The sequence below is a fragment of the Halichoerus grypus genome, chromosome 8 (assembly GCF_964656455.1).
Source record: "Halichoerus grypus chromosome 8, mHalGry1.hap1.1, whole genome shotgun sequence".
Lineage (NCBI taxonomy): Eukaryota > Metazoa > Chordata > Mammalia > Carnivora > Phocidae > Halichoerus > Halichoerus grypus.
In genome coordinates, this window is record NC_135719.1 from 115,649,481 (window position 1) to 115,900,036 (window position 250,556).

At 39.4% G+C, this 250,556-nt stretch overlaps 2 protein-coding genes and 1 long non-coding RNA gene across 7 annotated transcripts in view; 1 reads left to right on the top strand and 2 right to left on the bottom strand.

The window, feature by feature from the left end:
* Positions 1-44,332: 44,332 nt before the first annotated feature.
* Positions 44,333-189,767, bottom strand: PPP2R5E (protein phosphatase 2 regulatory subunit B'epsilon). Of its 4 annotated transcripts, none has more exons than XM_078053793.1 (14): positions 189,148-189,767; positions 186,787-186,950; positions 111,456-111,652; positions 88,678-88,779; positions 82,279-82,371; positions 66,146-66,276; positions 65,969-66,028; positions 64,884-64,992; positions 62,677-62,730; positions 62,523-62,573; positions 60,233-60,352; positions 55,798-55,925; positions 53,041-53,127; positions 44,333-48,473 (listed from the first exon to the last, which is right to left on the bottom strand). In XM_078053793.1, the coding sequence occupies exons 2-14, from the start codon at positions 186,941-186,943 to the stop codon at positions 48,374-48,376; spliced, it is 1,389 nt and encodes a 462-aa protein (XP_077909919.1). In that variant the 5' UTR covers positions 186,944-186,950; positions 189,148-189,767; the 3' UTR covers positions 44,333-48,373. The 4 variants fall into 4 exon arrangements, with proteins under 4 accessions (XP_077909919.1, XP_035923629.1, XP_035923628.1 ...); XM_036067736.2 differs by having other exon boundaries at positions 53,026-53,127; positions 186,787-186,947; positions 189,148-189,766; XM_036067735.2 differs by having other exon boundaries at positions 53,026-53,127; positions 189,148-189,766.
* Positions 189,768-189,891: 124 nt separating this feature from the next.
* On the top strand, positions 189,892-190,775 carry LOC118520027 (uncharacterized). Its single transcript, XR_013440725.1, has 2 exons — positions 189,892-190,062; positions 190,490-190,775. It is a non-coding gene; the product is annotated as an uncharacterized LOC118520027 (long non-coding RNA).
* A 25,228-nt stretch (positions 190,776-216,003) lies between these two features.
* Positions 216,004-250,556, bottom strand: part of WDR89 (WD repeat domain 89) — a 55,410-nt gene continuing 20,857 nt past the window's right edge. For both annotated transcript variants that reach the window (XM_036067737.2, XM_078053795.1), the window contains exon 2: positions 216,004-222,492. In XM_036067737.2, coding sequence (XP_035923630.2) covers positions 221,299-222,492 — 1,194 coding nt within the window. In that variant the 3' untranslated portion in view covers positions 216,004-221,298. The remainder of the gene's footprint in view (positions 222,493-250,556) is intronic.

A 250,556-nucleotide genomic window follows, 5' to 3' on the forward strand; every position in this document is an offset into this window, starting at 1 on the left:
GCTCTCTCTCTGAAATAAATAAATAAGTCTTAAAAAAATTTTTTTTAAATTAAAAAGAGAGCCATCTTCCTTCCAGGGGGTGACCAGTGATATGATGGTCACTGTCAAAGGCATTTTGCTTACTTAGCATTTCAAAAGAAATGAGCCAAGAAAGTGTAAATGCCCACAAACACCAACATAGGTGCCCAAATTTTCCTCTGACTCCAGCATGGTTTTCATGGACCCATTGTGCTCACTAGACCCCTAACTCCTCCCAGGGCATCCTCAGGCTTTTTCTTATTGCTACCCGACTGCTGGACTTGACTCACGTGTTAGGTTTGTTCCAACGGTCTCTTCAAAATAAATACAAAATATGAGTCACACCAAAAGTAATGCATATCCTAACATTCTCCATGAACACACAAATTATTTTTATTCAGATCCCTAGATCTGATACCCTAGTATTTGGTGCCATGTTCCCTGCCTGCTCAAAATCATATTTTCAGTGTCATGGATGGGGAATGAGAGGGGCATTGGTAAATAAAAATTGTATGCCCAGATGTATTGTTACTAACCCAGCCCACCACAAAACACTGATGTGCATAAGATATTATGAATCCTAGTACCTGACTTAGTAGCACCCATAAAAATGTATCCTATTAGTTACAAATAGCCCTGCTCTATGCCTCCACTGTAATAGACACCTGGTTGTGATTCAACTTAAATCCACACATTGGAAAGCATTGGACGTGTTTAAAACCTAATCCCAATCTACTGTCAAGTCTATCCTCTCTGAGTCGTGGTGATTTTCTGTGCTTTTCCAGGAGCCAGAGACATTCCCTGCATGCTTGGCCCACGGGACAGAACATACCTGGATGTTAAAGTGAGAGTGGGCACTGCATTTATGGAGTGTCCTGCATTCATTATTGCTTCAAATAATTCATTATTGCTGCAGAATTACTCATTTTCAAATCTGATCTCTCAGTTTCATCTACTTCTACTGATCTACCTCTGATTTGTCCCCTTAGCAGGGCTCTTTGGACTTCCCTTCCGGTGGAATGAAGTTACAAATATGGAGAAGCACTTACCTGATCTTGCTGGAGCAACCTCCTTTTAGAGCTCACACTTGCACCCAAGATGTCAGAAAATCACAATGAGTGATAGAAGTTTGCTCTGGGTAAATGTCTCTACCCTCTGCTACCAGGCTGCTTGACTGCTCAAATATATAGGAAGGGTCTTGTCAATCAAAACAAAAGAGAGGCAGATCCTTACAGGAACCACTAAACACATCAAAGCCTTGGGATATAAAGCCAGTCTCTCTTTTCCAAAACTGATTAACTTAAAGGGTGTTGCTTTGTTTCTTAACATCACCTACTGAAACAGAAAGTTACCTTGGTGGGTGACATAATCCTAGGGAAACAGTCAAAAGTAGTTCACCTGGGGACAAATGCACTGGGGCAAGATGGATTAATTCTCCTTCATGGTAACCACAACTTTCCTTCGAAACGGGTATCGGTCACGAGCAGCTCACAGCAAACTCTTTCCCTTAACTCACAACACGTTTCAATACATTGAAAATAACAAAACAATAATTCTTCCTGGAAAGAACACAGGATCACAAACTGAAAAGATGGAACTCACCGTAAGAAGAAACCTTTGAAAGTCTTAAAATTAGTTAAGGATTAGCTACTATTAATAACATTTTTAAATGAGTCTTATAGAAAAAAAAAAAAACACCAAGATGTCCAAAGAGATTCTCTTCTGGCACGGGAATTAAAGAGGACTTTTTATTTCTTCTATATGGTTTTCAGCATTTTTCACATTTTCTACATTGGGGAGGCTTTTAGAATAGAACATCAATTGATATTGACACTTCAAGAATTAAAATAAACCAATAAGTATACATTTGTGCTACATGTAATGCTATTCTAATGGAAATGTTTCATTAGACTTCTGGTTCTGGAAAGTCTAAACTAAGAAAGCAATAGTATTCTTTATGAGCATGGAACACCGTTTATATTCCAATCTGCAACAGTAGCGTACAAATGGATTAAAAACTTCATTGGTCATGGCATCATTCTGGGTGCTCTAAAAAATAAATGAAAGAGACATCATCCCTGCCCTTAGGAGTTTACATATCACAGCAAATAACGACATAGCCGGAGACATTTAAGATGTACATTACACAAATAAATACTATATAAAGAAGTTAAAGCATTTCTGTTTCCTGCAAAGAGAAGTGTTCTTTAAATATATGTTACTTGTTCAGGGCTTGATTTTTTCAAAACGTGTAACAACCCTCAGTGAATCCATTGCTAGACCATCAATATACTCACCTCTAGATTCAGTTATGATATGTGTTTTATAGAAAATTGAATGGAGCTTGGAATAAAGGACTTTCTCCAGCCCTTGAGCCTGTGAGTACCATAACCAGAACTGGGGTCCTGTGGGACAGACAGCTTACCTGGTGTGATCTTCTTAACTCACTTAAAGTTCACCAGTCGGTGGTGAGCTGCCATCCTGGGCTGTGTTTCTGAAGAGAACTAACTCTTCAGCCCTTTTGCATTAGACCTGAAACATACATACTTGTGTCTGTACTGTCACAAGATAAAGACAACAAAGAGAAGCCAAGAGTACCTTTTCTTTACAATCTCCAGTTTCCTTATAACGCAGAACTGAGCATCACACCTACCCCCATCTTGTAAGAATGACAATTTATAGTCAGCGAGCACCTACTGTGTAGAAGGCTCCGTGGAATCTGCTGTGTTCTCACATATGTTATCTCTCAATCTCACAACACTTCTGTAAATCAATGATTTTTTTCTCCTTTTCCCATTGGGAGAAATAGAGGTTCAGTTATTTTGCAATCTGCCCCCCTCCAAAGCCTTCGACAGTACTGGGGATGGTAAATAAGTTGGTTTCATCTCTACAACCAAGTGTTGAAGGTGCGGCCTGGGACACTGCATTAAGAAGACCTCTGAATGGCCACAGTGCAGAGGGCAGCAGCTCATCGGCTTCATCACGGGTGTAGAGAAGGGGAATGATGTATAGATGCCACTTTTTTGCCATCCTTGCGCCATGCCCTGCCACTTGCCCCCTACAGGCATAGCGAGAGGTTGCCGTGTGATCTCAAAGGCCACCTGAGGCTCTGGTACCTACAGAACATCGTGGTGCCATACTGTGTGCATCTGCTACCTTCCCTTCCATCTCTGTGGACGTTCCCACTACTAAAGTCACTCTCTTGAGGTAGCAAACAAAGATGTGGGTGATGTCTCTCCAAGCGCAGGCCCTGGAGAATCTTCTCTCATCTTGTTCTAGTTTCATCTTCATATGGACTCATTGTCACCTTGGAGGATGAGTCGCAAGAAACAGCTTCACTAGGGATACGGAAGGAGAGGGAAGAGCGGGCCTAGAGGAGCCTGGGAGGGCATGACAACAAAGGAAGAATGAGCCGAGGGTCGGTGCCTTGAAGAGGAGACGGGCAACTGAGGCCTGGTCCAGGGAGGACAGCCCCAGACGGGGAGGGCCCGGGGGTGGGCAACGTGTGCAGGCGACGAAGACATCGCAAGAGCCTGGCAACTCGCTCCCCTGGCTCAGCCACGCTGACTGTCAATGGTACAGCTTCCTCGTTGACTGACTTGGGCAGGTCACTTCGCTCAGCCTCAATGTTGTCATCTGTAACATGATGGGGTTGGACCCCATGACTCCTACGGCCCTTCCTCGCACCAGAATTTAAAGGTTGGCAAACTCTTTTATGAACAGAACCAGCTGAGAGCAAGTCAGATGGAGAATCCAAAGGTTCATATTCCAATAAAGTCTTCCAGATTAGTGTTCAACTCTTGACTCTGACACGTGCCAACTTGTGATCTTGGACAAGTCTCATAACCCCCTGGGTCTCAGCCTTCCACAAAACTAAAAATGGCCTTCGTCACAGGGTTCACGTGTAGATTCTGCAAAATAACATCTATAAGGGCGCCTGGGTGGCTCAGTCAGTTAAGCATCTGCCTTCAGCTCAGGTCATGATCCCAGGGTCCTGGGATTGCGCCCCTTGTTGGCTCCCTGCTCAGTGGGGAGCCTGCTTCTCCGTCTCCCTCTGCCTCTACCCACCCCCCACCCGCTTGTGTCGCTCTCTCTCGTGTGCTCTCTCTCAAATAAATACTTTTTAAAAAAAATAACATCTGTAAATTGTTTATCTCAGTGCTTGATCCCTGAGAAGCAGGCAACAAATGTTGTTTCTCTTTCTTTCCCATCATCATTGTGTACCTCCAAGAAATAAAAAGCTGCCAATAAGAAATTGTCACACCGTTAATTGTTAGGCAAACCCTGATTTCAAAGGTATTAAATCTGGGGGAAATGTGAGCCTGAGAATAGAGGAAGCAGTCTTTGGGGGCTATGAGACCCTACCAGCATCCTGAAACCAGGAGACATGGGGTGGCACCAAGCTTGCTTCCCCGGCCAGCCTGTGGGGTTTTGATCTGATGCTAAAATTAACAACACGTTTTTCAGTATGAAAAAAGTCTGGAGTGTAAGATTTAGTCTTGAAGGTCCAACTCTCACACTTTGGGAGGTACACGCTTTATTATGGTTCCAAAATTCAATATATGAATAAATCTTCATGAATATCCCAAACAATTTCAGTGCTGACCAAGAAGAGAGTCAGATTAACTGAGCCAACCAACACGTGAACAACCCACTCTGTTCCACGGGTACTAAGTGAGGGCCCACAGGAACAAAGCTGTTTGCTCTATAACTTACAATGATCTCTTAGGAGTTAAGAAGAGATGTGTGTGCTCTGGTATGTTTTTCCCCCTTTTCCTCTCAGAATTCACAATGCTCTATCCAAGGGTCAAATTAATAAGCATTATGCCTCCTGTGGATGAATAAAAAAACCACGAATGAAGCGATGTGTTTCAAGGGATTAATAGAATTAGTGATTTTCTGCAAACAGATACAAGGAAGGTCAGCCTAAGACTTTACAAAGTTGTATGTTGCTTTTAATATCCCTTATTTACAGGGGGGAAAATCTGGGTTTACAAATGAAGACAAATGGTGAAGTCTTGGAAGAAATTAATTTTATTGAAAAGACATTTCTTCCTTTCAAAGCACTGGGTATTTGTGGGACAGTTCCTCATTTTATTGACTTAAAGAGATAATATTTGCCCTAGATGATGGTGTGGTTGCTATGGTTACTTTTTTTTTTTTTAACAAGACTAAAAATAATGAAGCCTGTGTCTGATTTACTAGGACAAGTCAAGCCTTTCTCCACAACTGTCTGAAAGAAGTATCTGTCAGTTGTCACAGATTTATTTCAGATTAAGGGGCACATGGTTTAGGCACTGAAGTGGAATGTTTTTATTTCCGCCTGACTCTTCCACTTTTGAAGGTCATAGCTTTGCCTGGCATGGCAGACACATGCCTAATAGAGAGGAACGAGAGGAGCTTAATGAGTCACAAAGAAGCATTCTTTATTTCAAGTGCATCCTGTATTCTCATTGGAATGAGTCCACAAAGCTGCCGGGTCCCCAAATCCTGCATTTGTAATTCCCTAGGCAGTTGCACAGACAAGGCCAAGGTTGTTGTTAGCTAAGCTTAGTCGCAACAGCACCTCATTTGTTCACTGCTGGCTTTAGTCCAGAGAAAGATTCCTAGGATCAGGGCTCCAGAGTGCGCACGCGTGTCTTTGTGTGCCCGTGCTTAGGCTGGAGTGAAGGGAGGGTGGGGAAAGAAAAGAGGAGAGCTGCTCTACTCTCGAGAGTATTCACTGCCTAATTCAGCACATATTTTGTAAGCAACTACTCTGTGCCAGGCACAGTCCAGCCCTGGAGTCACTGGGTTCATTAAAAAAACAAAATGCTGATTTTGGGAGACATGGGAGAACAGCCGACAGCTGAAGGTAATGAGAGATTTCCCTCCTGCTTCCCTTTTTTATCTTTTCTTTCTTCCTTCTTTCTGGCCTTCCAGTGTTAGTGAGTATTACCATGTGTCACACACATGCTGAGCACACGTGATGCAAATATAAATGGACCTACGGACCTGTCCTTAGCCAATAGCCCAGTGAAGATGATAAATAAACCAACGTACGTATGACCTAGAAATTGCACTCTTGGGCATTTATCCCAGGGAAATGGCAATTTATCTTCACACAAAAACCTGTACACAAATATTCATAGCAGCTTTATTCATAATAGCTCTAAACTGGAAACAACTCAGGTGTCCTTCACCAGGTAAATAGTTAAATAAACTGTGGCACATCTATACCACAGAATACCACTTAACACTAAAGGGAAAAAACACACAACGATTTATGTGAATCTCTGGAAAATCACACTGAGTGAAAAAAGCCAATCCTGAAAATCTATATACTGTATAATTCCACTTACATAGCATTCTAGAAATGACAAAATTATAGAGATGGGGAACAGACTAGTGGCTGCCAGGGGTCAAGGAGACTCAGCGAAGGAGGGAAGTGGGTGTGGTTATAAAGGGTCAACATGTAGGATTTTTCTGATGATGGAAATGTTCTGTCTCTTGACTGTGGTGGCAGATACAAGAACAAAGCATGTAACAAAATTGCAGAGAACTAAATATACACACATTCACAAAATAAGTACAACTGGGTAAATCGAAACAGGGCAGATGACTGTATCAATGTCAATATCCTGGTTGTGATATTGTACTATTGCGTTTTAAGTATAAAACACATTGTGAGAAATTGGATAAAAGGTGCACAGGATTTCTCTGTATTCTTTCTTTCTTTTTTTTTTTTTTAAGATTTTATTTATTTGGCAGAGAGAGACACAGCGAGAGAGGGAACTCAAGCAGGGGGAGTGGGAGAGGGAGAAGCAGGCTTCCCGCAGAGCAGAGAGCCCGATGTGGGGCTTGATCCCAGGACCCTGGGATCATGACCTGAGCTGAAGGCAGATGCTTAACAACTGAGCCACCCAGGCGCCCTCTGTATTATTTCTTACAACCACATGTGAATCTACAATTATCTCAAAATAGAAAGTTTGATTAAAAAAATAAATCAACAATTTATTTAGGGGGTGGGCAAAATGGGTGAAGGTGGTCAACAAGTACAAACTTCTAGTTATAAGATAAATAAGTCCTGGGATGTACTCTACAGCATAGTGACAATCGTTAACAATACTGTATTATATACTTGAAAGTTGCTAAGGGAGTAGATCTTAAAAGTTCTCATCACAAGAAAAAATGTGTAACTATGTGTGGTGATGGATGTTAACAAAATTTAATGTGGTAGTTATTTTGCAACACATACATATATCAAATCATTGTGTTGTATACCTAAAACTAAGACAATGTTATATGTCAATTATATCTCAATTTTTTAAATGAAAAAACAATGACTCTGCATTAAGAAAAGCAAAACAAAGAAGTTCATTTTTAAGTATTACTGTTAAGAAATTGAACTAAAACAACTAGAGGCTTAAAAAAATAAATCAATCAACGTATCATTAAATGGGATAAGTGCTATGATAAAAATGGAGATGGAAAGCTATGAGAGCTTGGACTATGGGGCATCGTCAAGAGAGACTTTCTGGAGCAGTGACTCCAGTGAGTTAGGAGAAAATACATTCCAGGCAGAAACATATTGACTCCACCACTGGAATTGAGAGCAGAATGTCTGTCTGTCTTGCTCACCATATTTCCCCAATGTCTACAATACTGCCCAGCTCACAGTTAATTATCAAAAACTATTGAGTGAATAACTGAAGACATGGAAGAGGGTATGGTGAGTTTGAAAAGGTAGAAGAAGTCATCACGGTTGAGCATAGAGAGTTCACGAAGAGAGACAGGGATGAGGATGGTAGCAGCAGATGGGATTCAGGCCAGGTACTCTGAAACACTCAACCTTTATTCCAACATAAAATAGGAGCCAAGTTTGTGTTTTGGAAAGATCCTGTGGGCACAGTGAGGAGATAAATTGAAGTTAAGACACCGGCTGGGAAGGCTGCTGTGGTAATCCCAGTGAGTATTCTCCTCCCAACCTCAAACGTTGGAAGTCCTTCAGGATAAGTCCTATGTCCAAAACAGAGGTGTCCACTAAAAATAGACTTCGAGACACATATGCAATTTTTAATTTTCTGGTTGCCATATGAAGAAAAGAAAAAAGGTGAAATTAATTTTAGTGATTAATCCCAGGGTGTTAAGTGCCAGGAATAAGATTGTATTTAATCCAATATCATCCAAAATTTCTACATTTCAACATGTAATCAATATAAACCATTATTAATGAAATATTTTACACTCTTTTTGCATCTTTTCCTTATATGAAGACTTTGGACTCTGATTTGTATTGAGACCGATTCACAGCACATCTCAATTCAGATCTGCCACATTTCAAGTGCCTTGAGAGCTACATGGAGTGGCTACCATATTGGACAGCACAGGTCTAATCCATAGACGTGCTGCATAGTGGCAAGGAGTATTTATTTGAGCTCTTAGACTCTTTTCATATGTCATGTCCATTAATTCTCACAACAACAATCCTATGAAGTATTATTATCTACCCTTTCTGATGAAGAAACTGAGGTCATAAGCTCAATCTTCTAGAAATATCTGAGTCCTCAGCCAGCTGAGCCTGTGTAGATGATGCATGTGAAATTTCAAAGCTTAAAGCAGTAAGGAGTATATTTAAAAGATGATGGGGAGTGAAATTTATCAAAATGCTTATTTTTTCAGATTTCTGATCTGCTGAGCCTGATTACATGATTTGAAAGTCTCAATCTTTTCTTATCTAACGTCACTGAAGAGCCTGCCTCAAAATAAATTATGGAGAGAAATCTCTCCTAAGTGGAGATGGCCCACCCTGACATTTATTGAATGATGAGGCCACAGTGGTGATCAGGTCCAGAGAAGGGACACTAATATAATCAAGGGGATGGAGGAATTTCATAATAAAGATAGGCTTGGGCAGGGGCGGGGAGGGGGCAGTTGCGGGGAATCACCAGCCTAAAGGATTAGCTGGACAGGCAAAGGCTGAGGGGAAGGAAAAGACCATATAAGATCTCAAAGCCACGACAGTTGCGGGCACAGTGAGCAGCAATATTTTTAAAGCTGACCTGAGACCCATTTCTCCTTGTAACCATGGCCCCTGGGTCCTGGGTGTCTCTTGGTACCAGCAACCCACCTCTGCATTTAAAATGCTGGGCAAGGATTAGAGATGTAGTTTGAGCCTTTAAGAACTGAGTGAAATAAAAGTCTCAAATCCATGATTCTGAGTTAACAAGCCATGGATAGAAAGCAAACTAGTCCCAGAACATAAAGCTAAAACAGGCTGCATATGAAGTCCATAAACACTTAATACTATCGGTTGATTTCCTCACTATCTACATGACCTCTTTATTTGGCTGTCACAGAACTACCCCAGCCTCATGATGTCCCAAAGTTGTTTTATCTCTCGCTCTCTCTCTCTCCAGGCTCCTTCCCACCCCCTTCATCTGGCATTTCCCATCTCTGCAAATGAAACCCCTTGAGATTCATTCTAGGTCCCTCCCAAACCCTCCCACTCCCCACCGCATACACCCCCAGAATTCCATCAGTACTGTTAACTCACCTCCAACCCCTGCTAGATCCTCAGCTCCAAGTAGCTGCTCTATGACTCTCCTGTTCACTCTTACATCCCTAATGTTTGCACATAGTAGGCAATAAACACTTAAGTAAATGAGGAAATGATTGAATGATTGTGGGGAATACTAAATGTCACTTATGCCCACTTTCCCCAACTCAAAACTTTATCAGTCTGCATTAAAGTTTGGCAAGTATTTCCAGGATAGCAAATAGTCAATCCAACAAGAGTTGTCTTCCCATATCTAAATAAAAACCCATGGGCCAATGCAGGTGTCATCATAAAAGGCCACAAGCTTCAAGTTAGTGCAATATGAGGCCCACACATGGGGGTGTGGACTTACCAGGGCAACAAGCAGTTTTGGAAGCACTGGGCCCAGGAAGCAGGGTGAGTGCCCACCTCCCCCATTATCATCTTTCTGACCACAGGACACTGAACTTGGTGGCTTCTACCGCCCCCCACCCCAACACTCCCAATTTTAATAGATCCCTCCGTGTGAGTGGTCAGGCAGGGCATACATATGCTTCTTGGCACTTCTTGGCACCTTGGTCTGTTTGGTTGGGTTTCATGACTAAATTCAATTTCTTGCAAGCAGAAAAACAATTTCCCTTTTTGCAGCTTGAAATATCTCATCAAAGAAATGTGGAAGTATGGAAATTAGATTTGATTGGCAGCCGGCTCTTTGCTTCCATCACTTCTGCTCTTCTGTAGCTCTCTTAAAAAAAAAAAAAAAAAGAGTTCAGGCTTTTCTGACAGCCTGATGGACAATGACATAATTTTAATAATCCTCTCCTCTTCAGGCGAAATGAAAGAAAAAAAATTTCACAATGAAATTACTGTGCCTCAAAGATGTAGTCATTAGATTCACCCTCTTTGCATTGTTCATGTCCAGCACTCTGGAAACAAGATGCATATTTCAGGCATGCTTAACACTGTTGTTAATGCTCTACTTTCTGAACTGCCTTGAAGGTTGATGAGGCCTAAAGCAGATGGAGCGAGAAGAGTGAAGCTTTAGAAGAACTGTCAGAGTCACACACACACACACACACACACACACACACTCAGTTCAACTGTTCATCACATAAAATTATGGATCTGATTCTTCAATTTAAAGAATGACAAGACCTTTTATTTTCAGACTCCAGTCTAATCTTTTTCTTCCAATGTTCTGATCGGGGTTTGTTGGGGAGAGGGAGTGCTTATCTCCCATTCCCACTTTCCCATAGTGGGCAAGAGAGAAGACTGTGCATGGGACACTTCAGGCTTCTGTCTCTCTACTCTACACTCCCACCACGAGTCTCTTATCTGATCAGATGGTGAGATTGGGGAATAAACAAATGTGGAGACTCAACATCCTGGAGATGCAGAGTTCAGGTAGACTTCTCAGTGAGGATGGTTCTGGCTGCAAGTACCAAGTACAGAGCACTGAAGGTGGCATAAACATAGATAAGTTTAAGTAGGAAGAAGTTCAGAATCAGGGAGATGGGCATTGGTGTGGCTGCTCAACAACGTCATCAAGGACCCAGGCATTTTGCATTTTTCTGGTCTGCCATCTGAGCATGTTGACATGCCTCCCTTCACGACCTGCTCCAGCTCCAAACTGAGTGCCCTTCAGTAACAATGTCCAAAAACAAAACAAAACAAAACAAAACGAAGGGGCGGGGAATAAGGAGAAGAAAGCACCTGTCACAAGCATTTCTCTTTTAAGAGAGGAAAGTTCTCACAGAAGTTTCCTGCTGATTTCCTCTTTAATCACATTGGCCAGAATCAGGCCATAATCATGTCCTAGCTATAAGGAAGTCTGGGAATGGAAGTGCTTTCAGCATCTATGTGGAAGACCAAGCTCTGCTGGCAAGGGAGAAAGGCAAAGAATATCTGTAGGGTAAACAACCACCAGCACCTGTCAAATGTATTGCTATTCAGAGCTAAGGCCATTTGACTACATATCAAGTTGTACTCTCTAATTTAAATTCATAAAGTCAATATTTTTACCTCCTCCCGTCAGATCCCTGCGTCTTATTTTTCTCTTAGTTCCAAGCTCAGAGCAAGGAGAGGGTCATGGTTACTTATCACCCCCAAATACTAACAATTACTGCCAGGAGCATTGTTGACTCTGGGAAAATCAACCACCAACCTCTTTGGACCTCAGCTTCTTTATCTGGAAAGCAAAGAACTTGGATGAGTGCATCTCCAAAGCCCCTTCCAGCCCTGACAGGCTCTGGTTCCATGACTTTGCATTCAAATGTCTCCAAGCAGTGAATCAAATCATGAGTAGCCTAAGAAATGTTATAAAAGGAAGAAATTTGACTCACATTGACTCGCATTAGCCTTAGGGAATCAAAACTAGTAAACAATGATGAACTTTGAAGCCAGTGTCAGTTTAATAAGGAGAATTTGTGACCGTGCCCCAGGCATGTGAGTTAGAGTAGCCATGTAATGGATTTACAAGAGTTTAGGAAAATCACTGCTCCCTTGAAATTGAGTCTCGTAAGGCTAGCAGAATGACAAGGCATTAAAAATGGATCTCTCCTTCATCTCCGTATTGAAATAACCTCTAATGTCTACAGGGTACAGCCCAAAAACCTTGACATAGTTTATAAAAGGTCCTTTCCAGCCTATCATCATCCTAATCCACACATTGAGCATATGAATAACAACAGCTAATATTTTTAAAGCCTTAACTCTGTGCTCAATACATATAAAGCACTTTATATTGCATTGTCTCTTTTAACCCTTACAACAAGAATATTGCTATAATATATCATCTTCATTTTACATATGAATAAACGGGAATTAAGTAATTTGCCCAAGGTCACACAGCTAAAAGTGGTAGAGCCGGAATTTGAATTTAGGCAGACTGTGCCCAGAGCCCGTGCCCTGAAACACTACATTATATTTCTCTGACAATATTTAAATATTTTTAAAAATTTGTTTACATTTCTTTTTTTTTGAGAGAGAGAGAGAGAGCATGCAAGTGGTGGGGGCGGGATGCAGAGGGAGAGAGAGCAAGAATCTTAAGCAGGCTCCATGCTTAGCACAGAGTCTGACACAGGGCTCGATCTCACAAGCTTGAGATCATGACCTGAGCTGAAATCCAGAGTCGGAAGCTCAATCAACTGAGCCACCTGGGTGCCCCCATTTCTATTTCTACCACTAATACATAAGGGCCATTTTCTCTTCATCCCCTAGTTTTGTATCTGACAACTAGTAGACACTCCCATAAATATTTAAAGAATGCATGCATGAATGAATGACTTCCTGTGCAGACTTCCCAGTCTTCTGCAAACACACTCTACTTTATAACTCCCCCATGCCCTAGGTTATACTGCTCCTCTGTCCAGCGGACTCCTACTCTTCCTTCAGGAATGGGTTGAAATGTTATATCCTTGCTCTGTTCTTCCCAACCATCTTCCAAAGAGAAAAATAGGTCACATGGAAAACAAGTCACATAAGAAGGAACTAGAATCAGAATGACATATGATTTACTTATTAATCAAGGCCAACGAACGACAGCTCCCAAATCTCAATAACTCACAATAAAATGAAGTACCAACTTCCAGTTATAAAATAAATAAGTCATGGAGATGAAAAGTACAGCATAGGGAATATAGTCGGTAATAATGTTGTATAATGACAGTTGGTGACTATGCTTATTGTGGTGAGCATTGAATAATGTCTATATAGAACTGTCAGATCACTGTTGTACACCTGAAACTAATACAACATTATAGGTCAACTATACTTCAATCAATTAATAAATAAATCACAGTCAGCAGAAGCAGAGGGCAGGGTTCTTCAATCCCTAAGGAACAGAGGACCCATCTTGTGATACCACCATCTTCAAGATGTGGCTTATAGAACCACCCTGTAAGGGGAAGAGAGCCTGCAGGGCTATGTGAACCTGAAGTGGGTGCATCACTCTTATCCACACCCCATTGGCCAGAACTAAGTCGTATGGCCCTGACCTAACTGCAAGTAAGGCTGAGGACCAAGATTGTCCTGCGTGCCCAAGAGGAAGATGAAATAAATTTGGTGAGCACATGATAATTGTTCTCACCACAGCTTCTTCACAGTGACACAGAAAAATGGCTTAAAAATGTTAATGAAAATTATTTTTGTCTTAGGAAATTCTATGCCCAAACCAATTTTCAATCAAGCATAAAAGTAGAATAAAGAAATATTCAGACATGCAAGATTGCAGGAAGTGTATACACCTTGTATACCCTTTCTCAGGAAGCTACTGAAGAATGTAAACAAGGAAATAAATAAAGGAAGAAGAGAACATCAAATCCAGGAATCAAGGATCCAATGTGGGAGAGAATTGAAGTCCAGAAATCATAGCTCTATAGAAGACCCAGAGAGCAACACACTGGAGCAGAAGAGGATAAGTACCTGCATTTAAAGAACATGGAAAAGGGAAGAGAGCTGGTGAGATGCCTGTGCTCTGTTATACCACCATGCCCTGGCTTATCCTGTTCCCTCATCGTCCATAATATGTAGTCAACAGATAATATCTAAAAGTTATAAATCTAGAAATAGCAGTATAGGCATATGACTTGATAATGGAGAAGTAGATTACAAAAGAAACAGCTAAAATGGTTGCTCCAGGACACTGAACTGGGAGGTAGGGTGGGATAGCACAAGAGAATGCCATTTTTCATGATAGCCCTCGGTAGAGTATTTGAGTTTTTAGCCATGTCTTTGCTAAAATTTTGCATATTTTTTAAATAAAGAGAAGGAGGAGAAAGAAGTTTTCATAATTTGTTCCTTCGTCCTATCCAAAGATCCCACCAAGGACCTTATGATGGCCTCAAAATGTCAAGGAGGGAAGAAAAGACAGGGCAAATGTGCACAGACAGGACACCTTCTTTAAACCCCAAGCAGAGTATTTTCTCTTTCATCCAATTCTTTTTAAAAATACTGGTCAGTGGCCCCACCTTCATGAATAGGTTCAAGGAATGAGGGGAAAGGACTGGAAACAACAGACGGGACCATGAACAGAGCCCCTGGAATATCACCAGTGACCACCACCTATGTTGGGCCTATCCTCCATCTTGCCAAAAAAAGATAAAATATGACATTTTAGGCATTTTTTCTGAAATCAGTATGCTCTATATCCTCCTTACCTACTGGCTTCATAAACCTCTCAAAAATTTTTTAGTTTGGGCGCCTGGGTGGCTCAGTTGGTTAAGCGACTGCCTTCGGCTCAGGTCATGATCCTGGAGTCCAGGGATCGAGTCCCACATCGGGCTCCCTGCTCAGCAGGGAGTCTGCTTCTCCCTCTGACCCTCTTCCCTCCCATGCTCTCTGTCTCTCATTCTCTCTCTCGCAAATAAATAAAATCTTAAAAAAAAAATTTTTTTTTAGTTTGACATGACTTTTTGGTGAGTTCATGTTGATTGCCTTAAGTATTGGCTTCCTCAGGATTTGCACACCTATCAATCTTACCTGTCTAATTTCAATAATTCATCTTTTTTTTAAATTTAGGCAGTATTTGTCCATTTCTTGGCTCTCTTGCTGCCTTCCATGCTTCCAAAAGTTTACTAAAAATGATTCTAGTTTCAGTTCTATAAGACTGATTAGAATGTTATTTGCTCAATCCTAAATACTTGACCACATTTTTGAATGTGGGGGCATCTCAGTTGCCTCTTCAACAACATTCACCCTGCAGTCATCTATTGAGCACCATTCTAGGTATGGGGGGGTGGAATGAAAAATATAGTAATACTTATTGTCATTGAGGACTCTTAGTCTAGAGGAATAGGCTGAAAATTAAGTCAATAATTTCATCAGTAGTAAGGGCTATGGTAGAGCTATCCATGGAGACTCTGGGTTAGGAAGGGCACTTGAGGCAGCCTGGAGGAGGAAGGAAAGGCTTCCTGGGATGAGGCATCCTTTAAGCACATGAAGACTTAGGAGTGAACGTGTTGAGAGAAAGGAAAGGGGCATTCTGGGTAGAGGAAAGAGCATGAAAAAGCTTCAAAGTTAGAGAGATCTCAGAAGGATCAAGGAATCAAAAATCATTTGGGCATAGGAAGGAGATGGAGGACCCATTCAGAGAAGAGCAAAGGCATGTTTTGATGGGCAGACACTGTAGGATTTTATTCAGGGGAATGATGTGATTATATATGAATTTCCATAGATCCTGCTGACCCAGAGAACTCAAGTATGTGTGTTGTAAGAGGAGGAAGGAGAGGCTGGGGAAAGGAGACTCTGAGCAGACATGAGACCATTGAGGTACCAAGGGGAGAAATCCCGAGAGTGTGGACAAAGACAATAGAAGTGTGGATAAAAGAGAAGAGAGAACAACTGAAATCTATTTGGGAGGTTAACCCAAACAGATCCAGCTATAAAGGCTGAAGGAGGGGAGGCACCTCAGATGGCACAAGTGTCCAGCTTTGCTGAGTTGGTAGATGGTGGTATTATTGGCCAGCAAGGGACTTTGTTGGAATAGATTTGGGGTCAGGTGAGTTCACTTTGTGTTGATTTTGAAATATCTGCCAGACATTCGAGTAGAGATGTCTACTCACAGGTAAACACCTAGGTCTGCAGTCCAGAGAAAGGTCCAAGCAAGAGAGAAAACAATTAAGTCATCTGCACACAGGGGTGGTGGAAGAGGGCATGAATGAGATTTCCCAGGAAAGATGTGTAGTAAAGAAAAGGGACAAAAAGTCAAATAAGGAAGCTCATAGCTTAGTATTCAACTCATTTGGACCAAAGTGTTTATCTCCTCAGGATTCCCACACCTTGACCTAACCTCCATCATTTTTATGTCCATGTACTTTTTTTTCCCTACATTAGATACAATCCACTTGAAGGTAGGGACAAAATCTTTTTTGATTTAGTATCCCTGGGATCAAGTACACAACTAAGAATGTTCTATTTGTTCAATAAATATTTATTAAACAATGATTCTATACTCATATAGTTTATGGAAGAGACAAAAATAGCAAGTCTGATGTGCTTCGAATTCAGGAAAGCATGAGGCTTTAGCATGTCACTCAAGACGAATTTTAATCTAACAACACATCTCTTCTCTCTGCCCCCTCATTCTCTTTACTCACTTAAGAACAGAAATGTGGTTTCTAGACTCTACCATTTGCTTCCTTTCCTCACCATGAAAACAGGAGTATTTTATTTTTCTGGCTTGCCTTAGCTCACTTTTAAAACTAAATTTAAAAACCATAGAAATAGTCTTGATTGGCTTCTGCTCTCCATTAATCATCCTCTGAGCCCCTGGTGGGCAGGGTGAGCTCAGGCTCCCGCCTGGAGATACTACGTGTGTGACAATTCCAGCTTGAGGAAAAGCAAGCCTGATTATTCTGCATGAGGCTTTTGTAATCAGAACCTCTCCCCGGGACAGTTTACTGACATTGGAAATTCGTCATGGTTACAGAGGACTTTGATTTCACAAAAATAAGAGGTCTTCTTTGCTGAGGTGGCAAGGAGTGTTTGGGTTTATACAGATTAACTAGAGAAGAACCACAAGTTCGGTGTCAAAGAGTCAGGATTTTTCTCTCCTCCCTGAGCCAGCTACCAGCCTATTCAGAAGATAATGATTTGTGTTTATAGTTACTAAATTAGCGAGTTTGAAAGATAATAAAGATAGAAGGCATTTTGTCTTTGAAAAGAGGCCACCAGAGGCAGGATCCTGCTCCATCTGCCTGTAGAAATCTTCATGTTCCCCAACTATTGTGTCCTGGTTGGTAACTAACTGAGCAAATGCAAGCTGAGGCTTTGTGCTTGGCATATTGTAAACGAAAAATCATACCAAAAAAAAAAAAAAAAGAGGTGACAAGGTTTGAGTTCCGGGCTTTGGCTTCAGTTAGTACAATGCAGCCAAGAGCCGGGGCCGGGGGTCCAGACAAAGCTGAGGACTAACTGCACCTGGGAAAACTGCACCTGGGAAACATCAGCAACTAAATCAACTCTGCAATCTCAGTGTCAACTTTTAATGGAAAGTGTTCTCCTCATTCTCCCACCTCTGAGACCAGAGTCTAGATGCTGATAGTGCCATTTCATACCTAATAGCAGAAAAATATATATAAATAACACCCAATCCTGACAAGGATGTTGAGCAAATAACGTACCGAGGTTCTGGAGACCTCATAAATTCTTACAAACCTTTTGGAAAACAGTCTGTCCATAGGTCTCAAAGTCATAGAAAGTTTTCTACTTTTCTATTCCTGGGAACTTGTCCTAAGGAAAAAAAAATCTAAAATGAGAATAAAACTTATGCAAAATGCCTTTATTGCAGCATTATTTTCCAAAAATAGCAACAGCAGCTATCCTACTCACACAAGGAGCGAGGTATTAAATTATGGTCCATCCACACAATGGAATGATACTTACCAATTAAAATTATTATAAATACTGTAGCATGTAGAAAAGCATTTGAAATACAGTTAAGGAGAAAAATCAGAAGGCAAAAATATATGGTATAACTACATCTGTTAAACAATTATTCAAGCCTATGGATAAAAACCTGGATCATCATCTGAAAAATAATTTATTAAGATGAGTATATTGTGTTAACTGTAAAAACTGAATGATTTCAAATCTTCAAGGAAAGAAAATTCTGACATTATTTAAACAATCCCAGAGAGAAGCAAAACATCCCAATTCTTTTACAAAAGCACTAATACTAAAACCAGAACAAGAGAGCACTAGAAAAGAAAGCTATATAATCTTATTTCTCTTATGAACACCGATGTAAAAATGATAAGATATTAGCGAATTGAATCCAGCAATATATTAAACAAATTCTACAGCCAACTTGGGTTAATTCCCAAAATGCAAGGATGATTCGGTAACAGGAAATATGTTCATATAATTCTCCATATTAATAGGTCAAATAAGGAAAAACACATGATATCATCTCAAGGGAGGCTGCCAAAGCATGTGATAAAATAAACATGACAGTTATTCCTGATTTAAAATAATATTTAAGGAGCGCCTGGGTGGCTCAGTTGATTGGGCGTCTGCCTTTGGCTCGGGTCGTGGTCCCAGGGTCCTGGGATCCAGCCCCAAGTAAGGCTCCCTCCTCAGCAAGGAGTCTGCTTCTTCCTCTCCCTGTGACCCCTCCTCCCAGCTGGTGCTCTTGTTCACTCTCGCTCTCTCTTGCTCTCTCAAATGAATTTTAAAAAATCTTAAAAAATAAAATAATATTTTAATTCTTAGTAAAATAAGAAAATAGGCATTTTCTCAATATCATATATATATTCCCATGTGTATATAGTTTTTCCCATATGTATATAGTTATGGGTCATTCAGAACTATAAAAATGCAGCAACAGGGGTGCCTGTGTGGCTCAGTCAGTTAAGTGTCCAATTCTCGATCTCAGCTCAGGTCTTGATCTCAGGGTCATGAGTTCAAGCCCTACACTGGGCTCCATGCTGAGCATGGAGCCTACTTTAAAAAAAAAAAAAGAAGAAGAAAGAAAGAAAGAAAATGCAGCAACAATTAGTTGATCTGATGAGTTCCTTGAAGATTAAGTGGGTGTAATGACCTTTCAAAGGCTCAAAGGCAAGCCCTGGTGTGACAGTGCACTGGCTTTTGCAGGTTGCACCTTCAGGTCCAAGTTACTTTACCCCTGTAAGCATTAGGATGCTTTGAGCTGCAATTAACCCCCATTCTCAGTATTCTCCAATAGCTTCCCATTGCACAGACATGCAATTCCAAGTCCCTCCTGCAGCCTTTAGGAACCCAGTCTCCCTCTTACTACCAAGTTCCATCTCACTCAGCTAGACCAGCCTCCTGGTTTTTTCTAAAGCACACCAAGCACTTTCCTGCCTTGGGACCTTTGAACTTGCTGCTCCCCCTGCCTGGAAAGTTCTTTCCTCAAATGTTTTAAAGGCTGGCTCCCTCACGTTATTCTCTTCCCTGACCAAATAGCATGCCTCTCAGATCCATGACCACCCAACAACACTCCTGTCTCACATTCTGCTTGATTACCTGACATCACATCACATATTCATGTGGTATTGTTTTCTCTGCGACCGGAAAGGACGTTTCATGAGGGTAGGCACTTTGACCAGATTGTTCACTGCTGCCCAGCCAGTACCTAGGACAGCGCCTGGCACATAGTAGCTGCTAAGTAGAAATAGGGTAAATATGTTGCTAGAGCAAGAGAAACTGACTCATACAGATTTCAACAATTAAGGAATTTATTATCTCACAAGGCTAAATCCCCAAGGCTTTCTCTCTTTCTCTGCAGTTCTCTGGGTTCTCCCCTCTTTTGAATGTCAGCTTTATCCTCATATGGAGACTGCCCTCGTGGCCATAGGATGGCTGCAGCAGCAACCGGAGCAATGTGCCTTCTCTCTCACGTCCATTTGAGAGAGAACAAGGCTCTCCCCCTGTGTTTGGCAGAATTTTCTCAAGATGACACATAAAATTAACCATTACACCCCCTATCATAGAATAAAAGCCATTCTCTTCCATCTGATTGAGGCTCCTTAGTTCACATGCCCACCCCAAACCAGTCCCTGAAAAGGAGGCTCGAACTCCAAGGTTGGCTCACGTGAATTAGGACCCGCTATTGGAGAAGAGCTGGAGTCAGCCTCCACGACCTCCATGGGCATGAGGAAGGTGTGGATGGATGCTTGTCCTAGATAGACAACCAGCCGGGATCGCTACAATCTCGGACTTCAGGGGAGCTTCTCAAGCCCCTGGAAACCTTTCCAGAGTAATTGGCCTCTTGGGATCTTGAAACACGATCATTTCCTTGGGATATTTCTTGAGTTAACTAGCACTCTTAGATCAGGGAGCTGCCTCAAAATTTTCCTCCCAGAAGAGCCTGAGCACTGAGAGAAAGGGAACCACATACATCCCTTTCATGGGAAAGAAAAGGAGATGGAAACAGCAATGCAAAACACATTTCACAGGAGAGCATTTCTTGCAAATCGGTATCAAAACATGAAGCATATACAAAATACAATATTCTTCCACAGAAATTAAAGGTCATTTAATTCATATTTAGGCAACATGAATAGAGACAGCAATTCAGCACAGGAGAAAATATTTTGTCAGCAAAACGAGCAAAGCTGTAATTACTGAGAACATATCACTAGCCAGATACCCTGAACTGGTTAACAAATAGTTAACTGGTCAACAAATAGTTTGACTACAAAGTTGCTCAGGGCACAGCTCTTGCATGAGGGTGATTTACTAGGGAATGGAACCCCAAGGAAACAGTGAAAATCACTGGACAATACTGGAATATTTTCTGTCCTTTGAACAATATTACAATATCCTATTTCACCTACTGCAAAAGAACAAACTAACTTCTAATAGATCACCCTTGAAAGATATTCGATCATTTTTTTACACTGTGACTCCTTCACTGGGAAACTTCACATCCCATATAATTATTTTCTTTTTAATTAGCTATTGGGTTGTTGCTTACTATACTAAAAATTTGCGGGGGGGTGTTGGGGGGGTGACTATTTCACATGCCTTGAAAATGCTGTTTTCTCGACATTAGATACAATAATACTATTATAAATTGGCCTCCTTCCCCAACTCCCAATGCTCAAGGCTGCAAACAATGCATAGCAAAGACGAGCCTTTTGTTTCTAACACAAAAAAGACAAGACTTTGAGTATAACTTTCTTGCTTCTTTCTAATTGTCCCACAAGGGTATCTTCTTCTGTTTACTCACATGATATGAGCCCCAACATTATCCAGCATTTATAAGTTCTTTTATGAAAAACATCCACCAATTTTGCAACGAATGAAAGGAAAATGTACAAGATTTGAAGATGCACAGAACAGTATATACAAGTTACCCCAGAACACACAACCAGTAAGAGACAGAGCTAAAAGCAGACTCTAGGATGACTGCTCCCCATCCAGGGCTCCTCTGTCCCAACAGTGCTCCTACTCTGGAAAGACTCTCCCTCAGTCAGGCAGCTGGGTCCCTTTCTGATGCGTCTTGCTATAAAAATAGTAGGCTCCTGGTCATGTGCTACAGGAAAGCACAAATTTAGCTCTGAGCTTTTTTTCATCCAAAGCAAAGGTCTAGTGAAGATTTAAATATCAATAGGACATATAGGTACATATCCATAAAGATACACATAGACATATCCAAGACAAAGTTGCTCAAAAGAGAATATAGTCAATAATACTATAATCACGTTGTATGGTGACAGATGGCTGCCATACGTGTGATGACCATAGCATAACCTATGGAGAAGTTGAATCACTGTGTTGTACACCTAAAACTATTGTGACATTGTGTGTCAACCACACTCAAATAAAAAATATTTTGCAGGGGACATCTGGGTGGCTCAGTTGTTTGAGCAGCCGACTCTTGATTTCGGCTCAGGTCATGATCTTGGTGTCCTGGGATCCTGCCCTGTGTCAGGCCCCATGCTCAGTGAAGAGTCTGCTTGAGGATTCGCTCTCTCCTTCTACCCCTTACCCCACTTATGTGCTCTTTCTCTCTCAAATAAATAAATCTTTAAAAAAAATTTTTTAAGTTGCTCAAAAGAATCACAGCTATTCCTAGTTCTGAGATATGAGAGAACTTTCTCCCAACACCCCTTACTAAGCGTGTGATATAGTTGACAGGAGCCCCACACCATTTCCTTAGAAAGTACAAGATTAATTATTTAGGCTATGGCAGCCTTCTAGCAATCAGGAGACAAGCCTGATGTGATGAGGACAGCAGGGTGATAAGATGGAAGTCCCTGGGTCCCATCGTTCCACTAAATTAACCAATCTTCAGACTTCTAGTGATGTGAATTTATAAATATTTTCATTATTTAAGCCACCGTTAGTCCGGTTTCTGTTAGTTGCAGCCCCATCCCACCTGATACATACAATGAGACCAATAGAGTAGAATCCCTCACCTTCAGGCTATAACTCACAAAAGGCTGTTGTGAGGTAGCATTGAATTCACTTAAATTGAAATATTCATGCATTTAGATCAGGAAGTTCAGAAGCACCATTACTTGAGTGGGTTCATGAACACATTGTTGATAATATTTCTGACCAGCTAATTCTGGAGAGACTGATGGAAACAGATAAAATCTAAGCCTCACTCCAACCAATAATTTGACCCCTTTTTCCTCTTAATCAACAAAACTAATTCACATAAAATGGTTTGCAATTCATATTTGTTGATCTTAGTTTGTACCAGTCACTATGTTGAGCACTTTACGCATATTATCTTTTTAAATTTTTAATCTTCAGAACAATCTTATGAAGTAGGAAATATTATTATTCTTATTTTATAAATGAGGAAAGTCAAGGTGAAAGTAGCCATCAGAATTCCATCTTGCCATGGATCTCTTCTCTTTTATAATCTTCATCCTTTGTTGTAATTGCTTATGAGTAATGAAACACACAAATATCAGGAAGTAAAAGAAAGGAGACAGAAAAGTAAGAGACTCCAACAATCCAATGTTAGAATAAATTCATCAGTGCTTAGGCAAATAAAACCAACTTATTCAGAACTTAGAATAGGCTAATATGGAAAAATCAACTTTACATAGGTTTCTTCCAATTCCTTTATCCAATTTCTCTCCAGCAGGCTCAGAATGGGTTACTATCTCACCTCTCCCATGACTAGATACTGGGAAAGTTCCCTTCCGAAAGGATACCTACCTGTTAGTGAAACATTCTCCAGCCCTTTCCAGAGTTTCCCCTAGACAATTAATCTTCCAATTCATGTTCATAAGCTGTCGATCAAATGTCATCAATGGTAATGAAATCCACATCATTAAAATATAAAGCTTTTAAAACTACATCTGTAGAAAGAAAGGACAAAGACAACAAAAGACATGTTTGTTTACTTTAGAATAACATAGTAACTCTGTGCTATTTTGTCAACTCTCCAACTAAACCATGATTTCTATTATTTATAACCCTGACATTTGATCAAAGTAAGGTACTACAAAGACTAAATGTGGCTTACATCTCCATGCTCTTTTCCCTGGTAGTTAAGCCAAACACAAATTTCATTATCTGGTTTCTAGTCACAATGAGCCAGATTGTTCCAAAATCTCAAGATGTCATAGCCAAGGATTTTTGAGAGGGGTTGTAGGTGAATCTGAAGAAACAGAAAACAGTAGTAATGGTTTTTAGGAATAGTTTGTCAAGTGGAGGAAAAAAGAAAAGTGAGTAGGGATTTTTCAAAGCAGTAATAGAATTCTGTAATCTCTCCTCTTAGGAACTTGTCACTCAAATTCACTAAGGTTCCAGGATAGCTTTAGGATAATGTGGTGTCATAGCGGGTTTTTCAGCTCTCCATAAAGAATATTCTGTAGCAGGCTTCATCACTTTTTCTGTTTAGAAAAGCAACAACAATTGTTGCTTAGGGGTTACCACTTGAATTCATTCTCCTTATAGGGCATGAAGAAAAGTACCTAAAATATTCCTTATATGGAGATCTCATTTGCTGATAAGGGGGAAAGCTGTAGGGCTGTACATACACCAGGAGTGTGCTAGTAAAGCCATCAGAGAGTAATATAAGACCCAGATAAAGTCACCATATTTAATCATGTATTTACATCTATAATCAAGACCATCAATGGACAAGTGGAATCATGGCATGCATTTTATATACATCTTCTAATCCCAGCAACAACCTCATGAAATGGGTAGTGTTAGCTCCATTTTACTGGAAAAGAGAGTAATAAACTACCAAGAGTGATATTTAAAATCTTAAAAATCTCAGTCATTGTCTATCCTATGTACTTATTAGTTTATGCCGCATTTCAACTGAGAATTTTGAAATGGAAGACTATCCCATGAAATCATTGAATACGAGAACAACATTGGATGCACATGAACAAACATAAGCTTTTTCTAGACTACTAGTTCTCAAACTCTTTGATCTCAGGATCCCTTTATTCTCTTAAAAATTATTGAGGACTCCCAAATGCTTTTGTTTATATAGGTTCTATCCTTGGATATTTACCATAGTAGAATTTAAAAACACGGATGTATTTTAAATATCTACCAATTAATTAATTTTTAAATAACAATAAGCCTATTACATGTTAACATAAATAACACATTTTGTGGAAAATATATTCTTTTCCAAAAAATTAGTGAGAGACACTGCTCTGTTTTACACATTTACAAATTGCTTTACTATCTGGCATATATAAAAACAACTGGATTATCATAGGTATTTTCAGATTCAATCTGTTGTGATATGTTGTTTTTGATGTATATAAAGAAAATCTACCTTTGTAATGATACATAGTTGGGAATGAGAGGAATATTTTAGTATTCTTTTCAGATAATGTGTATTCTTTGATACTAAGCCAAAACTCAACAAGTAGTGTTTTCTTAATGGTTGTTTATAATGCAGGTGTTGGTGGGTTTTTTTGTTTTTTTGAGAGAGAGAGAGAGAGAGAGCACGAGCAGGGGGAGGGGCAGAGGGAGAAGGAGAAGCAGACTCCTTGCTGAGCAGAGAGCCCGATGCAGGACTCAATCCCAGGACCCTGAGATCATGACCTGAGCCGAAGGCAGATGCTTAACCGACTGAGCCACCCAGGTGACTTCTAATGCAGATTTTGAAACCACATCAATAAGCTTTTCACAATGAGTTACATTAAAATCCATTGGTCTATCTTGCACTTTGAATGGATTGTTTACCCAGGAATGATATCGTAACATCCTGCACTGATCATTTAGAAAACATTAATTCACTGAATTGTGCAAATCTTCCAAATGTTCATACATTTCATCATACAATATCAAAAAATTGCATTCATTAATTTCATCAATACTCTCATTAGAAAGGTCTCTAAGTGTTTGGAAGCTGACAAAGTCACTGTATTGGGTGCAAGTTTTCCAAAATTCCCATTTTCCCTCAAAATCTCAAATTTCATTTTGGCAACCAATACTGTCAGTTATTTTTCCTTGAAGGGACAGGACTGCTTGTTTCAATCTTCTAGAAAATATCTGTCAAATATCCAACTCTAAACCACCAATTTGTCTGTTATTCGGTCAAGTAAAAACGAGGTTCCATGAAAACCAACCAGCTAATTCAGCTCTCAGCTCCATCACACAAATGCTGTTCCTCAACAACCATCATATTTCAATACGCAACAAAAGTGCTCGATGCATACTTCCCATATTATCATCACACGAATATTAAAATGATTCAAGGATTGAGATGTAGTAGAATTAACAATTTGTACTGCTTTATCAAAGACATTCTTAACTGAAACGGGCATTGTTTTTTTAACTGAGAATATGGGTGTCAGTGACTGTCACTGTATTATGGTTTGGTGCTACTGCCTTAATTCATGCTAAAATACCAGTACTCTTACCTCCCAGTGATTCTACACCACCAGGGGAAATGTCAATACGTGAAAAGAGCCAATGACACCTCAGGGCTATTCTGAAAATAATTTTTACCTTGCCAATTCGTAAAAGGATCCCAGGGTCCAAAGGCCACACCTTGAAAAGCATCACCCTACAAAAAGGATAGCTTAAACTGAAACTAGAAGGGGGTGGGAGGGAAGGGAGAGAGAGAAATTTGATTTTTGGTTAATTCATTTCTAGAATTCACTGTCACTTTTTTACCTAAACTAATTCATGGTAGAACTAAAATAAATACATCTCAACACACTTTCAATTAGGTTATCATTAGCTTTCATTAATGATTATGAAGTCAGTAATATAAGGACTGGCACTGATTACTGAGCTTTCTTCCTGAACCTCAAAATCAAATCTCTGTAGTTTTTAAGAAAAGCTGTTTTAGTTGAAAGAATGTTTTTTACATTAGATGATCAGTCTGTTAACAGCACTGGGTTTTATTTAAATTTCAAAAAATGTATTGCCCTGCAATATGGTCACTTCATGATGATTTGCTATATGGTATTGGGATATACCAATAACTTTAGTTTACTCTATCAGTGAAATGGAAAAAAAAATTGAACAGCACAAAGTGATATATAGAAATTGTTTTCAGTCCTTCCCCTTCTTAAGCCCCTTCAGAAACTTTGGATTGCTCTTGGCATAAAATTCAAATGCTTTAGTGTGTCCTGCAAAGCTGTGTGTGCTCTAGCTTTGTTCCTTGCTCTTTCTCCACTTGGGCCATACGTCTTCTGAAGACGGCCTTTACTATAACTACAAGAACAAACTGTCAGACTGAATTACAAAAAAAAATCTAGATAGATAAGTGATAGATAGATTTTATTTATATATCATATATGTTATATTTGGAGAGAAAAGAACCTAAATCTTACAAATTTTTTCCTTTTCTTAAAAAAGTAACATATTCACATTATTTCAAAAGCAAACCAATAGTGAAAGTCTTACTCCCATCCTGTCTGCTCTTACCCAGAAAGGTAACCATTTATATTAATTTCTTACTTGTCCTTCCAATATCTCATTAGGCAAATAAATCTTATTTTTCCCTCTTTTTTATTAGAAAAATAAAAAAGTAAGTATACTGTATAAACTCTTTTTAATACTGCTTTTTTCACCCAATGACATATTTTGGAGATCTCACCTTATCAGTCCTTAGAGATCTCCCTCATCCTTCATTACTAGCTGCATGGTGTGCTCTAGTGCCTTCCATATATAATACCCTATTGCTTCCAGTCTTCTACTACCCCAAACCATGCTGTAACCAATACCTGAACACATAGATGATGGCTTCTTAAACCCAGTCTTTCACCTCCTGGTCAGGAGGAAAGTACAAGCATACTTGTATTCTAACCCCAGGGCCAAAAATTTGATCCCTTTAGTTTCCAATCTTTCATCCTAGAACTCCAAGGAGCTTAATTTGAAACGGAATGCTGGCAAGTTTAATTTATGCAAAATTGCATAATTGTGCAAACAAGAGAAACCAACTCTGATGGTCTTAAGAGAAAAGAGAAGCAAGCCTGGAGACCAGGCTCAGATATCAAGCAAAGCAGGAATGACCTGGTCAGGGAGACACTAGTCACAGGCCACCATAGACACTATAACACTGACCAGCTCTGCTTGGGCTTCCTCCACTGGACATTGGATGTGCATGGTGGAGTCCCTATCACTGAATGATGAAAGGTTGCATCTTCTAGAGGCACCACTCTAGATCCTAAAGCCCAGGAAAAGTGGCAGGAGATGAGCTCTGTGGATTTTCCCGTGGGTAGGAAGGGGATTGAGATGTTGGCATTAAAAATGTATACCAAGTGAATGTATACCAAGTAGAAATTAGTAGCACAGCCAAAATTGGAACCCAGGTCTCATAGACATGAGTGAGTTGTTCTCCCCTCCATTTATTACCTTATTCTGTCTCAGTGAAGACAGCACCTCCACAAACTTGCCCCCAGCTAGAATGCAGATTCTCTGGCCCTTCTGGCAGCTCTGATGATATCATTAGTGAAAGTCCATAGATTCTCCATAACAGGTGACCAGGAATGGACAGTGGCCATTCTTTCCCTCTTTTCTATTAAGATTAGCTATTTCCAATTAATTTTTGCCCTGTAGGGATCTAGATGTGCTAGTGTTTGTAGAGAGCCTGGATGATAAAATGCCAAATAAACTAGCTCTCAACTTATGTCTCATAAAGTTGTAGCCACTCAGGTCTAAAAGGGACCCTGACAAGGCATTAGTCCAGTATTTCTTTTTTTTTTCCAAATATTGTATTATGGTAAAATACATATTATATAAAATTTACCATCTTAACCATTTTTAAGCATACAGTTCAGTGGTATTAAGTATGTTCATACTGCTGTGCAACTATCACCAGCATCTGTATCCATAACTCTTTTCATCCTATAAAACTGAAACTTCATACCCATTAACCAGTAACTCCCTATTCCTCCCTCTCCCCAGCCCCTGACAACCACCATTCTATTTTCGGTCTCTATAATTTTGACTAGTCCAGTAACAAGAGGCAAAGAAGGACATTATATAATAATAAAGGGGACAATCCAACAAGAAGATGTAACAATTGTAAGTATTTATGCACCCAACATGGGAGCACTCAAATACATAAAACAGTTAATAACAAACATAAAGGAATTAATCCACAGTAATACAATAACAGTAGGGGATTTTAACATCCCATTTCCATCAATGGACAGATCATCCAAACAGAAAATCAACAAGGAAATGGTGGCTTTGAATGACACACTGGACCAGATGGATTCAACAGACATATTCAAAACATTCCATCCTAAAACAGCAGAATACACATTCTTTTCAAGTGCACATGGAACGCTCTCCAGAATAGATCACCAATTAGGCCACAAAACAAGTCTCAACAAATTCAAAAAAAATCAAATTCATACCATGTGCTTTTTCTGACCACAATAGTATAAAACTAGAAACAAACCATAAGAAAAAATCTAGAAAGAGCACAAATACATAAAGGTTAAATAACATGCTACTAAACAATGAATGGGTCAACCAAGGAGTCAAAAATTACATGAAAACAAATGACAATGAAAACACAATAGTCCAAAATCTTCGGGATGCAGCAAATGTGGTTATAAGAGGGAAGTTTATAGTACTACACTACTTCAAGAACCAAGAGAAATCTCAAATATAACTTTGATATTCTAAATACCTCATCTATATGGAATTATACAGTACTGTCTTTTTATGACTGGCTTATTTCACTTAGCATAATGTTCTCAAGGTTCATCTGTATTGTAGCATGTGTCAGAATTTCCTTCCTTTTTAAGGCTGACAATTCCATTGTACATGCATACCACATTTTCCTTATCCATTCATCTGTGGATGGACCCTCGAGTTGCTTTCACATTTTGGCTATTGTGAATAATGTTGCTATAAACATGGGTGTACAAATATCTCACTGTCACCGTGCTTTCAATTCTTTTGAGTATGTGAAAATCCAGAAGTGGAATTGCTGGATTGTATAGTAATATTTGGGGGGAACCACTATACTGTTTTCTACAGCGTAGGCCAGTGTTTCTTAATCCAAATATACCCAGAATGGGCCTGGCTACCTCTTTTCTGACCTACAGTACTGCCTAGGAGAGAACAATCTGTGGAAATCTCCTTATGCTTATCTAAGCACAAATAAATCTTGTCCCAGCAAGTGTTAATTGTCCACCCAGACAGCATGGACTTGTTTCACATGACAGAAGTACACTCCTCTGATCCTCCTTCAGCCAAGTGCCTTGTGTTACTGGGCCAGAAGACCTCCAGCCCCTGTCTTGGACTTCTTTGACTTCAAACGCCTTGCAATAGCCATTCTGGACCCATGACATCAGCTCCAAATCACCCTCTGGTCCCCACGTCTCTCTCTTGAAGAGAATCCAGATTATCCCATGATATCAAAAGATACTACAAATAGTCACATACCACATCCCTGCTGCATGCCATATGTGTTAGTTTCCTAGGGCTGCTATAATGAATTATCACAAACCAGCAACTTACTCTTTCATAATTCTGGAGGCCAGAAGTCCAAAATCAAGGTGTTGGTAGGACTGGTTCTTTCTGGAAACCCATTCCATGCTCCTTTCCTAGATTCTGAAGGCCACTAGCAATCCTTAGTATTCCGTGGCTTGGAGCTGCCTCTCTCTAATCTCTGCCTCTGTCTTCACATCACCTTCTCTGTGTGTTTGTGTCTTTGTGTCTGTGTCTCTTTCTCTCTCTCTGCCTTTCTCTTCTAAGGGCACCTGACATTGGTTTTAGAACCTACTCGAAATCCAGGATGACCTCATCTTAAGATTCTTAACTTAATTACATCTGCAAAGACCCATTCAAAATAAGGTCACATTGTGTTTTCATGTCACATTCAGGTTCTATTTGGACATATATTTTGGGGGCCACCATTCAACTCACTACACCGTAGGTAAAGAGAAGAGAGAAGAGCCCAACTGTCCTTGAGAGGAGACAGGCAGGGATGAAGAAATAGCGTGCTTGCCTCTATCAAGCCAGCTTATCCTTTATTTGCCTCGGGACAGGTTACACTCCAGGATTGATAATCAAAAATAATGTACAACTTGACTTGAATAGGAACCTACTCCAAAATAACTAATAAAATAAGAATTACCTTTATAAATCTTTTTTTTTCTTAAAGAATTGGCATTTTCTACTTAGCAAGAGCCTCTAAGACTGCATGTTTCTCACATCAACTGAAATTATTGTTACCATACAATCCTGTACCTGGGAACCTTACCTCTTATCCACCTAAAAAGGAAAATAGATAGTTTAATTAAAATTGATTGGAAAGTTGGACAAGAGCTCCTGGAGGTAATTACAAGCCAGGAGGGCCACCCATAATTGAGAGAGTTTTCCTAATAGACAAGAAGTAAAATTTAATCTTTCAAAAGACAAAAAGAATATATTTACATGAGTGGAGAACAGGATCCTGGTTGGAACTGAGGAATATATTGACCTAGAGGAAATGGACACATCTATAAGGATAGGTGCTGAACACACAATAGCAATCTCCCATGCAGAAGAATGATTCACTCGATCAACTCAGATATAAGGGCACCAAGATACAAGGACATGCCCATGGCACTCATGAGATCATGCTGAATTAAGCTCGTGCAATACAGACTGAGTTAGACAGACGTGATCCTTAGGGCACTCAAATGTCTATAGATTTGTCATCTTGGTATTCGCTACAGGAAATGTTCCAGATTAGTTGGGACCAAGCATGAATGCCAAGCAGCGCTCTTGAGGTATGGGAAGCCCCTAGGTGGGATCCCAAGGCTTCTGGGTGTATCCCCAGAAGTGGATACAAGTCATGGAATCCCACTGCCAGTTTGACTCGTTAGAAGCAGAACAGGGTTGCCAGGAGGGCTTTCTAGCCTGAAGTTTCTTTATCATGTGTCAGGATGGTTGGGTACCCTGGCTGCCACCCCAGGGCACAGCCATCATAGGAACTGCTCATCCTACTCAAAGGTCAGACTGCTGGAGGAAACATGCAGGCAGTGGCCCAACAGCTTGCTGGGGGAATCCATGCTTTGAAATGGGTTGGAGATCACAAAGCACAAACCCTTCACCAAATGTTCCATCCCTAATACCCTCTAAGCCACTCTTACCCAGTGTCCTTGATGCTAATATTTTCCAGAAACCCCAAGCCTAGAATCTACACCCAGTGGCTTTGCTTCAAGGAAATTTGCCCTACTCACTCAGCAGAGAGAGACTGAACCCCACAGGCATATAAATGGGCAGAGAAAAGAAATCTGTCTATTATGATGGAATAATAGAGTCAGGACAATAGCATCAATATTCCCCAAAAAAGGTAACTGCCATCAGATAGTTTTTCTTACACCTAACATGCTGCTGGAGTATGCTAAGCCTTCACTCAACACTTAAGGAATCAAAGTGAGTCAACTCTCAACTTCCCTTAACTCAGCTTGAGAGGCATCCATAAAAGCTATCCATGTAGATTGGCATGCGGCACTGGGGCGCTGCTGTAACAAATACCTAAAAATACAAGGGTGGCTTTGGAACTGTGTGGATGCTGGAAGAATTTTGAAGAACATGATAGACAAAACCTAAATTGGCTCCAATAGACTGTTAGTAGAAGGGATTTTGAGGACATTGCTCGTAAAGTCTTAGAAGGAAGTAAGGAACATGTTACTGGAAATGGGAGAAAGGGAAATGCTTGCCATGTAGTGGCAGAGAGCTTAGCAAAGTTGTCTTCTGCAGTTAAATGGAAAGCTGAAGATGTAAGGAATGACCTTGATTAGCTACAGATATTTCCAAGCAAAGTGAAGAAAGCACCACCTGATTTCTTGTTGCTGCTTATATTAAAATGCACAGAAAGACATAAATTGAGGGAAAACCATCATATAAAGAAAAGCACTTAATGATTTTGAAAATTGTTAGACTTCTCAGATGGCAAATGATGCTGAAATTAAGGAATGGCTTCCTTGCACTGTCGGGAAAATGTGGCATGGAGACAAAAACCAAGAGTGTGACTGTCCAACCTTTTGTTAAAATTTCAAGACAGATCAGAAAAGCAGAATCACATAAAGGGTCCTCTCCAGATATTAAGGGTATGTCTCACAGATCCTCTTAATCAAATCAAAGGGCTAGTGGGAAGCTTAGGAGCCTTATCCTAAGCCATCTCAGCAGGAGCACAAGGTAGAGAAGGGCTTATCTCAAAAAGATCTGTAAGGTGTGGCTTTTGTTGAATGAAATGAACCCCAGTGAAATCCATGGAAGATCCATAAAGTTTTTGAGAAAGTTATTTCAGCAAAAACACTGCCAGGTTGGACTGAGGGAATAGAAATTGTACCAGGAAAAGAGGTATTTGGACTCACAAAATCCTACTTGCCGGAAGCAGGCTGATGGGATTATTAACCTGCAAACATGTCCTTTCATTTAAAAAGGCAGGATGGAATCAAGAACCCAGAGGACAGAGCCAAGAATAATTATTCCCAGTACTCCTCTGTACCTCCCATTTCCCCCTTTTAAACTGAAATGTCTATAGCTATTCCACAATTGCAGGTTGCAGAGGCAGGGGGTGGATAACTTGTCTCTCTAGTTTTAAAAATTGGTAAATCTAGGGGAGTTTCACACAAAGAGTGTAGTTCTTGATTTAGATAATGAGATTCTGGACTTTGAGACTCTTGGGTCCCCTTGGAAGAAGGTCAATGTATTTTGTGTATCAGAGGGATACACAGAAGAGAGTAAACCATTAGGAGCCAGAAGGCAGACAGTGGTGAGCAGATTCAAAGATGGCTCCCAGTGGTCCCCACTTCCTGGCATTCATACCCTGTGTAATCTCTTCCCCTAGAGTGCAGCCTGAACCTGTGATTTGCTTTAAACTAGAAAATGGCAAAAGTAATAAGATGTCACTTCTGTGACTACATTACAAAGATTGAAATGTCCATCTTGCTAGCAGACTCTCTCCCTTACTGTCTTCATTGTAGCGAGCATCCATGTTGGGGATGCCTACCTGGAAAGAAACTGAGGATAGCCTCTGGACAACAACCAATTAGAAACTGAAGACAAGACCCAGCCGATGGCCAGGGCCAGAAACTGAAGTCCTTGGTCTTATAAATGCAAGGATCTGGATTCTGCCAACAATCACATGAGCTTGGAAGTAGCTCCTTCCCCAGGCAGTCCTTCAGATCAGACCACAACCTGAGAATGAACATAGCCTCCTGAGAAATCTTGAGCAGAAGATCCAGCTAAGCCAGGCCCAGACTCCTCATCCACAGAAACTATGAGATAATAAATGTTATCTTGTAAATTTCTAAGTTTGTGATAAGTTGTAACACAGCAATAGATAACTAATACAGATTTTAGTAACCTAGCCTGGGCTTTCCAGATGTCTACATGTACAGCACAACACTCAGACCTCCATGCTCAAGGCCCCATGGAGGCTCCCAAAGAAAAAGGCTCACTCCTTGCAAATACCTTAGCCTAGTGGCTATGTTTATTATGCATATTATTCACTTACTCATTTGTTCAATACATACTTACCAAGCACTAGCAATGTGCCAGGACTGTTATTCTAGGTGCAAGGTTATAGCCATAAATGAGGCAGATAAACTCTTTGTCCCTAGGGAGTTGACATTCTAGAAAGGGAGGTAGTCAAGAGGCAAGTGAAAAAAATAAATAAATAAATAAAAGGTAGTTTCAAGCTGTGGGAAGCTACTCAGTAAATAAATAGGACAATGAGATGGGAGTGATTCAGAAGAAGAGACTCTTATTTAGGTAGGCCAGTCAGGGGCGTCCACTGAAAAAGTGACATTTAAGTAGAGAACTGAAAAATGAGAAGCAGCTATCAATACAAAGTACCTAAGGCAGAGGAAACAACAAGTGCAAAGGCCCTGAGGCATGGCCCAGGAAGAGGATGGCAGCCAGTGGAGATAATAAGTGATCAGTGAGTAAAAGAGGAGAGGAGCAGGAGAGAATTCAGGGAGTTGGGTAGTGCTAGAATAACTTGACACCTCATAGACCATGCTCAGGAGTCTAGTTTTTATTCCTAACATATCACATAGTCACAGAAGGGTTTCAGGAAGGGGAGTGACCTGACCTGATATTCAGAATAATCCATTGGTTTTCCTTCAGGCTTTCTTTCACTTACAGAATCAGTGATGAGTCATGGGATAGAAACAAACCATGAGTTTTCTGGGAAAACCATGGCTGGACCTGGACCTGAACACTTTTACTACCTTCCCAGGTGTCGCTGGCTATAACCACGAAGTTGGCAGGATGACAGCTGCTGTGACCATCCCCACAGGGGCTCACGCCTGAGGCCATCTTGACTGGTCCTTCAAGGAATGGAGACAATTCCAGAGGGGTGCAGCCACACCGGGCCACCAGGTGTACATGGGAGCCTCGAGCCACTTATCCCTGGATGGTGGCAGCAACCTGTCCCCTACTTCTCACTTTGGTTTCTCATTTTTATCCTTAAAAATAAATCAGCAAAAACCCAATGAGCTGTTCACGTACGACATGTGCACTCTTCTGCAAGGCTCTTCTATTATAACCAGCAGCAAAGATGGAAGGATGCGTGCAACTTCTTAATGAAAACAAAGCCTCCAAACCTGATGTGCTTTTTATTCATGAGCTTTTAAAATGCTTCTGCCTAGCATTCCCTTCCCTCTCCCACCGCTGTAATTGAGCTAAACTGTTCATGCCGGGTTTTATGAATCTTCAGAGGTTTCCCTCTGTGATAATTCCTCACCAAATTACCAATAATAAGGGAGCAGGACTACACCCCCACAACGATGTCTTGTGACCTTTGGGCCCTCAGATTTAGAGGCCGGGGAAGGGATAATGAAATCTCCTCTCCATGTGTCTCCTGCCTGCCTCCTCCCAGACCCCCCATGTGGCCCCTCCCGCAGCCAGCACCCGGCTTCCTAAAGAGACTCTCTCTTCCGGAGTTCTCACAAGGAAAAGGCTTGCCATTGAGATTCCCCAGGCTTGATCTGTTCAGTCACAATCATTGATCCTTCAGATGTTCAGTCACAATCATTGACCCTTCAGATGGCTCCTTGTGTGAATTCACTATTGTCTGAGGCACTCCAGGTGCTGCAATGTGATGTGGAACAGTGATAATATTCTTTTTGTGTCAGTGAAATAGCCCGGAAACGCCTAATGAATTAACACCATCTGATGTGCACATTTCCTCATTCGAGCAAGCTAGAAGGCTACGTGTGCCAGCTTTCTTTCTAATCTGGGACACAGTAAACAGTGGCACAGGTCAATTCCCGACCCTTGCATTCTTAAAAGCTCAAAAACAAAAGTTATATATTTAAGGGGATGTGAGCTCAATGTGTTGCTCCCTAATGCTTGACCTGGATCTGCCTTATCCTTCCATGATGTAATTACTCTGGCGTCAGAGAGAGCCCCTTTTATACCAGCAGGCACGTCTCAATCTGCCACTGAGGTTGTCTATGGTCTGGGTTACTGAGCTTTTGAAAAAAGAATGCTATTTATTTGACCCATTTTTCAGGCATTGAGACGTTGGTGAAAGATAGCTATGCTTCTTCTGCAGGATCACTCTCTTCTCTCCCTTTTTGACTACTTTTAGCTAATGTGGACTCCTTAAACTCTTAGTGGTTGCTCCACATTTCCAATTGCTTATACTGCTATTCCTTGATTTAGCAACTCTACACACATAAATAATAATGAGTTAGCTTAATTTTGCACGACCTATGTCTCCCACCCTCCTCAGACACTTATATCACCGTTTTCATTACCTCAGTAATCAGGGATTACATCAATAAGACTATGTGAATATTCTCTGTAGCCGAGTAACCTACAGTGCCATCATGTGCCTTCAATATCACGCACTGAGAGAGGAGCATCATGTCTGGAGCATCCTTCCAAATAACGGAAAACCTCAACTTAATCATGAGAAAACAGCAGCAAATCCAAATTGAGGGACATCCTAAAAAATAACTGACCAGTACTGTTCAAAAGTTTCAGTCATGAAAGATAAGGAAAGACTTGGGATTTTCAGGGGGTTTTTTGATAGTACACTTGTCAATGGGTATGAGATTTGAAGTTTGGATTTGCATTTTCTTAACAATTAGTGATGTTGAACATCTTTTCATGTGCTTATTGGCCATTCATATATCTTCTCTGGAGAAATTCAAGTCTTTTGCCCATTTTGATATTGGGTTGTTTTGTTGTTGTTGAGTTTTAGAAGGTCTCCATCTTTTCTGGTTATCAACCCTTTATCAGATAATACAATGTGCAAATATTTTCTCCCCTTTCTCCTTTTCTATTCTGTGGGTAGTGTCTTTGGATACACAATTTTTAAAAAAATTTTCATTAAGTCTAATGTATCTAATTTTTTTGTTATCTGTGTCTTTGATATCATAGCCAATACATTATTGCCAAATCCAATGTCATGTAGCTTTTGTCCTGTTTCCTTCCAAGAGTTTTATTGTTTTAGGTCCTACATTTGGGTTCTTGATCCATCTTAATTTTTTTATATGGTGTTAGGAAATGGTATGACCTCATTCTTTGGCATGTGCATATTCAGTTTTCCCAGTACTGCTTGTGGAAAAGAATGTCCTTTCTCCATCTAATGGTCTTGGCATCCTTGGCAAAATCATCTGACCATATACGTGAGGGTTTATTTCTGGGCTCTCTATTCTGTTCCATTGGTCTTATAGGTCTGCCATTATGTCAGTAGCACCATCCTGTTTTGATTATTGTAGCTTTGTAATAAGTTTTAAAATCAGAAAGTGTGAGTCCTCCAGTTTTGTTCCTTTTCAAGATTATTTTGTCTATTCAGGGTTCCTTGAGATTCCACATGAATTTTTTAATGGATTTTTCTATTTCTACAAAAAACTTCATTGGGATTTTGAGAGTAATTGCACTGAATCTGTAGATCACTTTGAGTAGTACTGACACTTTAACATTATCAAGCCTTCCTTCCGATCCATGAGCATGGTATATGTTTCCATTTATATAGGTCTTCTTTAATTTCTTTCAGCAATGTTTTATAGTTTTCATTGTACAAATCTTTCACCTCCTCAGTTAATTCCTAAGGATTTTATTCTTTTTGATGCTATTTGGTACGTGGAACTGTTTTTGTAATTTCCTTTTCAGACAGTTCTAATTTTTTCCCCCTTTAAATGTATTAGTCTCTTAAATCAGGTAGAAAACAAACAGAAAGTACAGTTACAAATCATTGTTATGATAATTCTTGCTTTTATAATTGCCCACATATTTACCTTTATTGAGATCTTTATTTCTCTATACAGCTCTGAGCTATGGTCTATTGTCCTTCCATTTCACCCTGCAGGACTCCCTTGAGCATTTTTTGCAGAGCAGGTATAATGGTCACAAACCCCCTCAGTTTTTATTTATCTGGGAATGTCTTAATTTTTCTCTCCCTTTTGAAGGATAGTTTTCCCAGATATAGAATTCTTTGTTGATGTTTTTTTTTTTTAACATTTGAATATATTAGCCCACTGTCTCTGGCCTCCAAAGTTTCTGATGCAAAATCTGCTGATAATCTTGTTGAGGATCCCTTGTATGTAATGATTTGCTTCTCTCTTGCTGCTTTCAATGTTCTCTCTTTCAAGATTCTTTGGCTTTTTGTGGTTTGATTATAATGTGTCTCCATGTCATCCCTTTGAATTCCTCTTACTTGGAGTTCATGAACTTCTTGGATATTGATATTCACATCTTTCATTAAATTTGGGAAGTTTTCAGCTATTACTTCCTCAAATATTCTCTGACCTTTTCTTTTTCTTCTGGGACTCCCATGATGCATATGTTGGTCTACTAGTGGTGTCCCACTGTTCCCTTAGGTTCTATTCACTTTAATCTTTTTTTCTTTCTGTTCTCAGCCTCAATAATTTTTATTGGCCTATCCTTGAGGACAGATTCTTCTGCCTCCTCAAATCTCCATTTGAATCTCTCTAGTGAATTTTTCATTTCAGTTACTGTGATTTTCAGCTCCACAATTTCTTTTTGGTTGTCTTAGTTTTCTATCTCTTTATTGATATTTCTCTTTTGCTCACATTTAATTCTCTTGAATTTCTCCACATCTTCCTCTTTATGTGAGCAACTTCGAGACAGTTGTTTTAAAGTCTTTATCTTGTATACTTGCCATTAGGTCTTTTTCAGGGAGTTTTTGTTGATTTTTTTTTCCTTTGAATGGGCCGTATCTTTCTTTCTATGCCTTGTAATATTTTTGTTAAACATAGCTTTTTGTATCTAATGATGTGGTAACATGGGAAATCAGATTCTCCTCCTTCTCCAGGGTTTGCTGTATTTTGTTAGTTTTTGTTGATTGTTGTCACTTTAACTGTTGTAGGCTGTTTCTACGTTGAGGATCAGCCTGGCTTGTAAACTGAATGTCTTCTCAGGTCTTTTATGAGCCTTTCCTTGGGCATTTGTGGTCACTTTCCAATTTATCCCTGCATATGCTGTTGTTTTTAAATGTCTTAGCCTTTAATGGTTGGCTCCTGAAAGGGGGCAAAGTGAAACATAAAGGAGAGCTAAAAAGGCTCTTTAAATCCTCTGGAAGTCACTTTAGCTAGAGGGGGAGGGGCTTTCAACAATTGGGGGGCGTGCAAAGACAGTGGATGGCTGTCTCAGCGTTTCGGTGATCAGAAGCAGCAGTCAGCAATCCGAATACACATTGCCAACATTTGGAGGACAGATCCCCCTTCTCCTGCCCTAGTGCCAACATACTGTGCACAAGCTGCCATGTGGCTGGGGGTGGGGATGGGTAACTGCACTGTACTAAAAGCTGAAATTGACCAGAATTAACTGTAATTTACCCTCCACAACTTCCTCTGGAATTTGCAAGCCTTCAGTAGACTCCAGAGTTCCAAAATAGTTACATCAGACAGATTTTGCCAATGCAATTGTTGTCTAGGTGGGGAGACAGATTCCTGGTGCCTCCTACTGTCTTATAAAACAAAATGTACACCACCATCTGACCCCAAAATTCCACCTTAGATATATCTGCAAGAAAATTAGAAACACATCTACAAGAACACTTGTACCAGAATGTTTATAGCACCTTCATTGATAGAAGCCAAAAATTGTAAACAGCCATGGATAAACAAACTGTGGTATATTTGTATCATGGAATGCTACTCAACAATATAAAGGAATAAACAGCTGAGACATGCATTAACGTGGATTAATCTCAAAAATATGTGTAAAAGAAGCCTTTCACAAAAGAATACATACTGCATGATTCCACTTTTATGACATTCTGAACAGGCAAAACTAATCTGCGGTGAGAAAAAATCACAATAGTTCTCTCAGGTCAAGGAGTATTAGGAATTAACTGGGAAGGTGCATAAGGAACTTTCTGGGACGATGGTAATGTTCTATACCTTGGTAAGAATTCGGATTATACAGGTGTATGGATTTGTTAAAACTCATTTCACTGTATGTAAATTATACCCCAAAACAATATAACTGTAAACAAATATTAAATTCTGGTTGATGTACATACTAAAGTTTTTGGAAGGAAAGTTTACTTAGACCATTTACCTTGAAATGCATTTTTTAAAAGATTTTTATTTATTTGGGACGCCTGGGTGGCTCAGTTGGTTAAGCATCTGCCTTCGGCTCAGGTCATGATCCCAGAGTCCTAGGATCAAGTCCCACATCAGGCTCCATGCTCAGCAGGGAGCCTGCTTCTCCCTCTCCTTCTGCTCCCCCTGCTTGTGCTCTGTCAAATTTATTTTTTTAGGAGAGGAGAGAGTATGAGTGAGCACACGAGCAGGGGGGGGGGGACAGAGGTAGAGGAAGCAGCAGACTCCCCGCCAAGCAGGGAGGCCAATGTGTGATTCGATCCCAGGACCCTGGGATCATGACCTGAGCGGAAGGCAGACGTTTAGCTGACTGAGCCGCCTAGGCGCCCTTGAAATGCATTTTTAAAATAAAATGGATTAATGGGTGGATAAAAGATAAATGGATACAAAGGTGATAAATGCAAACATGATAAAATGCTAATGGTGAATATATGGCATTCACTCTAAGATTCTTTCACTTGGCTGTATGATTAAAGTTTTTCATAGTAAAATCTGATGAAGGGGGAACAAATGCAGAAGAATGTGTGTGATCCCATCAGCATAAAATTTTAAGATTTTTAAGAGTATAATTGTGCTGAAACATACATTAAAAGTTTTCCTGAAGACTACAAAAAACCTTTAAAACAAAATATGGTAAATCCACAAAATGGAATATTTCCTAATAAAAAGAAATGAAGCACTGATACATGCTACATGAATGAGCCTTGCAAACATGATGTCAAGTTAAAGAAGCCAGTCACAAAAGACCACATATTGTATGATCCCATCTATATGAAAAGTACAGAATAGGCAAATCTATTGAGACAATAGGTAGTGGTTGCCTGGGGCTGGGGGGCAGGGACTATGTAGGAATGGAGAGTGATTGCTAATGAGTTTGAGGGGTTTTTTTTCTCTTCAGGTGATGAAAGGTTTCTAAAATTAGTAGTAGTGGGAGTGGCTGGGTGATGGACATTGGGGAGGGTATGTGTTGTGGGGAGCGCTGTGTATTATGTAAGACTGATGAATCGCAGACCTGTACCCCTGAAACAAAAAATACATTGTATGTTAATAAAAAAATAAAAATAAATAAATAAAAATAAAATTAGTGGTAGTGGTTGCATAACTGTGAACACACTAAAGACACTGACTCACTTTTAAGAGGGCAAATTTTATAGTATGTGAACTATATCTCACTAAAGTTGGGTTTTCCAAAAACAAAACAAAAAATTTGAGTAGTGATTAGGGGAGAAGCTAAGGATTTAAGGGTTGACTTTTATTTTATGCCTTTAGAGAATGTCTGAATTATTTTCCATGAGAATATATTGTTTTTCAAACAATAATTTTAAGAGAAAACAACTGACAGTGTAACAGAAATAAAAGAGTGGAATGCAGGGCCCTGTGAAGAAGTGTTAGCCAAGATTAGACTAGGGTATTGGGGAGAAGCCTGTGGGGACAGGTGCTAAAACAGCTAAGTTCATGAGTCAGAGTAAAAAACTAAAGAAGCTGTAGCTGATAATCTCATCTACTCAAGTTAAAGTGGATGGGCTGGGATAAAGAACTTGAAGAGTGATATACGGAAGTCTGGGGTAGCTCCTAGAACAGACAGGGTGCTGAGTGGAAATGCAAGAATGAATGAAATATGGGTCTTTCTTGCAAGAGAGTAAATTTCAGTCTTTTATGTTATGGGACATAAAACTTGGTATATGTCCTCAGAACAAGGCATCCTACTGTATAGAGATCACTGTTCAGAGCAATTTGGAGTCAGAATCTTCCTTCAATCCTTGGTAGTTGTGCGAGCTCAGAAAGATTACTTAACATCTCTAAGTCTCAGCTGTCTTATCCTTATCCATAAAATGGGCATAACTTCTACCCCAGGATTGTTGTGAAAACCTAATGATGAATATAAAATTCTTGGCACAATATACGGCATATAGATTTGATAAATGACAACTATTGTGATTATTCGTTCATATTTAAGTCACTACCGTAAATAACACTAACATTTATTGCAGGTAATAATTAATTCCAGGTTACCATGTGCCAGGCTTTGTGCTAATTGCTTTATACATATTATCTAAGGTAATACAACAACACTATAAAATAAGTACCATTTTGCCTGCATTTTACAAATGGAACTGAGGCTTAGATCAAGAAACTTTCCAAAGTCACCCAGCTGCAAGTTAGCAGAACCCAAATGATCCCAAGGGGCTCTGATTTCCAAGCCCACAGCCTTCATGTTGGGTGCTCCGGCCAAAGACCTCTTGCCCAAGAGCTTTGGTGAAGATGAGAGGGCTGTGCCTCACACCCATCCTGGTCCTGAGGTCTTACATCATCTAGTAGCGGCAAAGTCTGGCTCAAATTATGTGATTAATTCAGAGTATGATCTCAGAAGAGGTGAACTAAATTAGAGAATAAAGAAACAGAAAATCTGAACATCAGAGTATGGGCAAGACTATGAACAGAGCCAATCAATAAATACTCGTCCAATCCACCAATAAATGCACATATCTTATAGCAGACTTTTAGATTTGAGGAGCAGCATGGAGCTATGCAACTTAGTTTTTTTTAATCTGCCTTTTTAAAGAATAATATAATGAACACCTATCATCAAAAAAATTAAATTTTAATTCCCCCCAGCTATCCCATGGTTTAGTCTCAATTAAAAAAAAAAATCTAATGTGAACTTGATCTAATAGAAACCAACAGGATACACTATTATATAAAAATCTGGGAAACAGGAATTGGACTGTACATTTACTTTGCCTCCATTATTATATTTATTTACAGGCAGGGGGCAATATTATACAGTTAGATATTCCACTGAAATCAACGTAGATTTCTTGGAACCCTAAAATTCTTGTTACCAGTTTCTTCTCCTTATAACTTGCCAACAGGGTGATCTTCAGACATTACATATGGTTACGTTTTGAAATATGAACTTGCTGAATTTACAAGGATTTTTCCCTCCCCAACTCAGAGTTTAACTGAGCATGAAACACTGACTGATTAAACTCTACTAGTTCCAAATCTGATGTGATTTAATTAGCTGAGATCACACCTCAATCAAATGCTTTAAAGCACTGATTAAAGATGACACTCCTCTTGTCACATCACAGTGAGGTCTATGTCCCCTCCACCTGCATCTGAGCAGACCCTGTGACCGCCTGACCAATGAAATATGACAGAAGTTATGCCATGAAAGTCTCTGGGCCCAGGCCTCCAAGAATTTGCAATTTCCCCTTCCAGTCTCTCTTAGAACGATCATTCTTAGAACCCAGTTGCCACACTACGAGGAAGCCCAAGGAAGCCCCATAGGGAGACCCATGTCTTAAGAACTGAGGCCTCTGGCTGAACCCCAAGGCAACAACCAGCACCAACTTGCCAGCCCTGTGAGTGAGCCATGTGAGAAGTGGATTCTCCTGCTCCACTTGATAAACCCAAGTTCACACTTGAAGAGCAGAGACAAGATGTTCTTGCCAAGCCCACCCAAATCGTGTATTTGTGAACAAAACAATTAACTGCTGGGGCCATGCCTCTAAGTTTTGTAGTAGTTTGTCACACAGACACTGGGCCACTCCCCAACATGACATCCCCCTAGTCATAAACTGATTTTCTCAAGATGAAAGCCTGAACATACCAACCCCATTGCCTCATAGCAAAGTTGATCAAATCTATTATTCGTATGGTTCAAAAGGCCACGTGGGTCTGAGACAAACAAACAAACAAACAAACAGCCAGGCTCCTGAAAACTCTTCACTGCTTCTTTATTAGGATGCACCCCTAGTACAGAACCTCTCACATGTCTGCGAAAGGGGAAGGTTACAGTTCTCTTTGGGAGCACCTTCATTTTTGTTTCTGTTACCACTTTGAAGAAAGTAAATCATTTTCAAAGAAAGACATTTTTAATTCCAAGTGTTTAAGACCCAGCTTGCATTTTGCTGTGTTTGAAAAGGAAGTAGCATATTATAGCCAGAGCTGGAAGATTGTTTTGTGGCATTTTAACTTTGATGTGGATCAGAAGTATTCACTGTCTGGTTGAACCAGTCCATAATTTTCATATGCAACTTTTCATATCAAAAAAATGTATCATTTTTACCTCTACCCACAAACAGATGCTGTTTTAAACACACACACACACACGCACGCACACGTACACACACACACACACAATTAAATTTAAAACCAGTATGAACCACAACATTTCTAACAGGGAAAATAAACTTTTGCTGCCCTCTCCTGCTAAAACAATGAAATACTAAAATACAAAAAGATTTATGAAGCTAAAGCGAAATTCTCAAACCAAAAGCAATGGATATGTCATTCTCATTATACCTCGATCAAAAATCAGACAACAACCAGAAAATGTATTGGTAATATTTATATTTGAAAGTTCCCCATTGATACATGAGGTCTGGATTACAACTTATTTACAGTAAGTGATTTCAAAAAAAAAAGCCAAGTCAGGGAAGGGAAGGAAGGAGAGGGTAGGGTGGGAGGGAGGGGAGAAGAAGGGAGGGGAAAAAAAGAGGGTGGGAAGGAGGCAGGGAAGAAAAGGAAACCTATATTCATAGACATCATCAAATGGGATGTTTATTTCCAAGAGCTACTACTGCTGCTGTCGTGCACAAGAAGCAGCACAAATTAACATTCCACTAGATCAAAATTTGCTCAACTTTCTCTCAAGATGCACAATCCTTTTAGATTTTCAAAATTAAATACCGAGAAATATAAAACGCATTGCCAATATGCCTACTACAAAAATCCTTTGTGGGTCATTCCTTAACTTCACTCAGAAGCAGCTGAGCCAGAATATAAAAATAAAAATATCGATGTGCAAATAAAACACCACTGATCATGTCTGGTGCCACCTTTTGCTACAGGTGACAAAACTTTGTGATAAGATTGGTTATAGCATCAAAAGAAGAGAATCTCTTCATTTCCTGGGCCAGCTCAGTGCACCTAATTAAAGGGGAAGAACAAAACAAGAGGAAAAAAAACAACAACAACACAAAAAACTCTTAACACTTAAAAATGCCAGTAACATCCATACATCTTCCCTTTCCCACCCCACCCCGATCCCCACAAAAAAATAAAAAAGCTTTTAAAGCTCTAAATATACTTTTTTTTTTTCTTTCCATAGTGTGATTGAGCCTAGGGCTATACATTTAAGTATAGCAGGTGCAATTACAAGCAATTCCTGGCTCTGCACCCTGGACTGCCCCACGCATAGAAGGAGGTACAAAATAAATTAAACCCTTCCATTTAGGCAAGCAAGCCCAAGATGAAGGAGCAATAACCCTGCTTGTGAGTATCCAGCGGCATCGAGGGTATTATTTATTTCTTACTTTTTTTATTTTTTATTTTATTTTATAAAAAACAGATGTCAGGGAGAGCAAAATATAATAAAATTTAAAGAACAAAAACTAGACACTGATGGGAAACAACTGGGGACACTTGCACAATGAGAAAAGGAATGCATGCTTGATTCAAAGTATGAGATGGGTCAATTCACTCACATGGTTGTTCTGGGCCCACAACCCAGGCCCCAGCATCATTCTAAACCACAGGGTTTGGTTTGGTTTGGTTTTGTTCTTCCAAAGACACTCTTTATCCTACCCCTGAAACCAATATGGTAGGGATGAGGTTGGAGTGATCATCACTCACTAACTACAATATTTGCTATTTAAAAAATATATTTATATATAGTTCTGGAAATTAGGAAGCGAACAAAATATAACACGAAGATGCATTTGTCACAATGAACTCAAGTTGCGGCAACAGCAGAAATGGGGGAGAGGACAGAGAGAGAGAGAGAGAGAGAGAGAGGGCTGCTGTAAATGCAGCAAGTACAGCCTTAACTATGTCACATAGTGCAACAGTCAGATTACCTCAGTTACTCTGCGTCACCGGACACAACATGACAGATGTCACATTGTCACTTTCGGTTAAAAAAGAAAAGACAGTTTCTTCTCAGAAGTTGCCCTATACATTTTAGACATATATTTGCAATTGCTTCTGTAAATATGTCTAAAGTTTGGCTTTGTTCTTCTCAGTTTGGAATGATCAACATACAGAATTAACATCAAGGGTATCTGTGCAGTCCTCACCGTAACTCAGAGCGCAGGGAAAGGTGCAAAACAGGGTCCTCGTCTTTCTCATTTCAAATGACTGCATTTCATTTTAATGGGCAGAGATCGTTCATAAACCTGCGATTTTAATGTCTTCTATCTAAAAAGATGAATTGATGGCAAACATAAGTTTATACTGTCAAAAACAAATGTAGTGCAGAGTCAAAGCTAACAGGCTCAAAGCAAAAGGGCTAAAGGAGATGATTTGTTACAAATTTATTTTTTGTCTTTAGTGTTTGAACTTGCACCTTTGCTCCAGCACTTTTAAAGTAAGTGGTTTCATTTCGGCAGCCTCCGCTCGCTTTACATTGAATCCCCATTAATGTTCTTGAAAAAAAAAAATCTCTTCATTCCATTAAACCATGTTGTGTTGGGTGTTGCATATGACTCTTTTACTGCTGTTTCTTTTTCAGAATTAACATAGCCAAGTTTTGTTTCTGTTTTACAAAGTTACTGAGATGACAATATCCAACTGTGACCTGATAATCCTGAAACACTTAGTAGGGGAGAAAGGTCAGCGGCTTTTTTTTTCCTTTTTCTTGGAAACAATAAAACTGCATATTCTACTTTATATTTAAGTGGAAGGAAGAGAATATACAAGTCCATATTGATACTATATTTCTATTAAAAGCAACGACAGTTCATATGTTCATGTTTGCTACTATCACAATTCAGTACATGAACACAGAATCAGCTCTATGCCACGAATATTGCTGGAGGGGATGGTTTAGGATTATCAACTCACTGCTGCCACGTCCATAACAAGCAAAAGCATCCTGAAAATAAGTTCCAAAACACATATCTTGCAGTACATAATAATGCAACCGCATCAAGTAAGTACATACTGGACACAAATTTCATCGGCATTTTATCTCCCTAAGATGTAAGATTCCTCTTTTAAATACAAAGCAGAGAGCCAATAAGGTATATCTATAATACAGCCCTAAATTTTGTTTTGTTTTTCATTTTTTTCTTAAACAATTTGGTCACAATGCACCTTTGATATAAAAGCATTTTTAAACTTTATTATTAATACTCAGGACATTAGGGATTTCCAGATTCTTTTCAGTAGCATTTGTAGAACCACTTTTGGTAACAAATACAGTAGTTAGGAATATGCATCCAATTCAGAATGCATAGTAATGTTTATCCTGAATCCTTTCCGGCTAAAAACAGGGCTGGCGCTGTGATGAGATATAGAACGAGAATCTACAAAAAACACTGTAATATGTTTGTTTTTTCCCAGAGGTTACATCCTCTTTTGCTGGAATACTTTATAAATACATATTAAAAAGTAAGGCAACAACTCCAAACAGTCCAAGCTGTTTGCTCAACTCTCTTCCCAATTAGATTCGCAATCCTGGCGATCAATTTCATGGTTGTACTGGTTAGTGTTTGTCTTTCTTATTACAAAATGGTCCAAAAGGATGTTTTCTGACATTTCTCGAACATCTCTGGTATGTGTGTTCAATGATGTATGCAACTAATACTGGTCAGCTACTGAAGCCTCTCATGTCCCAGTGCCTGTTTTCAAAGGATTCAAGACATTGATTTGGATTCGCCATAAACTGATGCGGGAATCCAAAATTCCCTTCCCTACTATGTTTATCACCGCTTCTCTTTTACTCCTAATTTTAAAACTAAAGGAGTACCAGGGCTACCTGGTTACTGGAAAGATGTTCGCTCCAGTCAGCAAAACTTTTATCAGGGGCCTGTACAATTCCTGGCCCCATTCCACATGGACATTCAACTCATGAAGATGTGCAAAAGGAAAAGATGTTAAGTTACAGTCAAGTTATCCAGAGGAGGATGTTATACAAACTTATAAGGAAATGACAGTCTTTTTTTTTTTCTTCCGTTACTATAAATACATTTAACAGCTTAGCAGAAAGACAAGCTAAATTTAAGATTGTTCACATTTGAAAATTGTTTCATACTCTCTGCTAAGGATAAATAAGGAACTCCTGATAACAGAATTTTAACACGGCAATTTCATCAACAGATCTTTGAAGACTGCTTTTTGCTTTTTAAAGAGGGTTAGAACAATGATTATGTTTGCAAAGTTCTGAGAAGTCCATCTACTGTCCAAACTTTGGATTGAAGTCCTTATTTTTTTTTTTCCTTTACTTAGAGACAGGTATATACAGTGCTGTTGTAATAATGAAACAGATGTGAAATCTACTGCAAAGTTGCACAATACAGAAAACTGCTGCTCCATCTTCTACTACATAAATGTGTGACCCCACAGGTTAGTGACGCTGCTGTAATTATTTCTGTTAAGTTGGAATTATGCCGTCACGTCTAAGCCCCCTCTTTAATTCCAGATCCTCCAGTTTTTTCCACAGTTCTTCACGCTCTTTTTCTTTCTTCTTCTCACTGTGGGTAGAAAACGGAATATAAGGTAAACAACTAGGAAAGTCTGAAAAGACTATCTAACAATAACTGCTCCTTTGACATACTTCTCCCCCATGCAGGTTTTACAAGTAGTCTTTGGAAAGTTTGGCATTAAGCTTGTGGGTGTTTTCTCTTTTCAGTTCTTCTCTTGTTTTTTTTTTTCCCCCCTTGATATGTACATGCACGGAAAAGTAGCATTAATGTACTGAGCAAGAGATGACAAGCCTATTTTAATATTTCACATTAATATTCCTTTATACTTAGCTTAATAATGAAAGTTAACTTCAAAACAAAAATGGGGATCATTTCCATGTATCGATTATCCTAAAGACCCAAAGATACATTAAGTGATTTTTACGTGGGCTCTAGTTAAAATTTAATTTTCCCTTTGCCTCCAAATAGTTTCTCAAAAGGAAATGCTAGAGATTATACTAATGCAGACAAAGTAGTAGGTCAAGAAAATGTACTTCCCCTTTAGTATTATCTATTTCCCCTACACTAAGTATATTAAACTCTTTAGCAGAATCTTGTTCTTACTAGTATTAATAACCCACAAAATCTAAGTTATTAACTTATTTTATACCTATATATACAACCAAATTAAATGTTCTTTTTTTGTGATTTCAGTTTTAATGATCTGGAAAGAACTTTGTTGACATGATTATGAATCAAATTTTTAATGTTCCAAGCCTTCAAAATTCGGCTCAGTATCAGGCTGACCAGTAATTTCCAGATTTTCAGATTTCGCTGTTTGGTAAATTTGACTATAAAACTGGATGTCCAACACGGGGTCAACAAATTTTATTTGTCAAGGACATTTTAGATCACCATATTTTTATAAGGATGTTAATTTTAACATCAACCAGGTATAGAAAGTATAAAATAGAGGAATATATGACTATACTGTAAATTAAGTCAATTCCCATTTATTAAAAATAATCCACTGCTTGGTTAAGCGACTGCCTTCGGCTCAGGTCATGATCCTGGAGTCCCGGGATCGAGTCCCGCATCGGGCTACCTGCTCAGCAGGGAGTCTGCTTCTCCCTCTCCTGCTCCCCCCTCTTGTGCTCTTTCTCCCTCTCATTCTCTCTCTCAAATAAATAAATAAAATCTTTAAAAAAAAAAAAAAAAAAAATCCACTGCTGCCCCTAGCTTTCTCATACTGGGATGACCCAGTAAACAACAGACTCAGATAATATTTGTGAATCCATAAATTCAGGTAATTCCTGAAAATGGGGGTTCTGCCATCTCAGGCATGGGGAATATGGTCTTTATGCTACTTCACCCAGCAAGGATTTAACTTCAGTTACAATACAATGTTTACTCAGGGAAATGCACATAGGTTAAGTGAAACTTGTATTTAATTCCAATGCCTCATATTTTTTAATATCACCAATTTTTTAAAAAAATTATTTGATATCTATACCAACACAAATTAATTCATCCCCCCTCCCGAAAAATATCTCTAGAAATACCTAATTTTATATTCTCATTCCACTAGTCTTGAGAAAATATTTAATTATGCAATATATTAATTAATATTATCATGTCATAATTAATATTTTGGCAATTTAGGCCTTGTATACTGGAACTAGTTTCAGCTATCTCGAATACAATCGGCACAATATGAATTTTAAAGGGCATAACAATTTTTGAAATGGTTATCTACTGGGTAATTTTGACCCTGAAAAATTGTATTTACAGAGCAATAGGGACAAAATTAGATGATCCTCCAGTCATTATGAATTCCAGATTCTTAACTGTAAGCTGTTTGGTAAATTAATCATTTTTGGTTTCTCAGTAAAGTATAGGAATAATATTAGGTCTAAATAAACGTTATCATAGAACACTGGTAACCTTTTCATTTGGACGGAGAAGAAGGTGGTAAGCAAGGGCTTAGAAACTTTCTTCAACTAAAACACAGGTTAAACACATGTTAGGTTCATACTGCCCCAATCTGAAGTTTAAATTAAGGGCTGACATCATTAAAACACTCCTCATCTTGGTACTGAAGCATTTCGTTCACATCTCTGATCAATAGTTTTATGGCATTCAATACAATTTATTGAATTGTGGGGCTTTTCTTCCAGATGAACTTTATGCTGAGTTATTATACATCTTTTATACTGACAACTTTATCTTCAAAAATTCTAAATATTTCTGAAATAGTTACTATTGTCCCATTCTTTGCTCCTTTTCTCTCTCCCTGTAGGTGGGAATTTTAAAGCTTTAACCACACTGTCATGGCTGTCATGCTAGGGATAGGGATACTGTCAATTCTCTTCCAATTTCAATTTCCCATAGCACGAATGTTGGTATATGTATCTAACAGTGCTAGCTATTTATTCCACTCACCATTTCCAGATTTGTATAAAAATTTGATCTGCACTGAAACACTTCAATTTGGTGCCATCCAGAAGTGAACTCCTCCAGGTAGCTCTTCTCTAACAGCACCAAATATATCTCTCTTTTCTCTTTTCCTAGTCCCACATCCAGGGAGAAGCCAATGTTTCCATCTATTCAGCACAATCTTCCATTACTCATTTGACAAAATACTACCCTTACTTTAAAAAAATCCTTCTCTCATTAAGAAAGTCCGCTCACAATAAGTCACTCTAATACACCAGATCTTTGGAATCAACTTTGCTGTGTCTATTCTTGGACCCCTTGGTCAATAGGTATCTTTTCCAAGAATTTGGTCTATTTAGCTTAAATGATAAATGATCAGAAAACAGTTTTACTACCTAAATTCAATAAATATTAATTAATTTAATTCAATTTGACTATTTTAGAAATAAGGTCTTCATTTCTCTTAATGGGATTCTACAGATTTTTATTTAATCCTTATTCACGTAGGATAATAATCATGGGTTTTCAGTTGCTATAAAAAGAAAGGACAACACACTCTGTAATGGTACGTCACAGTATGAGAATGTGCCCTTTATTTCCTCTACTTAAATAACATTTTTAAAGACTTGAAGTTTAACACAAGGAGGGTTACAAATGTAATGATTTACAACAACTGTAAATACTTAAATTAAAAGTTCTTTAAATTACAAGTATGGCACAACATATCCCATAACTGATATTTACTCCAATATTATATAAAATATCCCAGCCTCTTCTGTCTATAGTTGCCATATTCCATAATTAAATTGCTCTTCAATATAACCACATCCTGGTAATTTCTATAAAAAATTACTGTGATAGTCCTTTACCCCACCACCAAATCTTTCCCCTCATTGCTCTTTTTATCAGTAAAATTCAAGTAACACATGCAAAATCAGGCAAAGCAAAGAAGCAAGAGAACCACAGATAGCTTTGTTCAGGAGGTTCAGCAAGGTCTTGGGTATGAACACTCGTCGTACACATCCCCGGGATCTTCTAAAATGCATGGTTTTATAATACTGAAAGCTGACATTTGCTTCTGGATCCAAGCCAAACCAGAAGCCCAACTACTAACAAGCTCTCTAGACTTTCCTTAAGTTCACCAAGTATCTCAATCCCATGGTCTGAATATTTGTGTCCCGTCCCGCCCCAAATTCTTACGTTGAGATCCTCACCCTCATGGGTGATGGGCTCAGTAGCTGCACCTTTGGGAGATGATTAGGTCATAAGGCTGGGGCCCTCAAGAATGGCATTAGTGACCTTAAGAGATCCTACAGAGATTCCCTGTCCTTTTCTATCGTGTGAGGACACGGTGAGAAGGTGACGGCTAGGAATCAGAAATAGGTTCCTTATCCAACCATGCTGGCGCCATGACCTTAGCTTTCCTGCCTCCAGAACTCAAGAGATATAAATTTCTGTTGGTTATAAGCTACCCATAGCTTGGTGGTATTTTGTTTTTAGCAGCCCAAATGGACCAAGACAACATCTTTTGGAAAGTTGGACATGTTGAACGAGAAATAACAAAGTTCAAAAATCATGTAAATGAAATCAAGAAAGACTTTACTAAGCCATAAGCGTTTATGTAAAAAGAGCTCAACTGGTTTTAACTACTTTTTGGTCTCAAACATTTTAAGATTTGTATAATACCAGACTTTTCACGTCCATGTTCTTTTCACTGTCCTTTAAATCCCAATGAACTTGTGTTCTAGAACAGTTAAGTAAGTTCGGGGCCAAAGAGCTCAACAAAAATGGTGCCTCATCTCTCCTGCTGCTGGAGTGAAGTACACAAGATCTGCCCAATTCCAGTTCAAATAAGTTCAGAATGGGAGTGAACCCAGATGGCCAACTACCCAACAGTCCCCTTCAAGGGGTCTGAAATATGAGTTACATGCCAGGCCCTTAACCCTGAGGCAAAAGAGAAACATTATTGAAGGGAAGGAGGAAAGCAGCCTTTCTTAAAATGATACTTTGTTACCTGGTGGCATGCTATTAAAGACACAGCTAACGAGCATGCAAAAATGAACATATAAATAAATAAAACTGTGCTGCTTATGATTTCGGGTGCAATTAGGCAACTGCAGTAAAGAGCAAGGAAAGAACTCAACAGTTTTTATGCACAGCTGACAAAAAAGCTTTAAAAAGTTACCGCTGACGATCTGACTTGTATGTGGCTGTCAGCTCATCAAACATGGTGCTGTTCATTTCCATAAACGCCTTCAACACGTTGTACACCAGCGCCACGATAGCCCTGGGAAGCGCAGAGACAAGAGAACGTGTTGGTTAGTCTTACGTGATGGGAGCCGCGTGGAGAGAGAGCGAGAGCACAACCTGTGTCTGGATGAGTTCTTTGTATTGCTGAATCTCCAGCCCTTCTTAGTTAAAACTAGAAAGGACCTACAGTTCATTTCCACATCAAGAGAGTTCCATTCTTTACTCTTCTGGGCAAGATATCTTTCTGAGGGGTTGGAGGATTAGAAAAAGAAAAATCTAATTTTGCCCTTCTAATTATTGGTAACCAGCATAGACTTGCTGTGGACACTCGTTAACTTCATTTAATAAAAAGACAAGTATAGGGGCGCCTGGGTGGCTCAGATGGTTAAGCATCTGACTTCAGCTCAGGTCATGATCCCAGGGTCCTGGGGGCCCCACATGGGGCTCCTGGCTCAGCGAGGAGCCTGCTTCTCCCTCTCCCTGCTCATGCTTTTTCTCTCTCTCTGTATCTCTGTGTCTCAAATGAATAAATAAAATCTTTAAAAAAAAAAAAAAGACAAGTATAAAAATAAAGCCACTTCACCCTAAAAAGGAGCACCTGTGCTAGGACTAACCTTAGAGACTTGAATTTGCACAGAATGTTATATTTATTTATTTACTGGGGGGGGGGGAGAGAGAGGTGGGGGGGGGGGTAAAGGGAGAGAATCTTAAGCAGGCTCTACGCCCAGCACGAAAACTGACGCAGGGCTCGATCTCACAACTCTGAGATCATGACCTGAGCCAAAGTCAAGAGTTGGATGCTTGGGCGCCTGGGTGGCTCAGTTGTTAAGCATCTGCCTTCGGCTCAGGTCATGATCCCAGGGTCCTGGGATCGAGCCCCGCATCGGGCTCCCCGCTCAGCAGGAAGCCTGCTTCTCCCTCTCCCACTCCCCCTGCTTGTGTTCCCTCTCTCGCTGTGTCTCTCTCTGTCAAATAAATAAAATCTTTAAAAATAAAAAAAATAAAAAAAATTAAAAAAGAGTTGGATGCTTACCTGACTAAGCCACCCAGGCGCCCCCAGAATTTTATTTTTAAAGTGATAATATACATAATTCATCAAAATCAAAAGCTGTTCTCATGGAAACAAATAATATGTATATTATTTATATTCAAAGATATGATACCACACCCCTGTAAGTTGGGTAGTTTAATATGAGTTAAGTTTCTAGTTGTGATTTGTTTCAGTCCATTCACTCCTGCTAAGTCTCCTTGCTGACCCAACACATACTCTGGTGACTGGCAAGCTAGTGACGGCTGCTATTAGCTGTGGAACAGCTAAATGGCCAAAATGGCAGCACATCTTTATCAAGAGGAAGAATAAGCTCTTGACAATATGAGGACTATGCCCATGACAAGCTTGGTATCTTCAGACTAGACTCTAAATAGCATTGCCCTTAGCAAAAATGTACGTTACCACTGTTTTGCAACAGATCTGCTACCAATACTGCTGAAGAAGGCATTGGTAAGTTAGGCCACAGGTTAAACAAACCATGGGTTTAATGTTTCCAAAACATAAGTGTACTTGCTGTGTTGCTTCTGCCCTGTGCCCATTAAAAGGAAAACTTTAGCTCTCTTCTGCTGAGGTGAATGACCTTCTCATGTACAATGGGCAGGGATGGAGAAGGGCCACATACAGCACATTGAGCCGTGACAGACACTCGCCAGAACCACTCTCTAGGTCCTCAAGAGACTACTGGCATGATGAGACTTCACTATTTACCAGTTCTTTATTTTTACAAGTTTTAGTAACAAAATTTGGCAATTTGAAAAATGAGAAATGTGGTATTTTACAGTTGTATGCAAACTTCAAAACACATACTATGAATATACTTAATTACATCTACTAATATCTAATACCACACTAAATTTTCTTTCTATTCCACAGAGAAACATGTTAAAGCCATTCAAATGCAGACTGCTTTAACTTTCATAGGACTAGATGTTAAACATCTCCTTTCAAGATTTTAAACTTGTTTTTTCCTAGAGAACATGAACAATGACTGAGTTGGTTTTTAAGAAATGGATCATGCTAAAAGGCAAATCAATTCACACACTTTCCACTTTATGACTCCTTAGTGTTTCCTTATCTTCCACTGGTGAAGGTTCATGTGGGCTGTACTCTCCTTTTAAACCCCATCTTCCAGCATCCTCCCCAAAAGACCAGGTACTTTAGCCCTCCCAAAATCACAGGTTTCAGAATCTGACAGGTGATTTTTACATTTTGGGGCCTTTTAATGTGAAGAAGAGACCCACACTACCAAAGGGCCTCCCCCATCCCAACCACCTGCTGAATTCCTGTAGACTCAGTGAGCATCACCACCTCGTCAATATCCGCAAACCCCTCCTCTCGCTCCCGAGCATCCCCAAAATAGTTCTGCTACATTCACAGACAAATCAGGAACCCCTCAAGTAAGAGATATTTTAATATAACAGCATTTTAAAAAACACTGTTTTGTAAAATATCTGTTTATTTGTGAGTCTCCGTAATCCGGTCAGTAAATTTCTAAAAGACAGGCATTGTCATGTACCTGTCTTCACCAACAGGCACAGCATCAGACACATAGCAAGCATTCAAGACATTTTATTAAGCAAAAGAGAAGGAGGGAGGGAGAGAGGGAAGGGGAAGGGAGGGAGAGAAGAGGGGAGAGGGGAGAAACTGAAAACCTACGGATTCCAATGTTCTTTTGAAATCCTATAAAGACTGGAAAACATGATGGGAAGGATGACATTAGAGTTTTCTTCTATCAAACTCATGATGTATTCATTATTCCAATAATACAGTGCCCTTTCTGCCACCTTTGGAAAAAAAGAAAAATAAAATATTAAGAGAGAGAAAAAGATAAAACAAATTAAAATCTCTCCAAACAAAAATACTTTAAGACTATTTTTATATCATTCAATCAAATGTGAAATTAAATATTAATCACACTTTACATTTTCATGGATTTAAATTTCAGAAAGTTCCAAAGTGGTTCATCAATTTGGGGAAGGAAAAAAGTTTTCCTGCCTCTTTCCTTATGTTTTCCTTTAATGCTGCACATTTCATCAGATTCCACATTTTCCCCACCCAGCCCCAAACTCCAAACACCTTTCTCTCCTTCTAGATGCACACTGCTGTCCCTGTGTCTTTAACCCTCTTCTGGTTCACTTCTTTCATCCCAAACACTTCAACCTAACTGGAGGGCCCAGCACACAGCTGGTATTCGGGCAATAGCTGCTGAGAAAAGCCCAGCTGCTCATCTCTGCAGAACACTCCCATTGGCTGAGCACGTCCTCTGGCCAGCCGCTGGGCCTACTGCAGAGAGAATGTGCCATCCTTGCCGCCATCCGGGACTAGGTACCATTGGGTTCACTGGACAGATGAAGACACTGAGGCTCAGAGAGACTAGTACCCTCACAAGGTCACATTGCTAGTAAATGGTGAAAGCTGGGACTCAAGTCTAGTGACCAGACTCTTTCCAAAGTTTATTTCCGGTCCCTCCCTTGTTGAACTGGGTAAGCTGGGAGGCAGTCACTCAGTTTCTGGACTTAGAGACACCGACTGGCTTGCTATCTCTGATCCCTTTTTCTCTGACCGCCGCGCTATCCAACTGACTCTATGAATTCAAAGGAAGGCCTCAAAAAAATAACCTAAACAATCTAAAAAGTAATCAAACTAAAAATCTCAAAAAAACTAAAATATCTAAAAAGGGTAGTGTTTAGAAGGGAAAAAGAAAAAAGAGTGGCTTCTTTCATTCATCCAGATTAAGAAATTACATTCTAATTTAATAAATTAAATTTAAATTAAACTTAAATTTAATAATTTAAGGACATGGTACAAGATGTACCCACCAACAGACTCTGAGAAATTAAGCCTTTCCATTATTCAACTTATTACATTATTCAACTTGCTTCAAAAAAAAAAAAATCCTGGGACTCATGAGGCACTAGACCCTGAGAGTACAAAGCAAACAATCATTATTGAATGTTTACTCTATTCAGGCACTGTGCTAAGTGTTTCACATATATATTACCTCATGTAATCCTCACAACCAACACACAGCATCCGTACCATTATTTCCATTTTGCAAATGAGGAAAATGAGGCCAGAGTAGGTAAGCCATTGCCTCGAGGCCACATGATTAGAAAGCGGCAGACTCCAAAGTCACTGCTTTTAACTTCTCTACTCTGTTATCCCTTTGGAGCTTGTGTGCCCGTGGGGAAAGGGACATCTATGAGCCTATCCGAGGTAAACCGTGACAGATGGAGAAACAAAGCACCGGAGGAAAGAGCGGCATGGACGATCTGGATGACCTGGGGGAGAGGAGGAGCTGCGGGAAGGTAACACAGGAGGGCAGCACCGAAGCTGGCTTTGAAGGATGAAGCAAAGGAGGAAAAGGCACCCGGGCGGAGGGAATGACAGGAAAGGGGGACAGAGGTGCCCCCATGGGCCGGAAACCATGCAGCACGTGATACGGCCGAGGCAGGTAGAGCCCAAGGGAAAAGAGGGACAAGCGGAGGAACGGGGGTGACGTTGTTCTGAAACTTACAACGGAAAGGAGGAAGTTTTAAAGAGACCCCAGGAGGATGCTGGTAAAGGAGAAATCTAGGATTTTCCTACATCCAATTAGGAGTCTAATGTTTACTTGCTACTTAACGCCAACAAGTATTTTAATCAATGTATCTGTTGCTATGCAAAATCACAGAGAGTAAATCAGTATCCAGCAAAGCCCCTTAAAGAGGAAAGGCGCTGCTTATGCAAAGTAAAAATTAGCATGTCTAACACTAGGAGAGAATCATTACTTTCCTGGGACCCACCATCCCCTTGCACATTGGCATGGTCTGTTTGGCGCCCTCTGACCCCGATGCCACACCGGGGGGGGGGGGGGATCCAAAGAGTGAAAGGTGTGTGGCTACACAGAGTGGCACTTGAAAAATGTTTTCTGGATGCACCAATGAACACTTAATAAATGAATAACGAAGAACCTCTTTACTGTCCTTTCTTTTGTTCTAAATTTTACTTCTCTCAAATAATTTTAAATTCTCTTTTCTTTCTGCTATGGACTAAATTGTCCCCGCAAATTCCTATGTTGAAGCCCGAACCCACAGTGTGAGTGTATTTGGAGATAGGACTTTAAGGAGGTAAAATTAAGGTTAAATGAAGTCATAAGGGCGGGGTCCTAATCCAATAGGCCTGGTGGTCTCAAAAGGAGGAAGAGAGAGATCTCCTTTTCTTTCCTCACACATACACCAAGGAAGGCCATGTGAGGACACAGGGAGAAGGCAGCCAGCCATCTGCAAGCCAGAGGGGGAGCCCTCACCAGAAGACGTCCAGGCTGGCACTCTGGTCTCAGACTTCCAGCCTCCAGGATTGTGAGAAATAAATTTCTGTGGTTTAAGCCACATGGCCTGTGGTGTTTTGTTATAGAAGCCTGCTGTGATCTGAATGCTTGTGTCCCCCAAAAATTCCTACGTTGAGATCCTAATCTCCAAAGATGATGGCATTAGGAGGGGGGCCTTTGGAAGGTACTGAAGTCATAAGCATGGAGCCCTCATGAATGGGATTAGTGCTTATAAAATAGGTTCCAAGGAGATCATTAGCCCTTCTGCCAAGTGAGGATACAAGAAACCCACAGCTCAGAAGAGAGGCCTCACTCAACTGTGCTGGCACCCTTATCTCAAACTTCCAGCCTCCAGAAACAAGAGAAATAAATTTCTGCTGTTTATAAGCCACCCAGTCTGTGGTATCTTGTTATAGCGGCCTGAATGGACAGCCGTAACTGACCAGACACTTTGTCTCCTTTCTGAGCTTCTGAGCATCATTTAAGCCTCCCTGGTGATCTTAAAAGAGATTTCTGAAAGAAGAGAGAGAGAGAGATTTCTGCTCCCTGCTTCCCACAATGTCAAACCTCCTGATGAAAACTGAAAAATAAGGTAGACAATCCAGATGCTTGAGCACTCATGCCATGTATAATATGCAAAACACCTACATAGTATCCTGCAATTGTTTTGTGTTTATCTAGACATGTGTTGTATCATCTGCATGCAACATAATGGTTCATAAAATGGTTTCCACTTTTTGTGGGGTGGGGGGGAGCTTTGTGGTACAATCTCTAGATTGTCAGAGGATCACTACCTTGACATAACTAACATGTCTTTAAGTCAAAAATTAAAACAACAGCAGCCAATGTCTCTAACTATTAGGATAATGAGAGCTCAGGGAAAAAGTCCACTGCTGAGTCTACCACATTAGCGGTGGGATTCTGCACTACCAACTAGAATCTGAACAATCTCTTTGAGTCAACAGGCAGTATATGAAGAGTTAATCTTCAAGGTCTGTGATACGGACCTTTGGTGAGACAGCGAAAGGATATAAAACCTGACATGTTTTTGCTCCAGATCACCCCCTTCCCTCCTGTGTGGGTTCTGCAGCATGGCAGCAACAGCCCCAGTTGAGAAAAAGGTTGCCGGGTTCGCTTCCCTGTGATCCCCCGCAGTGGCCACAAGGAGGCAGGGTGGTGCCATGGGAAGGTGACCGGCTTTCACAAGAAGCGACACCTAACTGACTTCACTCCTTATGAACTTGGGGCCTGAAGCAAATCATTCTGAGTCTCAAGGTTTTCATCCAGAAAACAGCGGGGGCAGAGGTGAGTGGGGAGGGTAGAGCCTCATAGCATAACGTGAAGTTTACGAATAATGTACGTAAAGCATCTAGCACAGTATATATGTGTGTTCTTTTTGCCTCTTAAGCTTTATTTCGCATTCTCTCTTACACGCTATAGGAACCCTACCAGTCCACCTCTTACTCGGCCATTTTATTTGAGACAAGTTATTTTACCATTTTGAACTTTAGTGTTCACATCTGTAAAAATCATAACACCCTCCTTGTCGAGTGATCACAAGAACTGAAGTTACAAGGCAGAAAGTACCATCAAAGCAGCTGTCATATTGCACGTGTTCAAGATAAAGGGGGTTATTATAAAAATTATTACTGAATGAGAAAATAGCAAATAAAAAACAACAGGTAGCTAGTGCCCATTACATGTCTTTCAATACAAATAAAATTTAACCAAATAACATATGTGGTACAGGCCACTCCAGCTCATCCTCTCTTTACTACCAACCTGAAAATGGGGGCTAGATACACACTTGGCAATTTGTTTAAACAAAGGTTCTTGAATTTTAACAAATTGTGAGGGTTCAATCACATCCAATATTTCTTCCAGCTCCCCAAGGAACATGACCTGTTAGTACATACAAAACACAAAATGTCAGGTACTTCATTTAAAAATCCAAATGAATGATGAGGATTAATGAGAGTTTATAATGTTTTAAGAAAACTTTACACATAAAACCAAACAGGAACAAATTAGGCATTGTCTTATGTTAGATGTTCATGTCACAAAGAGTTCAGCAGAGGGCACTTGTTAAGAGCAAATTCCCTATAGCTTTGAAAGTATGATTCTATTTACTTTGGAAAAAATCCTCTATGTGCTAAATCTATAACCCAGAACAAGCGGCACTTACACATTGCAGCAAGGCCCCTGGGAAACAGCAATGTCTCCGTGGGGCTTTCCTCTCGATTGCTATCAGCCTGGCATCTGCCCCCCTACTCATATTTTTCAAACAGTGGGAGAGTACCCTTCTGCACGGATGGATAAAAGTTCACAGTGGCACATGCCGCTATCTGCTAAATGTTTACAGCCCCTGCTGTGTTAGGTGCTCCTCTAGAATACACTAGTTAACAGAACACAGAGAGCCGGAGAGACACAAATGAGCAGGTTCACCCACACACAGGTACCACTTTAAACCCATGAGCACACACTGACCCAATCTGCATGTGCACACACGTGTGTATGTGTGCACAACTGCTCACTATAAAGCACAACGAATCCCAGCCTCAGCACCATGTGTCTCAAGAACAGAGCTTTAATTTCTATTTTTTTTAAAGATAGATTTATTTATTTTAGAGAGAGGGAGAACGAGTGCTAGCGGGGGGCGGGGGGACGGACAGAGGGAGAGGGAGACAAGTAGACTCCCCACTGAGCAGAGAGCCCGACACAGCTGATCCCAGGACCCTGCAATCACAACCTGAGCAGAAATCAAGAGTCAGACGCCTAACTGACTTGAGCCATCCAGGTGCCCCAAAACTGAGCTTTTAGATCACTGCGTGGAGCCAAAGTAATAGCACAGTCAATTGTTTAAAATGCAATGGAAAGGGGCGCCTGGGTGGCTCAGTCGGTTAAGCAGCTGCCTTTGGCTCAGGTCATGATCCCAGGGTCCTGGGATTGAGTCACACATCAGGCTCCTTGCTCAGCGGGGAGCCTACTTCTCCTCTGCCTGCCATTCCCCCCGCTTATGCTTGCTCTCTGTCTCTCTCTCGTGTCAAATAAAATCTTTTAAAAAAATAAATAAATAAAAATAAAATACAATGGAAAACTGACAGAGAAATAAAAACCAGTTACGTATTTAGGCATAAAAAATAATTACCTTATAAAAAAATTAACTATGGAATTAATATATGAAAAATTACCATGTTTTCATATCTTGAGGTGCATCCGGGTAGCAATGTATAGCTTAATTTCGTCAAACAGGTATTAAAAAAAATTAGATGACTTTCTGAAATTGTGTAAAGTAGGGTCTTGGAGAATTGAAAATGACATATTTCTGTTAAAAGTAATATATAATAGGCAGCAAACCCCTGCCATTTGTCAAGATACATCAAGAAGTTCTCCCAAAATTCTCCCCAAATGTCAAACTAACAGCGGACCTTTCTTGCTGGGCCATTTTCCACATGGTTTCTATAGAAGAGTGAGTGCAGATGTGGCCCCGGCCAGGTTCACCTCTAAGCTAAGAGACTTACTCCCTCACAACCTCACATGGCACATGCCTGCTTAGGTCTTGGCAAAAGTATAAATGATCATAGGTCAGAAATTTCCAGGGCCACTTGCGAACAGCTGAAACTAAAGGTCTGTAATATAGTTTAAAATCGTACATCGTAAGACCCCATCTCTACTATATTTGAAAGTGGAGTATTTGGGCAGGTTGCTCTGGCATCTATCTACGGCAACACCAAAGCCTCCATCCTGTGAAGGTGGTCGCTGATAAAGCTAGACAGTGAGACACATGACCGGAGCCTGACTAGGGTTTCCCTGGGACTGAGCAGAGCGTGATGAAAAGTTCAGGGTTCAGAACCAGGGTGGAGGATTCTGGCCTAATCACTTATACCTAGCATACCAGGCTCTCTGTGCTTCAATTTGAAAACTAGTCAAATGTGAATATTTACAGTCCTGCTTTACAGATAAAATGAAAATTGGATGAAATAATGTATTTTTACACATACTAATTGGCTCAGAGCCTGACACTCTGCAGAGTATCTAGTAAGTTCTTAACACACCAACATTAAGCACTTACCTCTTTCTGACTACATGTTTTAGGCCAAAATTTCATTAACCCCCTAATAACCTAAAATGAAAAGGAGAAAAACAACGGCACTGAATTTTCCATATATACTCCATGAAAAGTAGTCTTTTTGAAGTTTTTTGAAATTACAGAAAAAAATACTTACTGGTTCTGTGAGTGAAGGATCTTTCTCCAGAAACTGTACTATGCAATACGCCAGCTGGAGAAACAGAAAAATGAGCGACAAAATTGGAAATGGTATATACTCAAAAGGACTCAAAAGACGTATTAAAACTTCCTAAAAAGTTTCTAGACTCTGGTTTTAGTAACTTCATGTTCAATTCATTTTAAAAATAAAATATATATAAAGTGAAATAAAAAGCTACTTTTTCAAGCCAAAGATTGACACTAATAACACCCCAGGGGAATTTTTTTTAAAAGAATACTGAGACACGAAGTATCTGACTAATGAAAAGCAGAAACATCACATTCAGTAGATTCTGAAAGTATCTGATCTACAGACAGTCTAAGCTACATCTCATGGGCTTCCTTTCTCTCTTTGCCAACCTCGACAGTACTGGGTTTTACTGCAGTTCCAGAAGAGTCCTAGACGAAACATAGGCAGCACTTAGTAAACAGCCTGCTGGTTGCCTAAAGTGGCCCATGCGAATGGAAGCAGTTTCATGAAGAGATAAAAGGTTGTACCTGCCCCAGCTCGAAGAGTGAGGAGTTTTACATCTGAGGCTAGTTCATCTAGGTAAGAATTCTTTTACATGCTCATGGAATGTGATAGCCTATTTCAAAAACCAGAGGCAAGATTTGTAAAAGGGCTCGTAAAGATTTTTGGGCAAGAAATCCACCCTTGCGGAACAACATTTTGATGGTGTTCTAAATTAGAAACATATGGACTAATTTTTCCTCAAAACACAGAATTTCACATTTAAAGAGGAACATTGCTCAGAAAAATGTGTGACATTTTTATGCAAACTCAAAACATTCCCATTGGTTTGGAATACTAAAATTAAAATGCCACTACATCATTTATCTGTCCCCTAGTGACATGCTCACCACAAAAGGCAGTGTTAGCACGGAAATCAGACCTGGGACAAGACAGAGTATGCTTTTTAAAGTAGTGGAGGCTAAAAATAAAAAGATGTGAAAATACTGATTGTTGACTTGCGAGTATGTGCATTTGTGCATAGAAAGTGAGAAGGAAGATGAATGGATAAAGAAGATGTGGTACACACACACACAATGGAATATTATGCAACCATCAAAAAAAAAAAAAAAACCCGAAAATGAAATCTTGCCATTTGCAATGACATGGATGGAACTAGAGGGTATTACGCTAAGCGAAATAAGTCAATCAGAGAAAGACAAGTATCATATGATCTCACTGATATGAGGAATTTGAGAAACAAGACAGAGGATCATAGGGGAAGGGAGGAAAAAATGAAACAAGATGAAACCAGAGAGGGAGACAAACCATAAGAGACTCTTAATCTCAGGAAACAAACTGAGGGTTGCTGGAGTGGTGGGGGTGGGAGGGATAGGGTGGCTGGGTGATAGACACTGGGGAGGGTATGTGCTATGGTGAGAGCTGTGAATTGTGTAACACTGGTGAATCAGAGACCTACGGTTCTGAAACAAATAATACACTATATGTTAAAAAAAAAAAAAAAAAGATAGTAGGAAGGGAAAGGAAAAATGAAGGGGGGGGAATCAGAGGGGGAGATGAACCATGAGAGACTATTGACTCTGAGAAACAAACTAAGGGTTTTAGAGGGGAGGGGGGTGGGGGGATGGGTTAGCCCGGTGATGGGTATTAAGGTGGGCATGTATTGCATGGAGCATTGGGTGTTATACGCAAACAATGAATCATGGAACAGTACATCAAAAACTAATGATGTAATGTATGGTGACTAACATAACATAATAAAATAAAATTAAAAAAAGAAAGTGAGAATGAAATAGTGAATTAACTAGAAGAGGGGGCAAAGAGCAACTGATAGACAAACGCAAATGTGGATGAGATAAAATATTCCAGAATACTCCAAAATGATTACACATGTCCAAAGCTCTAAATCTGGAAAACCCACATACATTTGATTGTACGCAACATGTTCAATATATAATTTTGTGAACTAGGCAAGTCCTCAAAGTTCTCTGTAAAATGACTGAACAAATGCTCCTCCCACTTGAAAAATATTCCCATGATTCTCCTATGCACAGAAGAACAGAGCACACATTTTAATTCTCCTCGGGGAGCATTTTAAATGAGTTTTTTTAAATTAAGGAAATATCAATATCAAAGAAACACTCAGCTTGTAAACTTTTAATTTTGCTTCCAAAAGTAGTTACATAAAATTCTACCTGGGCATGGAACAGTGATAAGCTCCTGACAGTGTGTAAAGGGATCAACACTTTCACCAGAAACTGTTTGTGTTCTGCCTTAAGAGGTAAAGCAAAGCCATTGATAATACTAGGAAAAAGAAAAAGAAACATGAATTAGCAGCATGATCACAACCAGCTAACCTGAGACAACCTGCTCCTGGAAAACCAGGTTAAATCTGAATCAGTTTACATTTGGTCCAAAACAACCCAAACCCCACCCAGTGACATTCAAGATTTCTGAGTTACTTCAACGAGTATATTTAAGTGGAAGGAAATTTAAGAAAATTTGCTTATGATAACCTAACACAGGCTCTTATGCTCTTTTCACCTAGCTGGATGATTCCCAAAAGCTTTTGTAATCAGTAACTCTTTATTTTTCCTTCCCCCCAAAATCGCTTGCCCTCCTCACTTAGGACCCTTTCCATTTGCAGACATCATTCCTGAAATTTCTTCTCCAACCAAGAATACCATAGACATAGAGCCCCCGCCTGGGAAAATCACAGAAAAAACCATGTGACTCCACTTTTTCTCCTTACATTAGGAGGAGAAACTAAGTAATCACATTGTCCAGTCACATTAACCTCCCTTGTGTAAAAAAACCTACACAACAGCTGTCTCTTTCCAATTCATTCCACTTCTCCCGGCAGCAGCTGTTGAGGGACTACACCTGGGTACATGGTTCCTTTGAAAATGGCAATCTTTCCAATTTATTTTAACTTGCTTTCAAAAGATATGGCAAAGGACAGGTAGCCTAGAAACTAACAGAGAATAAGATGTTGTGGAGTAATGGGCTTGACTGCAATTAGATGTATTGTCTTTGTAGCAATGAATAAACTGTTAGCTCTTTCAGTCATTCCAGTAGAATTAGCAATGCATAATTGTGGAACAAGGAAGAACAAGAAATCATGTCTTGTAAGTCAGTTGGGAAACATGCGAAAGCACAAATTAGAGTACCCAATGTACACACAGCAAGAGATCTAGGTCAGCATTTCCCTGTGCCATTTGAATCTAATTTTCAAAATGCTATTCACCTGAGATTAGCAATTAGCTAAAAATGTGCTTACCTTCCTAGTATTTCCAGCAGTTCAGCTACACCATTGAAGTGTTCTGTTTCATAAACAAACCTTTTTTAAAAAGAAAAGAAGTAAAGTCAGTACACGATGTTCAAATATTTGAAGTTTATTTAACACTTCTATAAAACCACCACTTTTGCTTCTCCTTCTCCCCCATCCTCCACTTACCTTAGAAAAATATTGTTAATCTGTTTTCTGATAAATGCTCTAAGACCAAGAAATTTGCCATAAATTCTGTGTAAGACTGTCTTTAAGTAGTCCCGTTCCCGAGGGTCTTCGCTGTCAAATAGCTCCAAAAGCTGTTGTAAATGAAAGACAGTGTAGCTGTCAGAAGTGGGTCCAGGAAACGATTTAGGAATTCTGCCACTCATCATTTAAAATCCCTCCCTCCTTTACTTCTTCAAAAATTTACTGAGTATCTGTTATGTGCCAGGCACAGTACTAGTCTTTGGAAACACAGTGATACATAAGTCAGATAAGGGGCTTATATTCTAATGAAGAGATAGACACAGTAACAATAATCATAACAACAGAACACATATACAGCACTTAGTATGATCATCACACAATTTTCTAAGCCATCTACTTGTACTAATCCTCCCTATGAGGTAGTTTTCTGTTTAAGTAGGCTCCACTCCAATGGAGGGGCTTGAACTCACAACCCTGAGACCAAGACCTGAGCCACCCAGGCGCCTCCCCACAATGAGGTAGTTTCATCCCCATTTTACAGATGAGGAAATCGGAGCACAGAGATGTTAGGCAATTTGCCAATGGTTTCACACTAATATATGGCAGAGCTGGGATTTGAACCCAAGCAATCGAGGGGCCCTAGAGTCTGTCATCTCAGCTGCTGCACTATTATAACATAAACTACCTACTGAGCTTATGTTCCAAATATACAGTTTTAAGAGGAAGGCTTCAGCTCTACTTGAGCATATAGGTAAATGAAACAACCTAAACCAAAGCCAACATCTAAAAGTCCCCAGAGATACCGAAAATGTTCTCTTTGTAGAACTTGGTTCTTGTTACACAGGTGTGCTCACTTTGTAAATACTCATTGAGATGAACATTTACAATTTCTGTATGTATGCTATACATGAATAACATCTGTTAAGTTTCTACTCATTTGTAATCTAAAGTTAAAAACTGAATCCTGATATCAACACATCAACGCAAAAACTTGCACATGAATGTTCACAGCAGCATGATTCACAATAGCCAAAAGTGGAAACAACCCTAATGCCCATCAACTAATGCATGGATGAGCAAAATGGGCTACAATGGACTCTTATTTGGCTATAAAAGGAATGAAGAATACTGATATATGCTACCACATGGATGAACCTCTCAAACATCATGCTAAGTGAAAGAAGCCAGACACAAAAGGCCAATTATTGTATGATTCCATTTATATGAAATATCTGGAATACACAAATCCATACAGGCAGCAGAATGAAGAATGTCTGCTAAGGAATATGGTGTTTCTTTGGGGGATAATAAAAAGTATTCTGCAATTATATAGTAGTGATGGGTGCACAAGTTGGTGACTTGTACACTAAAAACCCTGAATTGTAAACTTTAAAAGGGTGAATTTTATGGTATGTGAATTATATCTCAATAAGGTTTTATTTTTTTTTAAAGATTTTATTTATTTGAGAGAGAGAATGAGAGAGAGAGAGAGCACAAGAGGGGGTAGGGTCAGAGGGAGAAGCAGACTCCCTGCTGAGCAGGGAGCCCAATGCAGGGACTCAATCCTGGGACTCTAGGATCATGACCTGAGTCGAAGGCAGTCGCTTAACCAACCGAGCCACCCAGGCACCCAAGGCTTTATTTTTTTTAAATGACAGTGGGCAGGTTCTTCTCTAGCTGAGGAACAAACTTGGAGACTGGTTTGAATTTTACTGTGTTCCTCATACATTCATTATCATCACAATAAAGCAAGACTCATTGTTTATACTAAAGTTGACTTTAGGTAAAACATTTCAAGAACATACAGACAGTATACAAATGAACGCAGACTACCCTAATTACCAAAAAAGCTATCAAGACATACATAAGCATGAATCAGGTGATTAAGACATGCGGTTGACAGCAGAAGAATAACTCAGTGGGCAGTAATCAAATAAATTATCTACTTTTGCTTGCTGCTTTTCTTTGAACAGAAGACAAAATTATAGACAAAGAATGGCCCTTCAAATAATGGCAGGAAGTACAAACTGAAGGAGAATCTTCAAAATTGGGCAGTGAGACAGATGTAATTTTTGGCTACACAATGTCATCCACCCATCCAAAAAATGAATACCTCAAATAAATATGTATGCCTATTAAGAGCCAGCCACTGGGCAAGGTGTCAGGGATACAATGATGAGCAAGACAGACACAATCAGCTTTCACAGAGCCTAGTCTAAATGAGGGATACAGGTAAATAAACAGCGTAAGTGGTTTAGGATGCTAAAGACATAGCAGACAAATCTACTCTATTTGGGAGAAGTAGAGTAATAAGAAAGGCATCTAGAGGAAGTGACATCCAGGCTGACCTATGAAGAAATCAGGAGGTTGAAGTGAAGGTCAACAGCACATACCTTCACCAGGAGCCTATCAGAATAGAAGATGCTGTTAAAACACCTGCCATCTCTCTGCCCATTTAGCCACGCAATCAATCAACCAATCAATCAATCTCTGCATATGCCAGGAATTGTCCTTGTTGCTGTGCACACACATTCACTACTGAACAAACTTGGAGCCCAAAGGGAAAGCAATGAGCAAGTCAACTATACATTTCCACAGGAAACAGTCTAAGAAAGAAAGGTATGTGGACCTTGTAAGTAAAAAAGGCCCCGAGGGCTCAGTATCTCTTATCTATCACACACACAAAATGACATAAGATCTCTAACCTACTCATCCTATTCCTTGTTAATGGAAATAACTAACCTTTTAAGTTCTCTTTTTTAATTTGGGTCCTATTTTTAAGTGTTGTAAAAGGATTTAACGAGTAATTTGCAACCAACATAAATAAGAGAAAGTTTGAGGGAGTATACTGTTAGCAAAACCTGAATCAACTACACTTAGGTATGTACTATTAATCTTAAGAGTTTAATGAAAATATAATAATTAAGCAAAAATTATTTAACTAATGTTTTCATTAGGCCCTCGAAAGACATGCATTACCAGGCATCTAACTTAAGTCATTTACAAAGCCACAAATATAAATATATTATGTCCTATGAGAAAGAAAAATTACAGTATATAAATTACTTTTCTGCTGCTCTACAGAACACATTTTTGATGATTTTATGGTGTAAAAGACAAAAGAAAAAGTATTAATAATGCACAGGCCCCAAAAAGGGGGAGTAGGATGAGTTCTGATTTCCAAAACAAAATGTTTGTGCTTAGTCATATACACACTCCCCACAAAAAAGCAATGAGAAATATAATCCAGCATTTGTAAATGCCTAGAGGACTCTCTTCCCTAGAATATAGCAGCAACTTGTTGTCAGAGAAAAGAAGCTGGAGAGTTTCCAAGGTGATTACAGAGCAAAGACAGACCTGCCAACATGCTGACTCCTAACAGTTTACAAAACCAGCCTTCCTGAAGCTAACAAACAGGGATGAACCGTGGAGTGATTTAGCCAAAGAACACTCCTTTGAACCTCATAAAAAATCTACAGTGAAATGAGAAGAGCAAAATGAAAAAGGCAGTTAGGGTCTCCCAATCAGAGATGGGAGACTGAAATTTTCTCCTCCTGAACCCTCTCTGAGATGAGAATAAAGAAATAAAAAAGGAAGAAACACACGGGGCAGAGAGGAGTAGAGAGCAGATGAGACAAATCTGCACATTTTTCAAAGATGGAAAGTGGATGGCAAGGGGTAACTATCTTAGGTTTCCTCTTTCTCCATTCTGCTAAGTGTTTTTCCATTCTGCCAGCAGGGATGGAAGCCAAACAAGAAGCAAGCCAGTTCACACCAGAGAACCCTTAAAAGGCTTAAGAATTGAAGACGCCAGATATATTTGATGGCAAGGGTGTAGGGAGCTAAAAAAACAGGAGGGCTGGTTGAAAGTTTGTCGAAAGAGTAACAAAACTTCCCAGATCCATGTCCCAAGCAGTGGACTGAAGATTTACAATCAAAGTCTGGAGAGCATAAACATGCAAGCCTCTAGTCTTCAAGACATGTACACAGTAAAGTGAAAAATTTATTGAAAATAAAAGGATTAAATAAAACTGCATGCTGAAGAATGAGACTTTTGCTGGCACCCTTCCCGACTAAGCCCCCAAAATTCTGGATGAGGTAGGGAATAGGAAGGTCCCTTTTGAGGGACCTCAGCCTCAGCCTCTTGACAGCCTCAAGAGGAAACACCTATTGATACACTATTATTTGAGGGTTTCTCAATGAAAGAGCAAGGTCTTTGCTCAATGTACTAAGTGCCTCCCTTTGTGTGCATGCACACGTGAGTGCACACGTACACACACACACACACACACACACACACACACACGCTCTAAGAAGGCTCTTAGATGGCCCTAAGAAGCCTCTCTGATGACTAACATGTAACTAACTATGAAGCCAAGGATCACCAGACAACCTAACATAAAAGACAGAGACCAAAACAAACAATCATAAAGAACTCAGAGGAAATAGTCACAATGCAAGTAAAAAACAAACAAACAAAAAAACTGCAGAAAAGAACTTATCCTCAGAAATAAACAAATCGACTGGATCCCGGAAACAAAAGCAGAGCTGTTACAGATGAATATTCAGAAAATAAAAAAGAACTTTTGGAAATTCAAGATGTAACAGAAATAAAAATTTCAGAAGAACGGTAACATTAAAATGAACAAATGTATCCTGAAAGTATAACCAAAAAGAAGAAGATAACTAGAGGATCAATCCAGAATGTCCAACACATTCCAAAAAGGCATAGAGAATAGGTACAGACACACAAAAACAAAGAAAATGAAATTATCTGAGAAAGAATTCAATGCAATTAAAAAAAAAAAAAAGACATGAATTTCAATATATATATAAGGGCCATTATGTTCTCTGCACAATGAATAAACAAAGACCTGAACCAAAGCACATCACTTTAGATTATCTGGACACTGGAGACAAAGAGTAGATCTCAAAAGCTTAGAGAGAAAATAGGTCACTATAAAGAATAAGGGTTCAGCTGGTGTAGGCCTCCTCAATACTAACACCGGAAATAGAAAACAATCTAGAATTCCCTAAAACTTCTAAGGAGATATGGGTTCTTTTTTTTTTTTTTTTAATGTTTTATTGATTTATTTGACAAAGAGTGAGCACAAGCTGGGGGAGCAGAAGGCAGAGGAAGGGGGAGAAGCAGACTTCCCAAGGAGCAGGGAGCCCAATGCGGGGCTCGATCCCCGGACTCTGGGATCATGACCTGAGTCGAAGGCAGACACGTAATGACTGAGCCACCCAGGCGCCCCGGGAATATGGGTTCTAACCTGTAAATCTATACCTGGCCAAAATGTCAATCAAGTATGTGGGTAGAATAAAGACAAGTTCAGAGAACCAGGTCTTGAAAAATTTATATCCCATTCATACTTTCTTAGGAAGCATCCAGAGGATGTATTCTGCCAAAATGAAAGAAAGGGAGATAAGCCAGCAAATACACAATGCAGAAGAGTGGCAAAGGGACATCCCAGGACGACCACTGTGGATACAGCCTAGGGGAAGCCGCCAGTGCTGACTAGAGCAGGATGATGGGGCTCCAGCTCCATGAAGGAGGCCTCCAAGGAAAACAATGGAACTGAGATTGGCTGATGTGTGGGCCAGACTGAGAAGAGGTGTACGGTGCTCTCAGAGAAGAACTGAGGGGTGAGCTAGTAACCCATACATAGGAAAGCAAGCATGTGGAAAATAAGGCAATTATTCATTCCAGGGGTTTTAAAAAAAGCTCTACAAGAGAAGAAATGCAATTATGTGCTTCGGCTAAAACAACATGTACACAGTCCTACTAATGCAACACTACAATTTCATTTCATTAGATTTTGTGACAGAATTAACTACATGGTTAAGATATAGAGGTAGGAGATAGAAAGGGAAGCATATAATGATTTACAGTAGGAAAAGATTTTAAAAATCAAGAAACAGCAGAATAAGAATGTTCTTTGGCGATACAGAGATACATACAAGCAAACAGCTAAAAGACTTGAATGTGGTTACCTCTAGGGAGTGAGACTCGGCTGGGGAAGGATTGAGGCAGGAGATTGCTATTTGTCTTTATAAACCATATAAATATATTTGTATTTTTTAAAATAGACATTACTTTATCAATTAAAAACTTTTTTTTTTTAAAGATTTATGTATTTATTTGAGAGAGAGAGAGAAAGCATGAACAGAAGGAGCAGAGAGACAGGGAGACAGAATCTCAAGCAGAGCCCACACTGAGCATAGAGCCTGATGCAGGGATCAATCTTAACGACCTTGAGATCATGACCTGAATTGAAACCAAGAGTCGGACGCTTAACTGACTGCACCACCCAGGCGCCCGAATTAAAACTATTTTTAAAAATTAAGAGCAAAAGGCTTGAAACAAAAAGCCCAACTGCCCTCTACTATGATAAAGAAGCAACTACCATGCCCCATTCCATGTAAAGAAAGATTTTAAAGAACATCAGAAACGCTTAAATAAACAATGAAATTGGTATTCTACATGTTTTCATGTAAATGTTGTTTTCATTCAGACTAAAATCAGGTCTCCACATTTCTGGCTTTATTTTTAACTTTAGCTCTACTATTAGCTGAAAAATGATACCTTCCAAACACCTTTGCACACGGAGAAAACAGCCCAGAACCAAGTAGCAAGAGCCGACAGCAGCCTGACTCCAATATATCAGACCAACTCAAGAGGACCAACACATCAAACAAGCTGATCTACGGGCAACACTGAGAAAGCACAGTGGGGACAAAAGATCAAAAGGTTACACATTATAAGCTTCTAGCAATTCTGACTTCAAGACTCCTCTGGAAACTCAGTATAAAAATTTCAAAGGTGAAAGTCCTCCAAATATGAACAAATCTGCCAAGTCGCATGCTTTTATTTTCTTCCTAATTTCAGGCATTCTTCCCACAAACTAGAGAAGTCCATTCTTTCCTCCCTCAAGCTTTCATTTTGACTGATTCAACAAAAGCTGGCGATTTAAAATTTTAAGACAATCAATTTGGTCAGCATTTCAAGAAAGAGCGGTTATTCTACATAATGATGCACTTAGTGGGATGCAGGCAGGGACTAGCTACATAATTTGTGGGGCCCCATGCAAAATGAAAATGCAGTGCTCCTTGTTCAAAAACTCTGAAGAATTTCAAGACAGCAACAGCAGAGCATGAAACCAAGAGCAGGGCCCTACTCGGCACGGGGCCCATGTCACCGCCCAAGCTGCACACCCACAGAGCTGGCTCTGGACGCAGGAGCCACAGCGCTAAAGCCCTTTCCCAAGGTTGGTAAGTTACAGGTTGGACTGAATGGGATGAGGTGAAGAGGTGCTTTCTTAATTGGTAATGGCTAGCTGATAAAATTCCTGAACAATTAAGTTCTCTCAAGTTTTATTTGCTATAGACTCTGAGAGAGAAATGTAAACATTTTGACATATTCAAGGAACTCGTTTGGAAAAAAGCTTTTGTATTAGAGCTGAGATTCAAGGTCTCATGAAATTTATTTCAGTTTAGAACTTAAAATTTTTTAACCAGTTGGTTTGTGTCATGTCCAGTTTGTCTTGAGTTTTTAAAACACAATAATAAAAGGTCACTTTTAAGGACAGGGTAAACGATTTGCATAATTTGCATGATAATTATGGCACCTTTCAGCTAAATATAACTGCAAATGCGAAATACAAATTGCTAAATTGCAATCTCCAGCAGTACATATGTTTATGGGGACACTTGAATAGTATGTCTCTTAGCAACCACTGACTGCTTTTCAGATTTGCAGAGTGGTTGAAAGCAGTCTTTAGAAATATGCTACTAAACTCTTGCCACAATAATACACCCAATGAAATAATTCAAGGTTTGGCAACCCATCTTTGGGGGTGGGGGAGGCAGGGGCGGAGATCATAAAGAAACCATTTCCCAACTGTCCTAACACAGATGAAAATTATTTTTATTGGGAAGAGACACGTTCCATAAGCCTCAGCCAGCCTGCATACTTACGGCTATAGAAGACAGTTACTATGTCTAAAATCAACATTACCATAGACATGAGTGCACTATGTAATCAACTGACTATCCTTGATATATCTCTGATAGCTTTCTTGTGTAAAGACTTAGATTAAGTACATACGAAATGCTAAAGGTTATGTAAATCTAGATTTAACAAAAATTACAATGAAATCTAAGCAAGTCAGTCAGTCATACCATTCTTAAATGAAAAAATTGCGACTCTTCAAAGGTACAAGTCAAAGAGAGTTTTGTCTGGCCCATACAAAAATCTGATTTCCAGGTTCTCTTGATCTCTCTAGGTTACCACTGTTTCCCATCACTCCCTGTCACACCGAGACTACTTCATTGCCTACCACTTGTCTGGCCTCTGTAAAGATTTGAACGTGCTGGGGCGCCTGGGTGACTCAGTCGTTAAGCGTCTGCCTTCGGCTCAGGTCATGATCCCGGGGTCCTGGGATCAAGCCCCGCATCAGGCTCCCTGCTCCACAGGAAGCCTGCTTCTCCCTCTCCCACTCCCCCTGCTTTGTGTTCCCTCTCTCGCTGTGTCTGTCAAATAAATAAATGAAATCTTAAAAAAAAAAAAAAAAGATTTGAATGTGCTATCCCTGCTTGTCACCTATTAAAAGTATATGCTCCTGGCACTAATAAACATTCACTTGAAGAAATCAATGGTGAAATGAATCCAAGGACAGGAGAGACCACATTTAACATCTAAAAAGATGTCAATAGCCAGAGAGGAGCCATATAAGTAGAGTCCAAAGGGTTTCTTTGATTTTTAGAATAGTAAAAGTCAGATTTCAAAAAATTCCTAACATGCTGGTTAAGATGCTGACAGACCAACACCATATGACTTCATGGACTGAGGCTATTCCTAGAAAATATGACAAAAGAAGATTCTCAAAACAAGAACTGATCCTAATCAAAACAGCAGTGACAGCAGCAACATAACATTTACTGACCACTGACTCGTCAGGAATTGTTTTAAGTGCTTATGTATGTATTCACTTATTAAATCTCCACAACAGCCTTTCAACAAAATAACGACTATACTGTGGATATTTTGTATCTACTTTCCAGATGAGGAAACTGAGGCAACGCAGTCCTATAACCTGCCCAAGGCCATGCACTAAAGAAATGCCAGAGTCTGAATTCAAACCAGTGTATATACACTTAACCACCAATCTGTACTGCTTCCTGATGAGGATGAAAATGAGTAGTACTGAAAAGGGCTCTTGAGGAAACAGTGGCAGCTTCCCAATGAACTTCAGATTTTTTAAAAGGACATATGCAAGTGACGAAAGGAAGGAAACACAACCAATGTGAAGTGTAAGTGAATGGTGCAGTCTTACAAAAACAGTCTCAGGAAGGCTAATGCACACAATCAGCTGAGGTTTATGAAAAATGCCAGGCAACAAAATGAGAACGTACTTGTAATCTAAATATTCTCACCATTCTTACCGATTATGACATACATGTTCATTATTTTTTAAATGTAAAAAATAGAAAAATATAAAAATTAGAAAATGATGATCATCACATGTAATCACATTCTACCAGACAATTAACCACTTGGTGTATTGCCTTCCAAAATTTTTAGTGCATATACAAACACTCCTTTTCCCTAAAATAAGACTCAGATTCAAAAAAATCATACTGTTCCAGAATGTGCATGTTTCACTTAAAAATAGATCATGTGTAGCTCTATCTCATTCTCTACAATCTGAATATTCCATTATACAAATGTCCATGGTTTATTCAACTAACCCCCTACTGAGGAACTTTTAAATTGTTTCCAATTTTCTAATAATTATTAACAATGATGCATTCAATATCCTTGTACATGTATCTTTGTGTAGTACCTGACTACTTCTCAAGGAATTGCTCAGTGGATAAAATACAGGTTGACAGAATTTAAGTTGATAGAACACTATCAGTTTTCCTCCTCAGAGGATTATACCAATCTAATATATATGTATGCACAACACACATCTCTATTTATCTATGTATAGGTACATTTTTTGTGGGGTTTTGGCTTACTAAGAACGGTGTTTTCTTTTTTTTTTTTTTTTTAAAGATTTTATTTATTTATTTGACAGAGAGAGAGATAGCGAGAGCAGGAACACAAGCAGGGGGAGTGGGAGAGGGAGAAGCAGGCTTCCTGCCGAGCAGGGAGCCCGATGTGGGACTCGATCCCAGGACCCTGGGATCATGACCTGAGCTGAAGGCAGACGCTTAACGACTGAGCCACCCAGGTGCCCAAGAACGGTGTTTTCCACCCAAGCCTCTGCTATGTTCCAGTCTCCCTCCTGTACCCATGCCACACTGGTTTTTTTTAAGATTTTATTTATTTATTTATTTATTTATTTATTTATTTATTTAGAGAGCATGAGTAAGGGGAGGGGCAGAGGGAGACAGAGAGGCAGAGAGAGAATCTCAAGCAGACTCTGCGCTCAGGACAGAGCCCAACACAGGGCTCAATCTCATGACCCTGAGATCATGACCTGAGCCAAAATCAAGAGTCGGACGCTTAACTGACTGAGCCATCCAGGCATTCCTATGCCACGCTGTTTTCATTCATGTACCTTTATAGTTATATAAATTAAAACATTTGTTTTAATATCTAATAGGCAAAGGATATTACTTTTTCAAAAATGTCTTTTATTTCATGAACTTTTGAAATTTTCAAATAAAAAAACTACTGAATTTTTTTTTAAGATTTTATTTATTTATTTGAGAGAGAGAAAGAGAGAGCATGAATGGGGGGAGGGAAAAGCAGACTCTCCTGTTAAGCAGGGAGCCCAACATGGGGTTCAATTCCAGGACCCTGGGATCGTGACCTGAGCTGAAGGCAGACACTTAACTGAGCCACCCAGGTGCGCCTAAACTACTGAAATTTTAATTAGAACTGCACCAAATGTATAAATTAACTTGAGATTCTATGACTATCCTTATGATGGCAAATTTCCCATCTACAAATATGTTATTTATTCAAGGCTTCTTTGCAAAATTTTCTTATAAGTTTCACAAAAACTTTTACATTTCATTTCAAAAGGTGGAGATTTTAAAATTAATATTAGAATCAAGAAAAATAAGATATCCCACTAATGTGGGGAGATAATATAGTATGAGGAGTGTATAAAAAAAGGAATTAGTATTTAATGAGCAACTATTATAATCCATGCATGATACCAGCAGACATTTTTAGAAGTCATGTCATTTTATCATCATAACAAGCCTACTTTGTTGTAACTTCTAAGAGAGGTCACCATTATGGCCATTGTACAGAAGAAAACACTGAGGCTCAGAATAGTAAAATATGTGCCCAAGTTTTCAAGTACTTATTTTCGAGTGAGGGGAGGGAGCCTGTCTTTGTATCCATAGTGCCAACTCAATTAAGCAGATTTAACAACGGTCAGTTTGGCGGTACATCCTATTTTCCTGTTCCTCATGTTGCAAATGAGGAGACTCAAGCTTGGACAGCGAGTATATTAATTGGCTGAAAGCCACATTGCCAAGTAGGTGGAAAAGCCAGGGTTTTAATGCAGTTCCTTCTTACCCCACAGCACATATTCTTAGCTCCTATAATACATACTACTTAGAGTACACAGAGGAGTCAGGATGCAAATCCACAGCTTGTTAACTTTCTTTCCACTACATCATGTTGAAATAACTCGATTCTTATTTTGCTTTTGTCTTTACTGACAGGAGAAATGAGAGTCAGAATAGACTGTAATGAATACAGCTAGCTGCTATAGAAAATAAGGTTTAAATCTCATGGCTAGAATAAATTATATCTAACTAAATAAAAAAGTTTTAAGTTTGAGATCACCAAAATTCCTTTTGAGAATCCACAGAGAATAAAAAATCTGCTCAAAGAAAAAGAATGCGGTCAGTGTCATCCCGATTTGCAAGAGGGGAAGGAATGAGGATTCCCACGTCATAAGAAAAACAGGCTTAAATACAAAGCACACCAGGACTAGATGGCATCACGGGAGGCTGTGGGGAGAGAGACAAGCAGGGGGAAAGTAGGGGTGTAAATGATGAACGAGCTGACTACAGGGTACACAGACGAAGGGGCTGCCAGCTCAGGGACAGGTAAGGCGCAGCGGCAGGAAGAAAAGGAGGGCGGGGAGGGGCAGGACAGAATCTCAGCAACAATGCCTTAAGCTCCAAAAGGCCAAGCAGGTCCCAAGTTGGAAACAAATCTCCCAGGAAGGAAGCTCAGGAAAATTACCTAGGGGATTGAGACCCCACTCCCAGAAGGGGCTGGGATCTCAGGTAAGTCATCAGTAGACTAAAGGGTAGGAAAAGGGGCAGGAGACCAACTTTACAGGTTACCAACATGAATGAACAGGGTATTCTGGAAAATGGCAGCTAATCGGCACCCAGGGTTTATCCCCAACATGACAGGTAATGCTCTGGTTAGTCAAATGATTACATTCAAGTACCACCCAGTGGTGTTATTGGTTTTGCCAATACCCTGCCTGTCCCTTTCCTGACTGATTCAGGAACTGCCGGGAGCCCTGGTGTGAAGGTTAAGTTCATCAACAGACCCAGCAGAGGGAAGGTAAAAGATGCAAAGGTTGTAAAAATGAGGCAAGGGCTGAAAACATAAAGTATAAGTAGACGGACTCACTATGTAAACTTGATTTCTTGTCTCTGGTGAAACTCGGAGACAGACGATCAATCACATGGATTGCAAGTACTTGGGGAAACATTACCAATAAGTAACAGTAGCCCCCAGAAGTTCACTAATGTCCCAAGGCAGATGAACAGCATTTCTTTTTATGATAAAGTCCCAAGGCCCATAGATGAGGGGATGCTGTAAAGACAAAGTCCTGGCTTCTACCATAGCATCTGACAGAGTCTACACTCTCCTTATGAACAACAACAAAAAAATTTTTAACCATTTTTTTTAAAGACTTATTTATTTATTAGGGGCGGGGAGCAGAGGGAGAGGAAGAGAGAGTCCAAGCAGACTCTGCGCTGAGCACGGAGCCCAACGCAGGGCTCGATCTCACAACCCTGAGATCACAACCTGAGCAGAAACCAGAGTCAGACGCTCAACTGACTGCGCCACCCAGGCACCCTGAGCAAAATTTTAAAAAGTAAGAAGGATGATGCTATTCTAGAGTAAATTTGTAACAGGTTCAAGGATGGGATCCAAAGACTGCTGATTAATGAACCTGTGCTAAAACGGAGGAAAGTTGCTAAAGACATGCCAAAGGCCTCTGTCACCAGTGCTTGCTATTCTAACAATTTTAACCAATGATCTGAGACGAAGCCAAGAGCTACTAGCACAGTTAAGAAAGTCACAGATGTGATAAAGACGGAAGGCACAATGAATACAGTGGATGACCGACTCAAGATCCAGAAAGACTTCAAAAGGCTGGAAAGAAATTATATTCTGCAGGAATATATGTCAAACCCTACACTTAGATTAAAAGGCAAACTGTACAATGAACAAAAACAAAGGAAAACACGGCTTTACAACATCATGCACAAAGCTAAGTTAGAAATCAGTTAAAGGCCACAAACTTAACACAAGTTAATAGTGCCACGGAGCAGCAAGAATAGTTAATGAGACTTCCCTTTTAAGAGACCCACACAAGGGAATGGGGAACCCAATTCTAGGCTGTGCTGGACCGACCAGGCTCAGGGCACTATGTTCAGACATAGACATCATTTTTAAAGACAAATGGACACATGTTGAAGACTTTCAAAACGGACAAATGAGACAGGATTGACAGAAGTAAGGACGCAGTCTAGAGCAGAGAATGCACACTGACAGCTGCTAAGCTAGATCTGAAGGCAAATCGGGTTGGTTCATCAGAACATTTCACATAAAAATCTGGATTTGTTTCTCTTGAGGGGAAAAAAAGTCTAACAATAACTGAAAGAAGAGGGGCAGCCAAAGCTCCCTTTAATAGAAACCTGTCCACCTCCTAGTGTCTGACACCTGGTCACCAACTTGTCATAAATGAGCCTACAAGCATTTGAGCTGCTACTCCTGTTCCTAGGAAAAAAAGCCAAGAGGTAAACACAAGCGCTGTGTTCTAAGACCTAAAACGTTATGTCCGAGCTAGTTAATACTAAAGGACTTAGTCTGGGGAAATAAGGCCAAAGGCTACAAGGTATAGAGAGGTTCAACATAAAGAACTTTCTAACAAAATCAGGACAATCTGCCCAGGTATATGGTCCTTCTTCACGAAAAAAGAGTAAATGGGAGTCACTCCTTCTTGGGTCTCAAAGGAGACTAACTCACAGAACTAGAACAGACAACCCAAAACATCCCTTTCAAGTCTGGGTTTCTCTGATGTTTTAATCTTATGAGCTTTATTATCATCAGTACCCATCTACCACGAAGAACACAGTGAGTTGGGCCCTGCATGCTTTTCATGTAAAGAAAACGCTTCATCGTAAGATCCCTGTTCTTATTGTTTCCATGTAAACTAAACATAGGCTTCACTATCTGATCCTCTTGGGTATTTTGATTTACCATAAATATAAGGGAACCTTAGTATTTCATTAGTGTTGAGAAGTGAGGGCTATTCCTGCCTTGAAGTCATTCCAAGTTTATAGTGAGGGGAATCACAAAGAGGCATCACGACATAATGGACAGAAAATCAGAATAGGAAATGTGCTTGGGAAAACTTGACAAAGTTTCTAGACCTCAGTTTATTCACCTATCAAATGGGCCTGAAATTTAGCCATGTCTGTTTTAGATTATGGTACAAAGTAAATAATGCATGTAAAGATGCTCTAACAATTATACAGTGCTATATAAATGCAAGGACTTTCCAATAGAAAACACAGACCTGTCACATGTTGCCTTTCTGTCTGAAATGCATTTTGCCTCCTTGGTATAAGAATCTGGATCAGTCGACCTATTTACCCAATGCTCCATGTATCCACCTATTTACCTACGTCTCTTTTTCCAAAGCCTCTTTTCTAAAACCTCACTTTTCCAAAGCCTCTCTACCTAATATATCCAAAATTCTAAATTTATTAATTGAATTAAGGAGGGGAAATGAGTCATCACAAAGGCTACCAACCTTTATCCAGGTAAGGTAGAGGAGGATCAACTTCCCGCCAAAATAATGTTTTAAATTTGAAGTTCTGCTTACTGGCTCACTAGGAGATAGATATTTATTCTTTTCGACATGAGGTGCTCATTAATCACTTAGAAAGGAGCTACAATAGTCCATACACCAGTTGGCTCAAGTACCCACTTTTATAGATGAATGTCAACAACAAGAGCATGAAGATGTTACCTAAAAATTCAATGTCATAAACATTCCCAAGTCCCAGGTAAAAAGGAAGATGTGGTCTACAGTTACAAAATGTAAAATGGCAAATCAAGAAGAATACACACCCTGAGAAGTTCCAAACAGATAGGTGAGAATTAATCACTTTAAAGGAATTTTAAGGTGTTAAGGAAGCAGTGCTGTTTCCCAGCTGTGAAAGCTCACCAGTATGTGACTTTGATTATTTGTTGAAGGTTATTTATGCTCTAGACCATGCTTTTTCAGTTTTAACAGATCTGTGCAATAGTTACTTAAGAATCCTTATGCAAATAGGAGTTTTCAAGCTACACAAAGATTCACACCAACGAGAGGTCCTATAAATGAAATTCCTTTATAATTAAATTTTAAGAAAGAAAACTGCAGGGATTTAGGCATTAGCATTCCTTGTTGTTTGAAATGAAATTAATTTCCAGCGATAAACTAAACAATAAATTAAAGAAATACCTATTACTTTTAACGGGCAATAACGGAAACTAACTTATATATGCAGTATTTGCTTAAAAGGTGGTATGACTGCCACTGAAAGATTTTTATTTTTATTTTTATTTTTTTTAAGATTTTATTTATTTATTCATGAGAGACAGAGAGAGAGAGAGAGAGAAGCAGAGGGAGAAGCAGGCTCCCAAGGAGCAGGGAGCCCGATGAGGGACTCGATCCCAGGACCCTGGGATCATGACCTGAGCTGAAGGCAGACACTTAACCATCTGAGCCACCCAGGCGCCCTGCCACTGAAAGATTTTTAAACAATCAAGAGAAAATAAGGTAAAGTGTTATCAACTGAATAACGAATGCATGCAACCATAAAACTTTGCTTACCTGTAATACAAATTTCTGATCTATGTATTTTTTGGCAATGCTGGGTTGGAATTCTTGGCTTTCCAAAAATCGTATGAAAAATTCATATACAAGCTGCAACAAACAGATTATAGTTAATTTCAAATTATAATTCACTTATCAAAAACCATAAAAAGCCTATAACACTAAAACTGACAGGGCTTAGAAAACTGAGTTTTAATATCAATTACAAGCTATGCTAGCCCTTCTTGTGGCTCATGGTTGCTATTACATTTTTTAACTTTTTAAATTAAAAATCTGAAAATAACAGCCAAACAAAGCAAATAAAAATCTCCCATAGCCTCACCATTTAGAGATAACCACTGCCAACAATTTAATGTATAAACCTCCTCATTTTTCTCTATATTTCTACCACATATCAATGAACTATAAATATATTTTTATATAGTTTTCAAACTGCTTTTACCATCTAAACAATATATTGTATACAATTTATATCAATAATATCTAAGCCATCGTTCTTAGTAGCTACAAGTAGTCCATTATACATAATTTATAATGATTAATTCCATTAGTCATAATCAATTTAACCAATCTCCTATGCTTGGACATCTAAACAGTTTCTGAATTACTTCTCTATCAAATTATGCCACAATGTATATTATGTAATATACATCAGGGTGCATTTCCTTGATTATTTCATGAGGAAAATATTTCTACAAGTGGAATTGTTAGAGCAAAACACATCCAAACATTTCAGGATTTTCAACACTCACTGCTAAATTTCCTTCCAGAAAACTTATGGCAATTTACACTCCTCTAAGCAATATATTATAGTTTAGCAGAATACGCTCATCTGCAAGGAATAAAAATATCCTCATCTGTAGAGTCAATCTCAAATAACTGTTCTGATAAACAGCAGAAGATCATTGTTTATGCTCTTTGCAAAATAAATCTATGTTAAAGTATACATTAGATCCTGGTAGAGTATACAACAGTATATAAAAAACAGAACTTTTAACAAGAGACAGGCACCAGGTTGGAAGTCCAGCTCTGTCCCTTACTAACTGCGTAACCATAGGCAAGTTCATTTCTCTAAAAGTCTGTTTCTTCAACTAAATAATGGGGATGATAATCCCTAAGATTAAATGTGATAATATATATAAAGCACTATGCATAGCAGACTAACACATATCACCATTATCACTATTGCCTAAAACAGCATTCTCAAACTTTTCAGTCTTGCGCCTTTACATTTAAAAATGGTTGAAGAGTCCAAAGCTTTTGCTTATATGATATATATATATATATGAAAATACATATATATGTAAAGTCAGAAATACAAACAGAAAATTTAAAATACATATTTGTTATTTCATTTTAAAGCAATAAAATATATTACACATTAACAGAAGTTAATGTGGGAAATAACTTTATTTTCCAAAAAGAATTACTGAGAAGCATTATTTTTTTCTTTGTGAAAAATCTCTTTAATTGAATATTAGAAAACTGCTTCCGTATTCAACCAGTTGCGATACACTGTTTTGGTTGAAGCATATAAAGCATCAAGCCTCATGCGGATCTAATAGTATGAAAAAGGATGAGCATTTTCATAGTCTTTTCACATAATTGTGGAGATTCTTCTTTGATACTACACCAAAACTTGAGTTTCTTAAATTGGAGTTGCAATGCAGAATCTGAAGCCAAAATCAATGAATTTTTCATACTCTGTTATACTAAATTCCAATTGTCTTGCACTGTGAATGGATTTTTACCTATGCATGGTTTCCTAACATCATTCACTGACCAATTGGAAAATACAGGTTCACCGAGTTATGCAGATTTTTCAAATGCTCACAAGTTTTATTATACAGTATCAAAAGTCCTATTCCTTAATATCTCCAATTTTATCAAAAAGTCTAAGTTTTGATAAGCGATAAAGTTCAAGGTGACAGCAGAAAGATAAAAGTTTCCCAAAATTCTAATTCTAAATTTTGCTTGAATGCTCTAATTTTCAGTGGCAACAACTGTTTTGTCTATTTTTAAGAAAACATCCACCAAATACCCAAGATGGAAGTACAGTTTGTCAGACATTCCTTCCAGTAAAAATGGGATTTCATGAAAAACCAGCTAGTTCAGCTCGTAGCTCAAACAATCACATAAATGCTTTAGCACAAGACAAATCAGTATACTTCAGTATGCAGTCACTGGGCTTTGTGCATACTTCCGTTTCCCGCTTTGCCACGAAGAATATTTTTTTAAATGTGTACTCAAAGGTCAAGATTTAATAATATTTAATTTCATAATTTTTGCTGGTTTTCCAAGAACATTTTTATTTGAAATTGGCGTTGTTTTTTTTTTTTGTCAGCGCTTGGCAGTAAAACATATGCTCACAAAGCCAATTTGCCACAACCGTCTTGATCTGTGCTAAAGCAGCAGCAATTTCAACCACCAATGCTTTTACAACCATCCGTTCCAATGTCAACACAGTGAAACCAGCCAATAGCATAGTATTCTTATAAAACTGTTCTGATTTTGCAGGCCTGAAAATCAGGTCTCAGGGTCCCCCAAGGGTCTGTGTTACCACTAACCTAAATGCATCAAACAGTAACCTTATGACTTCAGACTGTAACTTAACACTTAGGTATTCACATTAGGAGTTTACTTCAAAGTAAAAAGCCATTTTTCTCTTTGAAACTCAGAATTCAGAAAAACTTCTTGCCCAAGGATCTGAACATTGTCAAGCTGTAATTCTAGGCATGAAACATGACTGAGCCCCCAACACCCTCTAGAAGAATTGTTTTTTCAATACACTAATTTTTCAACTCTTTCTTTTACAAATAGAATGTCAGCCTTATTCAAACAACCCATAAAAGGGGGTTTAATTCCCACAAAGTGGAGAGATTCTCATCTTGCAGGCCTGACTTGTGAGCTGGCAGGGCTTTCTAGCAGGACTGGCAAAGTGGTCTCTTCCCTCTGGTCCCTTGAAAGCAGTTACAGTTTAAAACAGTTTGGTGGAAACACTTTAGACACATTTACTAATAAGTATAAATGTTCTCTACACTTACGAGACAGATTTTTACCTCAGAATCAAAAATCTCCCTTGAATTTCTAAAGGGAAAGACAGACTGAGGACTGAGAGAATAATTTACTTTTCAAGATCACATAAGTGAACTCTCCAAGGAACATGAGTTAAAAAGACTTTAGCATTTCTGTTTTTCAGTCTCAAGTGTAAAGCACTAAAAACAATCCCGATTGTAAATGAAGTCCTGCAAAATCACATTCTACTGGAACTACAGACCCAAATACAGAAAATACACAAAGAATAACCATGGTAACTATGGAATACAGTTTAAAAGATACCAATACAGATAACAGAAAATATCAAATAACACACATACAGTAGAACTTCTGATATATTTAAACTAAAAATTTGTGCATTTAATCTTTTTTCTATTTTTCTTAAAGATTTATTTATTTATTTGAGAGAGAGAGTAAGGGGAGGGGCAGAGGGAGAGATAGAATCTCCAGCAGATTTCCCGCTGAGCAGGGAGCCTGAGACTCGGGGCTCAGGGCTCGATCTCATGACCCCGAGATGATGACCTGAGCGGAAATCAAGAGTCAGACTTAACCGACTGAGCCACCCAGGCACCCCAAACCTTTTTCTATTTTTAAATATCTCCAAAGATCCATGATTTGTTAGGAGTAGTTTTGTATGGCCACAAACTTAAATCAGACAAGAGGTGTGTAGAAACAGTCAACGGGCTAGGTTCATTGCCTAACCCATCACCCAATAACCACGTCTCAATGCAATTTTGTTGTTCTGTACTATTATCAGATATTTGGTAATAAACACTGTGCGTCCTTGTAAAAATGTGATCCAGAAGAAGAAGCACACTGTTAATGCTGGAGTTAATAAAAAGTGAAAAGGTGCTATGTTTTGGTCAGAAAAATATTGTTGGCTCAATTAAAAAGTAAAATGTTAAATTTAGTAATAACTCACTATAACATGAATGACCTGTCATGAACAGCTAAGATTTCCTGAATGCTCAGTGAGTGCTCTTGTCAGTACTAAAACCACCTATCAGTGAAAATGGAAAGGTGACCAATTTGTAGAGTCAGAATACATAAGAGAAACACAGGAATCTTGAGTACAAAGACCTCCAGAAAGGAATAGTTGAAGGCAACAGTGTGCCTACTGACTTGACCTTTATTACAAATGACGGTTAATTTATGAATTTTAAAAGTAGGTTTCCTTTACCTGATCCAGTCTAAGTCATATTTCCCCCTAAGCTAAAGCAGGGATCAGAGGATTATAGGCTTGAACAGGGCGTCAACACAGATAAAGCCAGACCGTTTTGGAATACAGTTTGTGGGACTTTACATCATAAAGGTAGAGGTCTCATCATCGCTCCTCATTGTCACTTTGGTTTTAGAGTTTCAGGTGAACTAACAGTTATTGCTCCTGTAGGAATGACACAGTGTAAGCTAGAGATTTTTGGTGACAGCATTTAGCTTTATAGCTTTAGAAGTTAATTTGGTCTGTATTTTATAGAGTCATTAAGCTTAGGAAGGATTAACTGAAATACTCAATTCAACTTTACTGTGCTTTAGAGGAAATTTATATCTCTGGTGATCATGATTTAGAGCATTCAAAAAGTTCCTGCAAATGGCAAGAGTAGTCTACTGTCTCTGGGATGCAGAGAAGACAAGTTGAAGCTTTGAAGACAGCTTTCTTCCTGTCTTTTCCACCATAAGATGTGGGACTTTCCTGAGATTATCTTGTTTGTTTTGTTTTTTAAAATTTCTTCCAGACTAGGGGCGCCTGGGTGGCTCAGGCGTTAAGTGTCTGCCTTCGACTCGGGTCATGATCCCAGGTCCTGGGATCCTGGGATCGAGCCCCGCGTCGGGCTCCCTGCTTCGCGGGAAGCCTGCTTCTCCCTCTCCCACTCCCCCTGCTTGTGTTCCCTCTCTCGCTGTGTCTCTCTCTGTCAAATAAATAAATCTTTAAAAAAAAAATTTTTTTTTCTTCCAGACTACACTGCACTTTATGAGCTGGTGCCAAACATTAGGAATAAGGCATGACAAGAAGTCCACCTATTCAAAAGAAAGATTTTTTTTATTTTAATTTTTGTCACAATCTGGGATACACCATGAAAAGCACAAATAATTTTCCAAATTTCTTAGACTGCAGATAGTATGTCTGACACCTTAAAAAAAAAAAAATCAAGCAGCTAAAATAGGAAATCAGCCACAGCATTTTAACTAATTTACTCAATCTTGGCATTGGCAGCAGGAATACATATGTATAACACGCCCGGCTAAGAGCTGAGGAAACAGAGGCCCAGAAAGCTCTCTCTATAACTAGGGAAACAGCATACATGTGTACCCGTAGCAACCTTGAGTTGCCAAAGCAGGACAGGGAAAGTTGCAAATTGATGTCAGAAATTCTGAAGTGGGGAAAAAAGAAACTTTTAGACACCTTCTAGGCTTCGTCTCGCTGAGGTACAGTTTTCTGCTCTTTCAAAAGTCAACAAGTAGTCGTGAGCACACGTCAAAGATGCAATGGCTTCTGCCTCTGGCTGAAAGTGTACAAGGTTTTAGTCCCTCTCTACCACCCCTTCCCTCCTGGCTGGTTGTCATCCAGCCTCTGAGGACATTCTAACTCAATGGAAAGATAGCTTGGGGGCGCATGACATTCACAGTTCCTTGTTCTCTTCCGTGGAGAAATGCTGGCCTGCAGCGCGAGCGGCCAGGAAGGGAAGATGGAAAATGACCGGTGTGGGTAAGTAAAGAGAGTACAGATGGGCCCGGTGCTGGCAAAGGAGATACAGGGATGGCTCTGATCTGTGCCGGCACATGCGCATGACTAGAAAACATGGCCTTCCCAGTGCAAGAGAACAAAGCTGGCTTTCACACAAGCTTCCTATCAGCTCTTGCTCTTCCTTACAACACTATGAAATAACTCTTGCAATTTGTTTTTGCCCTTCCAGGCTGCAGAAACACATTTGTGGCTATCATGAAGACAGGCATTCAATCCCCAGGGTACCTGCTGATGAAAATGAGATATAAACTCTATGACCTAATCACATCCAACTAATATTAATGTGAAAATAGTTCAGTTCCTGTTGGAGGCTCCAGCAGGCAGGATCACATAGAAGCTCTAATCAAAAAGCAAGAACTGCTGGCTGGACCCACAACCTGGGAGGAACCACACTAAAGCATTACACCACAACTTATTATTTTATTCTTTTGGCATTCTAATTACCAAGAGAAGAAACACAGAGAGCATTCTCTAGCTTTCCATTAATATACTCTAATTTGATTTCTGGGTGAATAAAGGCCTTCAAGGAATTCCCATGCTAATCAGCTAATGAGTTAATGGAGCTTTCTTTTATAACAAATGGTAGTTCAAAGTACCTGTAAGTGTGGCCAGGATGCCTCAAGGGTAGGTTCATCTTCTTCTGGATCAAATTCATTGCTGTCACTAGGAGGGAGAGTTCTGAATATATTGCAAGATACCTAAAAATAAACAAGCAGCAGAGTTAGCTGGAAGCACCTCCTGGGCAACCTTACACAAGGTTTGCAGCCAGCCAAAGGGAACCCAGATGACAGATGACAGGAACACCACCAAACTGGAACGGGGAGCTCTTTCTACAGGCTTCAAGGCCAGGACCACCTCTAGGCAAAGCTGGAAAGTGGCAGAGCTGCACCTCCTGCCCTCTTGAATAGTACTCCTTGTCCTTAGATGGCCATCCCCATGCCAGGTCCCTTTGATTTTAGACCTCCCATCAAAGCCTGCTCTACTTACCGGTCAAGCGTGCGGCTAATTAACCAATTTACACTAAGATATAAATAACTGCTAATGGGCTTTATGTATTTCCCTTCTCAGGTTTATTCACAATTTGCAAATTTACAGTCAAACTAATGGTAAAATTTCAGACATTTACAAAAAGCAAATCAGAAAAGATATTTCTGAACCTAACACCCTTGAAATCATACCTAATCTGTTCTCAGTTGGTTTACAAACTACCAGCGTGCCTGGCTGGCTCAGTCAGAAGAGCATGCAACTCTTGATCTTGGGGTCATGAGTTCAAGCCACACATTGGGTATAGAGAGTACTTAAAAATAAATAAACTTTAAAAAAATAGTAATGATGCCCAGGATAAGATGTATCTGTGATACAAACCTCTATAAACTAATTAGGTATTTCTTTACCATATGCAATTTCCAGATTAAATGCTGGTTGCTCAAAGGATGGCCAGGAGTTGATTTAACCATTGAAATTGGGCAATGAAGAGATGAGGATTAATTATTCTATTCTAATATTTTTGAATATATTCAAAGATTTCTGCAGAAAATGCTTATTTTTAAAATGTGGTTGCTACTATTCTCAGGGTTCCTTCTCAATTTCTATTCTGTTTCTCGTCCTATGTAGTCATCTATCCGCTCCCAGTGACCCAAATATGTCCTCAGATATGAAGAGTAAAACGGGGGTGGGGGGGGAGCAGGGGGTAAATTATAGAAGGCAAGAAGGGAAAAGAAAGGAGACTGAACCAGAAGCGTTTGCTGGACTTTCTACATAATGCAGAAAATACAAAGTATAATATGCTATTCTGAAAGAGGAAAGAAGAAAGGCTTTTGGGGTACCATATAATCTGTATGTGTTTATTCATTTAACACGTATTTATTAAATGCTCATTATATTCACACACTATTCCAGGCACTGGGAAAATAACAATGAACAAAGCAGAAAAAAGTCCGTGCCCTCCAGGAGCTTATATTTTAGTTAAATTCACAAGTACCCTAATTTTCTCACTAAGGAAACTGAGCCCAATTGTGTAAGCTATGAAAAGGAGAGATTCGATTTTATTTTATGTGTCACAGGAAGCCATTAGTTGATCTTAAACAGAAATGTGACAGGATTTTATTTTTGCTTTAAAAAAAAAACCATTCTGGTGGTTCTCTGTATTGGACAGACAGGGAGGGGACAACTTAGAAGCCTACGGAGGTGGCGAGCAACGATGATGACTGGGACCGGGATAGTGGCAGAGGAGACAGAAGTAGATTGATTCCAAATCTACTCTGGAAGTATTATCTGCTGCTGGCCTGGATACACATGGGGTAAAGAAAAGGAAAGAATCAAGGATGAGTCACAGATGTAAGGCCATTTACCCTCGGAGATGGCTGGGATAGGGAAAGCTTTCTTTGTTTACTTGTTTGGGGGCGAGATCCAGAGGTTGGAATGTGTTAAAGAAGCAATATCCAGGAGGTAATCAGACATATGAATCTGGACCTGAGAGCTGGACAGGTCAGGACTAGAGACATTTAAGGACTCCTTGGCGTATAGATGATTTTAAAGCCATGAGATTAATGGATCACCTTGGAAAGGAGTAAAAAGGAAGAAAGGAAAGGACCCACAGGCATCTGACATTTAGAAATCAGACAGAAAAAGAACAAACAACACAAATGAAAAGGAGTAGAAGGTAGGAGAAGAAAAGAACTAGAGTTTGGGGTCTCAGGAGCTAAGAGGAACAGTATATTAAGAGGGACAAAGAGGTCAACAGCAGTAAATGCTACTCTGAGATTGACTAAGATGCACACAGAGCAGTATCTATTGGATTCTACAGCCCTATGAAGTGGATACTATCATGATCTCCAATTTACCACTGAGGAACTGGAAGCACAGGTGTTGTTAAGATCTGAGGTGACACTTAGTAACCAGCAGTTACAACTGAACCCATGCTGTCAGGCTCTACCACAGTGTTCCAGAAAAGTAGGTAGACTACTGCTTTTGCTCTACTTTAGCTCAGGTGACTGGAAAAAAAAAAATCATTATATTAGAATACTTTTGCCATGACTAATGACAGCATGCACAGGTCTATTATGTTATTTTTGTCCCTTCCAATGATTATCAGAAATTCCGTTTACAAAGAAACTAGTGACTTTTCAGAAAACCATCAACCCGTGACTTCTCTTCAACCAGCCAGCCACACTGTAATCAAAAGGGAAAAAGTCCTTTAGTTACTTGCTTTTGAAACTATACATATATTTCAAAACTGAGTTTTCATTCCAACTAAATCATTTGTATTTACCGTACTCTCTAACAATGTTCTTTCCTCTCCCAAGATGTAAAAGTAAACCATGAAAGTTAAAAAGGCGGGGTGGGGTTCCTGTATAGTAAGAAAGCTGGATAAAAGGACATGGAAAGTTCTGCTCCCGGATACTCCTGGTCGTGTAAACCCTCTTACAGAGCTCACGGTGTGCTGCAGCAAGTATTTGTTTACATATTTGCCTGTCTCTCCCTACTAATTAAGAATATGCAATGTCACATTCACATCTGTTTTCCTAGCACGTACAAGGTAACCAATAAATGCTCACAAAATAAAAATTTGGACACATTTACAAAACTGTGTATTTTGGTTTTGCTTTTTAAAAATTTCAAGTTGAAGTTTTCTGAGTGATTTAAATTAATCGAAGTTATTTAACTTAAGATGTTTAAGTCTGTACAGTGATCTAAACCTCTGATTTGGTCAAAGCTTCATCTCTCAATTATCACATCAAAAGAATGTCAAGTTGTGTAAATTATCCACACAGCAAGTAGTTCTAAAGGCATGCTCTTCTCACTCAGCCACACACTGCCATTTCTTCAGATGTGCCTTCCTTATAATGCTTTATTTAGCTTACTTCTAAATATTCATCCAGATGAGTAATGAGGAAGCACAGATCTATTGGGCTAGACAGACAATGAAGAGCTGACTCAATTGGTTAAATAGTTCTATAGCAAATTTGGAAAGACTGTCAAAGCATATCAAGTGTCATGGAAATGGCCAAGCTTTTGAACTAGTCGGGAACATACTAGGTGCTTAATAAAAATGTCACGAATGAATGAATCATTGCTCCCATCCTTAAGAATCTATTCTAAAAAAACTAATCCAAGACAAGTCTGAAAAAACTACTTAAAGCAGTCATTTGTAACATTCTCCAAAAAGTGTAAAATTGGAAATAACCTTTATGTCCAACATTTAAGAGGTACATCAACTTACTAGAATACTGTGCAGCATTAAAGATGATGGCTAGGGCGCCTGGGTGGCTCAGTCGGTTAAGCGTCTGCCTTCGGCTCAGGTCATGATCCCAGGGTCCTGAGATCGAGCCCCACATCAGGCTCCCTGCTCAGCCAGGAGTCTGCTCCTCCCTCTACCCTCCCTTCCTGCTAGTGATCTCTCTCTCTCGTGCTCTCTCTCAAGTAAATAAATAAAATCTTAAAAAAAAAAAAAAAGATGATGGCTATATGGAAGCACAAAGAAATGTTTACGAATAAAGATTTAGGAGGAAAGACAACAGAAGATGATACGACTATACCTATAAGGGATGGAAATGGATGGCTAAAGGGAAATTTTTAAAAGCTGTAGTGAAGCAAGAGGAATATGGATGATAAACTAGGTAGTTGCTGTTATCTCTTGGAGCGCAGAAAGTAAGTCCTAAACCTATAAAAAGCCTAAGTTAGAGACATACAGTATATAAGTTATGCCTTTTATTTCAATATGAAAATGGGCTCTTGAATTTGTTTGAGTAAGATTATTACTGTCAGAAGAGAGTTAAAAATCAGAGCTTCCTACAATGCCTAGAGCCTAGCTCATGAATGAATGGTTGAAAGATTCAATGAATGGACCAGTTTAACTATACAGTTAAATCATGAATTTAAAATTGAGCTACCCATGGATGGGGGAGCGGGGGGAGGCAGTCCTGCAAATCCCCTGACTTTTCTGCAACAATTTTGTATGGTGAGTCCAATTTGGGAAAAGATCCAGTTGCTTTGGTCAGATTTTCAAAAGATTTCCAAGATTTAAAAATGGCCTAAAAACCACATCCAAAATGGTAGATTTACTTCCATTAAATCTTTCTTTATCACTGGTAGCCACTTCTGATTTATAGTCCAGGTTTTATTTTTTTTAAGTCTTTATTTATTTATTTGTGAGAGAAAGAGAGAGAGGGAGAACAAGCAGGGGGGAGGGCAGAGGGAACAGGAGAGGCAGGCTCCCCACTGAGCAGGGAGCCCAACACAGGGTTCAATCCCAGGACCCTGGGATCACAACATGAGCTGAAGGCAGAAATTAACCGACTGAGCCACCCAGGCACCCCTACAGTCCAAGTTTTAAAGGGATTATTAAATAGGTAACTTTATTAAATTGGTAATAGCAGTTGTATGCTTACTTATGCAAATATACCGTGACTCCAAGTAGCCACCAGCATCAATCCCCACCACAGAGCAGTTCTGCAGAGTCTATGTGGCTAGATTTAAATGCACTGAGGTATTTCTAAAGTCACAAAAACTGCCTCTATAATATATTTAAATATATGAGGCTCTAGTCCTAAACCGTCTATTTTATTCATTCAGGAACGGATTATCCAAAATGAACAAAAGAAATTTTTTAAGTAAATTACAAGGGTTTATTTTTCAACTGTTTTATTTTAATCTACACTGGAATCAATGCAAAGAAAAAGAAGTTTAAGAAATAAGTGTCTTTGAGGTAGTCTGGTTCATTTTCATTCCAAAGGCATTATAATAAACACTGAATGCTGGAATCAAACTAAAGGTTTGAAGGCACTGGGGGCCGGCCTCCAGAAAGTGGCTATAAGGACAGAAAGCAAGGCTGAGGGGATACCAGGAACTGGTGTTAAAATCTAAATAACCCCTCCTCAAAGGTAGAAAACTTAGGATTAGGGATTCCACTGGATTGCTTCTAGAATCAGATCACGTTAGAGACTCTCTCATCCAATTCCCTCCTCTTACAAATAAGAAAAGTCCAAAAAGCTTGTGAGTTTTTCAAGGTAACACAGCACCACGATATGCATGGAGGGTTCTCAGGGTCCTTTCTCTGACACACCACCTCCATGCCATCCATGAATACCATGCATGGGCCTGACTTTTTTCTCTCTTTTTCCTTCTCCTCTGATTCCCCTACATTTCTGTTCATCAGTTTTTTAACCCTCTCATTTTCTCATCTCTCCTTTCCCATCACCACCCTCCTACGTTACTGGCCTGCCAGTGGCCCTCAATGGCACCTGCGGACACTGTTTTCCTACCTCCGAGCATTCAGAGCTACGATGACCTTGCTCAGCATTAACAGAAAAATATAACCATCTCTTCATCCCCACTGTCTCATCCAGACCTCCATCTTCAAACATCTTGATTACTGCCAAGTTTCCTCTCTGGTGTTCCTATTCCCCACATCCCTTCTGTTCCATCTCCTCCAAAAGACTTTGAGCCCCTCAAGAACTCCTTACTAATTTCTGAATGCCTAGCACCTTCATATACAAAAAGCAGAAATAACAAGGGTCGCCAGATAAAATACAGGACATCAATTAAATCTGAATTTCACATAAACAAATAATTTTTAGTTCAAGTATGTCCCACATCTTGCACGGGATATAGTTAAGACTAAAAAAAATAATTCGTTATTTATCTGAAATTCAAATTTAACTAGGTGCCCTGTATTTATATTTGCTAAAACTGACAATTCTAACACTAATACTAAGAACCCCTTCTGGTTACAACTCAGTTGTGACGCGAACTGTAGCGCTGTCGCAGGCAAGGCCTGGAACCCAACAGCTACTTGCGTTGAGGGACTGGCTGCTCTTTTATTTTTCAGCTCTTTGGTTTACCTCTCATTACTGTGAACTATGGTGCAATAAATAAATAAATAAATAAATAAAATTCAAAGTCTTGGTCAAATGTAAAAGAGACGACTTAGCAGGATCCCAAGTACATGGCCCCATAAGTAAAGAGGAAGAAGTGTTTAGGCATACTTTAATCAGGTTTTGATTAAACAACTTACTATTTCCTGACTTATAATAATCAAAATACAACTATTAATATATTTTTAAAAGATTTTGTTTATTTACTTGAGAGAGAGCGTGCAGGCGAGTGCACAAGCAGGGGGCAGGGCTGAGGGAGAGGGAGGAGGGAGAGGGACAAGCAAACTCCCCACTGAGTGGGAAGCCCGACCTGGGGTTCAATCCCAGGACCCTGAGATCATGACCTGAACCAAAGTCAGAAGCTTAACTGACTGAGTCACCCAGGCACTCCACAGCTATTAATATTTTTAAATAGTATATTTAAGTTACTGCAAGGAGAAAACCCCTCCCTTTCCCCAATCTCTTTACCTCCATAGAAACTACTAATTTTACACTATGATTTTGGTTGATATTTTACTGTTGCTTAAGGAAAATGACTAGCACATTATTAAAGAACAGAATGTGGCTAGTGCTTTGTAACTACTCACTAAATATTTGCCAAGATTAACAATGAACGAAATAGAAGGTAAGAACAATATAATGAGTTACTAAAAATAACAACAACTAATGAATACTTTCAGTTCCTTTTAGTTATATATTTGTTAGCACTATTAATATTTAAGGCTTGGGTAAAATCGGGCATATTATCTTCTCAGGAAACCACTTTTAATTACAGTATAAGAGACTTAAATCATCTTCTCTGTGTCTTAAAATACTACTTTCTAGATGAGCAGGTATCATCTTTTCTTGGATAAAAGCATGAACTAGTTGACCTCATGAACATTTCTCCTTCTGTTATCTGTGACACTATAATTTCATACAATTATGCAAAACTGCAAATATACTAACTATATAAATATAAAAATGACATCATAGCTATAAAATGAATTTTGAGATTACATCCACAAAGTAAATTTTCTAACAAAAAGGAACAATATGAATGATGTTAAATAGAGAACATCCAAGCAAATTTATAAGTGCCATTATTCCTCTAGCAATATTTGTATTAAGATCTCAAGCAAGTAACAATTTCAATGATATCCCTCAGTTTTTTCATTGAGTTCATTCATTCATTCGTTCAACCTATAATCCATCATGTACTGAAAAGAAATAAAATTATTTAATCAAGCATTTAGAACCAGAGGGAGGACCCAGTAAATGCAGTGTTGAAGCTACATCATCATGCATTATTCTCACAGTATTTTGTGTCAGCCCCAAAAAATGCATTTAAATAAATATGATAAAATGTATTAAAGTAAGTAAAAGTCACTTTAAATCTCTAAATCAGACATTTGAACAGAGGAGACTATTTCTAAACATATCAGAATTTGTATTAAATGTTCAAATTCTAAGAATAAGAACTAAAATTCAAACAGAATTTGCCTAGATACCTTGCTATACTATTTATGTTTAGAACATAAAATTAATAAATAATAAATGTACATAAAATGTCAAGTTACCTCTGGTAACACCAAGAATTCTTAATAGTCCCAGTGATAAAGAACTTTCAAACCTGACTCTCAGCCCCTTTTAAAGTAGTTATTAATAATTATTGATATATAAAACCAAGGAGAAAAATCCCAAAGCATTTGTAATTATGCTCAAGAAACTTAGAGCAGATATATCTCTTTTAAGCCGGGACTTTGATTAGGAAACAAATGGCAAATTTTTAAAACTTTCAATTAGCACTTAATTTACTTCACTGGCAATTTGTTCAATCAGTAATTTGTTTCTAAAGCCAAACCATGTCTTTTAATTACTATAATAAGTTTACTGCAGTTTTAACTTCAGACTAGATATAAAGTCTCTTTTTAAACCTCACCATCGATGTGAGTGAACAGAGCTGTTTAAAATTATCTGACCTTGTGAAACCATTAAAATCCCTTATTCTAATATAAAGACATGTTCTTAGCACTAAATCTAAAGAGGAGAATTTTAATTAAATCAGTATGACACCATCCTATATTATGAGCCACCCACTGCAGTCTACCTTTATTCTGTAACATATTAAATATGTAACTGTCACTACTACGTAATGTTATCAATATAATTAAAAATTTCAGGCAAGAATTTCCAGAAGTTATTATTACAAACATGTTCACTTGAGTTAAACATAATGCCCTGAGCCAAAATAATCTCAATGCTCTTGTTTGCCACAAGTAGAGGTCTCAGCAACACAAGAGGGACTAAACCCCTGTGATACATAGGTGTGGTCAAACCACTCCACCAAGGGTATCCACATTTTTATCATAAAGCCACCTTTGTGGACAAAGCTCTACACTTCTGAGGAAACAGTCCGTGATCCAGAACCAAAGACAGTGTACACTGTTTACATGTGACTAAGAAACATGCACTTGTGACAGATGTTAGATTTGTTTTACAACATCCGGAAATCTAGAAGAGGATTTAAAAGATTTCTAAAGTCAATAATTTCAACATTATTGTTACACATTCATGATCATACTTTTAATCTGTATTACCAGGGCTTTCTAGGATATAGCAACTATTCTGTGAAACCTGATTTCTGAAATGAGGCAGAAGGAACATCTTAAAATGATCAAAGCAGCTAAACAGTCAGTTGGAGAAAGAGAAAATCAAACAAAAAAGGAAGTTTAAAAACTCATAGTGCCCAACTAGAATTTTCAAATATGAAGCCGAATTCAAAAGACAAGATTAAAGTAATAGAAATCTTGGGCATGTACAAATTCACAAAGATGTCATTTTTATTTGTATTTCCTTTAGCAAGTATTTCTTTCAAAATCTACTAGGTATATATACCGTTCAGATTCATTTAGACTAACAAAATCTGTGTTCACTGTTATTGCTGCTGCTGCTATTGGTTTAGCTGATAATTGTTATCATCAATCGGTCTAATTGTATTTAACATACACAGATTGTTTCTGAAAATAATTTGATCCCTTTAGATGTTCAGTTTCTAGAAGGATTAGAGCGCTGACAACTGTCTGGAGAAAGGAATCTGTCCATGAGAGCTCAAGAACAGAGAAGCAATAAAATTTGAATACAGATCAAAGTAAATACAAGGGAGTTTTGAGGAATACATCAACATTTAGTTATAAGGAGAACAAAGGGAGAAAAATGTGTGAAAAGAAAGTACTCTGTCTTTTGTTCTACTCTCTTTGACCTGCCATGCCCATCAGATGAGAGAGAGATGCCACAAGGCAGGAAAAGAGATGGGGGGTGGGGTGAAGATGCAAGGGAAAGAGGGAGACATCTGAGTTGAGTCACCTCCATGTACATTTTATATAAAGTTCAAAATCATACAAAACTAATTAACAGTATTAATGTCCGGATAGTGTCAGGAGAGAGAATTCAAACCAAGAAAATCTGTGCCCTTATCACAGTCGCATATGCAGGCATATTTAAAATGGGCGCTCTGGATGAGACAGTGGTACAGAGTCACTCAGCAGCGGGCTTGTCTGGGGTGAGACCGGCTGGCCTATTTCCTTCCCACCAACCCCCTAAGAATGCTCCTGTAATTGGTGCCTTTCGGTCTTTCTTTTGGGCTTGTCTGATTCTCCAAAGAATCATCCATCTCATGATTAGAGGCACAGGGGATCTGAGGGCTGAGTGGCAAGAGGGCTGAGGATCTTCCCATTCAACGTGCTCCGCTACTTTCAGAAAGGTACCCACTGCTCTCGGCAGCGCCTAACGTCCATGTCCCGGAACCAGATTCCCTCCAGTGTAGCCTCTGCAGAGAGTCAACCTTCAGTCTTTAGCCGCCTGGTTTTGGGGGAGTGACGTGGGATCAGGAATTCTAGCGACTTCTTATACAGACTTTCCACCAAGTCTCCTCCTTTTGCCTCCACGTGCCCTTACTTGTTTGAAAGGCACCTTTCTGAACCTTCCCGCAGTTAATGTGGTGTGAGTCGGTTACTTCCAGACTTTCCCTGCGGCTGCTTATGGCTCAGCTTTTTCTTGTCTGCCAACATAGTGACCACCAGTTCATTTGCTTTCTAGTTTCCAAAATGCTGATTCTGAGATCTCCTCTCCATTTTGCTTTGTTCTTCTGGGTTTTATTTCTTTTCAGTAATTTTTGTCTGATTTCAGGAGGTAAAGGAAGTAAATATATGCATGTATTCAATTCCCCCATTTACTCAAAAGTTAGCAATTATTTCCTATTAAATTACATCTTCCATTCTCCAGTAACTTCTACTAATTCAGGTAATTTAATTTTCTTATATGAACATGTCAATCCCTTTCAGTGGGAAAAAATCCAGTAGAACCGCAAGAAAACCAAATGGCAGCTCTCTAGCCTTAGCCAAGGTAAAGTGATACCGTCACCAGTTTTCTTTCTCAGAATTAACACCAACCACATTAATAGGTCTTAGTGTGAAGCAAAAGAGAAAGGAAAGCACATTCTGGATCTTGAGATCATGAATACAGAAGTCAGACGAATGCCTGAAAGTCGTCATTTCACCCAACGAACAACACAAATCGGTACCCCCCAAAAAAGTCAGCATTAGAACTCAAGGTAGCGCAAAACTGAATCCGTGGCACGAGGTTCTTCTCTCAATAATCACTGCTCTGTCCCCTCTCCTACTAGGACTTCGGTTTCCAGGGCACTAGGATGTCCTTAATTCCACTTTTTCCAGTTATATACAGAGCAGTTCTGACATCTCCCTAGATCTCAAATTCAATCTAGTCAAAACCAATCTCATCCTCATTGACCTCCACTTCCCTCTAGAATTCTCTTACCTTCTTCATTCTAAGCCTTTAGAATTTTCTTTAACTCTTCCTCTCCTGTATCTGCTTTAAATCATTTTATTTATGCCTTCACAATGGCTCTTCAGTGCTACTGTGGTGTTACTTTTTTGGAAACAGCTTAAATGTCCCAAAACAGTTAAGTAGACAATCATATATCTCCATAATGGAATATTAGGTAGCCATTAGAATGTTTTTTAGATTTACTTAATTACATGAAAACATGTTTACATCACAATGCCAAAGAAAAAAATTTTTAATTAAAATCATATAATCATATATGCTAAGCAATAAAAATAATATATATTATTTTTACTACATATATGTGTGTGTGTGTGTATATATATATATATATATATAGTAAGCTCAGTATGATACAATTTACATATATAGTAAGATTGGGGAAAAAATGTTTAACAAGAAGAAAAAGGAAAGGAGCACAAGGAGATTTTCCTGAGTGATGGCAATCTTCTAAATCTGCAGTTATGGCTATATGAGTACAGAGAATTATTAAATTCAATGAACATTCACTGCCTAAGACCTGTTCTTAAAATCTGTGTTGCATGTTAAGTATATCTGAATTTTTTTTTAATTTAAGGGAAGGCCTCATTTAAAAAACAGGCTAGACGGAAACTGGCTAAAATGTGAACAATGATTGCATTTAAATAATGAAACTATAGATAATTTTTTGTCCTCTGGTTTTAAATTTTCTTTGATGAGCACAGGAGAAAAATATAAGAGATGGGGAGTTCCTTTATATATTCTTCTCCATTTCCTCTTTCTTTGCCACCATCTGACTAGATTAGGACAACAGCCCTCTGCCATCAGCCATCCTGGGGTAAATCTGCCAGCCTTAAACCTCCTTAAGGGAGCTGACAGAAGGGTATGGACTTTCTAGGTGGGGCTGGAGAAAGAAAAGTAAGAATATCGTTTACATTTCCTCTCCTGTTCAAAAACCTTAGCAGCTCCCTGTTGCTGTCTATAAGATTAAGTCTAACCTCCTCTACTTAGCTTGCCAAGACCTCTGTAATCTAGACTCATCCCCGCCTCTCCCCCTTATTACTCACAAATCCTAACCATGAATGCTCCACTCCCATTAGGCTTCTATTACAAGACTAAACTTTGCTCAAAATAAGAAGCAACTTTTTACCTGTTGAAGTGGTGACCATAACGTTAAATTAATTCTCTCTAGAGTCTGTTAGCCCCACACAAAATCATCACAGAGAAATGGTATTTCACACACAGAGACAACTATATTACACTGTCTCCAAAATTGGAAATGTAGCAGTGAATCCAAAAGTGAAGATTGTTGTTATTAAATCTTAGAATCCAAAAATAGAGGTGTAAACACTGCAACAGTCATAGTGCTTACTGTGTATAAATACAGAGCAGGCCCTCGTACTGGCTGGTGTTTGCAGTCAAAGCACGCACGCCCCACACGGAGGCTAGCCATGCAATACCAGGTTTTTGCCACATCTCATTGTACAGGTCTTCAATCCTAGAAAGGTACTAACTGCTAAATTAAGTGATTTCTGTAAGAACCAAAGTGCACAAGTTGATAAAACAGTAACAACATGGGGATTTTTTGAGGACACATATATTCTAACATCTGCTTTGAACACTTTATGGTTCAAAATTAGCTAACACTAAAGGAAAAATTAAACCTCTTAAATATTGAATTTAAAAAAGCACACAAAGCACTTGAGGCTTCTGATGCTCATTTCCGGCAATTGAGTATGTGTCCTTATTTGAAATCACTAAAAATAAACAGGAAACTGCCCAAACTGTCACTGTCCCTTATTCTGTATGTGTCTCTGTGACCCTGCATTAGGAAAACAAACCTTGGGCTAGCTGGTGAGTTATGAAAATAAAAATGCATCTGAACTAAAAATATGATCACAGATTAACATCTTTACCCATATAGCTTCATAACAAGTTGAGTCAGACAGGCCACTCCAAGGGAGAGCAAGACAGACAACCCTCCCTCAAGGACCTCACGGAGGCATGCTGGCCTCATCTTAGAAGGGAGGCTGGTGATGGGTATTAAAGAGGTCATGTATTGAATGGAACACTGGGTGTTATACGCAAACAATGAATCATGGAACACTACATCAAAAACTAATGATGTAATGTATGGTGATTAACATAACATAATAATAAAAAAAAAGAAGAAGAAGAAGGGAGGCTGGAGTGCGGGTGTTAAGTGCCTCAGAAAAAAACCAAGAAAGGGCTCTAGGGACAGGAACTGCCCACTATCCCTGTTAGCTTCCATTTTAAATGTGGACTTAAAGAGCATTGCCAGGGCGCCTGGGTGGCTCAGTCGTTAAGTGTCTGCCCTCGGCTCAGGTCATGATCCCAGGGTCCTGGGATGGAGCCCCACGTCGGGCTCCCTACTCTGCGGAAAGCCTGCTTCTCCCTCTCTCACTCTCCCTGCTTGTGTTCCCTCTATCGCTATGTCTCTGTCAAATAAATAAATAAAATCTTTAAAGAAATAAAAATAAAAATAAAGATCATTGCCTTCTGATTATTTACCCCTCAAGTAACTACTCTTACCTTCCCGAACAGGGCAAAACAGATTCCCCACTTTGTACATGATGGCAGCAGAAATACGGACTCAATTTTCCAGCACCTTCTCTATTGTCTAAACTCAACACATTTTTCTAACTTTTCTAGAGAAGGCCAGAAGTCCCACAAAAGGAAGAGGCCTGCATTATTCCAGAAGTGTTCTACCCTATTCTCATAAAGACCTTAACTTCTTCAGGAAGGGAAATTCCACAGTATTTCAAAGCAGCTCATTTAGCAGTTAACACTATCTGCCCAGCCCCCACTCCCTGTTTGTTACCTACATTTCTGAAGAGTCAAAGAAACATTACATTCTCCAATATAGCTTGCTTATCCATTTTATTAAAAGATAAACTTGCTCTCCAACTTACCAAATAGTTATAACCAGTCCTAGTTTTATTCCAGAACAACCTCTCCACTATGTGTCACCCCTTGCCCTCCTGGCACTGCTTCTCCTTGCCCAGGACCTGCAGCTGCCTTGGGCTCTGGTCTTTCTAGTTTTCCCTTCATTGCTCAGCCAACCCCCACCTTTCTCTATTCATCACTGTAACTGCATTTTAACTCTAGAAGTCCCTTATCTTATCCTCACTTTCCAGAGGCAACTTCCTCCGCAGAAGTCACTGGATAGCATATTTCTTCTTGTTTTCATCTACAGATCAAGTTTGGCTTTTCACATTGGTCAGAAGCCAACTACCTCCTGGAAATGACCTGCTCATTGTTTTCTTGCCAAATTCTTGCCTCAGGCATTACCGTCTCTGAGAATTCCACATCGAAGACACTCATTTTCTCCGGCTTTTCCTGCTCATATGCATCACAGAGGTAAAACCAGCTTTCTCCTTAGAGAATCAAGTAATAAATCCCTCCCTCTCTCATTTCTGTCCTTGGTAGAGAGACGGCTGAATGAACTCCATAAACTAACAGCAAGTGCTAGAATTAGCCAAGACCCACTTATATACATAAACCACAGGCAATATTACCCAATCATTTTATCATACATTTTTCTTAGATTTTTTTCCAGAAGTATTCCTTACACCGCTAACCATATTTTCAGTTTTGAGGTTAAATTAAAAGGTAGGAGAAAAGAGAAACCAAAACTTGAATGCAGTACTGTAACTCATCCTGCAAAATTTTGCTGCCAGCTTCAGGGAAGAGGGAAAGAAAGAGGGGGAGCATTCTCCTTAGAGTGAGATGATAGTATTGGACACATCAGCGCTAGACAAGTCACAGCTGTCAAACAATTTTAAGTATATTGAAAACTCTGAACAATCTGTAAAGCAGTTAAGCCAGAAGGACTACAGCTTGTAAATGAAGCAAATAGCAATCATGAGTAGTTCAGTTGCTTCCTGAGTAAAAACCCACTCCTTAGCACATTTAAATTAAAACGAAACACATTAAAATCCCTGTCAGATTCCTTAAGAGAGAATGTGTGCAGGAGAGAAATGGTAAATTATTAATATAGACATGAATAGGCAAGTATATCAGGAAAATTTGTATTTTGGTGAACTAAGGGTGATATATATACCCATGTATATATAATTATACACATACAGGCACATGCAGATTTATAGGGTCCTCCAAAAAAATTAAAAAAAGACTTGAAAATGAAATTTCCCACAGAGATTTAAAAGTTTAAGTCTACAGTCAGAGAAAAAATATGGGAAGTTACCTTAAAGAGACAAAAAAAAAAAACAACCCACACCCAAAAAGCCTTTTAGGCTATCAAGACTTCATTGTAACCAGAAAATCTGATACACCCATCTAAAGAAAAAGGTAAGTCTAACAGGGGTGCTAAAGGTACTATCATGACTAATGACAGCGATAATGACATCACAACAACCTTATAAAGTCACAGTGGGGTAACAAGCTTTAAAAAGGTAAAGACTCATCTAAGATCCCAGCTAAGTAAGTGGTAGGACTGGGCCCAGGTCCGTCCATCTACACCACTCACCCAGGAAAGACAACAAAAAGTAGGCTGTACACATGTAAGTGCTTCCAAGGATTAGGGGCCATTATGGAGATGGAGGGATGTTCAAATCATCTAACTCCCTTGCTCCAAATTGAAGCTAAGCAAGCAACATAAGGATGCCTTGGCTCTAAGGATTAAGTATTTTACTACAAACTTTGTAAATTGTGAAACTATTATAACAACCTACCAAAACTGACACAAGATGAAACAGAAAATCTAGAGTCAGACACGTATTTAAGAAATTGAATTCACTACCAGAAGAAACCTTCCAACAGGGAAAACCACAGGCCCAGATGGGTGAAATCATTCTAACAACTTCATTTTTCATCTTTAGTTACTGCCATAAATGGGAAGACCCTGCTTCTTTCCAATCTTACCTTATATTGTCCGAGAGAGCAGCATTTAGCAGAGCTGCATGTGTGGTAAAATCAAGCTTAAACCATTCTGGATCAGAAATGTCTTTGAATATTCCATCAAAAGCTATGGATCTTCAAAATACCACAAAAATACACAAAACACTCAAAATTCTGCAGTCAACATCAGAGGATCCACTAACCCTATAAAACCAATCTAAAGACACCCTAAGATGCTAAATGAATATTAGAAAGGGAGCATTAACCAAAGAAGTACAGTACTATTAAGATTTACAGCCATTAAGGAAAGGACAAAGTGCCTGCTGGTTTCTCTACCCCCTGAAAAATTACAAATGGTAACAATCTGCTCCTAACCTTGAGCAGGAAATTCTTCCTGATCTCATTCTAAAAATGTCTTTTGATCATCTTCATTATCATAACCTTAAATTCTAAGTACCAAGAATTCTTTACTAATTTAATTCTCATGTCCTATCTTTTAGACTTATCCTATCCTCAAAATTTACCAATAATTTCAGTTCCTAGATGCCTTTCCCAGGTATCACTCAACTCTCTTCCATTATTTATACTTTCAATAGTGTAAACAGCCCATCACCACATCACCCCCACCACCACCACCACCACATGGGTCAGATCATGTCTCCTTTGAGTCTGAAGAGTCACCTCAAAGGCAAATTCTGGCCAGGATGTATGGTTACATTCCTTATCAAATACCAAAAGATGAAAAATGGAAATTTCATATTCCCCCCTGCTAGTTATCATTCCCAAGGCTACTTTTAGATAGTTGTTATTTTATGAAAAGAAACTCTGTCCTTCAGGCAATAAAGTATGTAGTGAAGTTAACAAAGCACTACTAAAAGTCTGTGTAGGCAGACTCTGAGACCTTTAATTGCAACTTCATAATTTTCTACAAAACCGTATTTTTCTATTAAGAGGTGAGCCAGGGCTGTGATTTCCAGTTAAGTCAAAGGATATATAAAAGATAAAAGACTTAAGATAACCAAATGACAGGGTATAATTTGAGAGTAGGAAAAACAAAGCTAATGGTGGCCAAGAAACAATAATTAGGACTCAAGGAAAAACTTCAAGAGAAAAGAAGAAAAAACTGTCCAAAATATTTTATCTTAAAACTATATTACCTTTGGAAAAATCACATACTCTACGAATTGAGGTATACAGGAATTTAACCACAGATTAGGAATGGGGCAGACTTTGAAACCAGTAAGTCATAAGGACAAAATATGAGAATAATACCAGCAAACAGCCAGTGCAACAAGGTAGACTTTCTGCAGGAGAGAAATAAGATTTTATTCTAATGAAGATTCCATCACCATACATGCAATCACTATCTACAGTTATAATCTCAACTTCCTTCTACTTCACGCTCTCCTCAACCCACTAGGTCCCACCTGCAGCGCCGCACGAGAGCCCAATGATGCCCCCGTACCACCTGAAATTCCAGCATTGTTCTTTTTTCTTTCCTGCCCTCCCCCCATACTGATAATTACCAATCTTCATCTCCTGCTTTCCACATCCAGGTCTCCCATAACCTCCAAGTCCACACATCAAAAGTCAACTCCTCAGCTTCCGTCCACACCCTGCTCGCCCTCCTGCCGTACCTTTCTCAAACAACAGCACAACAGACCCGCTAAACCGCAACGCTATCCTAGACCCCCTCCTCTCTCTCGCACTCCAAACACCCACACAAATGCCAAGTGGCTTCAATTTTACCTGCTAAGTGAGTCTCAAATGCCATCCTTTCCTCTCCTTCTCTACTTCCACACACCTATGCTTGCTTTAGGCCCTCCACAACTTCTCTACAGCAACAGTTCCCCAATCGATTGCTCTCTACCTTCAATTTCAGCCCCCTCCAGTCTCTGGCTCGCTGCCATCACAACAGAAACCTCACCGTGTCACTCAACTGCTTCAAACTTCTCAGTGGTTATGCACTGTCTGTGAGGTTCTTTCAAGATCTGGCCCACATCTACAGCTTCCACTGCCACCATTCACCTCCTCCCACTTCCCAACACACACACACACACACACACACACACACACACACACACACACACAATGCTATAACAACACAGCACTACTGTGTTTCTCTGAATATATTATGGGGTTTGGAAATTCCTTTGCATCATGGAATTCTCTTTTTCATTTTCAACACTATTTCAGCCACTTAGAAAACACGCATTCACCTTTTAACACCCTACGGAGGCTTTACTCGGTAAAAAGCCTTCCTTGACCATCTCTACTTACCTCTGACTAATCGCCCCTCTCTCTACTCCTTCCTTGCCTTGTACATACTTCTATTAATGCACATATGACATTTTTCTTATTATTTCTTCACAAGTATCCCTTCTACCTGATTTTGAGTTTGTTGACAGAGCGGGGCCCCTGCCTTTTTTTATCATCAAAATTTAAAAGTGCAGTTCTAAGTCATTCAGTAAACTTTACCTGGAGGTTCACTAAAATAATGTCTTCACCAATGAGATTTCATCTCATACTTGAACTATACCCAAAAGAGACATTTTTGAAAAGGAAGATGTGCAGATATAAACAGTATAAAACACAGAGAATTCGAGTTTGGGGCGGGGGGCAGGGGGAAAGCACAAGATTACTGGGAGAGCCAGAAATTCTAAAAAGTCTTTCAAATGGATGCATGGCAACAGAACCAAAAAGAAAACATTAGCATAATGTGGTAAAAATACTGCCTCAAGGACAGAAGCCTGACACTTGAGATGATACAAAGCAGAATGCGCCAAAGCCTAAAAGAACTACAAGCCCTGATTCTGGTTTTTCCATCAGATATGCCCTCATGAGAAATATATACCTAAGCAACTAGTATGGATGCAGAATCCATTCTAACTTTCTTAGACTGTACTGACCAAAAGAGCTGATAGTCTTCAGAGCTGGAAGGTGGAGGCAATTGTCGTCAACCCCCTCCATTTACAACAGGAGAAACTGGGGCTTGAGAGAAATTACTTGCCCAAGATCTCACCACCAGTCAAGTGGAAGATGAGAAATGAGGAGAGTGACTTCCACATTTTCTGTCTGGGGCTCTCCCCACTACCCCACACTACTCTTCTGCAGGTAAGTTAGGTGCTACATTGGTTTATTTTATTTACACATAAAGAGCTCTTTTGCTTTCTTAATTCTAATAGCCTGGAGGTGGCATCCAGACTTCATTTAAATGCTAAAAATGGCTTCCACAACTCATAGATTACTTTTATCTGTCACTCTTTTCTTGCCCTAACAAGATATGAACTCTCAAAGCATAGGTCCCATCAGGTTAAATCAAAGGCTTCTCCAAACAGTGCTGACACCAGAACATGTCATCACGAGTCCATGACCCATCCTAGTTTATAAAACCTAGCTATCATTTCATTGATACTTCACTAAAAGCACCACCATTTCCTTCACTAATCCTAGTGAAGCAGTTGCATTTTACAGTAACAAGGCAGACGAGGTGGGGACAGTGACATACGTTCCACAGACAGGATCATCTTGGAATTGCAGGATTTGAGCACCACCAAGGCAATGGACTATACCACATCCAGTCGACAGCATCTTAAGTCCACAAACAGGAACTCTGGGTTCCACCAAAGATTGTAAAATCAAGTACATAATTACAGAATTATCAAAACAGAATAATAGTATTATTGACTGAATGCCTGCCATGTGTTACAGACTATTTTAAGAGCTTTATACACATCGTTACTGCCAATCCTCCCAAACAGCCCGAAAGGGCACGTGTGATACAAATGAGGAAAGTGGGCAGTGGCAGCACCAAATATACAAGGAGCCTAAGAGGTGGCAAAACGGAAGGGAGCAGAGGACACCCAGTGGGGCCTTGGGTCCAGCCCTTCTCACAGAGCAGTAAGCGCCCTGCTTGCTAGATTGTACGTGTATCTGACGTGGTGAGAACCTTGATGTACGAGCAAAGCACAACCAGTTTACTTAGGCAGAGCATTTACGGAGCAGGGTAGGAAGGACTATGGCTACCGTTCCCCTGATCCCATGTACCTCTCAGCACCACACAAAAAGCGAGGGCCCCAAAGATGGAGGGCTCCGTCCAAAGTCATGGAGCAAGTTAAGTGTGGCCAGAGCTGGCACTTGAACCCAGGTCTGTGTGGCTGCAAACTCCTTTCTCTTTCTACTCTCCCCCACTAGCTCCTGCTCTGTAAATGCCCCACATTACCTAAGAACCATGTAAAAATAATAGCTACAATTTCACAAATCATGAGATATGAAAAATAAATTACACCTCTGAGAACCCTAAACTACCATCTGGAAAATGAATTTTCTAATGCCCTAGGATAGCATGTGTGCTACAGATTTAACACCTCCTAAGGTCGGCTCAAGCATATTTTAAAACACACATTCACACACAACTGACAAGAGACTTTAAAAAAAAAAAAAAAATCTGGTAGGGGACTGGGAGAGGGTAGCAGAGAAGGGAAAACAGTCTCCTTTAAAAGAGCAAAGCTGGTTTAGATCCAAGCTAGTTTCATAAAAATAAAAAAAAAATTTATTACGCCAAATACTGGGTTTAAAAACTAAATATAATCCAATGACATTCAATATCTTAATCATAATTTGAGAGCCTGGAATGCTCACATTTAAGAGAGAATTCATTCACTCATTCAAAAAACTCCAGGTAGGCCTGTGCTAGGAGGTATTCCAGAGGCCACAAGATGAGTGGGACACAGCTCCTGCCTAGAAGTGCCTATAGTCTAATTAGAAAACACTGGACAAACACATGTGGAAAAAATTAAAAAGCAGCAAATGAACAAATTCCAAAAGGCCGGATTGCCAAGAAGTGGAAGAACTGAAGGAAGGAGACAACTCAGGGCTTTTTGGGCAGCAGTGGTAGCACTTTAAGCCAAGTCTGGGAAGAAAGGGGAGAATCAGAACTAGAGGCGGGGGCCAGGTAACACATGAAGGTCTCTGAAACAGCGGAAAAAGAAAGGCTATTAAAAAAAAAAAAAATCAGTAAATATACAGCTGTTCTCACACAAGGGCAAGCTGACATGTATATACATATAAGGATATTCATGGGATACTGGTTAAATAAATTATGGTGCCTCCAACAGTGAAATATTACGTAGCTGTAAAACTGAATAAGACACCTTGATGTGTACTGATACATATTATATATGGATAAGTAAAAAAAAAAAAAGCAAGGTACAGATAAGTGTGTACACTATGCCACTACTTGTGTATTTATACTATATGCTCGTATATGCTTACCTATTCGTGGACTATCCATGGAATGATACAGAAGAAGGAAGTTATAAACAGTGGATACCTCTATTGGCTGAGAACCCAGGTAGATGAGAACCAACGGGCCTTGCTCTGCAGAAACTAGATGGACTAGAGTAAACCCTAAATATCAGGTTAAGAAGTTTAGATAGCATGCAAACTCTAGAGCAGGGCTTCTCAACAACTACTGACATTTAGGGCCAGATAATTCTTTTTGGGGGGGCTGTCCTGTGCGGCATAAGAAGTTTAGCTGCATTCCAGCCTCTCTCCACGGGATGCTGGTAGCACGCCCCTTCCACCCCTGGTTGTGACTGCCAAAAACGTCTCTAGACATTGCCAAAGTGCCTTGGGAAGCAAAATCACCCCTGGTTGAGAACCAGTGCTCAAGAGCTACAATGTTAAAGTTAATCTACAAAATATTCTGCTACGATATTCTTGCAAATTAACAACAAATGCAATATACATTCAGATATAGATCTGAGGAATACACTGGACGTTGTTTTGAAATGATCTTCATACATCAGTCATTGTTTCTCAAGTTATGATAATTCACATCCCTTCCCAAATCTGAACTATTCACTTTTAACCACATCTACTCCACCACAGATGTCTCTGTTCTGTATTTGTTGAATACAAATGATACAAGTTGAACTGAAAAGCTAGACAGATTTTCAGCAATACAGAGAGAGTGGGCCAGATTCTCCAAAGGGCTTCCCAGTGGGGCACTGACCCTTCTGGATCTCTGCAGCACAATTTCACCAGTCAGCAGAAGAGCTCCTCCTCCCCCAAGAACACGTACTCTCTAGATCCAAGAGCTTCTGGGATGCCAAAGAAGGCAATCTTCCCATAGAACTCTATCAGAAAACCATATTTTGGCTCAGCTTTTCCAAACTAATATAATTACTGACCCAATAAGAACACAGTTACTTCCATTATGCTAATAATGTTTCTCCTCATAACTCCTAATGACCACACAAAGTACAAGACACTGTTCAAAAATAATGAAAGACATCACCCCTGATTTCAAGATTATAAAGACAATGATTAGTTTATAAAGCCAGGACAGGCTTTAACTAGATTCTACAAATCACAATTTTATTAAGGTTAAAGCCATTTCTAATTTACCACAATGAACAGGGAGGAAAAAAAAAAAATCAAGACATCCAACAGGCTTGAATATTTTTCAAACACAGATCTACAACTCGTGTTGATTCTCCTGTGGCTTTTCTTTTCACAATGCCAGAAATCCAAGAATACCTGGCAATCTTGGCTTCATATTTTGAAGTCATTGATTCTTCCAGTACTGTTGTAGGTGAAAAGTTCTGGATCTCATTCTCCTGAAATCACACTCTTCAAATTCTAGTATTGTTCCGACTACTTTAGTTTAGCTCTCAGAAGGCTGGCTCTCATTTGTGGAGGTGACCTCCAGTGACCTGACTCTGCAATAAATACACCTGTGAGTCGCTATGGAAGGTGCTTAAAAGTGTCCGCGGCGAAAAAAAGAAACTCACCATTCTAACTACTTCAGGGTAAGTCTGCTCTGTCAAACAGCCTCTGCTTATTGTAATGTAGTCCACCAGTTCATTAAGAGTGGAGCGCTTGTATTCTTTCATTTTAAGATCAGATAGCGTGTCCATGAAGTCAAAAATGACACAGCACTGCTGAAGTTTCTTTAGGAACAGTTCAGGCTGCTCTGAGGATGGAACGTCTAAGAAAAAAAAAGGAAATGGTGTAAGTCTGTCATCAATTTCTAGGTAACAGGAATTCTCTGTGAAAGTTACTTCAAAAGCAAGCTCAAAAAAATAAGAATTCACATGACAACAGCGTTCTTTTTAACAATTACACGTGGGCAGGAGGGGATACCACAGCCACTACTTCAGAGACCTTGTCTTTGAAAACTGCATGGTACCAACACAATGGACAGCATTTGCTATTCCACAACCAAAGATTGACCAAAATCCCAAGAGCCATTAGACAGTTGAAGCACGTTTTAACCAAAAACACCCCCATGTCGAAACCCCTGAGCCAAAAACACTGAAAAAGGTCAAACTTCCCATTATAAGGTAAAGCCAGAAGTTGTCACTGTTGGTTTAAATTAGTTTTACTAAAAAATTTCAAAGCAGAAATGTCAGTAAATTCATTTTAATTTCATGCTGACATCCTTGGTATTTAAAGCAACTGTTGTATGTGTGTGTTTATATTTTTTGTTTTGTTTTGGCTTGACATCTATGAAGTTTCTTTGTCAAAGAAACTTGAAAAACCAACAAAATGAAGTAATATCAATTCTCTCAAAAAGAACACACCAGTAATGGGACAATAAGAGCAAACTCTACTTAAATCTATGCTCTCTCTTTTGACCCATCTTATTCCCTTACAGTGGGAGAAAACCACTAGCATCTTCATTAATATGTTCTCAGAATAAACATCTGTTCTTTTCCCACAAACGGCACATGAGACATTTGGTTTGGTGTCATTTCTAAAAACTAGATAAAAATTTTAGGTTAAAATTCCCCGGTTAGAATGAAAACCTGATCTACAGCTGGACTTGAAATACACCAAGCTGTGGACAGCCCATTCAATTCCTGTTTTATTTTCACTACTTTATTCCCCACACTGGAACTTCTCTGCAAAGGCAATGAAATTATGACCAGAGTAGGCTCTTGCCTTCATCCAAGGTGATTAACTCATCAATCCTCAAAACATTCTTAGAGGTAAGCATTATATTATTATTCTCCATTTTTCCAAAAAGAAAATTAGAGGTAGTCACTGAGGTCCCACAATGAATGAGTTTCGGAGCTGGGCACAGTGCCCAGGTCTCTAACCACATTTCCACATTCCCTTTGTACTACTCAAGAAGGACTTTAACAATGTTTGGCCAGTCACTTGCAACCACCCTCAGTTGCCAGCCTCCCAGTAAATGCTTTACAGCAGCCGTAAAGCATGGGCCACCTAGTCTCTGGAGGTAAGTGCAACAATTAACAGCACCCACCTTACAACCACCAGCAGCCCCAGCAGAAGGGAGTGAGAGCTAGGCTCCTATACAAGGGTCCACATGACTCCTCTCTACAGCCCTCTTCCCCTGCTCACATCCCACAACCCAAGCGCTAGCCCAGGTACCCAGGACCTCATAGATAATTCCCCCAAAACACTGACATCAACTTTAAGGTAAACCTAGATAAGAGGGAACAGGACACCTGAAAACATAGGATTTCTCTACCAGATACAAGGGAACAAGAAATACTCAGTATTTTTGAAGGTATACAGAACATCACTGCTAAAAACGAGATGTAAATTCAGAAATTATTCTTAACCAGTATGTTTCCCCTCCCACCACCACCCCCATAGGTCCCCAAAAGCCTAATTAATGTATCTTAGAATAAAAGACTTTGAGATTTCAGTTAAGCTGTGAGATGTCTTAATCTATGCCCCTATACTTAATCACTTTCAAAAAAAAAATCTAGCTTTAGACTATAAGAACTAAATTTAGTCAGACCAAGCTTTCTCTTTAATTGCTACCTGCTTCAGGTGTTCAAAATAAATTAACTAATTTTAAAAAAATACTAAACGAGGCTGCTTATGAACATAGCTATATATCCTTAACCAATGACTAGTTACATGCATAGGACCATTATGGTTAATTATTGAAGTCTTGTAAGTTCTAAATTGTCTAGACCCCATACCTCAAAGCTGAATGGAAGTTCTGATGCTGCATAGGGAAAAACAATCTTATTCATGTAACATTAAGGCTAAAATCATTAGGAGAAATTGTAATTAATCCTCTTTTTGTTACAGTAACTTTAATAAAGCTTAAAAATAAGACCATCTAGGGGCGCCTGGGTGGCTCAGTCGTTAAGCGTCTGCCTTCAGCTCAGGTCATGATCCCAGGGTCCTGGGATCAAGCCCTGCATCAGGCTCCCTGCTCCACGGGAAGCCTGCTTCTCCCTCTCCCACTCCCCCTGCTTATGTTCCTGCTCTTGCTATCTCTCTCTCTCTGTCAAATAAATAAATAAAATCTTTAAAAAAAAAAAAAAAAAGGACCATCTACATGGAGAACTGTATAACTCAGCACATATGAATTATGAAAGCATCTATAAATGATAGCCTTTCCTCCAAAAAGCAAACCATCATTTAAGTAGTGACAACAATGATTAATCTTTGTGGTCACTGCAATAATACTCAAGAGGTTCATCTATTTGGCTATTTTAAAAATTCAGGCAATTAACATTTAGTCTTTTGTTGCTGTTGTTGTTAGGCAGTTGAAATTTATTCTTTATCCAAATTGATGTAATGTCACAGGCAAATGTGAAGCTGGCTATCCATCTGCCTAATGGAATAATGATAATAGCTTACATTTACTAAGCACTTTGGGTACATTTATTATGTACTATTCTAAGCATTTTCACATATTATATCATTTAATCCCACCAACAATTCTATGCAGTAGGTACTATTTCCAATTTAACAGATGAAAAAAATCAAGACAAAGAAATTCAGTGACTTGCCCAGAATCATACAGTTAACAAGCAGTGGAGACAGGATTCAAACCCAGGCAGACTGGCTCCAGAGCCAGGACTCTTCACCACTGTGCAACAATCAAACTCAATATAAGGCAAGAGGAATATCACATTTCATAAAACAGGGTGTGTGCAGAGATAAAAAGAGAAAGAACACAGAAAGAAATCAACCAATTAATCTCCAACATGCCCCATTCATAATGGATCATTCTCTATCTCCCCTCTAGCCCATTCCCAAGATTAACACATACAGCAATAAGCTATTCTTTATCCTTTATCATAGACTAAATTCTTCTAAGATGATCGTCTCTTCTCTCCTTTAATTAAAGAACTGAAGTAATCAAGACAGATTGAAAGAAAAAGAGTGGGGAGTGTTCCTCAAAGAACCAATTCCATTACGGCAACAATTTAAAAAAATTTTTTTCATTCTCACTGAAGGAGAACCTAAATCAGTCTGCGCAAAGGGCTCTTCTTGTAATGTCTGGCTCTCGGATTGCCTCAAATAGCTATGCTGCTCCCAAACTCCTTGCCTTCATCTCGCTAATCCCAGTGAGATATGTAAAGGGGTAATGTGAAAATGTACAACAGGCTAGGATCAGGGAAGAAACACTTGGAGTAGTCCAGAATGTTTCAATGATATAAGTTTAATGTCTATGGAACCAGTCCCAGGAGCAGATAATAAATATCTTTGTCAAGAAACATTTATAAAAAGTATCAGGCACTAGGCCATAAAGAAAATACCATAAATGATAAAAAGAAGAAATGAGGCAATACATTTTGAACATGAAGCACAAACACTAGATTTTAACAATCCAAAATGACCCACCTCCCAAATCCAAGCCACCTGAAAATCTAAACACTTCTAAAGTAACTTAGATTGGGGGGCGGGGGGGAGATTAACAGACATGGAGAAATGAATGTAACTCAGAAAAATTAAAGGTCATCTCAGAATCCCAAAGCAGACCAGGCAGTGATGCTTGTGTCATCTCTCTTTCAATGGAAACCTCTGGTCTACGCAGGCCATCCCTAACCCCCGGGAGAAGAATTCCATAGAATCATGACCATAAATAATGAGGAATCAATAAGTGGTTATGTAATACCATGAAGGTCATTAGCACAACAACCCATCCATCCAATGTTAGTATTTGTTTAAAGGGGAGATAAATGAGCCAACTATCATAGCTTGGTAAGATTCATACGGTCAGATTCTACTGCTCCAGAACTACTCTTAAAAATTAAGCTGATTTCCAGAATATGTTTCTCACCCAAGAAAATAATGTAGTAACCAGCTAAGTGGTCAATCCACTTGGCAGTTACATTTCTCACTGTACTGTCCCTCTTTTTCCTTTTAAGCATTAGGTATTTTCTCCCATATGCCTTTTCTTAATTTTTTTTAATTTTTTTTTTTTTAAAGATTTGATTTATTTGAGAGAGAGAGGGAGAGAGCATGTGCAGAGGGAGAAGCAGACTCCCCGCTGAGCAGGGAGCACGATGTGGGACTTGATCCCAGGATCCTTGAGATCATGACCAGCTGAAGGCAGCCGCTTAACTGACTGAGCCACCCAGGCACCCCTCCCATATGCCTTTTCTATTACCATCTCCCAGCATCCTCTTATCAATTCTCATCAATAAGCTGGGGAAAATGACTCACTTCCAAGGTGTTCATACCAAATAATTTTAAAATTTACAAGTACAAGAAGGAGTGGGAACATGGATATAGAATTCAACAGCAGAGGGAAGATGAAAGTTCAAATTAAGAGACAAAGATTCTCAGGGCACCTGGGAAGCTCGGTTGGTTAAGAATCTGACTCTTGATTTCAGCTCAGGTCATGATTCAGGGTTGTGATATCAAGCCCCAAGTCAGGTTCCACACTAGGTAAGATTCTCTCTCTCCCTCTCCCCCAGCCCTTCTCTCTCTCCCTCAAAGAGAGAGAGAGAGAAAGATTCTCCTTGTGTCTCAAGAACAGGCAATAGGAGCTATATACATTTTAGCCACAGCCCAACCCCCCCACACACACACACATTAATGCACACATGCACACACATACACCTCTCCTCACCCTTACTATGATTTCAAGGGCTGGTTGTTTATTAGATGTTTGTCTGTAATTGGCAAAAGCAGCTCATTCCACCCTAGTGAACAGCTTCCATCATTCCATCCCATCTAATGTTTGGGGCACAGGATCATGGATCCAATTATTGGCCCATCTTCCCTCGGGGCCTGACTCAGTCAGGACTTTGCAAAGCAAAAAGTAGCAAAGGTAGAAGAAATAAAACATAAGCTAGGTGTCCTTTGCGTCTGGTGCTCTAAGACTCCATTCAACTTAAGTTGTTGAAAATCAGAATATTAAATCCACACTTGCAAATAGGCCAATCAAATAAAGAAGGCCCACATCATTATAACATTTATTAGCTATGTCATCACAGGAAAAAATGCAAATTGATTTAGAAAAAATAATGATGTAGGCTGGTAACTTATCAACACACAGACTGTTAAAATGGATGTGGAAATATAGTGAATAAACATTTATATAAAATGATGCTTGCACTGGAAGCTAAGCAGTAACATTATTTGAGCTCCTAATGAACAGTATTTATAACCAATTATTTCAATTCAAAAGATGTGAAATAAAATCCTACTAAACTAACAATGCTTTTCACCTGAAAATGTCCTAAGCTATTACTTGGCCCTTTTACGTGCATTTCTCCAACTCTCACAAAAAATAAAGGTACCAGCACAGATGGGAATATAAACATGGTCTTTGATCCCCCCCTCCCATCTCATCTCTTTAGAACTTTCCCTAAGGTGTATAAATCCCCATCCATGTATGCTATCAGTCCCTCACACACAACCCTCTAAAACTTCAACAAGGTCAATAAGACTCTTACTTGCATAAAGCACATGAACCTATATTTACAGAAAACTAGTTTCATAGTAGTAATGAGAGCTTAGCACTAACATATAAAGTTGACTTAGCCTTGAAGAACTGAGGCATGGCATGCTGGTACAAGTGGTAAAATGGCTAACTGCCTGACCATGTGGTTTGTCCAAATCCTTGCCACTGAGTTTACTTCTAAACACACACTTAAGAGGCATTCTTTCTGTAGCACATATTTCAGGAAAATTGAACGGAATCCTATTTTTATTAGTGAACTATGCTTGAATTAGGATGTTTTCGACACCCAAAAAATTACAAATACAACCAGCAATATTTCATCAAAACAGGGAGACAAAACTATAAATCTTTCTAATGACAGCACCTGGGTGGCTCAGTCAGTTAAGCGTCTGCCTTCAGCTCAGGTCACGATCCCAGGGTCCTGGGATCAAGTCCGGCATCAGGCTCCCTGGGAGCCTGCTTCTCCCTCCCCCTCTGCCTTCTCTCTATCTCTCATGAATCAAGTAATAATACTAAGCTTCATGTCCTATGAACTAGACCTAAGTATAACATGTTGATTTCACAAGTTATTTCAATGTAAATAAACAAATAAGAAACTACCCCAAAACTAACATGTTAGCTAAAATAAGTATGAAAGGGGCACCTGGGTGGTTCAGTTGTTAAGCGTCTGTCTTCAGCTCAGGTCATGATCCCAGGGTTCTGGGATCGAGCCCCACATCAGGCTCCTTGCTCAGTGGGGAGCCCCCTTCTCCCTCTCCCACTCCCCCTGCTTGTGTTCCCTCTCTCACTGTGTCTCTCTCTGTCAAATAAATAAAATCTTTAAAAATAAATAAACAAACAAATAAAGCAAGCATGAAAGACTTGACCATTCTAATTACTTCATTACTGTATTCAAAGCAGTGGGTTAAAAAACCATTGCCGACAATGGTGGTGGTGGTACGTTGTTTCCACAACTACGTATTTTTTAAAAGCATCTCAAGTGATTTCAATGTGAGGCCACGCTTGAAAGCCACTGTTTTTAAAGTAATAACTATAAAATCCTTCTTTCATCTTCTGCACCTTTGAAATTCTTTCTTTTAGTTTATTTAAAACTAACCGTGAAAACTTCCTATTTCCACGCAAAGGAAGGTCCCTGGGCACATCTACAACAGTGAAAGCATCCTTCTTCGCCTGGGCTGGAAAGAAGTGAATGGACAGTGGGCTGCTTTTAGAACTCTTTCCAATCTATTAGGAAGATCAGAAAACACTTTGCTGATTATTAGTGTGCACTTTTTTCACAGGTTCAAAACATGTCTCAAAAAATGGCTACACATAAAATAGGATCCAAAAATATGAGACCAAGGTGTGAGTATTAAATAAGTTTAAACAAACTGAAAGACAGAAAAGGCCAGTGCTGATATTTCAAGGTAAAAGAATGACAACACTGACTACTGCAAAGCACTGTACTAATAAGCTCCTTACGTACATCATCCCCTTTTAATCCGCAGGATACCTGATGAGTGGCCACTATTACTATCCCAGTTTTTCAGAAGAAAGGACTGGGGCCCAGAACAGCTAAGTCACTTGTCCAACATCACCCAGTACGAAGAGCTGCAGCTGGTCTCCGAACCCAGGTCGTCTTATCCCAGAGCCGGCACCAGTACCAACAACGATGGATGACGGTGATGGTGATAAATCACAGCAACTAACAACCAGCACCACCACTGGAGCTATGGATAAACTATCACAGTTAGCTATCTGGTTAAGGAAAGTTGTAATCTAAATGCAAAGGAAAATGTGATTGACTGTTCTATAAGCATTTACGTATTTTAAAACTTAAACAGTATAAAATCAGCCCTAAACTAGTGAACAATGGAGACGGTAACTTAAAGTCTTATTAAATAACAATACATTAATTATTCTACTCAACTTGGACAATCAACACCTATATTTGTTATTACTCTTTTGTGGATTTCTCCAGTTTTCCTTGCCCAAAAGCTGACAAATCCATGCTTTCCACTTTATAAGTAAAACCCGAAGGTCACCAGTTGCAAACTAGTGGCTGCAGCAGCAAAATTACAGGATTCAAGGCTTTCGCATGGTTTTGACGCTATGTTCCAATCAGAAGAGAGAAACACACACACGCATGCACACGTGTGCACACTGCACACACACAAACTTCTAGTAAATACTTCCGTTTCTAACCCTTCATATTAGCTATCCCTCATGTTTTATCTTCTAATGCCAAGCCAGTCACTGAAACTTGTCAGGACAAGAAATAAAACATTTTAAAATTGATCAATTCCTAATTATAGGTGTAGATTACTTTCCTGCCACCAAACTCACCCACAGGACAGAAGCCACCAAAGCCTCTGCTTGACAGAGTCAATCTCTCTATTATTAATTCATCACCTAAGGGCTTATTTCCAGAGATGGAACCAGGGCCTCTGAACACAAGAAATTCCTGAAGCTTACAGAGGGCTCCAAGAATCACACAGTGTTCTAAAGCATCTTTGTCAGCAAGTCCCTTTTTTGAGGATCTTACCTATCAGTGAAATTACAAAAAAAACAGGTTGACTTTTTTTTCTACATAAAGTCATTAAAATAGTTAAGTAGCCACCATTTATTTTCACTATAATTTCATTTTTTAAAAAAAAGGCTCTTTTGAATAGTAAGAGAAGAGAAAGGACGATCTCAGAATAAAAGGCAATTCTTCGCAAAGAAGGAGGGTGGCACATGCGCCCGCACACACGCACACGCACGCACGCACCATCGTGTGCTCTTCCCCCCTTGACCTTCCTTCCTCCTATTTACTGTTCACTTTGCCCGGCACCAGGAACAACTTTTCCACAGGCCTGTATCTGGGAATTTGGGGCCGTATCGCTCCTTTGGTCCACCATTCGTCTAGTAGCATAGATAACTGAGTTCTAGCTGTAATGATATACCAATTTCAACTGTGTTTAGATGACCATAAAAGCTGAGAAGATAATCATATTCCTACAACAGTACAGGAGAGTCTCACTTTACAGCAGCCATGCAGTCCTTCAAAATTAGGTAACATAAAAATGTGCACAAACTTTACACATACCTCCATTGAAGTACTTGCCACATAATATTGGGACTTTTTTAAACCAGTGCATCAAACACATGTTTTGTTCATCTTTTAATACCCAGCCCCAAGGAGAAGTTTCTAGAATATGTAAGTACACAACAGATACAGGTTCAGTCAATAAATTCTACATATTGCATCTTCTTTCTCCATGTTTCCAATTCTAAATTAGAACTTTATTTCTCTGGAAATAAAATTATACTGAAGGATAGAGGGAAAGGTTTAGTATTAATATTAAATTAAATTATTTCCTAATATTTTAATAATACCAAGTTATAAAGTGCAAATTAAAAAATAAGGATGGGCTAAGCAAAATAAGTCAGACAGTAAGACAGATATTATATTATTTCACTTATATGTGAAATCTAAAAAAGCCAAACTCATAGAGACTAGAATGATGGCTACCAGGTTCTCAAGGGTGGGGGAAATGGAGAGATGTTGGTCAAACATCCAGTACAAACTTCCAGATATAAAATGAGTAAGTTTCAAGGATCTAATGTACAGCATGGTGATTATAGTTAATAATACAGACTTGAAAGTTACTTAGAGAGTAGACCTTAAATGTTCTCACCACAAAAAAGAAATGGTAATTATGTGACCAAATGGAGGTGTTAGCATCATGTTATACATCTTATACAATGTTATATTGTCAATTATATTTCAAAAAAGGTGGAAGGAAGGAAGGAAGGAAGGAAGGAAGGGAGGAAGGAGGAAGGAAAGGAAACGGAAAAGGAAAGGAAAGGAAAGACAGACAAGGATGTTTTTCATGATAACAGTATTTATGAATTTAAAAGGAAAAGGCCAGCTTACCTGACAAAAAACCTAACTAAAAATGCAGTTTCTTAGTTTCTTGAAGTATCACCTTCCTTTACTAATATCTAATAAAATAATGCTTTATTTTCTAATACTTCATTGAAAAAATCTAGTTGATTTCTTAAACAAAATGGTTTATATTCAAGGATGAGAGAAAAATACAACAGAGAAAAAGTCAAAATGAAGATGAATGTACATTAATGAAGTAGTATAATTTGGAATGCCCTCCAGAGCCAAAATAACCTGATGATTTTGCCAAGTGTACCATTAATAAGTGAAAAGTTGGAAGGTTTAGTGCAAATGGCATAGGCTTTACACTCACTTATTCAGTCAGTCAGTCATTCGCCAAATATTCATTGAACTCCCACTGAGGGCCCAGCACTGCTGGAATACCACAACAAAGAGACAAAATCCCTTCCCTCACAGAGCTTTACATTCTAGCACAAGAAAACAAATAACTGCAACTAAAAATAATACAATATATGGTATACACTATGGGGGAAAATAGTATGCAGAGCAATAGTATGCTGGGGTTGGAGGGTAAGGTTTTAGATAGAGTAGTCACCTGGAAGACAGCATTTGAGCAAACACATGAAGGAAGTGAGGTAGTTAGCCAAGAGGGCCTCTGGGGGAAAAGTGGCCCAAGCATAGGGATAGTAAGTGCAAAGGTACTCTGAGGCAGGGAGTGTGCTGGTGAATCTGAGCATCAGCAAAGGAGCAAACGTGGCTGGAGCCTGAGTGGAAAGTGGGGGAGATGGATCAAAAGAGTAAGGTATGAGCAGCTGTAGGAGATCATCTTGGGCTTTGTGAAACACATTGACTTTGGCCTTGACTCTGGTTCTGAACTGGAATCACACCTTTCCTGCTCTGAGCATTAGTCTCCTCATCTGCAAAATTGAGAAAATGTACTTCACAGGGTTGAGTGAGGATTCAGTGAAAAAGCCATTTGTAAGATGGAAAGTGCTTCTCACAAAGTTACCATTCATTTGACAAACATCCACCAAGTATCTATAACATACAGCATGGATTCAATTCTTATTTTACAGCTCCCATTAAAACTATTTTCTGGTTTGTTTTTTTTTTTAAGATTTTATTATTTGTCAGAGAGAGAGAGAGAGAGAGAGAGAGCACCAGTAGGGGGAGTGGCAGACAGAGGGAGAAGCAGGTTCCCCAACCTGGGGCTTGATTTTGGCATAGCTTCAAAGTTATTTTAAAACTGTCTGTCTGTCTATGTAGCTCTCTATTTATTTATAGAAGATGGGGAGGGGCAGAGGGAGAGGGACAGAGAGAATCCCAAGCAGGCTCCACACCCAGCATGAAGCCAAAGGAAGGGCTCAATCCCAAAACCCTGGGATCACAACCCAAGCTGAAATCAAGAGTTGGACTCTCAACCAACTGAGCCACCCAGGCGCCCCTTTAAAACCATTTAAAAAATAAATTCTGAAGCATTTCTACAAATATTAAATTTTTGTTGAAATTTTATTCTAATAATATCAAACCTGAATTAAACAGAGGCCACCTACAGTATTTAAAACACTCACATACCATAATTTCTCTTCTCTTCTGCACTTGGCTTTTAAAACAGGGAGCAAGCCATAAAATCATAATCTAATAAAAAGGAATTAATAGGACAAAGTTCCAAGATGTGTTTGAGAGTCAAAACTGTTGAAGCCCAATTTTTAGCTGGGTTCAAAGGTATGAGCAACAAAAACCTTTAAAAAGACTATTTTTACTTATGTCGTGGTTATAAAGCAAAGAAGTAAATTAATGGATTACAAATTTTCAGCAAGCACTTACCTTTCATTTGATCCTCCACCCCAAAAAATAAAATAAAACCAATAAAAGATCACATTACTTTCAAGTATTTCAGTTAATTGAGGGTTTCCCCAACCCCAGAGATTACTTCTACAAGGGATAAAAAATGGCCTATCTACTTCCCATTTGTTTTGAGGATTAACATTGATGTGAATCAGTTCAGGATGGGATGAACCTGCAGCTATTTTAACAGTATGATATAAGGTTTAAAAACAAATTAGATACATACATACATAGATATCATATTAACATCAATTAAGCCCACTGTTATTTCACAACTTACAGTTGACACCAAAGGTATCTTAAACTTCTTTTAAAAAAAGATATGAAGTATAAAAAAGAGTCAATCCAATGTTGCAATGCCAGCTTAGAGATGCTATTTCTGAACCTCAGTTGGGAGTTTTAAATATGAGACCTTAAGCTCCTGAGAGTGACAGGACTGAGTGAATAGAGTGGTAGAATGGCCTCTAATCCCAAGAGTGTACATTTATAATTAAAGTCATCATCTGGACAATAAAGTCCAGTGATACCATGCAGTACATCCCACTTATTGTGGAATTCACATATGCTTCATACAAGGCATATTACTTAATATAAATTAAACATAAATGTGAAGCCCATATGTAATATAATCGTTGAGGAAATCCAAAATTCACATTTGAAACATCATACTAAGAAAAATGAAATCCATTTTAAAACCTTATTTTTTAGTCTGTATGAAAATAGTGCTGTCAAGCATAGAACAATAGAGAGAAACTTACAAGTATGTATTTATGGATGTATATATACAGGTATGCATAATTGTGAGTGCATGACTCCAAAATTAAAACTTCAAGAACAGTAATACGAAGATTTTATAAAACACAAAGAATGTGTCTAGAAAGCTTAACACTTTCAGAACAAAGAAGCATTTTAAAGCACTGAATGGGGGGCACCTGGGTGGGTCAGTCGGTTAAGCGTCTGCCTTTAGCTCAGGTCATGATCTCAGGGTCTGGGATTGAGCCTGGCACAGGGCTCTCTGCTCAGCGGGGAGCCTGGCTTCTCCCTTTCCCTCTGCCATCCACTCCCCCTGCATGTGCTGGCGAGCGCTTGCTCTCTTTCTCTGTCAAATAAATAAATAAAATCTTCAAAAAAAAAAAACACTGAATGGTAAGATAGGATACCAGTTTAAGCCAGGATATTTACAACTTAAGTCCCTTCTTTGCCACTGACATCCTGGCCACAAATGTTCTCAGCAAGGGTAGAAAAAGTCACTGAAACCTAAAGATATGCATGCTGATGATGCAATTCTAAGCACAAGCCTTTTTTCTGAATCTTGATATAATTCAGCATTCTTCGCCCAATGCAGTACCCTAGGGCTTAGCTAAACATGCCATCAGGTAGTACAAACATTTTCTCTTCACTTATACTATAATGACTTTCCCTTTCAGAAAACATATTCCATAACTGTATCTTCCACTTAAGGAGCCAGGCCAAATATAAGAAATAGGATCTGGCATTATTAAGAGTAATAGTTAAAACTAAATTAAAACTAAGCTGGACAACTAAGTCCACTATTTCAAAAGTCTGCCAGTTGTTATTCTGGAGGAACATCTCAGAAACATTTACAAATTAAGTCAACTTCTTTTGGCACAATTGGGAACTTGAAAAAAAAAAATGTAAACCCATTCTGCATTCTTCCAGATGGCTGAGGTTGTTCTTTGGGCCACACACACCCACACTTTGAAATTAGGGAGCCTAGGCTCTAATCACTCTCTACCGCGTAGCAGCTAGACAATCTGGGGTGTGTGTTGTGGCAGTTCAGACAATGGGCGACAAAATCAGACAGCCCGGATTCCAAGCCTGGCTTTGCCACTTCCTAGCTGGGAAGCCATAGGTGAGTGTCTGTGCCTCAGTTTCCTCATATATAAATAAGGGCATAATAATAGTACCTCATGGGGCTGACTTAAGGGTTATGTGAGTGAATAAAAATAAAAACACATAGAACAATGTCCAGAACACAGTAAGTGCTCAAACTTCAGCTGCTAATTACTGTTAAAAAGCACTGTTTGGCCTTGGTGTCCTTTGCAAAATGACTCTAAGAATAGTAGCTCTGTCACGGTGATAGCTTGAGAACTTCATGAGAGAATACATAAAATTTTCACAGAGTGCCTGGTACATGAAAAATGTTGAATAGGGGCGCCTGGGTGGCTCAGTCGTTAAGCGTCTGCCTTCGGCTCAGGTCATGATCCCGGGGTCCTGGGATCGAGCCCTGCATCGGGCTCCCTGCTCCGTGGGAAGCCTGCTTCTCCCTCTCGCACTCCCCCTGCTTGTGTTCCCTCTCTCGCTGTGTCTCTCTCTGTCAAATAAATAAATAAAATCTTTAAAAAAGAAAAATGTTCAATAAATGTCATCTTTTTAAAAAAACACTTATCAAATGAACAACATAAATTGCTGACACATATAGGGCTTCTTCCCTTCTTTTGTGTGTATCCAGTTGTGCAATAGTATTGAGCTCAGCCTACTAATATCCAGTGAGATTATTTCAAAGTAAAATTGTAATCTGATTAGAGGAAAGGTAAAGAAACTGACTCAGTTTTATGTGTGAAATGATTCAGCTACCAGGCCAGGCATCAGCAAAGTGCCCAAATCCTGGAGGAGGAAGGGAGTTGGCATTTGGATGAATGAATGACGCACTAACAGAGCCTCTGGGACAGAAAAGCAAGAATTTATGAAGAATTCAACAATCTGGAGAAGCACTACTAACCAGGACGCACCCGGTTCTCAAACATCCTCAAAGCTCCCCTCAGATATAATCAGGTTTATGCAAAGTTTGCAAAGGAAAGAAAACAAGTAGTGTTTGACAGCTCTGTCCTTCCAATCTAAATTTTAATATTAGTATTCACAGATGTTAATACTTATAAATATTAGCTGAAAGTAATAATAGTAATTTACACTTAAAGAGTTCTTCATAATAACATATTCGTAACAAACCTTATTGACCTCCCACTAAAATAACATTAAATACTGAACCACTTCAAAGTATTTTGTAAACCTTTTCTCTTTTCCACACACCCTGTTATTTAAAGATCTAAGGCATTAGCTAAAATTCTGCAAACTTTTTATAGCCCCCTACAAGGCTTCAGGCTGTCTGGAAAGAATATGATAGGTAGTTTCAACCTTCCCAGAACAAGTATTTGCTTAGAAACTACTATGTTTAACTTACTAATCAATCATCCATTCATTTATTCCACAAATATTTATGGAACACTTCTTGCATGCCAGGAACTAGTCTAGGCCTTAAATTTACATTTCTCAGCAAAATCAAATAAGGTCCTAGCCTTCATGGAGCTTACAGACCAAAAGTAAAGAAAACCTAATTAAATGGTCATATAAATAAATGTAAAACAGGTTGCACTATGATGGAAAAGGTACAAGGTACTATAATGCAGAGAATGAAAAAAAATGGTACTTATCCACAAAAAAATTTACAGTCTGGTGGACAGTAAGATTAACATGAATAAATAAGAGCAAGAAAATGCTACTAAGTAAATTTCATGGACCAAGTTGAAAGGAAAGGAAAAAGCACTTGGCAAGGACCTACAATATTCCAGCTAGGGTCTTTCCATGTGTTCTCCCACTAAAGCCTTATAAAAATCTCACAAGGGGCGCCTGGGTGGCTCAGTCGTTAAGCGTCTGCCTTCGGCTCAGGTCATGATCCCAGGGTCCTGGGATCGAGCCCTACATCGGGCTCCCTGCTCAGCGGGAGGCCTGCTTCTCCGTCTCCCACTCCCCCTGCTTGTGTTCCCTCTCTCGCTGTGTCTCTCTCTGTCAAATAAATAAATAAATAAAAATAAAAAAAATAAAAAATAAAAATCTCACAAAGTAGGCATTAATATTCTCATTTTACAGATAAGAAAACTGAGGCTGTACGACATTCAGTTTTACTAGCAATGGTGTAGAAAGAGCTTCATTACATAGAACCAGAAAGTATGATAAATTTAATACCAGTAGAATAATTCTTTGACATTAATTTGGACAAATGTAGTGGCAGCAGAAATATGGACATCCCCCTCATCCTCTACCTCCCTTTTTACAGCCCCCCTCCAACCCCCCACCCCCACCTGCCACGGCACACAGTATTTCTACCACAATCACACCCTGTTCTCATGACCTTTCCACACCTACAAAAATCTGCCTCTGTCCTCTGAAACTATGGTGTTTGACTCCCCTGGCTGCTAAAGGGACAATGAGTTTACCCCTACAAAGAAACATATTTACATTATTGCAAAGACTTCAGAAGAACAATAACAAAACAGCTTCATCCAAAGGCCAAATTTCAACAATGGGAATTTCAGACACAAAACGGGCAAATTATTTAGAGTCCCTCAAGCCACAACTACTCTACTTTCACAGAATCATAAAGCAACCTTTATCAACAGATATTAGGGGGAAAAAAATCTTGACAAAAAGAAAATATATCTTATTCTGAAGTTTTAAAAATTTACATTGCTTGCTTGTACCATTAGTGCACCCTGATACCACAAAGTTGACCAAGCAGTAGCTTCTGAGCCACTTCTTGCCATTCCCTGAAGTCCAAAGACTTAAGAGTTCCCAAGTATCACATGCAAATTACAATGTCTCTTTGAAAAGGGCCAAGTGCAGCAAGCTCAGCGGAAACTGTTTTGAAAGACATTCATCTAGATCTCAGAAATGCTCATATTACATAAATCTGGAAAAACATGCACCAGGCTCTCTGTGGAAATGGAAAACACATACAAAATTGTGTATGTTTCAACCTTCTGATGAAATCAGATGCTTAATCTACAGATTGTTCAGAGATCCAGATGGACCACGAGACCCTTATTCATAGAACCCTCACTGGAATCTTTTTCAGAATCTATTGAAAACATCATGATCTCAGGGGCGCCTGGGTGGCTCAGTCGTTAAGCGTCTGCCTTAGGCTCAGGCCATGATCCCGGTGTCCTGGGATCGAGCCCCGCATCGGGCTTCCTGCTCAGCGGGAAGCCTGCTTCTCCCTCTCCCACTCCCCCTGCTTGTGTTCCTTTTCTCGCTTTGTCTCTCTCTGTCAAACAAATAAAATCTTTAAAAAAGAAAAACTGAATTTATAAAAAAAAAAAGAAAACATAATGATCTCCTACACTCTGCCCTTCTAAGGATCTGCAACACTATAAACAATGTTAAAAGATATTTGTTAAGGGGCGCCTGGGTGGCTCAGTCATTAAGCATCTGCCTTTGGCTCAGGTCATGATCCTAGGGTCCTGGGATCAAGCCCCGCATCAGGCTCCCTGCTCAGGGGGAAGCCTGCTTCTCCCTCTCCCACTCCCCCTGCTTGTGTTCTCTCTCACGCTGTCTCTCTGTCAAACAATTAAATAAAATCTTAAAAAAAAAAAAAATACTTGTTAATGAATGAATAAGCCAAAATAAACAAGGGTCACCAAGGACAGAGCAGTCATTAAAAAAAAAGATACACATTCTAAAGAGCCATTTCCTGTTTCACAATAAATAGTTCTTTCTGAAAATCGGGAATGAGTCATCTTTTCCCAGTCATATCATGTATACATAATAATAGTAAAAACTTAGTAAGCACATACTCTGAGACAGTCACTGTTCTAAGCAATTTATGTGTATTAACTCATTTAATCCTCTCCACAATGCCATGAAGCGGATATTACTATCCTTATTTTACATGTAGTAAATTGAGTCCCAGAGGTATTTAGTGACTTTCACATAGCTAGAAAGGGGCCCTGCTGAGCTTCAGACCCAGGCAATCTGGAACCTGTACACTTTATCACTTCTGCTAAAGAGTAACATGAGTTTCCTTATCACTAAACCACTGTTATTTTTTCATTTAATGCCTACACCATACCCTAGGCAGGACCACCTGGAAGGGCTAATCTTCCTAATGGATTCCTTAACACAAACAGAAGCAGACATGAGTTCAGTCATCTCCCTCCGCTTTGTACCAAGTAAAATGCAACTATCATGGGTTATACAGATTCTCTAGCTGGCTTGTTATTTCTGTTAATATTTAAAGGGACCCTTTTTGTGGTGGTAAGTCTCTCAAAAGATGATTTCCAGTCTTCTTTGGCCTTCCAACATTTTCCTTTGCACCTAAGCTGCCTTAAAGACTTCAACATTCTTTCTGTTCGGATTTAATTTAAGGAAGTGTAATGACACAGAGGTTTAGCTGTTTAATTGTTTTGGAACACCTAACATTTGTTGATCCCGGGTACGTTCTGATAACATGAATCAAATTGAGTGTTCAACCCGGTGTTATCACTGGCACAGCTTAAGGTCAAGAAGACATGCGGTAGAGGTTGAACTGCTCCCAGATGGCAATGAGAATGAAGGGAAGCATGAGTAGGACAACGGAGAAACACAGGATAGGTAAGAAGACATCTTAGGCTGGAAGAGCTTGGAGGTAAAGAGTGAGCACACTGCATGGTGAAATGTGAGAAGATACGTGTGACCAGGCAGAGGAGACAGTGGACTGGGAGGAACAGAGATGGGAGTGAAGAATGTGAGCAAACCCGGCTGTGAAGGACCTGAAAAAATGCAGGGTAATCTGGGTGTCGTGTACTGACACAGAGACATGTTGGGCTAGAGCAAACATAATAAATATGTGCTTTAGAGAGGTTCAGAAGGAGGCAAATTAGCCAAAATATTATCACCAAACTAAGCATGAGGAGTTACAAGGACCTATTCTAAGCTGATGGCAGTGGAAGAACAGAAGAAAAGGCAGTCTGAGATACATTTAAAAGATGAAAACAAAAGGATTTTTTGTCATATCAGATGTAATGAAAAGGAAAGACAGGACAATGTTTCCAGGTCTAGAGAATGATAATACCACTGGTAAAAATGGAATCATAAGACTGAGAAGTTAATTTATCAAGGAAGTTCATGAAGGTTAGTGTTGGGGACAATGCATTAACTCCCAGGCATCCAAGGGAAGAAAGATTCAAGATAGTTTTGGAAACATGGAGCTACCCTAGAGAATAGAGATTTTAGAGTTCTCCCATACAGGTGAAAGTCAGAGGAACATATGAGCTCAATAACAGAGCAAATAGAGAACAATGAACAGAGGCTTAAAAATGGAACCACGGGGCAGCTAGAGACAAAATAAAGAAAACTTGACAATGAGGCAGAAAGCTCAGTGTGGGATGGAACAGAGAACCGAGAAGATGAAGTGTCACCAAAAACAAGAAGTAAAGTTCCAAGTTTCTTCCAATGATAATTGTGTATGAGAGATATATAAGCGGAAAAACAACTCTGGTAGCCTTAAAGAAATTCCCCTGATGCTAATCAAACAACCCAAACAGTTCTCAAAGGGGTCTAAGAGATACCGAATCAAATCAAAGACCTGGGGGACTGAGACAGGGCTAGTTGTGATTTGAATCTGGTGTGATTTTATTAAATTAAGAGAAAGAATAAGAGGAAAGGGAGATAAGATAAAGGGGGGGGAATCAAGTCCATTCAAGTTTTTAAAAACACAAAAGTTTTAACCCACATGCATTTGATTTTAATATTAAATTAAAATTAAATTAGCAATGTCAGGAAAACTGTGTGAAAAAAAAGTCAAGATGAAGAGAATCAAAAGGCAAAGGTAAGGAGTTCGGATTTAATTCTAGGTACAATGAAAAACCATCGCAATTTTAAAGCTTAAAGGAGAGACACAGCATACAATTTGTATTTTTTTTTTTAATTTTATTATGCTATGTTAGTCACCATACAATACATCATTGGTTTTTGATGTAGTGATCCACGATCCACTGTTTTCGTATAACACCCAGTGCTCCATGCAGTACGTGCCCTCCTTAATACCCATTACTGGGCTAACCAATCACCCCTCCCCGCTCCCCTCTAAAACCCTGTTTGTTTCTCAGAGTCCATAGTCTCTCATGGTTCATCTCTCCCTCCAATTCCCCCCCCATTTTTCCCTTCCTTCTCCTAATATCCTCCATGCTATTCCTTATGTTCCACAAATAAGTGAAACCATATGATAGTTGACTTTCTCTGCTTGACTTATTTCACTTAGCATACTCTCCTCCAGTCCCATCCATGCTGATGTAAAAGTTGGGTATTCATCCTTTCTGATGGCTGAGTAATATTCCATTGTATATATGGACCACATCTTCTTTATCCATTCATCTGTTGAAGGGCATCTCGGCTCTTTCCACAGTTTGGCTATTGCGGACATTGCTGCTATGAATATTGGGGTGCATATGGCCCTTCTTTTCGCTACATCTGTGTCTTTGGGGTAAATACCCAGTAGTGCAATTGCTGGGTCATAGGGTAGCTGTATTTTAAAATTTTTGAGGAACCTCCACACTGTTTTCCAAAGTGGCTGTACCAACTTGCATTCCCACCAACAGTGTAAGAGGGTTCCCCTTTCTCCACAACCTCTCCAACATTTGTTGTTTCTTTCCCTGTCCATTTTTGCCATTCTAACTGGTGTGAGGTGGTACCTCAATGTGGTTTTGATTTGGATTTCCCTGATGGCTAATGATGATGAACAATTTGTATTTTTTAAAAAGATCACTCTGCTCAGTATGAGTTAAATGAATGGAAAAGAGGCAAGAGAAGAAGTAGGGAAACCGGTTAGAGGACTCCTGTTAGAGAGTCATGATAATGACAAAGTGGACCAATTAGAGATAAATACTGGAGGCAGATGCAACAGTACTCGCCGACAGTAACTATTCTGAAGGGGGAATATGCAAGTGAATAGAAGGCGAGAAACAGGAATCAAATATGACTATCAGTTGTCTGGTTTGAACAGCTGGGTGAACAGAAGAGTTATTAAGTAAAAGAAAGAAGAAATACTGTGGTGAGGAAATCAAGTGTTCCACTGAGAATGTGTTAAAAGTTGGAGATGTTTGAAAAACATATACCTGGAGATGTCCAGTCAGCAACTGCATATACAAGACCAAAATCTGAACTAGAGATAGAAACGAGCCAACAGTATATAAATGGTCTTCAAGCCAATGGAATAAACGAGATCACCTATGGTGAGAGTGCAGAAAGTGAAGCTCAAAGAGCCCTGAAAAAAATCCAACACATACAAGCTGAGTAGAGGAGGAAGACCCAGCAAAGAGAATGAGAAGAAACAGACAGAGGTAGAAAGAAAACCTGAGTAGTGTCACAGAAGCCAAAGAAGAGTGTATTTCCACAAAGAGAATATAGACAAGTATCAAACGCTGAGACATGAGTCCATCAGATTTGGAGGTGACCCTGATAAGAGTAACTTCAGTAAAGCATTGATAAAGGCAGAATCCATAAAAACAAGGATTTATGGAATCTTATGATATGGCGCCACCATTAACAAACCTCTTTTTCTTGTCTTCAGCTTCTACTACTGCCTTCAACTGCTCCATGCCAAGTTCAAATTTAAAGGTTCTGATTAGGGGGCGCCTGGGTGGCTCAGTCGTTAAGCGTCTGCCTTCGGCTCAGGTCGTGATCCCAGGGTCCTGGGATCGAGCCCCATATCGGGCTCCCTGCTCAGCGGGAAACCTGCTTCTCCCTCTCCCATTCCCCCTGCTTGTGTTCCCTCTCTTGCTGTGTCTCTGTCAAATAAATAAATAAAATATTTAAAAATAAATAAATAAAGGTTCTGATTGGTATACCAAGTCACCCTCATCTCTGGTGAGTAGAACCTCAGGGCTAGATTACTGCCTAGACCAAAGGCCTGCCTACTGATTAGATGATCTTGGGTCAAGTGCCCACTCAATCCAGTCATCTGAGACCAGAGCACAAGAGACCAGTCATCCATTAGAAGGCAGTCAGTGGATATAAGGGGGTATTCTAAGTCTTAGCCTGTCTCTAAATACACTTCACTAAAATTTATAACACAGACCAATGAATACATTCACTGATAAAGGTCTAAGGATTAAGTTTATAAATTATAAGCAGTTAATTTTTTCTTAATTTGGGATAGGTATCCAGATGTTCAATCAAGATACTGCTCTTTGTATCTACTAATAGCTTATAAAAACGATTCACATTCTTTGAACTTGGATACACTGATGACAGTGATCATTTTCAGAGAAAAAACTACCACAACAGCAAAGAAAAACTTTATGAGTATGGGGTCACAATATCTAATATATTTTTTTAATCATTAAAGAAAGAGGGCGCCTGGGTGGCTCAGTCGTTAAGCGTCTGCCTTCGGCTCGGGTCATGATCCCAAGGTCCTGGGATCGAGCCTCCCATCGAGCTCCCTGCTCGGTGGGAAGCCTGTTTCTCCCTCTCCCATTCCCCCTGCTTGTGTTCCCTCTCTCGCTGTCTCTCTCTGTCAAAAAAAATAAATAAAATCTTCAAAAAAAAAAATCATTAAAGAAAGAAAAATACGTACAAGTATTTTCAAAACTTTTATGATAAAATGTTATAAAATACAAGAAAACACACACAGTTTTGAATAGTATGTATTCATTCCCTATTAAAAAAAGAAAAAATGTTTCCACCCAAAACCATTCAGGCCCTATAATTTTATCCCACAGGAAAACCAAGCTAAAATGAAAAAATATCCAAAAGGAAGTTTACAGTGGAAACTCTGACAAATGCTTGACCATAGTGTCAAGAACAGCACTGCTATCATATGCATATGTCTACACAGCTAGACACAAATACATACGCTATTCATTTCAGTTAGTGGTCAAAAACACTGAGGATTAGGATTCTTAAAGCTTGTACTTACCACTGATGAACCTAAACAAAAAATTAAAATCATAACATGAGTTGGAGCCAGAACACTCCACAAACAATGCCCTTATATTTGAAAGTAGAACTGATGCTAATTTACATTTGTAGAGTACTCAAAAGTTTTTCAAGGCATTCTCTAACGTATTATTTTACTCAATAATCCTAAGAAACCTATGAGCGAGGCTCGCTAGGTTTGATATTCATTTTGCAACTGATGCATGATTTCCTCAAAATCATACATATAGTAAGTAACAGGGACCACATTCAAATCTATGTCTTATAGACTACAAGAAGCCCACTGCTCCTTCCACTAACATTTATATTAATACAGCCTTTAATAAGGGCTTCAAATCCCTGCTGGAATTGGTTCAACTATCACATATCATATTTGGACTGCTAAAACAGACTCAACTACTCACTCAATATATTAAACATGCTATGATTATCAGTTCTAAGGCATCTGATGCCCTACTATACTGACATATTACTAGAAAACCAATTTTGACAGTTCATTCATTATGTTACTGTATTTATTTTCCTTAATGAGTACACAGAACTTGTTATAAGGTTGCTAGTGGTCACTGTGTTTCCATCCTTTCTCAGAAATTCCACTGATGTCAAACCTGTTAACAATTAGCAGCCATAAAGCAATCCATAAGTTACTTATTCATGACATTCATAAATAAGATCATGTATTTAAGACTAACCTAACTGAATAAAAAAGAGCTTTATTATACCTGACCATTTTCCACTAATAGCTAAAAAGTAAAGAACAAGGTGAATGGATTGATCTAGACTGCAAAATATTAAACAGTTTTGACTTTACTACATACACCAAAAATGACTCCAATACAACTCCCTTTTAAAATGCTTATTTAGAGGGGCGCCTGGGTGGCTCAGTCGTTAAGTGTCTGCCTTCGGCTCAGGTCATGATTCCAGGTCCTGGGATCGAGCCCCGCATCGGGCTCCCTGCTCGGCGGGAAGCCTGCTTCTCCCTCTCCCACTCCCCCTGCTTGTATTCCCTCTCTCGCTGTGTCTCTCTCTGTCAAAATAAATAAATAAAATCTTTAAAAATAAAAATAAAAAATAATAATAATAATAAAATGCTTATTTAGAGGCACCTGGCTGGCTCAGTTGGTAAAACATGCGACTCTTGATCTCAGGGTTGTGAGTTCAAGCCCCACATCTGGTGTAGAGATTACTTAAAAATAAAATCTTTTAGGGGCGCCTGGATGGCTTAGTCAGTTAAGCATCTGCCTCTGGCTCAGGTCCTGATCCCAGGGTCCTGGGATCGAGCCCCACATCAGGTTCCCTGCTTAGTGGAGAACCTGCTTCTCCAGTTCCCTCTGCCTGCCGCTCCCCACCCCCCCATTTGTGCTTTCTCCCTCTCCCTGTCAAATAAATAAATAAAATCTTTTTAAAAATTTAAAAAATAAAATCTTTTAAAAATAAATACATAAAATGTTTACTTACAAGCACCAAATCTTCTCCCCACTCCCCACGTAATTCAATGGGTTATTCTCAGAGTATCCTTTATGAAAGTCCAGAATATCTACTAAATATTTGGATCACAGCCATTGAATATGAGCACCAGTATCACTTCATAAAAAAGAAAATCATCATCGTTAGAAATTAAGACAGCCTATAAGAATATTACTACTTCACATCTGTCTCAGCCAAACTCAATGCACCACCTAAAAGCAAATATGCAATGCAGTATTATTAAATAATATGAATAACTACCACTTACTGAGCACTCAATACATTCCAGGAACTGCGATCTGCTTCAATGGTAACAACAAAACACATAACGGCCACTAACATTTATTGAGCCTGTACGGTGTGCCAGGCCATGTTTTACGTGGTTTACAGAAGTTATGTCATAACACCACACTTTAAAAGTGAAGGAACTAAGATACACAGAGACTAAGTATTCTGCCCAAAGTCACAGTGGCAGTTAGGGAGAAACCCAGTACTAGGCTTTCTTCACTGTTTGCGGGTGGAATGGGCTAATTTAAGTAAAGCGCTCCGAACAATGGCTGACACATGACAAACATGTCCATAAGTACTAGTAATTACTGACAGTATTATTCAATCTTCACAACAATCCAGTAAAATGAAAAGAGCGAAAATAGAATGAGGAAAGCAAAAGGAAACTGGGAAGAGAGCAGGAAATAGATCAACAGACAATACTTCCAAAAGAAAAGGAAAGCCGAAGCTTTCAGATAGAATGAGCAATTTAAATGATGTCTGCCCAAAGGTTTGTTTTATAGTCTTTGTGTTTATGTCTTTTTCTATCATTTTACTGATTCGTTTATGTTTAAAAAAAAAAAATGGAGTGACAGGAAAAGGAGATGGGAAGGGAGAAGAATAAGGGAAGAGAGGGAAAGAGAAGTTAACACATTCTCTGTAAAAAATCAACTGCCAATAAATGCAAATCCTCATTTTAAGGCAGGCCCTGCCAAAGAAAAATACAAATGCAGGACAGCCACAGGTTATGAGTCTCTCATCCATCCACTACTGGAGCCTTCTAAAAAAGCGCTTCATAAACACATACATGACAGTTAAAAACCTAAAAATCTATGTAAGAGAAACAATGAATTCCAATTAGCATTGCTCTTAAGCAAAATAAGGGCAAACAAATCAATATGATTTAACTGTGGGATCCTTCAAATATTCACTTTAGGCTCTTTTCCTCCTTCAAATGTGAAAATAACAGCGACAAAAAAAAGACACAGCTCAGTTTCATTTAATACTTGGTTCATTTAATACTTGGTCATCTGCTGAATCTACTAATAAGGAAACCAAAGAAGGGCAAACTGAATTTTTTTTTATGATGTAGATACCTAACCCTGTAGTGCTGACAGCACACTGAAACTACTGTTTTCAGTAGTTTGTTAAATATCAAATGAAAACTTCTGGTCCTTGGCAACCTAATATCCAACACCCAATCTTTCTTTTTTTAAGAATGACAAAACTGAAACCCATAGAGGTTAAGTTCAACATGGAAGCAGAACAGTCCAGTGGAAAGTGAATGCATACTGGAATCAGACATACTGGAAGTAGAATCTTGGTTCCTTCACTGAACTAAATGTTGCCTCCGTTTCCCCACCAATGAGAGAATAACGCCACTCTCCCAGCAAGCTATGGTGAGAAAACAATGTACAGGGGCGCCTAAGTGGCTCGGTCGGTTAAGCATCTGACTCTTGATCTCAGGGTTGTGAGTTCAAGCCTCATGGTGGGCCCACCACGGAGCCTTCTTAAAACAAAACAAAAACAAAACAAAACAAAACAAAAAAAAAACCAGAATGTACAACACTTCGCAAGTAAAAGGCACTTAGTAAGTGGCAGCTATTGGGATTACTGTTACCTTAATCTCCTTGTGGATGGCTCAATAGCTGACAGTTACCACTGTTACTATCATGAAAACAACCTTCTAGGGGGCAGGGACTGTATCTGCCTTAGTCAGGGAGTATAGGGCCTGGCACAGAGTAGCCTTGAAATGCAGGAGGCAGGGAAGAACAAAAGAAAGGTTATACAAGAAATCAGCGGAAGAACTGATATGCAACACAGTTCTCCAAAATTCCTTCTAGAAGGCACTTATTCCATACGTAGAGTAACAATATGTCCTATTCCACTGCTTTTTCAAACTCATTTAGGGAGCTGTAACACCATACTTTTTTAAAATGAAGTAGGACAGAATACAACATAATAGAAACAAGTACATCTAACATAGTAAGCTAAGTTCTACTTCATTTAGCTTTAAAACTGGATACATGTACACTCTTTTTTTAAAAGGTTTGTTTGAGAGAGCACGTGCATAGTGGGGCGGGGGGGAGGAGAGAGTCTTTTTTTCTTTTTTTTCAGATTTATTTATTTGGGGGGGAGGGGCAGAGGGGCAGACAGAATCCTGAAACAGACTCCCCACGGAGCATGGAGCCTGACATGGAGCTGGATCCCAGGGCCCAAAGATCACAACCTGAGCTGAAATCAAGAGTCGGCCACTTAACTGAGTCACCCAGGTGCCCTGAGAGAGAGTTTTAAACCGACTCTGTATCATAGCACATACCCTCCCTATGTGCTATGGTGAGCACTGTGAAGTGTGTAGACTGTTGAATCACAGACCTCTACCTCTGAAACAAATAATACATTATATGCTAAAAAAAAAAAAAAAAGAAGAAGAAGATAGTAGGAAGGAAGAAATGAAGGGGGGGAATCGGAGGGGGAGACAAACCATGAGAGACTATGGACTCTGAGAAACAAACTGAGGGTTCTAGAGGGGAGGGGGGTGGGAGGATGGGTTAGCCTGGTGATGGGTATTAAAGAGGGCACGTTCTGCATGGAGCACTGGGTGTTATACGCAAACAATGAATCATGGAACACTACATCAAAAACTAATGATGTAATCTATGGTGATTAACATAACATTAAAAAAAAAAAAAGACTCTGCACTCAGCGTGGAGCCCAATGTGAGGCTTGATCTCATGACCCTAAGATCATGACCTGAGCCAACATCAAGAGTCGGATGCTTAACCAATTGTGCCACCCAGGTTCCCCACATGTACACTCTTGCATTAATGTGTGTGCGTGTACTGGGGTCAGGATGTAAAATGAATTATTTACTGCTACAGGTAGCACCAAAATCAGAAAAATACCATCCTAGATTATCCAGGACAATTCTACTTTTATGTGATCACGTTTTCTGGTAAACATGAAATGAAGTATATTAACTAAGTGGGATCTGAGATTTACACATATGTATATCAAAAATAGGAGCGCCTGGGTGGCTCAGTGGGTTAAGCATCTGCCTTCAGCTCAGATCATGATCCCAGGGTCCTGGGATGGAGCCCTCTCTATGTTGGGCTCCCTGCTCAGTGGAGAATCTGTTTCTCCCTCTCTATCCCCCTCTGCCACACCCCCTGCTTGTGTTCTCTCGTGTGCTCTCTCTCTCTCTCTCTAATAAATAATAAATAAAATCTTAAAAAAGATAGAAAAGAAAAAATATGTATATCAAAAATCATGGAAAAAAAAAAAAATCTCTGCATCTATTGGTATGGTACCTATATGAAACCCATAGCTTGAAACATAGATCCAGAACTGCACCGAGAAAGTCATCCTACCAAACTCAGGTGAAAATAAAATCACATAGCTTAGTAGTTATAAACAAACCATAGCAGCTTTTTTCTCCCCATTCAAAACATAAAAATTACCATGAGTTCAAGGTCATTTCCGAGCATCAGAATTCTTTTGTGAGTTACCACAAAATAATCGTTAAGATATATATGAGACTCTCTATAGTGAGGTTGAAATATCAGAGCAAATTGTACCCTGGACAAAGCTGTTCATTGAGCTCTCCAAAACGAAAATGCAGAGGTTAGATCTATTTAACACAAAAGCCAGAGTTCTGTTGTAATTTATGGCATGTGATGACTAATTCGGCAAAAAGTACATTAAATGCTTAATATCCTCTGTTAAATTAAAAAAAATATAAAAGTAACACATGTAACTAGAGGGACAGGAAACTCTGGGTGACAACAGCCGAGGCAGCCAGGGCAGCACATTCTGAGACCGACTAGTCTAGGGTATATGGCATGCAAGGAGAATCCATGAGAACCTGACCCTCCACTGACTTACTATGATAGCAGATTAAATCACTTAACTCCTCTAGCTCCCAATCTCCTTCTGCTAAAGAAAACATCAAGAACAGTATCTGTCTCCAGTCTGTTATTCCCATACTTCACAACAAAGACAAAAACACACAGAGACACACTCTGAGCTCTTTAGAAGATTAATTTCTCTCTAGAGTCAACTTGTCAGGGACTATTCAGGTGACAGCTCCATCTGTCTGGCCTGAACATTCTCTTCTGTTCACTCAACACCTCACTAAATTAACTGACCAGTCTGTTTGCCCACACTTAAGAATCAAGAACTGGACAAACCAAAACTTAAGTCTTTGATACAGCAAAGGAAGAAGGGCTGCATGTTAGCACCTGACACTGTATTGACAGCAAATGAAAATTCTTTTTGACAAATCTTAATTAAAAAAGATAGTGTCTGAGGATTAAATGCCTGAAAAAAAATTCTCCTTGAGCCATCAAGCTCTGTTCCACTTAGTGAAATGAAACTGATGTGCAGGGGAAAATAATACACCCAATCAAATATTGTTAGGTTGAATCATATGAAACTGCCATTTTTACAGGTCAAAGATGGTCAAATATTGGCAATTTCACTTGGTTCAACTTAAGAGGATGCCTTACTCTGCTAATCGCACTAAGACTAATGGTATCAGTAGCATCAAAGGACAGTGGTCTCAAACCAGAATACACACATGGGAACACTTTCCACAAAGAATTTTTGCTTTGTCTTGTTTTACTTTTTGTTATGTAAATATTAAAATACACTCAAAAGTAGAAAGAACAGTATAATGAACCCCCATGTACCCATCACCCAGCTTCTGACATTCTCTAAATGTCAGTATCTACAATATCCTGAAATTAAATGCTGTATAATTATCTAAACATACAAGAAAAACTTCCCTGAATCAGTGCAAAAATTCATTATCTTACAAAGTTCTTTCAAGCTTATACGACCAAAAATGTTTGAAAACTGCTGCCTTGGGGCATGTATGATGTTGGACCCTATATGGATGGTATTCTGAAAGCTTGAACTTTGGTGAAATATTTTCCTAGTTATTCAGTTGTTAAGAGTTGGCTTATCTAAGAAAGGGGAGCAATATAAGTGGGCACAAAACACATCTAGCCAATTAGGACATCTGAAACTAATAAATAGAGTAAACCAACCTTTTACAAAAGAACAAATTTATTTGAACACATGCAAATCCTAAAAAGTATTTAATTAAATTTATTCTATATACCAAAGACACAGGCATACACCCCCTAGAAAGTCTAACAGAATAAACTGCTCATCAACAGTTTAATTTATCCAATGCCTGCTGTGAGCTGGGCCCTGACATACAAGTACACATTTCTTCAACAAATATTTCTCAGTATTTTCTATGTATCCGACACTGTTCTAGGCAGTGATGGTACAGAGGTGAATGAGAGAGACAAAGATCCCTGCCCTAGTGGAGTTTATGTTCCAGCATGGGGGCACAGTTAATATTATAAATAAGAACAACACAGTATGCTAAAAGGGGGTAGGTAGCAATAGGAAAAAGAAAAAGCAAAGCAAGAAAAGAGAAATGGGGAGGGGCGGGAGATAGCCATTACCTGATTGTGACTTCAAGGTGGTAAGTACTACCTGAGATTTGATAAAGGCTGAGGAAGTGATGTCTGAGCCAATGGTTGAGAGAGCAAGAGAAGCTGGCCACAAGCGTAAGAGAACTAAGGGCTCTCTGTGTCCAGAGAACAGCACATGTGTGGGCATGGAGAGGAGCAAAGACCCAGAGCACTGGGAACAGGCTAGAACCTAGGTATGTGTGGGGGAGGAGGCAGCCAGGAGAGAGGCAGACAGGGGTCAGATCAGAGGGTTTCCATTTTCTACGGGGGGCGGGGGGGAGCCAACGGAGCTTTCCACCACAGAGCTGTGAAACAGAAAGCTCACACAGGCAGCTCTGAAATAAACATATTTTATTTTTTGCAAAGGCAAGAAATAAGAGCAGAGCAGTGATGGGGAAAAGAGAAGGCAGGACAGACTCAAAAAGCTATCATGTGGCTGGAGGCAGAAAGACTAAGAGCTCCACCAGATAGGGCTTGGGCTGCAAAGGAGATGATGTGCCACACTCACTAAAATGGGGAAACTCAAAAAGAAGAGATCCTAGAGAGATTTGGGGCATGCTGAATTTGAAGTGCCTGTGAGAGCAACAAAGGAATAGCTAGAAATGCAGGTATGGACTGGAGAAACTTCTGGCCTGAAAATACAGACTGAAGAGTCTGAGAGGGAGAGTTGGGTCTCCTGGGTGGCTCAGTCAGTTAAGCGTCTGCCTTCAGCTCAGGTCATGGTCCCAGGGTCCTGGGATCAAGCCCCGCATCAGGCTCCCTGCTCAGCGGGAAGCCTGCTTCTCCCTCTCCCACTCCCCCTGCTTGTGCTCTCTCTCTCTGTCAAATAAATAAATCTTAAAAAAAAAAAAAAAAAAAGTCTGAGAGAGATGGCAGAAGGTACCAGAATGGATAAGATTTCTCCCTCTCTCTCTCTCTCTCTCTCTCTCTCTCTCTCTCACACACACACACACACACACACACACGATGATATCAAGTATGAAGAAGAGCACTGGGATGCCTGGATGGCTTAGTCGGTTAACTGTCTGCTTTCAGGTCATCATCACAGGGTCTGGGATCTCTCTCTCTCTCTGACAAATAAATAAAATCTTTAAAAAATAAAAAGGAGAGGAAAGGAGAGGAAGGAGAGGAAAGAAGGAAGGAAGGAAGAAAGGCAGGCAGGCGGGCAGGCACTGAGGACTTCTAATCATTCCCCTTTTCAGAAAGAACTAGCCTGCATTAACACTACTATGAATATCTTTCATATGTCCCAAGCAGGTACTGCACCAAATGCCCACAATTACCCAAAAGCAAAAAGCAGCTTTCTTAGAGTTAGGCAATGACAAGAATGAGGCTATTACAGATAGTTTTCAGAGCCACCAGCAACAATGTTATAATTCAAACTAAGGAGAAGTTATTCAGAACCTACTCAAAAGATGTGGAAGGCCAGACACAATAAGGTTCTAAACCTTAGCCCAATATATTTGCTAAGTCCTTCACAGTTTTCTCAGGGTAGTAAAAGATACAAGAGAAGTTTAAAAACACTACCAGGGCACCACAAAGTTCAACTTTTACAACCTCATATTTCAATAATTCACAATGAAAACATATAAACCAATAATTCCTTTTAAATTTGCAGAAGACCCAGGCAGCAAAGAAAAGCTGTTCACAGCCAAGTAAGCAAGTTTGCTCATCTCTCCTCACAGGGTGCACTTTTGACAATACTCGCAACATGAAGGAATAATGCTTCATTTTTAAAAAATAAATAACTTTTCAGCACTTTAAGAAAAGGGAAAAGAAAAACTTTCTCCTGAAGCAATTATTATATCCTAACTCAACAGTTCATTAAATAGCCTTTTCACCTGCTTTGTTTTTACAAAAGCAAATGTTCTATCCAAATGAAGTATCAATTCCTTTTGTAGATTTCGGGCCTGATATTGCTCTGATTCACAGGAGAGCTAGCTAGTACTGCTACGGTATTCAAATAAAAACATACTGGCAACACGATGAACTATGAAATATGTATGCCCTCTTCCATGTTTTTCCTACTTTTTTTTAAGGTAGGGAAAAAAAGACATAAAAATCTGGGCGCCTGGGTGGCTCAGTTGGTTAAGCGACTGCCTTCGGCTCAGGTCATGATCCTGGAGTCCCTGGATCGAGTCCCGCATCGGGCTCCCTGCTCGGCAGGGAGCCTGCTTCTCCCTCTGACCCTCCCCCCTCTCATGTGCTCTCTCTCTCATTCTCTCTGTCTCAAATAAATAAATAAAATCTTTAAAAAAAAAATCTACAGGCATTTTCATTTTTAGTAAAATATAACTTGGAATGTGTTGCAGTCTAGTGGTTGTTTGTACATATACTGACAAACACTTGTGATGGAGAACCCCCCAAAGGCATTTCCTCTAAACCATGAGCCCTAATTATATTTAGTGGTAGCTCTGCTCTTCCCACTGCTTTTCACTTTTCTCCTCTCCTCCCCTCTATTTCCGTTTCATACACACATGTGCACGCACATGCGCACCCACACAATGATTCTTGCACCAGAAGCAATTTTTTTCCATGATGCTCCTAAGTGGAAACATTTGCACAAATGATAGGTTCTCTACAAATCCCCAAAGAAACACTCTTTTCCAGAGTAAGTTACACACACACATGCACTCATACATAAAGATCTATTATGTCCATATGCCAATATTCTTACGTTGAGATGTATACTATCCTGCACACTGCAGGTTCTCATCGTAAAGTCTTTACCAACACCATCACTTAGGTCCTATCAGAATATAAAACTGCAAAAAGCATGAGATCCACAGTACTGCACCATTTACCTCCCTGCCCATTTTCTTTCCTAGCCTATATCTGCTTTCTTGCCTCCTCCTTCCCCACCATCTCATATAGACTCTAAGCCCCATCCAAACTGGTACCTGTGGTTCAGCTAAAAGATCTATGCAAGGGGCACCTTGGTGGCTCAGTTGGTTAAGCCTCAGGCTCTTGATTTCAGCTCAGGACATGATCTCGGGGTCATGAGATCGAGCCCCATATCAGGCTCTACACCCAGCTTTAGATTCTCTTGCCCTCTCTCCCTCTGCCCCTTCCCCTCCCCTGTGTGCACAGTCACTGGTGCTCTCTTTCTCTCTCCTTTCTCCCTCAAAACGAACAAACAAATCTATGCAAACCTTCCCTCTCCGCGTTCTGGCCACTTCAAATGCTCCTTCCCCTTCCAGCCTCTATCTCCATCCATTCTTAGAGTTCCCTCTCAAATGGCAATTTTTCCATGAAGCCTTTCCTGGTAATTCTCTCAGCCTGGTATCTCTCCCTACCTGTGGGCTGCAAGGATCCCTTGCTTATACTTCACTCACTGCACTTAACTAGACTTCCTGACCCAATAATATCTGCCCTCTTGGAATTTTATTTAATTATATTTGTGTTCCTGCAGCACCTAAGAGACCAGCACCTAACATGAATAGAGCTGAGGTGTCTCAAACCCACATTTCTCTAACAAATAATTTAATATAAATAAATACAGCTGCCCATAAAGCGCCACCTGTACTCAGGCCCTTTAACAAGCACAAGCACAGTTTTTACCTTAGAAAGAATCAGAGGAAGTTATTCATCCAGAAAAGGAATACAAAACCAGTCTCCTAGTATTTTAACACATTGCCTGGGTTTCCATAATGCCACCAACTAAACAAATTACTTGAAAATGAAAACAAATATTAGCTCAAGTTGTTAAGATATTTTAAAACAACAGAAAAGTGGTATAGTCCACTAGGAAATCAGATTTAAAAATTAAAAGAATTAAACAATTACAACAATTTATCCTTGCTCTCTTTTAAATTCCTCTGTTTGGTCTTTCTCCAGAGCCAACAGATGTTTTTCTTCTTCAGCTTAGTCATTTGGAGAAGAAAAGGAGCTTGAAAATTGTTCAAAAGCAGAAGGGAAGGACAGGAGTTAAGTATGGAGAAATAGACAGGGTCCAGGCCAATGATGTGAGCATTCAGAAATCAATCTGATAGTTTTTGAAAAACATTTCAGAGACTATAATATAAACCTAGGAGGAGTATCTATGTTTTGAAGGTCTTCACAAATTTGTAATCTTTTCTACTTTACAGACTGGTCACTCTGCTTTCAAAATGACTTTAAACTCTGCAATAAATTCAACTGTATGCCTTCTATAAATTTACTATGTCAGAGAATCCTTCCTGTTTTTTTGTTTTGTTTTTTCTTAAGATTTTATTTATTTATTTGACAGAGACAGAGCGCAAGTAGGCAGAGCGGGAGGCGGAGGGAGAGGGAGAAGCAGGCTCCCCGCTGAGCAGAGAGCCCAATGCGGGGCTCAATCCCAGGACCCCGGGATCACCATCTGAGCCAAAAGCAGCCGCTTAACTGACTGAGCCACCAAAGAGCCCCCTTCCTGCTGTTTCTAACACTCAAGTTTAATTTCAGGGTTCCATACTCACAGTCATCTCAACACAATCACATTCTCTTAATTATTCTCTCAGATTTAGTCCAAATATCCCTTTCTCAGATTATTCTAAATACTGCTTTATTACAATACTCTCAACGTTTTGTTAACTTCCTCTTCTTTATCTTTCACGTCATCCCAACTATTTCCTTATATACTCACTCGTATCTCCAAATATTAAATGGTGTTAAATGAGATACTGAACAGGAAACCACCTTTTAAATTGTACAGTACTATGTACAGATTCACTGTATTGCTATTATTCATTCTCATCTTTTTGCTTCATTCCTTTTTTCTATCCACATTTCAACCTCCACCCCTTCTTAGGACAACTTCTTCCAAATTCTTTAGAGCTAGGGGACACTGCTTGACACTCAGCAAGCAATAGTCATTCAGTGTGTGATTTCAGGAGAAGCTCCTAGACTTTCTGCAAGCTATATACTCCTTCTAAAAGCTTCTCCAAAAGTCTTATGTGGAAACTATCATGGAACTGTATTACCATATGACCAAAAGACCCAAAGAGCCTAATCAAGTATAATCTCTGGTTCTACAGATGAAGAAATGGGTACCCAGACTTGCCCAAATTCATAATGTTAACTGAATTGCCCAAAATCATACAGATGGTTAATGACAGACCAGGATTAGAATCCAGGTCTTTGTGTACTACTGGTGAGTTTGGCTTGTTGGTTTTGTGCTCTTTTCTTTTAGTTTTTTTCCTTTAATTTTTTGGGGGGAGTTTATTTCCGATTACAAAAATAATAAAGGCTCACTGCAAGATATTTGTAAAGTAAGAAGTGAGTATAAAATATTGTTGATTCACTTTTGGTTTTTGTTGTTTTTCTTTTTTTTTTTTTAAGAAATAGCAGTGTCTTTTTTTTTTTTAAGATTTTATTTTTAAGTGATCTCTATACCCAACATGGGACTCAAATTCACAACCCCAAGAGCAAGAGTCACATGCTCTATTAACTGAGCCAGCCAGGCGCACCTGTTGATTATTTTTAAAGTGTCACTGTCTCTCACATAACCTCACCCAATACAAACAAGTATTTGTCTCAAAACTCAGAGTTTCATTTACTGAAGTTTAAGTTTAAATCCCATTTAGTCCTCCTCAATTTGTAAAGTTTAATGAAGACAGAACCCATTTTCTTTGTGGATTTATATAGCGCCACACTCAATGTTGGTCACCAAATACCAAAATTCTTAACTTCAATTATCAACAAGAGTCCTGATGACACTTAGGTTTAGAATGTTTCCATCAGAATATATTACAATTTACTGCAAATAAAAGGCGTTTTCTTTTTCCTTGGATGATGCTTCTCTCAGCTATATGCCTGTTTTTAAAAAATACACATCACTGGAAACTTGGCATACGCACAGCCTCAAACACAATGAAGTTTGGGCCAATCTATGCTGAAACAGGACATATTTTGATTTTAAACAAGAGTGGTGAGGTTACCAACTACAAAAGTTTTTTTCTTAAATTATATGTGTTAGTATACGAACATCTTTGTCTGACTGTCCTGTAACTAGTAAGTAGTAAAAACTATTGTGGAATTGCAACAGACCAATTAAGATGTGATATCCAGAGGGGTGAGGGAAATAGGGAGATGTTGGTCAAAGAGAACAAACTTTCAGCTATAAAATGAGTAAGCTCTGAAGACCTGATATAGAGTATGGTGACTATAGGTAAAAAAATAATGTATTACAGGGGCACCTGGGTGGTGCAGTTGGTTGAACATCTGACTTTTGGTTTTGGCTCAGGTCATGATCTCAGGGTAATGAGATTGAGCCCCAGCATTGGGATCCACGCTCAGTACAGAGTTTGCTTGAGTTTCTCTCTCCCTCTCCCTCTGCCCATCCCCACCCCGCTCACACTCTCTCAAATAAATAAATCTTTAAAAAAAAAATGTATTACATACTTGAAATTTGCTGAGAAAGTACATCTCAAGTGTTCTCATCACACACACACACACACACACACACACAAAATGGTAACAATGTAAGATGATGGCTAGCTACATTAGCTTCCTTGCAGTAATATCACAATGCATACGTATATTAAAACATCATGTTGTAAACTTTAAATATACACAATTTTTACTTGTCAATCATACTTCAATAAAGCAGGAAAAAAAGACTGTGTGTCAATATGGTAGTCACTAGCACACATGTGACTACTGAGCACTTGAAATATGACTAGTCCTAATTGAGACTTGCTATAAATATAAAATACACTTCAGATTTCAAAGACTTAGTATGAAAAACAATATAAAATAATTCATTTTTATATTGGTTACATACTGAAATTATATTTTAGATATACTGAGTTAAGGAAAACATTAAAATTAATTTCATCTGTTTCTTCTCACTTTTTTAAAAATCTGGCTACTGGAGAACTTTATATTTATTTAGAAAACTTTAAGTTACAAATGTGGCTCATATTGTGATTTGCATTATATTTTTTGGGATGAGCACTAAACTAAGACAACAAAAGAAGCAAAGAGGGCAACAAAAAGAAGGAAGACAACAAAAACAAAGGGGAAACTTCCTGTTCCCTCAGACCTGGAATAGCTCAGAACCATTCTACTCTGTGGTCAGAAAAGAAACCCAATCATTCTCTATTCTTCAAAAACCTGACTTACATCTTACTACCTCTGAACAAGAATTACAGATATATCTTAAATAAATAGCACACTGAAGTTTTACACCTTAATATACAATTCATATGCTTAGCCTAAACCTAAATTGTCAAGAAAAGAAAGAAGAATATACCTTATATTCCAATGGGAGAGCTTCCTTCTAATTCAAAATGAAACTAACTTCATGAGAATCTCCGCCCCAAGCAGCTATTCCTTCCTGTTAAGGACCCAAAAATTCCTATCGGTTTTTTTCTCTTACATGATAGTTGATGATACAAGAATTATGGCCAAATATAAAGGTGCCCTTTAGAAAGACTTCCACTAAACAAGCAGTATTCCCTGTCATTATGGCTCTCGAGGCCTCTTCGGGGATTTTTAAAGGGTTACAACAGGTTTAAATTAACCCCATGGAAAGAATCTGGCATTTTAAAAGGATCTGATGACTCAAAACATTCTTTTGGACTCTCCCAGCCTCTTCACTGGAAATGCACTCAGGACAGTCATACCAGTTAGTTCTCTTTTATGCTAGCCCAGGTCAAGTACAAACTTGAAACGTGGAATAAGGCAAATTACTTTAGGTTCTTCCTGTTCACCAGGTGTTTTGTTTTTATTTGTTGGGAGGTTTTTTTTGTTTCATTGAGTGGGTGGGTGAGTGGGTGTTTGTTTTGGGAAAAAGGAGGTTAAGTGTTTGTTTTACTTCTCCATTTGAGTGCAAAGGTACTTACTAGCAAAATAATGACGGCACTTCTGGTCCAGAAATTACCAGAATCCTAACCATGTCTCAGAAGCTGAGTCTATCAGGCTTTCTTTGCCAGACTCTGCCTATATCTACCTCTGAGCAAAATGTGAGAAAAGCTAGAAATTCTAATAACAAAGTCCCCCAAAGGTAACCAAGGGTAGCCATAGTCACCTGTCAACCACTCTAGGTAAGGAATCGATATACTAAAGATAAGCCTGGCATGTAGCTCCAAGAGATGGGGAAGAATAAGTTTAAGTAAAGGAATCAGAGAGTTATAGGCTGAACACCCTAATTTTCTTTATATAGAGCTGGATTTCTCAACCTCAGCACTATTGATATTTTGGCCCAGAAAATTCTTTACTATGGGTGGATGTTCTGTGAATTATAGGATCCTTAGCAGCATCCTTGGCCTCACTACCCACTAGATGCTAGTAGTAACACCGTCGCTTCCTGCCCCCCACTCCCACCCCCAGAGTTAGTTCTGAGAACCAAAAAGGTCTCCAGACACTGCCAAGTGCCCCCTTGGAGGGGGCAAAAATGCTCCAGGTTGAGAATCAGAGCAAAAGCACCTGAAAAAAGTTGCAGCAGCAGCCAAGTCAAAGGCACTTTGTACCCAGGGTGGCAAGCTGTATTCAAGCAGTTGGCCTTGTACGCCTAGTAAGAATCACCAACTTTCTTTTTTTTTTTTTAAAGATTTTATTTATTTATTTGACAGCAAGAGACATAGCGAGAGAGGAAACACAAGCAGGGGGAGTGGGAGAGGGAGAAGCAGGCCACCCAGGCAGCCTCAGATAGTTATTTTTAAGAAATATAGTTTTAGGGGCACCTGGGTGGCTCAGTCGTTAAGCGTCTGCCTTTGGCTCAGCTCATGGTCCCAGGGTCCTGGGATCGAGCCCCACATCAGGCTCCTGGGATCGAGCCCCACATCAGGCTCCTGGGATAGAGCCCCACATCAGGCTCCCTGCTCCGCGGGAAGCCTGCTTCTCCCTCTCCCACTCCTCCTGCTTGTGTTCCTGCTCTCACTATCTCTCTCTCTGTCAAATAAGTAAATAAAATCTTAAAAAAAAAAAGAGAGAGAAAGAAATATAGTTTTAAAGTAAAAATAAGATACCATTTTCTGACCTATATAATCAGCAAAAATTAACAGGACTGAGAACTTTCAGGGACTGCAAGAAAACCAGTATTCTCAGATACCCTTGCTAGGAATGTAAATTGTTACTTGTAAAGCAATTTGGTAGCATCTACCAAACTTCTAATTTTTTACTCAGAATTCCACTTGTAGGACTCTACCCTACAGATACACTCACCTATGCACAAGGAGAGATATGTATTAAACAGTTCCCACAGCACATTTGTAACAGCAACAAACTGGAAATACTTCAAATGTTATTAATAAAGAAATGGTTTTAAATAGTTACTGTACATTCCCACCTTGGAAGACTGTACAGTCATTAAAAAAGCAACAGTATACCAAAAAAAGTTAAGAAATAAATGCTCAGGGGCACGTGGGTGGCTCAGTCAGTTAAGCGTCTGCCTTGGGCTCCGGTCACGATCTCAAGGTCCTGCGATCGAGCCCCACATCGGGCTCCCTGCTGGGAGCCCACTTCTCCCTCTCACTGTCCCTCTGTGCTCTCTCTCTCTCAAATAAATAAAATCTTTAAAAAAAAGAAAAGAAAAAGAAATTGAAATGCTCAAAGTGAAAGTATGGTCCCATTTTTGTAAAAAAAAAAAAAAATGTATAACATGTAGATAAAGACAAAGAAAAAAGTCTAAAGGACTATACATCGATTTATTTTCATTATTTTGACAAGTATGTGGGGGTTTTTTTTAAAGCAGTTAATATTTTTCAAGACCTGGATTTAAAATTAGACTTAGGCTATCTTCATTTCTCAAATTTAAGGCTTAAAAGCTTTCTTTTGTAAATGTCACTTCTATAAATCCAGGTTTGTGGATATTTCTATACCACATATTGGGATGTACTGGTGTTTACCACTTGTCCACCAACATTACACTGACACTGGTGAGCCTTCAAATGAGTCACACAAAAAGGCTTGATTCAATTTGCCAAAAAACTTCAAAGAAGTAGGAAACCTGACCCAGCTGGCTTCTGAAACCATAACCAATCAACCTCTAAGAACATACCCAGAAAGAAGTAGTTTAAATTAGTATGTTTTTTTTTTAAGATTTTTTTTTATTCATTTGAGAGCGAGAGAGAGTACAAAGGGAGATGGGGGACAGAGGGAGATGGAGCAGCAGCCTTCCCACTGAGCTGGGAGCCCAACGTGGAGCTTGATCCCTGGACCTGGAGATCATGACCTGAGCCAAAGGCAGACACCCAACCATCTGAGCCACCCAGGCGCCCCAGTAGAATGTTTATTTTTAATAAATATTTAATATATGCTTATTATTTAATTTAGCAGAATCTGATCATATCCAGTCAAATTTAAATGATTTTAATTTTCCTTTTCAATTTATTGATCTAAATGATCAAAACTTATTGATGTGGCTTCCCCCCTCCTACTTAAATCTTGCATGAATAACCAAAGAAGTCAAACATCTGAAAGACTGACAGACCTGACAATTAATAAAAATTAAAATCAATTCTAGATTTGGAATAACTATTTTATCTGGGTGCACAGTGAAAAAAGCAAGTTTCCAAGAAATTTTTCTGGTTCTTAAATAAATGAGCAGACATACTTCAAAACAAAATGTCAGACACTCACCGTAATAGCTATGGCCTTTAAACCACCCTAACACCCCTCCCCCTGCCCACAGCTCTAGCCTGTTGAACTGCTTTTAAACGGAACACTCTAAATTACTAAAAATAAACCATATCTATTTCCTCCTGCTTCAGTTTCCCCATTTTTCCATGACATTTTAACCGTTATACAGGCAGTTATCACAAATATACAGTATCCATATGATACCATTTCTAAACATTTTATATAGGGAAGCATAAATGTGAATGTGATAGTATTTCCTCTCCCTTGAAGAAACTATACAACAAAAGAACCCTGAAGCTCTTTATTCAATTAGAACCCTGGATCTGAAGCCTGGCTCCATGGGATTTCATAAAACTTGGCTCCACATCAGAAAGCCACAATCCTTCACTTGACAAGCACCACCCCTGAATAACCCACACCCTGTGCCTTTCCAAACTGCCCAACTAATAGTATACAGAGTAAGGAACTGGGTATAAACACATGAGCCTGCTCCAAGGTTACCCAGAAACCTAAAAGGTGACTCAATGGCTGCCGCAAGCTGTCACAGAACACTACTCCGTTCCTGGCCAGAAGTACACTCGTGCTAGCGGCATCACCTGGTATCACACCTCTATTGTTCAGTATTTCTTTTGTCACAAATATCAATAAAGCTCATCTTATTCACAGGAGAAGATAATATATTAGGTGAACTTTTGGCAATAATGGAATTCAGTTTCTGTAGCTTAGGTCTTATTTTTTTTATTTTTTTATTTTTTTAAAGATTTTATTTATTTATTTGGCAGAGAGAGACACAGCGAGAGAGGGAACACAAGCAAGGGGAGTGGGAGAGGGAGAAGCAGGCCTCCTGCAGAGCAGAGAGCCCGATGCGGGGCTCGATCCCAGGACCCTGAGACCATGACCTGAGCCGAAGGCAGACACTTAACAACTGAGCCACCCAGGCGCCCCATCTTAGGTCTTATTTTAAGCATGGTGACAAGTTAGTGAACAAAACTAATCATCTTACCAGAAATAAAGCTGATGTCTTTTCCTTATAAATTCAATCACTTAAGTTAGGAACAACCACCAAATCCTGAGGGGTTTTTTTGGGGGTGGCTGTCTGACATTTTGCCTTGAGACCCAATGCCCTAAGTTCATTAAAGAGACAAATAATGTGGTTTTTATTAAGTGAAAAGGCAAAGGTTGCTTAAATTCCTTAGGTTTTACTCAAAACAGAAAGTACTTAATATATCTAAACAAAAGTATAATATCAGGTATCCCCCTGACCATTTCACTACCTTCTTAACATGGTTGTAGAAAAGAGTATTTCTAGGCTTCATATATATGCACCTTTGGAAGGTTTTTAAGTGTTCTTGGATTACATGCTAGTTACTGTTATCACTGATATCATTAAAGAAAATACAATGACAAAAGGTTTTTATTAATTTAGTAAATGCATTTAAATAAATCTGTGCCTTATTACATCTACATACATTTGAAAAACAACAGTATATTTATGCCCAAGGTCTATTATTTATCTAGTCTGCAGCTTAGGGGTTCATATAGTTGACTAAGCACCTTACAGTAACTTCATATACCTCTCCAATTTTCAGAGCCCACAGCTGTAAACCACTGGCAAAGAATATGAAATATAAAACTGCCTCGTTAACACACAGAATAGCTCTTTAAAGTAAATATTTGGAATCTCAAGTGAAAATTTACTGTGTTTCAGATGCCAGTACGTTTTCCCCTATAAACTACAATACCAAATTTAAAATCGAAATTAGTCACAAAAATCATTTATATATAAACATTCACTTCATAGTCAATTTTTAAGAAATACAATTACTCATAAAAAGGCCTCAAGACCCATTGGAACACAGGACATGCCAGCTCCCACTGCCACCACAGAGGGAAGGCTGATTTTAGTCTTGAGCTCAGCCAGAGCATCTGTAACTAAAATCTTAGTAAGATTTTGAAGGCATCACAGGTCAGAGCTGCCTTCAAGAGATGAATACACATGACAGAAATGCAAAAATTCAAATAGTAAAATAGCCACCTTACTGTGAAACTAGAGGGGCCACAGCAGTAAAGAAAGAATAGGAAAAAGAGCAGCAAAAAGACAAATTTAGATTTTTCTCTTCCATATCCTTCCCTTACTAATGCACAGAGAATCAACTAATGTTTGGTAGCATCTTGTTTGTTGTTACGAAAAATAAACCAAACGGGCGCCTGGGTGACTCAGTTGCTTAAGCGACTGCCTTCAGCTCAGGTCATGATCCTGGAGTCCAGGGATCTCGTCCGGCATCGGGCTCCCTGCTCAGCAGGGAGTCTGCTTCTCCCTCTGACCCTCCCCCCTCTCATGTGCTCTCTCATTCTCTCTCTCTCAAATAAATAAAATCTTTAAAAAATTTTTTTTTCACTCTGGAAAAGCCCCAAGAGACCATCTATCCGTTCTAGTCCCACTGTCTCATTTTACAGGTGAGGAGACTGCAGCCCAAAGAATCTGAGTGGCGTGCTGCGGGTCGTTCCACTGCCCGGGAGAAAGTCCAGATCCTGAACTTCTGGGTCCCAGCCCAGCATCTCCAGCATCTTACCTGGTATTTCACAATGCCTCTCATATGTCCTCATCTAGATGCGATTCGCATTTCTGTTGAAAATTACCTTGACAGTCATAACTATTTTAAACAGAGATTTCTCCTGCTTCATTTTACTATCCTGCAGATCATTTAAATAGATCCTCAGAGTTTTCCCATCTATGGAGGTGGTGGTGGTGGTGGTGGATATATTTTGGGTACTATGAATTTTTCTTATAGGAATGTAAGATCTTGGAAGTCTATGAGAAATAAATGTGTTTTTAAAAATCAGTTTCAAATGCAACTTTTCAAGACACAAACTTACTTTAACAAAAGTACAGCTTGGTTTTCAAAAGCCAATGCCCTAGATTTACTTTTACTTTAAATCAGATGGGTGTATCATCTCTCATTCAAATATACACACCAAGGTGCCAAATGAGATGCACAAATACACTGCCAAATGCTGCAGTTTTTTTTTCACCAACTAAGTCTTTATGACAGGAAAAAGTTTATAATGACTAAAGTCTAAACTCAGAATTTAGGACACAATACTAAAACTGACCTAAATAATTTTATATACTCACAAGGTTAGCTGTGAACAATGCAGAAACAATAAATACCAATATGGAAAACTACAACATGAATTAATTAAAAATATGAACTTAGCCTAATAACAACAGCTAAAATTTATAGAGTACTTACTGGGAAAAGACACAGCTTTAAGTGCTTTCCACATGATAATTTAATTCTTAACAACCCCCCCATGCAGATATTATTATCCCCCACTTTATGATCTAGGAAACTAAGAAAGAGACAAATTACATGACAAGTGCACCATCAGAGAGCCAGGATTTAAACCCAGATGGTGGAGCTCCAGAGTCCACACAGAAAATACTAACAAGATACAAAGATGGTGGAAATTTTACATGATGTCCAGAACAGGCAAATCCAGAGTCAGGAAGTAGATTAGTGGTTGCCTGAGGCCGGGGAAGGGGGGAAAGGGCAGAGAGAGAAATGGGCAGTGACTACTAATGAGTATGGGGTTTCTTTTCGAGGTGATAAAAATGTTTTAAGTTAGACTACAGTTATGGTTACACAAATCCGTGAGTACATACTAGAAACTAATGAATTATACACTTTTTTTTTTTAAGATTTTTTATTTATTTTTCTGACAGAGAGAGACACGGCGAGAGAGGGAACACAAGCAGGGGGAGTGCGAGAGGGAGAAGCAGGCTTCCTGCAGAGCAGGGAGCCCGATGCGGGGCTCAATCCCAGGACCCTGGTATCATGACCCGAGCCGAAGGCAGATGCTCAATGACTGAGCCACCCAGGCGCCCCATGAATTATACACTTTAAATGGGTAAACTGCATGGTATATTAATTCTATCTCAGTAAAGTTGTTTTAAAAAAAAAAAAGACGGTGGTGAGATATATTCAAAACTGAACCATTCAACAGAAAAAAAAAAATGGAGATGACAGTTATAGAGCTTGCTAGTATTAGGGGAAGCAGTTTGAATTTTCTATTTTTGCAACTTTAAATCTAAAATTAATTTTTTTTTTTAAGTTTCAGGTTTTTTTTTAATGGACCCATCAACACAGCAAGAAGTAGAGGGCACCGGATTTAGAGGCAGTAAGTATTGGCCCTACCACCCATAACTTCCCTTCTATAATTATGTAAATAATGAGGTTGATAATACTCATCCTCCTCCCTCCCTCACTTGCGAGGAGACCAAATGAAACATGATGCAATGAAAATGCTTCTAAAATCATCAAATACCATCTATAGGAAGGATAAATGTTACCATGTTGAGATTTTATAAAATCAAAATTATCACAGAAGATTATCAGAAAATTATCCAAAGAAAGTACATGAAAGCTCAAAAAATATAGTAATAGTAATAATAACAAACAGTTGATTCTTAGTGAGCACTCATGCCACAATGTTGGGAGCACTATTCATCTGTTAGGTCACTTAATTTTCATAACAAGCCTATAAGATAAACACTATCATTATTAAGCCCCATTTGAGAGAAGCAGCTACTGAGGCACTTGCCCAAGGGCACACACTTAACAAGTGGCTGTCTCGGTATGAACTTAAGCACACTGGCCCCAGAGTCCATGATCTAATCCAGTAAGGACACTGCTCCTGAAATGAAAATGATTAACATTTTTTGAAAACTATTCATTCACCACCATACATTCATTTGACTCATTTACCTGGACTCCTACACCCCACAAATAAGATATAGCTGGGACCCTCAGGGCATTTACCCTGTAGTGGGGAAACCAGGCACACACACCCCAAATGCCAAGTGCTCTAAGAATGTTGGGGACACTGTGAGAGTAGAGAGTGGGAGCTCCCATGAGGCCAGGAAGTCACAGGCCTCCTGCAGGTGGTATCTGAGCTACACCTTGTCAGATTGAGAGGAGTCCAAGAAGAAAAGGAGGAGGAAGAGAGCCAGGATAACAGAAGGAATGACCAATGGAGCAAGGACTAGAAGAGGGGAGATAAATCCAGGGCACAGGTGGAAAAATGAATTTACTGAACAGCAGGAAGAACACTTCTTCCACTGAAATAAGATGGTAAACATTTGGATGCATAAAAGATGAGAGACAGGGCAGAAAGTTCAGGAAGTTCAGGTCAATTCATGTCTGATGGCTATCACAAAGGAGTATGTTCATGGTGGAGTGTGGAGAAGAAATGAGGAACGGAACAGGATAAGACTGGAGACTTAGGGAGAAAGTGGTTATCTCATTTATCCACCAAATTAATCTTTTGAGTTTGGGTTTATTCCCATTTTACAGATGAGCTAACTGTGACTCCAAGCGGTTAATTCTTGCAAAAGGTCACACACAGGTGGAAAACAGCAAATCTCAAAAGCTTGTTCTCTTCCACTACACTGTACTTCTTCTATGAACACAAGAAATCTTTTTATTGGCACTAGCCAACAGCAATTTGGATTCTTTCTGCCTAGAAGTTGTAAAGGATGAGAAGGGGAATTGGAGAAACATACACATTGTGTCATAAATCATCATTCTTCAAAATACAGAGAAGCTGAACATGAATACTCTTCCTCCTCAAACTATAAGCAAATATATTCTGGCTCAGTTTTCACCACAAAAAAAAAAAAAGTCAGTGGTTCCCCCAAATCAAATAGGCACATGGTTTACTGAAGCAGAAGCACATACTACCTAATGCTCTAGTAGCACTGCTTTGTATTCTTTATATTTCAGTCTTGTGGTTCAACAAGCACTGATCTGAGCAGGAAATGTACTACCAATCGGACAATTACTCAATTTGACTTGATAAAAAAGGCAAATCAATATAAATTATTCACAATGATAACTTGTCAAACTTCTACCAGGTTAGTTATAATATTCAGATAGGAAAGAACTAAGCCCTTCCAAAAAAATTCTTTGGACTATTTACAAATAAATTCAGAATTATTTTCAAAACTATGAGCCTATACAAATATAGTCGTCACCACCACCACCCCTAAAAAAAAAAAAAAAAGATAAAAAAGCTTAAATAATACACACCAAAATGTCTGAAATGGTAATCATCCCTGGAGCTGAGAGTAGGCATAATTTTTCTATCTTTTCATAAATGTTCATCTATATTTTCTAAAATAATACATGCATGATTTTTGGAACTTTGAAAAAGTTTCCTTTTCTCTTTAGAAAAAGACCAAAAAAACACATTCAACTATTCACATATGAGAAATTTGAGCTTTTTTTTTTTTTTTTTTTGCAAGATTCATAAAAAACTTAACTCAAGGCTTCTACCTGGAATCTTTACATCAAAATCTCCTTTAGCAACTGTATATGCCATAAGACAACAGTCAATAGCACTTTAATTTCATTGGTTATTAAACATTACTTATAGGGCACCTGGGTGGCTCAGTCAGTTAAGCGTCTGCCTTCTGCTCAGGTCATGATCTCAGGGTCCTGGGATCAAGCCCCATGTCAGGCTCCCTGCTCGGCAGGGAGTCTGCTTCTCCCTCTCCTTCTGCCCTTCCCCCTTGCTCATGTGTGCTCGCTCTCTCTCACTCTCTCTCTCCAATAAATAAATAAATAATCTTTCTTAAAAAATTACTTACCACAAACTTAGTAAATTATAAAGTAAAGCACTGGTGGAAAAAGAACTCTAAAAATTAAAAAAAGAACATTCATTAAATTTAAGACTGTAGCTAATCTTAAATCATTTGTTAGTACAGTTCCTTTCTAAATAAAAGACAAAATAGTACCACCATATTTTTCTATTATATGAAATTGATACAAAAAAATTAGAAGAAATAAGTTGAATATAGTTACTGTGTGCTATGGAGAATATGAAAACCTAAGATTATTCCTATTTTGAGGCATTTGAAATCTTATTGAGAGAAATGGACTATTTTTATACTAAAAGACAGAGGGTCAGCACATAATATTATGCAGTGTACAACCTGAAAAGCTGTGGATGGGAGCCCTGAAAGATATACTAAGTAAGGCAGGCAAATATCCAAGAATGGTGCAATGAGCAATACAGACCATAAATCAAGAATTACATACTCAATATTCACAAGAGCCAAATAAGGAAAGATTATGAGTAAAACCAGCTCAATGAAAATAGGGTAGCAGCACAAATGTGAAGATAAACAACAAATGACCCTTGTCCAGAATTAAGGAGGTAACAGGAACAAGTGAGACTTGCAAATTGTAAACTAACAAATGCTGCAGACCAGTAGTTATCATGGGAGTTAAAAATCCAGATTTCTATAAGTAGCTCCTGATGTCTAAATGTTGGCAATTTTTTAAATTTTGTTTATTGTATTTGTTGTTGTTATTATTATTTAGAGAGGGAGAGGCAGAGGAGGGGCAAAGGGAGACAGAATTTTTTTTTAAGATATTATTTATTTATTTGAGAGAGAGAGAGAGCGAGCATGAGCAGGGGGAGGGCAGGGGGAGAGGGAGAAGAAGGCTCCCCACTGAGTGCAGAGCCCAACGGGGCTTGATCGCAGGACCCTGAGATCATGACCAGAGCCAAAGTCAGATGCTTAACTGACTGAGGCACCCAGGTGCCCCGAGAGAATCTTAAGCAGGTTCCACACTCAACATGGAGCCCACCCCAAGGCTCAATCTCATGACCCTAAGATCATGACCTGAGCTGAAATCAACAGTCGGATGCTTAACCAACTGAGCCACCCAGGTGTCCCCAAATGTTGGCAAATTTTTTAGAACTACCATATATACAGAGGAGTTTGGAGGAAGGCACCATCAGGGTGGGCTAGACTAGAAAAGACAGCTTCTCAGGAAGCCCACCTCTTGAGCTGAGCTCTAAAGAGACAGGAGGGGGCATGCAACTCTTGATCTTGAGGTTGTGAGTTCAAGCCCCACACTGGGTGCAGAGATTACTTAAAATATTTTTTTTTTTTTAAAGATTTTATTTATTTGATAGAGAGAGAGGCAGAGAGAGAGGGAACACAAGCAGGGGCAGTGGGAGAGGGAGAAGCAGGCTTCCCGCAGAGCAGGGAGCCCGATGTGGTGCTCCATCCCAGGACCCTGGGATCAGGACCTGAGCCGAAGGCAGACGCTTAACGACTGAGCCACCCAGGCGCCCCAAAATAAAATCTTAAAAAAAAAAAAAGAGGGGCGCCTGGGTGATTCAGTCGGTTAAGCGTCTGATTCTTGATTTCAGCTCAGGTCATGATCTCAAGGTCATGAGATCAAGCCCTACATTGGGCTCTGCACTGGTTAAGATTCTCTCTCCCTCCCTCTCCCTCTGCCCCGCCCTGCTCTCGCCCACACGCTCTCTCAAAAAAAAGAGAGTGAGAGACGTGGGAGATGCAGTTCCATCTTGGGTCGTAATGATAGAGCGAAGGCACCAAGGCTGTTGAAGCACGTGCAGTATGAGGCGGCAGGCTGAGGGCAGGCCAGCGGGCCCATGTGGAGGAAGTGCTCAGCAAAGAGGTTAGAAAGGAACGTTGCGAAGCTGCCAAATCACTGTCCAGTCTGTGGCCTGCAGCCCCCGAGCCATCTGGCCTGCAGGTCCCCAGACAAGATCTACTGATCAGAACCACCGGGGAGACCTGGAGAGAAGTGACAACGGGAACACCAAGTCCTCAGGTGATTCTTCAGCACACTGAAGTTTGAAAACAACTTTACCCCAGCAAGAAGGTGACATAATGAAAGCTGCAAGGGCAAAAACCAGTACATTTAAGTCACATTTTAAATGTTGCAAGGAAGACAGTTGTTTCAAAAGATGTTGTTTTAATACTCCGTACCACTCTCCCTCCCCCAAGTCATGTTAATGTTTTATGTATTTCAATGAGTTTCACATCTAAAAATCATAGTCTCACTCCTCTTAGGTAAAATGAAACTATGAGAATTGTAAGAGGGCTTTGAAAGCCTTTATTAAAAAGGCTCAGAAGGCAGAATGTGAAGAAAACCACTTGGAAAAAACTATCAACTGAAACAAACAAACAAACAAAATTCTGCTTTACTAGAAAGGGCACAGCCCTGGGGCGCCTGGGTGGCTCAGTCGTTAAGCGTCTGCCTTTGGCTCAGGTCTCCTGGGATCGAGCCCTGCACCGGGCTCCCTGCTCAGTGGGAAGCCTGCTTCTCCCTCTCCCACTCCCCCTGCTTGTGTTCCCTCTCTCGCTCTGTCTCTCTCTGTCAAATAAATAAATAAAAAATCTTTAAAAAAAAAAAAGAAAGAAAGAAAGAAAGGGCACAGCCCTGGTTTCAAAAGCAAAGCAAAACAAAACAGAAAACCTCTTTGAAGTTCTGATTGAGCATGAGGTACCACAATCACATGCCAGTGTCCTGAGTCCAAAATTGGAAAACGTTAAGTTCATTATTCAGAAATGAAGAGGGAGTATGAGAAGGTCTAAATGACTCTCCCAGCACTTCCAAATGAAAAAAAAAAAAAAAATCAGCCACACTACCACGTTCCTTGCGCAACCACTTGTGAGACCTTACACACTATACAGATTATAAACTTCAAGTTCTGATTTCACCAAATAGGCCTCATGTTTTCTTGACAACAGAGGTTTTTCTTGGCAATCAAAAAAACCCTACCCAAGAAGTCAATCAAGTAATTCTTGAGAACTCTTTATGTGGCATATTAAGATGATCAGGGAGATGAGATATAAAAAAACACAGCTGACAGTCTAATTGGGGACAGAAAACCAACACCCATGAATAGCAACGACCTTTAAAATGCAAGAGCCTTGCCTGTCTTCTTCACATTTTAACCCCCAGGGCACAGCATAAAATATGTGTTCATTAAACACTTACATTAATGCCGGTGTAATCACCTTTGTCACTCCAGTATTCACAGGTTCCTAGTACAATGTTTGCCAAATGAATGAATGAAATGGTGCAGTACACATGAATATATCTCACAAGACTTCGGTTAAGAAAACAGAAATCACTGAGGACTAGAGTAATCAAGAAATATTTCATGGGGAAGACAAAGTCATGAACCATGAAATCTTAGAGCTGAAAGAAATCTTACAGCATCAGTAGGATCATGTAATCTGGTAACTCCCAAGGACATTTCCAAAGATGCCAAAAGCAGCTTTGCCCCTCTAAGGTTAAGAAGATAATTAAACTTGGTAGTAACTACTTTAAAACTGAGGAAATCCGCATGGACAGTGGGTATTATGAAACAGTAATAACCACCTGCTCACACACTCAAAACATCAGGCAAGGGAGGTAGTGCTCACAGAGCCAGCCTATCCGGTCTCTGTCAGTTTGGACTGCAAGCTGGAAAATATATTTTTCTGAGGATTTAACTCCCCACATCCTTCTGCATATAATCTTATCTAAACTGATTCGTGAAAGCTGAGAACCAGTCATCTAGACCAGATGCATCCCCTCTTTCACTTTAAAGCACTCCCCAAAGAAACTCATCCATTCACAGGCAACATTTACTGACATCCTCATACTATCCTACCTTATACTATCCTACACACTTGACAGCAGCTCAGCTTGGAACATAATGGACATAGCACCTGCCTCCCCAGGTTATCACTGGGTGGGGGAAAAAGATATTACAAATAAATTACAAAACAGGGTAGGAGTGTTATAACAGGTATGAAAAAGTATACACTGTAGGAATCCCAAGAGAGGAAATGACAACTCTGTAATAAAAAGCCCAGCGAGGCTACCAAGAAAAGGTAGTGTTTCCTTCAATCACTTAACAAATATTTACTGAGCACTACTATCTGCCAGGCACTGCATGGACACAACAATGAACATGTGCCCTAGATTCTGAAAGACTAAGTGGGGAGCTTACTAAATAAAGAGGAGTGGGGGTGGGGAAGGCATTCTTAGACAAGAAAAAAGCACATGCAGAGCCATGAACTAAGAAAAGGGTATGAGAGATTTAGATGTACGGGAGATACTCAGCATGTCCAGAGTGGAGTCCGGAAAGGACATGCTACAGAAACAGAGCAGGCCAGCTTGTGGGAGAGCTTTAAATGCCAAACGTTAAGTGTGTAGATTTTATCAGTTATGGACAACAGGAAACCAATGAACATTTAGGAAAAGGGAAGCGATATAATCAGCTTGGATTTTCTAGGAAAAGGTCGCTTTTGTAGAGGACAGACTGGTATAGGCAGGGCAAACAGTTACTTGCCTACTGTCAACCAGCTCTTTGGTGGCAAAATTGACCAAAACCCAGGGGCTCTGGTTCCTAGCCCAACTTTCTACAGAATAGCTAGGGATTAAAAAACAGTAATAAAAGCACAAGCAATAAAAGAAAAAAATAAATAAATGGGACTTCATCGAGATCAAAAATGGTTCTGCTTCTAAGAACACCATCAAGAAAGTAAAAAGACAAAGCACTGAATGGGAGAAAATATTTACAAATCATCTGTCTGATAAGGGACTTGCACTCAGAATATAAAAAAGAATTCTTACAACTTGGTAACATAAAAACAAACCAAGAATGGGCAAATGACTTGAACAGACCTCTCCAAAGAATATACAGAAATGGCCAATAAACACATGACAAGATGCTCAGCACCATGAGCCACAACGGAAATGCAAATCATACCCAACAGGATGGCTATAATCAAAAAGACAAAAAAATAACAAGTGTTGGCAAGGATGTAGAGAAATTGGATCCCTTATATTGTTAGTAGGAATGCAAAGTGGTGTAGCCACTTGGGAAAAAAACAGCTAGGCAGTTCCTCAAAAAGTTAAACATATAGTTACTATATGACCCAGCAATTCCACTCCTAAAGTATTACCCAAAAAAACTGAGAACATGTCCACACAAATACGAAGTAGCATTATTCATAATAGCCAAAAAGTAGAAACAACCTGAATGTTCATCAACTGATGAATGGATGAACAAAATGTGGTATGAAGCAGTATTACTCCACCATGAAAAGGACGTAGTCCTGACACATGCTACACCATTGATGAACCTGGAAAACAACACGCTAAGTGAAAGAAGTCAGTCACAAAGGGTTACTTATTATAGGATTCCACTTACATGAAATGTCCAGAATAGGCAAATCTGTACACAGAAAGTAGATCACGGTTGCCTAGGGCTAGGAATGACACGGGTGGAGGTAGAGAAAGAGAAATAACCAATAATGGGTAGAGTTTCTTTTAGGAGGAACAAACATGTTCTAAAATTAGACAGCAGTAATGGTTGCACAACCCTGTGAATGTACCGAACACTTTAAATGGGAGAATGGTATGGTATGTAAAATATATCTCAATGAAATTGTTTCAACAAAAAGCAGTAAGAAAGAAGTTGGGTATTTCAGGCCACGGGAAGAAAGAACATAAGATGCGGAAGCTGTGAGCACTAAAGGACTATTAATGGGCCTTTCGCAGACTCCCAAGATGCCTTGTGGAAAGAAAGGATTTGGGGGTCGACAAGGCCTGGGAGAAGAGTAATGAGGGGCACCTTCTGCCCGCCTGCCAGCTGTGAGTAGGAAGCCCCGTCTAAAGCCCTTCAGTCCTGGCAGTCCAAATACCCCACTTGCTAATTACCTTGCTCCTGGATTAATCAGAGGACAGAAGTGCAAGCACCTTCCAGAAGCCACAGGATAAACATGGACCCGTTAAGTTTACTAAAACACCCAATTTTTAGAATGAAAAGAAGCTAATAAATTATGAAATACAAAAACAAGCTTCAAAGAAATTGCAGGATTTCGGCAATTCTCTTATTCCTAGGGACACCTGAATGGATAAATCTGAGCCTCATCTTAGGGATCTGTCAGACACCAACAAGGAAGAACCCTGTTCTTCCAGAGATTCGGCTGCATCATTCACCTTTGCAGAGGGTAGCTTGAAGGGCATCTAAGTGCCTCTGGAATCAAATGTAATTGCCAGATTGAAGCCTGCAAGCCCTCACTCCACCCTCCCACCCCTGTCCCTGTCCCCAACACACTCCTATACACACCAGTGTCCTCTTCCTGCTCCAGTAGCTCTCTGCCCTCACTACCAGGTGGGTGCTTTTCCCTCTTCACACACCTCACACTCCTCTCTTTGGAGCCACTATGTACACGTTAAAGGCCCAGCCCATTCCCCACTACCCACCCCAGCTACAGTCCTTCTGAATGCTATGGCAACCCCTTCCCTCTGCCTGTCATCCTTCCTCCTATTCCTCTCACAAACTGCATGTATTCAATACTTTCATAGGGGCCAAAACACCACACAAGACTGTGCCCTGGTGCAAATGTAAGCCCTTCTGGTACCATTCTTCCAGATTCTTAAGAAGGTATGCCTTCTCCTACATACTAGCTAACATTTCCTGAGCACGTACTATGTGCCTTTTCTAGTACTAAGCCTCTGACATACATAACTTTATTCCTTACAACAAATCTAAGATACAGGCTCTATCAGCATCCCCCCCAACCTTTTTTTTTTTAATTAAGCTCCACACTCAACATGGGACTTGAACTCACAACCCTGAGATCAAGAGCCTCATGCTCCATGGACTGAGCCAGCCAGGCACCCTCAGCACCCCTATTTCTATCACAAAGGAAGCTGAGGTGTTAAATACTTACTTAAGATCAAAAAGTAAGTGGCAAAAACTAGACTAAAACCCTAGCCTGTCTGCCTCCAAAGTGCAGGTTCTTAACCCTGGTCCTTCCCGTCCTATGAAGCCAGAGTCCAGAATGGTCCCACAATCCCTGCTGTCACTTATTAGCATTCTCTTTCCACTAAATTATTTGAAACCCCGTCGTTTTGTCTCCCAGCTTTCTAACTCAACCAGCACTGGGTCAACAAAAATGAACACATATCCACCCATTTTCTAGGATGGGAGAAGATGATAACCTGGACAGCCAGAGGATGGAAGCCGAGGCAGTGAAACCTCAGGTCTCAGCTCTTCTATGTTTCCATTTTAAACTTGAAGAAAGTGATTCTAATCAAGCACCAGTCTGCACCTGCGCATTTTTAGGTCCTTACCAAATGGGAAAACGTAATATAAAAATCAGTAACATTTTCAAATCAAAGGTTTCAAGAAATTAATGATTCCTCACATTCTTTGGATTAGCCCTTGAATTCTGAGTCAAATAACCCTTACCTAGACTTTGCTGCTCAAAATTCTTAGCTTATTCTGTATGCCTGTTGTGAATTATAAATATTTCCATTACTGCTGCTTACATGGCTCATTATGTCCCAGTTATATATTAGTTTATCATGGGCACTACAATTTAAAAATCATATAATTGTCTTTATTTTTAAATATTCTGTGATTCAGAGGTTTCACTAAGCTAGACGGCCCTTCCTCCTACTCATTTCCATCCCATCTCATTATTCCAAATTAGAGGTTTGACTCTAGGTTACAAACATATACCTGCAAATGGTAAACTCCTGTAGACGAACAGAACTCAGATTCAAAGCCCGAGAAGCAGCTACAGGAAAGCCATCTGAGAGACAAATTACACTTGAAGGACAGCAACTCTCTGCCTGGGTTAGTTAAAGCTCAGAGGAAGTCTGGCCCAGTGGGGCCTGAGCAATTTGGTATACAGGTGTGAGTAAAAGAGGCTTGGGGAACTGAAGGAATTTCAAGAGCATATGAAGATGGTATTAAAACCACAACTACCTAAGCCTACATGCCTAGTCTGAAGGGCTGCTGTGTGCCACCCTCTGCAAAAAACCTGCATATGTATATCTGTGCATTTACATGAACCATCAGCATATAATAGAATGACTGTATTTCTAAATCCATGAAGATAGGTATTTATAAAAGAAAATGATCCCAAAATCATGAATTAAAACTGCCTTAAATTTTTTAAAGGGGACTAGGATGAACACTTCATTAATGATCATGATACCAGTCCAGCTGAGTTATCAGGCAAGGGGGAAAACAGGGTGCCTCTAGCCCAGGATTGATGGAACACAGGCCTCCCCAGCTCTGGAGAAGAGAAGAGCCACCACAAAGACCAGATGATAAATTTCACTTTACAGCCATTCCACGGCATTCCACGGAGGCTCAGGGAGCATAAACCCTAAACCAGGCCCTGTTGCAGGCACCGGGGTAACACTCAAAGTCGCTGCCTCTCATGGAAGGAACAGAAAATAAATGTCAGGCGGTAGGTAAGTGTCATGGAGTACAGTAAAGCAAGCCAGAAATTGGTAGGAAAGAATGTTCTTTTATGTAGGGATATCAATGAAGGCCTTTCTGAGAAGGTGACTTACAAAAAGACCTAAAGGAAGTGAAGGAAGCAGCCACTGAGCACCTGGCTGAGGAAACCACAGATGCAGAGCCCTGAGGCAGGAGTGTGTTCCGTGTGTCTGATGAACGGCACGGAGGGAAGCGGAGCTGGGAGAGGATAAGTGAGGAGCAGGCTGAGTCGAGGGCAAAGAAAGGGCCGCATCAGGTAAAGCCTTGCAGCCCCAGGAGGGAATTCAAATTTTACTCTGAATGAAATGGGAAGCCAATGGAAGGTTTTGAACATGCTCTGACTTCTCATTTGAAAAGTTTGCTCTGGTTGCTGTACAGAGCACAGAGGGAGAGGGTGGAAGCTGGGCACCTATAAGGAGGCAAACACTGAGTGGCCTGGACTTAGAGGCAGCACATGACGTAGTGAGAAGTAGTTGGAGATCTAGATGTATTTCAAAATAGAGACAATATCCACTGAGCCAAGATCTGAAGTCCTCGGAATCTCTGTGGCAGGTTGCACAACTGGCCACAAATTCTTCCTTCTTTTTTTTTTTTTTTTTAAAGATTTTTTATTTATTTATTTGACAGAGAGAGACACAGTGAGAGAGGGAACACAAGCAGGGGGAGTGGGAGAGGGAGAAGCAGGCTTCCCACGGAGCAGGGAGCCCGATGCGGGGCTCGATCCCAGGACCCTGGGATCGTGACCTGAGCTGAAGGCAGACGCTTAACGACTAAGCCACCCAAGCGCCCCAAATTCTTCCCCTTCTTGTATCCATGCCACAGCAGTACACTTTTGGAGCTCCACCCTTGGAAGTTCAGCGGGCTTGTAACTGGCTTTGGCCAATGGGATAACTGCAAACAGAATGCAAGGAGAGAACTGAAAAGTACTGAAGCATTTGTGCTTGTCCTTTCTTACTGCTCTAGAGAGCCCCACAACCCACCACGTAAAGAAGTGCAGGCAACCGGCTGGATGCTGAGACTCACACAGCCCAGACACCCCCTGTAGCCACAACCAACCAACAGTCAGCCAACCACCAGGTATGTGAATGAGACCGTCAGCTGCCAGCTCACTGCAGGTGCATGAGTGAATCTAGCAGAGACCAGGACAATCACACAGCTGAACCCAGTCCAAACTGCCAAACCGCAGGATGATGAGCTAAATCAATGGCTGTTGTTTTAAGCCACCAAGTTTTGGAGTGGTTTGTTAAGCAGCAAAAGCCAATTCAGTATCTTTTTATCCCCCAAATCAAATGCAAGCCACTAAGCTCTCTTGGTTTCTCTTATGGCACTACCAAAAATAATTAATTAATTAATTAATTCTAAAGTAAACTGATGCAGAATGGGCATGATGTTGATGAGTTGATTGGAAAAGGAGAGGGCACAAGTCACAAATTACTGTGTAGCTCTAGCTCGTTAAAGTGTGGTGTATGACAGCCAAGAAGCTGCGTTCTTTGTGCTGTAAAATCACCAAGATAAGTATCTCAGAAAACAGTGAGAATAAAAGATTTCACACCAACAGCATTTATCTTTTCAATGCCCCACACACCATTTCTGAAAATTACTGAGTATTTTACCCTCCTGCTGAACATCAAAAATAATGTTTTTCCAGGTTATCCAAAAAGATTAGCAATTAAAGCTCTTTCCTTATAGAAAAGAAACCAGTAATATTAAAGAGATGACAAGCTGAATTTCTCTTGACTATTACAGACAAATGGGTAGATGGATGATGGGTGGATGGAAGATGGAAAGATAGGACAAACATACATACATCGAATAATACTTTGATTATTGATTACTTGAAATATAAGCATTTATGCTATATGAAAAGAATTCTGTATATGTTTCCTCATGTTACAACTGATTACATAAAGGCTTAACCTAATGATCACCAATGGTCAATGGCTCATTTTATTTCTAGTAGCTTGCTTACTTTCATTAGTTTGAGAAACAGACACATGACTACCCTTCTGTTTTTTAATTAAATTTCTTTATTGTCAAGGTAGAAAGTGAAACCCTCTATTTCTGTTCCCCAAAGATAAACACTGTTAACAGTTTCTTTGCATTTCTCTCTAGAGTCTTTTAAAAGTCGTATGTCTGACACTGCAACTTTTAAGACCAAAACATTTATAATTCTTTCAAGCCACCCCTATAAATCAAGTAGACTCCTACCTGTATGTGTTTTCTATCAAAGCTTTCCAAACTCCATACAAGTATGATGAATGGATTGATTTCTGAAACACCGCATCTACCAACACCAAAAAGAACTCAACAGCAGTGAATAACTCCACTCTCCCTCAAAAAAAAAAAAAAGAAAGAAAGAAAGGAACCTAAGTATTCAATGGGGGAAGGGGAGGTGGATTACCTTTTTTAGAACTGAAACAGAAACTGTTTGGATGGTTAATGAAAGCACTCGCCAGAGTCTATGGGCCTATGTTATATTTGACATGCAGGAATGAGGCTTCGGGAAGAAAGAAAATTCCTGGAGACAGATCTTGATTGCCTTGATAGATCTTGATTTCTGAAGATATGCTCACCACACAAAGGCCTCCTAGGGTCAGATGCAGAATATGCACTGCATATCCTTCAAGTACCAAGGACAAGGAAAGCTAGATAGAGTCGTACTGAAATATGCACAGCAAAAGAAGGAGCCCAGAAAATGAGGTGTCTAGTAAAAGAAAATCTTCCCAAATACTGTACAAAGATTTTAAAAAATATGAACCACTAACTGTGCTTTTTGTGTTCCCCAAAAATTTACCAAACCACATCAAATCCTTGCACCTCTTAATTATACTACTACTCACTAATGAAGGGATAGAAACGTGGATAACCTAAAATTCACTTCTTCCTGAGTATGAAAAAAAGAAAGTACCAATTGTGGGGGGTGGAGGGGAGCAGACTTTCTGCAACAGCAAACAGAAACTTTTCCTTTTTAATTATGTTTGCTGAAGGCTAGAATTAAAATAAGTTTTTTTAAATTTCCTGAATACACATCAAACAAAAAAGTAAAGACAGACTGAGTGAAAGGTCCATCTAAGAAGAAAGAGAAACTACACAGAGGACCAGAGTAGTAACTTCTATAGCACTTATCTTTCATTAATCATGATGAGCCTCTGAGCTGACATAAATCCCTACAAGGCAAGGGGGGGCCAGAGCGAAAGGACTAGACTATCACACCCTCTCCTGCAGCTTACATTCCCTCCATGCAACACACCACCCCCCCCCCACCGCCAAGGAGACTTACACAAAGTTAACGCTGATTTTCAAGTCCTGGGTTCCAGCCCAGAGAAAGGTTTTCCATGATGTACCTCGAGGAGAGCAGCCAAGTGCCAGGTTAGTGCCAGCAGCACTTCTTGTGACCCAGCAAGTCTCTGGTCTAAACCCGAGATGTGACAGGAAACCATGTTGCTTTTATCGTCAAGTCTGCACTAAAACTCACTTAGTGTTTGTACACTATTTCTGCTCTCCAAAGCTGATCAAATAAATACTACCCAATAAAGACCTCACTCAATTTTGCTATCTGAATAATCACCATATTCATTCAGTCATTCAATAAACACTCATTCCATGGCTCCTACACTCCAGAGTCTGCCAGCTCTCAATCACGCTGAAGAGACTGAGGATAAAACCGGAAACAAAAACTTAACACCCAGAGCCTTTCAAAGTACTTGGAGACCTTTGATAATCATGGGCCTTTCAGAGACTGTACTCTGTCCAAAGCACCACCTTTTCAGCTAAGGAGTATAGGCCATAATCATAAACCTCTACCTTTAAGGCTATGTTCAGTTTATTACACAAAACTCTCATTTAAAAAAATATATTCTTTAAAAGAATATTTAAGACACATATGAGAAAAGAGAAAGGAATGAGTAAGAAATAATATTATGAGTCAGCACTGCTTCATATACAGGAAGAGTTCCCTTTCTACCTGAAAGGATGGTTGCACTCAGCAGGTACCCACTGAGCAGCAAAGATGTGAGGGCGGCACTATCTTGGACAATGGAAATACAATTATGAATGGACATGGCCTCTGACTTCAAGGACAGAAATATTATGATAACTATCAATTTCCCATTGTCTGCCATGCTAGTACTGGTCTAGGCATTTCACATATATCATCTCTCAAACTAATCCTGCAAGGCAGACGATATTATCACTTTACAGATGAGCAAACTGAGCCTCTAAGAAATTGTCCAAAGTCACCCAGCTCGCAAGGAAAATTGACTGGAATTCTAAGACTGGCTGGCTGGCTGACAAACCTATCTTCTCTCCACAACTTTACCTTGCAACATCTTTGAATTGTAATCATCAGTCTCCCTAGCTTCCCATGCTACCTCGTATTTCTGACCTGCCCACAGCTCTACATGGCCCTAAGCAGATCTACCTGCAAAACAACTAAGGGAGGGGAAAATACAGTAGTCTTCACCTATCCACAGTCTCCCTTTCTGCGGTTACCCACAGTCCACCCTGGCCCAGAAGCAGATGATCCTCCTTCTGACTTATCATCAGAATATCTACAGTAGTCTAACTCTAGGTCACAAGACCTACATCTTTCACCACACTTCATCTCATTACATAGGCATTTTATCATCTCATATCATCACAGCGAGGGGGAGTACAGAACAAAGATATTTTGAGAGACAGACCACAGTCACATAACTTTCGTTACAATATATTGCTTAACTGTCACTGTGATTAATCTCTTACTGTGCCTAATTTATGAATTAAACTTTATCACAGGTACGCAGTGTAGGAAAAACCACAGTATATGGAGGGTTAGGTACTATCTGCATTTCAGGCAACCACTGAGGGTCTTGGAACATAACCCCCACAGATAAGGGAGCTAGTATGCAGAAAGAAGAAGAAACAAATGTCAAAAATTTTTTTAAAAATGTTAAATAGATGGGAGGGGAGGAGCACCTGGGTGGTTCAGTTGGTTGAGCATCTGGCTCTTGGTTTCGGCTCAGGTTATGATCTCAGGGTCCTGGGATCAAGCCCCGCGACCCGCTCAGGAGGGAGTCTGCTAGAGATTCTCTCCCTCTACCTCTCCCCCACTCGTGCACCCTGAAGGGCCCTGCCTTGACTGAAGCTTTCACTGTTCAATCTTTGAGTCTTTATTTAAAATCTTTGGGATTAAAAAAAATAATAAAATAATAAAATCTTTAGTATAAAAAGTAAGAACTCAAGGTAGAACAGAAACATGAGCATTTACCAGCTCAAGAAGATATTTCGGAAGAAAGAATTCTGATTGACATTCCAATTCAACTACACTTAACCGAACTCTGACGAGCCAGTGGTTTCTTCGTACCTGGGCTGCCCCCGTTACATACCTACTTCAAATACACGTACAAGTTGCTTTTGTGAACATATTCACTCATGGCCATTTTATTTGAATTCAGCATGAAAGAAAAAAATGCACGAGGGCTGAATACATTTTCTTGCCTCGATAGAAACTGAAGACATGTCAAAGACAACACTCATTATCTTGAGATAAGTATGAAAAATGAGTGGCTTGGACACTGTGATAACCACAACTTTCCATGAGAGAGAAAAAGGAAAAAAAAAAAATCTTTCTAGGTCTGAATAAAGACTAAATACAGGTTTCTGTGCTCATCAAAATTACATGTATACAATAAATCCATAATTTCAGTTCAAAAAAATAGTTTTAGGTAAAAAATTCACAAATAAAGAAAAAATTTCTAACACATGAAATTCATATTGTAAGCCACCTGCACCAAAGATACTTTTGCAAACTCCTAGCAATCTCTTTACTTTTTTTCTTTTTTAAGAGATTTTCAATGCTCCCGCTTAATCAAAGATGTTAGGTTAATGGCTATGTCCTACCTGTCCAGGTAGCATCCACCAACCTCTTACCTACATTTAGCAACCACCAACAGTCCCTCCCGATGCTTCACAGTGACAAAATGTTCAGTGTCATCACACACATCTAACTCCCCAATCTCCCCAACGCACCACACACACACCAGCTGGGGAAGACAGGTGAACACAATGCTTTAACATCTGTCACAAAGCAACACAGCTCACACTTGCCTAGACTAGTCCTTGAGTTCAATAATGCACTGACTTTGACAGCTTCCAAATGTTACTTCACTCAAAAATTTCTTTCTAAATGCCTTCTAAAGTTCATTAGCAAATGTAATAGTGATATGTTCTTTTACTTAAAAGATTTAGTTTATGGATAAGCTTAATGGATTTTAAAAAACAAACACCCACTTGCCTAAACACAGTATACAAAAATAGATCATCTTTACAGGATCCACTTGAAATCCAAGTCATAAAATACAGATTAAGTAGTATTTATAAATAATAATAACAGCAACAGCAACGACAAAGATAGCTAACATTTACATAACACTTACCATGATCTAGCTCCCGCTCTAAGCATTAGCTATATTAACTTGTTCAATCCTCAAAACCACCCTATGGAGAGGTTCTTGATCTCTCCTCTCCAGATGAGTCAAGCAAAACCTCATGACGATCTCACCAACAAAGAAGCAAATAACTGCTCAATTATCCTTGCATTTACGGAGAGAAAAGAGTATCAATCATGAACTATGACATCCTAATGTGAAGAAATTATTCTCTTAACAGACAGTACAATATTATAAACAGCCTTAGGCGCCTGGGTGGCTCAGTCATTAAGCATCTGCCCTCGGCTCAGGTCATGATCCCAGGGTCCTGGGATCGAGCCCCACATCGGGCTCCCTGCTCTGCGGGAAGCCTGCTTCTCCCTCTCCCACTCCCCCTGCTTGTGTTCCCTCTCTCACTGTCTCTCTCTCTATCAAATAAATAAAATCTTAAAAAAAAAAAAATTATAAACAGCCTTGCTCAAAAACATGGGTGGGGGGGATGTCTTCACCGTATCTATATTAACACATGAAAGAAAAATAATATTCCATTAAGTAAAACTGTAAAGAAACATGATTTCACCAAGATTTTGTTAATATTAAACATAGATTTGCATTCACAAGAATGCACATTGTTTGACTAACCATGAAATGATTCTATAATCATTTTGAAATCCATTAACCATTGAGGTATAAGAGTGATCTTTTAAGTACTATCAAAAACTCCAGACTCTATCATCCTTTTATTTATTTTGTTGGACTCTCCCACACGTCAGAGTCTGAGATAATCCTAGATGAAGCTTTCCTCCTTATGTAAACCATCACAAATCCAGTTCTGCTTCGAGCACTGGTTCTGAAAGCACACACTCCACTCAATTTTTACCACCCACAGAATGTAGCACAGATAAAACGCTCAATAATTTAAATCATAATAGCTTGGGAAAACTTAAAATTAGCAAGTGACAAGGAGGTGGATTCACTTTTTAACTTCATTCAATTTGCCAAATTTAAAATACGTTCAATTATTTATTTTTCCAATCTTCACAGAAACCATAACACCACCCATGTTAATTGCTTTGCCTAACTGTGGTTTTACTGTTGCCTGCATTCTCGTTTAATGAACATCAACTGGTGCTGACAGTAATTCCAGGTCTAATCTTCTAAACTTTTATTCTCTTAATGAAATAAATCTATTGTATTATGTCCCCCACTATTCCAAACAGCAGTTCATAAAACAGTGAATTAAAACACATGAAAACTTAAGCTCATGTACTTAATAATACAGTGCCATCTACAGAGCATATGGGTGGACCCACAGATGGATTTTACTTAGTTTTAAAGGGACATGGTATGTTTTTTACATTTTGTACATTTCATGTTTATAGCCTGAAAGTAAACTGGTAATGCTTTTTTAAGCAAGCAATGATTAAGTTGTTTTCGAAGAAACCTCAGTATTATAAAATGACAAGCACAATGTTACCATAACAAGAGACTGTTTTAAAATTCCAACTCCAAATATCTCAAAGTAATTATAACACTATTAAGTATTCTATAGAACAAAAACAATTTTAAGCTTACACAAGAATATATAAACACGAGGGGAAAACATTATTCTCCATGACTCGGTAGGGGATTTATGGGTGATTTTTATATTCAGCGACCGTATATTTACAGATACGTACAAATGCTCCTAGGATCAAGGACAAACTTCAACCCAGCCAGAATGGTTTGGCTCCAACAACCTAAGTAGCCCCATCAATCTCTGACCTCCAGCTACAATGGCCTTTTGAGAAGAAGAACCACATCAACCTTCTTGTTTCGCTCACCACTGTGTTGCCAGGGCAGTGCGTGCACCATACCGCTCAGCAGAAATCTGATGAGTGAATGAAGTGAATCACACAGCCCACAGAACAATTACAAAAATGAGACTATAAGGCTCTTGGAGGAGACTGTTTAGCCAGGTCATATATAGACTCCTTTTAGAGCGGTTTCCTTCATACACACTTTGAAAAATATTTGCACACAATTCATTTCATTGAAGCCTCATCATAATTCGAGAGTATGAGTACAGAGTCTGCCGCTCCTAAGCCTATTTCTAGAACATCCCACTGAACAAGAAAAGCCTAAATAAATTCCACCATTAGTTGAAATGCCTTTTACATGTTAAGATATAAATCTAAATACAACAAAATATAGCTCTATCCAACATCTTTAAGAAATAACTAAATCTAGGTAGTAAAGCACGAAGTTTCCTCAGCAGCCAAAGGTTATGTCAAAGCTACTTATGCCTGAAACCTTAGAGGCAGATCTCCCGGTGCAGCCAGCCACATGTCAGATAAATTTTAGATCTACTGAGTTTCAGAACTTCAACTCAACTGTTTTTGATTAAAATGATGTCTTTTAAGTTTTCTTAAAGTGAAATGAATATTACTTCTAGATGACTGGTTACCATCAAGAATACTAGTTAGTTATAACAGATGCAGATGGAGTTGAAGAGGCAAAGACAGAAGGATGCATGAAAACAGCGCAGTACAGAGTACCGACACTTCCTTTTACTTTTAAGAAGTGCTTTGTTCAAATCTGCTTTCATTTTGACTTTGGCTCACAAATGAGGGAAAAACACCAGTCCTTTGGATGCATCACTATCTTTCTGAAAAATTAACTTAATGAAACAAAGTAGGCTTCTGACTCTCAAAAGGAACTTCCTTTTTACTACCAATGTCCTTGATTTCAAAATATTCATTCAGAAAGAAAAGTGTCTTTTGCTAGGATTTCCAAACTGTTAATGTAAGATAGGTAGCTCCTCAGGAGCCTGAACTCACTCTGAATTCCCTATAACAAATGGCAAAGGAGGTATCTCCTTCCATTTCCAGATATTGTCTTCTTGAGGCACTCCAGTAAAAGGCTAATTCCAAAGCCTCTATCTTCCTTATTAGAAGATAGTACTTTTCCTGAAATGCTGCCAACCCCCAATTTTCTCCATGTTTTTTAATGTTTTAACATTTTACTTTGAACAGTGTTCCAGGCACCAGCGACCATGAATTAATTAAATTAAAATGCAACATCATCATAAGGTAAAAGTTCTTCATGATGCCTACATAAATGGATGAACTTTTGCCAGATCTCTTCCCTCACAAGATCTGAAACAAGATCTAGGTCCTTAGGAGCGACTCAAAGAAAGATCAATGACAGACAGAAAGATAAGGGAAGGAATATTTATTACACAACCAACCATACCTTAGGCAACCTACCTACATTATCTCACTCCTCACGACCACCTTGGGAATTGTGAGTCCCATTTGACGAAAGTAGAAATTAAAGCTCCAAAGATGTTAAATAACTAAGCTCAGTTCACAAAGCCAGATTATCACCTAGACCTGAGCCCACACTCTTTCCTACTTAAGCTAGTTCCCAAAGATACAAAGATGAATGGCAAAGAACACCACTGCCACACTGCTACCAGTTTACCAAACCCAAACCATTCCATGACTGACGTGACTTTATCGTGATAGCGTGAGTCCCACAGGATCCAGAGTGGCATCTTCCCCCTCACCCCCCCACAAACACACACACACACTTGCCATTATGAAGTACTGGCTACCCTTCCTGCCTGCCTCTTGGCAGCATGCCTGGCCTTTCTAAAGAGCCAACTCTGAGGCCTGCTGCTCTTCCATGATTCTTTCCATCACCACCCACCACCCACAGTGCTGCTACAGGCCTGGCTGCTAGTCCTCTTCTCTTCTCCACTTCTCTCCTCATCATCAGTCTCCTCACAATTTTCAAGGTTCTTGCAAGAGGTAGTAAAATGGTTTACTTGGTAAATCAACCTAGTACAGCATGAGCAAGATGGTGGTTAGCTCCAGTGCTCACCTATGTTCATACACATAAAGAGAGAAGGCACTGGCTTTGGAACCAGACAGGCCTGGGGTCCCCCATCCTGGCTCTCTCTGAAGGGATGAGCAAGTTACACAGCCTCCGTTAACAACAAATATCCCTTGTTCTTGGTTCTGTTGGGAAGCCTCAATGTGACACCATGTAGTACATCACCTGGTACACAGTGGAACCTACAGACGCTGCTTCTCTTCTCCTTCGTTGGATGCTAAACTGTTTCTTTACCAGCGAAGATAACTTGAGTTTCTCCTCCTGGCTTCTTCCAGGTCCACAGCTTTTCCAGAATAAATGCTTTTTTTACAGGTACATTCAAGTTTACCATTGGTAGTATTTACTCAGCTTAATTTTTCAAATGATACTGATCAAAAAGTTCCAAACAACCACACAGGAGTCATGTAATAACTTCTATCTTCAAACACCTTTAAAAATTCTGTTTGGGGGCACCCTCTCGGGTCCCCTCCCTCCTCAGGAGCTTTGTACTATCACTTTGCTATTACTCAATAAACCTTGCTTTGGTGCCCACAAAAAAAAAAAAAAAATTCTGTTTGGTATCAAAAAGAACTAAAGGTCAGGAGAGACATGCAGAAGTTTTTTGTCAAGAGATCTCCCTTCTACAGAAAGGGACTGTATGAGAAATTCTCTCAAGTGAGGAAACCGATGCCCACCACCCAAAGCAGTAGCTCCTAGCCTTCAGGGAAACTCCTTTGAGAATCTCATGAAAGCTCTGAACCCTTTGTCCAGAAAAATGACAACCTCTGCCCAGAGACACAAAATACTGCCTGGAATTTCAAGAGAGTCAAGGGCCCTCTGAAACCCACCCAACAACAGCAACGTAAGAGCTGTCAACAAAGAATCATCTATGATACTTCTTAAACTGGCAAAATCTTCAATTGAGATTTTGTTTCTTTAAGGTACAACAAATTTGGGCGCCTGGGTGGCTCAGTTGGTTAAGCGACTGCCTTCGGCTCAGGTCATGATCCTGGAGTCTCCGGATCGAGTCCCGCATCGGGCTCCCTGCTCAGCAGGGAGTCTGCTTCTCCCTCTGACCCTCCCCCCTCTCATGTGCTCTCTCTCGCTCTCTCATTCTCTCTCTCAAATAAATAAATAAAATCTTTAAAAAAAAAAAGGTACAACAAATTTAAAAACCTGGACAAAAACCTCAAGAATGTAAAGAAAAGTTTTCTCATTGCATTCTTCACATCTCTCTGGCTTAAAACAAAATGCTACAAAATAAGGCTCTAAAGCTGAAGAGGTTCTCTCTCCCAAGCAAAATCTCAAAACAAAGACGTGCTCAGGGCCAGTGCATTTGTTTGGGGGGCTGGGTAAAGGAAAAGGAGGTACCAAAATTAAGTATTAGATCATCTATACATTTTATATTTCAATATCATCTTTTTTAACTTTCTACATTTGTGTATTTTCTTAATGTGCATTGTATTTGTATAACAGCACATGTATACAATGTATAAACAAATATGTTATTTTTACTGATATGAGTAAGCAACGACAACAAAAGATTAGAGATCCTATCCTAGTAGATGGCATCCAAAATAAGCTTATCAAACAATAATTTTACCTGGTAACCCTTCACGAATGGAATTTCCCTTGGAAATAATTACATTAGCCACTTTATGTTCTTATTCCTGAAATGAGAAGCCAGTCTGAAGCTGATGTTAACTAAATAGTAATGCAGAGACTGTTCCGTGAGAACTAGTTCTCCTTTTGGCTTTAAAAGTCTGATTCGCACAGGTCTACATGCTCCATATTTTTCTTCCTTAAATGGAAATAATCCATGTAAAGTATTAAGAGAATAGAAATCAACTGAAAACACAGGTAAGCATTTTTTATTATAGTTTTTCCTGCAATTGTAACAATTAATATTCTTCAACCCCTACTATGTATCCAACACTGAGATAAATGTTTTATTTGCTTTATGGCACTTAATCTGACTATATGAGGTGGGTTCTAATACTCTCCCAATTGGGAGATAAAAGATAACATTGCTTAGAAGTCACACAGGTATGAATAGCCTCAAAATTCAAACATAGGGGTGTGCGACGCCAGGGCCTCCATTCTTACCTCAGGGAGGCCACCTGCCTCACTTAGATAACGTATGTTATATATATTAGGTATTTATTGTTACATATTGGGCAAAAATATAATAACAGAATAATATTATTACATTGTCCAATCAATATGTTCATCATGTTTAATTCTACTGTAACATAAAAATAAGATCCCATGTTTGTTTTCAGAAAATCTGCAAATACGAAGGGTAGAAAAGTAGTTTTAAGTAGTAAAAAAGGATGTTATGCCATCATTTGCAAACAAACCAAAGAACTACCTTACCCAGCCTTTTAGAAATATCTAGAAACTTTACTGTTCCGCAAGCACTACAAAATCTAATTAATATTAAGAGCTAACATTATTATAAAACAAGTTTTAAAGATGAGAAAATTTAACCATAAAACCCTGCTCTGAAAGCCCATTATAATATTCAGATATGCTATTCCCTCTTAAACTATGTAAAGAAAGAAAGTCTGGTGATTTGATTAGCCCACAATTCAGTCCTCAAACATCAGCAGAAAAAATGTGTTCCACTGTATTTAACATCTGCTGCAAAACGCCAAGTGATGAGTCCCCTAAGTAAAAGGAATCACTCTTAGTATGTCACACATAAAATCCACTCCATCCTCTCTCCATAAGATACTTCTGTTCTTAACCTGAGACATTAGGAATTACCAAAGCATAAGGCCTCACTCAGGATTTTAAGTGAACACTCAGCAATTTGATCCTTTAAAAAGTCTTCATTAAATAAGTTTATAACTTTGTGTAAATTATAAATTAAAACTTGCATGACCTGGATTTTGGGGAAAAAATTTTAGTACTTAGGAAGAAAAAATAAATGCCTATACTATTATTACTAATAATTTAGATGTCAACTAACAATGTTAATTAACTGACTAACAAATATTTATTGAATGCCAACTATGTACTAGGCACTGATCTAAGCCTTAGAGGTAGAGAAACAATATTTCTACACTGAAGATTATATTCTAAAAGGGCAGGAGAAAGAGACAACACACAAGTGAACTAACAAAGAGAAAATAATTTCAGATTATAAATACAATGCAAGAAACGGTAGACTGATAGGAACTTCAAAGAAGATTATTTTTAAAAGTCAGGAGAGACGGTTCCTAAGAAAGTCCCATGGTTAGATGAAACTTGAAGAATGACACTAAGTCAGGGGAAGAAAGTTCTAGGTAGAAAAGGATACCTCGCCTTATGAAAAGATTCATTTAACACCTCAATATTTTATGCCTGGGCTGAGTCATATCCTGGAGAGACCCACATTATGATGAATTCTGTTTATAGCTTACCATGTTTACTGTTAAGTGTCCAGTGCGTATGTATACACATACAGCTAACATGATACTCAGAAAATAAGAATACAATTCCCAATCTTTTGGTCTAACCCAAAAGCTCTTAACTATGGGGAAAGAGCAAGAATGGTAGGGCAAAATCTTCTAGAATCTGAGTTAAGCAGTAAACTCTGTTCTCCAAAAAAATGCCCACTCACAGAAACTTTACATATAATTTTAGGAGGGTCTTAGAACCTGAAAGCCCATTCACAATGCCCATATTCTATCCCCAACCAGAAATCCACAAACCCAAGGTTAAGAACCAAGCAGTAATTATACTCAGATGAAATGGGATATGAACGCAATTTGCTATCCTACTTTTAAATGATTAATAAATCGGTATGCTTATTCTCGGTATCTTTTGGCCCACATACAATTCTGTATGGGAATTTTCTCTATACTATAAACTATTAGGATATATAAAGAAAAAATATTTCCCCCTAAAAGTAAATGAAAGACCTCCTCACTACAACTAAGTATAATCTTTCACACATGAAAACAGTGCAACTGACATTTGGTTTTGTGCAAGATCTTATAATTTCTTCCCAAAAAGAAAAATACTGCCACACTGTCACAAAGGCTGCAAAGCTGAGTGTTAACACCTATTAACTTATAGATATTCTTCTAGTTCAGAAGGAAAACTTATGATTATTTCTTAAAACCACACACACACTCACATGCCAATTTAGTTGTCAAAAGAACATGCATCATTAATCTAAGGTACAACCTAGATCAATGGTTCTTAACCTTTTTTGGTTCAAACACCAGTTTGAGAATCTGAAAAATACTATGTAATTCTCCCATTTAAAAAATGGATATACAGGGGCGCCTGGGTGGCTCAGTCGTTAAGCGTCTGCCTTCGGCTCAGGTCATGATATCAGGGTCCTGGGATCGAGCCCCGCATCGGGCTCCCTGCTCTGCGGGAGGCCTGCTTCTCCCTCTCCCACTCCCCCTGCTTGTGTTCCCTCTCTCGCTGTGTCTCTCTGTCAAATAAATAAATAAAATCTTTTAATAAATAAATAAATAAATAAATAAATAAATAATGGATATACACATACAAAATGTGCATATAATTTCAGGCTGCAAAATGCATTTCAAATTCAATGAAGGGTTCAAGAATGTCTTTATCTTCTACAGAATATCATGACTGGTTGCTTCTGGGAAGAGCAAGTAGGAGAACCAAGTCAGAAAGATTTTTCACTATACATCCTTTTGTATTTTTTGAGATCTGAACCATATAACTACATTATCTATTCAAAAATTAATAAATTAAAAAAGAATACACTAAAAAATGTAGCAGGATACCAACATATTCGGTGAAGATCTCCAAATAAAGGCGTTTAAAATAACTAGTCTACTAAATTCAATACATTTGCAAACGGTTTCTTGCATTTTTTTGGTTGAAAAAGATTCATCCCCACAAAACTATGGTCTTGTTTCAGTTTTTTGAGAAATTTCCAATTTCAATTTTTTGCTGAAAAAATATAAAAAGTGAAATAATAATCCCACATTATTCATATTTTAACTTCTAAAATCCCAGTTAAATAACAGTAGCTAGTATTTATTGAATATGGCACTGCCACATCTATTGACTATTATTATCATCCCCATTTGACAGTCAAGAAAACCAAGGCTCTCGGGAGTTAACATACTTGCCCCAGAGAACACAACTAGTGAGTAAGCCAGGAGTCTTGCAAGCAACAAGGCCCATGTGCTTTCCCCCATATGACACTGTACAGTACAAGGAAAATGGTAAACACTAAAATAAAGGACATTATTCATTAAGAAACTAATCCACCTTAGGGCACTAACCCATTATAAAAACTGGGAATTACTTCTGCATATTCCTTCTTTACACACTACACAAAGCAGATATGGATGAAAAAGAATGATCCCACCCACAAATTAGAAAAGCATCAACACTAGTTTTAAATTGGGATTTCTAAAATCCTCACAAACTGTCACCCTAAAAAATAAAAATGTAAACTGAATCACAAGCCTAGAGCTTAAAAAAAAAAAAAAAAAGGTTTTCATTAAAGAAGGAATTTATAGAAACACACTGTTACTGATCTAAAAGTTTTAACACCAAGGGCAGAGTTTCTGCTGAAGAGTATCTCCAGTCATCACAGTTTTTGGAATGTTTAATACTGAATGTCCGAACTATTAGCAAAATGCCTCAAAAACATAATGAATTATGAGGCTAGAAATAATGACACACTCTCATTATAATCCCATCTTCAAAGAGGTGGTACTTTTCAAAAACACTTCACTCAAATCTAAACTCACATAAGCTTTTAAAGTCAAAGAAAGAAGGAAAACAGGGCATGGGAGGATGGGGTGGGGAGAGAACTAATTACGGAACCCGGTAGTACTACTACGGCTACTACTACTTATTATTAAGTACTACTTATTATGATGATGATGAGGAGGAGGATAAATACGTGTGCGTCTATTCCCTAAGTGTTTAGTTGAACTGTCCTTATTGAGATAGATAACTGTCAGGGCTTGCTTTGTGTCATGCCATGTAGGACAAGGAAAGCATCCAAGGCTTCACATAAAGCACTGACACCTTTACTAAATTTCCCTTGAGTAAAGGTCCTTCAAGCTCAAAAACTTTAGGACTCTCTGGAAACATTTTCAAAAGTATATAAAGATGGAGAAAATTCAAATGTCTCTATTTCTATTATAAGTAGCTGAGGACAAGCCAGCTATGTACACAGAACAATATGCTGGCACTGCTTTCTGTAGAAAGTAACATCGTTGATATAAATTTCAAAACCCCACCTATGAGAAAAGAGACAAAAAAGATGAAACTTTCCTTTCACTTTAAGTTCTGCAAGTGAAGAGACTTTTAAAATGCTAATGGCAGGGGCGCCTGGGTGGCTCAGGTGGTTGAGCATCTGCCTTCAGTCTGCCTTCAGTTTGGGTCCCAGGGTCCTGGGATCGAGACCCCCATTGGGCTCTCTGCTCAGCAGGGAGTCTGCTTCTCTCTCTCTCTCTCTCACTCTCCCTCTGTAGTCCCTCTCTCTCTCAAATAAAGTCTTTAAAATAAAAATAATAATAAATAAAATGCAAATGGCCGTATTACATTTAAGTCAGTCAAATATTATGATTCACATAATAAACATTCTGATAATGCATACACACAAAACAAGTGATCATTAATGAATACCCAATGTTTCAATTTTCAAAAATTATGTATTAAAAAGATGATTTACAAATTATACAATTTCCATTTTCAAACTCCCCTAAAATTAAAGATCTTAAGGACCTGAATTTTACTTTATTCTTTAATGCAACCCACAAAATTCAACTGCCATTTATATTATACTGCCAAATAAAATTAACTCAAACCTTGCAATTTGGTCAAAGCAATACTACAGAAAATTACATCAATAACTATCCTTTGGCATGCACACATTATTTATTCTGGTTTCTCCTAAGGAAATGTTAAAAAATAAAATAAAGAAATTCCTCCTATATTTTCTTTATATTCCATAAATTACTTCCTAAAGTTAGTGAGAAGACAACACACAAAATTCAATCCATTGTAAGAAAAACAAATGTCATTTAACAAACTTTTTATATTCTCTATAAAAATCAAGAGCAAATAAACATTTCTGAAATCTACATCTGACTGCACTTTGTTATTCTATAGATAGGGAAATCTAATTTATGGAATGCTTTCCAGAATATTTTCCCAAAACATGCTTACTACACAAGAATCACTTTCATTCTGTCTGGAATTAAGCTGTGGATACATCTAGTACTACATGGTCCTGTTACTCTCCAATTCTCCCACGCTGGCAAAATACACAAGTTCACAAAAATCATATTCCTGGAGAGCAGAGTTCTTGGAAATTTTTCAATATTATCAGACTTCACTTAAAAAACGAGAAAAGGATATACAAATAGCCAGTAAGCACATGAAAAGATGCTCAACATCATTCATTAGTCATAAGGGAAATGCAAATCAAAACCACAATGAAATACCACTTCACACACATTATGATGGCTATTATCAAAAAAACAAAAAATAACAAGTGCTAGTGAGGATGTGGAGAAATTGGAACCCTTGTGCATTGATGGTAAGAATGTAAAATGGTACAGCTGCTGTGGAAAACAGTCTGGCAATTCCTCAAAAAATTAAATATATATGATCTAGCAATTGCACTTCTGGGCATGTACCCAAAAGAAGTGAAAGCAGGGGCTCAAAGAGATACTTGTACAGCCGTGTTCATAGCAGCATTCACAATGACCAAAAGGTGGAAATGACCCAAGTGTTCACTGACAGATGGACGAATAATATATGGTACATACACAAAGCAGAATATTATTCAGGCCTAAAAGGAAGGAATTCTAACACACGCTACAACATGGATGAACCTTGACGTTATGCTAGGGAAATAATCCAGTCACAAAACGACCTAGAGTAGTCAAATTCAACAAGACAGAAAGTAGAATGGTGGTTACTTACCAAGGGGTAAGGGAAGGGGAGAGTGGAGAGTTAGTGTTTAATGGATACGGTTTCAGCTGGGGGAGATGAAGAAGTTCTGGAGATGGATGGTGGTGATGGATGCACAACAATGTAAATGTACTGAACGTCACACTTAATGCACACTTAAAAATAGTTAAAAAGGTCACCTTTCTGTTAGGTATATTTTACCATGATAAAAATAAAAATGAGATAAGGAACAACAAAATCTTAAAATAATACCAAATTCTTCTCACCCATGCCTCTTCACTACCCACAAAACCAATGAGTGGTCAGTTCAGCTCTAATTTAAATGTTTACCTGAGCCCCAAGAAATGAATATAACAATAATATAGTTTAAAATTCTTTCTAAACCTAAAAAAGTTTTATTGGCTTCCTCAAAAAGTCCTTTGCCAGAAAAACATGCTAATAGCTATTACATGTCTAGTTTCGATTTAAAAAGTTACTGAAGAATCTACACGCCTTTCAGCTTTGTATTTCAAGCATGATTAGCTTTATCCCTAGAGTTTTTTCTTCATTTTTCTCCTAAAGCCTCTAAAGACTTTTTCATTTTCATTAGCAAAACCTTTAGCTAAAATTTTCTCCCCCACAAACTCATAAGAGCTCATCTTTACTAACTAGTACAAATATCATCTTTATAGTAATCAGAATTCATTTAGTTTCCACCAATTTCAAGTATAAACCTCAGAAACTCATTTATGACTCTAACTCCCTAAAAAAAAAAAAGTTCAGGGACGTCTAGGTGGCTCAGTCCTTAAGCGTCTGCCTTCGGCTCAGGTCACGATCCCAGGGTCCTGGGATCGAGCCCCACATAAGACTCTCTGCTCACTGGGAAGCCTGCTTCTCCCTCTCCCACTCCCCCCTGCTTGTGTTCCCTCTCTCGCTATGTCTCTGTCAAATAATTAAATAAAATCTTAAAAAAAAGTTCACATGGGGAAAAATAGAAGCCTGAAATATCCTAGGCTAAATTTTGAGGATATTTTCTAGTCAAACTCCAGTTTTTCTTATAATACCTTCTAATTTCACAAACTGTTACAGAAGTAAATGTTCATTAACAAATCAGGTTTTCTGATTTCCTCTGAGCTATGAAAGTGCACTGTTTTTTTCACATCCCCTTTCTCCTCACTGTTAAGTGTTCAGCAGATAAAAATCTACTTTCAAAGGCAGATTCTGATAGTTTCCATGCTATAAATGGTACATTTTGATGTATTTCAACCTGTCTGTTCATAAACATAAAGCAAACAAATGAAAATTAAAAGGAACAAGAAGTATCCACATAATACTCAAACAAAAGTTGAAAGGTCTAATTTAGAAAGAGCAAATCTCATAGGAAAAACTTGTCCTTAATTCATTCCAAAGGAAAGAGAAAAGTAGTATTAAGTATGATCATCATGTCTTCTACATATATTATCTGAAAACGCAATTTTTTCTTGATTTTTAAAAATGAATTCTTTCAAACATCATTTTCTATACGCAAGTTACTGGTACCATCTCCTCTCCTAGGTCTACTTCCTGTGACTAAAACTCTAAAATTTGTAGCTGTTATCACATACGATGTATGTATCTAACTGTCAACAGAAGAAAAAATGAAAAACACAGACCTAGGCATCTTAAAGCTTCTCTGGCATTCAGTTTGTCTCTTTATCAATGTGAAAGATGTCCCTGATAACAGGTTTCTTTTCATTTGTCCAGTTATTTATATTAAACTGAGTCCTTTAAGAAGGAAAGTGGGTATATCTGCCCACACACAGTAACTTCAACGTGTCTGAAACCTCCCATCCCTTCAATTTGCAACACAGAACTTTAACAAATATGAAATTCTACAAAAAGGAAATTATATATAGAGATATGAAAAGATAACTGGAAAGGAATCCATCACCTGGTCACGAGCCTTACCTTTTAGCAGCGGCAGAGGTGTTAACTCAATAGGCTTGCCTTGAGACCTAAACTGTGAGGAACTTTGCGACCTCTTCTGTCTGGCTTTTCTGACGGACTTCCGAGAAAATCCGTCTACTTTATCCACTGATGGAGGAGTAGTTGGTGCTGAGGACATATCCCTACTGAAGAGAAAGAGGTATCATAAACATATTCCCAAGGTGGAAGCATACATGTGAATTACACAAATTCTAAAATTCCCATATACAGTATGCATGAAAATTGGGAGTATGTGATGAAGAAAGCAAATAAAATCAATTAAGAAAAATTGTATGTTCAATGGGGAAACATGAAAATTTGATGATAAACAGAAGGAATTTAAGTACCATATAAGCAATCTTGTAGTTCTAATGCATGGGGCTGCTCCCACTCTGATAAGCATTAAAGATGTTCACTGACACTTGAAGAAGTCTTCAAGGCCATCTACTCATTTTCTAACTGCACAGCTCTTCTCCTCTTGAGATTCCTGAAGTAATTTTGGAGCTATTCTGCCACTGGAAAACTTCCATCGATACATTTTCCGAAGATATTTAATATTATAAATGGGCTCTGGAGTTAAAACCCTTATTGTACTTCAAGAATCTACACCAATGTATCACAGCAAGGTGAAATTTACAACTACTGAAACTATCTAGGCATGACTTAAGGCAATGTGCTGTGTTAGCTATGATAAACTATACCACACCACAAATGAGGACAGGTTAGATTACTTTAAACAGAACACATAAAAGGCATAATTAAAAGCATTTCAAAGAAGTCTTCTTTTTGAATGAAGCCATCTTAAGTTATTAAAGCTTAATAAACAAAATTATGAGGAAATCGTGCACCAAAGTTGAAATGAAAACATAAATTCACACCCTACTTAGACAACCAAGTTGAGTTCCCTTTAAGTTCATCATCAGATATTAACTTCCATTCCATCAAACTGATAGAACAGTCCTGTTAGATTTCTTTTAACCCTCTCAAATTATTAAAATGAAGGCCAGTTCCTAAAAGTAACAAGACTTAAGCTCAATTTCATTCTCCAATTAAAACAGATGCCATCATTTCCATGGTACTGAGGCTCCATGCAAGATAAATGGCAGACTTGAATGAAAATAATGCATATGGGGGAAATACTGAAATGCAATTACTCACCTGTCATTCCAATACATAAGATTAAGTGTTTTTTAACCTCTAAGTTAAAAGGTAAGGGAGTTTCTTCCTGAACATGCAAGAATAAAAAGTTATCTGGATTATCCGGATTCCAACAAAGTAAAAAAAATAACAAAAATATAAACAAAAAACAAACAAACAAAACACTGGATCTTGAGGTTTGGAATTCTGAAGTCTTGTTTGATTCTCTTAAAAAAAAAAAAAGTTTTCAGAAATCTACCTAATTTAGCCTTAAATAAAATGTGACAGATTCAAAATGGAATTGCAAACTATGAATGACTATGGAAGAAGTAAGATCAGTTAAAATTTTTCACAATGACTGCATCAGCAAGAAGCTCCACATCTCATTTGTATGTTGTGAATTTAGGGGCAGCTTTTCCAATGTGGTATGTGAATTATTTAGATTCCATTTAACCCTAACAACGCAAGATTTCGGTAAATCCTGCTCCTCCATCACTCTTTTTGTCTCTTCTTTATTCCTCATCTCCCATCTCTAAAGATGATTTGTTGCTAGCATTTTTTAAAAAATCATTTGCCCCTTCTGCCCGCGGCCCAGAATAAACGTCAAGGATCTCAACCCTAAAGCGCTGCAGAACTGAACTTGCAGTAGCAGTGGGTCCGTGTAAAGCCCGTGGAAACAGGTTTCGCCCTGGACCAGGACGCCCAAAGCTTTATCATCGTCTAAGCAGCGGGCACGGGGCATTTCCGAGGTTCAGGATAATCCAAATGGGGGTGCTGGGGTAGAGGAGAAAGACAGGGAAGGGGTTGGTCTGCAGGGATGCTGACATTCTCCCTTTGCTCCCACCCTCCTCCCCCGCCCAGACCTGGAGAAGATAAGCTGTTAACAGAATCCTTCTCACTACACCAATCCCCCCGGTTTCCCCCCGCCCCGCGTCAGTGGATAAAGGGGGACAAGAATATGCCTCCAATGCCGGAAGGTGGGGGGGGAGGAGGGAGGGGAGCAGAGTAAATGGGAGGCATCGTCAAAAGCATTTGCAGGTAAATCAGACAAGTGGGACGGGCGCTCCCTCTCCCACACCCCACCCCTCCGCACCCCTAGCCTGCCCCGGCCAGGCCTTCCCGAGGCCGGTGTCCTGCAGGTTCCTGAGGAAGACCGGGAAGAGGAAGGGAAGCGGGCGAGCCGAGGGGCTGGAGGGACGAAGTTACCTTGAAGCTTCTGGGGAAGAATCCGAAGATGATCTGTGGTTTCGAGGGGCGGGAGACCGGCGTGAGGGCCGCAGCGGGGGCGGGTGGCGGGACCGGGACGTGCGGGGGGAGGTCCGGACAGCGACAGGGAGCCCGGGGCGACGGCTGTCCGGCGCGGCGTCCCTCCGGTTCCGCGGCGGCGGCGCCTCTAGGCCTCACGGCCGGACCTGAACCTCAGCGCTCCGGCGGCGGCGACGGTGGCGGCAGCCTCACGATCCTCCCCCGCGGGCCCGTCCCATCAAATCGGCACCGACCCCGTTGCGGCTCCGCCGGTGGCTCCTCGCTCACATTCCCGACGGGCGGCGCCTCTGCTCGTTGCCCCGGACCCGGCGGCGGCGGCGGCGAAGACGTGGGGAGGGGGGGAAGGGAGGGAGGAAGACTGGATCCGCAGCGGCAGCAGGAGAAGGAAGGAGAAGGAGGAGGAGCCGCCGGAGCTGGAGCCGCCGCTGCCAGAGCCGCCCTTTGGTACCCGCGGTGGGTCCCCGTCAATGCCCCTTTCTCTCTCCTATTGTCAATATCACCGGGCGGCTGAGTCCATGGCACACGCGCAACCGAACCTTCTGGCCAGCAGCGCCCGCCTCCGGCGCCCACTCACTGGAGGCTTCAAGCGGGAAGCGAGACCTCATTGGCCTGCGTCCGCCTTCACTCCCATGCCAGCAGGTTCGACTGAGAGCCGATCAGGGATTGGCGGCGGGGGGGCGGAGAAACAGGAGGGTGGGAAGAGACAAGGCCGAGGATTGGGCTGAGGCGAGAAGGACCCGGATGCAGCCGCGATCTCCGGCCGCGCTGCTGCAGCTTCCGCCAGGCGGGTGGGTAACCTGGAGTAGGGAAGCACCGCAGCCGCTAGGCCTTTGAGGAGCTCGTGAAACCCGGGAGGTGCGACTGATAGATCAATGGGATGGGTGGGTTTCCACGCAATGCGGCTTCTCTGGGCGGCGGTCTTCAGCCAGAGGATTCCAAGGGCAAGGGTCGGCTAAGGGTGGGGGAGCCCCCTGGGCCTTGGATTCGCCCCCTTCAGCGGCTAGGCTGGCCCTTCTGGGCTGGAGGAGTCCCACTCAGGATCGGTACCAGCGCTGAAATAAGCGCAGAAAGAAATAAGATCTCCCGCCCGCGCCTGTGCGCCACTGTGTAAATGGGCCCCTTGCAGCACGCTGTGAAACCCCCAGCAGTCGCTCTCCCATGAACCTTGTGGGTGACCTGGCACCGAAATCTGAACCTCTGGGCCTGGGCCAAGGGTTGGGTATCGCTTCGAATTCTGTCTCACCTCGTCTCCTTTTCCCTAAACCTTTCTTTTGAATATCAGCTCCCTGAAGCTCCTGCAAGCCTTGATAGAGGCCAGGCCGGTGTAGCTCATGCAGGTGGGAACGCTGTCCCTGTGCTCTGCAATCATTTATCCGGATCGACTGCATGGGTCCTCCCGCTGCACAGAGCGCAGGGAAACCGAGCTCCAGAGTGCAGGAGTTTGCGAGATTTTAATTGGCAGATTGGATCCGAAAGAGTTTATGGAGAAGATTTCACTCAACTCTAGCTAGATCAAGTAATAAAATATTTAGAGATGTGTTTACCTCCTTGGTGAGCCCAAACCCAAACGGTGCAATTCCAGATAATGTTTTTGGGACTCTCGTTCCATTTGAATGCACGCTAGGTACATCTTTTTGCGGGGGTGGGTTGGGGTGGACTTGGGGGAAGAAGAAAGAAATTCTTAATGCTAAAAACAAATGTCAGATCACCAGTTGTTAAAAACTTGGAAGACGAGGGGCGCCTGGGTGGCTCAGTCGTTAAGCGTCTGCCTTCGGCTCAGGTCATGATCCCAGGGTCCTGGGATCGAGCCCCGCATCGGGCTCCCTGCTCGGCGGGAAGCCTGCTTCTCCCTCTCCCACTCCCCCTGCTTGTGTTCCCTCTCTCGCTGTGTCTCTCTCTGTCAAATAAATAAATAAAATCTTTAAAAAAAAAAAAAAAACTTGGAAGATGAAAAAAAATTTTTTAACATTTATAATCCCTCAACCCAGTGATAACCCCTGTTAGCATTTTGATCTACTTCCCTCCAGTGTTTTTTTCCTTTAATTTTGTATGTTTTTCTGTAGCCTAGTTTTTCCCCCTCAGCACTTTATCATGTTTTCTATACAGTTAATAAAACTACATACCATATGTACAAGTAACAACAAAAAAATAGATTTCTTGTCTGTGTTAACAATCAGGTGTTGCAAATTCTTATTCACACTCCCATAAATGGATCTTGAGTGGAAAAAAAAATTTTGTGCCATTGAAAGATTTTTTTAAAAGATCGGTTTTGAACAAATGGGAAACAGGAAAAGATGTCTTTCTTAGGCAGGAGCAGTTTCCCCCTACTGACTTCAGATGATTGGCCACTGTATAGATAGTGCCCGTTTTTGCCCTGCAAAGTTCAGCACTAGGCCTTATAAAACTGGCTAGAATACCATTCTCCTTCCTACCTTCAAGAATCTACATTTTTGCATCTCGATTTCATATGCCAGTCTTCATGAAAAGCTCAGTGTCCCAGCCATGCAGAACTTTTTTGCTCAATCTGTGATTGAGGGAAATGCAGAATTAAAACCAAGGAAGATTTTAAAGCCAACTCCATTTCCCTTGGCAACAGTTGGACCGTCAAAGAGTAGTGCACGTTTGAAATGCTCACAGCTGTTGCTTAGAACATTTCACATTCTGCAGAGTGGGGATTTTGCTTGAAAATTATGGATCTCTATAAAGAATTCATTTCAAAACTCATTTTCTATAAAATGGCTGAGTAACTGAAATGAGCAGGTCTTTTAAAATGGGAACATCCTTGCCTATGTGAGAAATTGTTCCTTGGACAATATTTTCTAAAGGAGGTCCATGCAAGCCAGGGTTGTATATGTTCCAGGAATAGTACAAGGCAATCCATTTGGAATGCAGAAGAATAGAATATGAGGACATCTGCTTATGCTTAATTCTAATTGAAAAGTAGTCATTAAGATCAATTAGTATTTTATATACAGAATAAGTGACCCTGCACTCAGCCCATAGAATCCTCTCTTGACCTAGAACAGCATAGGAGAGGTCCTCAAGGAAAAGTGGAAGTACCCATTCCAGGGGTGGGCAGTGGCAATCCCACCCAGTGAGTCCCGGTCAACAGGTAGTGACTTACGCAATTTGCTAGGTTCAACTAAGTGGATTTACTGATGGTGTTACCTAGGCTTAATTAAACTAACCTGTAGAAAACAGACAAGCAACTTTACCAGGGTCCTTTGCAAAGAAACCACAGGAAAACAAACACCGCAGAACTAACACTTCTAATACTAGATCTTTGACAGCCACATTTCAAAGTTAAAATAACAATCTAATCTAACCAAATTTTCTAAAAAATATGTCAAATTCATCAGGGAGATTATTTGAATGAGGATTTATATCCACTGTCATTAACAATGCCTTTCACCCTAAGCATATATTGTGACTGAGTTATAAATGAAAGCATATGTTTGTGCTTTATAAATAAATATACATATCTTTGGTTAAGAATTGCTTCCAAAAAATATATTGATAGGAATGAATGATCAAAAAAGTTTGGAGACTTGTTACTCTGGATAATACAAAAAGGAATACATTACAGTCGTCTGGGAAGCCATTATCAAGTGACAAAACACTTCATTGCTATCAGATGAAAGCACTCACTTCCCAGATATCAAGGCTGAGCTTATCGTGAATCTACTGGCGGGCTAGTCACATGATGAGACCAGAAGGCAGAGACTATCAAATGGTAGCTGACTGGTGAACTAAAGAAGGATCAGATAATAAGCAGAAACATCATCAAACCAATTATCAACCAGCAGAGGAGGAAAAGACCTATACTGATAAGACATCATCATAGAGGTGGACTAGCCCAGGGTGTGTGTATTGGGGAAGTGGGGTTTGGGCTGAGAGGGAAGAAAGGTGAAAAAGCCTGAGGCAAGAGCCGCTCTCTGGAAAAACAAGGAAATTACACAGCTGGTGTAGACAGGACTCTGCGGTTATATTTCTTTGAGCCACATTTATCTACAGTGGCAACGCCCTCAGCAGTGACATTTTCTTGGGTCACAATTTAAGGATTTTTTTTTTTTTTTAGAGCAAGAGAGAGAGCATGAGCAGGAGGGGCAGAGGGAGAGGGAAAGAGAATTTCAAGCAGACTCCACAGTGGGCACAGACGCTGATGCGGGGCTCGATCCCACAACCCCAAGATCAGGACCTAAGCTGAAACCAAGAGTCGGAACTTAACCAACTGCGCCACCCAGGCGCCCCACTTGGGTCACACTGTAAATAGTACAGTTGCCTTTTCAGATGCGCCTCTGGGTTATAGGTTATTTGTGGTTTTCCATGTGATTAATGTATATAATTATGACTTGAGATTTAAAACATTTAGGTATTCCAGTTTCCTACCTAGCAGTGAGAGACCCTAGGTCACTGATGGATCAAGACAGGAAGAGGGGCCCTATGTCATTGATGGGGAAAGAGAAAGCCGGCTTCAGGTGCACTTTGCTTCGCACAGGATAAAACAAGATAATGACCCACAAGCAACAATTTTGCTTTTAAAATAGTTAAATTACACAATTAAATGAACTAAAGCTATAACTAATTATAAGCACGATGCTGATAACACAGACTCTGGAATCAGAAGTACCTGAGGTAGAATCCCAGCTCAGACAGTCGGGAGCTGGGGCAAATTATTACTGCTTGGGGCGCCTGGGTGGCTCAGTCGGTTAAGCGGCTGCCTTTGGGTCAGGTCATGATCCCAGGCTCCTGGGATCGAGCCCCGCATCGGGCTCCCTGCTCAGCAGAGAGCCTGCTTCTCCCTTTCCCTCTGCCTGCCGCTCTGCCTACTTGTGCTATCTCTCTGTCAAATAAATAAATTTTAAAAAATCTTTAAAAAAAAAAAACTATTCACTGGTCACAGCCTTGGTTTCCTTGCCTGTAAGTGGACAGACTAACACTGTAAGTGGACAGACTAACACTTCCTAACTCATAGGGTGGTCATCAGATTTACATGAGGTTATACATTTACTACATGACATGTGTCTGCACATGTTCACTGCTCAACAAACACTAGTTATGACCATAATCATCCACTTCGTTTGTATTTTGATAGTTTTTATCCATCTAGAAACTTCAAGAAAGTTTTTTTCCCTTGAAATTTCATTCCGGCATGCCCCATCGTGACAGGAAGAAAACAAGAAGCAAGGAAATGAGGCATGCCTTTCAATCCACTTCCATGCTAAATTATAGACTGTGTGTGAAAGCATTCATTAGCAATAACAAGAATTTGCATCTTACAATATCCATATACTTCTAAAAGTGAAAAAACGGTCATTTGACTTAACATCATTTCAGAGCTTTATCTTCATTTCTAATTGACGTTCCTTTAAAAGAGGCCCAAACTATTTTTGCTCTAAACTTAGCTATTTCTCTTCCTCTCTGTAACCTCCAGAACTGCACTAGGAACAGGGTCCTGATTTCTGTCCTAGCCCGGCCCTTAGTAATGGCCTAGACTTGATGTGGTAGGTATCTGCTTCCCGCCCACCCCTGCCTTTCCTTGGAGGACCACACCCCTTACTTCATGTGATCCTTGTGGACGGGTAACCGTGCTGCTAATCTCCTTCCTCCCTACAGAGAGATAGGGACAGGACCCAAGGAGATTAATTGGATCTTCCCCAAGATTTGCTCTGCGAACGCTGGGAGAGGGACACCTTTCTTCCTCTTGGAACAAAAACCACAGAAGGGATGTAAATTGGAGCTACATGTCACCAACTCTCTCCTCCTCCTCCACCTTGGAGGAATCCAATACTGTAGAGGTAACTTTGGCAATGCCAGGATTTAACAACACAATTGGAACTGCTGGATTCGGTTCTGTTTGAAGGTAGTTTCAATTACATGAGCCAGTAAATTCCCTTTTTTGTTTAAGTGACTTTGGAGTTGAATTTCTATAACATGCCCAAAAGAACCCTGACTTATAATACACAGGCAAGTCACTTAACCTCACCAAGCCTCAGTTTACTCTTAGACCCTGGATCTGGGGTTTTCTAGGAGTTGTGCTAAATGAAATCTTTAGACAAAATCTGATCTTAAGCATGAAAGGCAACCATTTAAAGTGACCCTGCTGGGAATTCTTCCCTAATGTAATTCATCAAGTCTAACTTATTTGTTGGCTTTTATTTTTAAGACTCAAAGCAGATATTCTTAAGAATTATACTTTTAGGGACACCTGGGTGGCTCAGTCAGTTAAGCATCTGCCTTCAGCTCAGGTCGTGATCCCAAAGTCCTGGGATCTAGCCCCGCATTAGGCTCCTTGCTCAGCGGGGAGCCTGCTTCTCCCTCTGCCTGCCGCTTCCCCTGCTTGTGCTCTTTCTCTCTCTCTGACAAATAAATAAAATCTTAAAAAAAAAAAAAAAAGAATTATACTTTTAGAATTAAGTGCCCCTAAAATACACCTGCATGAGGAAAAACAGTGCAGTGATCTACCAAACAAGAAAATGAGCTTTATTCTTAGCAAACTGCCGCTTTTCAATAGGTTGTTTTTATTGTATCCATTAAAACACCAAGGCCAGGTTTCAGGAAATGCAGCCTATGGTTGAATGTTGCATCTAAGGTTCTCATCTCTCTATCGTAGAGAGAGAACATTATTTTTAAGGTATCAATAGAGTAAAACCTATGAACATAGGGTAAATTACTGCTAAAATGTTCTAAAAGCTCAAGACAACCAAAAGAGGGTGAAAACTTAAATCTGAGCACACTGTTACAAAATAAACCAGTAAGGACCACATATACAATCTTGTATGGTACTGGCAATAATATCTACAAACGTGTATAGCAATTTAGTTCACTTTCATATGTGCTATTTAATTGGAACCTTAACTCTGTAGATACATAGTATTTCTTTTTAAGATTTATTTGATAGAGAGAGCGTGAGAGTGAGTGGGGAGAGGGGCAGAGGGAGAGAGAGAGAAAATCTCCAGCAGACTCCCCACTGAGCCACAAGCCCCATGCAGAGCTCAATCTCATGACCCTTAGATTGTAACCTGAGCTGAAATCAAGAGTCTGCTGCTTAACCGACTGAGCCACCCAGGTGGCCCTGTAGATACATAGTATTTCTAATTTATAAATAAAAAACGTGAGGATCAGAGAAGTTATCCAGTGTCACACAGCTAGTAACTAGTAGAACCACAATTTGAACCCAGTTCTTCCAAGGGCCAGACCTCTTTTTTTTTTTTTTTTTTAAGATTTTATTTATTTGAGAGAAAGAGAGAGCAAGCAAGAGCCGGGCGCAGGAAGGAGGGAAGGGAGAGGGAAAAGCAGACTCCCTGCTGAGCAGGGAGCCTGCCAGGGGGCTTGATCCCAGGACCCTGAGATCATGACCTGAGCCAAAGGCAGATGCTTAAATGACTGAGCCACCCAGGCGTCCGTGGGCCAGACCTCTTTACACTGTACCAAGTTGCCTCTGTCTTTAAATCTTTGTTTGCTAACAATATGTCCAAGTAATTGAATATAAAGCTACTATTTTCCCCATTTCATAGAAGGAGAGACTAATAAGATACAGAAGTTAAATGTCTTATACAAGGTCATAAAGAAAAGAAAGTAGAAACAATGGGCCAAGTCTTCTGTCCTCATCAACACGGTCTCCCATTCATTGAACACTATGAGCCAGAAACTATGGCAGACATTTTGTACGTATTCTCCTCGCAATAACCCATTGGTGTAGGAACTTTTGCCCCATTTTACAGATGCAAAAACCAAGACACAGAAAGTTTAGTTTCTTTTCCAACATTATACACCTAGTAAGTGGCAGAACCTAGGCAGGAGTTAAGACTAGAAGGCACTGAAATTCTAAACTATTTTACTGCCTATCCCACTGGAAATCTTCTACACAATCAGGTTTGTGCTGTGTAGAATATATAGAAAACATGAAGGCTTTCCACTCATTTTCCTTGATATTTGTGTCTCTCCAAAATAACAAAGAACCCCCATTCTGTCTTGGTGAGAAACACACTTTGCTGGTAGAGTTAGGTTGCAGTATGGATCCAAGTCAACCTTCTTTTTCAAAAGAGTTTTTTTGTTTTTTGTTTTTTTTAGAATTTAGGTTTAAAGAGCTTTGAAAACAAGGATAATGGTCATAGTCACCTCAAGTATTTGAAACTGTTTTGTTTGATGGTTCTTCTAAGTCAAGAAAGCTTATAGTCTCAGATTTGGGGGAAGGTTAGTGACCCAGTTAACAAACCAGTTGGCAACTGGAACAAAGTACTTATGAAAAAGTATTTTTGAAAAACAAGCATTGGGAGAGATTCAGTCAAAGTATAAAATTCTAGCTGTCTTGACCTCTCGCGGAAAGAACTTTATAATTAACTAGAAGTCACTGGTTTCGTAGGCTGACCATGGCAAATGTTCCGCCTCAAGAGAAATCCTCATCACCATGGTCAGTACGTGTCAATAAGCCTTTCAAACACTTAATACAGGAGAACTTTCCTAACCAAATTTTCTTTATTTTATTTAATCCTTCTCTCATGCATTCATTCCAAACATTTAAGTACCTACCTACCTTGTGCCCTGGGGCAATTCAACTCTGAGTAAGACATAGTACTATCTCTCTGGTGTATTTATAAGATGTTATGATCGAGGGCTAATTGTTATGAAATCCCAGAGCCCAGTGAATCTTGTGACCAAGAGGGGAAAATGGAAAAAAATAAGGGAAAAAGAGGAGATGATATTTAAGCTGAACCTTGTGACACTCAGAACTCTCATTCACTCCTGGCTTGGCACCCTGTTTGTGTTTGTTTGTTTAAGGTATTCTTTACTATGGGCCAGGAACTATCCAAAGTGAGTCATATAGATTATTTTCATTTAATTAATAAGTGCTCAACCAATGCAGGGCACCTGGGTGGCTCAGTCAGTTAAGTGGCTGTCTTCGGCTTGGGTCATGATCCCAGGGTCCTGGGATGGAGTCCGGCATTGGGCTCCCTGCTCAGCGGGGAGTCTGCTTCTCCCTCTGCCCCACCCACCTTCTGTGCACACTCTCTCTCTCATTCTCTCTTATGTTCTCTTTCTCAAATAAATAAATAAAATCTTTAAAAAAAAAAAACAATGTTAAATTCTTCCTTCCATCTCTTCTCGTCTTCCCAGGACACCTCCAGAGTCAGAGTCTGAAATTAGGATATTCCTGCTCCTTCTCTAAGTGCTGGGATATTGAGAAACAGGGCAGAATCCATGGTTCTCTCTCTTGAGTCAGAGCAACAGGGGGCTTACCAGGGACTTATGGGAACCAGTGTAAGCAAAATAGGGGAATTCTTAGGTTCTGGGCAGGGCTGCACTTTCCCTCAGTAAGCAGGGACTTGCAGCAGGCCAGGAAAACTCTGGGGTCTTTCTTGGTTTCTGTCTCTTGCTGTGATTGTGCTCCAATTTTTTGTCACACTACAAAGGGGCTTTCTCTGAGGGCCAGGCCATGTGGCACAAAATGGCAGATCAAGCCCTCACGTTTGCATTGTCTTGATTCCAGAGAACAGCCAGGAGTTCAGTTGGGATCCCCGGAAGGAGACCCTGGCCCAGCTTAGGTCAGGTACCTATGGTAGTCCAGTCGGCTGTGGTCAGGATATCAGTCATGTTGCACAAAATGAATGTTGGGAGCTCTCTGCTGTTATTGCCCCAAAATAACACACAGTGATTGTCTACTAACAACACCTTAATTTTTCAAACTAAATTTATAATGGTAGAATTAATGAACTAAGAATATGAACATTTTTTAAGTTTCTTTTTTTTTTTTAAAGATTTTATTTATTTGAGAAAAGGACAGAGAGCACGTGCACGCCAGCATGCAGGGTGGGGCAGAGGGAGAAAATCTCAAGCAGACTCTGTGCTAAACACAGAGCCCCACAGAGCCCCACACGGGGCTCGATCCCATGACCCAGAGATAATGACCTGAGTCGAAACCAAGAGTGGGACACTTAACCAACTGAGCCACCCAAGTGCCCCAAACATTTTCAGGTTCTTTTTTTTTCAATTTTTAAAAAAATTTTTATTAAAGATTTTATTTATTTATTTATCAGAGAGAGAGAGAGAGAGAGAGAGAGATCATGAGCAAGGGGGAGGGGTAGAGGGAGAAATAGACTCCCAGCTGAGCAGGGAGCCCAATGCGGGATTTGGTCCCAGGACCCTGGGATCACCACCTGAGCCGAAGGCAGATGCTTAACCAACTGAACCACCCAAGTGCCCCTCATTTTTAAGTTCTTGATTGTTCTGCCACTTTGCCAACACGATTACTTCCTTTCTCATCCTGTCTAAATTTATAGGCCAAAAATTTGAAACTGATTATCACTTTCATCTTTTCAATCACAGAGCTAGAATAGTTAAAATATTTTCCACATATTTGATAGTCATTTGTATTTGTTTTTCTGCAAATTATCTATTGGTGTTCTTTGCTTCTATTGTAGTTTTAGTGCTTTTGTGATTTACTTAAATGCATTTTTTATATACTGATTTTACATAAAGAAGTATACCATAATTCCTTGGAGATTTCTTTCATTGCTAAGCAAAATTCTTAAAAAAGTCTTTCCCTTAAAAATTCCTCCTCCTGAAAAATCTTTCAAACAAAAATACTCCTAAGGTTCATCAAGGATATTTATTGCAGAATTTTAATAACAAAAAATAAAAACAACCTAAGTATGTATCAGTTGAGGGATAGTAAAATTATAGCAGATTCATGCCATGGAACATTATATAGCCATTAAATATGAGGGAGATGTATATATATTTATATGGAGAGGGGTCTATTATATTAAGTGGAAAAAAGCAAGAATTACAGAATTATATGTAAAATGATACCCTATTTATATTAGGAAAAACATGATATATGAAATATATAGATATCTAGAAAAGGTAAGTATCCAAAAAAAAGTCTGGAAGGATATACCTGGAATTGTGAATGGTGAATTCCTTTGGTCATGGTTTGGAGTTAATGATTAAATTATATGTTTAGATATTGTTTTAATTCTTTTTTTTTTTTTTTAAGATTTTATTTATTTATTTGACAGAGAGAGACACAGCGAAAGAGGGAACACAAGCAGGGGGAGTGGGAGAGGGAGAAGCAGGCTCCCCGCAGAGCAGGGAGCCCGATGCGGGACTCGATCCCAGGACCCTGGGATCATGACCTGAGCCGAAGGCAGTCGCTTAACCGACTGAGCCACCCAGGCGCCCTATTGTTTTAATTCTTTAAAAAGATTTCTTTATTTATTTTTAGAGAGAGAGCACAAGTGGGAGGGGCAGAGGGAGAAGGAGAGAGAATCTCAAGCAGGCACCACACTCAGCAAGGAGACCAATGGGGGGGCTCAATCTCACAACCCTGAGATCATGACCTGAGCTGAAACCAAGAGTCAGACGCTTAAAGGACTGTACCACGCAGGTGCCCTCTGTTTTCATTTTTCATAAGGAATATATATTACATTTAAACTTTATTTCACGGGGTGTCCAGGTGACTCAGTCCGTTAAGCATCTGACTTTGGCTCAGGTCATGATCCTGAGTGTGAGCCCTGTGTCAGGTTCCCTGCTCGGTGGGGAGTCTGCTTACCTCTCCCTCTGCCCCTTCCCCCCATCCTCAAATAAATTAATTAATTAAATCTTTAAAAAAATCTAAAAAAAAAACTTTATTTCACAAAACATCTTAGACTTACAAATCACCAGAATGAATAATATAACGTATAACCATTTACCTACCACACAGCTCTAGAAATAAATACCAGAACAGTGGAAGCCTCTTGTGTAACCTTTTCCATCATATCCCTTCTGTCTCAGAGGTTACCATGCCCCTAAATCGGGTGCTTTTTATTCCCATAATGTCACACTTTTACTAAATATGTACATATTCCTAAACAGCATGTAATATTTTTTGCATATTTTAGGATTATAAAAATTGGTATTATGTACATAATTGGTATTATATATATAATTGGTATGTTATCTTCTGTAACTTATTTTTTCACTCAACATGATATGCTTTTTTTTTTTTTTAAGATTTTATTTATTTATTTGAGAGAGAGAGATCACGAGGGGCGAGGGAGAAGCAGACTCCCCGCTGAGCAGGGAGCCCAGTGCGGGGCTTGATCCCAGGACCCCAGGATCATGACTGGAGCCAAAAGCAGACACTTAACTGACTGAGTCAGCCAGGCACCCCATGATGTACTTTTAATTTAACCATGTTAATACAGATACTTTAGATCATTCCCTTTCACTGCTACATAGTATTCGATTTACAAATGTTCTGGAGTTTGTTCATATTGCTTTGTGGTGGTTGGTTTCCAGCATTTTACTATTTTGAACAGTGATGCTGGGAACATTCCTAGGCCCATCTCCATGTGTATGGTTTCTCAAGTTCGTGTGTGTATCTAGCAGTAGAATCAGGTCGTAGGCTGTGTGCTTCTTCACCCTCAAAAGATAGGGACAAATTGCTTTCCTAAATGATTGTACCAATTTACAGTCCCAGCAGAAGCGTATCAGAGATTCTGTCGTTCTAAAAACTCCTTACCCACTCAGAGAGCAGACATTTATCTATATATATTATCTTCTCATTTTTGTTTTGTCTCTTACAGTACACTCTTTAATTGAGCTTGAATTAATTTTGCTATAAGGTGTGAAATGGGAACCTAAATTGACTTTTTTTTAACAAATAACCAATATTCCCACCATTGTTCATTGACAAGGCAAGTCATTTTTCATTAAACTTTTAGATCTTTTTCTTACTTATTCTCCTCTGATGATTCATCGGATTGAATTTCAGTATCATTTTGGAGAGTATCCTAAATAACCTATTGAGATTTTATTGTAATTGCATTAGGCCCATGAATTATTTGGGTCTAAAACTGGCATTCAACAGCTCATACCTCTACTCTCAAACTGAAATAACTAAACTCCTCACTGCATAAAATCAAGTACCTTTAGCCTGCTTCTGAAGTCCCCTATTATTTGTACCTGTTCTCATCTTTCAGGCTCATCATTCCAGCAGGCCAGTGTCTTCCTCGTCCACTAAGCTTTCCTTATTTATTTTTTTCCTACAAACTTTGCTCATGAAGTTCCCTCCGATCAAGAATGCCAACTCTGGGCACCTGGGTGGCTCAGATGGTTAAGCATCTGCCTTCGGCTCAGGTCATGATCCCAGGGTCCTGGGATCGAGTCCCACATCAGGCTCCCTGCTTGGAAGGGGGCCTGCTTCTTCCTCTCCCTCTGCTGCTCCCCCTGCTTGTGCTCTTTTGCTCTCCCTGTCAAATAAATAAATAAAATCTTTAAAAAAAAAAAAAAAAAGAATGCCAACCCTTTCTTCCATTCCCTTTGTTTTGTTTACTTAAACCTTTTCCTTCCTTCAAGGGCCAGCTGGGGTCCTAACTACTCTCAGGGTCCCAGTCAGCAGTTAGCCCACTATCTTGCATTGCTATTCAATCTTCTGATATGTCTGTATTTAATCTCTCTAATTCTATGATTGAGTTAACTAAAATAAGACAATGGGAGACAAGAGGAACTTGCCTGGAGAGAAGTCAGGAAGAACAGTGCTGGCTGGTAAGAGAATCAGCAACCATGTTAGGCATTCCACTTCTAACATCTATAACCTTGAAGTGGAGAAAATAGCAGGACAAATGGAAGAGGGAAGGTGCTTCAACATCCCACCATGCCCTCATAGGACCAGAAAACAGTGGTGAAGCCAGATAATAGAGAAATCCAGTATCTGCACCATCAAAATGTCTTGCATTTGAATAGTGCTTTAGGGTTTGCTAATCTGCACACACATCATCTCATTTAACCCTTGCAAAACTTTGAAGTAGGTGACATATCTCCATTTTACGGGTGAGGACACTGAGGATTCGAGGTTAAAAATCACACAGCTAGGAACTGGCGGTGCCAGCTCTGCAAGTCCAACCTTCGAATGACCCCAATTCATCACTCAAACTCACCGTTGCTTCCATGTTAACTTCGAAATTTTTTAAATTTTATCTTTAATTCTGGCAAAAAAATCCCACATAATATGAAATTTCCCTCAACCATTTTTTTTTTAAGATTTTTTTACTTAGGGCGCCTGGGTGGCTCAGTTGTTTAAGCGACTGCCTTCGGCTCAGGTCATGATCCTGGAGTCCCGAGATCGAGTCCTGCATCGGGCTCCCTGCTCAGCGGGGAGTCTGCTTCTCCCTCTGACCCTCCCCCTCTCATGCTCTCTCTCTATCACTATCTCTCTCAATAAATAAATAAAAATCTTTAAAAAAAAAAAGGTTTTTTATTTATTTATTTGACAGAAAGAGACACAATAAGAGAGGGAACACAAGCAGGGAGAGTGGGAGAGGGAGAAGCAGACTTCCCGCTGAGCAGGGAGCCCGATGCGAGGCTCGATCCCAGGACCCTGGGATCATGACCTAAGCCGAAGGCAGACGCTTAATGACTGAGCCACCCAGGCGCCCCTCCCTCAACCATTTTTAAGTGTACAGTTAATCATGTTAACTATATTGATATCATTCTATAATGGATCTCTAGAACTTTTTCATCTTGTAAAACTGCAATTCTATAGCCATTGAACAACAGTTCTCCATTTCTCCCTTCCCCCAGCCCCCGGCCACCACCATGCTACTTTCTGTTTCCATGATTTGGATTACTCTAGGTACCTCATATAAGTGGAATCATACAGTATTTGTCCTTTTGTGACTGGCTTATTTCACTCAGGTTCATCCATGTGGTAGCCTGTGTCAGAATTTCCTCTTTTTAAAGGCAGAATAATATTCCCTTATGTGTATATAACCACACTTTTCTTATCTGTTCATTTGTCAATGGACACTTGGGCTGCTTCTACCTCTCAGCAACTGTGTAATGTTGCAATGAACATGGATGTGCAAATATCTCTTTGAGATCCTGCTTTCAAGTTTTTTGCATATATCCCAGAATGGGATTGATGGATCATATGATAATTCTGCATTTAATTTTTTGAGGAACAGTGTTAACTTTTAAACAAATAGCCCCATTCTCATAGACTCTACTGAAATTTTGTTAAGAAGAGCATATCGCCTTCCCTTTAATTAAATTGAAAATAGCAATCATGCTCTTATATAACCATTAAAATATGTTTAAACTTCTTACTTAAGATGCATCAATTACAACTTGGGCAACTGTGGATGCTTCCATTTCCTCCCAGTCTCAGTTAACACGTTCTTCTTCACTTTTATCACCACCCCCCACCCAGACCCCCTATATCAGGGGCACTAGATGAGAAGATTCATGATGGAAGGACCTATTTGTTTTGTTCAATTCTGCACCTCAAGTAACTGGCACAGTGGCTGGCATATAATAAGCATTCAAAAATTGATTAAATGAATTAATGAGTGGGGGCGCCGGGGTGGCTCAGTCAGTTAAGCGTCTGCCTCCGGCTCGGGTCATGGTCTCAGGGTCCTGGGATCAAGCCCCACATCAGGCTTCCTGCTCGTCTGGGAGCCTGCTTCTCCTTCTCCCCCTGCCCTTCCCACTTGTGCTCTTTCTCTCAAATAAATAAATAAAATCTTTTTTAAAAATCCCTGAAAAATAACTTAATAAAATTTAAAAAAATGAATTGTGAGTGCATGAATAAAAGACTATGTTGCTGGGTATTGTCAAAAAAATGGAACTTATCCTCCAAAGTGGATGTTGTCATTGATAAGAGAGAATAGTTTAGCACTTCTTGTGCTAAAGCAAAGAAGGAAGTAGAACACATATGGCAAAGAAACATTCAATGACATGAATTTTACCAGAATGAGGATACCATCTCTAGGATAAATTCAGACTAAACCTCTGATGGTAACACAGGATCATACCAACCATGAGGATTTGGAGAGCTTGGGAAACCCTTGGAATTCTAAGAAGGTCCTGCTAGATCAATAGGACAGAGCTCTAGGTAGAAAAAGCCAAGAGAGGGTGCTAATAGAGCAAGACTCTATTTCTCTTCCCTTCTGCCACAGCATGGACCCTGGTTAGAGAGCATTGGCAGCAAAAGCATTGTCACACCTAGTGGAAGATTTCCTGCTGGCCAGCTTGCTGCGCATTAGGCTGACTGATGCCCTCTAATGAGGACAGGGGTGTGGGATCAAATAGAGGATTAAACAAATCAAGGGCAGTTATTGTCTCATAAAAAAAGCAAGCTCTCCTGCTAAAGGCTGCTGTCCATACATCTTTGGACTTGATACACAACCGTATGGAAGGAACTGGAGGAAATGGGATTACAGTGTATCAGCAAAACTTAAATCTAGACTTAACAAAAATTGCATGAATTTTTAAAGGATAGAGGCCCTAGAACAAATTGTTCAGTAGAAATTATGCTCTGCACATATCTGAAGAATGAATGAATTGTAGCTCTCTTCCATTCAAATGAGGAGATGGAATTCAAGCGAAAGTATCTTCTAAAAGGCATGTCCCCCCAAAGAGATAAAAGACAAGGTTAGGTTGCTTGATGATTATGTGAAATCTTTTCCCATTCTCTTAGTCATGAATTTATTATTTTTTTAATGATTTTATTTATTTACTTATGAGAGAGCGAGCACAAGCTGGGCAGTGGCAGAAGGAGAGGGAAAAGCAGACTCCCCGCATAGCGGGGAGCCCGACGTGGGGCTCAATCCCACAACCTCGGGATCATGACCTGAGCCATAGGCAGACTTTAACCGACTGAGCCACTCAGGCACCCCTCTTAGTCATGAATTTAAATTCACACTAGCAGATCAATATAGTAAATAGTGGGACCTTTTTTATATATTGCTTAATAGAGGAGACAGCATGGTTTAATGGAAAAATGCTAACCATAGGTCAAAAGACTTGAGTTCTGACACTAGTAGTGCTTTGACCATGTTGACCTTTCAGAAAATTATCAGTTTTCATTGCCTACACTGCCAAAAGAATGATACAAAGCTGATCATGTTACTCCCCAACATAAAATTCTTCATGGGCACTCGTCACTTGTAGGCAATGTGTGGGAACACTTCTGCCTAGTAAATTCATTATCTCACTCCAACTTACCCAAATAGCTTAACTTCTATCATTTGCCCCTCAATGCATGTCAAGCAGTACTGAATGATATGTAATTTCCTCAAGATAACCACACTCATTCATGCTTTCTCTGCTTAAACACCCTTCTCCCTTGTTTTATCTGGCTTCTACTCAACATGCCTAAGTGACAGCCTCTGAGTTTCCTCTTGCAACTTCTATGTGTCCACTGACCTTGTCTATACTGCCATAATGACAATCGTATTATAATTGTAATTTGCATGCCTGCCTTCCCATTAGACTCTTCACCACCATAAAAGTGATATCTTTTTTTTTTTTTTTTAAAGATTTTATTTATTTATTTAACAGACAGAGACACAGCGAGAGAGGGAACACAAGCAGGGGGAGTGGGAGAGGGAGCAGCAGGCTTCCCGCGGAGCAGGGAGCCCGATGCGGGGCTCGATCCCAGGACTCTGGGATCATGACCTGAGCCGAAGGCAGACGCTTAACGACTGAGCCACCCAGGCGCCCCAAAAGTGATATCTTTTTATCATATAAATTCAAACGAAGTGTAGAAAGTAAAATGTCCTCTCAAAACCCACTCCCAAAAGCAGTTCTTGTTAACGCAGAGCAGAAATCATAAGTTTCCTTTGAATTTTCAGAACATAGCAGTGCCTGGTACATAAGAGACCTCAATTAACAGAGTTAAACGGGGGTGCCTGGGTGGCTCAGTTGGTTGAGCATCCAACTCTTGGTTTTGGCTCAGGTCATGATCTGATGGGTCGTGGAATAGAGCCCTACTTCGGGCTCCATGGTCATTGGGGAGTCTGCCTGAAGATTCTCTCCCTCTGCCCCTCCCCCTGCACCCATGTACTCTGTCTCTTTCTAAAATAAAATAAATCTTGGGGCGCCTGGGAGGCTCAGTTGGTTGGGCGTCCAACTCTTGGTTTTAGCTCAGGTCATGGTCTCATGACCCTGTGTTGGGGCTCCATGCTCTGTAGGGAGTCTGCTTAAGATTCTCTCTCCCTCTTCCTTTGCCCCTCTCCGCCTTGCTCTCTCTCTCTAAAATAGATAAATAAATCTTTAAAAAATAAATAGATCTTAAAAAAAATAAATAAACAGAGCTAAATGAATGAATCTATAAAATAAAGGTGGCGTAACTGGCTGTACCAGCCAGCAGGATGTTGTGGGGATGGAATCATGCACGATAATGACTATGAAAGTTCTTTGAACACTGGAAAGCATCATGCAGGTACAAAATTGTGTGACAAGTGACTAATGACACTGGACCTCATTTTATCTGGCTTCTTGTTTTCGATGATGTTGATGTTGATGATAAAAAAATAATAATAATAGCTAACACTTACTGAGCACTTTTCATGTCTGAAGCACTGTCCTAAGTGCTTTGCCTGTATTAACTCATTGAATTATTATAAGAACCTAAAAGGTACAGACTATTAATTTCCCCACTTTTTTTTCAGATGAGGAAGCCAAGGTACAGAAGGCTATGTAACTTCCCCTCCGAAACCACAGAGGTACTGAGTAATACAGTCAGGATTTAACTCAGAGAATCTCACATCTGGATCCACACTCAGCCCCATCACCTGGCTGCCTCCTGTATACAACCCTGAGGTCCTAACAGGAGCCAGTTGCTTCTCATTCTTACACTGCTTCTTGATCTAGTTTTAGTATCAGAAGTACCTTTACCTCTGTCATCCTTTGTTGCCTCACATATAAAATGGTTATATTGGGCGCCTGGGTGGCTCAGTTGGTTAAGCGACTGCCTTCGGCTCAGGTCATGATCCTGGAGTCCCTGGATCGAGTCCCACATCGGGCTCCCTGCTCTGCAGGGAGTGTGCTTCTCCCTCTGACCCTCCCCCCTCTCATGTGCTCTCTCTCATTCTCTCTCTCTCAAATAAATAAATAAAACCTTAAAAAAAAAAATAAATAAAATAAAATAAAATGGTTATATTAATGGCCCCTATCTCACAAAGTTATTTGTGAGGATTATCTCCAACTCTGCCTCAGGCAGCCAAGCCAGGAAGGGGATCAAACCTAGAACCCAAACCTAGACCCTGGAACCAGTGACTGATCACATGGCAACAGAGCAGCAGGAAAGGAAAACAAAAAGACCACACTGGTGCAGCAAACAGTAATCCTAGTCTAGGATGAGCTCAGCCTCTATTGACAAGTGTATTTGCGGGCAGATGTATGCTGAGAACCAGCACCCTAACTCGGCCCTTTTCAGTCAAAGACTCGGTGGCCAAGTAAGCAGGCTCCCATGAAGAGAAAGAGCATTCACAAGATGGGACCCTCACTTCTTTTTTTTTTTTCCTGCTAGGCTTCTTTTTTTTTTTTCTTTTTTGATTTGCAAGAGTTCTTTATATTTTCATATACATTTACAACAAAATCCAGAAGAATATGAAAGATATGACCCTTTTTTCATTATGTATGTTGCAAATATTTTGAATTGTATTTTTTTTTTAAGATTTTTATTTATTTATTTGACAGAGAGAGAGACACAGCGAGAGAGGGAACACAAGCAGGGGGAGTGGGAGAGGGAGAAGCAGGCTTCTGGCAGAGCAGGGAGCCCGATGTGGGGCTCGATCCCAGGACCCTGGGATCATGACCTGAGCCGAAGGCAGACGCTTAACGGCTGAGCCCGCCAGGCGCCCCGGGACCCTCACTTCTTATTAATTCGGTTCTTTGGCTCTGATCAATACCAGTAATGGTTGATGGCTACCTGTACCTGATAGGACAGAAATGGAAGCGAAACTCTACAGCATGTCACACATGTAACAGCAGAGGTACACGTGTTAAGTACTGTGGAAGGAGGGAGAAAACTGCACAGGCAGGTGCTTACAGATGGTGCTTGGATCTGGAAGAGCCTTCAAGGCTTGTAGAAAACTCAATCCAACTTTCAAAGGAATTGCCAGGCGGAGTGTTATAGCTCTATCCAGCCAAGCAACGGTACAGTCACACCAGGCTCGGGACCCTGTGGGAGTCGTAGCTACTGAGGGTCTCCAGGGAAAGAGTACTTCGTTAAACCCCCTGTTGGGATCTCATTCAACTCTTGGGCCAAGCTCCATTATTTGTAAAGCCCCTAAGGAAATATGGAGCCTTTATTCTGTCCTAGAGAAGAGAAATGAAAGCACAGATGGCAACTTCATACACAGTCTAGTTTAATCAACGAGGAAGTTACTGGAACCAAAAAAAAAAAAAAAAAAAAAAACAGACTCAAATTAATGCAGCATTGCCCGTAGGCTAGGTACTAAAGACAGAAGGTAGAAAACTGACAAATCTGCTGTTAACTGAATAGCTAAATGAATAGCTAAAAACTAACTAGGAAGTTTTTCCAAGGCAGTCTTGTAAATGCTCTGAATGTCAGAGAAAAGAATGAGCCTTTAGAAGGAAGAGCTCCTGAATGCACACAACTGCAAGGTGAGTCAACAGGGGGGCCTTGAGTGGCACTGAGGAACATTTCTTTAGAGTAATCATATTAACAGCTTCGGCCATACCTAGTGATATTGAGTCTGGAAAACAGCGCAGAGAAACCTTGTCCTCAGAATTAAAACAGTGAGAAATCAAGGCATAATAGATGCAATGAGCCATCTGCAGAGGTAAATCACCCTAAGAAATGCTTCGTGAATGCGTTTGCAAAGAAACTTGGGAAGACCTGAGTCCAATGCTCGTGACTAAAATTGACCACGTATTTTACGCCTCTGCGCCTTTGCACATGTTCTTCCTTCTGCCCATTTTATTGTCTGTTGCTCTTTTCTCCCCTTTCTCCAGCCTATCGGGTAAACTATTTTTCTTTCAAAATACATTCCAGGCATCGTCTTCTCTTAACCTGTGCCTGAGAACAGAATGAATCGTTTCCTCCTCTCCACTACTTTTGCACTCTGTACATCTTCTTTTTATTATTAGTTGAGATTCTGTTTCCATTGGCACATTGCAGGCTCTTGGAGGGCGGAGACCAAATCTCCTTCTCCAGCATCATCCACTACAGTGCCCAGCCCAACAGACAGTGAGCTCAGCTGATCCACTGAGTGGACCAGAAGAGGGGAGGAAGGATATGTCTCCTCTAGAGGTGCATCAGGATCTTTGGGGTGAGGTTGGGAGGTATGGTGGTTTGCCAGATTGGCATATTGAATATTGTCATAGGCTTAGGGGCAGCATCAGAATCTACACGAACCATGAAATTTTTACGTTTATTGAAAGAGAACTCTAGAGGCCCCTGGCTGGCTCCGTCAGTGGAGCGGATGGGTCTTGATCTCGGGGTTCTAAGTTTGAGCCCCACACCGAGTGTAGAGATTATTTAAAAATAAAATCTTTTTTTTAAAACGGGAACTGTAGCCTTTTTTTTTTTTAATGAGAAAGAGTGGTTTAGTAGGGAGACAAATGTGTAAACAAAAATATCCAAGTTGCTATAAAAGTACACACAAGATTAAGAGCTAGTATAAAGCAAAGGGAGGATTAACTCCCTAGATGGAGATCAAAAAAAGTTTCAAGGAGGAGGAAACGATTGAGCTGGGTCATAAGGACAAAATAGGAGTTTGTCAAACAAACCACCAGGCAGAGCTCTGAAACAACCTCACCAAAGCATGGAAATAGTATAACATTATATTACTTTGTGCTTACTCTACTCCCAGACGCTGCCCCCCCCCTTTTTTTTTAAGATCTTATTTCTTTATTTGAGAGAGAGAAAGAGAGAGCACAGTGGGCGGAGGGGCTGGGGGAAGCCGACTCCCCACCGAGCAGGGAGCCCCTACAGGGCTCAATCCCAGAACCTTGAGATCATGACCTAAGCCAAAGGCAGGTAACAGCAGAGGTACTGAGCCACCCAGGCACCCCAACTCCCAGACATTCTTCTAAGAGCTTTTACATGTATCAGCTCATGTAATATTGCCAACCATCTTAAAAAGTTTATATAATGCTACAATTTTAACAGAGACTTGAAATAACAGTAGCCAAGCAATAGAGCAGTTTCTTTCTCCACAAAACCTCAGGGTCCCAGACTCCTTTTAGCCAACTAGTCTAGAAGCTAGTCGCAGCCTTTATCCTCACAGACCAAGATGTTGGGTAGCACTCCAGCCATCACATCCACATTCCAGACAGCTGGAGAAGGGGCACAGGGAACTCAACAGCTGTCATTTTATGCAGATTCTTATATCCCATTGCCCCAACATAGTCTTATAACCACAAACACTTGTAAAATATTCTGGGAAATAGTCTTTATTCTGCATATTACATCCCCACCTATGATTTGGAGTTTGATAACTATGGAAAGGGAGACCAGATAATGGGAGACAGGAGTTTTCGCGCCTACTCTTATCTCCAGTTTTCAGATGGAGACAACAGTGCGAAGTGGGGCTGCATTTTTCATGATGCTTCAAGGATTTCAAGTAGGTTCTGTTTTTTTTGTTTTGTGTGTGTGTGTGTGTGTGTGTTTTGCTTAAGCATACACTGTAAAGTGGGAAGAATGAAGGATGATGGGGCTACAAAGTTAGATGATTTTAATTCTGACACTTTACATGATTAAGAAGATAACGGGCAGTGTAATGCACAAAAGCCAGGCAGCACTAAAGTGCAAAAGACATAATGTATGAGTAATCTCAAAGCTAGATAATTGAGTTGGTTTGTGGATCTGAGAGATGGATTAGTAAAATGGGTTAGTAATTGAATAGCAAATTGATTCAATATGACGTTGCTGACTGCAGTGGCAGAAAATTATATAAAGTTTGCCAAAAGGACAACAAATATCTGACACATTTTTCAATTTCTCCTTTTAAATGTGTTAAATGTCTCCCTCTCCTCTAAATAATCACCCAATAAAGGTAGAGTAGTTTGCACTTTAATGCATGTTGATGAAAAAAAGTAAAACAGTGCAGGTTAATTATTGCCTCACAAATACCTTACATTTATTTGATTCAATGTTCAAATGAGAAATATTTTGAAGAAATCATACACATGACTGAAGTCAAGTAGTACCTATAGGAGACACCGTTGGCCACTTTCTCAGCAACTACTCATGAACCCCAACCTCCTTTTTGTATCCTTCCCTGGACCCATGTGCTTCAGAAGAGTGTATGTTATCCCCAGCCCCACAGGCAGCGAATTACGATTGGGCCAATCGGTGGTGATCGCATTTCTCCTGCTAGCGACTATTTTAGGCATCTGAGCACATAAAGAAATTCCGGCCGATAACACTTGCTGTGAGGCTTCTCAGAAAGTGCATGTTTGTGTGTATGTGTGTGATCATTAATAAAAAGGATCACAGACGAAGAAACACTCTCTTTTCCATTGGACATAGTTGAGTGTGGATGTGATCATTTACTGATTATAGTCATCTTGTGAACTTGAGGCTGACAAGATGAAGATTGGCAGAGCAGAAGAATGGAAAGAATTTACATTCTTGCTAACAATCAGTCTTGGAAATGCTCCACTTCTGAACTTATGTGAGGTAATAGGTTCCTTATATGGTTCATTTGAATTGAGCTGTTATTTGCAGCCAGAAGTATCCTGATATTCTACCATAAGGTATGTCTATAATAAAGATCAAAGAACAAAAGCAGCAGTCCCCCATCCGATCTCTCCAGCCTACCTCTTCTCTAGAGGGAATCCCTTTCAACTTGTTTAGCCTTTTTTGGCAAGCAATGTACTTACACGCTTCTAATGTGCTTACAGTGCTATTGTCTTGATTTATCCACAGAAAGACTGTTGACTTTCTACTATGGGAGAGGAAAACCAAACATGTGCATACCTTTTACACTTCTCTTCCCTGCTCCCAATAGTTTTACAACTTTCGATTAAATCAATATTGTGCTTACATCATTATGACTACATAAATATTATTCACCAGTGAAGGGTTAAATAGTGTACTGATCGCATTTCTTTTCTTATACATTTTTTTTACCCCCACTCTTGTTCATATACATGGCTTTCTGAGTGCATGTTATTAGTTCTTAAACTCTCCAACAGATGTGTAATATCCTTTGGAAGTGATTTTTTCTTTCCCATTAAAATCTCTTTTCTACTCTTTCTCTCTTCCCTAATTTTGTAGTTCTAAAAGGTATAGAGTGATTGTTTAAGAGTTCATTTCTCTGATTACTAAGGAGTTTGGCCACCTTTTTAAGTCCTTCCAAAATTTGCCTTTTCATAGTCTTTTTTCTTTATTTAAATTCAATTAGCCAACACATTGTACATCATTAGTTTCAGATGTAATTTCAACAATTCATCAGTTGCATATTGCCTTTTCATAGTCTTTGCTCATTTTTCCATTGGCATTGTTTTCCATTATGGATTTGCAGGTCCTTCTATAGTCTAATTTAACCACTTTTTGATTTAAAATATATTTTCTCGCACTCTGTTTTTTGACTATAGATTTTTGGGGACCAGAAATACTTAATTTTGATATAAAATTTCTTTTGTTTTTCTTTATACTTCATACATTTGAAGTTTATTTATTTATTTATTTATTTATTTGACAGAGAGAGAGACAGCGAGAGAGGGAACACAAGCAGGGGGAGTGGGAGAGGGAGAAGCAGGCTTCCCGTGGAGCAGGGAGCCCAATGCGGAGCTCGATCCCGGGACCCTGGGATCATGACCTGAGCCGAAGACAGACGCTTAACGACTAAGCCATCCAGGTGCCCCCATACTTTTGGAGTTTAAGAAGTCATTTCCACTTGTAGGTCACAGATATTTTCCCATACTTCCTTGTATTAAATTTATAGTTTTCATCTTTTATCACTTAAGTCTACCATTTAAGGAATCTAGTTTCTTTTTTAAAAAAAAGATTTTATTTAGGGCACCTGGGTGGCTCAGTTGGTTAAGCGACTGCCTTCAGCTCAGGTCATGATCCTGGAGCCCTGGGAACGAGTCCCACATCGGGCTCCCTGCTCAGCAGGGGGGTCTGCTTCTCCCTCTGATCCTCTTTCCTCTCGTGCTCTCTGTCTCTCATTCTCTCTCAAATAAATAAATAAAATCTTTAGATTTTATTTATTTATTTGAGAGAGAGAGAGAACACAAGCAGGGGGAGCGGCAGAGGGAGAAGCAGGCTCCCCCCACAGCAGGGGGAGCCGGATGCCAACCTTGATCCCAGGACCCTGGGATCATGACCCGAGCCGAAGGCAGACACTTAACCAACTTAGCCACCCAGGTGCCCCACATCTTCTGTCTTTATCGGAATTTTAAAGTTTCTCCAAATAGTTCTTGAGTATTCTTCTTAATTCCTTGATACTTTTTAAATTTCCTGCTATCGTAAAATGATATACTTGAGATTTTCGTAGGCTGACCTTGTTCTGGCAGCTTTGCTGAATCTCTTATTAGCTGAAAGAGTTGAAAAGGTAAGTCTAGGTATATATCTAGGTATGTATCATTTGCATATTGGGTTTTCTAGGTATATATCATTTGCAAAGGAGTTTTTCCCCCTCTCTTCCAATCCTTACATGTTATCATACTTTTTCTTTCCTTATAGTATTGGCCAGAATTCATACTATTGTGATAAGCTTCCTCATTGAACCTTGGTCTTAAAAGGAATGTATTTAATCTAACACTTCTCCAAAAAGAATAATGTCTACTCGAGATTTTGATATATTAACTTTAACCAAGTTAAAAAATTATTCTATCATTAGCATGTTTATATTTTTCATAAATAGGTGTGAAACCCTACTGTGTTTTTATCAATTAAGATAATCATGATTTTTTTTGTTTTGTCCATTACTGTGATAGATTTTTTTTTTTAAAGATTTTATTTATTTGACAGAGAGAGATAGCGAGAGCAGGAACACAAGCAGGGGGAGCGGGAGGGGGAGAAGTAGGCTCCCTATTGAGCAGGGAGCCCGATGCGGGGCTCGATCCCAGGACGCTGGGACCATGACCTGAGCCGAAGGCAGACGCTTAACGACTGAGCCACCCAGGCGCCCAATAGATTTTTTTTTTAAGATTTTACTTATTTATTTGAGAGAGAGCACAAGAGCACAAGTGGGGGGAGGGGGAGAAGGAGAGGGAGAAGCAGGCTCCTGGATGAGCAGGGAGCCTGAGGCAGGACTCCATCCCAGGACCCCCGACATCATGACCTGAGCTGAAGGCAGATGCTTAACCCACTGAGCGACCCAGGCGCCCCTGTGATAGATTTTCTTTTTTTCTTAAAACAATTTTTTTTATTATGTTCAGTTAGCCACTGTATAGTGGTACATCATTAGTTTTTGATGTAGTGTTCAACGATTCATCAGTTACACGTAACACCCATTGCTCACCACATGTGCCCTCTTTAATACCCATCACCCTGCTATCTCTTCCCCCATCCTGTGATAGATTTTCTGATGTTGCATCATCCTGAGATAAACCTTTGTTGGTCATATTTTTTAAAAATACACCATTGGATTTGGTTAGCTATTTTTAACAGTGAATATATATTCATAAACAAATGGACTTCACTTTTTTCTTCATTTTCATCTGGTTTTGGAATTAAGGTTATATTAAACTTAAATTCCATTTTGTCAAGGAGTGCCTGGGTGGCTCAGTTGGTTAAGCATCTGCCTTCAGCTCGGGTCATGATCCCAGGGTCCTGGGACTGAGCTCCAGGTCAGGCTCCCTGCTCAGCAGAGAGTCTGCTTCTCCCTCTGCCCCTGACCCCACTTGTGCTCTCTCTCTCAAATAAATAAATAAAATCTTAAAAAAAAAAACCAATTCCACCCTGGTTTTTTGGTTCATATTTGTCTGGTATATATATTTTTTGGTAATAACTTCATTTGGGTAAAATTCATATGCAATTCATTCATTTAAAGTGTACAATACAAAAGAAATAAAGTGTACAATACAATGGTTTTTTTTTTTTTAAGATTTTATTTATTTGACAGAGAGGGACACAGTGAGAGAGGAAACACAAGCAGGGGGAGTGGGAGAGGGAGAAGCAGACTTCCTGCAGAGCAGGGAGCCCGATGCAGGGCTCGATCCCAGGACCCTGGGATCATGACCTGAGCCGAAGGCAGACGCTTAATGACTGAGCCACCCAGGCGCCCCACAGTGGTTTTTATTATATTCAGAGTTGCGCAACTATAATCACCATCAGTTTGCATCACACCCTCCCCCCCCAAACATCCACCAACCCTCCCATTTTCCCCCCACCTCCCAGCCCTAGGTAACCACGAATATATGTTCTTTTGTTGGTGTTCTTCTTCTTTATAGACGTGACTATTCCGGACTTTTGATGTACATGGGATCATCCAATTTGGTCTTTTGTGGCTATTTTTACTTAGCATGTTTTCAAGATTCATCTGAGTTGTAGCATGTATTAGCACTTCTTTTCTTTTTATGGCTGAATAATATTCTATTTATGGATATACCATAATTTACCCCTCCATCAATTGATGGTTATTTGGATTATTTCCACCTTTGGCTATTATGAATGATGCTATTATGAGCACTCATGTACAAGTTCTTGTGTGGACTTATGCTTTCAATTCTCTTCAGCATATACCTAATTTGGAACGGCTGGATCAAATAGCACTATTAAGGAATGGCCAGACTGTAGCTATACTATTTTACATTCCTAACAGCAGAGCAGTGTATGAAACTTTCAATTTCTCCATAAGCTCACCAACATTTTTTTGATTATAGCCATCCCAGTGGGTGTGAAGTGGTATCTCGTTGTGGTTTTGGTTTGCATTTTCCTCATGACTGATAATGTTAAGCATCTTTTTGTGTGTGTTTACTAACCATTTCTGTATCTTCTTTGGAGAAATGTCTATTCAGATCCTTGATCATTTCAAAAATTGCTTTCTCTTATTATTGAGTGGTAACATTTTAAAAATATGTTTTGAATGCAAGTTCTTACCTATTATTTGCAAATATTTTCTCCCATTCTGTGGGTTGGTATACCTTTCCTCATCCTTTACTTTTTTTTAACCTAGGTCTTTAAGTGAATTTACTTATTTTTAATTGTTTTTTTTTTAAGATTTTTTTTATTTGTCAGAGAGAGAAAAAGAGCGAGCAAGCACAAGCAGGGGGAGCGGCAGGCAGAGGGAGAAGCAGGCTCCCCGCTGAGCAGGAGGCCCAATGTGGGACTTGATCCCAGGACCCTGGGATCATGACCCAAGCCGAAGGCAGATGCTTAACCAACTGAGCCATCCAGGCATCCCTATTTTTAATCTTTTAAAAACTTGTCTTTTTAAATGATTTTTAATAGGAGGGTCTCTTTTAATTGGTGGGTTTAAGGCACTTATTCTATTTTCCACATGGTCAGATGCATTGGGAAACCTGTCAAGTTCACTTTTCTCCCTGGACATCTCCCTCCTGATAGCTCATCCTCTTGTTCCAACCTGGATTGAATACTGTGGGCCTGCTGCAAAGCTGTCATCCTGCCACTGCGCTGGGTTGGTGCCCCGATTCCTGGTATCCCTTGTCTTCCTTGATTTACTCCTTTATTCTTTGTAGCGTACATCCTCTAGTATCCTTTTTCAAAAGCTGCATAGAAAGTAAAGTTTTAAACCTCACATGTGAGGGCAATTTGACCTATAGAATTAAAGATTGAAAAGCAATTATCTCCTAAAATCCAAATTTTTAAATTCCTTAGTGGCCAATGAGTGTGGTTAGCAATGGATATTCTGTTAGGGAAATAAATTTGGTTCCTGAGTTTCAGAGAGCAAGGAAAAAATGTTCACTGAGCAAGGGATGTCTCAAAAAATTTATTGCCATCTATTTGCTTCGTGAGTTTGGAGAGCTTAAGTTCAGATAGCAGGAAATTGTCCTCAGAAGTTGGAACTTTGATTCACCATTTTGTGTCATCCAGATTTACTAATGAAGAGTCTAATTCACATGTTATCCTTGTACCTAAGTGATTGCTTCCCCCCCGCCTTCCTTTGGAAATTTTTAAAATTTTCTCTTTGTTCTTGGAGTTCTGACACTTCAGAGTACTATGCCTTGGTGTGGGTCTTTTTCATTTATTATACTTGACACTCTGTTGGGCCTTTCAATCTGAAGACTGGAGTTCTGGGGATAGCCTCTAATGGTATTTCATTACAACTCCAAACTTTACATTTTTTTTCACATTGTAAAAACTGATAATCTGATATTAGACCCCTATATTTATCTTCTGTGGCTTTAATTTTTTCTCTCACTCTCTTTGAGGTCTACTTTCAAAGGTATTTTCTCACCTGCATCTTCCAACTCTATTAATTACTTTTGGGGGGGGCAGGAGGAGGGAGAGAAGGGCAGAAGGGGCAGAGGGAGAGGGAGAGAAAGAACGCTCAGCAGGGAGCCCGACACAGGGCTTGATCTCACAACCCTGAGATCATGCCCTAGCCGAAATCAAGAGTCTGACACCCAACCTACCGAGCCACCTGGGTGCCCTCTATTAATTACTTTTAAAGGTTTTTTTTTTTTTTTAATGTATTCATTCGAGACACAGAGATATATATATAGAGAGAGAGAATATGAGCAGGGGGAGAAGCAGAGGGAGGGGGAGAAGCAGGCCCCCCGCTGAGCAGGGAGCCCAATGCGGGACTCGATCCCAGGACTCTGGGATCATAACCTGAGCCAAAGGCAGACACTTAACCATCTGAGCCACCCAGGCGCCCCCATTAATTACTTTTAAATTTTAAATATTTTTGAAAGTTTTACTGTTTTGGTAACTGTCTCATTTCCTGTTGTTTTATAAATGCAATGTCTCCAAGTCTTTTTATACAGCTTTTCTACTTACATAGTCAGCATTATCTCATATCCTAAGTATCTTAAAAACATGGTTTTTCATTTTTACATAGTGCTCCATCAAAAGATCAAAATGTACCAAAGATTTTAAGCAGCATGAGACATTATCAAATCTGTTTTCTACGTTCAGCCTAGAAATAGTGGGAAGAATGAATTGGAGCAGATTAGAGCCAGGGTCTGTAATCTAGGAGAGAAATGATGAAAATCTTATCTAAGGCACTAGTGGGGGGTAAAGGCAAAGGAACAGCAGACAGATTCTAGGAGGTGGAGTGGCACAGGACTTGGTGATTGACTAAATAGGAGAAAAGAAAAAAATCCAGAATTAACCTCAGGTTCATGATTTGAACAACAGCAAGAACAGGTGAATCTTTTCAAATAAGAATTACGTATTTTGAGGGGCACTTGGGTGGCTCAGTTGGTTAAGCCTCTAACTGGAGTTTGGCTCAGGTCATGATCTCAGGGTCATGAGATCAAGCCCCGCCTCGGGCTCCCCGCTCAGTATTAAGTCTGCTAGAGATTCTCTCCTTCTCCCTCTGCCCCTCCTGTTCATGTTCTCTCTCTCTAAAATAAATAAATAAATATTTAAAAAAAAGAGAGAATTCTTTATTTTGAGTATGTTTAACAGTGACTTAACTATTATTCCCTCTCAAGTGAGTGAAGCTAGATCATACCTACATGTAAGTTGCATTGTGCTGTAGAATACTATTTCCCCCTAGTGCTATGGTCTCAGAGATAAGTCATTAACATTTAAAGAGAAATGTAAAAGGTTCTAAAGTAATGTTTGTATTTTTCATGACAATATTTTTAGTTCAAAAGATAAAAATGTTTTACAGTATCTTTATATATTCTTATCTATAAGAAGATATTTTTATTTGTAATTAAACATAAGAAAACATACCAAACCTTTAGAGTGACCAACTTTTTTAAAAAAGATTTTATTTATTTATTTGAGAGAAAGAGAGAGAGAGAGCACATGCGGGAGTTGGGAAGGTGCAGGAGAGGGACAAGCAGACTCTGCTCTGAGCATGGAGCATTGCGGAGCTCAGTCTCACAACCCTGAGATCACAACTTTGAGACAAAATCGAGAGTCAGATGCTTAACCGACTGAGCCACCAGGCACCCCAAGTGACCAACTTTTTCAGTAAGATTCTCTGGAGGGGTGCCTGGGTGGCTCAGTCGTTAAGTGTCTGCCTTCGGCTCAGGTTATGATCCCAGGGTCCTGGGATCGAGCCCCACGTTGGGCTCCCTGCTCCGCGGGAAGCCTGCTTCTCCCTCTCTCACTCCCCCTGCTTGTGTTCCCTCTCTCACTGTGTCTCTCTCTGTGAAATAAATAAATAAAATCTTTAAAAAAAAGAAAAGATTCTTTGGAAAAATATTTAACAGTAAGGATGAAAAAACCGGCAGTAAACAAAAATTCAAGTTTAAAATTACGGTGTCCTTTCTCCAGCAGGACCTCCTGCATGGCCCCCCTCCCCATGGGCACCTAAGTTTAAAATTATAGATGAAACACTATGAGAGAAAATTTTATCATAAAATAGTAGAATATTTTGAAATAAAAAGTCATTCTGCTATTATACTTTTGTTTTTGTATATTCCCTTTGAATCTCAAGATCCCTTTGAATTTGCAAGATAATTTCCTTTTCATCAATGAAATATCTGCTTATTTTTAACTGTTTAAAAATATAGATGCAAATAGGGGTACCTGGGTGGCACAGTCCGTTAAGCATCTGACTCTTGATCTCAGCTCAAGGTATGGTCTCAGGGTTGTGAGTTCAAGTCCCGCACATTGGGCTCCATGCTGAGCGTGGACACTACTTAAAAAAAAAAAAAAAATCTATCCAGACAGATAGATGCAAATATATACTAAATATATTTTTCTTAAATAGATGCAAATCATTTTATTTCTAAAAAACTTTAGTTCTATTTAGAATCATTAGAATATTTACATTTAAATACTCCAACATAATCTATGTGTATTAAGCAAGTGGGAGCTCCTACAGAAAACAGTCTGATTTGATTTTATAAATAATGAAGATGATTTAAAATGTAAAAAAAAAACTGAATTTAAAAAACATAGCTCAAACCACCTGATTTTTTAAAGTCACACCAGCCATCTACTTCTAAAAAGTCCTTATCAAAGCTATTTCTTTAAACCCAACATTTACTAACTCAACAGATGGGTTTTAAAAATGAGGAATGTAATTTTACTTTCAACTCACTGATTATATACTCAACTGGCAGCTTTAAAAAAAATAATTTTAGAATACATGAAGACCTGAATTAAACCATTTTCAACATTTTTCCAGGATTGTTTGCTAACTGGCTTGTTTTTACATATGAGCTTTAAACATATCTATCACAGGTAGTACACAAAAATAACTACTTGAAACTATAAAACCTCTCAAGTAAACTCCCAACATAACATCACTGCTTTTTCCTTCTCTTGTAAGAATCATTACTGTGAACTCGAACTCGCTGGGACACAGAGGATGCTATTTTCATGCTGTCTTTCTTTGTAAATGTCTTCCCTATTGCTCCAGGTTTCCAAAGTAACAACTGTGCGTCTTCTCCTCCGGTTAGCATAGAATCATCCTGCATATTCCAAGAGAAAGAACGGACCGTAGCAGCATGCCCTCCATGAAGGCTGGTCACGTGGATCAATCCCGATATAGTGCAGCTCATCAAGTGAATAATTCCTGTGTTTGTTCCTCCAACAACAAACAATTTGTCCATTTTTTCATGATATAGGCCACCAATTAAATAGTCCAAAATACCTTCTTTCAGATTAACTACTTCTCTGACATCCTGGATGTTCAAACATGTAATCGGTTCATCAGTATCCAGATGATTCAGATCCCACCAACAAAATCCTTCATCATGTGTCATGCAGTAAATCTGTTTATAATCCTTCCCAGACCAACCAATACAGCTTACTGATGAAACGGAGTTGCAGGTTGTAACCAGTGCATCTTCTTCATTATCAACACTAATATCGAATACATTTACCAGGCCATCAGTTGAACCCGAGACTACCATGTTGGGGTTGTTGGGATGGAAGCACACTTGAGTGACATCATCACTATGAGTCTCTGAATATGCTCCAAGTGGGTCTTTAGTAGTAGACAAATCCTGAGAATTAATTCTTGCATCCCAAAATACCAACAATGCATCATCATCCACTTTTTCTGTACCAGCACAAATGACATGATCATTACAGTTGATATCAAAACTAATAAAAATATTGGAAGGGTAACCCTGGAACAGCTGGACAGGTTTTTCACTGGCTAATCGAGCATCCCAACACTTTACAGTGCCATCGGTGCATGATGAATATACACTGTCACAAGAATTTGCAAATTTAACTCCATTGAGAAGTCCAGGATATCCACTAAATTCTCGTAGTATGTATAACCTTTCTTTATCATATATTCTGATTGATCCATTAGAACATAAAACAGCAACCAAGTTTTCTTTTTCTGCTTGTACAGCTTTTGATGTATCTATACCAAGCAAATAAGTAGGCTCTTTAGTTTCTGAGGAACGTTTAACAATGTTCAGATTAGCAAACTGTTCCTCAATCTTCTCCATGTCAGGAGTAGCATCCAAGCGTAATAAAATCTGTAATAAAAATACAAAAATTAAAATTAAACACAAAGCTTCTCCAAAGTTGTAATTAAATCAAGAACATTTTCCTGAGGACTGGCACAAAACAATAGAAATAAAATCTATTCTAATATTTTAATCTTTCCCTGCCATATAACTAAAACTTAGTCGCTTCCTTCTAATTCAATCACTCTTGAATACTGAATCTACCGTATATACCTTATGCCAGTAAGAGAATTTTAAAACATGTACATATACTGCTCAGTAGTTCCTTTTAGCTTACACCCAATTATTGGTCCTACTCATAATTCTCAGCATTAGCCAGTATCTCTACTTTGGAATCATCTTCTCCCGGCCCCAGCTGCCTGATGCAACTTTTAGAATTTAAACGTAGATGTGAATGCAGAAAAATCGTCCCCCAAAGATGTCTATGCCTTAATCCTTGGAACCTGTGAATGTTAGGTTACATGGCAAAGAAGAACTGAGGTAGCTTATCAGTTGATCTTTAAAAAAAATTTTTTTTATTATTGAAGTATAGTTGACACACAATGTTACATTAATTTCAGGTGTACAACACAGTGATTCCACAAGTCTATGTCATATTATGCTCACCACCAGTGTAGCTACCATCTGTCACCATACAGTGCTATTTCAATACCACTGACTATATTCCCTATGCTGGACTTTTTACCTCCATCATTTATTCATTCCATAACTGGAAGCCTGTATTTCCCACTCCCCTCCATCATTTTGCCCATCTCCCAGATCCCTCCCCTCCCACAGCCATCAGTTTGTTCTGTGTATTTATATCTGTATCTGCTTTTTGTTTTGTTTTTTAAATGCCACATATAAGGTAAATCAAATGGTATTTGTCTTTCTCTGTCTGACCTATTTCACTTAGCACAATACCCTCTAGGTCCATCCATGTTGTCATGAATGACAAGATCTTTCTTTTTTTTATAGCTGAGTAATATTTCTGTGTGTGTGTGTGTGTTTCTTTTTTTTTTTTTTTTAAGATTTTATTTATTTGACAGAGAGAGACACAGTGAGAGAGGGAACACAAGCAGGAGGAGTGGGAGAGGGAGAAGCAGGCTTCCCGCTGAGCAGGGAGCCCAATGCGGGGCTCGATCCCAGGACCCTGGGATCATGACCTGAGCCGAAGGCAGACGCTTAACGACTGAGCCACCCAGGCGCCCCTTTATCCATTTATTTATCAGTGGACACTTGCTTCATATATCTTGGCTATTGTAAATAATGCCGTAACAAATATAGGGGTGCATATATCTTTCTGAATGAAGTGTTTTCATTTTCTTTGGGTAAATACCCAGGAGTAGAATTACTGGATCATAAGGTATTTCTATTTTTAAAGGAACCTCCATACTATTTTCTACAATGGCTGTACCAATTTACATTCTCACCAATAGTGCATGAGGGTTCCTTTTTCTCCATAGCCTCACCAACACTTGTTATTTCTTGTCTTTTTGACTCTAGCCATTCTGACAGATGTAAGGTAGTATCTCATTGTGGTTTTGATTTGTACTTCCCTGATGATGAGCGATGTTGAGCACCTTTTCCTGTTATCTGTTTGCCATCTGTATGTCTTTTTTGCAAAACTGCCTATTCAGGTCCTCTGCCCATTTTAATTGGATTATTTTGGGTTTGTGTTGAGTTGTGCTTATCAGTTGATCTTAAAATAGGGAGATTATTCTGGATTATCTGGGTGGGTCCAATGTAATCACCATTGTTCTTAAAAGTAGGAGGAGGCAGAACACGATGAGAGTCAGAGAGAGATGTTACTATGGAAGAAAGGCACAGAAAAATATAATGTTGGTTTGGGGGAAGAAGGTCAATAAGTGGGTGGCCTGTAGGAACTGGAAAAGGCAAAGAATCGTTCCCATTTAGAGCCTCCAGTTGGAAATGCCAGCCCTGCTAATACTTTGATTTTCACCCACTAAGACCTATTTTGGACTTCTGACCCCTCAAAATTATAATAAATTTGTGTTGTTTCAAGCCATCAGGTTTGTAGTAATCTGTTACAACAACAATAGAAAACCAATACATAGGGGTTCCCAATATGAAATTCTGGAGAGGTGCTTCTCAGGCAGCAGTAACTTATAAATGGGGAGCTGGAATGTGACCCTAGGCATTCTAGCTTCAAGGACTGTGTGCTCTTTACTACCACGCTAGATTGCCTCTTTTTTTTTTTCCTTTTAAAATATTTTATTTTGGGGGCACCTGGGTGGCTCAGTTGGTTAAGCATCTGTCTTCAACTCAGGTCATGATCCCAGGGTCCTGGGATTGAGGCCCACGTCCGGCTCTCTGCTCTGCAGGGAGCCTGCTTCTCCCTCTCCTTCTGCCTGCCGCTCCCCCTGCTTGTGCTCTCTCTGTCAAATAAATAAAATCTTAAAAAATATGTATTTTATTTTTAAGTAATCTCTATACCCCATGTGGGGCTCAAACTTAGAAGATTTCTTCTTAACGGTAGGTTGTATGTAGAACAAGTTCAAGGCCAGAAAAATACGCATGCCTAGTGACTTTATCACAAATTTTTCTATCTTGCTTTTACCAATGAATAGTCTAGCCTATGTCACAAATTCACATTTTCATTCTTAGGATGAAATGCTTTTTTTGTTGTTTCTTTAATGATAGCTTTTTAAGCATCTGTCTTTTCATCTTTTTTTTTTTTTAAAGATTTTATTTATTTATTTGACAGAGAGAGAAAGCACGAGCAGGGGGAGTCGGAGAGGGAGAAGCAGGCTCCCTGCCGAGGAGGGAGCCCGATGCGGGACTCGATCCCAGGATCCTGGGATCATGACCTGAGCCGAAGGCAGACGCTTAACCATCTGAGCCACCCAGGTGCCCTCCATCTTTAAAAGAAGAAATGAGTACAGTTCAAGAGCTGTTAGAAGAATCAACTGAGATAATGTGTTCAGCACAAGGCCTGGCATATAAAATGCATATTCAACAGATGTAATGTAAAAATTATCAGTATTACCACTACCAATACCACTAACACCAAATTGGGCGGGGTGGGGGGGGATTTGGATCTATCAAAGTGGCTTCAAATAGCACAATTAAATCAATGGGCAAAAATATTTAAAAATTGGATTTGAGTTCAAAACAGAGTAAGTATCCTCTTCAGTTTATAATTCTGAATATTTAAAAATCTGTAAGTTGAGGGGCGCCTGGGTGGCTCAGTTGGTTAGGCGACTGCCTTCGGCTCAGGTCATGATCCTGGAGTCCCTGGATCGAGTCCCGCATCGGGCTCCCTGCTCGGCAGGGAGTCTGCTTCGTCCTCTGACCCTATCCCCTCTCATGTGTTCTCTCTCTCTCATTCTCTCTCTCTCAAATAAATAAATAAAATCTTTAAAAAAAAAAAATAAATAAATAAATAAATAAAAATAAAAATAAAAATCTGTAAGTTGAAAGAATAGTACAATGAACACACAAACACAACTTTTCACTTCCTAGGTTCACCAACTATTATTTCATTTGCTTTCTGTCTATCTCTCTAAACATACATATACACACATTATTTTTTGATGAACTATTTGAAAGTTAACTGCAGAAAAAATATCACTTCATTCCTAAATACTTTGGCATAGAGCACCTTGCAATCTTTTGTTTTCATGACACTGAATTTTTGAAAAGTCCAGTCTAGTTGTCTTATAAATTGCCCCACATTCTGGATTTTTCTAATGTTTCCTCATGATTAGGTTCCAGTTTAACATTTCTGGCAGGGATACTGTGTAGGTGATGCTGGGTACTTACTGTATCACATCAAGGAAACACGTAATACCAAGTCTGAGCACTGGGTTAAGGCAGTAACTGACAGATCTCTCCATTTTAAAGGTACATTCCTTCCTTTATAGTTAGTAAGTAATCATGGAGTGATACAGTGAAACTGTATGAATATCTTATCCTCTAATAACCTTTCATCCAAAAATTTTAGCATCCATGGAGTATCTCTTGCCTGAATCAAAATTACATTGGGATTTGCCAAACAGTCATTTTCTAATTCTATCATTCTTCCTACCTTATCTGGCATTCTTCTATAAAGAAGAGCTTCTTCCTTTCTCTCTGAGTTTCACTAAGAAATTATGATTTTTAGAGACATATATTATAATCCATCACTTCATGGTCCTTACTGGTGCTCACACTGTCCCCAACTTGGCCACTGAGAAACCCTTAAGCCAGCTTCTGTGTCCTTTTAATATGACACCATTAGCCTGTAAGTCCTACATGGAAAAAAAAAACTGTGTAAGAATAAGTAAGTCTGAAAGCGGTGAGCTTCCTTCAACATAGGTATTCAGGGAGTAAATGACCATTTACCAGTTATGCTGTGGTAGCGTAACTCAGCAGCATAGGCTAAAATGTCCTTCTTTCCTTGAATATGTTTCCTTGACCGTGTTACGCTTGCATCTGCCTCAGGTCTGTAGCAAGAGCTGTCTGGAATACTTTCTCTTCATTTTTTCTGCAAGTAAAAATTGCTTTTACCAATGAATATTCTAGCCTACCTCAGAAATTCACATTTTCATTCTTAGGGTGAAATGCTTTTTGTTGTTGTTGCTTTAATGATAGCTTTTTTTTTTTTTTAATTTTTTTTTTTTTAAGATTGTATTTATTTGCGAGAGAGAGAATGAGAGACAGAGAGCATGAGAGGGAGGAGGGTGAGAGGGAGGAGCAGACTCCCTGCTGAGCAGGGAGCCCGATGTGGGACTCGATCCCGGGACTCCAGGATCATGACCTGAGCCGAAGGCAGTCGCTTAACCAACTGAGCCACCCAGGCGCCCTAATGATAGCTTTTTAAGCATCTGTCTTTTCATCTTTAAAAGAAAAAATGAGTATCAACTCAAGAGTTGTTAGAAGGATCAACTGAAATAATGTGTTCAGCACGCCTGGCAAATAAAATACATATTCAACAGATGTTATATAAAAATTATCAGGGGTGCCTGGGTGGCTCAGATGGTTAAGCGTCTGCCTTCAGCTCGGGTCATGATCCCAGGGTCCTGGGATCGAGTCCCGCATCGGGCTCCCTGCTCCTTGGGAGCCTGCTTCTCCCTCTGCTTCTCTCTCTGTGTGTCTCTCATGAATAAATACATAAAATCTTTAAAAAAAATTATCAGTATTACCACTACCAATACCACTAACACCACCTTGGGGGAGGGGGCGGGTTTGGATCTAGGTACTGTTATTCAGACCTCAGTGTCACCTCCCTAGAAAGATCCTCCCTAATCGACCAATCTAAAGAGTCCCTGTCACTTCCTATCGTATTGCTTGTTTTATTAATTTAAAAATTAAAAATGCCTCAGTATAAAATATTTCAAATATACAATGTTTAGAAAAAAGTATAAGACACCCAAATATAGACACTCAGATACTCAGACCTAACAGATGTTAACATTTTACCATACTTCTTTGTTTTTTATTTAAAGAAATATTACAGATACAACTCCTATGAATTTATAAAATGGCATTGTATTTGTATGTATCTTCTTTGCATTTGCTCTTTTCACTCAATATTTTTGAAAAACCCTATTTTACTGTTGAACTTCTTATTCTTTCTTATCTATTATCAATAAATAGTTGTTGAATAAATGAATGAATAATTGATTCAATTTTCTTGCATTAAGAGCTGAAGAGTTCTAGGAGAAACAATAAACTTAAAAGGATATTGCATGTGTTATGTGTTTGCAGGGGGAGCTCTGCTCACGGAAATTAGTAAAATAATGGCATTCTTTAACAGTACTTTAAATAATGCTCAAAAAGGAACTACAGAGAAAGATTTTATATTGTAAAGAAAAATATTACTTAACATAATTTTTTACCACAAGCTATTCAAATTATTCCTAAAGTGTGTATTTACTTAAGAGTGTACGTCCTGGGGCGCCTGGGTGGTTCAGTCGTTAAGCGTCTGCCTTCGGCTCAGGTCACGGTCCCAGGGTCCTGGGATCGAGCCCCACATCGGGCTCCCTGCTCAGCAGGGAACCTGCTTCTCCCTCTCCCTCTGCTCCCCCTGCTTGTGTTCCCTCTCTCGCTGTGTCTCTGTCTGTCAAATAAATAAGTAAAATCTTAAAAAAGAAAAGAGCGTACTTCCTATACACTCTAAGGAAGAAACCCTTTTAAAATTCCAGATAAAAACAACTGTCCATTCTTGAAATATTCAAAGAGTTAATATGAAGTTATAAAATAAATAATTTTTCCTACTGCTTCATTTTGATTTTTGCATACGAAAGATCAGGTTGATGAGAATTTTAAACAATCAAGTTTAACATGGCTTTTAAGTTAATAGTAATTTGTAGGACTATGACCATGCACTCTAGCAGGATAGTAGTACTGCACTCCGTCCCTCCACTACGTTGCCTGGAAAGTCTGTTTCACATTGGAACAGTATCCTGAATGGCTTTAATTCAAAGGATTCCAGGGGTTGATGGGTCAGGTAGGGTGGGCCCCAGACTGAATGCTACAGCAAACTTAACACTTCAAGACTGTAGAGATGGGGGGGCGCCTGGGTGGCTCAGTCGTTAAGCGTCTGCCTTCGGCTCAGGTCATGATCCCAGGGTCCTGGGATCGAGCCCCGCATCGGGCTCCCTGCTCTGCGGGAAGCCTGCTTCTCCCTCTCCCACTCCCCCTGCTTGTGTTCCCTCTCTCACTGTGTCTCTCTCTGTCAAATAAATAAATAAAATCTTAAAAAAAAAAAAAAAAAAAAAGACTGTAGAGATGGGGGCGCCTGGGTGGCTCAGTCGGCTAAGCATCTGCCTTCAGCTCAGGTCATGATCCCAGGACCCTGGGATTGAGTCCCACATCGGGCTCCTCGCTCAGCGGGGAGTCTGCTTCTCCCTCTGCCTGCTGCTCCCCCTGCTTGTGCTTGCTCGCTCTCTCTCTGGCCAATAAATAAACAAAATCTCAAAAAAAAAAAAAAAAGACTAGAGATGGTAACAATCACAGTGGTTGTCCACCTGATACACTGTTCAAATGCAATATTGTTCTTCAAGAAAGAAAGAAAGAACTAAAGAATGGATGGGTGGGTGGATGGATGAAAAGAAGGAAGGAAGGAAAGAAAGAAAGAGAGAGAGAAAAAACAAAAAGGAAGAAAGATATTAGAGATAAGGTAGGCATATCTCACAAAAACCTCAAGCTATAGAGCTTATACAGTACACAGATACAGTGAAGTAATTTAATCTCTTATGGGGAAACATGAAAACCTCTAGCTTATGTCTTACCACATTAATATGCAAGTGAGTCATGCTTGAAATATAACCTTCTGAAGCTATGTAGTTAATTCTTAATTTTACATGCTAATGAATCATTCTGAGATGATAAATACTTTTTCTTCTATGCATAGCCTTTATCTGAGTTTTCTTTGCATGATCCACTTCCTGTCCCAGAGAGAAGCCTTGGCTCTTTTTGTCCCACATTACACTCTCACAGGGTAACTTCATTCACATTCATGTTTTCAAGGGCCGCCTATATGCCAATGATCTCATCCATTTACAGATCTGTATTTCCGTCTACTGGCCATTTCTCTTTGAATGTGTCTCATTACACCCCAAAATAAAAGTGGTTATTTGGGGCGCCTGGGTGGCTCAGTCGTTAAGCATCTGCCTTCAGCTCAGGTCATGATCCCAGGGTCCTGGGATCGAGCCCTGCATCGGGCTCCCTGCTCCGCGGGAAGCCTGCTTCTCCCTCTCCCATTCCCTCTGCTTGTGCTCCCTCTCTCGCTGTGTCGCTCTCTATCAAATAAATAAAATCTTAAAAAAAAAAAAAAGTGGTTATTTATGCTTCCCTCCTCCCCCACCAAGTCTTCCCTTTAAAAACAAAAACAAGGTATATTTCACAATTTTCTCCATTTTGGCAATGGTATTAGCACCATGACAGCCCTCTGATCTACCTGGCTAAGCCAGAACCTCTGGGATATCTAATTCTCCCTCATCCAATCAGTTTCCAAATCTTACTTTTGGGTTGCGGGATGCTTAGGGAAGAATTAAGTTAAATCTATTTCTGTCGATCAAAACAATATTGACAACTTCATATGATTCAACCTAACAAAAACATATGAAGAGAACAAATAAGATTAACCATAATTTCTATCTTTTCTCTATTTGTTCCTGTTAGATGCATAAAAGAAGCTTAGTTAGCATTCTAGATCTCAACAGGCTAGTGAGAGCTGAGGGTTGTGGAGTGAGCCTTTCTTATGTCAACATACAAACATACAGATACACAAATGAAAAGGGGCACAAAAAGAGGGGGACAGAAAAGAGTACTAAAGAATATGGAAGAGAAAAGAAATGAAAATAAGCCAAAAGGGAAGAGCAGTGAAAAGAGAAGGGAATGTACAAAAGAGGGGCCAGTTACTGCCACTGCCTCTGGAGTCCTGCATGGGTGAGACACTGCACTTCGTACGCTGCCCACACAGAGAGGAGATGAGAAATCCAGATAATGGAAGTTTAGTAAAGGCTAAAGCTATGATAATTTGTGTGGTTAAAAAGAATTTTTCTTCATTTAAAAAAGATTGTGGGGCGCCTGGATGGCTCAGTCATTAAGTGTCTGCCTTCGGCTCAGGTCATGGTCCCAGGGTCCTGGGATCGAGCCCCACATTGGGCTCCCTGCTCTGCGGGAAGCCTGCTTCTCCCTCTCCCACTCCCCCTGCTTGTGTTCCCTCTCTCACTGGGTCTCTCTGTGTCAAATAAATAAATAAAATCTTTAAAAATCAATCAATAAATAAAATCTTTTAAAAAAATAAAATAAAATAAAGAAGATTGCTTGTTAGAGTTCACTAGTCATCATAACCGACTGCAGTATGGGCCTAGGTGTTCTGAGAACAGCGGTAGAACAATTACTAATATTGAAGAGGAAAAATCTGTGTCCTAAGATGGCCAACCGAGCCAGGAAGAAAGTCCCAGTCCCTGCCCCGGGACTCTTCCGGGTTCTTCTCCCTGCTCCACTTCCCACCAAAAGTACCAAGTATGCGGAAGTAGAAGTGTATAAATTACCCCCCTTTGCTTGTGCTCGGGGCTCAGACCTTTGGAGATCATTCTCCTCTGAGCCCGCTGGTGTTAAATAAACCTCCTATCCTCCAAGATCTCAGAGTGCTGCTTGGTTCTTCCCTCGGGGCATCCAATCCAGGTTCCGTAACAATATCTCATCTTGATCCACTTAGTAAAGATCAGCTAACAGCAGAATCCCGGAACTGCTGTTGTGGTTCTTACTGGGATACAGGATTCTCACTTCTGAATATAATGCGGAGGGTGGAAGATATTTTGAAAGACAACCCAAAACAAACATCTTAGGATGAGCTTTAAGGGGGTGAGAATATTAAATTCCTGATGAACTGCCATCTTCGAATACATTAGATGGGAAGTGCTGATTAATCTCTTATCTGAATAATTGTCCTTAGATAATTAGGAGTTGTTTACTTAATAACAAAATCCCTAAACATAAGTATGAATTCCTTGTCGCTTTTGCCTTCATAAGATTTAAGTTCTTTTATCAGTTGAAAGGCTATTTCATTTTATTTCCTATTAAAATATACCCAGGGGGTGCCTGGGTGGCTCAGTCGTTAGGCATCTGCCTTCGGCTCAGGTCATGATCCCAGGGTCCTGGGATAGAACCCTACATTGGGCTCCCTGCTCAGCGGGAGGCCTGCTTCTCCCTCTCCCACTCCCCCTGCTTGTGTTCCCTCTCTCGCTGTGTCTCTCTCTGTCAAATAAATAAATAAAATCTTAAAAAAAAAAAGTTAAAAAAATATATATATATACCCAGTAAAAGGTTCTTTCTGTATATAAAGTACATCCCAAACATATCTAGCTGCAACTAGGTATTGCTCTGATTCTGAACTCGTTAAGTTTAAATATGAACTCTGAAGGACAGACCAGCTTAAATATCTCCATAACAGAAAAGGAAGTAGCTTTTTTTTCCCATTTAAGCAAGAAACAAAAAAAGAGAAAATAACATACATTTTACACCCATTTAGAAACTACTGATTACAAAAGGCACTATACTAAAAGTCTTCTGCATATTATTTTGCATGAAATCAGAAATCGCAGTATCCTTAGAAAAAGATGTATTTCTATCTTTCGGGTATGAATGCTTATCATGCCTGAAAGATCTGACAGCATAAGCATCATACACTACTATATTTTACTACTAAAAAGTAACAATTGTATGTGAAGTATATGTTCAATTTATCAGACTTGAGTCAGAAAAACCTAATTCCCCACAGCTGAAACTTAATGTTGCCCACTTATTGTAAGGAATTAGCTATGATGAATGTGGAATGCAGAGGTCCAGCAAATAAATGTCCCAAATGTAGGGAAAAGTTTAATGGGAAAAGGCATTCAGGAATGGGTGTTAATAACTTTACAATCTACACTTATAATTTAACTACAACAACGCTATACCCACATTAATCAAATTGGGCTAGGATACCTGAGCCTCACAGAGAAGAAAATAATCATAACTGGAGTTCAACAGATGCTAGCCTATGGGGTAGCAACTTATATCTAGTTTATTTTTTTATCATAATCATTTAACCATATAAGATAGGTATTTTTATCCCCATTTTATGGCAGAAATTGAAGCTCAGAGGGACTAACTGGTCAATGTTCTCACAGTTACTAAGGGGAGGAAAAGGGGGGACTGTGGTTTGAAACCCAAGTTGTTGCTTCAAAACCTGTGAACCTGTGTTCACTCTAATACTATGCTATTGCTCTTCTATGTAAGTCCTGAAGCATTAATGTCAACTATAATTAAGGAATATGCCTATTAGCCTTTGAGAGGGGGAATTACATGTTAAACCCTACATATAAGCAGAGGAGAAAGAAAGAGTACAGGATGATTGAAAAAAACACATACTGGCCTAGAAAAAGGTTACCGTAAGCAAACATCACTTACTCTTTATTTTTTTTTTCTGTCTCTCTTTTCTCTTTTAAAACTTTTTGTTATGGAATTTATATGGAATAGAGAATAGTAAAAGAAACCACCATGCACCAATCAGCCAGCATGAACAATTACATTCCTCAAAAGTTATTATTAGGGTGAGAGGGATCAGTTATACATGTATTATTTGAAGAGCAATTAAGGAGCTCTCGTGGACAGTATGATGGAACCTCTCCAACTCATCCCCCTCTCCCTCCTCGTGGCATCAACATGGTTTCAAGACTTGACCCTAGCTCTAGGAGCAGATCCTGATTAGCTAAACCAATCACAGTAATTCCATTCTTTTAAACCAGTAATTGGTTCAGAAACCTTATATTCTTGCCAATCCATGCATGTATTCTCCTCCTAACTACAATTTGTTCAGATGTGGAACACTAATTCTAAAGTGGACCCAATCCAACTGATGGAAAGAACTTCTATTCCATGTTAATGAGAGTCCACATTTTCTATTTAAGTCAGTTTGCAGCAGAGTTTTTGTTAATGCAGCCAGAGCCACTCTAACTAATTAAAGATAATCAAATAAGGTTTTGGGTATATCACCAAATACTCACTTTATGTAAGAGTCTCCTACAAGGAAAGATTTAGGGAACATACTTTAAAAAGTCAAATTTCATTCATACTGAACCGAGGGATTTAATCTTTCATTCCCTTTAGAACATCTATCCTCTCCCCCTCCCCACCTTCTACATTTTTTTTGTTCAAAAATAAAAGGGAAAAAATAAGATACACAAAGGAATTCCCAGAAGACTATAAAAATCAATGCTCAATAATAATGGCAGTATCCCTGATTCTAAGGATATCAACAAAATAAAAACACAAAGCACTGAAATGATACAATATTTAAAAACTTAATGTTAAACTCCGTCTGATAAGTTTGTTTTATTTGTTTATTTATGTATTTATTTATGTATTTATTTATTATTTATTTTCTTAAAGTGGGCTCCACGCCCAGTGAGGAGCCCAATGTGGGTCTTGAATGTACAACCCTGAGATGAAGACCTGATCTGAGGGCGCCTGTGTGGCTCAGATGGTTAAGTGTCTGCCTTTGGCTCAGGTCATGATCCCAGGGTCCTGGGATCGAGTCCCGCATCGGCCTCCCTGCTCCTTGGGAGCCTGCTTCTCCCTTTGCCTCTCTCTCTCTGTGTCGCTCACGAATAAATAAATAAAATCTTTAAAAAAAAAAAGACCTGATCTGAAATCAAGAGTCAGACACTTAACTAACTGAGCCACCCAGGTGCTCCTGGACATTTTAAAAATACATTTATATTTTTTAATATCTAAAATAGTCACATGGTTCAAAATTCAAAAGGTTCCAAAACATGAGTTTTGGAACCTTTTTGTCCTCAAGCCCCTTTCTTCTCCCAGGAGGCAACAAATGTTACCAGTTTCTTCTGAATACTTTCAGAGATTGTCAATTTGAAAATAATGCAGTGAGGTGGCTGGGTGCCTCAGTAAGTTAAGCGTCTGACTCTTGACTTCGGCTCAGTCATGAGATCGAGCCCTGTATCATGCTCTGCACTCAGCCGGGAGTCTGCTTGAGATTCTTTCCCTCTTCCTCTGCCCCTCCCATTCTCCCTCTCAAATAAATAAATTGTTAAAAAGGAAAAGAAAAGAATGCAGTGAAGTATTTTCAGCTTATCAAAAAACCGTGTGGTGCAACAGAAAAAGCAATAGGTTTAAGAATCAAACTAGCGAAGTCATCACTGTACAAATTACCTAAACTCTCTAAGCCTCAGTTTCCATCTTTAATGCAGGGATAAAGGGGTGCCTGGCTGGCTCCACTGAACAGCATGAGGCTCTTGATCTCAGGGTTGTGAGTTTGAGCCCCACGTTGGGTGTAGAGTTTATATAAATAAATTAATAAATTAATTAAAAAAATAAAGTAGGGATAAAAATGGACAGTCAATATTGAGTGCCTATTACGGCCAAGTATGATGCTAAATTCTAAAGATTCAGATGAAAAACCTATTTGCTGTCTTCAAGAAGTTAGGAGATAGAACAGTAAACAATTATAATATAGGGTGATAAGTACAAGGACAGAGATAATCACAGGATACAGGAATACAGAGAAGTATACAGAGGGCACAATTCTTGGCATTAAGAAAGTAAGCAACAAAGAATGAAGGGGGGGAATCTGAGGGGTAGACGAACCATGAGAGACGATGGACTCTGAAAAACAAACTGAGGGTTCTAGAGGGGAGGGGGGTGGGAGGATGGGTTGGCCTGGTGATGGGTATTGAGGAGGGCACGTTCTGCATGGAGCACTGGGTGTTATGCACAAACAATGAATCATGGAACACTATAAAACTAATGATGTAATGTATGGGGATTAACATAACAATAAAAAAATTTTAAAAAAAAGTAAGCAACAAATGTTATTTCCTTTCGTCTAATTAATTTTCATGTGATTTACATTCATTTAATTTCATTTCACATTCACATTTAAAAATTTATAATTCTTACAGCTTTTAAAACAGGTAAGCAGTCTCAGTTACTTTTATATTAAAACTTTTTAAAAAATGAATCAATAGGGGTGCCTGGGTGGCTCAATTGTTAAGCGTCTGCCTTCGGCTCAGGTCATGATCCCAGGGTGCTGGGATCAAGCCCCACATCGGGCTCCCTACTCAGCGGGAGGCCTGCTTCTCCCTCTCCCACTCCCCCTGCTTGTGTTCCCTTTCTCACTGTGTCTCTGTCAAATAAATAAATAAAATCTTTAAAAAAAAAAAAAAAGAATACATAAAATTTCATGAATACAAGTATCAAATAATTCTCAATTCTGAATAAACTATATCAAATTGAATCAGTGCTTTTTAAGATTTTATTTTTCATTTTATAATGAAAAATACACTTCTAAAGAGCAAATAAATTTCAACATGTTTTAGAAGACGATAGAGTTTCACTACTGTATAAGCTTCAGTGAACTTCTCTAAGATTCTTATCTTTTAGTTAGGTAATCAGAAGCTTAAGCTCTAACCTATTTAAAATACCCTTTGAGCTCCTTGGACAAATGAGTGATTCTAGGTCTGGGGCAGGGAAAATAGAGATGAGCCAAGAGCATCAAATAGTGCCAGAAAGTAAAGTAATACTTAAAAAAATAATAATAGTAAGATACAACAGCCAAAGAATAAAATAAACACCCATAAATCCATACTGATAAAAATAAATGTCTATATAATTAAATAAATGAGGAAAGAATTCTAAATAATTTAAGCAGATAGACCCCCTTCAGGAGGTAGAGCTTAATTCTCTTCCCCTCCAGTACTGACTGGACTTAATTACCTGCTTCAAAAAATAGAGTATGGAAAGAGTAAAAGATAATAACTTCAAACAGAGAAACCTTGACCAATGGATGGAGGTTAACATCATCAGCAATAAGTCGTGTTGATGTCACTTGCCCCCTAGTGTGACTTGAGAAAGATACTTCACTTCCGTGGTATTCTTTCCCCAAATCCATCACCCCAGTGTAATCAAGAGAAAATATCAGACAAACCCACATTCAGGAACATCCTACAAATACCTGGTTAGTACTCTTCAAAAGTTTCACGGTCATGAAAAATAAGCAAAGTCTGAGAGACTATCACAGGTTGGAGGAGATAAGGAGGCTTGATGACTAAATGCAACGTGGTATCTTGACTGGACTGACCAGAAAAAGGATGTTAGTGGAAAAGCTGGTGAAATCCAAATAAACCTTATAGTTCAGTTAACTGTATTGTACCAGCGTTAATTTCTTAGTTTTGGTAACTGTATCATTGTTACATTAACATTAGGGAAGCCGGGTGAAGGGTATACAGAAACTGTAGTATCTTTGCAACTTTTCTACAAACCTAATATTATTCAAAAAAGCACTTTTTAAAAATGTGCTTGATACATAGCATGGATGTTTAGAGGTTCTAGGTAGGAAAGGATTTCAGCGACATACACACTAGGAACGTTCCTATGCTGAAAAGCTCTCATGTCAATCTCAATTCTAGACCTGAGATGACTCAGACAGGCTAATCATGAATGCCACCACCGAGCTCTGCCCTAACACCTCTCTATTTTCATATAAAAATATAAAAAAAAGAAAATATACTAATACCCCCAAATTTGGAAAGACGCCAACTGAGGAGGAAGGTAGGCAACCTCAGAAAAACTCAGAAATAAACACCCTTACTTACTAACGCAGGAGCTCAGCAAAGAAGGCTGCTAGGGCTTACTATATTTCTAAGGTCTCCATGCTAATTTGGGAAATGAGAAGCAGCCCACAGGAGTGAGATATACTTGGGATTTGGGACAGAAGATTTCATGGGATCTCAGAAGAAAAAAACAGAGACCAGGTCCACCGTCAAGATTTGCCTCAGTCTCAGTGAGCAGTTTTTTTGCAAGTAGAAGTGAATCATGTCATGTTTGGGTCAGGTGATGAAGAGGTGGTGTGTCTTCACCTTCTTTTCACTCATCTGCTGGCTGGATGCAGAGGAGTTCCAAGCCCTACAGGACGGCTGAGCCAGAAAATGAAAGGAGTCTGAGTCCCCGGTCACCACATGAAAGGCTATCTGCTCACCAGAAAAACCTACATCTGACTGTAACAAGCAGTTGTGTAGACATCTGAAACATGTCGTTTAAAAAACTGCAAAACAAAACCCCAACCTCTTAGTATCATTCATCTTTTCTTTAGGTAAAATTCAAAGGAAATTAATACCTTATACTAAAGAAACACCGGAATTTCAGCAATTACTTTCATTTTTAAATCCAAGTTAAAATAAACGTAACTATTTAGAGAAAACGTGTAATATACCATCCCACTTTGATAAAATTATTCCTATGCATGTTTCTACTCACTTTATCTGTATGTATGCACAGAAAGGTCTCCAGAATAATATTCATAAAATGTATTTCAAATATCTGAGCGTGTGTGTGTGTGTGTAAGGGATGTGTTGCTTTCCTAGTACTTTCCTATGTTACTAAAATTTTTAACAATGATAATAACCCCATAACTCCATAAGTACAATTACGTTCACTACCCTGATGAGAAAAGCACAGTTAATATACAGTAAAACTGGTTTCTGAATTCAAGTATTCTTGTCCCAGGGACCACATTAAACTGTCTCTGTAAGTACGTCACATTTATTTATTTATTTAGCAATTTCTTTGCCCAACGTGGGGCTCCAAGATTAAGAGCTGCATATTATACTGAGCCAGCCAGGCACCCCAAGTACATATATATTTTTTTTAAAAAATAAGGGTAGCCTATGTTACCTGTATAATAAGCATATATCATACTTATTTTTAAAAAGGGGGTGGGCAGTAGAGCACCTGGAAGGAGCAGCTACTAATGTCTAATGTCATGTGCTAGTGGCAAACATGGAAAATCTAATGGTAGCCACAAAATCTCTATGCTGGATATTAAAGACACTTATTATTTATCAAGCATATCTAGTATCAGCTTATCTGAAGCAAAATTGCACAAGTAAAACTTAGGAATCTGGTTATTAATGTTTATCTCAGGGAACTCGGAAACAGTCACTCCTCTTCATTATCAGTATGTCTCAGAAAAACAGTACCTTGGGGTAAAAAGTATGGTTTAACTTCAGCAGAACACCTCTCAGAAAACGTTTATATCAGAAATTTAGGGAAATTTGTGTGTATAGTTTAACACAGAATTGGCTTTGAAACAATTTGCCAAAGAGCCATTTGTTTTAAACTGGGAAGAAGTGCTGAATATTTAGTGGAAGGTATGCTAAACTGACATCTGCTACAACTTCAATGTCATTTTAAATATCATATTCATTAATGATTGAGACTTAATGTCTTTGTAAATTAATCCTGCTTAGTGAGTCTGAATATGCTATTCTTATTCACACGAATGTTCAAGATACTGGTTGCAGCAACATACGGCATCTCACACACTAAAATTCTTAGGGAAAACACAGTTTTTAAAGTGCAGGAATCTGTTACCAAGGAAAAGGGGGGAGGGGTAGGAGGGAATAACACACACACTTTCTCATGCAGTATGAGATACAACATTCAAGTATCAGGTTCCAGATATAACATTCAAGTATCTTTTTAAAAACAAAGACATTTTCCTCAATAACATCCTGAGATGTCAAGTTTCTCAAGTAAATCTTCCACCCAAAAGTCACCCTTTGAAGTAAATCTATGAATGCCCTACTTCTTTCAACAAGAACAATCAACTGTGTTTGCCTTTCCAGAACAACCAGCTGGTTAACCAAATAGAGAGAGAAACAAAACTTCCCCAGTCACCAGATGTCTTAATTTGGAACAGTTAGTAACAATGTGGAGTAACCCAGAATTTTGAGTTGGTACTATATGTTTACTACTTCTTTTTCTAATTCTGAATAGACGCTTTTAAAAATTAAGCAAATGGGTTCTCTTTGATAACTGCAAAAAAAGGTGGGGGGATAAAAAGAACCACTGCCTATAGCCCTAACAGATCGATGTTAACATCAAAGAACAAGCCACTTGAATATTATGTGTTATAGTTAGAAATTGATCTATCAACATTAAATCTAAAGTCCTAAAGAATTACCCTATTCAATAATTGAAAAACAATTCTTGAAGGACTGACATGACAGGCCTAGAATACACTGGATTCAGCAAAGAACATAAGCAAAGTCCCTGCCTTCCTGGGGGGCAGTGGGGTGACAGACAGCCATAGAGACAAATAACTAATTATAATAATGAAAATAGTCAAAGTGTTATGAAAAATAATACTGGTTAAGGCAAGAAAAATGAGGCAGGAAAGTCCTTTTGGATTCAGTCATTAAAGGAAAGCCTCTCCCATGAGGTGATATTTCAGCCGAGACCAGAAGGAAATGAGGGAGCAAGGTATTGCACTGTGTGGGCTAAGAGCCTCCTGGACAGAGAGAAACAGCAAGTGGTCCACAGCAGCTGAAGCTGAGTCAGAGAAGGAAAGTGGTGTAGGACATAAGGTTAAAGAGGTAGCCGGAGATAAATTAATAAATCTTAAAAAAACCTGAAAAACAAAAAATATGATCTCGGGTCACAGTGGGGAGTCGGCTCGGGGATTCTCTCTCTCTCTCTCTCTCTCTGCCCTTCCCCCACTCACTCACACTTGTGCGTGTGCACATGACGCATGCTCTTTCTCTCAAAATAAATAAATCTAAAAAAAAAAAAAGAGGTAGCTGGAGCCGGATAAGAGCTTTGCAGGGCCATGGTCAGAACTTGAGATTTTATTCTCAAGTGAGAAAGAAGGCTGGTTGAGAGCAGATGAGAGATGTTGTCCAGGGATTGCTCAGGCTGCTGCCTGGACAACAGACCTTAGGGCAAGAATGGAAGTAGTGCAAAGGTTTGTGCAAAATTCTGGGCAAGTGATATAAAAGTGGAGAGAAGTGGCTGGATACAGGCCACAATCAGGAAAGAGGAATAAAAAGAATTTCCTGATTAGACAAGTGGGGTATGAAGAGAGGTGACAAAGATAGATGAGGCTTCGATTTCTGGCCTGAGTAACAAAGCCAGTGTTGGCATGTTACTCTTAGAGTAATTACAAACTTTTAAGAAAATTACAAGAGGATTAATTAGATAATTAGACAAGTATCCAATTGTTTAAATAGTCTTTACTGATCAACTGTGGTATATTAATAGACTGGAATGCTACACGGCAATAAAAAAAAACATATACTACCGGTACATGCAACGATATGGAAGAATCTCAGAACTGTTTAGTGACAGAAGCCTGACACAGAATATTATTATGATTTCATTTACACAAAATTTAAGAACAGGCAAAACAAGTCTATAATGGTTGAAATCAGAATACTGGTTATCTTTTGAGGGGGATATGGATTGGGAATGAGAACAAGAGAACTTTGTGGGTGGTGATTATGCAGATATATGCATTTGAAAAACAAACAAACCATCATGGAGGAGAATGACCCCCGGCCTCCAGCATGATTCTCACATTGAGTGAACAGCATCAACAGTTGGAGGAGGAAGAAGAGAGTGTCGAGAAATCCCTTATTTAGCATAGGTAAGCAGGGCTGCTAAAAGTTGAGAGCCGAGGAGCAACAACTTTGAAGAAAACCCTTCAGCATACCAGGCCCAACACTAAGCACAGGATATTAACAGCCCACAGCAGAAGAATTTCAAGTCTGTAGTGTACTGATGGTAACCATAGCAACAACAAAACCTAAACCAGCTCACCTACAGATTACACTATTCAATCCCTAACGCTAACAATCTGACAGAAGCAGAGAGGTGTCCATTTCCAGGAATAAATACTATTTACCTTGGTGTCTACTACTGTTCTACATATGATGCCCAGAATTCAATTAGAAAAAAAAGAGAGACACACACACAAACACAAGCAAGAAAAAAAACAACAAACTGTCAAGAAATGAGGCAACGAACAGAAAAGACGTAGAAATCACCCATTTTAAATGGACTTTAAAATGACTACAAATTGGGGCGCCTGGGTGGCTCAGTCGTTAAGTGACTGCCTTCGGCTCAGGTCATGATCCCAGGGTCCTGGGATCGAGCCCCACATCGGGGTCCCTGCTCCGCGGGGAGCCTGCTTCTCCCTCTCCCACTCCCCCTGCTTGTGTTCGCTCTCTCGCTGTGTCTCTCTCTGTCAAATAAATAAATAAAAATCTTTAAAAAATAAAAAAAAAGACTATAAATTGGCTACTAAAAACAAAACAAACAAAAAAAAACCAATAAATGTTGGCAAGAATGTGAAGAAACTGGAACCCTTATACAATACTTGCGAGAATGTGAAATGTAGCAGCCTCTGTGAAAAACAGCTTGGCAGTTTTTCATAAAGTTAAACATATTTTCATGCAAACATTTGTATAGGAATGTTCATAGTAACATATTCATAATAGTAAAAGAGTGTAAACAACCCAAATGTTCATCAATGGATGAATGGATAAACAATATATGGTATATCCATGCAATGGAACACTATTCTGCCATAAAACAGGAATGAAGTACTGTTAAATGCTACAACCTGGATAAACCTTGAAAACATTATGCTAAGTGAGAGAAGTCACACACAAAAGACCACATATTGTATGACTCCATTTATATGAAAAGTCTAGAAGAGGCAAACCTGTAGATCAAAAGATTAATGGTTGCCAGGGGCTGAGGGAAGGAGGAAACTGGAAGTGACTGCTAATCAGAAAAACTAAGTCAGTGGACGAAGAGTGACATTTTTAAAGCATTCAAAGGAAAGGAAAACTTGTCAATACAAAGCTCTGTACCCAGAAAAAAAATACCTTTCAAAAAAGAGGGTAAAAGAAAAATAATTAGACAAAAGCTGAGAAGACTCACTGCCAGTAGAGTGTAAAACAAGAAATGTCAAAGAAAGTTATTCGGCCACAGTAGTACTAGAAATCTAGATTGACATGAAAAAATAAAGAGAACTAAAAATGGTAAACATGAGGGTAAATTTAAGACTTTTTCTTTCTTTTAAAAATTTTCTTGAGGTGCTTGGGTGCTCAGTTGGTTAAGTGTCTGACTCTTATTTCTGCTCAGGTCATGATCTCAGGGTTGTGAGACTGAGCCCTGCATTGGGCTCACTCAGGCAGAGTCTGCTTGAGATTCTCTCTCCCTTTCTTTCTGCCCCTCCCCCCACTCATGCACACACTTGCTCTCTAAAATAAGTAAATAAATAATCTTTTAAAATTTTCTTAAAAAGCAATTGACTTTCTAAAGCAAAAAAATAGTAACAACATATTAGAGTGTTATTAAAAGTCAAATATTTGACAGCACTAGTAAGAGGAAGGGAGGGAAGAAACATATGCAGCAAGGTTCTTACAACATAATTAGGTATATTATTTTAAGGTAGACTTTACACAAGTTAAAGAAGTATACTGTAAACCCTAGAGCAACAACTAAAGGACAAAAGTGGTAAAATTAACAAACCAATAGCAGAGATAAAGTGTAGTCATAAAAACAATCCAAAAGAAGGCAAGACAGAAGAAAAAAGGGACAAAGAAAAAAGGAACAAAGAACTGAAGAAAATAGAAAATCTAGAAACAACTAGCAATATGGTAGATTTAAATCCAACCATATCAACAATTACATTAAATATAAATGATCTGAACATCTCAATTGAAAGGCAGAGATTCTCAGGTTTGTGGAGGGGAGAGGAGAGGCAAGATCCAACTATATGTTGTCTAAAAGAAACCTATTTTAGCCAAACTGTGGAAAGAGCCCGATGTCCACTGACAGATGAATGGATAAAGTAGATGTGGTATATATACAAAGGAATACCACTCAGCCATCAGAAAAATTGAAATTTTGCCATTTGCAATGACATGGATGGAACTAGAAGGTATTATGCTAAGCCAAATGAGTCAATCAGAGAAAGACAATTATCATATGATCTCACTCATATGTGGAATTTAAGAAGCAAAACAGAGGATCATAGGAGAAGAGAGGAAAAAATAAAACAAGATGAAAGCAGAGAGGAAGACAAACTATAAGAGACTCTTAGGCATAGGAAACAAACTGAGGGTTGCTGGAGGGGAGGGGATGGGGGATGGGGCAACTGGGTGATGGACATTAAGGAGGGCACGTGATATAATGAGCACTGGGTATTATATAAGACTAATGAATCACTGACCTCTACCTCTGAGACCAATAATACATTATATGTTAATTAATTGAATTTAAATTAAAAAATAATAAAAGAAATCTATTTTAAATAGGTTTAAACCTTATATTTTAAATATAAAGTAGGTTAAAAGTAAATGGACAGAAAAGGATATACCATACAAACACTATTAAAAGGAAAGCTGCAGTATCTTATTAATACCAGACAAAGGAGGGGGCACCTGGGTGGCTCAGTTGTTAAGGTGTCCTCATGATCCCAGGATCCTGGGATCAAGCCCCGCATCAGGCTCCCTGCTCAGTGGGAGGCCTGCTTCTCCCTCTCCCACTCTCCCTGCGTGTGTTCCCTCTCGTGTTCTGTCAAATAAATAAAAATCTTAAAAAAAAAAAAATACCAGACAAAGGAGAAGTCAGAACAAGAAATTCTCTCAAAATTGACCATAGACCTGAATGTGAGAGCAAGAATTACAAAATTCTTAGGAAAAAAACAGGGAACCTGTGACTCTAAGTTAGGTGGAGATTTCTTAGAATACAAAAAGCATGTACCAGGGGCGCCTGGCTGGCTCAATCAGAAGAGCATGGGACTCTTGATCTCAGGGTCATGAGTTCAAGTTCCAAATGGGGTGTAGAGATACTAAAATAAATAAAAAACTTAAACAAACAAAAACCATGTACCAGAAAAGAAAACTTTGAGTTAATTAAAATTTAAAACTTCTGCTTTTTGAACAAGAGTGATACGAGGGACAGTTCATATGAGAATTTCATAGGTTAGATAGCTTGCTGAAAGGTGTGAAGTGTGGTATGAATGTGAGAGTTGCCATGACAGGCTGGGTTACAAAGATGGTCAAAGAGGGTCACATCACTAGCTCCTTTGTAGCCTTACCGAAGCAGCAGTAGCAGGTACAGCTGTAAGATATGGGGGGGGGGGGGGGGGCGGGGTATCTTCAGGCCACTGGATCTAATTTTTGGCTGTAGTAACTTAGAGGTCAGTGATAGCCCCCGTGCTTTTGGGTAAGTACTCTGAGGGCATTCCCTTCCCTCCTACAAAAAGGAAAAAGGGTAGCTGAGGGCAGAGGATTTATTAAGCTTTCCCTCAAGGTCTTAAAGACCAAAATATCTTGGTTATCCCAAACAATGGGGTATCAGTCTCTTCACATGCATTGCTTCATTTAACCCTACCAATAACCCTAAAAGATAGTCTTTATATTATTGCTTTTTGGATTAGGAAACAGAGGCTTATAGAAATAGGTATTGCATGGTAGTTAAGAGAATGGATATATGCTCAGGTTCAAATCCTGGTGTCACTAGCTATGTCTTTCAGCTTCCTATTCTTCAAACAGGGATAACAGTTGCAACATCAGAGGGTTGCTATAAGGCGTAACTTAATTACTACATGTTAAATGCTCAGAATGATGCCTGGTACAAAAGAAGAACAGTAAGTGCCTGTACAGAGAATTTCAAAGAAATGCAATGGTGTCAAATGATAAACCTGCAGAATAAACTATTAGATATAAATTCTACTATATATCTATCTATCTACACATACACAAACACACATAAAGTGAATATGTATATATACATATATATGTATACGCACATACCCATGCTGTTAATCATGATAACTGAGATTTAAGTGAAAATGTATACACGTATGGGCACACACACACAAGGTGGGGGGGAGGGGAGGCAGACTAGATACATCTAAGGTAAATTCACAGTATGAAATATTCCTCAAAAAAGTCACCAAACAGAAAGATCCTTTAACATATTAATAATTCTTTAAATTTCCGCTGTTAACCAGTGTTATCCCAATATCTTGCAATCATGTCAACATATCTCACACAATCAGGCAATATTTTATAAATATTTATAAATTGATAGTTAAAGATACTTTCCTTTACATTCTGAAGTAGATTCACTATTTAATACTCCAAACTGGGTGAATGCCCAAAAGGGATCTGCTGAAATAGAAATCAAAATAATGGCAAAACCCCTGAACATAAATATTTATAGCTTTATACTTGTGTAAAGATACAGTAGGACAGATGAGTTCTCTTAACTACTATGCACCATATCGTGGGAAGATCAGAATCTAGTTAAATTCTAAATTCATTTCCTCTCTTCTGAACACAGTGAAAGATCCTGATATCAGAGAAACAACCAACAAAAGGCATAATTCTTGAACCATCTTACAAAAGCCGGATATTAAGCGAGAAAAAAATTTCACACTTATAGATCTCACATGAAGGATAAAAAGGATTGGAAATAATGTACTACCGATTGTAAATTTACTACACACATGAAAATGTTTAGCTTAGACTTAAGCTACCAAACTCTTTCAATTCTTGCCTTCCTTGCCCTTGGAATTAACTACAACTGCCATCTAGCAAGAGGTCCAAAAATTAGAGAATGGAAAAAAAATCATTCAGGACTTAACTAGGAAGTCTAAAGAGACAGATGCTTTAACTGATTAGTAATGATTGAAATTTCTGCTGTTAATCATGATAACTGAGATTGAATTTTTCTTACTTGTTCTTTCCTCTCTTCCCCATGCAACATAAATTATCACCTCTATGTGAACTCCTAGATTTTACCCTCAATCTTGATCTCTCTTCAAAATTCCAACCCCATATTTCTAATGTCTGCCTAGACCTCTACCCCTGAACGTGCTGCCAAAACTTCAAATATACCCAAAGTATAACTCGAATACCTGTATTCTTCATCTCTGTTAACTATACAATCTTCTCAGTCATCTAGGCTCAACAGTTCAGAATCATCTTTGATTAAAGAAAGTCAAAGGACAAGAGGCAACTAGCCAATAAAGCCTACCTTGAAAATTGCCCTACACATTTATCTCAACACTGTCTGCCCCATTATCCTCCTCCAGCTGTCCATTACCTCTCATCTGCAACTGCAATGGTTTCCTGTACGGCCCTGACACAGAACAGGACAGGAAATACTTGATTTAACATCTAATTCCTGGAAAAAAATGGGAAGAACAGGACAAATTCTTACTTCATATAAAAAAGTTTTGTTCTTAGAAATCAATTTCATGTTGTAGGAGCGCCTGGGTGGCTCAGTCATTAAGGGTCTGCCTTTGGCTCAGGTCATGATCCCAGGGTCCTGGGATAGAGCCCCATGTTGGTGCTCAGTGGGGAGCCTGCGTTTCCCTCTCCCACTCCCCCTGCTTGTGTTTCCTCTCTCGCTGTGTCTCTCTCTGTCCAATAAATAAATAAAATCTTAAAAAAAAAAATCAATTTCATATTGTAAAAAGTACTGACATTCAGCATGACATGAAGTGGAAAAAGCAAATATGTGATTTCACAAACATTTCTTAAGGACATAAAACTAAATACTTAATTTTTATAAAGCATCATACACATTCTCTTATTGTTTTTGCATGGGCTGCAGTTGTTTGAACATGTAAATCACAGACTATATTTTATAGCAACCCCTGACATAGCAATATTTTAATGGGTAAAATATTTTCCCCATAATAAAACTGCAAAAAAGATTACTAATCTCTCCAAGAATCCTACATTGTCTTCTTGAGTTATCTAGATACTACCCATGCTTCAAGATCTAGCTCAAACTCTACCAGTACTACAAAATTTTTCCTAACCCAGCCTAAACCAAGTTTCTACTTACTCTGAATGCCAAAATATTCTGTTATTTATATAGCAGTAATCATATACTAAACATATTGAAGAGTTAATTTTTCTCTAGTTATATTTTACATATTCACATATTTATATTTGTTTCTCTCTACTATAGAGTATAAATTTCTTAAAGACAAGAACCATGTTTTCCAATTTTCTAATATCAATCCTCTACCAGCCTGAGGCTAATAACTCGATAACCTACCTCACAAAATCCTACTTCCTGGAGAGGAGTATAAAAACAAACACCCACAAAACACACTCCATAGAGGAAGACAAAGAGGCAAAGATAAGGAACTACACAAAATGTAAAACAATGACAAAGATAGGAAACACACACACATACAAATTAAGCCATAGAGTCAGCCATCCCTTTTCTGGAGAAAGCAAAGAAATAAAGAAAAAGAAATCAGAAATAAATCAAGCAGTATCAATACTGATATCCATGACATCCATAACATAAACACAGCTTTGAGGTCAATTCACTTCAAACTCTATAGTCACAGAAAACACCATGAAGGCAGAACTGAGGAAGCTAAGGAAAGGGTTGGGATTTGGGAGCATCACTTTATTACCATCTTACACAGTACCCTATAGGCAGAAAGCATTCAATAAACACCTGCTGGTGTGAACATGATTTAATAGATAGTCCTACATACCCAAATTCCAGAATTAAACAATTTGTTCAAAATGCTATTCCTTCACAAAATACATTACAGGATCAAATTACCTCAAATTTCCAGAATAATGCAGTAAATACTATGTGCTTTACTTATACAATATAAACATGGTTTTGATGCCAAAAAAGGATACATCCACATTTTAATCACTCAAGAGCTTCAAAAATAACCCAATGATTCATAAACTGTATTCTTCCTATTTTTAGAATGGCTCAAGGGATTTGTGTGATTCTCAAACTCCTTTCTCAATTCCTAAGAAAAAGTTCAATTTGATTTTACAATCTCAGGGGGAAAAAAGGGGACAATTTGGAGGGAATAAAGTAGCTTCATAAAAATAATTCAGTGCCATGTTAAATACAAATTAATAAAAGGCTAATGGAATCACAAATGAAAAAAAACTAACCTTTATGAAAAATTTAGCTTCAATATCTATTCTTTCTTCCTTTCTTGAAAAATAGATGCCTGTCATGCATGCTAACAACTTAAAACTCCAAGTAATACAGGGCTGCAGAATTCATGAAGAAAGAGAAAGACTCTGAGAGAATGAGAACCAAGATGAAAATACTCTGACAAGCAGCCAAAAACTGGAAACACAATGGGAAATAAAGGAACATGTCTTCGGGGTGGACTCAGTCAGTATGAGTAAGCTGAAGAGGGGTTATGGGAAAAGATCTGCACTAGAAGTAAGGGGGTGGATTTTTTTTCACATGACCTTTAGTAAATCATTGAATCTCATCTGAATCTTGGTTTTCTCATATTTCCATTTGTTCTACTTACTGGATCTTTTGTATCCATCAATGATATTAAGAGTAACTAAGATATATTGAACTTTTGCTGTATGCAAGGTACTGTTCTAAATGCTTTAGGTGCATTATATCTCATTTAGTCCTCTGGTTGGCCCTATAAAGTACCTTACTTATCTGGTTCTATAATTAGGAAAGCGAGGCTTACAAAAGGCAGGTGATTTGCCAAAGATCACTTGGCTCACAAGTGCATAGCGGGGACTGGAACAGAAATCTGATTTTATTTATTTGTTTGTTTGTTTGTTTGTTTATTTAATTTTAAAGATTTTATTTATTTGACAGAGAGAGACATAGAGGGAACACAAGCAGGGGGAGTGGAAGAGGGAGAAGCAGGCTCCCCGCTGAGCCCTGTCATGGGGCTCCATCCCAGGACCCTGGGATCATGACCTGAGCCGAAGGCAGACCCTTAACTACTGAGCCACCCAGGCACCCCAGAAATCTGATTTTAGAGCCCACACTCTTAAATGCTTTCTTATACTGACCCTCAAGCGATATAAAAGACGTATTTTACAAAGCACTTTTAAATGGCTTTTAAATTCAAATGTAAAGTTGTTAATTCTCATCTGCACTAAATGAAATGAATCAAAAACATTCATACAACCAAGCAACATACAGTTAAAATATTTAAAGCATATACATGTGGAAAGTCTTAATACCAGCAAAGATTTAAGATCAAAACAGTATCAAATGATGTGAAGTCCAGCATAACTTTTAGTTGCCTGGACATGCAAATTTCCAAGTATTTACAAGGTTAAAAAAAGATTTAAAATAGTACCAGCTATAAGATACAGTAAATTTTAAATATAAGCCACTACCTAGAGCTTTTTCTCTTCTGGCTGTTATTCCACATTCATACTTGATGAATAATATTGAATAAAACCAGAGAAAGAAACTTATTTTAAGATTTACTTATTTTAGAGTAAGAGAGAGCACGTGCAAGAGCAAGCATGAGCAGGGGAGAGGGAATCTCAAGCAGACTGCAGTGAGCACAGAGCTCAGAGGCAGGGCTTGATCTCCTGGGGCTCAATCTCAAGACCCTGAGTCTGAAGCTTAACCAACTACACCACCCAGGCGCCTCGAAGAAAGGAATTTATTTAATAGTGTTTGTCAGGCACTGTTTTAAGCACTTCACAAATATTTACTCATTTAATTCTTATAACAGCCTATGAAGTACTTATAATTATCCTATGTCATAGATGGGACAACTGAAGCACAGAATGGTGACATGTAAACAGCCCAAGATCACAGAGCTGGTAATTGCAGCCCGTACTCAATTCAGGTAGTTTGGTTTAAAAATCTGTGCTCTTGGGGCACCTGGGTGGCTCAGTCGTTAGGAGTCTGCCTTCGGCTCAGGTCATGATCCCAGGGTCCTGGGATCGAGCCCCGCATCGGGCTCCCTGCTCGGCGGGAAGCCTGCTTCTCCTTCT

Excerpts from the sequence above, each read along its gene's own strand:
- PPP2R5E (XM_036067736.2), bottom strand. The coding sequence starts at position 186,943 with ATGTCCTCAGCACCAACTACTCCTCCATCAGTGGATAAAGTAGACGGA. Across the intron at positions 88,780-111,455 it reads ACCCTGAAGTAGTTAGAATG|GTATCTTGCAATATATTCAG; the intron begins GTGAGTTTCTTT and ends GTTTATTTTTAG. Across the intron at positions 48,474-53,025 it reads TACAAGTCAGATCGTCAGCG|TGAGAAGAAGAAAGAAAAAG; the intron begins GTAACTTTTTAA and ends TTCTACCCACAG.